The 222,944-nt window shown below is 41.9% G+C and overlaps 3 protein-coding genes across 5 annotated transcripts in view; 1 reads left to right on the plus strand and 2 right to left on the minus strand.

Annotated features, from left to right (window-relative positions):
- Positions 1-30, minus strand: part of slx4ip (SLX4 interacting protein) — a 93,462-nt gene extending 93,432 nt beyond the window's left edge. For both annotated transcript variants that reach the window (XM_048535856.2, XM_048535858.2), the window contains exon 1: positions 1-30. This exon is cut by the window's left edge. The gene's annotated coding sequence lies outside the window, so the exon portion shown is untranslated.
- Positions 31-5,431: 5,401 nt separating this feature from the next.
- mkks (MKKS centrosomal shuttling protein) lies at positions 5,432-24,231 on the plus strand. The gene is made up of 4 exons (XM_048535855.2): positions 5,432-6,420; positions 15,030-15,211; positions 19,804-19,914; positions 23,125-24,231. The coding sequence occupies exons 1-4, from the start codon at positions 5,433-5,435 to the stop codon at positions 23,563-23,565; spliced, it is 1,722 nt and encodes a 573-aa protein (XP_048391812.1). The 5' UTR covers position 5,432; the 3' UTR covers positions 23,566-24,231.
- A 45,018-nt stretch (positions 24,232-69,249) lies between these two features.
- On the minus strand, positions 69,250-200,724 carry LOC125455066 (synaptosomal-associated protein 25). 2 transcript variants are annotated; one of them, XM_048536591.2, is made up of 8 exons: positions 200,350-200,724; positions 128,933-129,062; positions 122,387-122,428; positions 96,877-96,925; positions 86,015-86,132; positions 78,468-78,593; positions 74,396-74,540; positions 69,250-70,478 (listed from the first exon to the last, which is right to left on the minus strand). In XM_048536591.2, exons 2-8 carry the CDS (start codon positions 129,002-129,004, stop codon positions 70,410-70,412), a joined length of 621 nt encoding a protein of 206 aa, XP_048392548.1. In that variant the 5' UTR covers positions 129,005-129,062; positions 200,350-200,724; the 3' UTR covers positions 69,250-70,409. The 2 variants fall into 2 exon arrangements, with proteins under 2 accessions (XP_048392548.1, XP_048392547.1); XM_048536590.1 differs by lacking the exon at positions 86,015-86,132 and adding an exon at positions 85,734-85,851 and having other exon boundaries at positions 200,350-200,719.
- Between the last annotated feature and the right edge of the window lie 22,220 nt (positions 200,725-222,944).

Raw genomic sequence — 222,944 nt, forward strand, 5'->3', positions numbered from 1 at the left:
TAAAAAACCGTCGTTAAAAAATATAGCTGGTTACACTAGTGCCTGATTTTCGATTTTTTTTAAAAAAAATAAGTCTGCTGGTCAGTCCCGCCAGTGTGTGTTATTTTGATTTTTTTTAAAAAAATTCCCTAACAGTTCATTTGATTTGATAGTCCCGCTTCATTTTATTGGCTTTTTTTTTCTAAACTCGGTGGAGCAGAAGTAACGTGATGGACACGGGAAGGCCCTGTGGGTCCTGTGAGCTATGGCGGTGTGGCTGAAGGTGAGTGAGAGGCTGAGGGCAGGGAGGTGGCGTCTTTATGGCTCCCTCAAACCGCCCCCTCCCAAACAAACACGAACCCGACACCCCTGAGTACAGAGATAACGGGAACTGCCGATGCTGGAGAATCTGAGATGACAAGGTGTGGAGCTGGATGAACACAGCAGGCCAAGCAGCATCGGAGGAGCAGGGAGGCTGACATTTCGGGGGCTAGACCCTCCATCCACACAGAAGCTGACGTTTCGGGCCCAGACCCTTGCCCGAAATGTCAGCTTTTGTGCTCCTAAGATGCTGCTTGGCCTGCTGTGTTCATCCAGCCCCGCACTTTGTTACCCCTGAGTACAGGCCGGGCAGTCCCTCAACTCAGCTGGAGGGAGTGTTGCTCCCGAACCGTGAGGAGGGCAGTTACTTCCTCGTTTGTCTCTCTCATAAAATTTAGGCTTCTCCTTTCCTTTGTATTTGCATCTTTCACTCTCTCAAGCCGTTCCCGTTCCTATAGATATACAGACTCCACGAAAAATTGCTGGGATCAAAAACTCCAAGCTACGCAAGATCCCACAGGATGTATTTTTCTTCACCCCCACCCCCACATGCTGCTTGAGAGACGGGACATTGCTATCTGAGCGTCCAGGTTAAGTTATTTCTGAGCTCCCTTTCTCCACCCCAGCCTCCCCCAGTAAATTTTCTGAAGAAAGGTCCCGACCCGCAATGTCAGCTTTCCTGCTCCTCTGATGCTGCCCGGCCTGCTGTGTTCATCCAGCTTCACACTGTGTGTTATCTCGGAATCCAGCATCTGCAGTTCCTGCTATCTCCGGCTGTAGGTTAATGTGGAATGTATTTATGTTTAACAGCTTGAGCACAGTTAAAGCCATTCTGTGCGTTTTTGTTTTGCCAAGGTATTTACCAGACTGAGATTGTTGAAGTAACAACGGAAGTTCCCAGTTCTGACGAAGGGTCACTCGACCTGAAATGTTATTTCTGACTTCTGTCAACAGATGCCGTTAGACCTGTTGAGCTTACCCAGCAATTTCTAATTTTTGGTTTACAGAATCCACAGTTCTTTAAGTTTTTACTGAAGTTGCTGAAGACTCACTAGACCTGGAACGTTGGCCCGAGTTTCTCTCCACAGATGCTGCCAGACCTGCTGAGTTTCTCAGATGCCATTTCTGCCACACCAGCAAGATGCCGCCACCAGACACACATGCCCTTCCCCTCTCCTCCTCTCTCTTGTCCGCATTCCGCAGGAACTGTTCCCTCCAGGACACCTGCACTCCCAAGAATCTAGTCTACTGCATTTGCTGCTCACAATGTGGTCTCCTCTATATTGGGGAAACGAAGCATAGACTTGGCGACCGCTTTGCAGAGGATCTATGTTCTGCTCACAAAAAAGACCATGAACTACCTGTTGTCTGCCACTTCAATGCACCACCTTGCTCCTTGGCCAACATCTCTGTCTCCAGCTTGCTACAGCGTTCCACTGAAGCCCAGAACATGCTGGAGGAAGAACACCTCATTTCTGCTTGGGGACCCTACAGCCCTCCGGATTCAATATTGAGTTCGATAATTTTAGGGCCTAAATTCTTCCGTTCCCAGTCCCCACCCCACACACCAGGTCTTGTTATCACATAGCCTGCCACTACACATCCCCTGTTGTTCATCACTAACAGTCCCTATTAATAATTATTCACCCTCCCAGCCTGATTGTTCGCAACTCCTTTGTCTGTCCAACTGTGTCTCTCTCTCTCTCTCTCTCTCTTTGGGCTCTATCCTGTCGTTTACTCCCTACCCCACCCACCTCCATTATTTTCTGCATATAAACTGATGTTTTCCAGCTACCATCAGTTCTGAGGAAGGGTCATCGGACCAGAAGTGTAAACTCTGTTTTCTCCTCCATAGCTGCTGCCAGACCTGCTGAGCTTTTCCAGCAACTTTGTTTTTGTTGCTGCTGAGTTTCTCTAACATTTTTCATTTTTGTTTGAGGTTGCTAAGCCTTTCCTTACCTAGCTTTTACAAGCCCTTATTCAACCTTAGTATTTTGTTCATCTCTGAAATGAGTCACAAACCCATTGACTCAAGATTGGGTTTATTATTTGATCTCTCTAATTCCTGACTTGTCCTAAGGTCTAACTTTGTTTTAGTCTGATAGCTCTATCCTAACACCCATTCTTTGCAGCAATCGACTCCAATCTCTGACTTCATTAATTTTGAAATCTTAATTTTCAGTTGTCCAAATGGCTTTGCTTCACCCTATGTCTAATCTCCAACATTGTTGTCCTGACTCTTCAGTCCTTTTGACCTTATTTAAATGGTATGACATTCATATCTCACTGACTAAATGTTATTGTATTTGCAGGTGACTGTTTAAATCAGACATGGGTCTCAAAACTGTCTGGAAAAACTACAGAGTTTTAATTGTTATGGGAACAAGTCTTACACTGATTCACTGGGGATGGTACAATATGAAGTCTAGTGAAACCTTCAAGAACAGAAACCAAGACTATATTCCACAGCCAGAAGTTTTGACAAGTATCATCCAAAAGGAAAGCCGACCAAAGGGAAATTAGTAATTCGATTTGCTGGGTAAGCCATACCCCCTTCATAAATTATGTCAAGAGTAGGTAAATCACCTCAAATTATGATGTTTGAAAAGTGTGCAAAAATACACAAAACTAGGTTACGGCTTGTTTGCAGGAGCTTATCTATTCTGTAGCAATACAAGAAAACAACTGTGTGTTCTTGAGGTTCAAATATCCCTTTTAGTTTTAATTATGGATTTGGGAGAGTATGTGGATGGTTCCAGGTCTTTCCTGCTTTCCTTGATCAGAGGACACGGTGACTATCTTTTGGGTGGGTGCCTCAACAGAAAGGCAAAGGGGTTTAAACAGAAAGAGTACATATTTGACACTTTTTTAATCAAACTCTGTTAACACAACAAGCTGCATTTATAAAACAAAAGTAGGATTTGTTGTCATTTCTAGGATATTTAAACAAAGGTATGTCATTGATGGTAATCCAATAGGTACATGTGTGAACTTAGTACGATGTTCTGAAGTCCAGCAAAACCATTACTGTTATCATTGAAATGACCTAGATTTGAATACATTTCCAAAATTGGCAACCAGTTCATGTCTTGGTAATACAATAATTATGTATAATAGTGGTACGTGTCAGGAGTACAAGGAGACAGAAGTGAGAAAATAAACTGAAAAATGGATGGTGCAATTTAATTGTGTTTGGATTTGAAGTGCTTAAACTTTGGGAGCACTAACATGGAAAGACATTATCGTATGCTTGGTGCTATTTTGAGGAGGATGTATAAACTTGAGAGTCTGCAGCACAGGTTCTTAAATGTTTGAAGTGCCAGGGCAAATGTAGAAGGTGGTTAAGAAATTAATTGGAATGCTGGGTTTAAAACTGTACAAACCAAGATGTCAACCATTTAGACCTTCGACCCTGCCCCACCTTGCAATAAAATCATGACTGATCGGATTTTAACCTCAAATCTGCATTCCCATCTAACCCTGAAAACATATCGCCCCAACGCTTAACAAGAATCAGTACATCTCTGCCTTAAATGAACAGAAACCTAGGGATGCAGGTACATAGCTCATTAAGAGCGGTGTCACAGGTAAATGGTGGTGAAGAAGGCATTTGGCACACTTGCTTTCGTTAATCCAAGTGTTGAGTACAGGAGTTGGGACGTCATGTTACAGCTGTACAAGACATCGATAAGGTCACATTTGAAGCACTGCATATAGCAGCTAGAAATGATGCAGAAGAATTTACAAGTATATTACCAAGCTTGGAAGTTTTGAGATATAAGGAGACGCTGGAAATTTTTTCTCTCGAGTGGGACTGAGGGGATGACCTGAAACAGTTTTATAAAATCACAAGAGTCGTAGATAAGATGAATAGCTGAGGTCTTTTCTCCAGAGGAGGAGAGGGGAGTCCAAAACTAGAGGGCATAAATTTAAGGTAGGAGGGGAAGATTTAAAACGGATCTGAGGGACAACTTGTTCACACAGAGGTTGGTGGATATGGAATGAGCTGCCAGAGATAGTGCTGGAGGTGGATACAGTTACAACACTTAAAAGACATTTAGACAGGGTACTTGGATCCAAAAAGTTTAGAGGGAAATGGGCCAAATGCGAGCAAATGGAACTCGCGCAGTGTAGGAAACCTGGTCACCTTGAATGAGTTGTGCCGAAGTCCTTGCCGTACGACTCTGTAAATAATGCGTAAAGGACAGCTTCTACTACCACCTTCTTTTCAGGAATAGAGTTGCAAAATCTCGCAACTCTGAAAGAAAATATTTCGCCTCAGTTCCATTTTAAATGGATGACCCCTGATTTTTAAACAGTGACCTCAAGTTCTTGATTCTTCTATAATTCATCCTGTCCAGACTCCTCAGGGTCTTTAAAAATTGGGAAAATAAAGACTAAGAAACTCTTAAAAAAAGCTTTACCGCTTTCTGGATAGGCTTCAGTTGAAAGAGCTGTGGAATCAGATTTCATAATTTTTTTTAAAGTCAATTGGGCATGTAGTTGAAAAGTTCAAATTTACAGGTATATGGGGGAGTCCAGGCTGAAGTTTAGGACTAAACTGTTTCAGAACCAGCGGCATGATAGACTACGTTGTCTTCTCAATGATGTAGATTCTATGATTGGAAAACTTAATTTTTTTAAGCACAATTTAACTGTCTGTATTTTCTATTTACAGATAATAAATTGGAATGCAAATATTTCATTGTCGCATCCTTACAGAAGAATGAGAAATAAAAGATGGCTACGCAAAAATTGGCTTCTGGTGGCAGGACTGTCCTTACTTGGCATCCATAGTGTAACCTACTTGATGCAGAAATTTGTAAAAAAATCAACAAGTTTAGAATTGAAGCAGAAAAATGTAGATAAATAATAATGAAATGCCAAGCAAGATGAATCTTCTACAATGCATCCAAATTTTGCTCTTCTGGTTGGTTTAACGTTGAAATATATTTCAATGGGAATTTCAAATTATTTTCATCTTCTATAATATGACTGGCACGTTTGGAATGTACAACCTTTTAAATGAGCAGAGGTGAAGTGCTGCATGTTAAATTTCAGTTTCCTTTTGCAAATAATAAACCAACTAATCCTTGCAAGTTTGCTGTTTTCAAACCTTCCACTCTACCTGAATGATGGCCTCAATTGTGCGTAAAATAGCATCTTCGTGCAGCTCCGGACCGTTAAATAGTGATGTTCTTTGTCAGGCTCTTTCCACTCTCAGAGGAATTGTGGAGTCCTGTTATGGCCCATTTGGTAGACTTAAACTAATTCACAATGCTGTAGGAGGCTACGTTTTAACCACATCACAGTCTTCAGCCCTTTTGCGTAGCCTTTCTGTGTCCCATCCTGTGATCAAGTTACTAATAGCTTCCGTGCTGAATCATGTTTCTCGATTTAGCGATTCTGGACTATTTACAGCAATTCTCTGCTGTAATTTGGCTGAAAGTGCAAAACAACTTAACATATTAACCAGTCACATTGTCAAAATCCATAAACACCTTCTGAATATTTGCCTTGACTATCTAACTTCAGAAGAATGTAGCTGCAAAATACAAATAGATTTTAGTAACAGCAAGACTTTGCTTTCGCTTGTTCGTACGATGATAAATAAGCCTACTTGTATGCTGACCACAAAAGAAGCTGACTACATCAGTTCATTAGTGTTAAAGGCATTCTTTTATTCAATACCATCTGTGATCGGAGATAATATATCTTTGGGAAAGATGCAGATTGTTCCCATTGAGGGACAACGTGTTACTGACTCTTGTGTGCTTTCTGGGATCCTTATAGAGATATTTTCATCTCCTTCAACAACAGTTGATATTACAAAATTGACAATTGGTTACATTAAGGTTGCTGTATTCAATGTCTCCATGTCAGGAGATGTTGTTGACAGTGGAAATGGAACCTGGGAGGTGACACCAGGTTTCAGGCCAGAAGATGAATCACTTGCACAGCTGCTGAAAGTGGGAAAACAGCTAGTTTGTGACCAAGTTCACCTTGTGGTATGCCAAAAAGTAATCCATCCTGTTCTAAAACAATATCTTCAGGAGCAACAAGTGATGGTAGGAGATAGACTTGGAGTTGCTCTCATGGACCCTCTGATTCAAATAACAGGTCGGTATGTTAATCACTAACAATACTTCACCGAGTGCCTTTGATGTTTGTGCTTAGGTTCAAACTTTGAAGATGAAAGTGTTCATATGTTCTTCATTTTAGTATTGGTTGTTTAGTGTTTTCTTTTTGTTTTAACTCCCTAAGACTTATTGCTAGGTTGCAAGAAATATAAACATATATTTTATAGTTCCAAAATAATAACTTGTGCTTTACATCAGTTATCTGTGGTAAGATTTTCTTAAAATCATGAGAATGGTGTCATTAACCTAGTTGTGTAACTTATTTAATTATGTGATTCAAAACCAGTTTCCTTTCGTAAATGTAACTGAATGTCCTTTTAGCCATAGATTAATTGCCTGCCATTTAGATTCCCATTCTACTTAACACCAATTAATATCTGCACCTAGTTGGCAAAAAAGACCTCAGAAGGCTGTTTTGAAAGATATAAGTACATTAGCAACATGACCTAAGAATTCATCATTCCTTTCAACATTTGGTGCTATCTTTAACACTTTTTTAAAAAACAAATTCTTGGTGGTCTGCTACATAATATTAGTCATCAAGTTTTCCCTTGCGGTTTTCTACATGATAAGTTCTGTGTCATCCATACTGGCTGTAAGAGGTGGCAAAATAACACAAGAGAAAATGTGCGCTCATCACACATTGCTCTTGCATGATTGCCCATACATAAGTGACCAGCAGAGAGACTTGGGAGCACACTAACCAACCTGCCTACTTTGAATCATAGAATCCCTACAGGGCCTTCAGCCCAACAAGTCTATACTGACCCTCTGAAAATCCCATCCAGACTCATCCCTCATAACCCACCTAATCTACACATCACTGAACACTATGGGCAATTTAGCACAGCCAATTCACCTAGCCTGCATAACTTTGGACTGCGAGAGGAAACCCCAGCACCCAGGGGAAACCCATGCAGACACAGGGAGAATGTGCAAAGGCTGAGGAATTGTGCAGAATAGAGGATCTAAACTGGAAAAATATGAAATTATAGTGATCAATATATGAGAAAAATTAGTTTTCAATCAAGAAACGTCATTTTTTAAAATTACATTGTTATGAGATATGGGCTTCATTGGTAAGGCAAGAGTTTGGTGCCTATCCCTAAAAGACCTTAAAACTGAGTGACTTGGACCATTTAAGAGGGCATTTGAAAGTCAACCACCTTGCTTTGCATCTGGAGTCACACAAAGGTCAGACTGGCAGATTTTCTTTCCTGAAGAATAGTAGTAAATCTAATGTATTTTTAAGACAACCAGTGATAGTTGTCATGGTCACCAGTACTGAGGCCAGCTTTCAATCTCAGATTTTATTGACGGCATTTAAATTCTACCGGTTGCCACAATGGGATTTGAACCCATATTTCCAGAGCATTGGTCTGAGTGTCTGGATTATTATTACCTATTAGAGTGAATGTTACAGCTTTCAGTGTAGATGGCTGATTTGAACAGGTTTCAAAAAATGGGTCAATTAAGGTTGAGTACCTACACATTAAAATTCCTGATATCTGCCACCGAATTCTCTATTAACCAGAATTCTGTGAGTGGGTCTGTTTCTTGACTGGAGGTGTTTCTTATCCATCAGAAATCAGTATTAATCTACATTCCCCATCAATTCCAACTGTCTCGCTATTGCTCATAATTGCCACACTCATTGGTAGTCATGATGAGCAGCCTGCCTTCACTCTGGTCCTTCCAAGTCCACAATGTCATATTCCTTTGGTGCAGCTCACTAGATTTGCATGCTCCATCTGTTGTGGAATCTCAACACCTGCATTACTGTGTGATCATTCAGGAGCTTTCTGATTTGATGAAAATGTGGATCTTAACTTGCATCTTTGTTTATCGATATGCTTGATTAACCAGCACCCTCCATTCCTGGAACCTGTTGGATAACAGTAACCTTCTTATAGCTAAGGTAGCTTAAAATATCATTTGGGTAGTTTTGTGCAGTGACTACAGAATAGATATGGGAATAATGGTTGGCAATAAAATTTACGCTGAGAGCTTGACATTGATGAAATGCTGAACCCTATAAGGATTTGTTCTTAGCCACAAACTTTTCTTTGCACACCTTTCATCTGAAGACCAAATCAGATTTGGACAAGTAGGAGCAGTTTAGTTCAAATGTCAGTCATTGACCTTACATATCAGATGGAGAAATATTGTGTTTCACAAGTCTAGCAAAGCAAAACCTATTTCTGTAACAAAGTGAGTGGAAAATAATTTTTGCATACTGTCATTCAGTGCTACATTCTGTTCTGTCAATTGCAATGATTATTTAAATGTAGGCTTCACAATGCCTTATGCAGAAAACTCATTAAGTGAAAGAACAAATTGCAAATTTAATCACGTGTAATGAAGTCCAATGTTTTTAAACATTGTTTAAAATGCATTAGTTGTATAGTGCATGCGATGAAGGTGTTCCTGAAATAAGATATAAATAAATTGTAGCACTGGAGCATGAAATTGAAAATATAGTTGGATTTAAAGAGCATTAGTGACAGTCTAGAAATACTGGCCTTTCCTACACCTGAGGAGGAGATGACAATGGATGCAGGAAATGTGAGATTTTCAATTCCATGTAATAAAAAATGAAATAGGCTAGTGAAAATGATAGCATTCCATTAGCTCAACAAATGTATGCTGTGCGTAGCTGACCTGGACTGCCTTAAGAAGTCTCCCATTCAATACTGTGTATTAAATATATTTTTCTAATCTCTCCTTTAACACTTTTTGTGCTTCTAAAGACAGATTCTACAAAAATACCCCTTTCAGATTCTTCATCACAGAGCACTTTACCACCAATAAATTAGAAACACATTCTGATGAAGGGTCTAGGCCCGAAACGTCAGCTTTTATGCTCCTGAGATGCTGCTGGGCCTGCTGTGCTCATCTATTATCTTGGATTCTCCAGCATCTGCAGTTCCCATTATCACAGAAACACAGTCAGCTGCTTTTTTCAGGCAGTCAAGCTGCCATTTTGCACATGTACAATAGAGAGTGAAAGAGAGATAATTAGTTATTCTAAAAATGAATTTTGGTTTGGATACTGGGAGCAGTCCCTTTTGTTCTTTGCAGTATTGGGGGATTTTTTTTTCTCTTCCTGAACAGTAGACGGGACTTCAGTTTAATATGTGATCTAAAAGACTCTAGTGCTCCCTCAGTACTGCCTTTAAATTTTGGTCTATGACAGCCCATAGAAACAACATTTTTAAGTCATTCCTTAAATTTCTGAAGCATTGTTACTAATGTTATTTATGCTCTTTACAAAGGACTGCCCAGAACTGCCCAACATATACCATCTAGCGAAGGTTTTGGACATTTTCTTCTTTTTTAATTCATATTTTTACAAAAATCAGGCATCTGTTTGACATCTTATGGCTTTTCCTATTTCTGTTGTCATCTTAAGTAACTTGTGTATTTACATGCCAGTGGGCTCTGCCCTCTACTCAATTTAAATTCTTGCCGTTTTGAATGCAATTCTTTATTTCCTGTTCCAGTCAAAACATTTTTTTCCATGGTTCATTTGCTACCCATAGCTCATTCAGTCTCTCCTGCAGTCCCTCACAATGCAGTCATCAGCAAGTGTCTCTGAATTCGTAAGTAAAGAGAATTTCGGATGTAGTGCCAAGATAGATTCTTACAGAACACCTCAGTATATGTTTGTGATCTCAGAAAACTTTGTTTTTCTCCATACCCTCTTATTTTCTAGCTCCTCTCACATGTTTCTATTGAGGCAACAAATATGATGGGATCATCTGGATCTGAAGATATGCTAGTTTCTCTGTCAATCAATACTGAACACCAAATTGTCTTGCCAATCCTATTTTTATACGCCAAAGCAATGAAATTAGTGTAAGCAACCAGAAGTCTCTGTAAAACATGCAAACAGATGCTACATTCCTCCGTTAAGTACTTCTTCATTCAAATTTATGTTTGAAACCCATCAAACTTGTCTATGTGTGTTGGGAAGTTATTTCAATCTTTAATTAGCTCTTTGATTCCATAAGTTATTTACACTCTAATATGCAAATAATAGTGTAAATCTCATTAAAGAGAAAATAAATGAGCACAGTACAACTGCACAATTAATCGTCTTGGTCCCTGCCATCCTACAATGTTTGTAATTGGATGTTTGAATATCTATACCTCAAATTTAGCTTTGAAATAAAGTATTCCAACAACCTTCCCTCCTTGACATGCTGCTTGAGAAATTTGCAAATCAGTGTTCTATCACTGTCTTCAGCAAGCCTATGTTTACTGTTTAAGCACTTGTTCGAATTCCTATAGTTATAATGTGCTATAGATAACCCAGTCAACCTAGTCAGAGATGTTATTGCACACCTCTGGAGCAGATGTGATGTGAACCTGGGCCTCCTATCTCAGATATGCTCTTGCCACTACTGCACCACAGAAGCTCTATTATAATACACTATAATGCCTAATTGGCAACCTTGTAATTGGGCCCAAGCCATTTGCTAACTCAGCAAATTTGATTCCGAAATAGGGTACATTCATACTAGCCTGCATATGATGGCTACCTGAATCAGATCATTGCTCACTGTATATCTCACAAACTCAGAAATACCATCTTTTGGACCAGAAAAGTGTATGGTTAACCTCAAATTGGTGTATTCTTCATGGTAATGCCTCAAGCAATTAGCATCCGTTTTTCCTCATTCTGTACAGGCTGTTGTTCCATTTGAAGTTTATTTCTCTTGTTGGTGAAAGACAAAAAGCTTCAATAACATGACTGTTCATTCATCAACACTTAACCTTTTACTCAAATCTGTACCTGTGGAAAGCTTGTGTAAATGTAGGATACTTGTTTGAGTTGTTCTAGTATTTGGGGACAGCTAATGAACAGTAGACAAATTTGTCAGAAGTTAACATTGAGGAAGTTGGCCAGCAAAAACAGACAGTACCAATGCAGTGAATTTGTTTAGTCTTTTGGATTACAGTCTGCGCAATGTATTACAGCATTCTTTTCGATCAAGTTTCCAAAAATTCTGTGCAATATGTCCAAAAATAAATTTCTCAAACCCTAATTAAAATAATAACAAGCGAGTTTTGAGAAGATTTGTAGCTCAGGTTGAGTTTCTGGATGTGAGTTTGCTTGCTGAGCTGGAAGGTTAGTTTTCAGACGTTTCGTCACCATTCTAGGTAACGTCATCAGTGAGCCTCCGATGAAGCACTGGTGTTATGTCCCGCTTTCTATTTATCTGTTTAGGTTTCCTTGGGTTGGTGATGTCATTTCCTAATCTTTTTCTCAGGGGATGGTAGATTGGATCCAAATCAATGTGTTTGTTGATGGAGTTCCGGTTGGAATGCCATGCCTCTCGGAATTCTCGTGCGTGTCTCTGTTTGTCCTAGGATGGATGTGTTGTCCCACTCAAAGTGGTGTCCTTCCTCGTCTGTATGTAAGGATACTAGTGATACTGGGTCATGTCGTTTTGTGGTTAGTTGATGTTCATGTATCCTGGTGTCTAGCTTTATGCCTGTTGTCCATTGAAGTGTTTGACTGGATGAGTATTGACTGGATTTATTCCAAAGTCCTACGTATGAAAAAGCAATGTGCTAATCCACTACCTCATAAAAATCACCAGATGTAAATAATTTAGTCCACTAATTCAGAGAGAACTCAAAGACTAAGGTTGCACTTGCAATTATCAAAATCCAAAAAAATTTGTAACATTGAACTCCATTTTGCATATAGATCTTAGACATTTATAATGTCTTGCACTAAGTTATCTTACAACTTAAATTTTAAATAGAGTGTTTCTATTTAAGGTTGAAGGAGCACCGCTGCCAGATTAGGAATTACTGATCAGCACTGATGAAACCACAGCATTTCGTGATAATTAAGAGGAATGTTTGAAAGTTGTATTTTTCAGTAACTTAAGTTATTCACACCATAGTAACACTGTAAAATTTTACTGGGTTAGTCCATGAAACAGACTTCTGTTACTGAATAATTATTTGGAGACTAATAGAGGGTTGACAGTTTACTGTACCTTTTTATTTTGAGCCTGTAATTAGCTGAGTACGGTAATTTACAGATGTTGCATGTGTGAGTGTGTTCCTCAAGTTTTTCTCAGGAGCATATGCAAATTAAGTGGTACGTGTACTGCTTATTATATTTGCAATATTTGTATAAATTCAATTTCTGTGGTTTTGTAATTAGCATATGAAATGACAATTGGTATAAATCTATGGGTATTTTATAAGGCTTATTAACCATATTTAATATTTCCACAATTCAAAACTCACCCACCATTTTTACATTGCCTTCCTAAGTCACTAACATAGCAGGTAAAGGCTATTTGTATTGAAAAGCCATAAAATTAAAAGATTTATAAACGTTCCGAGTACCACTCAGTGACAGCGAAATATGTTGGTATCTTTACTATAAAGTCAAGCGTAGATTGCCGATTTCAAGTAATTAAATATTTTGCAAATCATCTTCTTAAGTTATTGTGCCATAGGTATATTTTTGCAGCCTTTTACAATTAACTCCAACTTTAACTTGCTTTGTGAATTATTGCCGAAAAAAAGGACTTTCAGATACGATGTATTGCAAAAGTGTATGAACCCTAGTTACACATTTAAATGAATCTACTTGGGATCAAGTTTGAAAATAGCCTTCTTACATTAAAAAAAAGTATCTTGGAAAAACAGTTTTTATTTCAGTTTTGCTGTAACATTTTGAACAATTGGATAAATAATACATTGTCAAATTACAGAGTGCAGCAAAAATAAACAAATGGAGTGTGTAAGATTAAAGTGATAACAATAACAAATTACATTTGTTGAGGCCCTCCAAAGTTGTAGAAGGTACCAAATTGTTTCTCAAAAAATGGGCATTAAGCCAATGAAGGAATCATTAGCATTGATGACAAAAATTATCTCCATTGTTCATCTTTGAGGCCTTCATGACAGTGCCAAATCATTTAGCAAACAAATAGAAATTGTGCCCCACATCACTGAATCTTGCTAAACGATCTAGTGGCCTGTGCGCTTTGTATGCTTGTAATTGTGGTGGTCGAAGAAGATGGGAATTATCTGTCATGTCTGCAAATGTTAAATAATAGGAAGCTTCCTAGATGTAAAAGCTAAAATTATCACTGCAGATGGAGGAACCTGAGATGCCATAAGTATATAAGTCCTGAGACATAAACTCAGTAGACTAGATTCTCTAATGGCATGGTTTTTAGTCATGAAGCCCATTTGTCTGAATACCAATTCATGGGGAAACCAACATTTATGCTGTATTAGAGAACAGCATTGGTCTCACCAACGCCCTAATTGCAGCAGGACACCTTTACTTCTGTCCTCAAATTTCCTTGCAATAAAGACTAACATACTATTTGCCTTTCTTAGTGTATATAATACCTACGTGCTAGCTTTTATTGACCCATAACAAGTACACCCAGGTTCCTATGGACTCTTAACACTTCCCAAACACTCACAATTTAAGAAATACTCAGTCTTTGTGTTTTTTTCTGCCAAAGTGGATAATTAATACTTATTCACCTGAAATTCCATTAGCCAAGTTCTTTTCCATTCACTTAACTTCACCAAACCTGCTTGAAGCCTACTTGCATCTTCCTCAGACACACATTTCAACCTGGTTCTGTGTCAGCAGCAAATTTGGAAATATTACGCTTCGTCCCTATACGCAAATTATTTATATCGACTGTGCACAGCTGTGCCCCTGGCACTAATCCTTGAGGCAGCCCAGTAGTAAGACCTTATTGTCCTAAGAATGGCCTGTTTATTCCTACTTCGTGTTCTGTCTATCAACCAATTCTCAATCTATTCTAGTTAACAACCTTTGTGTGATGTGAAATTTGGTTTCCAGCAATTTTTACATCTGATTCCTAAAGAGAACAAGCATGTGTGTATTTTGCCTCTATGAAATCAAAGTCAAGCTAGAGTAAATGAGCTGAAGGTAGGTTAGGTGATTCCCATACCTGAGTAAAATGATTTTCCTGGTGGAAGCTCCATCCTCTTAGTACAATGCAGAAAATTTTTATACCTGTCGAACAGCACCAGGAGAATCTATTGTGAAATTTATAAATGGCAGGTACATCAGAATCACAAATAGTTGATCAATTGCCAACATTTCAAAAGGTTGTTATACAACAAGCATAACAAATACATTTTATTTTTCATTCTTATCTGCTGAATAAACACTGCTAAAAAGAGAGAATCTAATTTTAAAGAGATAGCACAGGCATGATGGGATGAATGGCTTCCAATTGTTGCATAGTAATATTATTAATAAGAGTTTTTTTTCTGAAGGTTTAATTCAATAGGACACTTGCTCTGTTAAATTGTTTATTCATTCTTCAGTTTTTTGATCATCAAACTTTCGCACTTGAGTATGTGTAATAGCTTAACATGTTCCATTAGTTTATGTTTGACTTAGCGATTTTTATTGATGTACTGCAGTATCTGAAATGTTAATTTGTAATGGAATGTTGTTAAATTTTTCCAAATTTTAAGTGCATTTGGGTCATAGATTATTCTGCTCCTTCATAATGCCTACAATTTTGTAACTTTTGGCCATTTTTAATTTACTAGGTGCACAATCCATTAGTTCATATTATCATCCTATTCCCCCTGACTGCTATGGCATTATTAAGAACCTGTGCGTAGTGAAGTTTGGTTTCAAGCAATTCCTACACCTGATTCCAAATGAGAATAAGCCTGTGTGTAGTTTGTTACTATGCAATCGAAGTGAAGCTGGAGTGAATGAGCTGAAGGTAGGTTAAATTATCTGCATGTTGTATTTTTGTATTGAGTGTGCCACCCCCTCAGTCTAAAACAGTGATTTTTCATTATCTTTCAAAGTAACAGCTTTCACAAAACCTGTAAATGGCAACTGCATCAGAATCACAATTCATTTGAACCAGAAAAATCAGCTTTATTGATATGGTTCTATTTTCTTGATTATATAAGAAAACAAACTGTTGAGGCTGTGTCCACAATTTGGATGAAAACAGCAGTGGCAGCTGAGGCAGGATAATAGACAAAAAAGGCAAAATTGGCATTTTCAACATCAAAATCCTGCAAGCAGACAAACTTCAAGACCATTTGTATGTCACCACTGTAACGCAGTTTGAGATGTTCAGGGATCAAGAAAGGTGATCAATGGAAGTATTTTTATTGATTCCCAATAGGTCACCTAGGCAAAGGTTGCATCCTTCTAATAATGGTTACTTTAAACAATATAAGATATTGCCATTGAAAATAGTATATTTCAACATATATGTAGCGCTACTGTGTAATCCTGTGTTTCATCATTTGGTGCTCTTACCATTGTAAAATAAAATTCAGTGTGGCAATGTATCTGTTTCAACTTTTATATCACTGTAAAGTTTGCTGACCAAGCTCATTGGTTAACAATTTTAAATTTAAAAATAATTTCTGACAAAATTTTTTGTAATATGCTCGAAGATACCTTCTCCTTATTAAACTAATGGTTGATGTGTCAAACTGTTCTAATTCACATCTGAATGATATGGTTTGAGGCAAAAATGTCACCAAGGTTCATAAAACCATTAATGGGAAGAATTCCAGGACATTGTTTAAGCAATGAGTTCAAGCAAGACTGCTAGGCCTACAGTTGTTCCAGTCATTTGTTTTCTTGTCCTATTAAAAACCATCCACGCACCAAAGAATGGAACTGCATAAAATTATTATATTGATTACTAACTGCTTCAAGTTTTTTTCAGAACTTGACATTTGTAGCTGAACAGAGTAAAGCATGCTCAACAAGACAGATCACACTTTGCCACAAAGGAATTATACTAAAGGAGCAAGATTACAGAATTAAATTAGTTAATGACAGATTCCTCGACTCTTCGAAAGAGTACCCACCAATTTACAATTGGCAGAAATAATTCTTGTGGTTTGCCCATTGGTAAATGAAAATGATCAAAATCTCATTTGCAATTCATTATTCTGGCAATTTAACTTGGAGATTGTGTTTTTCCAGTTAACAATCTTCCTGTGCATATTAAGAAGTGTTTGAACTCTAAACTGGACATTTTAGTAGATGTGATTTTTTTTAACCTGATGTTAGCCCTTCAAGAAGGGCTTTTTGAGCCTGTGATTCTAAAATATCTGGATGATGACAAAAATCGATAGATTTTGATTGTATAGAATTCCTCTCAGGGTAGAAATTATAAATATAACTTTTAATTCCACAATTGGATGTTACTCAATAGGGTTTAAAACTCACAATAAGGGTTCTGGAAAACAAGGTAATCTCTCAGGGGTATAGTTCCCTCCAAACCTTTATGTTAAATCTCTCACAAACCTATGTGGCCCCTTTGGAGTCTGTGGCATCCTGTGAAAATAAGCTTCTTGGTTTTCAAAAGCTGTTCGATAAAGGGTCCTAAGGACTGGTGGAATTAGTGAATGAAAAACTGGTTAGACAACAGGAAACTCAGAGTAATTATAAATGTGTGTTATTTGAACTGGGAGATGTCTAGTGGACAATGCCGCAGACCCAGTCACCAGGTCTCTACTTTTCACAGACTACAAATGAGCTAGATTAGAGGATTAGAAGTAGAATTTCTAAATTTGCTGATGACACAGAAAAGTATACAACAGCAGAATGTTAGTAGAGTCAGATAGTCAAAGGGACCCAGAGGCACTCATTACATGGGCTAATAATCAGCAAATGGTGTTTAGCATTCATTGTTGCAAAGAACTGGTTTTAGTCAGAAAGAAAATTCAGTAGCAATTTTAGGCAGTAATAAGTTTCATGATATTTGAAGCATAAAATAAGTTGACATTCTTTATAACCTATTAACTTTGAAAACATCTAAAGTGTGAATATTCAACTATATTGATAAAATCGTAAAATTCTAAGGAAATTTATTAAGTACTGCACAGCACGGTGCTTACACTATTGTTTGCAGTATTGGCCACCAGATCTAAGAGGCATTGATGCATTAGAAAGGACTGGGGTGGGGGGGGGGGGGGGCAGGCACAATGACATTTTGAATCATTGAACTATGAAGACAAGATAAGAGGACAAAGGTTGTTCTCTTCTCAAGGTTAGGACCTAGGAATTCTTTGTTTTAAAGAAGAGCAAGTTAAGTGAAACTAATAGTTTTAATTTAACCAGGATAAGAAAATTGCTTTTACATTACACATGGAACTTTTACAAAACTGGAATTCATTCTTAAAGGAAGCTTGAAGTTCTATCTTAGAAGGCTGTGAAAAAATTTAATATTAATACTTTTTTCAACAATGCAACTTCTTTCCACTCGCAAGCAAATTCTTATCACAGGTCTGCAAGCTCATATGTACTGTAGGGACATAAAATAATGTATTATTTCACTATAAAGAAAGGTTGTATTTGCTAACACCAGCGCAAACACCCTATGTATCACTTAATTTCATGCAGAAAACTTGTTCTTTTGCTCCTTTTATGAAGTAAGTTCTGGGAAGGACAGGCTATTGTTGCTGGTTACCCTCTGAAGTTACATTGTGAAAAGTTGGGGAGATTTTTGATTTTTAAGGTATCTAATTTATTGTGTTCATATGTGAAATTAATTGATTTACAGAACTTTCTAAAACAAACTTGAATGCGATAGTAATGTAATATTACCAAAAAGCAATGCACAAAAGGATTAGTTGCTCCTCCCAATGAAAATGGCTAAAGATACTAAAACAAATAGTTAGAAACATTTGGGAAATAAAATCCGATTCATCAGTTTCTCAAGTTCAGTTTTGTTTTTGTTATCTCTACATCTGACGTTTGCACATCATGAAGTCTAATTCACTGGATCCTAAAGAATGAAGATGGGATCTTATAACTTGCACAATTCCAAAGAAGGGTCATTATTGGACTTAAAACATTAACTCTCCTTCTGTCCATAAGTACTGCCAGATCTGCTGAGTTTCTGCAGTGAATTTTTTTGTTTTCAGATTTCCAGCATCCACAGTATTTTAAGACCATAAGACATAGGAGTGGAAGTAAGGCCATTCGGCCCATCAAGTCCACTCCACCATTTAAATCATGGCTGATGGGCATTTCAACACCACTTCCCTGCACTCTCCCCGTAGCTCTTGATTCCTTTTAAGATCAAGAATTTGTCGATCTCTGCCTTGAAGGCATCCAACGTCCCGGCCTCCATTGCACTCTGCGGCAATGAATTCCACAAGCCCACCACTCTCTGGCTGAAGAAATGTCGTCTCATTTCAGTTTTAAATTTACCCCCTCTAATTTTAAGGCTGTGCCCACGGGTCCTAGTCTCGCCTAACGGAAACAACTTCCTTGCATCCACCCCTTCTAAACCATATATTATCTTGTAAGTTTCTATTAGATCTCCCCTCAACCTTCTAAACTCTAATGAGTACAATTCCAGGAGCCTTAGCCATTCATCATACATTAAACCTACCATTCCAGGGATCATCCGTGTGAATCTCCGCTGGACATGCTTCAGGGCTAGTATGTCCTTCCTGAGGTGTGGGGCCCAAAATTGCACACAGTATTCTAAATGGGGCCTAACTAGAGCCTTATAAAGCCTCAGAAGCACATCGCTGCTTTAATATTCCAACCCTCTTGAGATAAATGACAACATTACATTCGCTTTCTTAATTACGGACTCTACCTGGAAGTTAACCTTTAGAGAATCCTGGGCCCATATGCACTTCTGATTTGTGAATTTTCTCACCGTTTAGAAAATAGTCCATGCCTGTATTCTTTTTTTCCAGAGTGCGAAACCTCACATTTACTCACATTGAATTTCATCAGCCATTTCCTGGACCTCTCTCCTAAACTGTCTAAATCTTTCTGCAGCTTCCCCACCTCCTCAGTACTACCTGCCTGTCCACCTATCTTCGTACAATCGGCAAACTTAGCCAGAATGCCCCCAGTCCCTTCATCCAGATGCTTTTTGATAATTTTGCTTTTTAATAATTTGTTCAGTGTTTCTCTACAATGCAACAGCAAGGAATTTAAAGAAGAATTAGCCCAGTCATTGATCCTTTTAAACCTTACTGGTGTTCGAGTAATGATTTTGTAACAGTAAAATCAGAGAGAAGTAACAGATAAAGTGGCATGCAGGACTCAATTCAAAATGACCATGTCTCATTCCATTAGAAATATTTCTATTTACAGTATCTTTCAAGGGTTTTTGTTTCACGCATCTGTAGTCTTTTTATTTAGAAAATGTATACTTGTAAATAATGTTTGAATTGTTATCTCTAATGGTAACATTATCTGTTCCTACAAACATATGCAACTGGATACATTGGCAATGAAAATGCTAGTTGTGTCAGAATTTTCCACTTCAACTTACATTCTTTGTTAATTTTATCTATCTGTATGTTCTAGCTTGTCTGTCAATCTGCAGAACATGTGTTGCGACTTACACTCAAAGAGCCTTTAGCTGTACTAGGAGGAGGTTGTACTGAATTCCATCTGGCTACTTATGTTGGACATAAGGTGTGTTCTTTATTGGTCACATCTAAAAACGTTATATTTTTTCAGTTAAGGTTGATCTATAGAAATTTTCTTCTATATATAAGAACTTGTAATGAATGCAATAAAGAATTTTTGTCTCTTCTCATGAGACAAATGACAAACTGGAGAAAAAAAAAGAATAAATGCATCTACAATGTCCATTTTCCTTGATTATAAATTCGACCAACCTCAGTAAGAATGGAATCTGCCTATATAAATTTGTCATTTTGTAATTATACTTTCCCATCAATGGTGGCACAGCAGCACCTTGATGTTCTAGCTCCCAGTTCTTTGATTAGTGTTGCAGAAGAGCCCTGTGTTGCATACAGTGTAATTGCTTAGTTGCCAAAATTATTGCAAATGTTGTTTAGGTAAAATTAATAACATGACTCAACAAACAATTTAAAATTGTGGAACACAATGTGTATTGCCTCAAAATTTGTGAATTGTGCTTACTTGCCTTGCCCTTCGCTTCATCCTATTTGCTACAAAATGAGTAATTTGTCAATATATCAACAATGCATGAAAATAATAAAATAGGCCATGATCCAAAGATACTGTACCTGTAGAAAATAATAAAAGTGCAACATTATGGAATGGTCAAGCACCAACTGATGCTACCTGATGATTACATGATTGCAAGACCATCACTGAGTCATAGTATTTGGCACTTCACCCAGTCCTCATGAACAGCAGCTCCTCCTCTGCCCTTTTGCTCTATTCCCTTTCACCCTCTCCTTCCTTCCTATTTTATCTTCTTCCATTCCTGTTCTATCCTGTCCAATTCTTTCTTCCCTTTTCCCTTTCCACAATGTCTCCACCCAACTTTTTCTACTCTGTTCTTTTCTCCTGCAGCCTTTTTTTTTTATCCTTTCTTGGTATGTAGTCATCACTGGCAAGACCAGCATTTGTTGCCCAACCCTAATTGATCTTGAACTGAGGGCTTGTTAGGCCATTTCAGAGGGAATTTAAGAGTCAACTATATTATGTGAATATGAAATCACTCGAAGGACAAGATCAGAAAAGGGTGGTAGGTATTTTTTTCCTAAAGGACGTTAGTGAACCGGATAGGTTTTTACACCAATTGATGATAGTTTAATGGTCCTCATTGTTATTACAGCTTCATATTTAGTATTTTTTGTGAATTTGATTTTAAAGGATTGTGGAGTTTTCTAGGCTTTTTATTTGAAGAGGACATTGAAAGGATAGTTTTGTTTTTCAGCAAAATATTTCTTAGAAACCACATCATTCCAGATTATGTTGATCTTTGTTGTTTGAGCTCACATCATTAAGGACACCTCACCATTTTTACCACTAGGTTTTCTGGTTGTTCTGTTGAAGCAATGTTTTGCAGGCTTGAAGGTGGTTTTGGTTTTCAGCTGGAGAAGCCAGCAAGTGAACAAGTTGGTCAGCGCACATTGTTTTTGAAGCATCTTTGTGATGAATCCAATGTGAATTCTGTTTACGCCTTCCGGTACTGTGTTTCCTTGCAAAATTCCAGGGCCAACTGCTTACATTTGGTGACACCCATCTACACATGCCAGAAAATCAGTCTGACCGCCATCTGAATATCTTAAGTCTTGTCCTATTTTTGCCTTCCAGAACTATGACTTATTGGCCAGAAATGTTTTCCGCCTAAAGTGAATCCCTGCAGAGAAAATATGATTTCTCCCCTCAACCTCTCCCCTTACTCCCTCCCCTTCACCCAGTGTACATTTGTAAGTGTGTTTTGAGTTATTCAGAAGGGTAAACGTCTATATTGTGACATCACGAACCAATTTTGCACCTACATTTAATAAGTTCTATTACTGAAAAAAACTGCATTTATTTAAAATAAAGCTGTTGAATCTTGTTGTTCTAAGTCTAATATAGAAAAGTGTACAATTGGCCCTATCAGGAACGAGGTGAACCAGTTAAATTTATATAGCAGGCCCAAGGAGTAGCGCTACTAAAGGAAGACATTATACTTCTCCCATCTCGATCATAACACCTTCAATGAGACTAGCTTTCAATTCTAAATTTGCTTAACTGACTTTGAATTTCACCAGCTGTTGTGGTGTGATTTGTATTTGTCTACTCAAAACATTAGCGTAGGCCTCTGTATTCCTAGTATATTGCCAATATTCCACTATCTCCTCGCATAAAGCACACTGCCATTCTTCCTGTCTGCTGCAACTCATCTTCCATTCCCCTCTTCCTCCTTCACTTACCCTCTCCAACACGCATCTCTTCCCCACCCTGTTTCTCTTCCCTCACATCTCCATCTATTACTGTCACCTCTCTCTGTCCACCTCACGCATTTTTCCTTTTCTTCTGTCTTCATTTCATTCCCAGCATTGTACTAGTCACTCTAATCTTGATCTAAAAACATAAAATTGGCCTTGATTCCTGATGTGTGCAGACTTAATATATACATGAAGTAATGGAAAATTGCTTGTCTTACAACTTGAATGCTTTAGTGTGGCTATCATTGCACATTAACTGCATAGGTCACTTTGGTTGTCAGTATGTTCCATGATACCTGCTACCAAGGGAAAAATAAATGCAAACATGAACAAAAGAAACATGAACTCAATTCAAAAATAACAAAGGGGGCTCAAAGAAAATAATTTGATCTCATGATTCAGATGACAAAATATTCAAACTTACCTCATAGGGTTGGCTATCTTTTGAACCCTTTATTAGGTTTCTTTGCATTTTTTTAATCCAATTCATTATTATTTTGAGCAGTTATGGATAATAAGTATAAGCTAGAATTGCTGAAAGCCATTTTTACAGATTTGCAACTGGATTCTTTTTACTTGATTTGTTGGTAACATGTATGTTTTCTGTATGTTTACGTTCATTTCAATCAAAAATGGTCTAAATTGTCTGTTGAACATTGCCTTGTTTTATAATTACAGAAATGCAGAGTATAATATGATGTAATAGAAGTAGGGCAAAATGTTCAAACAGATTGTTATAATCTGAAAATTTAGAAGTTTTGCTCACTAGTGTGGTAAATTTGCTGCCATCAAAGTTGCAAACATCTGTGAAAACAAGTGATACATTTACTTTAATTTGGTATATATATATTACTAAATGATAAAATCAAGTTAATTTTCACTAATTAAGAAATTGCATGTTTAAATATGCTGGTGATGAATTTCTAGAGGATTGTGGAGCATTTTCTAAACGTAACTGTTTTCATAGCGTCAAAGTGTGACTGATGAAGCATTAGCAGAGTTGGGCTGCTCTCGATCTGAATATGGAATTGTTGCTGACAGTTTCTGCCGCTCATTGCAGCGTACTGCCTCATCACTGGAACATGATGGCGGTGAGAACTTCATTGATACTAAGTATTCCCATCGTTGGTCAGTTCTGCCCAAGATCCCTCTGCACACAGACTGGTCAGAAGTATTTTCTAGATGTGCTTGCCGTTTATACACAGCGGAACCAAATCTAAACTGGATTGTTCCAGGTAATGGGGTGGCAATAACAAGCCTAGAATTGCCCCTTGAGAGACCTACTGAGTATCTCCCAGATCAATTAGTATTGGACTCTTATTCTGTGAAACTTAATGCATTGCAAGTAGCTGTAGAAACAGCAAATTTAATTGTTGATTTACAGTACGTTATTCAGGACCAGAATTAAACTTCTGAGGCACTGAAATTCCATCCAATCCCAAAACAAGACTTATAAATATAACTTACAACTTAAGGTCACAGGTTAGTATTATTTGCCATGATGCCTGGAAAGATTTTCTGATAAAATCTCAGGTGTGCATTATTTTGAACTAAAATCAAATGTTTTACAACATTATCTTATGTAATAAATTTTCTCAGACAGTTCTGATTACAGAAATCAAGACTTGCGTAGCATGTGATGCTGTGTGTTAATGTATTAATTCTGTATGTTGAAGTACTGACTCACAGCACTATATTATGGGAGGATACTAGTCTGATTCCTTTTCCAGTGAACCATACAAGGCATAGTGTTTTAATGCAGGGAGAAGAAGATGGAATGCTTGGCGTATGTAACAGGTCTCTGCCCGCTTTTACATTTCATGGATGTTGCGGTCAAGAATTTTCAGAGACAAAGAAATAATAATTTCCCATTTATTTGATGCAAACCTGACTTCATCCCTAAAAAATTGTAGGTGAGCTCAAATGCGACATTGTCTGCTGATGTATGAGATACTTTGCTATTTAAATGCTGTCCATTGGCCCCCTATGTATATTAAAAACAAACATCCACTGTACACAAGAGATAACACAGTGTGAAGCTGGATGAACACTGCGGGCCAAGCAGCATCAGAGGAGCAGGAAAGCTTGACGTTTCGGGTCGGGATTTCTGACGAAGGATCCCGACCCAAAACGTCAAGCTTTCCTGCTCCTCTGATGCTGCTTGGGCCACTGTGTTTATCCAGCTTCACACTGTGTTATCTCGGATTCTCCAGCATCGGCAGTTCATACTATCTCTGTGACAATCCACTGTATACATGTTTGCTTCATTAGGAAATATATGTAGCTTTCAGCGTATGGTTATTCTTGTTGAATTTTTCATGTTGTTGGTTTACTAATGTTAACATTCCACTGAAGAGTTGACTTAGATTTACATAGATTTTAGTTTAAAGTACTTAGCAGTTTTTTTTATTTAAGACCCTCTATAGCTGACAGTTGAAAATAAAATCCTTGTTCATGAATGAGTTTAATCTGTCAAGAAGATGTAAAAGAGGTCAAAGATTTTGAATTTGATGTCTGACAAATGGATCATTGTAGTTAGTGGAGTGGGATTCAATGCACAAGAAGACGTGGGTGCAGACCTTTGGATAAGTTCTAGTTCATGTAAGGTGGGAATTTGGAAGTTTGGTGAGGAGAATATTAAATAGAAAAGACTGGAGGCAGCACGGGATGAATTGGAATTTTCAGCAGAAGTCAGAGTGAGACAGGGTCAGAGGTGGAAATATGCGGTTTGGTATTAACTTGAATATGGGATTCAAGAATAAGCAGAAAACTGAGATTGAACCATCAGGATTTGCATAAGTGAGAAGCTGCAGAAAAAAAGAGGTGAGATTGGAGATGCTGATACAGAATGTTTGCAAGAACTAATCAGATTGACTTCAATTCTGGAAATGTTAAATTGTTACCTTGCCCATTTTATTCATCTGTCACTTATGTTTGATAGGCTTATGGATCTATTTTATAGATTTAAGAATAATACATCGTGATCATTGACTCAAATTCAATTATTTGGTTAAAATATAGTCCACTAATCTTGTGAGCAAGGATAGGAACAGTGTATTCTAAAATCTGACTCATCTACTAATCGGTAATCAGCATGAATTTTATTTATATTAAGTTTACAAAATTAACTATGTGGTGGACTATCACATTCTAATGTTTCATGAATGCAAAATGACTTCGCTGAAACATGATAATTGAGACCTGATTATAAGCAGAACTATCTGCCAATGAGTTAATTGTATTGGAATAAAATTTTGATAATGTTGAAACAATTAGTAGTCATAGTCTTTTGTGCCTTTGACAAAAAAAGTTCAAAGCTTCATATCTCCAGAGCTAATTTCTGTAAAAGTAACAGACAGCCATCAAACAGAGAATGTTTTCTGAGAACCCCTGTCATCATAAGATGATGCAGCCATTTACTTGACTGGGATGATGCTCGTGAGTGTGTGTACAAACTTCAAACCAAGAAGAGAACAGTATATTCCTTTAATCTATTGTTGACCACTGTTATTTAAAATTGGATAGTATTTTGTCCTTAAAACATATCCATTTCTGAGAAGATTACTGTGGGAGGAAAACTACATGGGTAAACAAGTAGTTTGTAATTATGAACAAAGGACTAAACATCTCGGTATGCGCAAATGGAAGAAAATGTTAAGACTTGTTCTGCTGTTGGAACATTTAAAATGTGGTGTTTTTTGTTCTGAAAGTCCAGCAATGCTAAAAGAAACAGCACATGCATTTAAATAGTGCCTTTCACTCACCTCATTTCAGGAAATTTCCAAATGCCTCACAGCCAAAGAAGTACCTTAGAAATGTAATCACTGTTGTAAGCGAAATACAGGAGCTAACAGCAAGGATCCACAAGTGGCAGTGAGATGCAGGATCAGATAATCTGTTGTTACTGATCAGTATTCTATTAGAATCCATATTGATCCTATAAAACATTTGAAATTGTTTCCTGTATTGCTCGGCAAAAGCTGTGATCAGAGTTGACTGAATTGATTAAAGCACGATTATAGCTTTGCACATGGGATGGATTGTTCCAATCAAGACAGTATTTGGTGAAAACGAATCTGGTGAAATTGTAAATGGGCTGAGGAAAGGTTCTGTCCTAGCACTATTGCTTTTTGATATCTTTACAGAATCCATGATTAAGAAAGCATACTAGATGGAGTGCAGGAAGGTGTCAATGTAGGTCAATTGGTAAAGATAATGAGATCTGCAGATGCCTAGACTCTGGTAGCTAGGGCAGCAGAAGATCAGCAGATTCCTAATAGATCAGATTACAGAAGTGGTAAAAGCTTACAAAATGAAAACTATGTTGAAATACAGAAGTTATGAAGACTGGAGCAAGTGGTGGTGGGGAAATAGAGTTCATGATAAATGGTCAACTTCTTTACCCCACCCATTGCAATTTAAACACTCGGGAAACATCTTTTAAGAAGGTGATCACAGCCATTAAGAAATGCACTAAAAAACAATGCCAAACAATGCATCCACTAATTATAACAAATTGCTCAACCATGGGACGAGTAAAGAAGAATGATCAAGTCTGTGATTTGGCATGTCTTATACAAAGCTGAAACGTGGACATTGAAAAAAAGCAGACATTCAGAGACTAGAAAATTGTGACATGGCTCTGGAGAAGGGTGAAGCATGTCAGTCGGAAAGAACACGCGAGCAATGAAGAAGTTGTCAGAATGGCTGAATGGACGCAAGCTATTTCGTGAATATCATCACAAGAATACAGCACGGTCAGAATGACCATATCATAAGGCATGAGAAATTGTTGAAAAAGGTGTTTGCAAGCACAAAGACCCAGGAGGCAGAAAATGAATGAAGATGTTAAAGAAATGAAAATCAAAAATGTGAGGTCCAAGTGAGCAACTGAAGACACCGTGAGATGTGGAGAAATAGGCAGAGAATCTGTTGTTGGCTAAATCATTACTACACATCTTTTGACAACTTTTCTCTCTTCTGGAATATATCATAGTGGATACTAAGCCATGAAGAAAATGGCTAAGGTGAGATTCCTCACTGGCTGGTGGAGAAATATATTGAGCTAGAATCAACATTTTTACCCAGAGTTTGAACCAAAACAATAATGAACTTTCTTAAAAAGTATTTTTAAAAAAACATAGTTTCTGTACTTTTTTGACAATGCGACCAATTGATGTGCCAAACTATGAACTAATCAATCTGCATTTATAATAATGAGCTACTTGTCATGTTGTTATGGAGGCACTTTAATGAGCTAAGATCTACAAGAAGTCACTGATCTATAAACATCTGACTTACTAACATGTTTTCAAGGAGTGATTGTCATTTTAAAGAGCCAACATATGAACATTTCCTGTACGTATGAGCAACTGCTTTACATCATCCTGCACTGTGTTCCGACTTGCATACGAATCAACTTGCAACTGGCCTCCAAAAGGGGAACGTTCACAACTCAGCGACTGCCCATGCAAAGTATTATCTGTTGCAGATGTCTCTGTTGATTGAATTGGCTGCACATTGTTGTCCCGGAATCTATTCAGCCCTGAATTAGCAACCTTTGTGATTTTTGCTATTACAATATTGCAGTCTGACTTAGAATTATTGTCTGTGAGAATGCTACATGCTTTGCATTTGGCACTGTTGATTAGCAGCTTCAGGGTTAACATCCACTGAATCTTTGGTCAGGGCTTGTGACTGAGCAGATGTTGTATATGAACAGCATTTTGTGTTGTCTTATAAAATTAAATGAAGTCCATGGAATTGGGGCATTTGCAAACCTCAGATGCATTTTCACAGTAGTTGTAAATATATTATTTTGTCCTGTAAGAGCAAAATTGAAGAAAAAAGTCCTATAGTACTACACTTGAATGCATGCATCATCCTCCTGATATTGTATCTTGTTACCCATGCAATATGATGGCATGGTAGCTTAGTGATTAGCACTGTTGCCTCACAGCACCAGAGACCCAGGTGGAAATCCACCCTTAGGTGACTGTCTGTGTGGAGTTTGCACATTCTCCCCCTGTCTGCTCCAGATTCCTCCCACAAAAATGTGCAGGCTAGGTGGATTGGCCATGGGAAATTGCCTGAACTGTTCAGGGATGTGTAGATTAAGTGGGTTATAGAGGGATGGGTCTATGTGAGATGCTCTGAGGGTTGGTGTGGACTTGTTGGGCCGAAAGGCCTGTTTCCATGCTGTAAGGATTCTGTGATTTGATATTTTTAAGTTGCAGCCTGAAACTGAGGAGCACATACCAATCAGCAAAGTTTTCCAAACAGTTAATAATTAAATTCTTAATTTATTTGGGCCTGCGTTTACTTAAAACTTCAAATTATTACCCTTGAACTGTCGATCATTGCTGCACTTTAGCAATGCACATTCACAGCATTACACTCCTCAACAAGCAACATATTATATAGATTCCATTGATCAGTGCGAGAAAGATATTTGTGTGTATGTCGTATGAATCATCAGCATTCTACCCACTAGAAACAGTTTGGAATAAATTGCCACTACCTGGACCACATGGCAATCTCATCGATTGCAATAATAGGCCAGAAACATGCTGCAGCAAAGTAGACCAAGAAAGACACGGCACTGATATTTCGATAAGCAATAATGGGAACTGCAGATGCTGGAGAATCCAAGATAACTAAGTGTGAAGCTGGATGAACACAGCAGGCCAAGCAGCATCTTGGCCTGCTGTGTTCATCCAGCTTCACACTTTGTTATCTAGCACTGATATTTCAATATGTGTTGCTAATTGAAATGATATAGTTTGGCTGATAGCTTACTGTGGTTCTCCAGTGTTCTTTATAAGGGAAATAGATTTGTTGAAATACATTTTTTGAGACGTGATATCACTGGCTAAGCCCACCTTTGTTGCCCATTCCTAATTACCCTCGAAGATGGATAGACAAATATCATTTTTCTTAATTTCGTGGCCTCTTGGTTTCATGCACTGGCCACTGCCAAAGATGGGGGCCTGTCCAACTGCTGATGACCAAGAGCCTCTCAAAACTGCCAAGAACCGGCAGCCTGTCAAAACTGTTGAGGACAGGGACCATTGAAGCTGGCAAGGACTGGGGCCTGTCAAACTGCTGAGAACTGGCACCTAGATGGTGGTGTTGAGTTGCCTTGTTGAACAGCTGCTGTCAATCTGGTGTAGAGACACCCACATTGCTGCTGGGAAGGGAGTTCCAGAATTTTGACCCGGCAACATTGAAGGAACGGTAATATAATTCCAAGGCACGGTACTACATAAATCAAAGGGCAACTAGAAGGAGAACAAAAATGTAGGAACTAGAATGTCCTCATGTCTGACCCTATGATGGAGAGATGGTAATTGCTGAAACATCTAAAGATAGTTTAGCCTGGGACTCTACCCTTACAAACTCCACATGTCCTAGGGATGAGTTATTTTTCTCCAACAATCACAATCATCTTCTTTTGTGATTGGAATAATAGTAACAAGCACTTCAATTAGTGGCACATTGCACAGAAGGAAACCATTTGCTCCATTGTTTCTCTGCTGACCCTTTTAAAAAGGCTATTCAATTAGTCCCTCTACTACACTGATTCACCATAGGCTTGCAAATATTTTCTTCTAATCCTATTTGTTTCGTTGGTATTTGAAAGTTACTCATGAATCTGCTTGTGCCACCATTTCAAGTGGTGCCTTCTTGGCCGTAACTCATAGTGTAAAAATAATTCTCTTCATCTCCTGAAGAGAAATCAGAGGTAGTGTTTCAGGTCTGGTGACCCTTCCTTAGAACAGCTTGAAGAAGTTATGCTCCTCTCTCTGACGGGATTTCTGTTCCAATCTTTCTTGCCCACCGACATTAATTTCACTGTCACTCCTGCTGTTTGAACAGCAATGTGCTAAAACATGATTCCACAGCCGCATCAAATTCCGAGGATTTGAAGCAAGAATTTAAATTCTTGGAACACTGGGGTATGCTTTGGGGTGAGGATAAATTGTACAAGAGGGACAGGTGGCACCTTAATAGGTGGGGGACCAGCATGCTGGCAGGCAGGTTTGCCACTGCAACACAGGTGTGTTTAAACTAAGTAGTGGGGGGGGAGGGGACAAACTGGAAATTTAAGAATGAAGTTATAGGGAAAGTGAGAATAAGAGAAGTTAAGAAAGACAACAGAATCAACGGAGCAGAAAACTCAAGAAGGGATCATACAGCATGGCCGAGTGAAATAGGGATTGATAGGAAGTGTGAGGGGAGTAATAAATTTAAAATATTGTATATGAATGCATGAAGCATAAGAAATAAGGTGGATGAGCTTGAAGCTCAGTTGGAAATTGGCAAGTACGATGTTGTGGGGATAACTGAGATGTGGCTTCAAGTGGACAGGGCCTGGGAAATGAATATTCAAGGCTATACGTGCTATCAAAAGGACAGACTGATGGGCAGAGGTGGTGGGGTGGCCCTGTTGGTGAGGAGTGATGTTCAGTCCCTTGCAAGGGGGGACGTAGAATCAGGAGATGTACAGTCAGTATGGATAGAGCTGAGAAATTCTAAGGGTAGAAAGACCCTAATGGGAGTTACCTACAAGCCCCCAAACAGTAGTCAGGATGTAGGGTGTAAGTTGAATCAGGAGATGAAATTGGCCTGTCGCAAGGTATTACTACAGTTGTTATGGGAGATTTCAACATGCGGGTAGACTGGCAGAATCAGGATGGTACTAGACCCCAAGAAAGGACGTTTGTGGAGTGCCTCCGAGATGGATTCTTAGATCAGCTTGTACTGGAGCCTACCAGGGAGGAGGCAATTCTGGATCCAGTGTTGTGCAACGAACCAGATTTGATCAGGGACCTCAAAGTAAAGGAGCCGTTAGGAGGTAGTGACCATAATATGATAATTTTTAATCTGCAATTTGAGAGGGAGAAGGGAGAATCGGATGTGTCAGTATTGCAGTTGATTAAAGGGAACTATGGAGCTATGAGGGAGGAGCTGGCCAAAGTTCAGTGGTACAATACCCTCGCAGGGATGGCAGTGGAACAATGGCAGGTATTTCTGGATATAATGCAGAAGGTGCAGGATCAGTTCATTCCAAAGAGGAAGAAAGATCCTAAGGGGAGGCAGGGGCAGCCGTGGCTGACGAGGGAAGTTAAGGACTGTGTAAAGATAAAAGAGAAATATAACATCACAAAGATGAGCGGGAAGCCGGAGGAGTGGGAAGCTTTTAAAGAGCAACAGTGGATAACTAAAAAGGCAATATGTGGAGAAAAAAAATGAGGTACAAAGGCAAACTGTCCAAAAATATAAAGGAGGATAGTAAAAGCTTTTTCAGGTATGTGAAAAGAAAAAAAATGGTTAAGACTAAAATTGGGCCGTTGAAGACAGAAACGGGTGAATTTATTTTGGGGAACAAGGAAATGGCAGAAGAGTTGAATCGGTACTTTGGATCTGTCTTCACTAGGGAAGATACAAGTAATCTCCCAGATGCAATAGTGGCTAAAGAACTGAGGGTAATGGATGAACTGAAGGGGAATTTATATTAGGCAGGAAATGGTATTGCAGACTGTTAGGTCTGAAGGCTGATAAGTCCCCGGGACCTGATGGTCTGCATTCCAGGGTACTTAAGAAGGTGGCTCTAGAAATCGTGGATGCATTGGTAATCATTTTCCAATGTTCAATAGATTCAGGATCGGTTCCAGCGGATTACAGGGAGGCTAATGTTGTCCCACTTTTCAAGAAAGGAGGGAGAGAGAAAACAGGGAATTATAGACCGGTTAGCCTGACGTCAGTGGTGGGAAAGATGCTGGAGTCAATTATAAAAGATGAAATTATGACTCATTTGGATAATAGTAACAGGATAGGTCAGAGTCAGCATGGATCTACGAAGGGGAAATGGTGCTTGACTAATATTGTGGAATTTTTTGAATATGTATCTATGAAGATGGACAAGGGAGAACCAGTGGATATAGTGTACCTGGACTTTCAGAAAGCCTTAGAAAAAGTCCCACATAGGGATCGGTGAGCACAATTAGGGCACATGGTATTGGGGGCAAAATACTGACTTGGATTGAAAATTGGCTGGCTGAGAGGAAGCAAAGAGTAGTAATAAATGGGCCCCTTTTGGAATGGCAGGCGGCGACCAGTGGGGTACCACAAGGTTCAGTGCTGGGATGGCAGCTGTTTACAACATACATTAATGATATAGATGAAGGCATTAAAAGTAATATTAGCAAATTTGCTGATGACACAAAGCTGGGTGGCAGTGTGAAATGTGAGGAGGATGTTATGAGAATACAGGGTGACTTGGATAGGCTAGGTGAGTGGACAGATGCATGGCAGATGCAGTTTAATGTGGATAAATGTGTGGTTATCCACTTTGGTGGCAAGAACAGGAAGGCAGATTACTATCTAACTGGAGTCAAAGGGGAAGCGCAACGAGATCTAGGTGTTCTTGTACATCAGTCAATGAAAGCAAGCATGCAGGTACAGCAGGCAGTGAAGAAAGCTAATGGCATGCGGGCCTTCATAACAAGAGGAATTGAGTATAGAAGCAAAGAGGTCCTTCTGCAGCTGTGCAGGGCCCTGGTGAGACCGCACCTGGAGTATTGTGTGCAGTTTGGTCTCTAAATTTGAGAAAGGACATTCTTGCTATTGAGGGAATGCAGCGTAGGTTCATGAGGTTAATTCCCGGAATGGCGGGACTATCATTTGTTGAAAGATTGGAGCGATTGGGCTTGTATACACATGAGTTTAGAAGGATGAGAAGGGATCTGATTGAGATGTATAAGATTATTAAGGGATTGCACACTGTGGAGGCAGGAAGCATATTTCCGCTGATGGGTGAGTCCAGAACCAGAGGACACAGTTTAAAAATAAGGGGTAGGCCATTTAGAACAGATTGAGGAAAAACGTTAACACCCAGAGAGTGGTGGATATATGGAATGCTCTGCCCCAGAAGGCAGTGGAGGCCAAGTCTCTGGATACTTTCAAGACAGAGATGGATAGAGCTCTTAAAGATAGTGGAATCAAGGGTTATGGGGATAAGGCAGGAACAGGATACTGATTGTGGATGATCAGCCATGATCATAATGAATGGTGGTGCTGGCTCAAAGGGCCGAATGGCCTACTCCTGCACCTATTGTCTATTGTCTATTCCTCAGTGACCACCTCAATTCTAAGAAAAAGCCACCAGACCTGAAACATTAACTCTGGTTTCTCTTCACAGATGCTGCTTGACCTGCTGAGTTTTCCAGCAACCTCTGTTTTTGATTTTGATTTACAGCATCCACAGTTCTCTTCGTCTCCTATCTGGTTCCTTTATCTGATATCTCTATCCTCTGATTAGGAATTCATCTGCTGTAGAAATGTTTTGTCCCTATTTACTCAATAAAAATGCTGTATAATTTTAAACAGCTCCATTAAATCAGCTTCTCTAATTGTTCCATGTAAATAATGTCCCTCATCTCTGGTTGTATCAGCTTTATTTTAATATCCTCATATAATATGCAAGTTTTATTTCATCTGCTGTTCCAGGACACCAGTTCTGAATGTTCTTGTCCTTTCTATGACAAGTCTAAAATAGCAGGATATACACAAACATGAACAAGTTAAATGTGATTTATGCTGAGATCCTGCGAGTGACAGTCAGAATGCAAGAGATCAATTTCATTAAACTTGGAACAACATGGCATGATCGTTCTATTTGTTGAATGACAATAACACTGAGAGTAATTTGTTCCCCGAATCTACCACCTGTTTGAAAGCTTGATCGTTGTTTCCATTGATATTTCCCATGTGTTTAAACTTCTTGCATTTTGTGTAAATCACATCATATCTGAAAGCCTTGCTCTGACAGTTTTGGGTGATTCTCACAAATTGATTGTGTGCGAAGTTCACACTGTCCTGCTTGTGAGAAACTGTTTTACAATGGAAAATATATTGCTGTGGAGAAGTGTGGGAACATTTAAAAAGAAATCATCTCCAATTCAGAAGATTTTGAGCCAGATTTTCTTTAACCCTCTTAGTAACTATAAACACAGCATTAAAATTGCTTGAAAATAGCAGAGTGTGTGTGACCCTTGTTTCTGAATGTGTCCGTGCAGAGACGGTACATTCTTTCAACACCAACAATACGCAGAATGACACCATGCTGAATTTTGGATTTTACCAGATTTTGGGTCAGCGGATTCAGACAAACCTGGTGAGGTGGAATCAGGGGCCACTGGAAGCAATAGGCATATACCAGTGCACAAATGATGAAACAGAAAACACATCTGGAGCCACGCAGTCCCTTATCGAATTATCCAGATAAATAAATTTTAGTTGAGTAAATTCTGAAAAAAGATGTATGGCACATTCAGAAACATCCAGTTTTTGGACACCTTCAGGTCTTAGACATCCAGGTCTTAGATCTGTATAGGGAATAAAACCATTTTTTCCAGTGGATTTATTTTTCTGCAATAAACTTTTGCATCAAAAAGTTTGAATCAGAAAATCAAAGAGTCTGTATTTAAGATGCTCACTATTTTACTGTTTACAAATTTTCCAGAAATGCTGGAGAAACGGCTCATCTGCGCAGAAACAAAACCTTTTGTACTGTATCACCTCTTATGTCTCTTCAAATGTGTTCTGACATGCTGTATGTTTCACAAGTGACTGCTGCTGTTAAAAATGCCTAATCCTATTGGGTTTGTTTCTGTCTGCTACATAACAACCACATCTTGTTAAGTTTTGTTTTCTATAACACAGGAGGGCTGCAGTCCAAAAAAAAGTTAAAATGATTTATGTCGTACAAGCTTTAATGGACTTTAGACAAAGTGTGGGAACAGGGTTGAGTGTGAGTAATCAATGGCTGAAGTACAAAAATTGTTCCATGCTAATCCAGAAGGTTTCCTGTTTGACAGAACATAAGAATAAGATTTGTAGCGAACAGTTATCTTGTAATTTGTGTTCAATATATGAGAGAAAATACACTAACAAATCTCAAAGAGCATAATTCTTGTCCAAATAATACGTTCATGTGTGTATTAGCCATCCCTTTAGGGCAAATAGGCTGCGGTACTTTCATGCTAACTGGTCATAGCAATCAGCCAAAATGCTTCATCAGACTTTTAACCAGACTTCATAAGTGATTAACCAGTCAGGCGGCAAGTTACTTTTGCAAATAGGCATGCTGGGGCCTGTATGTATCTACAAACACTGACTTAACAGCCCATTAACTTCGAAACACTTCATCGTGTTTTAAGCAAGCTTTGTAAATGACTTCCTGTCATCAGACACTGTTTGTTTAGAAAATGAGCATGTTCGGAACTCTTTGTGCACCCGTTTGAACATCCATAAACATTTGACCAACTGCCTCAGTGACTTATGAGTTTTATGAGATTTTAACTAACGTCAGAAGTGACTTTCTGCCATCAGATGTGGAGTTGTTTTCTTTAAACGTGAATGCTGTGAATTGTCAAAATTATTTTCAAACTCCTGTTGAAATGCTTGAGAGCATATAGCACCCAAGTGGCTCAGTGAGTTTATGCAATGGAAAGCTGAGCCATATAGTTCAGAAAGATCCCAGTTTTGACCTTCTGTCAGCACTGGATTAGCTTTACAGCTAGTTGACATCAGCACTTTCAGGGGAAACTCAACCCCCAGTCATGCTCCTTAATGCTATTCTATAACCGAAAATTTAGGTCCTCCTACACAAACCTTAGAGAGTGACAGGATTGAACATAACAGTGATAGGCTGTGCAAAAAGTTGGCCCATTCCAACATTCATCAATCAGCCTTCTGCTTGGGTAAGCTGGGAGTGACAATGGTGAGTGGTTAATATGCAATTCCTAGTTCAGGATATATGCATTCCTGAGTTTTCGTTTTGGTTGTTTAGAATGTTAGGAAACAATTTCATTAATATAAGAAAAGCAAAAGGTAAGTTTTGCACTTCAGTACTGATCCTGCAGAATGGGAAAGCTACAAGGGCTACAAAGCAACTTAGAGTAGTTACTAAAAGGGATTATAAAAGGAAATTTGCCAGAGACATCAATATTAAAAAGAAGAAATTTTATTGTTCCATGAAGGGGAAGCAGGTGGTCAGGAGCAATGCTGGCCCACTGAAAACTGAATGTGGTGATATTGCCAATGAATAAAGAAATGGCAGACCTGTTGAATAATTACTTTGCCTCAGAACTTGCAGTAGAAAAAGAGGATAGTTTGCCAGAAGTCCTGAGGAAATTAATAGTGGAACAAGAACATGGAACTGGATGGAGTTAACGCAAGTAAAACATCAGTAATCAAGAAATTAATGCAATTAAAAAATCACAAATCACCAGAACCTGAAGGTTTCCATCCGAGCGTGTTAAAGGAAGCAGGGGAATACATTATAGATGCCGCAACTGTAACCTTTCAGAAACAAAAACAGAAATTGCTGGAAAAGCTCAGCAAATCTGCAAGCATCTGTGGAGATAAATCAGAATTAACATTTCAAGTCGAGTGAGTTCTAAGGAAGGGTCACTCAACCAGAAAACATGACTCTATTGCCGATTGTCGGAAAAACCCATCAGGTTCACGCATGTCCTTCGGGGAAGGAAATTGCCAGACTTACGTAGTCTGGCCGACCAGTGACTCCAGACCGACAGCAATGTGGTTCACTCATAACTGCTCTCTGGGCAATTAGGGATGGGCAATAAATGCTGGTTTAGCCAGTGACGCCCTCATCCCATGAATGAATAAAAAGTAGGATATCTAGAGGGCATTTGATAAAGTCCCAAATAAAAGATTGTTAACTAAGGTATAAGCCCATAGAATTGAGGGCAGGTTACTGACATGACTGAGAAATTGGTTGAGTGGCAAGCGACAAAAGATAGGGATAATAGATAGGTACTCAGATTGGCAGGGTGTGACCTGTGGTGTCCCACAAGGATCTGTGTTAGGGCCTCACACACAAATTTTGATAATGGCATAGAAAGTTATATATCCAAATTTGCTGATGACAGAAAGTTAGGCGGCAAGTCAGACAGTATAGTTGATAACCATAAAATTGTAAGGGGATATTGATAGACGTACTGGTAGGCAAAACTGTAACAGATGGAAGTCAACATAAGCAAGTGTGAGGTTATCAATTTTGGACCAGCAAAGGATATTTCAGGATACTTTCTAGATGGTGTTAAAGTTAAATACAACACATGTCCAAACAGACTTGGGTATTCAGATGCATAGATCTTTAAAATATCATGAAAAGGTGCAGAAAATAATCAAGAAAGTTAGTGGAATGCTGGCCTTTATATCTAGAGGGATAAAGTATAAGAATGCAGAGGCTATGCTGCAGTTATACAAAATCCTGGTTGACTCCACTCTGAGGTAGGTAAAAGGAGTTAGGCCGCAGCTCATCCATGAGGTCATTGAATGATGGAACAAGCTGGAGGGTCTGAATGGTCTGCTGCTGTTCCTAACTTTTTTTGTTTCTTGCACATTCATAGGATGCTTCAAATCTCTAGACAGCCATCAAAGTACTTTTTGAAGTGTAATCACTGCTACAGTGCAGGAAGTACAGCACCCAATATGTACAAAGTAATTCCCATAAACAGCAGTGACATAACCAGATAATTTGTTTCGGTGGCATCGGTTGAGGGTGTGATTTTGGTCAGCATCATCAGGAAAACGACGCCACTCATTGTTGAATAAAACTATGGGATCTTTGAGTCTCACCTGGAAACTGCACCAATGACAGTGCAGCACTTTCTAAGTTTCCATTCTTTTTCAGGTCCTAGTAGCATTACATCACAGTCACGCCCGGCTCACAGCTCCTTGCCCCAGGAGTTCTACTGTAAGAAATATGCTAGAGAAATACATAAAAGAAATATATGATTCCGAGAGGCATGTGTTATAAGATAAGCAGAATTAGGTGATTCAGCCCGTCAGATCTGCTGCTCCATTCAATCATGGCTGATATGCTTCTTAACCCCATTCTCCTGTTTTCTCCCCACAACACTTGGTTCCCTTACTAATCAAGAACGTATCTATCTCTGTCATAAATACATACAATGACTTGGACTACACTCAATCAGCTGGCAGAAATAGGGTGGTAGCTCAGTAAAAGCACGGTGGCACGGTGGCTCAGTGGTTAGCACTGCTGCCTCACAGCACTCGGGGTCTGGGCTCAATTCCATCCTTGGGTTACTGTCTGTGTAGAGTTTGCACATTCTCCCTGTGTCTGCGTGGATTTCCACTGGCTTCCTCTCACAGTCCAAAAAGTTGTGCAGGCTAGGTGGATTGACCCTGTGGTATCCAGGAATGTGCAGATTAGGTGGATTATGAGGGCTGGGTCTGGGCGGGATGCTCTGAGGGACAGTGTGGACTTGTTGGGCCAAAGGCCCTGTTTCCACACTGTAGGGATTCAATGATTCTTTCTAAAAGGCACTTAGAGACCCATTCTTAATGCCTGTCTTGTGACTGCAATTTCGGTGGAGTTCTTCAAAATAACTGACCAAGCATCTTCTGACCCAACAAACATCTACACTTTCCTCACCTTCCTTTCTCCTCCTCTAGGATCACATTGTTGACTTTTTAAATTATCTCCACCAACCTGTCTCCATGAAGGACCAAGTTTAGGTTTCTTCCACTCTTTCGGATGATGAGTTGCCATTCAAAATTTGTTTAATGCTGGCAGCTTGCTGACTCTATTTAAATGCAAATCAACAGTGTAGGGCCCTGAATACTTCCATCAGGTTCATTTCCTGTGTTTACAATTCACTGGAAGTAGCCACGTAAAAGTCACCTTCAGCAAGTCTATTGCCATAATAAAAGGAGGTCTTAAACAACAACATTTAGCATTTGCAAAATGAACAAATATCCTTAAATGTCAGCTCATAATTGCATCATTTTGGCAGCTGTAATAAATGAAGCATTGAATCACTGTGAGAAAATTTGAGAGCAGAAAGAAATGGCAAATGAGTCTGGGATTGTTAATAAGAAGCCTTGGGATAAGATAAACCTGAGAAATCTCATGGGTTACAGAACATATGGGTTAGAAAACAATTCTTCAATTCTAGCATTTTAAAAATAATGGTACATTTACTATTAACACGGAGAGGTTCAGTGCAAAAACTGAAATGTAATATGATAGATCTCCGAGGAATTTAGACAACTGAGGAAAACAGGCTGTTTCAGATAAATTTTTGAACTACTTACAATTAGGAGAATATTAACACAAAGTAATTTTCCAACTTCCTTCTTCTAACAATAGCCTTGCCCGCAAACAATGGCTATTGAAAATTTATGCCTTAATGTCTGATACACGCTTGAAATAAGATGGAAAGTCTGAAACTCATGCCTTTACATCAAAGTATTACCTTCATCAATCTTTGAAGCAAGAAAGAGATGACAACTTTACTTACTCCAATCTTTAATCATATATGAATCAAGGCAAGTAAAGCCATGGGCCAAGTGCTAGAAAATGGGATTAGAATGATTAGGTGGTTGTTTTTCACTAGCGTGAGTCCAATTGGCCAAAGGGCCTTCCTCTGTGCTGTAGGTCTCTAGGGCTATATATTTACTGCCGGTTGTGGCTTGGTTTGTAGCACTCTTATCTCTGAGTAAGAAGATTGTAAATTCAGTCCTAATCCAGAATTTGAGCTGATAAGGCTGACATTCCAGTGCCCCACTGTTTTGCAAAAGCTGAAGTAATGTTAGCACCGTATGCAGATAGTTTTATTTGAAACATTCCTTAAATTTAAACAAATGGTAACTCATGTCTCTGGTGACATGCTGTGAATCTCCCTGGTGAATTCACATGGGCCAGTTTAGGCCACTGACAGTACATTGTGCTGATCTCTTCCTAATTGTTTTGTTGACAATACAATTAATGATAGAGCCTTGAGTAGCGTTATAGAAAAGAGGGACGTCGGAGCTCAGGCACATAATTCTTCGAAGTTTGTGTCAGACATTGACAGAATGGTTAAAAGGGCATTGAGCACTCTTCCCTTCATTGTTCAGTCCTTTGAGTATAGGAGTTAGGAAGTCATGTTAAGTTTGTACAAGACATTGGTGAGACCCTTTCTGCAATACTGTGTCCAATTCTGGTCACCTTCTTGTAGGAAGGATATTATTAAGCTAAAGAGGGACAGAGACTTAAAAAAAGACACGAAGGAGAAATGTTTTACACAGATGGTGGTTTGCATGTGGAATGACTTCTTGAAGAAGTGATGGATGTGGGCTCAGTTATAAGTTACAATGTTCAAAGACACTTAGACAAGTCCATGGATTCGAAAGGTTTGGAGGAATATGGGCCAGCAGCAGGCAGGTGGGACTAAATTAGTTTGGGATTATGGTCAGCATGGACTGATTGGACCGAATGGTCTGTTTCCAGGCTGTATGACTCTGTGACTGACTTGAGTAATCAATAATGTCTAAAAGCAGCTGTAACCTCCCACTGTCAGATTACCCAAACAGAGAACTTTTTAAAATTCATTGGTCATTGTTGGCTTGGTCAGCATTTACTGCCCATCCCTAATTGCCCTAGATTCGCCACTTCAGAGGGCAGTTAAGTGTCAATCAAATTGCTGCAGGCGCTGTAGGCCAAGATACATGTGTCAGCCACGCCACGCAAGGATGGCAGATTTCCTTCAATAAAGGATGCTGCTGAAACAGATTTTTGCAAAACTAGTTGCCATTGGGTCAGATACATTACTACATGTTTACTAAATTCAAATTCCGCCATCTGCCACGGCAAGATTCAAACCCCATGTCCTCAGAGAATTAGCCTGGGATTCTGGATTACTTCCACATGCAAAGCTTGCCTCTTTTTCAAATTTATGCAATGTTTTCAAATAAAAGTGTCTGCACATGCTGCAAATATCGCTTCAGCTTTCGCAGAACTTCCAGAATTCACCTTCAATATTGTTAAAGATAAGGGTGCAATAGAAGGTATGCAAGGTAAATATTAATGAGTCAGTGGACAAGTAAAAGGAAATGTAGCATCTTGCTATTGGCTGCCAAAGTGAGGACGTAATGCCGTTTTAGGGAGTAGATGTGTCGTTGGATTAATGTCTGAGCCAGAAACTGGCACCTCCTACAATGCAGCACACCCCTCAGTACTGCACAAGAATGGTTGGAATTGATTTTGTATTCAAGTCACAGAATCAGACTGAAACCTTGTGACTTGAATGCAAGATTATTGCCCAACTATAACATGCCCGACAACAGAGGCGAGAAAAGGTGTTTGAAATGTGTGGCAGTTCCAATTGCAAAGAAGTTAAATAGTTTAATAAAGACATTGCAATGACGTTGAGAAAGACAAAGGGAGAGATGGGAATCAGACAGTGTTAGTGAATAGGAAAGAAATATTACCTTAAATAGTCACTTTAATCAAGCGTAATGCTGCAGGAAGTGATATTTTCAAGGGCTTTTTAAGTGCTTGAGGATATCTGAATCATGGCTTAGGCCATGATTTTACTACAAAAAATTTTGAGGAGGTAAGCCCAGAGCCTAAAACAAAAACTGAAAGAACTGTGGATGCTGTAAGCCAGGTACAAAAAACGGAAGTTGCCAGAAAAGCTCAGCAGGTCTGGCAACATCACGATGTTTTTCTTCACAGAAGCTGCCACACCTGCTGAACTTCTCTTACTGTAAGCCCAAAGCCTGTTTCAACCAGGACAGGAATAAAATCCTTACACAGTTAATGTTATTTTGAGCTGTATACAGGCAGTCCCCTGATTTCAAACCGGTTCCATCCTGAAATTTGTTTGCAAATCAGAATATAATGCAGGACAGTATAAAGCAGTTCTTCATAAGTACAGGAAATGTTTATATGTCAGAGATTCAAAATTATACCCCTATATGAGATTGTGTTCATAACTACAAGCTTCTGCAAGTCGGACTTTTGTAAATCGGGAACAGCCTATAGTAGCAGTCCAGTCAACCAACCAGGTTCCTAACAGCAGTCTTCTGGATTATAATGCATTGTATTGCATTGTGTATCACTTGTTAAAAATTTTATTCTTTGACTCAGTATGAGCACACTGTGGGCCACTGATTTTAATAGAAATATTAACTTCCAGCTCTGAAGCTTTTAGAAAAGATGCATTTCATCTGCATCTTAACAAGTAAAATAAGATTAAATCCTCCGTAAAATGTGGGACAGTAGGGAGTGGTTTGTAATGACTGTTTATGGTTAATTTTGCATGGCCTGGTTACGAATGAATGATTTCCACATCTGTCTCCACCTCTGAAGGAAAAACGGATTTTTGTATGTATTTTTCATTCTCTACAGCCCCATTACCATTGCAGACACTTTTTTGAGCTGGAGGAGGAAGACTGCTGAAACATTTTTTACAATATGTAACATGACTAGATCCCACCACTTTGAAAGTCACAGACTGAGTGATATGAAATCTTGCAAAGTAATGGGCAAGATCTACGGCAGGTAGAGGTCACATGATTTATGGAGAGGTCTTGGATCAATTTGAACTCTGTTGCTATCTGCCAACACACAACACAGTGCAACTAAAATAATTAGCAGTCTGATATTGTCCACTGCTTTCCATCTTTCTGAAATCAGTCAAACCTAAACTGTGGTGCAACCACACGCAAAAGTGGGTGGAGGCCCATTCAAAGCGTTGCTGCCAGTGTAGACTTATTGGGCTGAATGGCATCCTTTGTCATAAATCCTATTTACACACATAGTTTGAGAAAGAAGCAATTTGACAATTTGCACTGAAAACAAAAAAAAATGCTGAAATCACAGCAGGCCAGGTAGCATCCATGGAGAGGGAGTTACCTAATGTTTTGAGTGTAGAAGACTCTTCAGAGCTGACGTGGAGCGTGGACGGGTTAGTAAGAGTGAGAGTGATGCATTGAATATATTGATTTGACAGCAAGGAAAGTGCTGTGAAGGAAATAAGGAGTTCTACCCACTCTCAATAGTTCCGGGTTTTGTGTAATGTGGCACTAAGTTGACACACTCACTCAGACTGATTGGACAATTATGGGCATTCATACTGGCAATAGAGATAGAGATTGAGGAGAAAAGGCCCATATATCTGTATATTGTACTCTTGGTTATTGGGTTGTAGGCCAGCATTTATTCCCCGTGCCTTGTTGAACTTAAAAGTGGGGTTCACCTGACAAAGGAGCAATGCTCTGAAAGCTTGGGATTGCAAATAAACCTGTTGGACTATAACCCAGTGTCATGCAACTTCTGATTTTGTCAACCTCAGTCTGACAACAGCACCTCCACATCACATATGTTCTGTGCTTGTGTGCTTCCCTAAACTTCATCTGATGAAGGATTAGTGGTCTGAACGTTTGTGATTTCAAATAAACCTGTTGGACTATAATCTGGAGTCATGTAACTGCTGACTTTATCAAAAGGGGGTTGTAAAAGTTCTGCTTGAAGTCCTGCAGATTGTGTGGTAAAGGTGCTCCCACATTTCTATTGGTTTGGGGTTATAACCTTAGCTTGGTTGATTACCATGTTTGCCTCAGAACTATAAGGTTCTAAGTTCAATTTCTAAACTTGGACATAAGCTCAAAAGTCAAAGATGACACTTCAGTGCTCCCTGTGTACCTGCAGTGTTGGAGGTGCCCTCTTTGTGATGAGATATTAAACCGAGGTCCAGTCTTCCTGCTCAGCTGGGGGGTAATATCACTGTCTCTAAGAACAAAGGAGTTATCCCTGATATCCTACCCAATATTTATCTTTCAATCAACGTTGTACAAAAAAACCTGATCCTTATTGTTCCTTGTGGGAGCTAGCAGTGTGCATGTTGACTGCTGCATTTCAGATACTATAATACTGTGTATGTTATAAAGATTACTTTTTTTAGCTATAGAGCACTTCAAGATATCTGCAAAGTGCTATGTAGATGCAAGTCTCTTCTAATAAGGAAGACAAGATGGTATGTGACTTTGTATGTGAACTCACATTTGGATGTGATGATGGGGGTATTGTAGAGAGGGCCATAAGAGCATGGAAACAGGCCCTTCAGTGCAACAAGTCCATGCCGACCATGTTCCCAAACTAAAGTAGCCCCACTTGCCTGCATTTGGCCCCGTTTCCCTCTACACTTTTCCTGTCCATGTACCTCTTGAAATGCTTTCTAAATGTTGTAACTGTACCTGCATCTACCACTTGCTCTGGCAGTTCAGTCCACGTGCACACCACGACCTTGATGCATTTGGTATATGTTGTTTTAAATGAAAAATCAACTTCATGTTTCTATATGTGGGGAAGGTGTGGGAATTGCTGTCAAAAGAGCCACAGAGCTATACAGCCCTTCGGTCCAACAGTCCATGCCGACCATGTTCCCAAACTAAACTAGTCCCACTTGCCTGCGTTTGGCCCACATACCTCCAAACATTTCCTATTCATATACTTACCCAAATGTCTTTTAAATGTAACTGTACCTGCATCCAACTTTTCCTCTGGCAGTTCATTCCACACATGAATCACTCCCTGTGTAAGAAAGTTGTCCCTCATCTCCTTCTTAAATGTTTCTCTTCTCACCTTAAAAATATGCCCACTTGTTTTGAACTCCCCCACCCTAGGTAAAATACCCTTGCTATTCATCTTATCTAAGGGCCCTCATGCTGTCATAAGGTCACCCCCCTCAATCTCCTATCGTCCAGTGAAAAGAGTCTCAGCTTATCCAGAGTGTGGAGCTGGAGGAACACAGCAGGCTGGGCAGCATCAAAGGAGCAGGAAAGCTGACCCGACTGTAGAAGGGTCCTGACCCGAAACGTCAGCTTTCCTGCTCCTCTGATGCTGCCTGGCCTGCTGTGTTCCTCCAGCGCCACGCTGTGTTATCTCTGACTCCAGCATCAGCAGTTCTTACTACCTCCCAGCTTATCCAGCCTATTTTTATACTCAAACCCTCCATTCCTGGCAACATTCTGGGAAATCTTTTCTGCACGTCTCCAATTTACTAACTACCTTCCTGTGGCAGGGCGACCAGAACTGAACACAGTACTCCAGAAGCACACCCCATGGACTGCAGCCACAGTATGTTCATGGTGAAGGGGCTGAACATTTGGAACAAGTATGTTACATGTCAACCAAATGGACTGCCTTGTACCATGCATCCTGAATGTTGTTACATCTGCACCATTCCAAATTACATTCCATTGTGCCTTACAATGTGACCTGCAGATCTTGGTGAGGCACTGAGGAGGCTGGAGCTGTGCCATTTGCTGCAGAATACTTAGCCTTTGACCTGCCATGACATTTATATGGATGGTCCAGCTGAGATTCTGGTCAGTGGTGAACCACACCCACAGATCAAGATACTGATATCAACAGTTGGAAGTTGACTAAGTTTTCATTTGTTGGCCATATTTGTGACCTGGTGCTGGTATGGGCAAATTCTAGTCACTAATCATGCAAGATTTTCAGTATGTCTTGTTGCATACAGGTTAGGGCCGCTTCATTATCTGAGGATCTGTGAAGGAAGCTGAACTGTGCATGACCATGTACAAGTGACCCCCTTTCTGATGGAAGGAAGGTCATTTGATAAAGCAGCTGAAGATCATTGGACTTAGGGAGCTGCCCTGAGGAACTCCTGCAGACCAAAAGACCACAGGAAAATAGGAACAGAATTAGGCCATGAGGCCTGTTGAGCCTGCTCCACCATTCAAAAGGATCATAGCTGACTCAACATTTCTCACGTCCATTTTCTTCACCTTCCCCAATGACCCTTGATTCATCAACTGATCAAGAGCCTATCTGTTCTCAGCCTTAAGTATGCACAAAGATTCTGCCCCAACAGCTCTCTGTGGCAAGAAGTTCCAAAGACTCACAGCCCTCTGAGAGAAGAAATTCCTTCTCATCACAGTCTTAAATTGACACCACTTTATTCTAATACTATGTCCTGGTCTCTCCCATGAGGAGAAACATCCTCTCAGCATTTACTCTGTCAAGCCCCTTAAGCATCCCATATGTTTCAATGAGATCACTTCTCCTGCTTCTAAACACCAGTGAGTAGAGTCCCAACCTGTTTAACCTTTGCTCATTAGACAATCCTTCCATACCAGGAGCATTCTAGTGACCCTTCTCTGGACTTCTTCCATTAATTAAGGGGACCAAAACTGCTCACAATATTCCAGATGTGGTCTCAGCATATTGTACAGTTGCAGTAAGAATACACTACTCTTATACTCTGAACCCTTCTAAATAACGGCCAACATCCCATTAGCCTTCCTGATTGCCAGCTGTACCTATGTCAATCTAAGTGATCTTCTTGGCGGTCCTCCATGTGGTAGCTTTCTGTGTTACTGTGCAGACATATCCTGAGATCCCAATTTAATACAGCCATCTTCTGTTGCCACATTAGGTGCCAAATGAAAGAATTTGCTTTTTCAGATAAAGGATTCTCAGGAAGGCCTTGTTTAGAATGAAAGGCAGCAGGATAGTGCGAAGGATAAATAAACTGATGAACCTGTATGGCATGGTGAACTGTGACAATATTCGTCAACCAAGACTTTGAGCGATTGACAAATGCTGTTCACCCATTAAAAATTAGCAGAATAGAGCCTGTTGTAAATCTGTTCACCGTTGTGGATTGTCCATCTCAGAGCATGGGCTCCCTTACGCTGACAATTGTAAAAATGCCTGCCTACAAATTGAAATTCTAAAATTTCCTCTTGCACTGATTTTAATTTCGATATTTCAGATGACCCCATGCTAATACAGACATCACGTTATTTTCAGCTTGGCTATGGTGCTTTTGCTCATATAGATGCTGTTAATTACAAGATAACTGTTTATTCCCAATGAAAAACATACTCTCATCCCCCAGTCCTGAATCAACTCTTGAGAGATTCCTATCATGTTTCCACACTTCAGTCGTCATGTAGGATAATACACAGCAGAGGGCATCACTAACATTCAAATGCTTGTAATTCTACCACATGCCTTAATTTTGTTGCATTGTGATATTCAGATCCTTAACTAACGTAATGGAAGGGTAACCAGAAATGCCATTCCATTGTTGTTGAGAAACATCCTAAATTTTCCATTTTTAAATATCCTATCCCTCAGAAGCCAAGAGTGTTTGATAAAAATCCCAAGGAATAATGCATAAAATTAATTGTGAATTTTTAACTCAACAACGTTTGCATAAAGAGAGGGCATTCAAAAAATCGTTGCATGTTATAGTCTGCAATGTGAGATCCTACTTATGGGAGGGCAGTTGGGAATACTATATTACTGTTCAATATCTACCTTGATTTAATGTTTTATACTTCTGACAGTGCAGCACTCCTGCAGCGTGTCATGCTGATGTATGTGTACATCTGTAACTACCATCTCCCAAAGATTGGATTCAGTTGAAATTTAAAGACTGAGTTTGATAGATATTTGATTAGTGAAAATAAGTGTGACTAATGGTCAGCAGATGCTGTTGAGATGCAGAGGAAGTGGAAGATAATGTAGTGGTACAAGGTGCTCAGGAAGCTGAATAGCTTATTGTGTGTTCCTACGACACATCAGCCTAGATTGGGTATACAAGTTCCAGAAATGGGCTTTTAACTAGTGGGGACAGGATAACATCTAACTGCAGTAGATAAAAGGCTTCTCCAGCTAGAGGAGACAGCAAGAGGAAAGACATATAGAGAGAGAATTAAACCTAGCAACATAACTGTGGTGACAGAACCAGGAGTATCACGCAGAGAGTTTGTAATGAAAAAGGTTACAGGTTTTTCAGAAGCTGTATAAGGAGGTTGTATAAGGCAAGGAAATGAAGGGTCTCATCTAGGACCCCGGGAATGACGACCCCATAAAGTGGTTTTGCATATAATCTATTATGAGGGTAGCCAGTGGTGGTCAGTGTCAAATCTACCACCTCAGGCTTTCTGTGCTAGACACATTTTATTGACCTCACCAGGTGAGTAAGATGGTTAAAGACATGAGTATCCCTATAAATGCTGAAAAAAATGCTAGAAGTATCTCTCATCTTCATACCATCCAGGGATCACAAAGGGTCAAAGAGCAAGCCAGGGACACCATGAGTAATAAAATAAGCTCTCATCTTGTTCTGATAAAGTATGCCTACACTCCAATCATTACACTCTCCAGTATGCTACCACAGGCCTGCACGGACAGCCTGAATTCTGTACTTACTGACGTTATTGTACATTACAAAGATGTAACCAATAGACCACACTGACTCCATTACAGAGAGAGAGAGTGACTAAAGTGGTTTTAAACTACAATAACACATGCTATGCTGTCATATTACTGTCTTAAAGGTCTGGTCAGGAACCTATGCCGTAATTCAGTGTTGCTGATGGATAACTCAGTGGAGGTAACCACTGACAATGTAATCGAACCGTGAAGGCAGGTCAGTGAGAATGGACCCAAGGGAACAAGAGGTTGGTGTCTTAGAACATAGAGCGGTACAGCACAGGTACAAGCCCTTCAGCCCACGATGTACTGACCATGATGCCATTCTAAACTAATACCATCTCTCTGCATGTGGTTCACATGCCTCTATTCCATGTCCGTTCATATGTCTGTCTAAATGTCTCTTACATGTTGCTATGGTTTCTGTTCCTACCACCTCCTCTGACAGCATGTCCCAGGCACCCTACAATCCTCTGTGGAAAAAAAAATCCTCGCACACCTCCTTTAAAAAATTCCCCTGCCACCTTAAACCTGAGCCCCTAGTATTTCACATTTTCAAGCTGGGAGAAATTCTCCAACAATACACACTATCACTGCCTCTTATAATTTCGAGATACTTCCTTCAGATTGGCCCTTCACCAGAATTTGAAGGCAGGCAGTGCCTGGAGCGCAGCTATCCCAGCAGTGTAAAGGTACATCTCATTCAGATGTACATTACATAGCAACAGTGGAGCAGGGGTAAGCCATTTGGCCCTTTGATCTTGTTCCTCCATTCAAGGGGATCATGGCTGATCTGGAGCCTAGTACCTGCCTTTGGCTCATACCCCTTAATTTCTAAAGAATTAATAATACCCCATAAGAAGCAGAATGCTGCTTCCTCATATGGTGGATGTTTGTGTGCTAAATTCCTTCCGAGAGCCCGATTTAAAAGGAGTTATTTCCAGAAACTCAAGCTTATTCTTTGATGGGATGTCAAGGAATGCCAGCATTTATTGCTCATCCCTAATTGCCCTTGATCTGAATAGGTCGATATTCCATTTCAGAGGGTAATTAAGAACAAATCACAGTAGCCTTGCATTGCGAGTAGTGACAGCAAGTAGGAACAGCAGATTTCCTTCCCCGATGGATTTTTTTGCAATAATCAACAATTGTTCACATTCGCAAAGATTAGCTCTCAATTCCAGATTTGTCAATTTCACTCAATTTAAACTCCACCCAGCACGCAAAATACATGGGGGCAATTGATAAATTTGCCGCAAAATCACCTGAAAATTGAACCACGGGGCCAACCAACCAGAGAAGAATTGCCACAGTTTCTGGGACAGATGAGATCTCTGAGGAGACGCTCCTCCCAACTGGAGATCCTTTCTCTCCCATCCAAGTTGCTCCAGGACACCCAATCACAGTTTTGCTTCTCTCTACCGTACTCTCTGCTCAAGGGATAGAATCTGTCATTAGAGGAGCTGCGAGGGTGGGTGGGTGGCTGCAAGGGAGGGAGGGACAAAGCCTGAGATTAGGTGAACTGGCATGGCATGATGGTCAATCTTAGGCCCACAATGCAGCAGAGATTGACAGAGTTCAGCACTGAGGACCCATCAAGGCCAGGCCCAAGATACAGGCAGGTGTGGCACAGGAGCAGGACATCAGTTTGATGGGAAACAGTGCCCAATGGGGTAAGAGGATTGATTACAAATGGAAAGTTTTCAACAAATAGGAAAATACTTGGGCGTGCTTTTAATATCCATATGTAGAGAACCAATCTTCCTGTACCTCTTGTGTTTGGAAGAATGCTGAACTCAAATTTGGTGAAGAAGCATTCAAATTCACGCCAAAAGATGGCTTTGCAGAACTAAACAGGCTATTGAAGGTCACATTGTAATGTCACAAGCTGCTGGAACTGCACATACTGAAAATTAGCCAAAAGCTTCAAAAGCATTGCTTATTGAGCTGTCAAGGGATCTGTCTGAGCAAACCCTTCAAAGCATCAAGCTGTTCAAGGAAAATAACGATAGAAAACTCACCAAAACATCAATATTAAGTTCAAAAATTTTAGAACCTGTAACCTTTTTACTCAACCCATCTCCTGCACTCCTGGCTCTGTATTGATATGGGCAGCTTTCAGCACAGCTAATCTATTTTCACCCTCTCATGGCCCCCGTTATCAGCTTTTCTTTCTCCCTGGCATACTATCGTTCATCCATTGACCTACTTTCTCTATCTCGGTCTCCATCTACCCATTCACTTGGTCCAGCCCTGCCCACTCTCTGTCTTCAGCATATATACCACCTCTTCCTAGCTACTATCAGTTCTGAAGAGGAGAGGCTAGATAAGGTGAATGGTAGGTGTCTTTTCCCTAGAGTGGGGGATTTCAAGACTGGGGTTTTTTTTTTAAGTGAGGGGAGAAAGATTTAAAAAGACATGAGGGGCATTTTTTTTTTATACAGAGAGTGGTTCGAGCATGGGATGAACTTCCAGAGGAGGTGATGGATACGGGTACAGTTACAATGTTTAGAAGACATTTAGATAAGTCCATGAATAAGAAATGTTTGGAAGGACATGGACAAAGCACAGGCAGGTGGGACTGGTTTGGTTTGGGATTATGTTCTGCATGGACTGGTTGGACCAAAGGGTCTGCTTCTATGCTGTATGACTCTATGACTCTATAAAAGGGGCTACTACCTTCAAAACATTAACTCTGTTTCTCTCTCCACAGATGCTGCCAGAACTGATAAGTGTCTCCAGCAATTTCTGTTTGGTTTCAGGAAAAGTATTGCTCATCCTAAAACAAGGCAGTTTTTAATGTTTGGTAGCATTCCTGCAAATGATTAACTGGCTGTCCTGTATCAAGGAATAGACACGGTAAAAGTGGGGAAGGGCCGACAACAGCATGTGCATGAGCGCAATTTGCAAACAGAATATGGGAGAATACATATTGTAAGTTAACTAAAACATCTTATTGATAGATTCCCATTTAAAAGATTTAGTAATGTGTGCGTACAGCCTTTGTATTTGCACTTCTTATCTTTCTAAGGAGCAAAGCTGCAAAAAAAACTCAGCATAAATACAGAATAAAAAACCCCATGTGACTGCATTATCCAGTATGGAGGTTAGTGAGAATGAAAAGGAGCCTGTAAAAATCTTCCCAAAAATCAAAATGAAGTCCATTGGAATCTCTAACTAAGAACCATCGGGGAAATAGAAAATTTGACCCCAGATGCTAGCAGTTGACTTTGATAGGATTTATGTTGAAGAAGGGTCACCAGACCTGAAACGCAAATTTTGACTTGTCTTCACAGACGCTGCCAGGCCTGCTGAGCTTTTCCAACAACTTCTGTTTTTGTGACTTATGGGATTTGGACTCATGTTTCCAGGAAAATAAACTTGGCATTCAGAATATTGTTGAACGTCAGCACTCTGCCACCATAACCATCCAAATCTCTTCGATGAGTTTCAGTTGCCGAGATGGGTCAGAAAATAATTTTCCACATTTAATTTCCCTAAACCCCTGCTTTTTAATCTGCTTTTCTTGCCTCTTCCAAAAGATCGCATGGGTTTTGGTGAGATGGAGAATGTGTATAATGGGATACACAGGTATTGAAACTGTGTGCAACAAGCTAAATAAACTAGACACTCTTTCCCCATATGACAAAATTTTATTCTACTTTGATTCATTATTGAGATGTCCCAATTGGAGCAAAATGTTCCTGACACATGAATTCTCAGCAAAATTCTATTTATTTAGCTTTTAAACTGTAGCAATTCACAATTAGTCAATTCATTTTGAAAACAAAAGCTTGCAAATTATATTTAGGAAAAGATATTGGAGAGAAGTTCATCTGCATTTCAATTTGTTTCATCAACACATTTGTTGTAGACAGGTTCTTCACTGTAGTTGTACGTGAAGTGAAAGATGCTATGAAAAGGGTGTAGAATCAAAAAATCTTTGAATCATAGAATCATACAGTACAGAAGAGGCCAATGAATCCATTGAGTCTATACTATTAAAAATATGCTACCACCTACACCAGCCCCACTTTTCTGCACTAGGCTCATAGCTTTGAATTTTATGAAATTTCAAGAGCTCATTAATGTATATTTGAAAGATTATGAGGTTTCCTGCCTCAACTACCCTCCCAGGCAGTGCATTCGGGACCGTACCATCCTCTGGGTGAAAACATTTTCATCAAATCCCCTCTAAACCTCTTGCCTTCCACTTTAAAATTATGTGCCTTCTTATTGACCCTTCAACTGAGAGGAACGGCTGCTTTCAGCTCCCCATAATCTTGTACACCTTAATCAGGTGGTAGTGAAGAAGCCAGGATCAAGGAATCCATTTGTGAAAGAATGCCACTGCCTTGAACAACCTCATGGAGGTTGCTGATACACAAGAAGAAACATATTTATTGTTCAGTCCTTGTAAAAGAACCTCAGACCTCAGATGTCCTGCACCGACGCAAAGAAGGTACATTGTGGTATGGTGTCTACTGACTTGAACAATATGGGCCTGATTTTAAACTCATTTGAGACACATCCACCCACTCACACAGTTTAATATGGACTCCATATAGACTGTATAGGGAAGGCAATGAGATGAGAGAGGAGTAAAGCCAAAAATAGAATAGATTTTATTTGATAGATTATCTAAAGCACAGCTAGAGACACAAAGATGAATGAAATTATTTCTTATTGCTTGCATTTTGCTTTATTTCCTCCCACTTACTATGTACAAGCAGATAACAAGGTAAATTTAAAGAGAGATTGCCAGGTCTGATTGAGAAATGTACAATTTTTAACAGTTGTAATAGTTACCATAGATCAAATGCCATGCTTGCCTGATTTCCATATTTTTAATTTAAACTCCATTTTGCTCTATGCAAAATAGAATCCAACTGATCTTTTTTGTGCTTTTTTGTTTGCTAATTCAATGAATAGAATTTTACTGGCATTCTCCATCGAGGCCACAGCCGGTAGGATGGGAATCAATCAGACTGAATCCTGACCCAAGAGTATTTTTCAGCCTCACTTTCTCCAGATGCTAGGAAGACCCATGAATATTTAAATGAGGCAGCAAACATGCTGGGTTTGTCCTCGAAAAGGACACTGCATGCACATTGATTGGTCCTGGGGCAATCCATTCGCATTCCACTCTCCCAGTCTCATTACAGATTCCTCAAGAGAAAGTGTGACCCAGTGACAATGTGAGTTCATACATGAAGATAAGAAATATGAATAAGAGTTGAACATTATACAACTGTGAATATGTTCCACCATTCAATAAGATCGTGTCCAATTTGTATCTTAATTCCATCTGCATACCTTGGCTCTTCTTCCCTCTATTCTCTGACCTTGCAAATAAATCTCTTGACAATAGATTTAAAATGATTAATCACGCTAAGCCAAGGAGCATCTCAGGAGCACAAAAGCTGACGTTTCGGGCCTAGACCCTTCATCAGAGAGGGGGATGGGGAGAAGGAACTGGAATAAATAGGGAGAGAGGGGGAGGCGGACCGAAGATGGAGAGAAAAGAAGATAGGTAGAGAGGAGAGTATAGGTGAGGAGGTAGGGAGGGGATAGGTCAGTCCAGGGAAGACGGACAGGTCAAGGAGGCGGGATGAGGTGGTAGGTAGGAAATGGAGATGGGGCTTGAGGTGGGAGGAAGGGATGGGTGAGAGGAAGAACAGGTTAGGGAAGCAGAGACAGGCTGGGCTTGTTTTTGGGAAGCAGTGGGGGGAGGGGACAAGCTGGGCTGGTTGTGTGGTGCAGTGGGGGGAGGGGACGAACTGGGCTGGTTTTGTGATGCAGTGGGGGAAGGGGAGATTTTGAAGCTGGTGAAGTCCACATTGATACCATTGGGCTGCAGGGTTCCCAAGTGGAATATGAGTTGCTGTTCTTGCAACCTTCGGGTGGCATCATTGTGGCACTGCAGGAGGCCCATGATGGACATGTCGTCTAAGGAATGGGAGGGGGAGTTAAAATGGTTCGCGACTGGGAGGTGCAGTTGTTTATTGCGAACCAAGCGGAGGTGTTCTGCAAAGCGGTCCCCAAGCCTCCGCTTGGTTTCCCCAATGTAGAGGAGCCACACCGGGTGCAATGGATACAATATACCACATTGGGAGATGTGCAGGTGAACATCCGCTTGATTTGGAAGGTCATCTTGGGGCCTGGGATAGGGGTGAGGGAGGAGTTGTGGGGGCAAGTGTAGCACTTCCTGCGGTTGCAGGGGAAGGTGCCAGGTGTGGTGGGGTTGGAGGGGAGTGTGGAGCCGACAAGTGAGTCGCGGAGAGAGTGGTCTCTCTGGAAGGCAGACAAGGGTGGGGATGGAAAAATACCTTGGGTGGTGGGGTCGGATTGTAGATGGCGGAAGTGTCGGAGGATGATGCATTGTATCCGGAGGTTGGTGGGGTGGTATGTGAGAACGAGGGGGATCCTCTGGGAGCGGTTGTGGCGGGGGTGGGGTGTGAGGGATGTGTTGCGGGAAATGTGGGAGACATGGTCAAGGGCGTTCTTGACCACTGCGGGGGGAAAGTTGCGGTCCTTGAAGAACGTGGACATCTGGGATGTGCGGGAGTGGAATGCCTCATTGTGGGAGCAGATGCGGCTCCGCCCACAGCCGACGCCGACAGAACCCTGCCCACAGCCGTCACCGACGGAACCCTGCCCACAACCTCCACAGCCAGCAACCCCAGAGAAGACAACCACAATGAGCCCTGCCGTATCTTCACCATCCCCCCAGACCTCCCACTGACTGAGGACGAACGGTCAGTCCTAAGCAAGGGGCTCACCATGTTCCCCCTCCACCCACACATCAACGAATACCAGTTACATTTAGACATTGAGCAGTTTTGCCGCCACCTTTGCCTCCACGCTTACTTCTTTAACCCGGAGCCTAACCCTCCCTCCACTGACCCCTTCACCCTCCTCCAACACAAGTCCTCTTCCTGGATACCACCACCAGGCCTCCTACCCTCCCTTGACCTCTTCACCTCCAACTGCCGTCGAGACATTAACCGCCTCAACCTCTCCACCCCTCTCACCCACTCCAGCCTCTCCCCCGCACAATGGGCAGCCCTCCGCTTCCTCTGCTCCAACACCAACCTCACCATCAAACCCGCAGACAGGGGTGGCGCAGTGGTAGTATGGCGCACTGACCTCTACATCACCGAGGCCAAACGCCAACTCTCCGACACCTCCTCCTACCGCCCCCTTGATCATGACCCCACCCCCGAGCACTAAACCATCATCTCCAACACCATTCATGACCTCATCACCTCAGGGGAACTCCCACCCACAGCCTCCAACCTCATTGTTCCCCAACCCCGCACGGCCCATTTCTATCTCCTTCCCAAAATCCGCAAACCTGCCTGCCCTGGTCAACCCATTGTCTCAGCCTGTTCCTGCCCCACCGAACTCATCTCCACCTATCTGGACTCCATTTTCTTCTCCCCTTTGGTCCAGGAACACCCCACCTACGTCCGTGACAACACACAAACCCTCCACCTCCTCCAGGACTTCCAATTCCCTGGCCCCCAACACCTCATTTTCACCATGGACGTCCAGTCCCTATACACCTGTATTCCTCATGCAGATGGCCTCAAGGCCCTCCGCTTCTTCCTGTCCCGCAGGCCCGACCAATCCCCCTCCACTGACACCCTCATCCGCCTAGCCGAACTCATCCTCACCCTCAACAACTTCTCTTTCGATTCCTCCCACTTCCTACAGACAAAGCGGGTGGCCATGGGTACCCGCATGGGCCCAAGCTATGCCTGCCTCTTTGTAGGTTACATGGAACAGTCCCTCTTCCGCACCTACACAGGCCCCAAACCCCACCTCTTCCTCCGTTACTTTGATGCCTGTATCGGCGCCGCCTCTTGCTCCCCAGAAGAGCTCGAACAGTTCATCCACTTCACCACCACCTTCTACCCCAACCTCAAGTTCACCTGGGCCATCCCCAGCACATCCCTCACCTTCCTGGACCTCTCAGTCTCCATCTCAGGCAACCAGCTTGTAACTGATGTCCATTTCAAGCCCACTGACTCCCATAGCTACCTAGAATACACCTCCTCCCACCCACCCTCCTGCAAAAATTCCATCCCCTATTCCCAATTCCTCCGCCTCCGTCGCATCTGCTCCCACAATGAGGCATTCCACTCCCGTACATCCCAGATGTCCACGTTCTTCAAGGACCGCAACTTTCCCCCCGCAGTGGTCGAGAACGCCCTTGACCGCGTCTCCCGCATTTTCCGCAACACATCCCTCACACCCCGCCCCCGCCACAACCGCCCAAAGAGGATCCCCCTCGTTCTCACATACCACCCCACCAACCTCCGGATACAATGCATCATCCTCCGACACTTCCGCCATCTACAATCCAACCCCACCACCCAAGGTATTTTTCCATCCCCACCCTTGTCTGCCTTCCAGAGAGACCACTCTCTCAGTGACTCCCTTGTCGGCTCCACACTCCCCTCCAACCCCACCTCACCTGGCACCTTCCCCTGCAACCGCAGGAAGTGCTACACTTGCCCCCACACCTCCTCCCTCACCCCTATCCCAGGTCTCAAGATGACTTTCCATATTAAGCAGAGGTTCACCTGCACATCTGCCAATGTGGTATATTGTATTCATTGCACCCGGTGTGGCTTCCTTTACATTGGGGAAACCAAGCGGAGGCTTGGGGACCGCTTTACAGAACACCTCTGCTCGGTTCACAACAAATAACTGCACCTCCCAGTCGCGAACCATTTCAACTCCCCCTCCCATTCCTCAGACGACATGTCCATCATGGGCCTCCTGCAGTGCCACAATGATGCCACCCGAAGGTTGCAGGAACAGCAACTCATATTCCACTTGGGAACCCTGCAGCCCAATGGTGTCAATGTGAACTTCACAAGCTTCAAAATCTCCCCTTCCCCCACTGCATCCCAAAACCAGCCCAGCCTGTCTCTGCTTCCCTAGCCTGTTCTTTCTCTCACCCATCCCTTCCTGCCACATTAAGCCGCACCTCCATTTCCTACCTACCACCTCATCCTGTCTCCGTGACTTGTCCGTCTTCCCTGGACTGGCCTATCCCCTCCCTACCTCCTCACCTATACTCTCCTCTCTACCTATCTTCTTTTCTCTCCATCTTCGGTCCACCTCCCCCTCTCTCCCTATTTATTCCAGTTCCCTCTCCCCATCCCCCTCTCTGATGAAGGGTCTAGGCCCGAAACATCTGCTTTTGTGCTCCTGAGATGCTGCTTGGCCTGCTGTGTTCATGCAGCTCCACACTTTTTTATCTTGGATTCTCCAGCATCTGCAGTTCCCATTATCACTAATCACACTAGGACCTGCTTTTTTTTAACGAGGGCCTTCTCCACACTTCCTGTCTTTATGAAGAAGTATTTTCCTAAGTTTTGTACTAAATGGTCTGATTTCAGTCCTTGCCCCAGTCCTAGGCTTCTTCCATCTATGGTAAATATCTCACTCCTTGCCCTTATAAAATGGCAGAAGTAGATGCTCATTATTATTTTTTATATTTTTAATTTATATTCCTGGGATGTCCCTCTAAGTAAGTAGTAGGCTTTCATTTGCTCTCGTGTAATTATTAGCCTCTCCTTTGTCTGATTATCTCTCCTCTTTTCCTGGTTCATGCCTTAATCTTGACCATGTTCCCTCTTTTCTTCATCACTGTTGATGTGAGAGGTTGTTGGGTGATAAGTTGGAGAAAGTAGCACTTTGTGTGACTGGGGGCAGGGAGTCTGGATTATGGAGGTGTTACTAGATGTCCAGGCTGGAGACCCAATCCACACTGGCCTTTCCAGTGGCAATGATGGAGGTAAAATGGGCGTCTTGGATGAAATGGAAAGAAGTAGGAATTTCGGAGAGAGGTTAAGAGGAGGAGAGGGAAAAGCCCTGGAGGAGAGGTGGTGCTGGGGTGGGGAAGGATGGTGTTCTGGGACTGTGCATGACATTTAAGCCACAGGATGCAATACACTGTAGTAATAGACTTGTAGGAAGTAGGTAATGAGTGCAGGATGTCAATTGAAGAGGATATACAGTCAAGTGAGGGATATGATCAGAGAAAGAAAGAATTAAGGACTAAGTTCAGGGATTTAAGAAAACTCCAGATGCCATTGGAAAGAGGACAGGGAAAAGTTGAAAATTGAGGAGAAAAAGCAAGTTTGTGGGGAGATGTGGTGCATGGGAGAGGAGCAGGAAAAGTCACTGGTGTTTGGTTGGAAATTAACGTTATCATACAGATGTAGATTTCAGGAAGTCTAATATGTATCTTTCTATAGTTTGGATGGAAAAAAAACTCTGGAAACTTCTATTAGTCATTCAAGAACCATTCCTTGCCTATGTTGTGCAATGTGTTTTGCAGTAGGATGTCTGGAATTTTCAGAAGGCCCACTTCATCAAGCATAACATGAAAAATATTGTGATGGAATATTTCAGGGGAATCTTTAAAGTACTAGTTCAGGATTGACATCGAGACACCAGTCAAAATGATGGGTTGAACTGCAGACTAGGGAGATTGAGGGGCAGAATTGATTTTTGATTCATTCATGGGATGTAGGAACATAGGAACGTGAGAAACAGGAGCAGGAGTAGGCCATCTGGCCCATTGAGCCTGCTGGGCCATTCAATAAGATCATGGCTGATCTTTCCATGGACTCAGCTCCACTTACCCACCCGCACACCGTAACCTTTAATTTCTTTCTATTGTTGCATTAAAAACACTCAACTGCTACACTGGGCAGTGAACTCCACAGATTCACAACCATTTAGGTGAAAACATTCCTCCTCAACTCAGTCCTATATCTGCTCCCCTTTGTTTTGAGGCTATGCCCCCTAGTTCTAATTTCACTCACCAGTGGAAACAACCTTCCTGCTTCTATCTTATCAATTTCCTTCATAATTTTATATGTTTCTATCAGATCTGCCCCATTATTCTTCTAAATTTAAATGTTTATAATACCAGTTTACTCAAACCCTCCTCATAAGACAACCCTGTCAATTCCGGAATCAACCTAGTGAACCTCCTCAGCACCCTCTCCTGTGCCAGTATATCCTTTCTCAAGTAAGGAGACCAAAATTGTATGCAGTACTTGGCCATCACTAGGGCCAGCATTTATTGCCTATCACTAATGGTCATTGAAAAGATGGCATTGAGCTGCCTTCTTGAATTACTACAGTCTGTGTGCTGTGGGTAGACCAGCTCTGCCTTTAAGGAGGGAATTCCAGGATTTTGACCCAGCAACACTGAAGGATCAGTGATATGTTTCCAAATCAGGATGGTGAATGGCTTAAAGGCGATCTTGCAGGTGGTGGTGTTGTCATATGTCTGCTGCCCTTGTCCTTCTAGATGAAGCTGCTCATGGATTTAGAATGTGCTGTGTAAGGATCATTGGCAAATTTCTGCAGTGTGTCTTGCAGATAGTGTTGATATTGTTGTGGAGCTGGAAGAACACAGCAGGCCAGGCAGCATCAGAGGAGCAGGAAAGTTGATGTTTCGGGTCAGGACCCTTCTTCAGAAATGGGGAGGCGGAAGGGAGCTCAGGCATAAATACAGAGAGGAGGGGTGGGGCTATCTCTGACTCTGCAGTTCTTACTATCTCTGAGTGAGTTATAACCCCACTGCAAAGCCTCTCCCACAAATGCCCATCTTGAACAAATTGTCCTTCTCCCTCTGGAAGGACCTCAGTGGATCTGCCTCCCACTGCAACCTTCTGGTAATCTCCCCTGCCCTGAAACTCTTCGCCCACCTACCTTCCCCAGCCCCACCCCTCCTCTCTATTTATTTCTGAGATCCCTTCCCCCTTCCCCATTTCTGCAGAAGGGTCCTGCCCCGAAACATCAACTTTCCTGCTCCTCTGATGCTGCCTGCCTGGCCTGCTGTGCTCCTCCTGCTCCACACTGTGTTATCTCTGACTCCAGCGCCTGTGGCCCTTGCTTATCTCCTAGTGTAGATATTATGTTGGGGCAGGACCTAGGGGCAATTGGATGTCTGAAGGGGTTGTCAGAGGTAGCAAAGGTTCAGGAAAGCAGGAAATCAGACTAGGAAGAAGTGAGAGGGGTATGGAGAAAGAAAGAGAGAGTGAGGGTAGGGATCTGGGACTGCAGAGGAAGATGCAGGATGCTGCAATGGATTGGCAACAGGGAAAAGGCAAGCATGGATTGCCAAGTGCTGAAAATGTAAAGCAGAAGAGTGGAATTATTTCTTAGAAATGTTAATAAGGTGAAAAAAATTTGTCAAGGTGTACAAACATACCTGAAAAGGAAAATGAGCGGAAGAGATTTTAGTAACTGTTCCACAGAACCACCAATTGCCTACACTTGGAATTATGGCATGACGTGTTGAGAAAATACTTAAATCTTTAACTAGGCATTTCCCATCTCAAATTCTTATACTGGGATTTTCAATATTACATTTGCCATCCAGTATCCATCTGTAAGAAAAATGAACTCTGTTTCTTTCTCGACAGATGCTGTCAGACCTGATAGGTTCTTTCCAACATTTTCTGTTTTTATTTCAGTTCTCTGGCATCTGCAGTAGTTTGCTTTCATCTGGATCAAATGTATCTTTTTTGTTTACATGTGTGCAGTGCAATTTTTGTTGAATACACCAACATAGTCACAGAGTCATACAGTCAGGAAACTGACCCTTTGCTTCAACTTGCCCATGCCAACCAAATATCCTAATGTAACCATTTGCCAGCATTTGGCCCATATCCTTCTAAACCTTTCCTATTCATTTACACATCCAGATGCCTTTTAAATATTTTAATTGTACCAGCCTCCAACACCTTCTCTGGCAGCACATTCTATACATGCACCACCCTCTGCATGAAAATGTTGTCCCTCAAGTCCCTTTTAAATCTTTCCCCTCTCACATTAAATCTCTAGTTTTGGATTCCCCTACCCTGGGAAAAAGAACTTGGCTATTCACCCTTTCCATGCTAGTCATGACTTTATAAACTTCCATAAGGTCATACACCGAAATTTGGAAGGTTAAGATGTTGAAAACAGATTAGTTGGGACATAGATCCGAAATATAAGTTTTAGGCCTGGACAGCAAGTTAAAAATTATTAGCGCACATGCACGCACACACACACACACACACACACACACACACACACACACACACACACACACACACACACACAGAAAAGAAGAATAAATGAAGGAGTAAAGTAAGGTATATGTTGAAGAATCCTCCAAACTATGGCTTTGCAAATCAGTATGAAGGAAATGAAAATTATCCACACATACAGATGACTCTCAAAACAGAAAAAAGGCTCCAAAATTATTATAACACATCGTTCTTAAAATGAGATAAGAAACAAGCCACATAATGCCTAAATCCGTCATGGAGTACCTTCCATCCTTTAGAAAGGATAAAGGCATCAGGCACAAGGGATCCCCATTATTTGAAAGGTCTCCCTAAATTAAACACCGTGCTGACTTGCAAAAACATTGTCATTTCTTCATCGTTTCTGGGTCAAAATCCAGGAATGCGCCACCCAACAACACTCTGGATGTCTGCTCACCTTGTGGATATGCAGCAGTTCAATAAAGTGGCTCAACACCAGCTTCCCAAGTGGACTTGGGAGTGGGCGAGAACTGCTGGTGGCTACATCCCATGAATAACAAAGTACACAACGAACCATGGAGCAGATAAGACAGCACAAGAGAAGAAACCCAGGCAGAAAATCATTACGAATTAGAACAGAACTGTATATTTTCACAAAATAAAAGCCATAAATTCTGTATTCATATAATAACAAGGTGTAGAACTGGATGAACACAGCAGGCGTTAATCCAGCTCTACACCTTTTTATCGTAGATTCTCCAGTATCTGCAGTTCCTGCTATCTCTGAAACATTTCTGCATTCATGTCTGGGTGTCTTTAGAGAGGGAGTTCTGGGGTTTCCACCTTGAGGCATTTAGAGATAGGTGGGCACCTTGGGGGTTGACATTTTGTTCCTCTCTGAATCCATTTTAATTTAGTTCCCTCCCTTACATCTTACCTGTACTTTTTGCTGTTGCACTGTCCCAAAGGACAGTGTTTTTTTAGTTGTTCCTTTGATAAGAGAAATGGCTGGAGTTTGATGGTGGATTCTTAAAAGGAGAGAGCTGGTTTCTTTCTCCCCATACTTCCTTCCGTTATTGTTTATTGTCGTAAATGTGTGGGCAGCTCTTGTAAATTGTTTGCAAGATGATAGTGAATTTGACAGCGGGTTTCTATATTTATATATACAAAGAAAGAATTGGGCTGCTTTCGGAAGACTCCTCCCTTGTGGGTCTGCTCCTGGGCCTATCTAAAGTGCCCATCCAATAGGCCCAGGCAGCAGGTCACAGAGGGGCATTTTGATTGATTCCCTCCCCAGTCTCCTCCCCTTTTTGTTTTTCTCTCTTGTTACACTGCCCTTGGTGGGCAGTGTATGTTCATTCCTGATTGGATAGGTTGATTATTCAGTGTTGAGTTTTCAAAGAAAATGTGATTTAGTAGGTCTGGCATGGTGCAGTGGTATGTCCCTACCTCACAGCCAGGTGTAGATCTCATTTGTGCCAAATGTGTGTCATAGCAGGTTTTTTAAACATGGGAGCTGGGTTCCATCTCCCTTTGTTTCCTTCCATTTTCAAATTTTGAATATGTTACTTCGTAGATGGTCCTTATAATTTTGTTCGCTGGATGATGGGTGTTGGGTTTCTTTAAATATAACAAAATATGCTTGAAGTGCATTGGTAATGTCCATACCTCTGGACCAGGAGGCCTAGCAGGTTCACCTGCTCCAGAGAGGGAAATTATATCTCCAAACAGGTTGAAAGGAAAATGTTCTTTCTTCCAAAAGAAAATGAGCAGGGCTGTTTTCGAGGACCCTGTCATTGGCCTACCACTGGCCCTGTCCTAAGTAGACAGCAACAGACCTTAGCAGCATCTGTTTCCCTTTCACAGTTACATCCTCTTTCAGGTGTCTTTGGAGAGGAAGCACACAGTGCCCACTGGTACCCTTGCAGTAATTCAGATAGGTGGGCACTGCAGGGGCTAGGTGGGCGTTATTCCCCCTCCCATGAGATTTTGATATAGCACTCCCTGTCCGACCTTCTTTCTTAGTTTCACTGGTGGGACTTGGGACTTAATGTTCTAGTGCCACTGGTGGACAAGTTTAATCACTCGTAAATTAGTCTAATTTATAAAAAAGAGCTGAATTCTTCCCAAGGGAAGTTGCTTTTTGGGCAGGGAAAAGTTCCAGAGCAAAAAGTGGAAGCTGGTATTTGTATTAAATGATAAATTTACAATAAGCCCCTCGTAAATCCTTTCAAAATCCTAATTCAGCAAATTCTGTTAAACATGTGGCAATGTAACACATGCACAGGAGCTTGTAGTCCAGGATCTAATTCAACTATTGAGGTTTGTTTTTGAATAATTAAAACACTGGGGAGTTGAAACGATGCTTAGGCCACTTAAGTCAAAAATCTGTACGTTGATCAGGCCATTTTAGGAGGGAAAAAAAATCCCTGGTGATATAGTTCCTGCTGGCATGTTTTCTTCAACCCAGGTTCAAACAGAGGATGAAGCTGTCACTAGAGGATTAACATGCCCAATTATTTCATCAGTTTCTTGGAAGGAAGGTTCACACAACATTTTTAAAATTGCCCTTCAAAGCCCTTAAAGGATATTTTACTAAAGGATCACACTGGTCTATGTGATTGAATAATTCTTGGAAATAAGGTTGAAGAAGCGAACTGTTATGAAATCTCAAGAACTAAGTGACCCCGCATTCTTGGTCGGTTCATTGAGTATTGGAGTTGGAATGTCATTTTGCAGTTGTATGGGACATTGGTTAGGCCACTTTTGGAGTACTACATCTCCCTGCTTTGGGAAAGGTGTTAACCTGGGAAAGATGCAGAAAAGCCTTACAAAGATGTTGCCAAGGTTGGGAGCTTTAAGCTACAGGGAGAGGCTGAGTAGGCCAGGGCTATTTCCCCTGCAGTGTGAAGGCTGAGGGGTGATCTCATAGAGGTTTATAAAATCTTGAGGGGCATGGTTAGGGTGAATAGCTAAAATCATTTTCCCAGGTCAAGGGAGTTCAAAACTAGAGGGCTAAGTTTGAGGTGAGAAGGGAAAGAATTAAAAGGGACCCTAGGGGCAATTTTTTCACACAGAGGGTGATGTGTACATAGAACAAACTGCTAGACGAAGTGGTTGGCCTTGGTACAATTACAACAATTAAGAGGTATCTGGATTGGTCATGAATAGAAAGCGTTTAGAGGAATATTGGCCAATGCTGGCAAATGAGACTAGATTAATTTAGGGTATCTAGTCAGCGTGGATGAGTTAGACTGACGGAATTTTTTCCTGTGCTGTACAACTTTGTGACTCAATGACATAAGATTTAACGATGCAGATTTTCACACGCACAATTAGTTAGCTGATTTCTTACCTGTGGGTGTCTAAACAAAAAGCACAGCTTGGCTTTCCATAGCAGTGTGACAAGCTGCTGGTGGTCATTGGTGACAACGATGTAATAGCATTCTGGATAACCTCTAACTACTGCGCCACCAGAAAGAATTCTTAATGTAACAGTCAGTATTGCCTTATTTATAACAATCTAAATCAGGCTCAGTGTGCGAGTTGAAGCTTGCTTAGCATACAGTCAACTGAACATGCTTGGTCATCTCATCTCATTGAAATTAACATGCTCATTTGGGATTTCTAGCTGGCAGAGTGTTGGAACTTGCCCAGTCTGCAGACAGCTCGTTCACGCTCTGCTGCATCCATATCATTCGCTTGGTCCCACTAGGGGCCTGGGCTGGTGAATTGTTTCTTGACCACAGCCGCAGTTCATCAAATGCCAGCAGTGCTGTTGAGCTTCCCTTCAGATGGTAAGCACATGGTAGCTTGATGCACACGGCGATCGCTTGACCCCAACATACCCCTTGCCTCCTTGATTTTTCTTTTGTTATTGTTCTTTCAACTTCTGTACATTCCTAAGAGCCTACATAGATTCAATTGTTTGAAGCTGAGCTTAAACGCATGTTAATGGAGGCGTATGTGAGGATATATGCTTGCAAGAAACAACTCACACAGGTCCAGGACAAACTGGAGAGCTCTTTCAGCACAGACACTAATGCCTCAGGGGATCTCTCTCCCACTGCAACTCTCTTGTATCCACCTTCAATCCGCCTCCCTCTCTCTCCTTATTTATTTCAGAACCCTCTCCCCATCCCCCTTTTCTGATGAAGGGTCTAGGCCTGAAACATCAGCTTTTGCGCTCCTAAAATGCTGCTTGGCCTGTTGTGTTCATCCAGCTCCACACTTTGTTATCACAAATGCCCAATTGTTTTTTTTCCCATGAGGAATTATCCTCTGATGCTTGATGTCACCTCTCAGCCTCTGATACTTCCAGAGTAAATGGCCCCAGCCTATTCAGCCCCTCCCTATAGTTCAAACCTAACATATTTTGAAAGTAATTGTTTTGCATGCAACTGTTTAGGGATTTTAGTTTTGTAATAAGTAACACTTAAAGAATGCTTCCCTTCTTGTTCTGCTTGACTGATTCTTGAACAAATAACAAAGGAACCGATATAAGATTTAATGAGCACATTATTAATTCTCACTGTAATATTTCACTAATGTATTACCTTTGCAATATTTTATGTTTATTAGTTTAGGCTTATTGTGTCACCTGTACAACTTGTATTTCCCTCAAGAGCAATTTATTTCTACAATGTAGGCAATAGATGGATCATCAACCAGCCCCTGATGTTAAGAGACTTCATAAAATCTTATTTATAAACACTTTGAACATTCCTAATTTAATTTTATATTATTTATTGAAAGGCTTAACTGCATTTGCAGTACAGAATTTGGTTGATTTTCAAACATTCAATGATTAGTTTTCTTAGCTTGGATGTTTCCATTGATCGCACAGGTAGACTATGCGTAGGCCTCAGCAGTATATCAACTGTCATGTTTGGACAGACTGCCTTGGTTACTATATACCCCTCCTCCTATATTGCACCCAGATAATAACCCTTAATCTAACATTGAAAACATGCGTAAATGATCAGATCTCCCTGAACTGAAGTAGACAGCATACATTGCATAAGGGGCTTTTGTGACAGTGTCCCTACCACCGAGCCAGGAGGCCCAGGATCATATCCCACCTGCTCTACAGGTATGTAATAACATCTCTTAAACAGGTCGCTTTGAAAATGTCTACATTGTTTTTTCATTCACTCGAGCAAACAGAATGTGCCGATTGAGGCTCTTGTGATGTAGGGGTAGTGTCCGAAACTCTGAGCAATACCCAGGTTCAATTCCCACCTTCTCTAGAGATGTATCATTAAATGCCTCAAGGGATTGATTAAAAATACAGTGTGAGGATTTTCTTCTGCTGTTGACTTGATTGTTTAATCTCTCACTTTTAACTTTCATTTCTTGCTTTGTGCTCTTTACCCTTCACACCAAATTCTTGTCAACTAAAAAGGGGTTCTTTTTCAAAGGGTTCTAGAAAATTTTTAAAAAGCTCTTTTTTTCCAAGCAGTATCAGTTCTTCATCATTTTCAGTGCACCAACCATTTCTTCACTTCCTGTCATCTAACCTGCAAGCTTCATTGATTCCACCATTCTATAGGTCATCCTTCATGTTTTCTGCACCAGCGTTGCCCTTTACTATCCATGATTTCTTGTCTTAGGTGTTTAATCTGATTTGGGTACACATTTGTAATGGCTGAATAGCTTCAGACGTCAGACTAATGCAAGCGCATGTACAAACTCGAGATTTCTTCCAGTCTAAGGCACAAATTGTGACATTTTTGTTTTGCTGGAGGCTTCTCTCACTGACAATACAAATATACCCTCTGCTTCAAGATACAATAGTGGACAAGGTCACAACTTTATAAAAACCATGACTTTCTGAACAATTCTGGAGGAATAGGCAAGTTTGTTTCATAGATGACAAAGTGTGAAGCTGGATGAACACAGCAGGCCAAGCAGCATCTTAGGAGCACAAAAGCTGACATTTCGGGCCTAGACCCTTCATCAGAGCTGGGGATGGTGGGGGATGCGGGGCGCAATGGCCTAGTGGTATTATGGCTGGACAATTAATCCAGAAACCTAGATAGTGTCCTGGGGACCCCGGTTCTAATACCACTGAGGCAGGCGGTGAAATTTGAATTTATTAAATATCTGGAATTCAGAATCTAATGAGGACCATGAACCCATTGTGATTGTCAGGTAAAGCCCATCTGGTTTACCACAGTGAAGTAAGTTGCCACCTTTACCTGGTCTGGCCTACATGTGACTCAAGGCCCACAGCAATGTGGTTGACTCTCAGCTGCTCTGTGGCAATTAGGGTCGGACAATAAATGCTGCTTTGCCAGTGTCATCCCTCATCCTGTGTAATAATAGGAAAAACAAATTAACAGTGCCTGACTTTCTGAATATGTGAGTTGGCATGGAAGAGATATTCTGTGACTTGTCAATTGTTGCTGGACAACTTATGTCAACATGTCACAAAGTATGCCAAAATGGCAACTCAATCCATGCCCTGCCATGAGTACTAATGAATTATTGGTATTGCACATTAATTTCCAACTAAAAATAAATCAGAAGGCTAGGGCTGGTACTTAATAGAGTAAGTACCTTTATAAAGTTGAGATTTATCTTCCTGCAATGCTATACAACCTCTCTGACCCAGAAAAAGATCAATTGAAACTCTGGAGGCTCATTCCTACAGGAGGCAAATTTTCTTTTCAGAGTTTTAACTTTCTTTTAGCTTCTTTGTTTGCCTCTTAATCAATTCTGTTTTTCTCTTTCTCTTTATTTCTCTTTTCTCCAAGTCTAATTCATGCTGGATTTCATTTCCATTCTTTCTTTGTTTCTTTTCTTGATCCTTAAATACCACAGGGAAGGAGTTGGACCATTGGCCCTCTAATTCATGAACATTCCAGAAGTCTTGTTAAACAGCTTGCATCTCTAACAACCTGTGGGGCACAAAGTTTTGAGCTGAAGGATGAAACAGTCCCACGAGATGCCCAACGTAAGCAAGTTTGGAGTGATGTTTCCAGCAAAAGCCTACTACACATTCTAATGGATGATTGTGCGTGGCATCTCTTCTGTTCTCCTGGCTTTCTTATTTTGAAATCAGTGTTTTGTCTTCTACCTCTTCATCTCCATAACATATACAAGCATATGGGTTCCACCAGCTACGACGATATGTAATTTCCACTCCCAAATGTGGCTTCAGCTTTGGATAACTACAGGGTCAGATAATGTGTTGCATCTGCTTGTACTTCTGTTACTTCTTTCAACAAATATGTATAATTTTTCTCACCGTTAGCAATCTTTTATTTTCATTCCACTTTCCATGTCTTTCAGAAGGTAAGCAATCAAAATCATGCTTAATGATATGGACCAGGCTGGTAATATAATAATCTCCAAAAAGGAGCTTATTATATTAGTGTTATTATTAACAATGAATGTTAACCAATAACTTCAAAGCAGTGATTTAGAATTGCTCTTATTTGCATATTCATCAGCAAGCCATTGATATGAAATGAGATTTTAAGTGGTAACTATCAGCATGTGGAATATAAAGAAAATTGATATTCCCACTGCCAGCTGTCAACACGGTTACATGAGCATTAACAAGACTAGCATATCATGACATAAATCGGTGTTTCTAAAACAAAAGTCGATGTTTCAGAAATAAACATTTGTTCTTTGACAAGCCGATCAAACAATCTCAAGCAACACATCAGGTAACTCAGGTAACCTTTAAAAGAATTAGAAAATGCTCCAATCATTGGATTTAGTAACCAGGTTAGATCACATGGGATTTCCTTTATGTGCTAAGTGTAGCAAAATAGTATGTACACCTTGATAAAGAGATTTCAGGTGTTGCTATAAATGATGTACAATGGAACACTTCTCCTGTTTGGATCAAAGACATTAAACTGCCTCAATGTGTGTCACATGTTTTCCAGAAAGGTTTGTAGGCACAGATCAAACTGCACATTGCTTAAGGTTTGTAATATTTAATCATTTTAACGAGCTACAAAACATTAACCACTTCACAGACCGATGGGAGGCAGAAGGAATTTCACATTACATGCTATAACATTTATCTTAACAAAGTTTGTTACTTTTGTTTAGTCATTTCTTTAACTACACAGTCCAGGCATTTGCTGTGCATAGCTGTAAATACATAAAGCGACAAGAAACCTTACAAAACACAGGGTAATAACAAACAAAATACAATTTCTTTATAAAATCTACATATCTTTCATAAATATTCAGGCCTATGTATACAGCTTTTCTCCCCCTGTTAGTGCAATCTTTCCATCAGATATCATCACCACTAGCAGCATCTAACCCTTGAGGATAAAATGTCTAACCACTACTAATATGTTTTGGTCCTGCATTAAGTTTTCTCATTTGAGAATACTCAATGCAGAAATTGTTCATTTGTTAAATGCTTTATCCTTATTTTACACCAAGTTCACAGTTTTGTTTCTCGAACATAAAATGTGGCACTACTGTAGACTTGCAGACATAACCTATTATCAACTGTGTCTCAATACTGAGCATGCTTTGCCAAGGCGCTACTGCCATGTGAAGATTGTTTTAGCAGAAGGTCTTACAATTAATATCATGCATAATTGTATGAGTATATCACCTCAGTGCAAGGACAGTTACATTTACACACACTACACTTCCTTGACATTAAGTTAGAAAAGTTCTGTGAAATGAACATAAGACAACAGTTTTTGTTTGAACTATGCATTTGTACCATCACAATACCCTTAGGAACATGGCAGTAGCTTTGTGTAATGACACAGTTCACGAGGACAATACTGTATACCCTGCATTTCAATAAAAAGCTTTTATCAAGCTCCTATTTTGCCGAGAAAACTTTGTAAAGGGAAAACAAAATGAAAACATCACGAGTGAGCTAAAGCCATCAATCAGCCCTATTTACATCCTTTGGAAAGAGATTTATCTAGAAATAAATAATTACAAGTACTCTGGTTAAAAATATGACAAAGCTACACAGGGCAGGTTTTACACTGGGTCTATCGTGTGCATGTGTGCAAACCTAGTCAGTAAATACCACAATAAAATCAATGTATACGCTGCTTTCTGAAGAGTGCCAGGGAGTAATGCACTTTCCTGCAGGGCTTAGCCACTTCCCAGCATCTTTGTTGCACGTTGGTTAGCTTCATCAATCCTGGTTTTATTGTATTCAGCCTAAAATTTCAAAACAAAATTGCACATGCATGATTTTGTGTTGGAAGAAAAGCAAATTAACTGTATATTCCCCAAGGAAATTCTGTAATGTAGAGTAATTAAACAATAAGCACCACAAACACCTGGATCAGCAATAGGACTTGGAGGAGGCTGTTAGAACCTTTGGATCTAATTCAAGAAAATCATGGCTGACCACTATCTACCTCAACTCTACATTCTCATCTGTCTTCCTTCCTATAGCTAAGTTGGCTGGATGGCTGGTTTACAGTACAGAGTGACACCAACAGCATGGTTCATACTGACTGAGGTTAGCATGAATGACTCTCCTTCTCAACACTCCCCTTGCCCCATACATGGTGACTCTCAGATTAAGACACCCCAGTCATCTCTCGCCAATGACAGAGCAGTCCTCTAAGACTGCGGTGGCCTTACTTACTTAATTCCTCGAGTGAAAGAAAATTGTCAACCTCTGTATTGAAAGTACCCAACGACTAAACATCCACAGCTCTCCAGAGGAAAGAATTCCAAAGATTCACAATCCTCTTAAAGTGAAGAAATTTATCCCAATTTGCATCCTAAATGGCTGATACCTTCTTCTGCGACTATGACTACTTCTAGCTTCTCCAGTCAGGGAAAACAAGGTCTCAGTGGGTACTCTACACTCACTGTTAAAAGAAAATTCAGTTCTTATGGGACATATACTCCCATACAAGAAAATGTGTTAAAAGAAGAGAGGTTTTTCACTTGTAGAACTCTTCAATTTTCCATTGACCAACACTGCAGAGTATACGTAGGTAATGTATGTGTCCAAATAAATGCTTTATGCATGTATTTGATTCCCAAGTAAGCTGAAAAGAGAGGTACATTGTCTAAGCTTTTCTTTTTGCACTCATCAGGATATGTGCAAGAATGCCAAATTTCAACTGTCACAACAATTTAAGGTACAGGTATAAAGGATGGTCGATTGGCTGAGGCATTAGCATGGAGGAAGGAATGGGGAGCTATAGGTACCCCAAAACTTCTGGGTGACCATAATCCTTCTGTTTGCCAATAACAGGTTCTTGCGTCTAAATGTATGTCACTTTTTGCAGTGTAAATAGATTTTGAACTTGATTGATTATATTAAACTAGTTGCTGGTTCTTGCCAATTACCCTAAAGCTTGTGGAGCCTATCGTCGCTGGCTGGTTTCTTGACAGTAATGCCTCAATCAGTCACAGCAGTGTTGCCTATCAGTGAGTGCTCTTTCTTGCTTGTCATTTCAATCATTGTGTTTGTTTAAAATGTGTTATGCTTGTGCTTGTCCTGATGAATGAAAGATGAAAAGCAGGAATAATGAAGCTAGTGGAGGAGAGATTTGAGGCAATTTGACTCAGTAGGGCAGCTTGTTTATACGATGAAATCCTCCAGGCACACATCCAACATATTATCTCCTCCAAGGTAGTCTGGAACTTAGCAACAGCAAAAATGATGACAAGATTGTTCTAATTACTTATTCGGTTTTGTTACTGATTATTATTCCCTGTGTGATAATTGAAACACACTGATATTCCATAGATAGCTGTCCATTCTTTTAACCAGAGAGCTTTCAGTTCCCTTTCAATTCAGAAATCAGCCTATGTTGCTTGTTCACTGGGTCTGAAGAAATGAGCAACAAGAACAAGGGAAGTTGAATTTAGTTGAACTGACAATGTGGAGGTGCCAGTATTGGACTGGAGTGGACAACATCAGAAGTCACATGACACCAGATTATAGCCCAATAGCTTTATGTAAAATCGCAAGCTTTCCGAGCACTGCCCCTTCGTCAAGTGGAGTGGCGTCAACTGATGAAGGAGCAGCGCTGTGAAAGCTTGTGATTTTAAATAAACTGTTGGATTATAACCTGGTGTCATGTGACTTCTGACTTAAGTGAGGTGGAAGGAGGAATTAACCATAGGATGATTTCTGAACATGACAATGATCAAACATTGCTTGAAGAACATATTAACAAAAATTAAGAGTATTATTCACCCTGTGATTATGTCAATGAGATGCTCATGGAATCACAGAACTGTAAAAGCACAGTAGAAAGTTGTTCAGCCCATCAGCGGCACTGACTGTGCCAATGAGTAGGTCAGCTTGTGCCGCTTTGTCTCCTTCTCCCCTTAACTCTGCATATTCACTCCTTTTCAAATAATGGGTCGGTGTGAAGTTACAATCCTGTGCTAGTGCAAAGCTTTCATGAAAGCCATCAATAGGGAAGATTTCACTTCTCTGTTACTCATCATACTGAAGCATCCAGAGAAGTCAAATCTAGTCATGTGATTGTGCCAGTACAGCTACTTATGGAATGTAAATGATGAAAATAGTGTGTTTATCCCAACATTCATCTCATGGGTTATGATCTTCCTATTTTTGATGGAATTGGATTATTGTAAATTCTGCATTTCAGCTGGCAATATATGCAGCAACATTCAGATTATAAGTACAATTTAGAATAGCCATTGAGTACATCCAAGACAGAAGTTGTTTTTTTTTCATTTAAGGAATTTAGGTACATTATCCCAGTTGAAAAATCATACAAGACACATATTACTACAAGTTGCAACTGAAAACAAGTTCAAAACACTTTCGTCTGTTTTCAACACATTTTCTTGCCAAAACGACATGTCACCACACAGCCGTTCCTTTTGGACTTTGTGGAAGTGTTGATAATCAAGATGCCATTGTTCACAGTTTTTTTAAAAATTCATTCATAGGATGTTGGTGTCACTGGCTGGCCCAGTATTTATTGCCCATCTCTAGTTGCCCTTGAGAAGGTGGTAGTGAGCTTTCTTCTTGAACCACTCCAGTCCACGTACTGCAGGTTGAGGAGGGAATTTCAGGATTTGGAAACAGTGACACTGAAGGAATGGGGATACATTTCCAAGTCAGGATAATCAGTGGCTTAGAGGGGAACTTGCAGGTAGTGATGTTTCCACGTATCTGCAGCATCTATTGTAGATGGAAGTGATTGTGGGTTTGGAAGGTGCAGTCTAACAATCTTTGGTAAATTTCTGCAGTGCATTTTGTAGATAGTACACACTGCTGCTACTGAGTGTTGGTGGTGGAGGGAGTGGATGCCTGTGGATGTGATGCCAATCAGGGGGGCTGCTTCGTCCTGGATGGCGTCAAGCTTCTTGAGTGTTATTGGAATCGCATTGATCCAGGCAAATGGGGAGAATTCCATCACACTCTGAATTGTACCTTGTAGATGATGGATAGGCTTTGGGGAGTCAGGAGGTGAGTTACCTGCCACAGTGAACCTAGCCTCCGATCTGCTCTTGTAGCTCTAATATTTATATGGTGAGTTCAGGTGAGTTTCTGATGAATAATAACCCCCAAGGCATTAACAGAGGGGGAATTCACTGATGGAAATGCCATTGAATATCAAGGGTTGCTGGTTAGTTTGCCTCTTACTGGGATGCCATTGCCTGGCATTTGTGTGGTGTGAATGTTACTGTAAAACGCGGTGTGTGGAATTTAAATAATAAATGTATAAAATTAGCCAATGTCCTTGTTTTTGGCCTTTTGTCAACATATTAATCCCTCCCTCCAATCTTTGTAATTGTCACAGAATGGAGCGCCATTTACTACCTTTGCTTTTGGTGACCAGCAACATGACCCCAACATGCGACAATTAAGAACGAGGTTCTCTCTTGGAGTGAACATTTCTTGCTGCATTTACAGATTTAATACCTATACACTGAACAATAACGGTACAGTACTTGCTTGCAAATTTTAAATCTCAGGCATAACCATATTTATCAGTAAACGAATGAGCCAAAGTGCATTTTAAACACACAAGTGCCAATTGTTCAGAATTAGTTCAAGGACTAGATGCAAAGTGAATTCATATATACCCCAAGAATCTTTAAAATTCGTCAGCTAATAATTTTACCTTCTCCATAATCCTGTCAATCTGGCGATTCTGTGTATCAATCTCATTGCCCATGTCAAGAGCCATGTGGCGAAGATTACCAATGATACCACCAACTTGCTCTAAGTTGTCATCCATCTCATTTTCCCGGGCATCATTGGTTACCCTGCATCAGAAGGAAGTTTCTTTAAAATACATTATTTGAATCATTCGCTTTAGTCTAACTATACAGCACAGCAATTTTATCTCTTAAATTTGGTTATAGGAACGAAATTGGCAAGTTTTCAATTTAACAACAATTGTAGTTTCTTTTTCGTTATGATCACAATTCATGATATGACTGGACAAGTCAGAGGACAGAATGAAATATGGTTTGATAGATCATGTATTTCTTTTTTGTAATTTAACAGGTTGGTCATTGACTGTAGGATAGGTACACATGTTGCAAATTTTCTTTAACGACAAAGCAAGAATTTATTGCACAAGGAAATGAAATATAGAGCACAATTGGAAGGATCTTAAACACAGTCTCATCTGTTTGACAACATTATTACTTTACAGCAAGTCAAATCCAAAGAAATTACTCTTTTTTATCAAACCTTCGACTTAATTGGTTCTTCTTAGTTCTGTCTTGTAAACTGTGAAAGCTTTATGTATGAATAATCACAAAACTGTCAGTCTTATCAGTGTTACCAAAATCTGCAACTTTCTAACCAAACACTCCTGGTCTGGAAATTTCACAAGTTAAATCTTTCCCCCAAAGTAAATGTATTTTCCCTAAATTGTCCTACCCTCTTTTTAGGAGGGAAAGAATATTTGCTTCAGATCCCTACCACAACTACTCTGCCCAGGACAGTAGGAAACTACAGAAGATGGTGTGCACAGCCCAGACCGTCACAGAAGCCAACCTCCCACCCATGGATTCTATTTACACTCCTCATCGCTGCAGAAAGGCTGCCAACATCAAAGACCCCTCCCACCCTGGTAACATTCTCTTCTAAGCTCTTCCATCAGGCAGAAGGTACAGAAGCTTGAACACATGCACCAAAAGGTTCAAGAACTGCTTCTTTGCTGCTGTTATTAAACAGCTGAATGGACGACTCTAATTTCAAATCTCATGTTGACCTTGCTTTGTGTACCTCCTGTACAAGGTAACCTTACATGCCTCACTCTGTCCAAGCCCCTATGATCTGTATGTCATAGTTTGCTATGATCTGCCTGTACAGCTTGCAAAACAAAAACTTTTCACTTTACTTCGGTACATGGGACAACAATAGATCAAATCAAAATCAACCAGTTCTCCTCCAAAATCTTCCCTAAAAGCTTTCAATCTCTTGGTTTACTAAACTAAAACTATTCCTTGATTATTCTAAACCAAAGCAAGTTAATAAAGATTTCTGAAGAAGGCTCCCGAACTGAAACATCAACTTTCCTGGTCCTCTGATGCTGCCTGGCCTGCTGTGTTCCTCCAGCTCCACACTGTTATCTCTGACTCCAGCATCCACAGTTCATACTATCTCCAAGTTAATGCCATTCAGTGTTTACTTCACCCGTCATAAACCCTATATATGAATAAACAATTTTCCATTAACACTTCAGAGGGCTTGCAGCTCTCTGACACATCTGAATTAGGTTGGGTCTAATTCCTCCATGATATGTGCTTCCTGTTATCCCTGTCCTCAACAACTTTACTGCATCTTATTGTCAAAGCACTGAATGCAATAATCCTACATTTTGCTGCAAATCCCTATCACTGACTGGTCCCTCCTTGCTTCTGCCATCTCCTCCAGCATGGAATATTAACATTTCCTTGAGCTCCAGCTTTAGGGGAGGATTCTGTTCTGCAATGTTCAGTTACCCTTCAGTTTTTCACGCCAGACAATGGAGAAGCTACCACAGTTTAATGAACTATACTCTATGAGTTACTGTGTCGAAGATGAAGAACAAAATATTCACACTTGAAAGAACAAAAACATCTAAAGTTTACTGCTAGACTGACATGACTTCTCCTTTTCATCTTCCAAAGTAATCAGTCTATATGTTAAGTTATAGCTACAAAACAGTTCACCTTAATCAGTTATAACAAGGTGTAGAGTTGGATGGACGCAGCAGGCTAAGCAGCATCCTAGGAGCAGGATCCACATGGCCTGCTGTGTTCATCCAGCTCTACACCTTGTTATCTCGGATTGTCCAGCTTCTGCAGTTCCTATTATCTCTGCTACCACCTTAATCTGTTGGTGTGAACCAGATATTTTCTCCCTGCCAATCTTAAACCATTATAAATGTTTCGTTTTTCGTGATAGAGATTTGTATACTTTATATGCAAAACAATTCCGCTTTGGTACTTATGACATCCCATTTCCTTACACTCTTTGCTGTTCTTGTGAGTATTCCAGGTATTATTTTACAGGGCACATAACAATTAGTAAAAACATATGACACTGAAAATGCTATAAGAAGGCAACTGGATATGCAACAATGGGCTGGATTTGCTCTTGCCCCTGCCCTTGCTGATAATATATGACTGAATTAAACCTAGGAGAAGAGGTCACAGTTTCAAGATGTTCAGGTGATACAAAACAGGTAATCTGGCTCATTAATGAGCTAATTGACATTAATTATCTTAAAAAGGTCAGTAGAAATGAGGGGTGGCTCAAGAATTAGATGGGAGCTTCACAATTTCCAAAAAGCCAAGCAGAATGCTGTGACATTTGCCTATGGTCTATAAGGCAAAGTACATTTTTCAAAGGCACTTAGTGTTGATCAAGGGGCCTGGTGTTGGGAAGGAAGGGGTCGTGTTCCTGAGGCATTACCAGCAGCATTGGTCCCTCACACTTTTTCCGTCATTCGTGAGATGTATGCATCACTGCCTAGTCCACCATATATTGTCCATCCCTAAATGCAACTGAAACTGACCAACTTGCTCAGGCCATTTTAGAGGGCAGTTAACAATCAGCCACATTGTCATGGATTGGGAGTCACATGTAAGCCAGACCAGGTAAGACAGATCAGACCAGACAGATTTCCCTCCCACAGGACCTGAGTAAATGTCATTTGCTTAGCAGGTCTGGGTGAGCAGGATTTCATTCTCTGGGGTCTGCATTCTAGGAAAGACCCATAACAGAGTCATGGAGGTAAACAGCACAAAAGACCCCGCGGACCAACTCATCTGCACCAATCAGATAGTCTTAATTTAATCTAATTGTCTTTGCCAGCATTTGGCCCATATCCCTCTAAACCCTTCCAATTCATGTACCCATCCAGATGCCTTTTAAATGTTGTTATTGTACCAGCCTCCACCACTTCCTCTGGCAGCTCATTCCATACACGCGCCACCCTCTGTGTGAAAATGCTACCCTACTGGTCACTTTTACATCTTTCCCCTCTCACCTTAAACCTATGCCGCTCTAGTTTTGTACTTCCCTCTCCTGGAGAAAAAAAAATAAACACAAAACCCTTGTTATTCACCCTATCCATGCCCCTCATGATTTTATAAACCTCTATAAGGCCACTTCCTGAGTACCTGTCAGACAATTAAATAGGCCAGGCCTCCTGTTGAGAGTAAGTTTCCTTTCAGCAATGAGCTGGACCTGGCTCAGTAATATTAAATTCCACCCAAAATGATTTCTGAACCATCTCATCCACTTGTGGAGAGCTGGTGGGTCTTCCACATTGGCCTCCTTTCACTCACAAGCTTGGCCCTTGAGTCGATAATTGAAATTTTTGGAAGGTAAATAGAAGTTGTTGGAAAAGCTCAGCAGGTCTGCAAGTACCATTTCGTGCCCAGTGACCCTTCCTCAGAATATTTCTGTCAGACCTGCTGAGCATTTCCAGCAACTTTCTGCTTTTGTTCCCGATTTACAACATCTCTTCCAGTTTTCACTGAAATTTTTGGATCGTTCGATTTAGGCCCAGATTACAGCATGTCTTGTAGTCTAAGTACACAGCAGGCCAGGCAGCTTTCCTGCTCCTCTGATGCTGCCCGGCCTGCTGTGTTCCTCCAGCTCCACACTGTGTTATGTCTGACGCCAGCATCGGCAGTTCTTGCTATCTCCATGTCTCGTAGTCTGACACATTCTGAGCCTGATCTCACCTGCGAATAAATCCTCCGCTGATCGCCATCTGCTCACGTTCGTCCATTACCCGGGCAGGTTGGCTGGCAACAACGCCATCCTGGTTATTTCCCCAGGCCTTCTTATAAGCATCACTTGACTTGAGTCTGCGCAAGTACAACAGGACACCATAACGTAGATACCAAAACCAGGACTCAAGGCCGAACACTTTATAACTCCGCAATTTCTAACTGCGCCAGGCAGGTGGAAATTTTAGGAAGTAATGGCATACCGATATATCATATGGTTGAGGAAAAAAATTGTAGCCATGATTGCACCAAACACATATTACATTTTTCAGTGCTCAACCATCTACATAATTGTTTCTGATATTATTCACATGGAAATTTTGGGTCATTACACAGAACAAGACATACAACACTAACATTAGCAGACAGAAATAAACGACTGTCAAGTTCAGCATGGACAACACATGACAGAAATCAGGCTGTCGTGTTGGAGTGTAGTTTAGGATGAGCTTGAAGCTTTCTTTTTAAGTATCTCCTTCCCCTTTGATAGTAACACAGGTATTTAATACCATGAAGCAAGAGACCAATAAGGCATCCTTGTAGCTTGCACAAGCTGCTCAGAAGCACCTTTTTCCTTGTACTTTTTCCAAACCCAATCTACCAATGTTATGTTGAAAGTATTGTATTGTTGTTAGAAATGTGGCTGCATTTCAGAATAATATATCGGTACTTGTAATCTGTTAACCATTAGTCATTGTCTGATGCCCCTTTTGCCAATGAACACACGCAAACTGAAGAAGCACATACGGTGGAACAAAATGCAAGAGCGAAAGGCAACGCTATCAGTGAACTATCAGGATGAGAAAGGAAAGCATTGAACACATCCTTGCGAGTTGTTAGTATCTGGACCCTAGGCACAAAAAGGAAAACACAAAAACACATTCAGGCAGGACCACCACCCGAATGGTCACTTGCAGGAAAAAAGCACCATCAATGAAAGGGTACTAATGACTTGCTAAGCGCGCAATTAGAATGGATCTTTGATCATCAAATAATAGGGCGATGGAGGTGGGGAGGTGCTTTGCAAAAGCAAAACCAAAGAAATTTGTCAATAGCAAATTGAAAAAGAAAATCGCGATTTGCAAAGCTTGTGTGCGTTTTCTGTATACATAAACAGACCCATTCTCATTCGTGCAGCTACAACAACTGCTGCTGTGAGGTTTCTGGGATGTGCAGTATGTACTGTGTTAATTGCATAGCAAATCTTTCTATCTACTTACTTGTTACGTCAACCTGTTCAGGGAAGGAGCAGGTGGGACTGGAACCCAGGCCTCCTGCCCCAGAGGCTGGGAAACTATGACTGTACCATAACCGCTCTGGTCATTCCATTATTGAAGCCATTTCTGATTCTTTCCAGCCACCCAGTCCTGTAGAATCTAACAGCAAAGTGAATATTTGCTCTTGATCACTGGTGGACTTGAGAGGGCTTGCTGTCTATATATATGCTCCAATGCTCAGTTCTGATAATGTCAGTCTGGCACATAATATATATGCCATGTTAATAAATAGATCAAATTAAATATGTGAGCTGACTCAGGACTGATGGACACTCTTTACACAAAACCCTGGCGACACTCAGCAAGCCAGGCCGCATCTGTGGAGAGAGGAACACAGTTAATGCTTTCAGGCTGTTCATCTTTCCTCAGAACAGGAAATATTAGCGACTTGATTGGTGTTTTAGTCTGGGCGTTTCTACTCTTCAGACAAGGTCAGGCCAGAACCTTGAGGTTTTCTTTAAACTGTAAGCATGCACCTATGCGGCAGGCAGTAAAAATGGTAAACTTCTTGTTGGCCCTTCTTAGCAAAAGGTTTCGAGTGCAGGAACAAGGGTGTCTTGCTGCAATTATACAAGGCATTGGTGAGACCACACCTGGAATATTGTGTGCAGTTTTGGTCTCCTTCATTTGAAGAAGGATGTTCTGTCTATAGAGGGCGGGCAGCGATGGTTTACTGAATTGATTCCTCAAATGGCAGGTCTGCTGTCTGAGGAGAGATTGACTCAGTTAGGATTATATTCCACGGAGTTTAGAAAAATGAGGGGAATATCTCATAGAAACCTATAACATTCTAACAGGACATCAGTGGTTAGAAGTGGGAAGGAAGGCCCTGATAGTGGGGGAGTCCAGAATCAGAGGAAATTGTATAAGGATAAGGGTTAAACCTTTTCAAGATGAGGAGAAATTTTTCACCCAGTGGTGAACCTGTGGAATTTACTACCATAGAAAGCGATTGAGACCAAACCGTAATGTGTTTTCCGGAAGGAAGTACAGCTTTTGTGGCAGAAGGGATCAAAGGATTTAGGGAGAGGCCAGGATTGGGGAATTGAACTCAGTGATCAGCCATGATCATAATGAATGGTGCAGCAGGCTTGAGGGGCTGAATGGCCTTCTCCTGCTCCTATCCACTTAGTTTCTATGTCTCTCTGATCTCACAATCTGTAAACTGTGTGCCATGACAACTTCCACTTCTATTTGAACATACGGCATGTAATATTCCAGAACACAGTACTCCACAGGCTCAAGTTCTAAACTGGGGCAAGGTGAATTTCGATGGAATTATATAGGAGCTTGCAGGGGTTCATTGAAGTAGTCTGTTTGCAGGCAAGGGGACTTCTGGCAAGCCGAGGCAGGGGGCAGGGCGTCCTTTAAAAGTGGGATAGATAGAGCTCAAAGTCTATATGTTTTTGTGAGAATGAAGGGAAAGGTTGGCAGGGACCCCTGGACGACAAGAAATATTGAAGCATTGACCAGAAAAAGGAAGTCGGCATGGTTCAGCTACAGGCAGCTGGGATCAAAGGAATCCCTCAAGGTAAATAGGGGACACAGGAGTTTACTGAAGAAGGAAATCAGGAGGGCAAGATGGGGGCACAGGATAGCTTTGGCTGAGATTAGGGTAAATCTGAAAAGATTCTAAGTATATTAAACAAAACAAAATAACTACAAAGAGAATAGGGCCTCTCAAGGGCCAAAGCGTTATATGTATGTGTGGAACTGCAGGTGACGGGTAAGGTCCTCAATGACAATTTCTCCTCTGTGTTACCATGGTGAAAGCCATGAAGACTTAGGAACTTGGAGTAGTTAATGGTAATATCTTGGGGACAGTCCATACCACAGTAGCAGAGGTATTGGAAGTATTAGAATGTATGAAGCTGGATAAATCTCCTGGTCCTGACCAGATATATCCAAGAACCCTGCAAGAGGCTAGGGAAGAAATTGTAGGTCCCTGGCTGATATATTTGCATCATCGTTAGCCACAAGTGAAGTCCCAGAAGAATGGAAGGTAGCAAACATTGTGCCCATGTTCAAGAAGGGCTCCAGAGAAAAACCTGGGAACTATAGGCCAGTAGGGCGAACGTCTGTGGTAGATAAGTTACTTGAGAAGATCCTGAGGGATAGGATATACATGCTTTTGGAAAGACAGGGTTTGATTAGGAACAGTCAGTATGGTTTTGTGCATAGGAGATCATGCCTCACAAATTTGTTAGAGTCCTTAGATGAAGTGACCAGGAAGGTTGATGAGGGCAGGGTGGTAGACAATTGTCTGTGTGGATTTCATTAAGGCCTTTGATAAGGTTCCACATGGTAGGCTGCTCTGAAATGTTAGATTGCATGGAATCCAGTGAGAATTGGCAAACTGGATACACAAATGGCCTGATGTTAGGAAGCAGAGTAATAGTGGAAGGATGCTTGTCGCACTGGAGGCCTGTGACTCGAGATGTGCCTCAGGGGTCAGTGCTGGGCCCATTGCTCTTTGTTAAATGTATCAATGAATTGGATGAGTAAGCTCAAGGCATGGTTAGTACGTCTGTGGATGGCACTAAAAAAGGCAGTATCATGGAAGGGGAAGAACGTTATCAGAAATTGCAGCAGGATCTTGATCAGCTGGGGAAGTGAGAAATTGCAAGTGGAGTTTAATAAAGGTGTGAAGTTTTGCATTTTGGAAAGTCAAATCAAGGCAGGAGTTTCAGGGGGAATGGTGGATCCTTAAGGAGTGTGGTGGAACCGAGGAACCTTGGAGTTCAGGTGCACGGTTCTCTGAAAGTGGAGCCCCAGGTAGACAGGGCAGTGAAGCTTTGACACACTGACCTTCATCAGCCAGGGCATTAAGTATAGAAGTTGGGAAGTTATGTTGCAGGTTTACGGATGTTGGTGAACCACACTTAGAGTATTGTGTTCGGTTTTGGTCACCTTGCTTTGGGAATTATTAAACTGGAAAGATTGCAGAAGAAATTTTCAAGGATGTTGCCAGGATTCAAGGGACTGAGTTGTAAAGAGATGTTGGATAAGCTAGGACATTTTTCTTTAGAGTTTAGGAGACTGAGGGGGCGCTGTTATAGAAGTGTATAAGATCATGAGAGACATGGATAGGGTGAATGCACTAAGTCTTTTTCCTAGGGTTGGGGAATTGAGGACCTGAGGGCTTCAGTTTAAGGTCAGAGGGGAAAGAATACATGGGAACCTGAGGCACAACTTTTTTTTAAACACAGCGGGTGGTACACAAATGGAATGAGCTGCCAACAGAAGTGGTTGAGGCAGCTACAATAACAACATTTACAAGGCATTTGGACGAATACATGGATAGGAAGGGTTTAGAAGGATATGGACCAAGTGCAGTGAAATGGAGTTAGCATGGATGGACATTTTGGTCAGCATGGACCAGTTTGGGCCAAAGCCACGCTGTGGGACTCTATAACTCTACTCGTAAGTCTAAGCAGGAAGGAAGGAAAATGCAGGGAACATTGCTTACAATAGTGTCCTAAACTGCTGTAATTCCACATTCTACAAGAGTCTCCATCATGCAACTGCTGAGGTCGCAGCTACATCACAACATGCTTCCGAGGTGTATCTACATCTCCATTGAACCTGATGTCTGCAACAAGTTTAAAACTAGTACAGAGGCTGACACACCATTGAAAAGCACACTCCATGGATACTGATAGACTTGCTGTGCATTTCTCAAACTTCTTTTCTGTATTTTCATAGCCAGCCTTTGTAGTTCACTGCTGTTCTCTTTCAGAAGTGTCTACCTCAAAGAGTGTCTACTCTACCATCCTACAGGGTTTTCATTTGTCTCTATCATTTTTCACCTTTTGTTTCCCTTTTCATGTTTTTGTTTAATCTCCCCCTCTTTTCCATCTAATCAGACATTCCAACCGCTGCGATCTATCCCCCCACCCTGTTCCCAATTCTCCCTTCATCTGGAAACCCATCACATTTGAAACCGCTACCATTTCGGGTTTGAAGTGCTAACCCTGTTTCTCCGCCGCACATAGAGCCTGGCCTGCTGAGTGTTTGCCGCCTCATTTGTTTTTATTCAACAATGGAAAGGTTTTGTTCAAATATAAACTACCAGCAATAACCTGGTTCATTAAGTATAGCATCTTGCAAATGGTTTACTTCCTTCACCGGCCAGGGCTAGTGCTCCTGTGATACAGTCATCTGCATCAACGAGAACTGAAATGGTGCTCTTGAACCATCTGGGACCATTAATTTCTCACACTTCTAGGAAGGGACTGCAATGACTACAAACAAAGCCAGTAGCCAACATGCCTGAACACTTCTACTGTATCACTGAACACCTCCAGGATATACCTGTGAATACTTCCATAAGCCCTGGAAGGCAATGGAGCAGAGATTTTTCTTCCCCCAGATCAAGAGAATTGAATAAAACCCAAAACTTAAAGAACTGCAGATGTTGGAAATCAGAATCAGAAACAGAGACTGCTGGAAAAGCTCAGCAGGCCTGGCAGAATCTGTGGAGGGAAATCAGAGCTCATGTTTTGGGCACACTGAAGGCTCACTCAACCCAAAATATTAACTTTGATTTCTCCCCACAGATGCTGCCAGACCTGCTGAGCTTTTCCAGAAACTTCTATTTTTGTTCAGGAGTGTTGAAGTCAGGGCTTCTCAAAAGTGAGGATCATGCCCACAAAGCGAGGTTGAGAGCTGAAATTTTGGGGTTATGGTGTCCAAGGTTAGAATGGTTGCCACAGAGTTGAGTCCCTCTTCCCCAACTACAATCTCATGGCTCTTGCCTCTCTCATGGTCTGCCCACTCTCAGCTCTCACTGACTGGGCTATGAAGATTTTTAATTCTCAAACTGGGGGAAGCACAGTCTAAGCACAGAAGGGACCTGGCACCATTGCCAGCTTGATTAGACTGTGCTGACTTCTTGACACTAGGCTTCCATCTGTGCCAGCATCTCATTGGGAGCCTAATGCTCTGAAGGGAGGGTGGATGGGCACATAAAACACCAACAAAAAAACAAAATTTCAAATGACTCTGATTAAACTTTGAAAATAAAAATGAGAAAGTCTGACTTATTTCTGTAGCCATTCCATATGTATGACAGGGATTCACGTTTAGAACTTACAAACCGTCCTGATTTAACCACAGCATACTGCACATGCTCAGCTCCTGCATCATTACCTGTTGTTAAATTTGCATGCTGAAATAATAGACTATTACATTACACTCTAGAACACACTCAGGCATGAAACAAATCTTTCTTATCAAATATGCTCAAGAAACAAGGTTATCGTTTTGCAAAATGATGCAGAATAGAGACCCCCCAAAAAAAGCATATGTTGACTGATTTGTGGCAAAACTAGTTGAGCTGTAAACATGTTCAGGTCGTGCCATGTCACACTTTGCTCTCGGGGAGGTTGAATTAACAAAATACTTCTCATTTTTGTTTGTTTTCCCCTGAAGCAACAAATGGCATTGCATAGCAATAATGAACCCAGTTGCGTTAAGCATCGAAATGGACCACAACATGCTGAAAATCCATAACACAATTCATTCATTGCTGCTCAACTGAACATGTAGATGTCACACACTATTACCCGCAATGCATGGTACTCAGAATAAGTCATTCTTGAATAGGTAACATGCCGAGTGTGTTCTGGTAATATTCTATTATTTACATTTTAGCATCTCCAAGCTAATAGCTCAATATCTGTACAATGAGCATGCGAGGGCATCGCTTTGATAGTTGACATCAAGAGTGGAGAGTTTCTGTTGCAGCATGCCTGATTTCTCTATGCATTATGCCGATCGGATAGTCTACACTATGAAATGGATGCCTTTAAACTATATCATTTCTCTGCATGCCAATTGCTCATCCTGCCACTAATGCCAAGCGTGGATGAGCTGTGCAAGGCTTGGTTTTGAGCCTTGGATGCCCAGATGCTTAGGCAGGCAGACCAATACCACCTACTTGTTACATGGACAGGCACAAAGACCACAGAATTTTCCTAGATCTGTCAAATTCTTTTCTGCTTCTTTCATGTCCTTATTGATTTGGTCCATTCCTTCCTCGATGCGTTCCAGTTGTTCTGATTAAACACAAGATTTTTTTTTGTTTTTAAATCCCCACACAATGAAGCAGATGAGAAAGAAAGGACAAAAAGAAAAGAAAGACAATTCAAAAAGGAAACACTTCAGACATTCACTTTGACAGCTGGACACCACACATGAGAGCCAGCGCCCAGTACCTACTTGTTACAAGGACATATGAAAAGGCCACAGCATTTCCCTAAATCTTTTAAAGTTTTCTCAGCTTCCTTCATGTCTTGGTTGATATGGTTCATGCCATCCTCCACACGATCAAGTTGTTCTGGTCAGGATAAAGGGATTATAGCAGTGGAATGAATTTTGGTTTGCATTGACTATGAATAATGACCATGTTGACTAAATTATGAAGCCAGAGAAAAGTTCATGAGCTTGATGCATTTTTACTGCATATTGAATGCTGGACCAAATTATTTCTTGTTGATAGACCTAGAGAGGAAAATAATTATCTCATTGTTTCAAGTCACAGTGGTATTGGCCCATTTGACCATCGTATTCTGCAACCTAAACAAAATGCAGAAGAAAAATAGAAACCAGACCTTCAAAGAGAAACTCATTACTCTTTGATTATGAATTAATAGTTTCCATCCACATAGACCCCCCCTCCTGTCAAGCTAAGCTCTTGCCTCCGAGTCAGGTGTTTCTTGGGTATAATTATCAGTCCAGAGACGAGGGCTGACGGAGCACTGAGGGAGCGCTGTGCTCTCAGAAATGTCATGTTGTGGTTGGGATGTTAACCTGATGCCGTGTTTAGTCTTTTGGGCAGATGTAAAAGACGATGTTTGTTTGAAGAAGGGAACAGGGAGGAGTTTATGAGAGATAATGGGAACTGCAGATGCTGGAGATTCCAAGATAATAAAATTTGAGGCTGGATGAACACAGCAGGCCAAGCAGCATCTCAGGAGCACAAAAACTGACGTTTCGGGTCTAGACCCTTCATCAGAGAGGGGGATGGGGGGAGGGAACTGGAATAAATAGGGAGAGAGGGGGAGGCGGACCGAAGATGGAGAGTAAAGAAGATAGGTGGAGAGAGAGTGTAGGTGGGGAGGTAGGGAGGGGGTAGGTCAGTCCAGGGAAGACGGACAGGTCAAGGAGGTGGGATGAGGTTAGTAGGTAGCTGGGGGTGCGGCTTGGGGTGGGAGGAAGGGATGGGTGAGAGGAAGAACCGGTTAGGGAGGCAGAGACAGGTTGGACTGGTTTTGGGATGCAGTGGGTGGGGGGAAAGAGCTGGGCTGGTATTGTGGTGCAGTGGGGGGAGGGGATGAACTGGGCTGGTTTAGGGATGCAGTAGGGGAAGGGGAGATTTTGAAACTGGTGAAGTCCACATTGATACCATATGGCTGCAGGGTTCCCAGGCGGAATATGAGTTGCTGTTCCTGCAACCTTCGGGTGGCATCATTGTGGCACTGCAGGAGGCCCATGATGGACATGTCATCAAGAGAATGGGAGGGGGAGTGGAAATGGTTTGCGACTGGGAGGTGCAGTTATTTGTTGCGAACTGAGCGGAGGTGTTCTGCAAAGCGGTCCCCAAGCCTCCGCTTGGTTTCCCCAATGTAGAGAAAGCCGCACCGGGTACAGTGGATGCAGTATACCACATTGGCAGATGTGCAGGTGAACCTCTGCTTAATGTGGAATGTCATCTTGGGGCCTGGGATGGGAGTGAGGGAGGAGGTGTGGGGACAAGTGTAGCATTTCCTGTGGTTGCAGGGGAAGGTGCCGGGTGTGGTGGGGTTGGAGGGCAGTGTGGAGCGAACAAGGGAGTCACGGAGAGAGTGGTCTCTCCGGAAAGCAGACCTCCTCCCACCCACCCTCCTGCAAAAATTCCATCCCCTATTCCCAATTCCTCCGCTGCATCTGCTCCCACGATAAGACATTCCACTCCCTCACATCCCAGATGTCCAAGTTCTTTAAGGACCGCAACTTTCCCCCCACGGTGATCAAGAACGCCCTGGACCGCGTCTCCCGCATTTCCCGCGACACATCCCTCACACCCCGCCCCCGCCACAACCGCCCCAAGAGGATCCCCCTCGTTCTCACACACCACCCTACCAACCTCCGGATACAACGCATTATCCTCCGACACTTCCGCCATTTACAATCCGACCCCACCACCCAAGACATTTTTCCATCCCCTCCCCTGTCTGCTTTCCGGAGAGACCACTCTCTCCGTGACTCCCTTGTTCGCTCCACACTGCCCTCCAACCCCACCACACCCGGCACCTTCCCCTGCAACCGCAGGAAATGCTACACCTGTCCCCACACCTCCTCCCTCACCCCCATCCCAGGCCCCAAGATGACATTCCACATTAAGCAGAGGTTCACCTTCACATCTGCCAATGTGGTATACTGCATCCACTGTACCCGGTGCGGCTTCCTCTACATTGGGGAAACCAAGCGGAGGCTTGGGGACCGCTTTGCAGAACACCTCCGCTCAGTTCGCAACAAACAACTGCACCTCCCAGTCGCAAACCATTTCCACTCCCCCTCCCATTCTCTTGATGACATGTCCATCATGGGCCTCCTGCAGTGCCACAATGATGCCACCCGAAGGTTGCAGGAACAGCAACTCATATTCCGCCTGGGAACCCTGCAGCCATATGGTATCAATATGGACTTCACCAGTTTCAAAATCTACCCTTCCCCTACTGCATCCCTAAACCAGCCCAGTTCATCCCCTCCCCCCACTGCACCACACAACCAGCCCAGCTCTTCCCCCCCACCCACTGCATCCCAAAACCAGTCCAACCTGTCTCTGCCTCCCTAACTGGTTCTTCCTCTCACCCATCCCTTCCTCCCACCCCAAGCCGCACCCCCAGCTACCTACTAACCTCATCCCACCTCCTTGACCTGTCCGTCTTCCCTGGACTGACCTATCCCCTCCCTACCTCCCCACCTACACTCTCTCCACCTATCTTCTTTACTCTCCATCTTCGGTCCGCCTCCCCCTCTCTCCCTATTTATTCCAGTTCCCTCCCCCCATCCCCCTCTCTGATGAAGGGTCTAGGCCCGAAACGTCAGCTTTTGTGCTCCTGAGATGCTGCTTGGCCTGCTGTGTTCATCCAGCCTCACATTTTATTATCTAGGGAGGAGTTTGTCCCTAGTTTCTGGGCCAATATTTCTCTTGAAAACCAACACAATCTGATTATCAGATTACTCACAGGACCATACAGTGTGCAAATTAATTGCGGTGATCTCTACATTATAACAGTGCTCATAGTTTAAACGTTTGGATAAACTAATGAGGAAAAGTTGAGTAGACGAGATCAATACTTAGTATAGAATAATGTTAGGTGATATATGAAACATACCAGGTCCTGAAAGGGCTTGACAGGGTAGATGCTGAATATTTTACCTTGTGAGGAAATCTAGAACATGGGGATATAGTTTATGCATCCGATGTCTTCCATCTAAAATGGAGATGAGGAGGAATTACTTCTCTCAAAGGGTTGATAATGTTTGGCCTTCTCTTGCACAGAGATTAATGGAGGAAAGTCATTCATGGCTGAGGTAGGCAGATTTTGGATTGACAATGGAATCAAGTAGTATGGAGGTAAGCAAGAAAGCGGAAATATGTTCACAATCAGATTAGCCAATCAATTAGATTAGTGAACGATGAGACGGGCTTAACAGATCCAATGCCCCCTCCTGCTCCTAATTAGTGTAATCATGCAAGCTTATTGGGTATAAAGCACTGAGGAACACATCCTGAGATTACATATACAAATCTAAGTTTTCTCTCAAAAATAAATGCTAAGAAATTAAGTTTAATTGTGTAGCAGACACTCTGCTAATACCCACCAGGAAACATTCTCTGTTAGCACCTAAAACGCAGAATCAGTTACATAAAGGAAAACCGCGCTGTAATGACAAAGAATTCTTTTTAACTTTACAGTAACAAAACCACATTCTACAAAGTTACCTAGTTCGGGGAAATACGCTGGACTCCACAGGATCTCTCATAGGTGTCTTGCAGTTGAAGCTAATGATAGCAGGTGATAGAAACATCACACAAATTCCAAGACAAGATCAACCGTCTCAATGATTCAAAGGAAAGATGTACTCTTTCACTGATATTTTTCATAAAAGCTGCCTAAAAGGTGTTTCACATTAGTGCTAATGTGAAAAGTGAACCAAAAACAGAAAAGCAAATAGGCAAACTGCAGTCACCTGCAATCTTAGACCATTCTAACTGAGGAACCAAAGCCCAAACCCACCCACTGCATGTAGAGTTGAGAAGGATTTTCAAAAGTGCCTCTTTCTGACAGCATTAAGCATTAGCAGTTCATTGAAGCACAAGGAAGTACAGTTAAAGTAACCATTGTCCTAATTAGGGAGAGATGTTTGTTGATAGTTTACATGAGGGGCATTATACTTGGGGCAAGAACAGAGGTTGAGTAGGAAAGTCCTTCGTGGTAACCTCAGCCAGTGTAGGAATTGAACACATGCTTTGGTATCACTCTGTGTGGCAAACTATCCATCCAGCCCACTGAGCTAACCAACCCTCCGCAAGAATGCTTGATAGCCCATTGACTATGATGATTGAGTTTGTCTTCGGTCAGCTCAAAGAATTGCAACTGCCGAGGCAATCATTTATTTAATTTAATGTATTTAAAAGTCATAACAGCCTGTGCAAGTAATGTGTAGAATAAGAAGATTAAATCCACTAATCCTGAGTACTTTAAATCCAGCAGCGTCTCTTGCATTCAAATGAGACAGGGTAGGATCATGGCTGAATGGGAACAGGATTAAATCTTCCAGCAGAAGCTCTCCTCAAAATCTATTATTCTTGTAGAATTCACCTAAAGAGCACCGTACTACGTCCAGTATCCAAACAGAATTCAATCTGAATGAATACTTAGCTCATTTCATTAGATTATTATCCAAGAACTGTATATTGAGTTTTCAGTAAATACATATGTGTACTACCTCTACCAGAATCAAAAGTCCATTAAAAGGTTTTTGACAAGTTCCATTTTTATCACGCAATGCACAATAGTGCCAGCTACACCCGAACATGTGGAGTCAATTATTTTTATCCCTCGCTTGGGGAGTCGTGCCTCTCGAGCTATATATAATGAACTGTCTCTCTGTGATGGAGAGAGATGCCTATGAGCCAAGTGAGCTGTGGTGAATTTTGTTGCTTAATAATTTTTTGCAGTCATTACAAAACAAAATTGCAGGATTTCACTGCACAAATATTACTTATTTATCTCAACAAAAGTTAAGTCTGTTTTTGTGACTAAGACATGGAATTTTATGTAATCAGGGTTTAAGGTCCCTTAATTGAGTTCCCGTTACTTGGGGGGCAATTAATTTTGCAGATAATATTATTCCACTGAAAGCACCAAACTTTTAAATCACAATGCTTTAAGTGTACTCACAACATCATCATGAACAGAAACTGAGGTTTTTCTTTGTTTATGACCCATCCCAACACCATCCACTTTTTTATTGTTTAATCCCTCTGGTCTACGACATTACCACGTTTGTCCTCTTTTGCCCTTTCTTCCTTCCCCTTTATTTCCCTGCCTCTTCAATCCCCTAAATGAGTATCCAATGACCACACAGATTTTTGCTCCTCAAAGGTTATATATTTAGGAGGGTGAAGCAATTGGATTAGATGAGAAGGAATTTCTTCTCTCAGGAGGTTGAGAGTCATCGGCACTCTTTGCCACAGAGAGCTGTGAGGGGAGAGTCTTGTGCGTATTTAAAGCTGAGGTAGATAGATTCCTGATCAGTCGGGGAATCAATGGTTATAGGGAAAGGGCAGGAAAGTGGATGTGAGGAATGTCAGATCAGTCACAATCCTATTGAATGATGCAGCAGGCTTAAGGGGCTGAATGGCCTACTCCTGGTCGCATTTTTTATAGGTTAAAGGTTGTTGAATGGCAAAGCTGGCTAAGGGTTCAAATAGCCTAATCCTGCTCCTATGTTTTACATTTCAATCAATAACCGTATTTTTTCCCCTTCTGTTTCTACCTGATCTGCTGAGGGTTCCAAAAATCCCTGATTCTATTTTGCTATTGATTTTGTTAAAAATGAACCCTTTAGGCATGTTATGACACATCTCTACAGCAGATGGCAGTTGAGCCCAAGCCTCCTAGTTCAGAGGTAGGGACACTACCAATATGCCTCTGGTGCTCTTTTTTCTTCTATACATAGTATTCCCAGGCAGTTTGCCAATCAAGTGACAAACAGAACAAAATCTGCTTTGCTTCTGAAATCAGATGAGATGTGTTTTCAGACTAGTACAGCCACTGGCAGTAGTATGTTTGTACCCTTGCTACACTTCACCATTAATTTTATTGGCTGTGAATCACTGTGTGATGTCTTGAAGACTAGAAAAATGATCGATAAATACACAATTCCTTTCTTTCCTGCTCTCACTTGTCTGTCTCTCTGTCAATTGGATTTTTTCCTACTAAAATTCAACTTGGAAAATGGGAAATAAGTATTCAACCAGTTTTGAAAGCTGGGTAAAGTGTAACTCAAATGTAATGTCCAATTAATTTGTTGAAAAAAAAGTAACTCTACATATAGCATTGTAAAGAACACAATGTACGTTTTGAGATTTTTGCGTCTCCTTGGATTTAGGTTCATGTCAAGTACAGTGTCATGAAAATGGCCAACAGCTGTAGATCAGTTACTGCCTTAAATTATTCCTAGCTTGCACTCAGCATGACAACTGAGATGGTACATATTGCCCTACTGCAACATGGCTTGCTCATTGGGTGCTCAATGACACCACTTGGCTTATTTGCATTGCTGATTGATGAGGTGTTATAGCTTCATAGGCGCACTTGACATTTGGTGTCATTGTTGTAGGCGCCAGGCTAGATTTTTGCTTTTATAATTGGAACTCTTTCCACTTGAATTTTGGTGGAGGCCCACTCCCTCACCCTCAGCAACCACACAACACCCACTGTGAGACCACATGTCATGGCAGTCACTTATCGGTTTGCTTATACCCCAGCCCCATGGAGGGAGAAGAAGGCATAAGACGTGAAGGGGAGCAAAAAAAAAAGGGAGAGAGAGAGACAGATAGAGAGAGAGAGTGAGAGAGAGACAGAGAGAGAGAGAGAGAGAGTGGGTCTTCCATGATTTCCCAGCAAACAAATTCAAAAGAGGAAGTGCTGGAGATCAGTGGCATTTTGTATTCCCTGGTCACTGAGATGGGAGGCCTATCACCTACCACTGAAATATCAGCAATCCATTTGTCATGCCCCTTTCAGCCAGAATTATTTGATTTTGACATTATTTGATTTTGAAAATATGTTTATCCTCAAGGTAATAATTTGCTACATGTTTTGCATTTTGTTCCCTTTATTCATCGATGGGGTAAGGACATCGCCGGCCAGGCAGCATTTATTGCCCATTCTTAATTTCCCAGAGGGCAGTTAAGAGTCAACCACATTTCTGTGGGTCTGGAGTCACATGTAGGCCACACCAGGTAAGGATGGCAGTTTCCTTCCGTAAAGGACATTAATGAACCAGATGGGTTTTTCCTGACAATTGACAATGAATTCCTATTCATCATTAGATTCTTTATTCCAGATATTTTATTGAATTCATACTCCACCATCTGCCATGGTGGGATTTGAATCCAGGCCCCCAGAACATTATGTGGGTCTCTGGATTAACAGGGTCCAGCAATAATACCATTAGGCCATTGCCTCCCCTTTACCTTTAAGAGGCTTTATCTTCAAGGACTTCAGCTGCTGAGGGTGCAGGTAGTACACACTGAAGCCAGTTGCTCGACTATAATGTTTATTTTATAACTTTTAAAGGGCCCAGAGTTTGCATTGGACAGACAGCATGGACAGAAGTAATACATGGGGGCCCTGCTCAATCCCCATTGTAGCATACACTAAAGAAGTTGCCAAGGAAATTTCTGCTGGAAATTTCTGCTATGCCTGGAACCCTCTGAAAGCCTCCATTTAAATTGGAGACTTTGAATAGTTCAAACTAAAGTAAGTAAAATAGTTACTGAGGAAAAGTTAGACTATTAAATACATAGCTTACCCCCGAATAACTAATGAACTCATCCCAAGATAACTCAAACTTGCTCAATCTACACCACTCTCAGACTATTTACAGACCCCAGACCACTGACACACAACCCCACATGAGAAGAGGCACCACAGGTTTCGTGGTGGGAAAGCACCATTTTGAAAAAGGCTATGAAACTCCAGAAATGACGATTAAAGCCTGAAAGTTTGGATGTAAGTTTGGATCTTTCTTGTGCCAATTTTGTCAGTCAGGGACAATGTGTAATCATGAAAGTCATGGGTTTTCAATTCTGAGCTCAGGGAGGAATTCAGAAGGAAGTTTTGCTGAAAGAGGGTAGGCTGTGTGTGTTGTGGAAGCTGCAAGCAAGTGATTGCAGACGGCATCATCCATGATCATTAGATGAAGAGTAATGAGAAGTTGAGCTGGTGACAATGAACATGGGGAAGGATTTTCTTTATCATATATTTTCATGGTATGTGTCATTTTTGTGCATCCTTAACTACTCTTGAGAGGGTGGTATTGAGCTGGCTTCCTGAGCTGCTGTAACCCATGGGGCTTCAGGTATATCCCCCAATACCATTTGGGAGGGAATTTGATTGAGAGAAGCTTTGTAGTCAGAATGGAGCACGGTTGAGGGGAATTTGTGGGGATTTTGGTGTCGTGAATCTGCTGCCTTTGCCCTTCTAGACAGTCAATGTCCTGACCTTGAAAAATACTGCAGAAGAAGCCTTGGTAATGTGCTGCATTGCATCTTGCATAATGCACACACCTCAGTCATCTGTGGATCGAAGGAAGGGGGAGTAAATTCTCAAAGTGGTGGATGGGATGCAGATGAAATAAACTGCCTTGTCCTGGATTGAGTTGAACCTGTTGAGCGCTGTTGCAGATGCATGCTCAGGAGCAAGTTTATATGAAGTGAACAATGCAGTCAAGGGAGAAGAAATTAACTTTGTAGAGAGACCAGGTATGTTTGAGATGGACATCATGGCCCCTAGCTAGAAGGAGCAAAGACAATTTGATTTCCAAATTGAAAATGCAATCAGGATCTCATGGATAGTTTAAATTTATGATTTTTTTATTTGACCACCTTTCATTTTTTCGCTACGTCTGCCAATAATGCCCCCACACCTCCCACACCAATGTGGAAAGATGCAAGTTAAAGTCCAAAGTGGCAAAAGTGGGTTAAGGTCTGAGCAGGTAATTGTTTTTATAGATCCCCAGATTTTCGCCAAAGTTGACATGAGCCTTTTATTCTCAGGTTGATGACCCTTCCTTCTACACCCCTCTGCTGCTGAAAGTGTCCTGCTTCTATCTACAAAAGAAAAGTACTGTGAAGTCAGGAAATCTCAAATAATTCAGAAAATACCGGAAGTGGTCAGCAGATCAGTTGGGATTTATTCTGATGAAACCTCACAGACCTGAAATATTAGCCCTGTTTCACATTTGCCACAAATACTGCCTTATCTACTGACTGTTTCCAGCATTGCCTCCTTCTGTTTCTGCTTCTCTCTCTCCTCTCCTACCTTTACATGATTTTGAACACTCCTGTGCTGCCTGCTTCTTGATCCGCACTGTGTTAATCATAACCCAATTCGAGTATTTTTCTGATATATTTGTAGTTCCTCATGTTTTGAACCTGAAGGATTACTCTCTCAAATCTCAATAGCTTTCATATAGTCTGGATTTCAATAGTTTGTGGCATTTCTGAAGAATGGGCTGTCTGATCAAAAGTGTTGGCTTCTACTTCTTCTGTCATTTTGGCAGTGGATTCTTAAGGTTTCTTTTGAAATATCCTGAAAAATCTGACACTCTTCCCTTATCCTACGTTTTCTGAGAGTTAGGAGTCGAAGATCTGCCAGTGTTAAAATCACATATTTTGCAGGTTGTCTGTCAAAGTTATTTCAGAACTCTCTTGGCGTCAATAAAGTTGGTGATATAGCCTAATAATTGTGTTGCACAGAACACTTGGTTGCATTATCCATAGACAGCACCTGATTTTAGCTCAAATGAAATATAGAGTTAAAATCCGGCCCTCTTTTGTGCAAGTTAGAATTGAAAGGAGTATATTTTCTGGTATACTTCTTTTCCTGATAGAACCATTTGGGATGTCTTGGGTAGATTCACTGTCACCTATCATTCTGGAAAACTGGGGAAGGATGCCCACTTGAAATCTTGAGCAAAAGCAGGATCAGTCTTAGTCTGTTTATTACATATTATTTAAAACCTAGTTACTTTATTTCTAAGATACATCATGGTCTCTTCTATGACATCAAACTCAACTTAAGTTCACATTACAACTTCAGCTACATGCTATTAACACTAAGAACAACCATTTGAGCAGATTCTGGTGAATACATTGAGATCTGCTTAGCTCCTCCCAGGAACACTCATTAATATTCTGATGAAGGGAAATTATTGCATAAAAGCCCTATGGTGTGGAAGCAGGCCATTTGGCTCAACAAGGCCACACCAATTCTCCAAAGAGCATCCCATCCAGACTCATTCCCCACCCCCATCCCTGCATTTCCTATAGCTAATCTACACATCCCTGGATACTGCAGGCAATTTAGCAAGGCCAATCCACCTAACCTGCATGTCTTCGGACTGTGGAAGGAAACCCACACGTACACAGGGAGAACATGCAAACACACAAGCAGTTGCCCGAGGCTAGATTTGAACCAGGGTCCTTGGTGCTGCGTAGCTGCAGTGCTAGACACCGAGCCACCATACCACCCCTAAAATCATTTTGTTATGTCAATTAATCCTTTCAGGCACTAACTCAGTGATCATGCAAAACGGACAATTATATTTACACCATTTTACGCCCTTACGTTTTTCTTCAACTGCTATATCTCACAAACATCTGTAGCACTCTTTCAAGCAGTTTGACACAAAGACAAAATAAATGCTTTGCAGATTTCAAAAGAGTTTAAAACATAACATTTCAAAACACCCACATCAGGATTTAACAATATAGATTGAAATGGTTAAAAACATACCTCCTTGTTCATCCAACATGACCAAAGTTCTGATACCAGCATCCTTGCTCTGTTTTTAATTTAAATAATTGGAAGAAGGTGGAGGGAGAGGGTAGAAAGAGAAAAATCAGCAAGTTAACAAAAAGGTTTCAGAATGCTGAAGGTTCAGGAAAAATAAAGGTTAAAACCAGAGTCTGATGCAAGCATTGAAATTAATGATGTCATTTGGCTTTTAATCTCACTGCTTTGTTATTTAACGACAGGAAATTGTCTTGTTGAGGCTGAAAGAGATTTGCAGAGAAGTCGCTCTGGTTATGACTTTATAACTGTTTTATCAAACTTACATAGTATGAAGAAATGACGAAGCAACAATTTCTGATCGTATCTATTATAAATACTTGAGAATCCATCTGATGGATAATAAGATGGCTTTGATATTGAAAGATAAGCCAAAGAAAAGCTGAGCAATTGATGCTTGTGGAGTGCAGCACTGATGCACATTTATAATATTACATTGGTTATGTTCCAGGGTTATAAAACTGCAACCTTGTCCACTTCGTTTAACAGAGATATCTTGTACACCAAATATTTCATTCTGCAAATATAGCCATAAGTCTCCCATTAAAAGACAACCGTTTGCAAAAATCAAAGCAACCAAATAATTAAATCGTTGATTTTACACAACAGTGCTTTATACTGATGTTTTGGAGCCTAAGAACCATACAAACATGCACATAGCATTGGCCCTAGCTCTGGTGGGATGAAATCTGTGTTCTAGGTACCAGCTACAATCATCTGGTCATATTAAATAGATACAGGAGTAGGCCATTGGAAAGAGTCTCATGATCTCCATCTCAAATAAGAGATACTTTTACATTCCATCCCCACAAAAAGAAACATCCTCTCAGCATCCACCCTGTCAAGCACCCCCACCCGCACTCCCCAGTGTTTAGTAACTAGTCAGAGGTTTACAGCATGGAAACAGGCCCTTCAGCAAAACTTGTCCATGCTGCCCAGTTTTCGCAATCAAACTAGTCTCATTTGCCTGCAATCAGTCCATATTCATCCAGATCTATCCCGTCCATGTACCTGCCCAAATGTTTCTGAAATGCAATATATGTTTCAATAAGATCATATCTCAACCTTCTAAACCTGCTTAATATTTCTTCATGAGGCATTCCCTTCATCTAGAGTATAAGCCTAGTGAAATTGCATTGAACTGCTTCTAAAGTACGTATATACCCTTTTAAGTAAGGAGGCTAAACCTGTACACTGCGCGAAGGCTGCCTCTCATTAATTTCTTGCACAGTTGCAGCAAGACTTCCCAAATTTTAAACGTCATACACCTTGCATTCAAGGCTGATGTTCTATGTTGTGTACTAATTACTTGCTGGAACTGCATGCTGACACTCAGATCTCTCTCTACTGCAGCATTCTATAGCTTTCTTTCATTTAAACAATATTCTGCTTCTCTATTCTTCTGGCCAAGCTGTTTTCACCCGTTATACTCCATCTACTCCTTTTGCCTGCTCACTTAAACTATCCATACCCCTTGAGAGAATCTTTGTATCCTCCAGAAAACTTGCTTTCCTACTTATTTCTGCATCATGTGCAAATTTGGCTATAACATTGTTTGTCTCTTCGTCCAAATCGTTAATGAAACATGTAAACAGTTGGTTCCCCAGCACTGACCTTGGCAGCTCTCCACTAGTTAGTTTGCAACATAAGAACAACCCATTTATCCTGGCTCTATTTTTCCTGTTTGCTAGCCGGTCCTCTGGCCTTGTTACAATAACATCCCCAAAGTCATGAGCTCCTGCTCAGTATCATTTTATATGGCACTGTATGAAATGTCTTTTGAAAATATATCTGCTGCTTTCCCTCTATTCACTCTGTTTGTCACATCTCAAGAAATGCTAATAAGCATGGTTTCCCTTTCAAAAAGCCATGTTGTCACTGACTGATATAACAAAGTATGATGCTGGATGAACACAGCAGGCTGAGCAGCATCTTAGGAGCAAAAAACTATTGTTTCGGGCCTAGACCCTTCATCAGAGTCTGATGAAGGCATCTGATGAAGGGTCTAGGCCCGAAACGTCAGCCTTTTTGCTCCTAAGATGCTGCTTGGCCTGCTGTGTTCATCCAGCTCCACACTTTGTTATCTTGGATTCTCCAGCATCTGCAATTCCCACTATCTCTTGTCACCGACTGATTATGTTATGATTTTCTAATTGTCCTGCAACTTCATCCTAAATTGTGAGTTACAGCATCTTCCCAACAACTATGTTAGACCAACAGGCCTATAATTTCCTGCACTGTCTCCTTCTGTTCTTGAACATTGTTGTTATATTTATAGCTTTCAAATCCACGAGGACCATTTGAAAATATGGGGAGTTTTGGAAGATTCCAATTAATGCTTACACTCTCTGCAATCGTTTTCTTTAAAATCTTAGGAGGAAGGCCACCAGGTTCAGGGGCTCTGCCAGTCTTAGTTTCATTAATGCTGTTTCTCTAGTTATCCAGATTGTTTCACATTCTTCCTTCCCATTTGTGTCTTGTGTTCAATTATTCTTGGAATGTTTTGGTGTAATCAGTTGTGACGACAGAAGCAAAAGAGATAGCAAGAACTGCAGATGCTGAAGTCCGAGTCACAATCTTGATGAAAGGTGTAAACCTTAAACATTGACTTTCCTGTTCCTCTGATGCTGCATGACCTGCTGTGTTTCTCCAGCTTCATATGGCATTCAGACACAAAGTACTTGTTCATAGTCTCTGCCATTTCCTTGTTTCTCACAATTAATTCCAGGGTTTCACCCTCTGATTTGAAGTCAAATTGTTGTCATTTATATAAGTGATTTGGATGTGGACATGGTAGGTATGGTTAGTAAGTTTGCAGATGATACTAACATTGGAGATGCAGCAGACAGCAAGGAAGGTCACCTCAGATTACAATGGATCTTGATCGGATGGCCAATGGGCTGGGGAGTGTCAGGTGGAATTTAATTTAGATAAATGTGAGGTGCTGTATTTTGGAAAGGCAAATCAAGGCAGGACTTATACACTTAATGCTAAGATCCTGGGGAGTGGCGCTCAACAAAGAGACCCTGGAGTGCAGATTCACAGTTCCTTGAAAGCGGAGTCACAGGTAGATAGGATAGTGAAGCAGGCATTTGGTATGCTTGCCTTTATTGGCCAGTGCATTAAGTATAGGAGTTGGGAGGTCATGTTGGGGCTGTACAGGACAGTGGTTTGGCCACTTTTGGAGCACTGTATGCAGCTCTGGTCTCCCTGCGAAAGAAAGGATGTTGTGAAACTAAAAAGAGTTCAGAAAGATTTATGAGGGTTTGAGCTATAGGGAGAGGCTGAACAGGCTGGGGCTATTTTCCCTGGAGCGTCGGAGGCTGAAAGGTGACCTTACAGAGGCTAATAAAATTACGAAGGGCATTGATAGGGTAAATAGGTAAGGTCTTTTCCTTGGACTGGGGGAGTCCAAAACTAGAGGGCATAGGTTTAAAGTGAGAGGGGAAAGATTTAAAAGGTACCTAAGTGGCAACTTTTTCAAACAGAGGGTAGTGTGTGTCCAGAATGAGCTGCCAGAGGAAGTGTGGAGGCTGGGATGCTTACAACATTTAAAAGGCATCTGGATGGGTGAATGAGTAGGAAGGGTTTCAGGGAATATGGACCAAATGCTGGCAATGGGACTAGATTAATATAGGATATCTGGTTGGCTTGGACTAGCTGGGCCAGAGGGTCTGTTTCCAAGCTATACATCACTATGGCTCTATTTCTGAGGAATCAACATTTACTTTAGTTACTCTTTACATTTTTATTTATTTAAGAAGATTTTACTATCTGATTTTATATTTCTTGCTCTCACGCATTGCTGGTTTTTAATATTTTCACAATCTCCTGGGCTGGCATTTATTTTTTGTAACAATGTATGTCTTTTCTATCCATTTCCTTACCTTCCTTCATTATCCGTAGGTCTTTCTCCCACCACTGCATCCCCAAACCAGCCTAGCTTGGCCCCGCCTCCGTAACCTGTTCTTTCTCTCACCTATCCCTTCCTCCCACCTCAAGCCGCACCTCCATTTCCAACCTACTAACCTCATCCCGCCTCATTGACCTGTCCGTCTTCCCTGGACTGACCTATCCCCTCCCTACCTCCCCACCCATACTCTCCTCTCCACCTATCTTCTTTTCTCTCCATCTTCAGTCCGCCTCCCCCACTCTCCCTATTTATCCCAGAACCCTCTCCCCGTCCCCCTCTCTGATGAAGGGTCTAGGCCCGAAATGTCAGCTTTTGTGCTCCTGAGATGCTGCTTGGCCTGCTGTGTTCATCCAGCCTCACACTTTGTTATCTTGGATTCTCCAGCATCAGCAGTTCCCATTATCTCTCTACAATAGCCTGTGCCTGGTTGGTTTTAGAATGTGTTGCTCTCAGAAACTATCGCAAATATAGTCTACAAACTCATCCTCCAGACTAATTTTGCCAATTTGCATAATCAAACCTACACAAAGATTAAATTCTCCCATTAGTACCATGGTATGTTTCTGTAAAATTCCCATGGTTCCTTAATTTATACCCAGGGGGCCTATAAACCACTCCCAGCAGTGATTATTTTGTTTATTGTTTCTTAGCAGTATCCAAACTGGTCCTATGCTGGTTCCTCCAATCCTTTGCCATTTCTTATGACTGAACTAATGTGATCCTTTATTAACAGCATTACCCAACCTCCTTTTTACATCTTTGCGTCCTTCCAAAGAGTAAAATGCCTTTGTATATTTAGCTCCCGGCTGCTGTCACTTTGCAAGCATGTCTCCTTCATGGTTATCTTAATCTATTGACACTGTCAAGTCATTTCCCTTATTATAAGTACATTCAGGTATGAAAAAAGCCTTTAATTTTGTCTTCTTCCTATTGCTCACTGCTCTAACCTTGTTTGATGCACTCATGTTTCCACACTCTTGTGTGCACTGTTACAGATATTTTCTAATTAGCCTGCTCAGAGATGTCACTGTACACCTCTGGTGCAGGTGGGACTTGAACATATGGCTCAAAGGTAGGGACATTACCACTGGGCCACATGTGGCTCCTTACTGTTGTACTCTGGTTATCATTATCTGCATCACTGCCATGCACTAGTGCCTTTCTCCTAAACTTAACAAGTCATCCCTCACTTGAACCTTTCACCCTACTCTCACCAAACATTTTGCTTAAAGTCCCTTCTCTCACTCTAGTCACACAGTTTTCACATACACCAATCCAGTGCAATTCAGATGGTACAGTTCCGTATTTCCTCATGACAGGTTCTAGTATTCCATGAATCAAAATCCTCTTCTCCCATGCCAATCTTTGAGCCACACATTCAACTTTCTGATACTACTTTCCCTACACCAATTTCCTTGTGGATCAGTAGTCACATGCAGATTGTTGTCTATGAAATAACATAATCTCACCTCTGAGGAATGTCATAATATAAACTCCAAGGACTGCATTATTATGAGATTTGAGCGTGCATTTGAGTGAACAATTAAAAGGCTAAATTACAGACAGATTTCCAACAATAAAGTTTAAATCCCAGCAACAGCTTTGCCCGTTTGAAGTATCGTTGGTATATTTCTGATTACTAGTTGGTGAAGGGTGAAACTAGTGCCAATCATTACTCAATTTAGATTTATTCACAGAGAAAAACATTACATTCTCCATATCAACTACCATCACCATATGTCACTAAATGTCTCTTCATGTGTGTTCAAATCACAACCAAACCAATACCTTCTAGATATTTTCCTAATCAAGGCACTCACAGATGTAATTACACACCCCAAGAACTGGTAGGGCTTTGACCCATGCCTCGTGCTCAGAGGTAGGGGCACTACCACTGCTCCACAAGCAGCCTCACCACCTTCTTGCTCTCTATTTTTTAAGTAATCTGTTCAGAGATGTATTACATGTTTTTGGAGCAGGAAGGACTTGAGGCTGGGCCTCCTGATTCAGGGGTGGGGACGCTACTACTGTGTCTCACAAGTCTCCGAACCAATGCTATCCATCATACTACAACATAAATGTAAAATTAACCACAAACGATGTACAACTAACAATACTGCACTCAGGGGACAGATACAAGTCAAACTCCTGTGCAAATGATTCTGTATTTCACCTCATGATCTGGTGCACCCAAATGCAGGACACTGTGCTATATAATGTGTGCAACTCTGGTCTCCCTTCCGTAGGAAGGTTGTTGTGAAACTTGAAAGGGCTCAGAAAGGATTTACAAGGACATTGCCAGAGTTGGCGAATTTGCGCTATAGGGAGAGGCTGAATAGGCTGGGGCTATTTTCCCTGGGGTGTCGGATGCTGAGAGGTTGCCTTATAGAGGTTTATAAAATCATGAGGGGCATGGGTAAGGTGAATAGACAAGGTCTTTGCCCCAGGTGGGGCAGTCCAAAGCTAGAGGGTGTAGGTTTAAGGCGAGAGGGGAACGATTTAAAGGAGACCTAAGGGGTAACTGTTTCATGCAGGGGGTGGTGCGTGTTTGGAATGAGCTTTCAGGAGTAGTGGTGGAGGCTGGTATGATTACAACATGTAAAAGGCATCTGGATGGGTTTGTGAACAGGGAGGGCTTAGAGGGAATGGACCAAATGCCGGCAAATTGGACTAGATCAGTTTAGGATATTTGGTTGGCATGGTCAAGTTGGACAGAAGGGTCGGTCTCCATGCTGTACTTCTCTATGACTATCTCAAGCAATTTATGACTGACAGTGGTGCCCATTTGTAATCAGTATTTGGCTCTTTAAATGCAGAATTGTGGGAGAGGGCAGACTGGATCTTGAATGTGAAATTCAGATATCCACAGGTAGAGTCTGACCCATGCACACTTTAAAATGACCACCGACTTAAATAATCATAAGGAAGGCCCAGGAAAATTTCAGTTTTTACTTAAATTGGCACCAAGTAGTTCCATGAGGAAAATTCTGGCCCAATGCAGTAAAGTTAGAAAGTACCCTGCCCACACTACATCCAAGGATCATACTACTATCAAGTCCTCACCTGCCCCAACACCCTGCTCAATGCAGACCTCAGATAATCTTCCATCCGTCCTGGTGGATGAGCTGCAGTGGGGCACTTGACTAGAAGCAGATTGCTGCAGTGTTTAAAAGTCTAATTTATATGGCAGAACGTTAAGGCACAGAATTGACCAGTTCATTTCACTAAGTCTACACCAGAGGTCTCCTCCAATGTCTATTCAGCTCCCATCACTACATCTTGCAATGTTTTGAGCAATTATTTACTTCACTTCAAAACTGATCAAATTTACTTCAACGGTAGTAGGAACTGCAGATGCTGGAGAATCTGAGATAACAAGGTGTAGAGCTGGATGAACCCAGCAGGCCATGCAGCATCAAAGGAGCAGGAAAGCTGACATTTTTCTGAAGAAGGGTCTAGGCCCGAAACGTCAGCTCTCCTGCTCCTATGATGCTGCTTGGCCTGCTGTGTTCATCCAGCTCCACACTTTGTTATCTCTTACTTCAGCGGTAGTTTGCATTGATGACTCCCTGACTCTAATATTCTCTTACATGCTTTTTGCAAATACACTAAATTTCTGCACTCCCATGAAAATATTATTTTATCTTCACTTCCACATCAGATGACTCAAAGTGCCAACTATTCCCTTGTGAATGTCTCTAGAGGCATTGATACCTCTCCCTTGGGATTGCTCAAGGGAATAAACAAGCAAGCCTTTGCAAATATTAACAAAATCAGACCTGCACGCACATTTATAAAATTTAGTTTCTGTTGAAGTGTTAAAAGTATGCCGGGAATGAAAAGGAATGCTATCGTTTACTGGCCTTTCTTATGCCACTTGCTCTTGTGTATTTAATCCACAGGAATCCTGCAAGCTTCAGAACAGTGCTTTTTCTTAATGGCAATTTACTATTAAAGACCTAAATGTTATTAATACATCTCATCCTTTTGGCACAGATGACAAACTTGATGGAGCAGTGAGCAATATTTTCCATCACTTAATATGTTTCATCGAAATGCAATTTGGGACCATTGACGTTTACTGCTAGAAAACATCATAATAAAATACAGCAAAACAGGTTGATAGCATACAATCACAGATTCCCTACAGTGTGGAAGCAGGCCACTCGGCCCATCGAATCCACACAGACCCTCCAATTCCCCATGGCTAATCCACATGGCCTTCATATCCCTGGACACTGCAGTCAATTTAGTGCAGTCAATCAACCTAATCTGCACATCTTTGGACAGCACAAAATCAAATGGCACATTTTAAGATGATAATTTAAAAACTTAGCGGGCAATTTTGCTCAGATGTTTCAGTCATTAAAACGGCATCCAAGATAGCCAAGGTGGGTCTTACACTGAAAAGGCAATTTAGCTTGTGGTTTGTGAAAACTGGCATCATAATAAAAGAGTTGAAGACTGCATCTGGAATGGTCGCCTGGAGAATCATTGAGGCCTTTTTACCCGCTCCCTCATATGCAAGAAATAGGCTGCATCTTACTTTTCATGGATAACTCTAAAGTAAGGGGATTGGACTTAAATGCTGCAGTAGGTCATTTGGCCCTTCAAGCCTGCTCCACCATTTGACAAGATCATCTCTGATTGCATTGTGATATCAACTCTACCTCCCTACCTCTGAGTCAGTAGGTCCTGGGTTAAAGTCCCATCTGCTCCATAGATGTGCCATAAGATTGCTAGACGGGTGAATATGAATGTATCTTAAAATCTGCAAGTGTCTATATTGGTATCTCCTGCTGAGTTCAACTTTTGTAATCAGCAATTAACATAAAAATTGCATGCTAAAATCAGAATTTCAAGCAGCTATGTCGGATTAGCACCTTTTTTTGTCTGTTCACACTGTTTCACCAAAATAACCCTCCTAAATTAGAAAGTCCCAAAGACCTTTCTCAAAATGATTTTCTGCTTTGAAAACAGGTTTGATTCTCTATTTTCATTATTAGGACTTAAAGCCCTGAGTGCTGGAATAGTTCTAGTGTCCTCTGAACTCTCATGAATGCGTGATTACCACTTACTGAATGCCAATATTGTAAAAAAGGCGAAAAGTGTACTGTCACAGATGAGGTGAACACTGGTATGTGCTTAGTTTCATGCGTAAAAGCAACCCCATTCACTTCTTCAACAATTCAACGTTAAATTTCACCCAACTCTTTTCCCTTTATTCCCTTTGTCAATTTAATGCTACATAAGTCACACCATTTTAATGCACGTGCTGTTGTGGACTAGACCAAAACCCCTTAAAATATATTAAAAAGACAGTCTGGACCCTAACTTTTTCTTCTTTTAAAAGTATATGGCATTGTGTCCTGGATGCAATTCAATTGGTCGAACTACCAGGCTTGAAACAAAACATACTTCATTTGTAATAACAAGGTGTAGAGCTGGATGAACGTAGCAGGCCAAGCAGCATCAGAGGGGCAGGAAGGCTGATGTTTTGGGCCTAGAACCTTCTTCAGATTTTCTGAAGAAGGGTCTAGACCTGAAACATCAGCCTTCCTGCTCCTCTGATGCTGCTTGGCCTGCTGTGTTCATTCATCTCTACACCTTGTTTGGTCAGATTCTCCAGCATCTGCAGTTCCTACTGTCTTTGAAATACTTAATCTGTAGTACAGTTAAAATATAGACAAAATATTTTTTTTTAAAATGACTTAACTGTAACTCTAATGAAATCTTAAGAAAATACCATATATATATTAACTACTACTAATTATCAGTTCCAATACAGTAACATCCCGTAAACACATCCTTGACAAAAGCACATTCACCAAAACAAATTGCCTCACATACAATCCTAGTAGCAAAAAGAGAATCCCAGCTTTTAGCTATAACAGAGAAAGACATAAAAGTTTCACATTCAGCTTCAAGGCCCCAGCACCTACTACTAAAGGCTAAAACTTAAAAAAAATTCTGATTTTGTGGGAACTTGACCCCACCCATTCAGGCTGCTCCTATTGTTCCAACTTTTTAAAAAATTCAAGGCTTTACACGCTATTTATTGACTTTGGCATCTCTGTCTCCATCATTCTTCATAAAGAAAAGAAAAAAATCTACCTCTTAAAGCCACAGTATTATCACAATACTTTTACATTCATTTGCATACCAAGATCCATCAGCCACAACATATCACATTTTCTTAATTGCTCAAAATTCTTTTCAATACAGTTGATTTAGCTCAACCCCATCTTCAGATCACTTAGCTCAACGTCACAACTAATCTTATGTTATTGCAAAGCAAGCACCTCCTACGTAATTTTCATGAACAGCAAAATAAAGTCTGGAACAGCTCTGACGAATCCACCTGGAGGGTTCCCATTGATTGCCATCTTTTGTACTTGCTAATTATTTTCTGCCTTTTCAATCTCTTTCCTCTTGGCCTCTGCTGAAGGCATAGCCTCCTTCTGTGGTAACACTTTGAACTTGTGCCAACATCTTGCCCAAGGGTGTTGTTGTTCATGCGAAAGCCTAGTGAATGTTGGCAGTCTATTGAACCATGAAGGATATCACAGCCTGATAATCTCTTTGCAATCACACAACACACCCACCTCTTGCTAGGTTCACCGAATGGTGGTAAATAACCTAGGCCGTATCTGATTTGCCTATTGCTAACCCAGGGATCTGTCATAACAAAATAAAGAGCTGCGGATGTTGGAGATCTGAAACAAAAGCAGAACTTGCTGGAGAAGCTCAGCAGGTCTGACAGCATCTGTAGAGAGAGAGAAACAGAGTTAACATTTTAAGTCTAGCATGAAACTTCTTCAGAACTGAAGAAGAGAAGAATAGGTTCAAAATTTAACTTCATTTTCTCTCCACAGGCCTGCTGAGTTTCTCCAGTTTTCATTCATGTTTGCTTCAGAGGCCTGCCAGTCATGAAATCCCTATCACTCAGAAGGCTTATTTAGATAAATTATATAGACCAGGCCCTATATAAAGACTCAAATAAAAGCAAAAGACTGTGGATGGTGAACATCTGAAATTAAACTGAAAGTGCTGGAGAAACACAGCAAGTCTGACAGCATCTGTGAGAGAGAAACAGAGCTAATGTTTTGAGTCTAGTATGACATTTGTTCACACTGAAAGGAGATAGACATCGGAAGTTTTTACACTGCTGACAGAGGGGTGGTGGAGCAAGTGGAAGAGGCCATGAGGGTGCCCAGAGCTAAAGACAGTGGAACTGATAATGGTTTCCCAAATATTTTCTGTATTGATGGTAATGAGGTCAGCCAGGTAGACCTCATAGAATCTGAGTCCCCTGATTGGGGCTGTTAACCTGGTCCAATCAGGGAGCCCTGGCTGACAGATATGAACAGGAATGTCAGGGTTTTTGCTCAATCTGAAAGCTAGCTCTGAGGGGAAGCAGAATCAATGTCAAGGGCTTTCTACATGTAAATAGAGGTGACTCGGTGACAGTATACCAGCCTCTGTGGAATTATTTCACTTCCTGCTTTTTTTAGGCCTTCCATGGGGGTGCCATGACAGCACAATGGTTAGCCCTGCTGCCTCTCAGCACCAGGGATCTGAGTTCAATTCCACCCTCGGGTGACTGTCTCTGTGTGGAGTTTGCACCTTCTCCCCGTGTCTGCGTGGATTTCCTCCGGGTGCTCCGGTTTCCTCCCACAGTCCAAAGACATGCAGGTTAGGTGGATTGGCCATGCTAAATTCCCTGTAGTGTTCAGGGATGTGCAGATTCAGTTGGTTATAGGGGGATGAGTTTGGGTGGGATGCTCTGAGGGTCAGTGCAGACTTGTTGGGCCAAAGAGTCTGTTTCCACACTGTAGGGATTCTATAAGGCCTGACATGGCTCAGTTACTCATTCCAGAGGATTTCTGAGTCTATGGTAAGTCCAGCTTCTATTACTGGTGAAGTGTTCAATGGCAATTAAGTAAAATGCATTTTTACCTTTGTCAGCAACTCCTGAACTTGAGGCCCCACCAGCAAGAATGACAATAGTGGAAGGTTTGTGGCAAAGTTATCACTTCCATAATCCCCTCCCAGTTACACATTAGCCTGACTTGGTCTTCATCTTGCTGGATTAACCTCTTAGAAAACCCTACCTAACAGCACTGTTGGAGCACATTGACCACATGGCTTCTAGAAGAAAGTCTAGAATGAGAGGTGACCTTATTGAACCACACAAGATTCTCAGAGGTGGATGTGGAAATGTTGTTTCTCCTTATGGGAGAACCTAGAACCTGTTGGCTGTAATCTCAGAATAAAAGGTTGCAAGTTTAAGACAGATAGGAGGAGGAATTTCTTCTCTCAAAGGGTAGTGAAACTATCGAATTCTTTACCTCAGAGGTCTGCTGAAGCTGAATCATTAAGATCATTCAAATCTGATATGGACAGATTTGTAATCAGCAAGGGAATCAAGGGCTAGAGGGAAAAGGCAGAAAAGTGGAGTTGAGGATTATCAGATCAGCCACAATCTCATTGAATGATGGAACAAACTTGATAGGTTGAATGGCTTACTTCTGCCTCTGTGTCTTTAAATCTTCTGAAATTTCCAGAGTGGTAAGGAATAAGCTTCAATCTAGCCAGCATCACCCACATCCTGAGAATGATTTTTAAAAAAGTCTCACTTCATCTCAGAATATTTTAGGTAACTTGGTAACCTGCAGTATTTAGTATTCCTCTAACAGAAAATAGGAACAGGAGCAGGCCACTCGACCCTTCAAGCCTGCTCTGCCATTCAATGTGATCATGACTGCTAACCCTATGCAATACCCTTTTCCTGCTTTCTCCCCACGTCCTTTGATCCCTTTAGGCCCAAGAACTATATTAAATTCCTCCTGAAAAGCATTCAATGTTTTGGCCCCAACTGCTTTCTGTGACAAATTTATTTTGTTCATTTTTTAAAATTTGTTTATTTAGGGCATCTAAAAACATTACATGGTACCTTTCAAAGATCACTCCTCATTTTATTAAGGATTCACAGGTGTAAACTATTCAATTCATGTGCCGCGTAGACATTTAAGAACACATTTTCCAGCCTCGGGAATAAGGCAAAGGCCACATCATTAACTCATTTTGGAGAAATATATTTATCCCATTTTGTAAAGACAAAAAATATCACACACACAGCTGCCTCAAAATATTTGACACATTCTTGCTGAAACCATTCACAGCCTTTAAAAGATCACAAGGCATACATAAGATGAAGACAGCTCAAAGAGCTAGCACCTCTCATGGTGGCTACTTGCACCCATGTCTCCCTCCAGCTGCTTTCTGCAAATGAACTCACCACCCTAGAGTCATCCTTTCTCCCTATGGAAACCTATTGTAGCTATTCAACATTTTCACTCTCTGTACCACATGATATCTGTCCTAAATGATACCTTCAGATCTCTGAACCCATAACCTCTTGTCAAACAGCCTGGTCCAGCTCCAATTATCGGTTCAGATTTCCTTCCTACTTCCTATTCAGGCTTTTGTCTAATAAGGTGCCCTCTCTGACATGTCTTCTAAAGGGAACAAAGCAAAGTGCGCCCTTTACAAGGTATATAAAACATTTAATAGGATACAGAAAGCAAACCTGAAACAATAGCTTAACAATTCACTCTTTCATTTGAATCCAGCTGGCTTACAAATATAACCCTGTATTTAATTGGCTATCTTTATTATCACCACAAGCTGATTAAACATGATGAGCTAGGAGCCAATTTACATGACCAGGTCCCTTTCAACAGCTGCCTTGACAGGTTCTAGCCCATGTGGAGTGTACAGGTGCTTCCTGTATTTAGCCTTGCAATTGCCCATAGCAATTTTAAATGGGGCCCAGGAAGCAAGGCCTGTCAAGATCACTTTCAGTGATGGAAACAACAAATGTTAGAGATCAGCAGGTAAGGCAGCATCCACGGAGATAGAGCAAGCTTACATTTTGAGTCTAGATGACTCTTCTTCCCCACAGACAAATCCATTCACCTCACCATCCCTCAATCCGGCCCACCTTGTGACTTTGAGCGCCTTACACAGAGATGGTGATATTGGTCCCTTTCGTAGCATTACTGTAACCAACTGAAACGCTGGTTTGATGTAAAATCATCAATAAGTGACAGGAATGTTGATTTTCCAAAGTGACAGCTGGCCTGTTAGCACACAAACAGATGAGGCTCCTGAGAATCTGTGGAGGCGGTTCTCACCCTCCAAGTAACTGTATGGCTCTTTATCAATTTCTTTAAAGGAACATGCCAGTGAACAAATAGTCACTGCCTATCCCTCAACTTTGAAAAAGATACTGAATCAACTATCAAGACTATTTAAATTGTATTGAGATACCGAAGAGTGGAACATGACGTGCGGAGAAATGTTTATTTTATGTTGCTCTTTCTGTCATAATCTTTTTGCTCTCAGGCTGCATGCTTAAGAAATAGCTCTCTTAGACTTGAAATTCATGCATCCTCCAGCTTAGAAGGTCCCATATTTTCAATGCATATTCATGATCTTCAATAAGGGAAGTAAATGTAAAATTTACAGATGACACAGAGCTGGGTGGGAGGATGAACTACGAGGAGGATGCAGAGATGCTTCAGTGTGATTTGGCTAAGTTGACCGAGTGGGCAAATACATGGCAGATGAAGCATAATGTAGATAAATGAGAGGCTATCCACTTTGGGTGGCAAAAGTAGGAAGGCAAATTATCATCTGAATGGTGATAGATTGGGAAAGTGAGAGGTGCAATGAGAGCTGAATGTATCAGAGCTGAAAGTACACATGCAGTTGCAGCAAATGACGAAGAAAGCAAATGGTATATTGGCCTTCATAGCGAGAGGATTCAAGTACAGGAGCAGAGATGTCTAGTTGCAATTGTACAGGGCCTAGGTGAGACCACACCCAGAGTACTGCATGCAGTTTTGGTCTCCTTGTCTGAAGAGGGATGTTCTGGCTATTGACGGAGTGCAACAAACTTTTACAAGATTAATTCTTGGCAGGGCTGATGTGTGAAGAGAGATTAGATCCAGTTAAGACTATATTCATTGTATTTCTCATAGAAACCTGTAACATTCTAAGAAGATTAGACAGGATAAATGCAGGAAAGATGTTCACTGACTGGGGTGTCCAGGACTATTTAGGATTAAGATGAGAAGAAATTTCTTTGCCTAGAGAATGGTGAGCCTGCAGAATTCTCTGGCTCAGAAAGTGGTGAGGCTAAAACATTGAATGTTTTCAAGAATGCATTTGATATAGGTCCTAAGGATCAAAGGTTACAGGGAAGAAAGCAGGAACAGGATATTGATTTGGACTGGCTATGGTGGAGTAGGCTTGAATGGTCGACTCCGGCTTCTATTTTAACCTTGTGGGTTGTGACACCAAGCGAGAAGAAGCTCACAGTCTCATAAATGGAGATGTTGGACCAAAGAGAACTGTTCAACATACAATCACAAATTGCAGGAGGATTGAGACTGCTCTCAGCCTGAGTTCTTCCCCCTTTGCTTTCTAAATCCTCCACTGCCTCAGCTCTCCTTTTCTCCTTGTAGTGTCCAGGAACCTTCATGATCTTTGCACTGATTAACTCTGCCCTATTGCGCATTCCAAATCAGAAAAAAAACTCAGCCATCGGCCCTTGTGCCTTCCGTGCCTGTCACCAAATTCTAGGATTCTGTCTCTATCATTCTACTTCTCAACCCCTCTTTCCTCCTTTAAAGCACTTCTTAAAACCCTCCCCTTTCATTCAGCTCACGGTCATCCGACCTAATATCACCCCCCACATGGCTCAGTGTCATGATTTGCTTCACAATATACCTGTGAAACGCCTGGGGACGAGTCATGAACTTAAAAGTGTTAAATCTAACTTGTTGTCGAAAGTGCTGGAGTTACACTTTCTGAAATTTTTGAGCTTTGGGGGCTGCCAGATATGGAACACAGGCATGTAGCTACTGTCATTAACTATGCAAATGAGTAACCGATGATTGTGACTTAAATCATGGTAAAACAGCCCTAAAAAAAGATAATTTTCCATTGTTTTCCCCCTAGTTAAATTGCTTGAAGGAATATCAGGCTGGTTTCTTTGCAAGCATGTACTTAGAGTGAGCTGATATTCTGTCACTTGCCACACCCAGACAATCTGTTCAGGAAACTTTTCTCAGTACATGAGGTTTTTAATTTTAGCTACAAAATATTTGACAGCGCTAACAAATAGCCTATTTGCTATCTTGAACATAATAGGAAAATAGGCATTGGTTTCTTTACTAACGTCAGATTGAGGGAACAGCTCTATTTCAACAACTGATTACCCTTTGACAATGGTAAATTAAACCAGAGACAGAGAGATGTCAGAGAGGGCAGGATGTATCTAAAAAGGATGGCTCCAAATCAATGAGGGCTGTTGCTCGTCTGGCTGACAGTCACTCACAGTGTCAACGTCTGATGAGTTTGGAGTCACAGAATTGAACACCCGACTTTCTAAATAAGACATTTTAATGTCAGGGTGTGATCACATTAATAACATGCCACCTCTTCCTCATGCACACTATCATTTTTATATCAACTTGCAGTTCAAAGGAAATCAAGGGTGGCAATCTGAAGCCATTGGTGGCAATTAAGCTTCACCCAAGCGTAAGTCAGCTTCCATTGCTTGGCTGAAACCTAATTTCCTAGCAAAGATACAGATACTATCGTTATTCTGGATCTCAGGGCTGCTGTTACATGACACAGAGAATGGGGGTGCACCGGCAGTGGTTTAACCTGAGGGTCACTGCACTTCAAGCAAGGGGAGAGGATGAGAAGGAAGAGTCCGTCATGTGAATCTTAGATGGTGCAGGAATTAAACCGATACTCCTGGCATCGAATTGCCATACGAACCAGCCATGCAGCCAACTGAACTAACTGACGCCTTCCCCCCCAATACCCCACCACAAGGTAGAGCACTGCACAGATCTGTACTTTGGTTGTCAACCCTTTAGCATTGTCTTGGAGTCTCCAGAAATTAAGGGCTGATTACCAGGATATTGCCCAGAGCAATCCCAGGAAAAATCAGTAGAAGTCAAAGCTCATTGAGTTTTTATAATGTCTTTGAGCCTCTGGCCTGCTGTACATTAAAAAAAAACAGCAGAGAAGGTGATACGGTGGTAACATCACGAGTAGTCAAGAGACCCAGACTAATGCCCTGGGGGCATGGGTTCAGTATGTTTGCTGGATAACAAGATGAGGAGCTGGACGAACACAGCAAGCCAAGCAGCATCAGAGCAGTAGGAAAGCTGATGTTTTGGGCCTAGACCCTTCTTCAGAAATTCAATATGTTTGCTGGTGTATTTTGTAATCAATTTGCATATCTGAAGTGCAAGCCAGTTTCAGTAATGGGGACTGTGACAAACTGTTATTGACTGTTATTTAAAAATACCTTCTTATTCACTAATGTCCTTCAGGAAAAGAAATCTGCTAGTCTTAATCTGTCTGGACGGACGTGACTCCAGACCAACAGTGATGTGGTTAAATTGCCCTCTGAAATAGCCCTGAATAAAATTGCTAAGGAGGCCAGATAACATAATACATGGGATGAGCAGGCAAATTTGTCTCTGAAATTCCCTCTTCATTCAGAAAACTTCACCTACAAGGCTAAGTACTCGTGGAACAGTCATGCCAAGAAGAGAATGGAAGGAAAGGGTGAGAAGTTGTTTCTTCAATGACTGACAGATGTCTCAATGCTGATAGTGAACCAATATGCAATGGAAGTGCGTCAGTGATGACCACACCAGGCTGTGGAAGGCAGGAGATGGCTTTTTATGTGTAGAAATGTCAGTTATTTTCTAAAAGAAATTGTTTACTTCAACATGGCATCTTGTGCCAATTTAGTTACTGTGTCATCCAGAAAATTAATGCTTTCTTTGTACGTTCTGGCTTTAAGTTTAATGAAGTTGATAATTATGGAAGATATTCATGAACTATTCTAACTCTGCTTCCGTGTGAATCCAATACAAACATAGAACATAATTTTATACGCGACTGTATTAACTAATAAAGGGGCCAGTAAGCATTAGGGTTCTGGAAGACCCAAAAAAGGCTCTAAAAATCAAAAAGTATCTCTTAAAAGATCCTAAAACATACACACTATGCTGGAACCTGCCACATAAGCCAAGGCGATGTAAGTAGACAGCACATCACCATCTTCTAAAGGGCAATTAGGGATTGGCACTAAATGCTGACCTTGCCAATGACACTTAAATCCCATTGAAAAAAACTAGAATCACAGAATCCGTACAGTGTGGAAGCAGGCCATTCAACCAACTGAGTCCACATCAACCATCCAAAGAGCATCCCACCCAGGCTCACTCTCCTACCTTACCCTGTAACCAAATATTTCCCATGGCTAATTCACTTATCCTGCTCATCCCTGGATATTGTTGGAAGTTTAGCATGGCCAATCTACACTAACCTGCACATCTTTGGACTATAGGAGGAAACCAGAGCACCCGGAGGAAACCCATGCAGACATGGGGAGAATGTGCAAATTCCACACAGACAGCCACCTGAGGCTGGAATTGAACCCAGGCCCCTTGTGTTGTGAGGCAGCAGTGCTAGCCACTGAGACACCATGCCACCCCTAGAGATGGGACAAACATTCAGAAGCAGTGAGGAGTTAATTAATTCCGGTAGATTCTCAATTTTCTGGGAATCCCAAGGCATTGTTCATTCAAGCTCCAGTTGTGTTTGCCTAGGCAGAATTTTACCACCAGTTTGAACAGAGCAGAATGGGATGCACTTGTTAATGGAGGCTTCAACCCCTCAAGAGGGTGCAGGAAATACAATACCTACCCTACAGTGTCAACATATCCTCTGCCCCTCCCTAACCCCCAGAAGGATTCCTTTTCCCACCCGTGGCTCCTTGACTCTGGCTAGTAACTCACCTTCTGACTCCCCAAAGCCTGTCCACCATCTCCAAGGCACAAGTCAGGGGTGTGATAGAATTCTCTCCACTTGCCTGGATGGGGGCAGCTCCAGCAACACTCAAGAAGCCTGACATCATCCAGAAACAAAGCAGCCCACTTGATTAGCACCACAATCACAAGCATCCTCTCCCTCCTCCGCTGATCCCCTGTAGCGGCAGTGCGCACTATCTACAAGATACAGTGCCGAAATTCACCATAGATCCTTAGACACCTTTTAAGCCCACGACCGGTTCCATCCAGGAGGACAAGGGCAACAGATATATGGGAACACCAGCCCCTGCAAATTCTCCTCCAAGCCACTCTCCATCCTGGCTTGGAAATATTTCACCGTTCCTTCAGTGTCACTGGATCAAAATCCTGAAACTGCCTCCCTGAGGGCATTGTTGGTCAACCTACTGCACATGGGTTTAAGAAGGCAGCTACCACAACTTGTCAAGGGTAACTAGGGACAGGCAATAAATGCTGGTCCTCGCCAGCAACACCCACATACCACAACTGAATAAAAAAAATTACTTTCTCCAAATCACCTCCTCAGCAGCATCTACTTTTCACTGGGGCAGTTGCTGAGGCTACAGACCAATACAAGAGGCCTGCAGTCCTCATTAATTGGATAATTAATTGTCCTCCTATCCAAGTAATTGGACTGTTAAGTAACCACTTTTCACCTCAATGTCCGGGTCATGAAGTCTGTAATGAAGTAAAGGTCTTTGCGCAGATGGCAAATTGCAAGCTTCACTCCTCCTTACCCCAGTTGCATCTGTAGTATTAGGACAGCAGGAAGAATTTGATTTGAAACAAAGCCTGCATTATCCCAGACAGAATTTTGCCTTCACTGCCAGTACATTTTCTTTTTATTGAGTCCTTGCAGAATTTAATCTGGCTGCTCAATTCCCTCACAGGGATTTTTAATGTTATTCCTGTGGTTACATCTAATCAAGAGGTAGGTGGTTCGATCAGTTTGGAAAGGATTTGCCTCCATTTTTGTTAATGTCTCTTTGTATATCAAGCTGCAGGGACATAAAAATCTGCATGTTTTCCACATTAAACACAGGGGGATTTTACAGTAACATTGAATGTAATAGCTGCTATTTTCAGAAACTGGAGAAAGGACCTTCTCTTGGGGAGAGCAAGCTTGTTCCATTATCTGGGTATTGAGGTAAGGACAGTGAATTCTAACATAATAACAAAACAAAACAAAAATAACAAAGTGTGAATAAGAGCAAAATACTTCATCACTTCACAAACTCAGCAGTCAGATCATTTATTACTTCTTTTGGAATAAATAGAACTTTCTGTAAGTAGTTTACAGAAAGCAGAAAATGATGGAAACACTTAGCAAGTCATATTACATTTTCAGATAGGAAAATGTAGAAATGTAGAAAATAAACAAAAAAAAAACAGAAGTTAGCCATTCGGCCCTTTCAGCAGTTCTGACTTTCATCATGATCATGACTGATCATCCAACTCAATAGACTGTTCCTGCCTTTCCCTCCATCCTTTAATCCCTTTAGCCCCAAATGCTATATCCAATACTTTCTTGAAACCATACAATGTTTTAACCTCAGTCATCCCAAGCGATGGCAAATTCCATAGGGTTACCACTCTCTGAGTGAATAAATTTCTCCTCAACTCAGTCCCAAATGGTTTATCCCCTATCTTTAGATGGTGACACATAGTCTTGACTCCCTTAGTCATTGAGAACACCCTTCAGAGTTAAAATTTCAAGTCAATGATGAGTCATCAAAATTTCCTTTCACTGACCTGGATGATGAGACAAGATGCCCCTCTATGGGCTACTGAACTCAAGCCTCCAGCTCAAGTGGGCAATCAGAAGTGCAGGGTAGACAAAAATTATACCCTGATGGTGGGTGCTCCACAACCCAATGTGAAGAAATTCAAGGGGACACGATTGGCTCTGAATGACAGCATTCCTCAGGGTAAAACCTTTCTTGTTGTCCTGTTAGAGATAACAGGAACTGCAGATGCTGGAGAATCCAAGACAACAAAATGTGAGGCTGGATGAACACAGCAGGCCAAGCAGCATCTCAGGAGCACAAAAGCTGACGTTTCGGGCCTGGACCCTTCATCAGAGAGGGGGATGGGGTAAGGGTCTGGAATAAATAGGGAGAGAGGGGGAGGCAGACCAAAGATGGAGAGTAAAGAAGATAGGTGGAGAGAGTATAGGTGGGGAGGTAGGGAGGGGATAGGTCAGTCCAGGGAAGACGGACAGGTCAAGGAGGTGGGATGTTGTCCTGTTATACATGTTTTATAATCAGCTGGTTCAGAGATGGTGCACCTTTTGCAGCAGGTGGGATGTGAACCTGGGCTGGCCTGGCTCAGGAATAGGCACACTACCACCGTGCCACAAGAATCCCTTCACTGCCCCTTGCAGATATTTTCTGATGACCCTGTTCAGACGTGTAACAGCACACTTCTGTAGCTGGTAGGACTTGAGTTTGACCTCCTGGCTCAGGGGCAGGGATCCTACAAATGCTACTTGTTATATTGGAGAGACATGGGTGAGGCCTCTAGCTGAGTATTAATTGCCCACTCAAAGACCTCCACCAGGCTGTAGGCAACTTTCCCCATCACCTGTAAATTGTAGAAGGTGGGTTGGAGATAGGTGTTCCACTGGCATAATCTATTAATTACTGGTATACCTTCTTGTGTTCCCCACGTGGAGAATGGGAACTTTTCTGCCACTTTCTCCCGCAAACTTGTCAATTAGGAGTCCCTCCAGCTTGAAATAGTTTGATAATTAATACAGTAAAACTCCCCAAAATTGCTACAGTTGTACCTGCAGGATGTGGACTGCAGCAGTTCAAGAAGACAGCTCACCACCACCTTCTGAAGTTCGATAACAAATGGGCAACAAATATTGGCCCTGCCGGCAATGCCTTTGTCCCATTATAAAAAAATGTTCTGGTGCATTTTATAAGGAGAGCACACTGCTGAATCTTTGGAAAGATAGGTTTTGAAAGCTGGGAGAAATGAACATAAAAGAACATTAAAAATATGAGCTGGAGTAGGCCATTCAGCCTCTCAAGCCTGCCCTGCCATTCAATATATTCATGGTCACCTATCCCAGTAACCCTGATAGGTCTTAGCAATCAAAAATTGGTCTAACTCAGCCTTGAAAATAATCAACAACCTAATCTTCATTCTCTGAGGTAGAGACTAACAGTCCTGGGGAAGAAGAAATTCCTCCTAATCTCCATCTTAAATGAGAGGCCCCTATTCTGAAACCCCTAGCTCCCCCAGCTCTAGATTTGAGCACTGACCTGTTGAGTACTTTCGGGATCTTCTACATTCAATGAGATCATCTCCCATTCTAAACCCCAAACAGTAAAGACACAAGCTACTCAACTTCTATACATCAAGCAATCCTTTCATTCAGGAACCAGTCAGGAATAAACTGAGTTGGCCGCCAGCACCTACATGCAGTGCCATGCCTGTGGTGATTGTAACAAGGTCAACCAAATGGACCTCATAGAATAGGAGTTCCCTGACTGTGTCTGTTAACTTGGTCCAATCAGGGAGCCCTGGCTGGGCAGATACAAACATGAGTGTCTGAGGTTCTGTTCACTCAGAGAGCTGGGTCAGTGTCAAGGACACTCCATGTGCATATAAAGGGTGACTTAGGTGATGGGATACCAGCCTCAATGGAGTTATGGATCTCTGGGGGGCATGGTGGCTCACTGCTGCGTCACAGGGCCTGGGACCTGGGTTGAATTCCACCCTCGGGTGACAGTGGGGAGTTTGCACATTCTCCCCATGTCTGCGTAGGTACCCTCTGGGTGCTCCGGTTTCTTCCAACAGTTCTGGGATATGCAGTTGAGGGTGGATTGGCTATGCTGAATAGAACATAGTGTTCAGAGTTGTGCAAGTGAGGTGTATTAACCGTTGGAAACGCAGGATTACAGGGATGAGGTGGGTCTGAGTAGAATGGCCTTCAGAGGGTTGGTGTAGACTTGATGGGCTGAATGGCCTGCTTCCACACGGTAGGGATTCTATGAACTGCAGGAAGCTCTGCTCCACCCATGTTAGTGAAACATGGTTATGGGGAAAGCACAAGAAAGCAGATATGAAGAGTGTCGAATCAGCCACGACCCCATTGAATGGTGCAGCAGTTTTGATGGTCAAACAGCCTACTCCTCTCCCTATTTCTTAAGGTCTTACATGGCCGCGCAGGTGAACATATGCAATTTGGGCAGGCTTTCACATTTACAATAGTTTTGTGAAGATGTAGTGATCTTCATTCGCAGTACTTTTCCGATCCTTTAGCTGTAAAGAGGCTGTCCCGTGCTATTAATAGTTGATTATCTGACCATGGAGCTGGCTCATATCTTATGTAATGCATGGCAGATATACTTGCACTGTCCTTTAAGAATTTTAACATTATATCAGAGCGCAGTTGGCAGATCTATTTTCAGAGTTTCCTCAGAGCTAGTGATGAACTTAACTGAAATGTTTCTGTATTATTGCTGACTTGCGCCTGCTGGCCTTCCTTTAGAGGAACATTTGCAGACAGCAGTGATCATTATTTCCTGTAAGGTCATTTTACATCACTGCTAATGATAGGCATGTAAGGCTCTTCCCTAACAACTAGTTAGCTCCATTCTAAGGATATGTACACTTTGCCTAAATCAAAAGAATTAGTTGTCTGATACTATATATACTCTGTGATTATTCAGATAGACACATCTAGCTTACTATTAGACTGATTAATTAAATAATTTGAGAGTGCCTCCAACTTTAAAACCATCTTAAATAAAGTGTGCAAGATTCAAGATTTGGCAACATCTTCAGACAGAGAAACAAAATTAACTGTTCAAATGATTTGTGCTCTAAAGAATAGTCATAACAGGCTCAAAATGTTAAATCTGTTCCTCTCTCCATAGATGCTGCCAGACCTGCAGCATTTCTTTTGTTCCTTTCAGATCTTCAGCATTTTGTTTTTATTCGAAGATACAAAATTTGTATTTTATTAAGATAAATATGAACAACTCTCTCCTTTAAAGATTGACACAAAATATACTTGTGCATCACTGTAGGCAGACTATAGCTACTCAGGTGGCTGAGCCTATTTTTATTCATCAATTCATTTTCATACTCACATCATCATAAGTGATTTGAACAAGCTCATTTGAATGAATGTTCTGACATTATGTGTCCCCCCATTTTGGAGTTTGCCTGATTTCAGTGTCAATTTGACTGGGAAATCTCCCTCAAAGGGGAGATTCAGCAGCTCCCCAGCAAAACCTCCGTACCTGCTCTTTGATAGAAGCCAATCATTTACCTTGTGATGTGCAGGAATTCTTTCTGCAGGACCTTATGCAAGACCTCAGTGATGTCAGGATCAAGGGATATGGGGATATGAAATGAAACAGTGTACTGAGTTGGGCGGTGATCACCCATGATCATATTGAAGGGCACAGCTTCCTCATAGAACCAAATGGCCTACTTGCTCTCCTATTCTTTCATGTTTCTATGATTTTATTGTGATAAATTGTTAGATGGTCTGCCCATTGTAGGTAGCTGCCTGCCTCCTCGAGCTGCTCGCTCCAATCGGTTCTCAGCTGCGGAGCCTACAAGTGGGAATAGAAGGTGTCTCCGTAATGAGCCACCGGCACAAAGAAATTCTGGGTGAGGAAGGGTCAGCCCGCCCTGGCAATGTAAGAGATTAATCCTCCGCTGATTACATCGAGACAATAGGGCAACTATGACCCAGTGGAAGTAGTAGATTCGGTTACAGTTATAACATTTAAAAGACATTTAGTAAGTACATGAATAGGAAATGTTTGGAGTGATATGGGCCAGGCACCAGGCAGCTGGAATTAGTTTAGTTTGGGATTATGGTTGGCATGGTCATGCTGGACCGAAGGGTCTATTTTCATGCTGTCTGACTTCATGTCACTAATAGATTTACCAGAATACTGTAATAAGAGTGTTCCATTGGTGCAGTAATAGTGTTCCCACCCCTGAGCCCAGAGGCCCAGTTACAAGTCCTGCCTGCTCCAGTGGTGTGTAATAGTATCTCTGAAGAGACTGATTAAAAAATATCTACAATAAAGTGGGACAGCATGTGTGTTGAGAGGAAGTAATGGTATGTAACATTGCATTCTATAAATAAACAAGCTATCAAGAAAGGATTTGTGACTAGTTTCATACTTTAACCATCTGGCCTGGGATCCATTTATCATCACTGAGTGACAGAACATACTCATGGGGCTGAACCTTCTCCTTCTAAGTCCCTAAGGATTGCTGTAAATAGTGGTGTTACTGAAAGTGGGATGAAAAAAGAATAGAATTTACAGGGTCAATTTTGTTCCTTCAGGATTGAGTATAGTTAGAGCCTTACAAGAAACATCTGCATTCCAGATTCCTCGACGAGAACATAAACCACAGCAAATAAGAGCAAGAGTAGACCATTCAGTCCTCTGAGTCCACTCCATTAGGAAAATGATGTGTGAAATGGGAAGTTGAAAAGAAGGAGTATTCTTTCAAAACTAATGCTTGCAACAACGAAAATTTACAACTGAAACACTTAGCATAAAATAACAGATCATAGTCCACATCTAAACGTCTAAGTCCTTACCTCTTCAACCAGTTGAAGCATGCGACGAGTGCTTTCCAATGACTGTAAATAGGAAGAAAGACAGAAAATAAATTAAACAAAATCAGAAATTAAACAGCTTAACCAATTTTCAAGAATCATTGAACCAAATGGCAATTGAACAGAATAGGAGGGCTCTTGTAGCACAGTGGTAGTGCCGTAGCTCTGGGGGTTGGTTAATGCAGTTGGCCAAGTGACAGGTTTGTGACATTGAGTGATGCCAATAGTACGGATCCAATTCCTGTGCCAGCTTAGATTACTGTGAAAGTTCTTCTCAATCTTGTCCCTTGCCTGGGTTTTGGCAACTCTCAAGTTAAACTCCCCACCAATTGTCTCTCTCTTATGAGAGAGAGAGACTATAGCAACTTCACCTACACCTCTGAGCCAGGAGGCCTGGGGTTCAAGCCTCACCAGCTCTAGAGGTGTGTAATAACATCACTCAACAGGGTGATTAAAAGTGCCTAGAAGTGGCTTACAATTACCTGTCAATTCTCTTTTCCACAGCCTTGCAAATTGCCCCCTTCAAGTATTTATTCTGGTGCCAAGTGAAAGTTTTTATTGAATTCGGTTAAATTTCCTTTGCGTAAACAGTAGCACTATATCTAGTAATCTGGAGTCAGGAGTTCAAATCCTACCGTGGTAACTGGGGAAATTTAAATTCACCTAATGTGCAAATCTGAATTTAAAAGAAAACAATGCTGTTGGCCATGGTTACCAAAAACTATTAGATTGTTGTAAAAATTGTCCTTCTGATTCACTGAGGTTCTTTACAGAAGAAAATCTGTCATTGCTACTAGTCAGGTCCTTACTTTATTCCAGATCCTCAACAATGTAGCTAAATATTTGGCACTAGAGGCATTTCATTCCAAGATGAACATAGAACATAGAACAGTACAGCACAGAACAGGCCCTTCAGCCCACGATGTTGTGCCGACCATTGATCCTCATGTATGCACCCTCAAATTTCTGTGACCATATGCATGTCCAGCAGTCTCTTAAATGTCCCCAATGGCCTTGCTTCCACAACTGCTGCTGGCAACGCATTCCATGCTCTCACAACTCTCTGTGTAAAGAACCCGCCTCTGATATCCCCTCTATACTTTCCTCCAACCAGCTTAAAACTATGACCCCTCGTGTTAGCCATTTCTGCCCTGGGAAATAGTCTCTGGCTATCAACTCTATCTATGCCTCTCATTATCTTGTATGAAAGCTCACCACAAGTTGTCGAGGGCAACGAATGAAGAAGCTGCCCTCTCAAACAGCTTTGTTAGCCTTTCATTTCTATCAAAATTGTCATGAAACAGCTTGACAGGAAGTATTATGAAGCCAAGCAGCATCTTAGGAGCAGAAAAGCTGACGTTTCGGAACTAGAACCTTCAACAGAAAAAGGGTCTAGGCCGGAAACATCAACTTTTGTGCTCCTGAGATGCTGCTTGCCCTGCTGTGTTCATCCAGCCCCACAATTTGTTATCTCGGATCCTCCAGCATCTGCAATTCCCATTATCTCTGGCTTTCTAACCAGCCTGCTTCTGCACTCTCATACCACCAGACCTGGGCCTCCACACACTACCTCAGACATAACTCCATCCTGTTACCACCTCCTAAAATGAAAATAAGGAGACAGTGGCTTTTTAAAAGGGAGAATGGTCTGTTGGAAGCTTCCCAACTCAACATACCTGCATTATTGATGTGAATTCATCTCTGAATTGATGTAATTTTATGATCAACTAGACCAGAGACAAAGCTCAAATAGATCTTTAGTTAAGAGGGATATGGGCAGGAAGTAAATTGTAATGCTTTAGCAGACTAAAAGTATGAACAGTACTCTGTGCTTTAGCTTTTTATCTTTAGAACAATTTAGCTTCCAGCATTCAGTGCAGATTCTGAACACTCGTTATCAGCATATAAACTACCGAACTTGAATAAGTCATATTAATACAGTGCAACCATTGCACTGAATAAAAATATACTTGTCCTTTTTACAGGTTACACATAGTTGAAATGCATTGTATAATCTTGAAAATGAGTGTACAAAACCTCAAACAATGGCATTAATTATACATGAGAGTGACTAGTAATGAAACAAAGCAAGGAAGCTTGTATTTATATAGCATTTCTCACAACCACTTGACATTTCAGAGCACTTTGAAGCCTATTCATTGTTGAAATGTAGGAGCTGCAGCTGCTGATTTGTGCACAACAAGCTTCCACAAGTAGCAATGAGCTAACATCCAGCTAATCTGTTTTAGTCGTGGTGATTGCTGAATATATATTGGCCAGGACACTGAGGATAATGCTCATGAAATCATTCCACGGGATCTTCTACACCAAGGGAAGATTGCAGTTGGAGCCTTAGTTTAATGCTTCATGCCAAAGACAGGCCATCCAACAGTGCAGTTCTCACTCAGTAATTCCGGTCTGGGATGGAACTTGTAACTCAGAGGCAAGAATGGTAGCTTACATAAAGTGGAGGAAGCTAGTGTCAAGTTCAGCTAGAGAGGATTACACGCAGGCAAGGAAGGAGCTGAAAAATGATCTGAGGAGAGCCAGGAGGGGGCACGAGAAAGGCTTGGCTGAACGGATTAGGGAGAACACAAAGGCATTTTACACTTATGTGAGGAATAAGAGAATGGTCAAAGAAAGAGTAGGGCCGATCAGGGATAGCATAGGGAACTTGTGTGTGGAGTCTGAGGAGGTAGGGGAAGCCCTTAATGAATTTTTTGCTTCTGTCTTTACGAAAGAAACGAACTTTGTAGTGAATGAAACCTTTGAAGAGCAGGTGTGTATGCTGGAATGGATAGAGATAGAGGAAGCTGATGTGCTGAAAATTTTGTCAAACATTAAGATTGACAAGTCGCCAGGCCCGGACCAGATTTGTCCTCAGCTGCTTTGGGAAGCGAGAAATGAAATTGCTTCACCACTTGCGAAGATCTTTGCATCCTCGCTCTCCACTGGAGTCGTACCTGAGGACTGGAGAGAGGCAAATGTAATTCCTCTCTTCAAGAAAGGAAATAGGGAAATCCCCGGCAATTACAGACCAGTAAGTCTCACGTCTGTCGTCTGCAAGGTGTTAGAAAGGATTCTGAGGGATAGGATTTATGGCCATATGGAAGAGCATGGCTTGATCGAATACAGTCAACACGGCTTTGTGAGGGGTAGGTCATGCCTCACAAACCTTATCGAGTTTTTTGAGGATGTGACTAGAAAAGTTGATGAGGGTCGAGCTGTGGATGTGGTGTATATGGACTTTAGTAAGGCATTTGATAAGGTTCCCCATGGTAGGCTCATTCAGAAGGTCAGGAGGAATGGGATACAGGGGAACTTAGCTACTTGGATACAGAATTGGCTGGCCAACAGAAGACAGTGAGTGGTAGTGGAAGGAAAATATTCTGCCTGGAAGTCAGTGGTGAGTGGGGTTCCACAGGGCTCTGTCCTTGGGCCTCTACTGTTTGTAATTTTTATTAATGACTTGGATGAGGGGATTGAAGGATGGGTCAGCAAGTTTGCAGACGACACAAAGGTCGGAGGTGTCGTTGACAGTATAGAGGGCTGTTGGAGGCTGCAGCGGGACATTGACAGGATGCAGAGATGGGCTGAGAGGTGGCAGATGGAGTTCAACCTGGATAAATGCGAGGTGATGCATTTTGGAAAGTCGAATTTGAAAGCTGAGTACAGGATTAAGGATAGGATTCTTGGCAGTGTGGAGGAACAGAGGGATCTTGGTGTGCAGATACATAGATCCCTTAAAATGGCCACCCAAGTGGACAGGGTTGTTAAGAAAGCATATGGTGTTTTGGCTTTCATTAACAGGGGGATTGAGTTTAAGAGTCGTGAGATCTTGTTGCAGCTCTATAAAACTTTGGTTAGACCGCACTTGGAATACTGCGTCCAGCTCTGGTCGCCATATTATAGGAAAGATGTGGATGCTTTGGAGAGGGTTCAGAGGAGGTTTACCAGGATGCTGCCTGGACTGGAGGGCTTATCTTATGAAGAGAGGTTGACTGAGCTCGGTCTCTTTTCATTGGAGAAAAGGAGGAGGAGAGGGGACCTCATTGAGGGATACAAGATAATGAGAGGCATAGATAGAGTTGATAGCCAGAGACTATTTCCCAGGGCAGAAATGGCTAGCACGAGGGGTCATAGTTTTAAGCTGGTTGGTGGAAAGTATAGAGGGGATGTCAGAGGCAGGTTCTTTACACAGAGAGTTGTGAGAGCATGGAATGCGTTGACAGCAGCAGTTGTGGATGCAAGGTCATTGGGGTCATTTAAGAGACTGCTGGACATGCATATGGTCACAGAAATTTGAGGGTGCATACATGAGGATCAATGGTCGGCACAACATTGTGGGCTGAAGGGCCTGTTCTGTGCTGTACTGTTCTATGTTCTATGTTCTAATGCTAATAACCAGCTGAAATAATCTGAAAGTGGAATCCCTACAGTGTAGAAACAGGCCATTCGTCCCATCAGGTCTAGATCAACCCTCTGAAGGACATCCCCCTCACCCAACCCATGTAACCATACATTTCCCATGGCCAATCCACCTAACCTGCGCATTTTTGGACTGTGGGAGGAAATCAGAAGACCCGGACAAAACCTGTGCACATGCGAGGAGAATATGCAAACTCCGCACAGTTAGTCACCCAAGGGTGGTATTGAACCCAGGTCCCTGGTGCTGTGAATCAGCAGTGCTAGCCATTGAGTCACTGTACTGCCCCACTGTATATCATGCATGAAATTTCACTTCTTGAAAAAGTCCTGAGCTGTACAATATTCACAAAGTTAAGAATTTAGATTGTAAACAGCTCTTGTTAAAATGTTCAATGTGGGGGTTTCTTGGACATTAATGGTGAGGCTGCACAATTTTGTAACCCAATGATTAAAATACATGCGGAAAATGGAAGGAACAAATTTGAAAGACAAAAAGATAAAGCTACAGATGTTATAAAGCAGGGGTTGATCCACCTCTGAGAAGTAAAACTGAAACACACAAAGACGAGCACCTTGCCCTATAATCTATTAAAAAGGAGTATGAAAAATGGTGTAAACTGCCTTTCAACAACCTCTAGTGTTAAACAAAATAAACCCCTGACACTCACTTTTACAACCAAAAAGTAACAATTTATTTATCTAACTCTAACAGTGAGGAAATTCTCTAAATTATTAACAAACTGAATAAACTCCTTCTAATTCCTAACTATTGCTGAATAAAACAAGATTCTAATGGTATGCTGTTCCATTAAATACAAGTCCCACTTACATAAAATAAAATTTTAAAAATAGAATTTAGACTCTTGAAATCACAACCAGGGTACGTGTTTTCCGAAATGTTCTGTGCTTTCTCAGTCAAATGTTCTATTGGGAATATCTTCTCCGTCTATTCTTCTGTCAGGAAATTAACTTGTTGTGCCATTGGTACAATTGATTTAGATGGTGCTTTCTCTAAAACTTAGAGAAGACTGTGAGAGCTGAGGGCTGAGAGCTGTTAACTCTGGTGGATGGCAGTTCATTCTCCTGCCTTTGTCCAACTGCCTTCTACTTCTATATTCTTGATGACATATCAATTGGTCCTATGTTGTCAAAACCATCATATCTAAATTTTTTAGTATCTAAAGTGTCTGGTTCAAATCAGCTAAATTCAAAACTTATTGTCTTGATGCCAAAAAAACTTGCCACTTGGTCAGCTAACTGTATGGCCTTTTTATACATCTGTTTCAATTCGAGTGCTGCCTGTGCTCTTGCGAACTTTCAAGCTGCTCACAGACATCCTTTTTAAATCTCTAAACATGGAAAAAGCACATAGTCTTTTAAAGAAACTACACACATTGATTTTCCCCCCAGCATTTTACAAACACCAAATTCTAACTTCCTGCCTTCCAATCCACAAGTACTCCATTCAACTTCACAACACACAGAGAGGCGACATGGAAACTGACACAGTGCAAAACTAAATCCAGCTAGATCCAGAAAGAAATGTTTTTTATTTGTAGAGTAATGCACTTCAAAAGGTGCTGTGCACCGACAGACAGTTAAATGATGGCAACTGAAGGTATGATGAAAGATTTCAGCTTTGAAGATGTGAATAAATATTGCAGGAGAAGTAGCAAAGCAAAGAAATTTAAGATGAGTGTTGAGAGAAGCTTTTGTTCCTGAAGTTGAAGCAGGAAAAGGGGGAATGCAAAGGACATATGATTTGACATGAATAGCACAGACATCAGTCACTGAGAATGAAACAGACTAAAGAGATAGGGTGGGCTGAAACTGTGTAAACATTTATTGTATTCTTGGCCGATCCCCTTCCTCATCTGAGTACCGCTCTTGAAATTGACATCCACAGACAAGGAGTTAACTTTTGTATGTTCACGGATCATATCAGGCTCTACCTCTCCAATGCCTTGTACTACCACTTGTGTCTGGCAGAATGGTATTGCTGAATTAGCTAAGTGCACCAACACAGCGACATGAATTCTGAAATCAGTGGGAATCAAAAGGCGATATAGAATTCGGTGCTTTTTGCACAGTATGACTCACCTCATCAGCCACCTGGTCAGCTCGCTGTTGCATATTTTCCAACTCATTGCGCATATCTGCATCATCTGCCATGCTGAATTTGTGCTGTCACTGGAGACTTCAATCCAGAAAATAACAGTACCAGTTAGGTCTGTAGTAAAAGGAAAGATGGATAAATCAAAAATCATTAACACAAACTTAAACATTAAACCCACCTGTAGTTTACATTGGAGAGAAGACTGAATTTGATAACCTTGAAATGTGATTATTTATTACTGAAATTAACAAAAGTGCAACATCCAGTATGTATGCTGCCACAGTGAGAGCAGTTTGATTAACAACCACCCTGATGAAAGGCTATTGATTCCGTTTCTCTCTCCACAGGAGCTGGCAGACCTGCTGAGCACTTTCTGTTTTGAATTTAGATTTTCAACATCTGCAGCATTTTGCTTTTGATGAACAATCTGCCACACATTTTGAAACTTTCTTGTTTTGACCAGCTGATGACAGTCTTGTCTCATGAATATCTGGTCTGTTAAGATGAGGCATAACTTTAAAGGAGAAAATATTAATCTGTGGGTGTACAGTGTCATAGAGGTGTACCACACAGGGCCAAGAGTCTAACTCATACATGCAGAGCAGATATCTTTAATTAATCTAATCCCACTTGCCAGCATTTGGCCCATATCAATTTAAATCCTTCCTATTCATATACCCACCAAGATGCCTTTTAAGTGTTGTAATTGTATCAGCCTCCACCACTTCATCTAGCACGATCTGACTGATACCAAAATTCAAAGAGACCATACTCAATGATAGTTCAACACAGAGCGGATCAACCATGATTTCATTGAATGGTGGAACAGGCTCAAGGGGCTGAATGGCCTACTCCAGTTAATGTTTTAAATTGAATGATACTCAGCTGAGTGTCATTCGAGGGTTAGGCTTCAAATAAAGCCGTGTGCCGAGAAAGTGGCTCAAACAAAGCACTGTAACGTATCCCTGAAGTAATTGATTCATATCACAATAAGCAAAAGTGGGATGAATGTAAATATTGGAAATACCAGTGTCGACTATTAGTTTTGAAAGCACTTTAATTTTCGACCTTTCACAATATTACAACTCATCAGTCATGCCACACAGGTAATGACCAACTCCATTTCCATTTTCCGATTCTCTGCTTAGAAAGGATACTCAGTATCTGTGGCTATATGATCCAAAGATTAATACAATCTATGTGGACAAATCAAACAATATCAGGTAGGCAGCAGTGAATCTAAAACTTTAAGTCAAATGACTGATATTCATAAACCATGAGTCTTCAATCTCAGAGACCAAATGATATTAATTTTAATAAATAGACTCAGTTCTAACAAGGTCGAACAGGAAATGAATGTGGTGGAGTGTTTCAGTGATCTGTTATCAATTTGAACTCTGCCAGCTTGTTTCAAGACTATTGAGGTTTGTTTCAATACCATCCTCCTCTGCTGTTACATCACATTAGTTCGAGAATCATGGAATAGCACAGAACTGAAAAAGGCCATTTGGCCTGGCTTGTCCATGCTAGCAGGGTAATCCAATTAGTTCCACACTCCTTCCTCTGTTACACATAAAAGTAAGCATACGGTGCACCCCACATCTCAAATACTGTGCATAGTTTCGACTTCCTGATTAATGGAAGGATGTAAATGCATTGGATGCAGATCAGAGGAGATTTACTAGATTGCTACCTGGAATGAATGGGTATTCTTATGAGGAAAGATCAGAGAGACCGGGGCTGTTTCGAGTTTTGAAGAGTGAGGGGATAATTGATTGAAGTGTGAAGGTTCTGTATGGTGACATAAGCTGGATGTGGAAATGGTTTTCTCTTGTGGTTCAGTCTCAAACTGCAAGGCACTACTTTAAAATTTGGAGTTACTCTTTTAGGGTAGCGATGAGGAGACTTCTGTTTCTCTCAAAGGGTTGTGCAACTTTAGAACTGTCTACCTCAGAAGACATTGAATATTTTTAATGCAGAGTGAGTTAGATTCTTGTTTAACAGTAAAATAAAAGGCTCTCAAGATGTAGCATTCAAAACACAAACAACCGCAATCTTATTTCATAGCACTGCAGGTTTGATGGGCCAAATGTCCTAATTCTGCTCCAATTTCAGATGTCCCACACACAATTTCACTCCTTCTCTCCTTCAGAAAATGTCCTTTTGTCTAGCTTCATTTAAATTGAATTGGAATCCATCATAATGAGAAACAGTGCACACCAATTCACAAAATCCCTACAGTGCACATACAAGCTATTTGGACCATTGAGACGGCACCGGCACTCTGAAGCATAGCCCGCCCAGCCCCAATGCACCCCCCCAACCCACATCTCCCATGGCTAATCCAGCTAGCCTACACATCCCTAGACACAATGGGACAAATTAGCACGACCAACCAGCTGAACCTGCACATCATTGGACCATGGGAAGGACCAGAGAACCCAACGAAAGCTCACACAGACACAGGGATAATGTGGAAACTCCACACAGACAGTTACCCAAGGGTGGAACAGAACTTGGGTCCCTGGCGCTGTGAGGCAGCAGCACTAACCACAGTACAAAGTACTACAGTTTGGAATAATTGTCAAATTCAAACCCTGATCAGAGAACTTTGGAATGATTACAATACAGAAAGAAGCCAGTTGCTTGTCGTTCTCTGCAAGAGCAGCTCAGCTGGTCCCTCTTCTTTTTTTGAACTACCATGCAATGATTTTCTTTTCTTTTTGAGTGCTTTTTGAAAGCCGCACTCGAAGCTGCCTCTAGGGAGTGAATTCCAGATCCTAACCACTTACAAAATGAAAAGAACTGTATTCATGTTGCTGTTGGTCCTTTTGCCAATCATCTTTAATCAATGTCCTCTGCTTCTCGAGCAATTGTTGACGTGCAGAAACAGACAACAGAAATAAATGGGTAATTTTCAGGTTGACAGGTTGTGACTAACACTCACTCCTCATTACTCATTGATTCACAACCCACAGAGCTGTGTACTCAGGAGATTGGCCTCAGACCCAATTTTTCTTTACCCAATTGTCTGCCTCGCTAAACAACATACAACATTTCACACAGCATGGGCCAAGTATATAGAGGAGATATCCACTTTTCTCATCTGCAGAAAGTCCATTCCCCTATGCCTTGTGGATAACAGAGATTGAGCATGATTGAGTTACTTGGGCTTTTTCCAACCCATGCCCATAATGATGGCACTAAGCGTAACATGTATTGATGATACGAAACTAAGTGGGACAATAAGCTGAGAGGAGGATGCGTAGAGGCTACAAATGAATGTAGACCAATTAGAGTGAGTAATCAAGAACATGACTCGTGAAAATAGTGTGAGGGAGGGTGAAGTGAAGGGAAATTGGAAAAGCAGAATTTTGTTTTAAATGGCGAGAGACAAGGAAATGTTGACATACAGTGGAACCTGAATTCTTGAGTACAAAAATCACCAAAAGTTGGCATATAATTAGAGAGAAATTAGGAAAGTACATGGATGTGTCAACCTATATCAACAGGGTCTGGAATGTAAGACTGAAGAAGTTTTATTGCAATATTATAGGGCCTTGGGGAGAACACAGCTGTAGTACCATGTACAATTTTGCAATCCATTTCTGAAGAAAAACATACTTTCCTCATGAGTGCAACAAAAGTTTGCTGGACTGATCTCTGGGATGAAGAGATTGTAATAATGAGGAAAGATTGAGCATTCTGGACCTTCTCTAAGTGATCTTACTGAAGCATATATAATTCTGAAGGGGCTTATCAGGGCAGATGTTCAGAGAATGACTTTTTTTTTGGGCTGGAAATAGAGAATATACAGTCATGGTCTTCAAATGAGGGATTGCCCAATTTGCACTGTGCATAGGGGAGGTGATGTCCAACTGGTATTATTGTTAGACTAATAATTAGGTAATGTTGTAAGGATCCAAATTTGAATCTCGTCTTGCAGATGGCAATTGAATAAATACCTGGAATTAGGAGTCTAATGATGACTGTGAGACCATTATCAATTGTCAAGAAAAACCAAAAGTTGCTGGAAGAGCTCAGCAGGTCCAGTAGCATCTGTGAAGAGTAATCAGAGTTAACGGTTTGGGTCTGGCGGCCCTTCCTCAGAACTGTTCTGAGGGAGGGTCACAAGACCCAAAATGTTAACTCTGATTTCTCTTCACAGAAACTGCCAGGCTTGCTGAGCTTTTCCAGCAACTTAGGATTTTGTTCCTGATTTACAGCATCCACATTTCTTTTGGTTTTTGTCAGTTTTACTACTGCCCTTTGTCCTTACTTGGTCTGACCTCCACATCATTCCGGACCAGCTGTAAAGTGAGTGACATTTAACTACCCACTGGGAAATTAGGATTGGGTAATAAATGTTGGCTTAGCCAATGATGTACACATCCTGTGAAATGAAAAAAATAAAAGAAAGGTCAGATGTTTTAAAGTTATGCTCTTGTCCATAATAGGACTGATCATGCCTATACTCGTGAAGACATTGGATTACCTAGATATGATGGAATTAGAATAAATATCGCGGCAACTGAATTTGATTTTTATTCTTGCCCAATTCCTAGCTGCCACTGAGCCTAGTGACTTGCTAGTCCATTGCAGTTTAGAGTAAAGCATACTGCTATGAACCATGCATGAACTATGCCATGCATAGACAAGCCTAGGGTAAGAAAGGCTAATCTAATGAGTAATTATAATAATCAAAGCTTTGTTGATTGAATTCAGATTCCACCATTTGCCCACTTGGTGAGATTTGCCTTCAGCACTACCCACAATGATGATGACATACAGACAAGGGGGGAGGGATGCAGTGGGGCAGGGCCACAGCTGATTGTGAACACGTAAGTCCAAGTTTCCAAAAGCGCAGTGTCAGGAGACCACTCCTCATCAGGGAGATGTCTCCTTTAAATGAAAAATGGACCAGAAGAAATTAAAGGAAGACCCAGAGAAGAATTCCATAGCAATTCAGCTAGAAAGTAGGATGCTGTCTTCACGACTTTAATGAGATCAACAGACTCTGTGCCTCTGCCCCAGACTGACTCCTGGAATGGCTGGAATATCTCCAAATTTGGAACTGACGCAAAGCCAGGAGAGAGGGTAAACTGTGAGGAGGATGCAGAAATGCTTCAGTGTGATTTGAACATGTTGAGTGACTCAGCAAATGCAGATGAAGTATAATGTGGATAAATGTGAAGTTGTCCATTTTGTTTGTAAAAGCAAGAAGGCAGGTCATTATCTGAATGGTGGTAGATTGGGAAAGGGGGAGGTGCAACAAAACCTGGGTTCCTTGTGCATCAGTCACTAAAAGTAAGCCTGCAGATGCAGCAGGCAGTGAAGAAAGCAAATGGTATGCAGGCTTCATAGCAAGGGGGTTCAGGTGGAAGAGCAGGATATCTTGTTGCAACTGCACAGGACCTTGGAGAACACACCTGTAGTATTGCAGATAACAAGGCATAGAGCTGGATGAACACAGCAGGCCAAGCAGCATCAGAGGAGCAAGAAGGCTGACGTTTCAGGCCTAGATCCTTCTTCAGAATAGGGTTTCAGAAATGGAGTATTGCATGCAGTTTTGGACTTGTTATTTTAGGGAGGATGTTCTGGCTTTTGAGGGAGCACAACAAAGATTTATAAGACTGATTCATGGGGTGGCACGACCGACAGATGAAGAGAAACTAGATTGGTAAGGATTATATTCTCTGGAGCTCAGAAGATTGAAGGGGAATCTCATAGAAACGAGACAATTCTAACTGGGCTTGACTGGGTAAATGCAGGAAGAATGTCACCAATGACCAGGGAGTTCAGAACCAGAGATCAAAATTTAAGGGTACACGGTAGACCACATAGGATTGAGATGAGGAGGAATATCTTCACCCAGAGAGTGGTGAGCCTGTGGAACTCTGCAACAGAAAGCCGTTGAGGCCAAAACATCAAATATTTTCACGAAGGATTTAGATATAGTTAGGTCTGAAGGGGTCATAAGGTATGGGAGAAAGCAGGAACAGGGGGCTGAGTTAGATGATCAGCCAGGATCATATTGAATGGTGGAGCAGGCTTGAAGGGCTGAATGGCCTATTCTTGCTCCCATTCTCTATGTTTCAAGCTGCCTGTTCACTCTCAAATATCAGCAGATCATTCCCAATTGTCACAGATGCATACTTTTTTTTGTCTAATTAGCTATGTTTCATATCTCAACTGCTACCTCTTAGCAATCTTAATAAACTATCTGAAAATCCCTTGCATTTGGCCAACTGTCTACATTAGGTAACCTCAAAAATCTAACGTTTGGAATCTCTCCGTCCAACAACAAAGGCTCCCCACTGAAGGTGGGAAGCAAGAACATGATCCCTAGTGCTTCTATATATAACAGTAAAACACTGTTTTACTTTTATAAACAGTAACAAAATTCACTCCAGCTGCATTCATCACATACAGTTGTTACTTGTAGATTAGCTTAATGTTTTAATTCATTGGCGTAATACTATAATTTTGTAACCTAGCAATTATTTAATACTGAGCAGAACTGCAGGGATGGCAATGAAATTTGTAACATTTCCAACAACATTGACATATCACTGGATGTTAAACTAGACTTCGCTCCCAGTTCACAGCCACGATGCATGGCATAATTTGTACAGGAAAACTATTTCCTACACTTTTCTCCACTTGTTCACATTTGTAAAAGAAGGCCATAAACTTCCACCACCTGATCAATCCTGTGAGTTTGTAAACATACTTTGCTGCACACCCTCCCACCTGTTCTCATGATGTGGGCATCGCTGGGAATAATTAGAGTCATAGAGGTTTACAGCATGGAAACATGCCCTTCGGACCATCTTGTCCCTGCTGCCCAGTTTTCACAATTAAATTAGTTCCAATTGCTTGTGTTTGGTCCATATCCCTCCCTACCTAGCCCATCCGTGTATCTGAGCAAATGCTTCTTAAATGGGGATAATGTATTCATTTCCACCACTACCTTTAGCAGGCCATTCAGTCACTCGCCGCTTTGTGTGCGAGAAAATTGCTCCTCTGGGACCTTTTGTATCTCTTTCCTCTCAGCTTAAACTTATGGCCTCTAGTTTTAAATTCCCCATCCCTGGGGAAAAGCTGTTGGTTCTGTACCTTATCTAAGCCTCTCAGGATTTTATCTCTCAGTCTCCTACACTCCAGGCAAAAAACATCACAGCATATCCAGCTTCTCTTTCTTAAATCAAACCTCCCAGTCAAGGCAGCATTCTAGCATCCTTCCGCGCTCTATCTAGTTTAATAATATGCTAATGTTGATCTTGTCCAGCACTCGCCCTGTTCGACGTAACCTGTCTGCCTCTAAGTTGTTTTTCACCCAATGATCTGTATGTCTTTGCTTACTATGATCTGCCTCGATGGCTCGTAAACTAAACTTTTCACTGTAATTAGGTACATATGTCAATAAATCAATGAATAAACTCAATGGTAATGCAAGAGAATGGGGAAGTGATGGCTTTGTGGTATTCTTGCTAGACTACTAATCCAGAGACCCAAGTAATGTTCTGGGCACCTGTCTTTGAATCCTGCCATGGCAGGTGGTGGAATTTGAATTCAGTTAAAAACCTGGAATTATGAATATAACAATTATCAATTTTGAATGTAGTAAACTGGACCCTCCTAGCTCACTAGAGTCATGGAGGTGTAAAGCACAAAAACAATCCCTTTGGTCCACGTCAACCAGATATCCTCAATTAATTTAGTCCCATTTGCCAGCATTTGGCCTATATCCCTCTAAACCCTTCCTATTCACATACCCATCCAGATGCTACTTAAACGTTGTCATTGTACTAGCCTCCACCACTTCCTCTGGCAGCTCATTCCATACACTCACCACCCTCTGCATGAAAAAGTTCACTCCTTAGGTCCCTTTTATATCTTTCCCCACACACCTCAAACCTATCCCCTCTAGTTTTGGGACAAATAGTCTTTGGCTATTCACCTATCCATGCCCCTCATAATTTTATAAACCTCTATAAAGGTCCCTTTAAGGAAATGCCCTATAAGGAAGGAAACTGCTATCCTTATCTTGTCTGCCCTATAATGTGACTCCAGGTTGGCTCCTAACTACCCTCTTGGCAATGAGAGATGGACAATAGATGCTGGCCTAGTCAGTGACACCCACATTCTGGAAATGGATGAAGAAAGGTCAAAGGGATGGGAGAGAAGTGTATATCAAAGAGACAGGATCCATCAATAAGGGGATGCAAGAATGAAAACAGAATGAAAATAAAAAATCATCCTTTATGGAAATTTCAATATCCAAAGTGTATGTTAATATCAGCAGGTTGAAAAGAGTGGAATCAAGGCAGAGAGTCAAACAGAATCAAGGGATTATGTATCAGAGTTTAAAGAAATGAAATTTGTGAAACATGAAACAACAGTTGTGACAAAAGGTGTAGTTCACCATGGAGACAGCAAACCTCAAAAGGCTGCAGAAGAAATAAGGTAGCATTAATACAGCTTCAATAGAAAATACAGAATCGTTCTTTTAAAAAAACTACCAGTCCAATTTCGTTCTTTAATCTTCTTATGCGAAAATAAATCTCTAATGGTAGAGGGGGATACAGAATGATTCTTTAGTCGTTTATGTTACTTGCCCTGAGGCTATTCCTTCGAAAGAAAATAAATTAATTGAAATTGTCTTTCTCTCACAATGGTTTAGTTGCTGTTATTGGGTGAAAGTTTCACAAGGTAAGGATGATAAATATCCATTGATGAGCTGTCACTGAAAACGGAACACTCAATCATTTTAACAAAAGCCCAATGTCTATGCTCCTCGTAGATCGAGCTTGTTGAACATACAGGAGATAAAATATCCTAGCATCAAGGCTTCCTTGGGGAGATATTCCTTAAATCCTACTTTGAAATTTGATCTTGTTCTACCAGCAGTTGTAATCCCTCTGTCCTATATTTATTTCTGACAAGATAAATGAGAGAATGAGGTGGATTTTGCTGCAAATATCACTGTGTTTTTAAGTAATGTATGCCACTCTTAATGCGCAAACCGGCCAGAAATTCAAGGTGTTTAAAGGTCATGCCCTAAATTGTAAATCTGGTTGATTTACCCAACTCCCCTTCACAAATGTCATCTCATTCTTAGCCTCCATATTAATCTTAAGAGCCTGCTACAAAATGTCAGATTTCATAATTATCAGCATACATACCATTTAACAACCTGAAAATGAATGTCGATTATGCTCACTGGCCATGAAAGGGAACCATTTATATCGATGTCTTCCAAGGAGTAATCAATTGTTGTTAGAGATTTTGAAAGTGCCAAAATGTTTCTGTTACATTTCAGTCTCTCTTTTTCTCACCCTCAATTCAGCCTTTCTTTCCCTCTTTAATTCTCTTCTGTATCTTATTTGAATCTAATTTCACACTCCTGTCCCCCAAATTTCTCAATTTTTCTTAAGTTTCTTTTTGAATGAATAGGTTCCATTTGTTAAGGAGATACACCGATGGTCTCAACTCTCACAGGAGTCTCAGATATCTCCAATCCCTTCACATTCCAGTCAATAAGGGCAAAACATATACTCACGCTGAAGGCTGTAGGAAACAGAATAATAAACAGGATACTCTGCATGATGCCACATTTCAATCTAAAGCGCTGTATACCAATTATTTACTAAAAGGCTTATGGTCCACTGCACATTCAGTGCTCAATTTTTTTTATTCGTTCATCAAATTAAAGGCACTTGTTAAATGGAAGTTGTTGCTGCATACCCCTATAATAATGCAAGAGAAGAAGGGAGGGTTGGTATGAGATGTGAGCATCACTGGCCAGGCCAGCAGATATTTATTTGTTTTGACATTGGCTTTATTGGAATTAATTCAAATTCATTCAGAATTGTGTGACCTGCATTCTGGAATGTACCAAGACACAAGGCTGAAACAATGAGGTAGAAATTGAAATTTGTTGTAGCATTCTAATATAATATGCCTGTTAAGAAGGGAGGGAGGCAGAAGATAGGAAACTATAGGCCAATAAGCCTGCCTTGGATCATCGGTAAAATTTTAGAGTCAATTATTAAGGATGAGATTGCGGAGTACTTGGAAGTGCACGGTAAATTAGGGCTGATTCGGCTTAGCGTTGTCAAGAGGAGGTCATGCCTGACAAATCTGTTAGAATTCTTTGCGGAGGTAACAAGTAAGTTAGACAAAGGAGAGCCAGTGGGTGAGATCTGTTTGGATTTCCAGAAGGCCTTTGACAAGGGGCTGTGTCGGAGGCTTCTAAACCGGATCAGAGCCCATGGTCTTAGGTGCAAGGTAGTGGCATAGATAGAGGATTGGCTGACTGGCAGAAGGCAGACAATATTTTTCACAATAGCATCAGTTGACTAGTGGAGTTCTGCATGGGTCAGTGTTGGGACCATTATTCATGATGTAAATTAACAAACTGAATGAGGAAATGACGACATTGTCGCTAAGTTTGCAGATGACACAAAGATAAGTGGAGGGACAGGTAGTGTTGAAGTAAGGGGGGAACGCTGCAGAAGGACTTAGACAGGCTGGGAGAATGGGCAAAAATGTGATAGATAGAATACAATATGGGCAAGTGTGAAGTTATGCACTTTGGTAGGCAGAAGAGGTACAGACTATTTTTTAAATGGAGAAAGGCTTTGGAAATTTAAAGCGCAAAAGTACTTGGGATTCCTAGTTCAGGATTCTCTTAAGGTTAACATGCAGAGTCGGTTGGGAGATAGGAAAGCAAATGCAATGTTAGCATTCATTTCAAGAGGCCTAGAATACAACAGCAGATGTGTACTGCTAAGGCTGTATAAGGCTCTAGTCAGACAGTGTTTGGAATATTGTGAGCAGTTTTGGACCCCCTATCTAAGGGAGGGTGTGCTGGCATTGGAGGGAGTCCAAAAGGAGGTTTATAAGAAAGATCTCAGCAACAGAGGGCGCATCATGTGAAAAGCAGTAGAGGACTATGGGTTGGTTTACAATGAAGGTTACAGGATCAGGGGTATGATTGAAACCTACAGATTACTGAGGGGCCCCTGAAGAGACAGGACATAGAGAAGATTTTGCCACGAGTAGGAGAGGTTACAACCTGACAACACAGCCTCAGGGTGAAGGGATGACACTTCAGAACTGAGATGCAGGGAAATTTCTTCAGCTAGAGGGGCGGTGTGAATGTGTAACTGATTGTTGCTGTAGGCTCTGGGGGCCAAGTTATTGAGTATCTTTAGGTCAGTGAAAGACGGGTTGTTGATTAATAATGGGAACAAGAGTTACAAGGAAAAGGTAAGAGAATTGAGTTGAGGAACACATCTGCCATGATCGAATGGTGGAGGAGGCATGATCGGCTGATTGGCCTAATTCTGCTCCTATATCTATTGATGTTTTGGAAGCTCAAGTACAATGGGCACAAGGAGAGCCAGATTTAAAACTGGGGCCCCGAGACCTTACAAAAACCAAGAAGGCTCTCAAAGTGGCATGTGTTGGACAATTTTTCCAGTATCGCTGGCAACTGTGTAAAACAGACATGAGGTTCCTAAAATATGGAGGTGAATGATTCCTGCTTCAGGGTTCCCTTGCTAACGTTCCCAGTTGCACAGAAGCCAAGCTAGTTCCAACCAGGCACAAGCACACACAAAAAGCGCTTGGAATACTTATTTATGGGTGAAACAAGGAAGACTAGGAGTGCCTCACCAACTGGAATGAAATTTTGATCGCTCCCCAGTTGCTGGTCCTCGTACCTGTTGCCCCAACAACATGCTATTAACACCACTCCTGTCCCACCAGCCCACTTCACCTCTCAGGCTCTCCCTGCAAGATGTTGATGGAGAAGAGGCTATGAAGTCATTCTAGACTACAACGTTAATGGAGGCTCTGTACCGTTAACAAATATTTCAATTCTCTCTTGGCAATTTCATTAAAGTACAAGGTGTGCCACATTACAGTTTTGTAGTTAAACAACCCTAGAAACACTGAAAATAGGAGCAGAAATAGACCATTTGGCTCTCCAAGCCTACTCTATCATTTGATAGGATCATGGCTGATCATCTAACTCAGTGCCCTGTTCTAGTTTTCTCCCCATACCCTTTGATCCCTTTAACTCCCTAAGAACTATATCTAACTCCATCTTGAAAACATTCAATGTTTTGGCCTAGATCACCGTCTGTGCCATTGAATTCCACAGTCTCATCGTTCTCTGTGTGAAAATAAGCCGCAACATTTTCCATGAGATGACAAGATCGGATATATGTACACAGCTGTTGAGAGAAGTAGAGCATCCCACTTCTGTTTTACACAGCCAATTAGCAAATGAAACCTTATTCATGGCTGCAGTTTCTTCCATATGGTCTGTGGGTTGTCCTGTTACCTGTTCACGTAACCGTAATCTGTGATCTTCTACACACAACACTTTCCAGTTTTCTGAAATGCACCAGCATTAACACTGTAGTAGCAAAACTACCTTCCAATTTTAATTCTTTACTTTCACTCTGAAATTAGAATCTATGATTTGGCTATTGACAGTTCTACCTTTTCATCTTCTGTGCACAGGCCAAAGAATCACAATGGCAGCTCAAACTGGATCTCAAATATGGGAACATAAGGAGCTGAGGAATAGAAGCATGTGTAGGCTATTTGGGCCCGCCAACTTGTTCTGCTATTCAATAGGATCTTAAATTATTTTCCATTGAACTCTACTTTACTCATTGAAATATAGGAACAGGAGCAGGCCATTCTTCCCCTTGAACCTGTTATGCCATTCAATGAGATTGTGGCTGATTTGAAGCCGAACTTCCATGTGCCTATCTTTGGCCCACATCCCTTAATACTTTTACTCACCTAACACTTGCTGATTCCAATACCCCCAATTCCTGTAGCGTCATGGACAGTCATACAGCATGGAAACAGATCCTTTGATCCAACCAGTCCATTCCAACTAATCCCACCTACCTGTGCTTGGCCCAAATCCCTCCAAGCCATTCTTATTCACGTACTTATCCAAATATCTTTTAAACATTGTAACCGTGCCTGCACCCACGACTTATTCTGGAAGGTCATTCCACAGATGAACTAATTTCTGTGTAAAACAAGTTGCTCCTCGTGTCCTTTTTAAATCACTCTCCTCTCACCTTAAAAATATGCCCCTAGTCTTGAAATCTCAAGAAACTTAATAATCTCAGTTTTGGAAATGTTCAACGACTAAGCATCCACAGCCTTCTGAGAAAGAGAATTACCAAGTTTGATAGACCTTGGAGTGTTTTTCCTCATCCCAGTCTCAAATGTTCAATCCTTTATCCTGAGATGGTGGCCCCATGTTTTAGAGTCTCCATCCAGCATTCACCCTTTCAAGCCCTCTGATAATTTAACTGTTTCAGTGAGATTGCATCGCGTTCTTCTAAACTCCAGGGAATGCATTAATGACTAAATTATTAAAGATAGCAGAAATAAAGTCATGACAATTTATAGGGAAATAATAGAAAGCAAAGTTAAAACCATGTTTTCTTAAGAGACATTCAATGAAAAATATCACTGCTAGTAAGGGTCCAGACCCAAAATGTCAATTTTCCTGCTCGTCTGATGCTGCCCGGCCTGCTGTATTCCTCCAGCTCCACACTGTATTGTCATTGACTCCAGCATCTACAGTTCTTGCTAACTGCCAGTAAGCAAGTGGTTTGATCTAATTAACTGCCTCACAACATTGTAATAGAACTCAATCTTTGTCTGTTTCTGAAAAATATAATCATGTACGGAACTTGCCATGTTGTTACATGAATATAATATCCAATTGTTTGAGTTAAGTTGTCGATGTTATGCCAACATAAACGGCCAAGCCACTATCCTTGTGATCCCCACCAAATCCAAGAAGTGTGAGACAAAAACAAAGCTGCTGGAAAAGCTCAACAGGTCTGGCAAGTGTGAGACAACTCCAGCAGAGCCCTCCCACTGATTATCCTTCATACCAGTTGCATTATAATTCTAATCTGGTATATAGCAAATAAAAACTGAAAGAACTACGGATGCAGTAATAATGGGAACTGCAGATGCTGGAGAATCCCAAGATAATAAAATGTGAGGCTGGATGAACACAGCTGGCCAAGCAGCATCTCAGGAGCACAAAAGCTGACATTTCGGGCCTAGACGCTTCATCAGAGAGGGGGATGGGGAGAGGGAACTGGAATAAATAGGGAGAGAGGGGGAAGCGGACTGAAGATGGAGAGGAAAGAAGATAGGTGGAGAGGAGAGTATAGGTGGGGAGGTAGGGAGGGGATAGGTCAGTCCAGGGAAGACGGACAGGTCAAGGAGGTGGGATGAGGTTAGTAGGTAGATGGGGGTGCGGCTTGGGGTGGGAGGAAGGGATGGGTGAGAGGAAGAACCGGTTAGGGAGGCAGAGACAGGTTGGACTGGTTTTGGGATGCAGTGGGTGGGGGGGAAGAGCTGGGCTGGTTGTGTGGTGCAGTGGGGGGAGGGGACGAACTGGGCTGGTTGAGGGATGCAGTAGGGGAAAGGGAGATTTTGAAACTGGTGAAGTCCACATTGATACCATTAGGCTGCAGGGTTCCCATGAATGCAGGTGTATAGGGACCGGACGTCCATGGTGAATATGAGGAGTTGGGGGCCAGGGAATTGGAAGTCCTGGAGGAGGTGGAGGGCGTGGGTGGTGTCACGGACGTAGGTGGGGAGTTCCTGGACTAAAGGGGAGAAAATGGAGTCCAGATAGGTGGAGATGAGTTCAGTGGGGCAGGAGCAGGATGAGACGATAGGTCGACCAGGGCAGGCAGGTTTAGAACATAGAACATAGAACATTACAGCACAATACAGGCCCTACGGCCCTCGATGTTGTGCCGACCTGCCATACCAATCTGAAGCCCATCTAACCTACACTATTCCATGTACGTCCATATGCTTGTCCAATTATGACTTAAATGTACTTAAAGTTGGCGAATCTACTACCGTTGCAGGCAAAGCGTTCCATTCCCTTACTACTCTCTGAGTAAAGAAACTATCTCTGACATCTGCCCTATATCTTTCACCCCTCAATTTAAAGCTATGCCCCCTCGTGCTCGCTGTTATCATCCTAGGAAAAAGGCTCTCCCTATCCACACTATCTAGCTCTCTGATTATCTTATATGTCTCAATTAAGTCACCTCTCAGCCTTCTTCTCTCTAACGAAACAGCCTCAAGTAGTTTGTGGTAATGGTATCATGTACTTATCCCAATGCAGCCTAATGGTATCAATGTGGACTTCACCAGTTTCAAAATCTCCCCTTCCCCTACTGCATCCCTAAACCAGCCCAGTTCGTCCCCTCCCCCCACTGCACCACACAACCAGCCCAGCTCTTCCCCCCCACCCACTGCATCCCAAAACCAGTCCAACCTGTCTCTGCCTCCCTAACCGGTTCTTCCTCTCACCCATCCCTTCCTCCCACCCCAAGCCGCACCCCCAGCTACCTACTAACCTCATCCCACCTCCTTGACCTGTCCGTCTTCCCTGGACTGACCTATCCCCTCCCTACCTCCCCACCTATACTCTCTCCACCTATCTTCTTTACTCTCCATCTTCGGTCCGCCTCCCCCTCTCTCCCTATTTATTCCAGTTCCCTCTCCCCATCCCCCTCTCTGATGAAGGGTCTAGGCCCGAAATGTCAGCTTTTGTGCTCCTGAGATGCTGCTTGGCCTGCTGTGTTCATCCAGCCTCACATTTTATTATTACGGATGCAGTAAGTCAGGAACAAAAATAAAGTTGCTGGAAAAACTCAACTTTATGTCCCAGCCCCCTACCCCACACACTAGGCCTTGTTACCACGTAGCCAGCCATTACACACCACCTGTTATTAGTCACTAATAGTCCCCATTAACAACTTTTCACCCTCCCAGCCTGATTGTTATCAACTCTTTGTCCAACTGCTCTTCTCTCTCTTTTGGCTCTATCCTATTGTTTACTTCCTACCCAAACCCTTTCCCTTTTTTTCTGCATATAAACTGACGTTTTCCCAGCCACCATCAGTTCTGAGGAAGGTCAGAAAAGTTAACTCTGTTTTTCTCCTTCACAGATGCTGCCAGACCTGCTGAGCTTTTCCAGCAACTTTGTTTTTGTTTTTGTTCTTCATACATTAGCAAGTTAAGACAATCTGCAATGTTCCCCCATTGGACATGAAGAGACACATGAATAGGCAAGGAATTGAGGGATAGGGACCCATGTGCAGGCAATCCTCTAGATGGAACTGAACCTATATACCTTCCAATTCAGAGATGAGTGTGGTGTCATCACTGATAGGAGGGCAGATGGGATTAGTTTAGAATTGGAATAGGATTTAGTTTCTTTGGGGCAGCGTAGTGGCTCAATGTTAGTACGCTGCCTCATAGCATCAGGGACCTGGGTTCAATTTCAGCCTCAGACAACTGTTTGTGTGGAGTTTTCACATTCACCCTGTGTCTTCTTTGGCTTCCTCCCACAGTCTAAAGATGTGGAGGTTATCTAGATTGGCTGGGCTAAATTGCCCATCGTATCTAGGGGGTGTGCAGGCTTAGCCATGAGAAATGTGGGATTACACAGATAGGATAAGGGAGTGAGTCTGGGTGGGATACTCTTTGGAGGGGTGGCGCGGACTCTAGGGATTCTAGAATGGTATCATGGTTGGAACAGACATCGTGGGCTGAAGGGCCGATTTCTGTGCCATACTGTGCTATGTTCCATGAATGTTACTCCTTTTTCCTCAAAGTGGGAGATGCCCAAGCTCTTTAAATGTTTAACAAGTTGAACACACAGTCTGAATGTTTCAGACCTGCCTTGTTGCTGGGCAGAAAGCGAAGCAATAATGGGCAGCATAAGATGTTTTGGTTGGTTCATCATCATCTGAGGTTTCAGATGCAAGTATGAGACTGGTGCTTCCAGTGAAATAGTGCTGTCAGTTTGATAGATTGCTTTGAGTTTGTTACTGATTCTTGATTTCGCAAATGACCTGAAAATGAACGTGGATTGAAATTACAGGGGATTACAATGCATGCAACAGATTTAGGACAGACTGCGAATAAAGTAAGAAAGATGATGAGACAGTAACATTTAGCTTTTTCTGTAAGTTGTGGTACTTCCCAACGACTAATAAAAGCTGAAGGTGAATATTTGGCAAGCACACCCACCATGCCATTTTGACCGCCAATTCACATGGCCATAGCTCTCTTTTTTTTTAACTGATTTGTGGTATATTGGCATTGATGGGTGAGGCAGCATTTATTTCCCCTCTCTAGCTGCCTTTGTAAAGTTCTTAAGACATGAAATCTTGCCATGTCATCCTTTCAGCTATCAAATAGAATTTGAGTTTTTAAAAAAATTATCAGTCTCCACCGTGTTTTTAACACACATTTGATGTGTGTAAATTGTACAGACAGAGCTGAGCTTGGCCTTCGGTGCCATGCGTTTGAGAGAGCCCCATCTGCTTTCAGCAAAAGAAGCACTTGCCAGCTGGCCTACTGGCAGCCAAGGGAATCAGGGGATACAGTTGAGAAGAAGAGTCAAGGGATGAGTTTAGATATGATTTCATTGAATGGCAGAAGACATTTGAGGGGCTGAACGGTCCATTCCTGTTTTTGATACTTTTACAAAGATTTGCTATAGAAGCTAAAGGATTAGTATTGGTGCCCTTCATTTCAACCTTGAACAATATCTAAAACAAGAATGCAACTATAAGAACGGGAAAATCTCCCCAGATTTCAATCGGAAACACATTCCCAGAGTCAATGCTCCGTAGGCTAAAGATGAACTATGACAAAGGTCAAAGAGAGTATAATATGGAGGTTTCCAAAAGGGTATAATCTACTACCCATCACTCAAGGAACCAAAACAAAAAAATGCTGGAAAAGCTCAGGTCTGGCACCATCTGTGGAGAGAAATCAGAGTTAATATTTTGTGACATAGTGACCCTACTTCACAGCTCATCGCCGTACCTGAAACATTAACTCTGATTTTTATGGAGAGCATCTGTGGAGAGAAATCAAAGTTAATGTTTCAAGTACGGTGATGAACTATGAGGTAGGGTCACTATATCACAAAATATTACTTCTGATTTCTCTCCATAGATGCTGCCAGACCTGCTGAGCTTTTCCAGCAATTTCCATTTTTGTTTCTGATTTACAGCATCTGCAGTTCTTTCAGTTTTTACCCAAAATGAACCTATGGCAAATTAGGCAGATATCGCAGTATGCTTGGGTTGGCTTATATTTGGCTTTGATTGATGTGTTATTTCCATCGAGTTGCTAAAACGAAGTTGCTGCCGCTGTTATCTGGAAATTACCTAGGTGTTGTCATTTCCAAGCAACACTTCATTCGCTCCCATTTATTTTTGTGCGTTATGGCACATTTTGATTTCAATGAACAAGTTTTAATTGAGAGCTCAAAGTGGATCACTGTGTCCCTATTCACATCATTCTGCTGATCTGTTTAGAAACCTGATCAACCATTTTGTCAGAAAACGCTTCATTAAAAAAACCACCGGGCAGTGGAAAGTGTGGAATTTTTGACAGTTAAATAAACGTAGCTGCGCAAGCCCACAGAAGTCATGAATAAGAGACTGAATAAACCTATTTTTTGACAACTACTGTTAAATAGCATCCAATGTTTTTTTCACAACTCAATTTAATGATTTTAATGGTCTCTTAAAAGAATTGCTACACTTTGAAAGTACAACAGCTTTGGCTATAGAAAACAGGTCTCAGTGCATGTAAAACATGCACTTCAGAAACTGCTCTGTTGTCACTGAACAAGTCAAATGTTGGAACTTGTGCATTCAGCTCCACTTGCAGTAGCTATTAGGCTCTACTGTTAACAGTACAATTCTTTAATATCAGTTATTGTGAAAGCAAAACAAGCAAAGTTCAGCTACACAAACTCCCAGCCTATTGAGCAAAAAGTGCTAAAATAAGGGTGATTAACAAGTGCTGCTGAATGTATTATTCATATTTCTGCCTCATTCTATAATCAACTCATGATGCCTACTCATGTCTGCCTGTGAAATTAAATGCAACCATTACTCTGTTAAGAATGTAAGCAAATTAATGGGAACACTCCGGTTTATGGGTCTAAATTAATGTGGGATTAGGAGCCATCCTCTCCAGGCCATCTCTTTCCCCAACCCTGCAAATTCAGCCAAAGAATGACTGAAAGCCTGGTATGGAAAAGAAATTCCAAACATTAAAAAACAAAGAAAGGCTTGTATTTATTTCAAGGCACCCCTAAACATTCTACTGCTAATGAATTACATGCAGCCATTAATGCATTGAAGATATTAAAGAAGCCAATTTGTACACAGCAAGGTCCCACAAACCGCAATGTGATAATACTCAGAGGGAAAAATCAATAGCTGGCAGATGAGTCATACTGATCTGATTCATCTTACATACTTCAAAACAGAAGGCCTGAACATTCATTTCCCAGTGTTAATGTTTTGTTTTGTCCCCATGTGGGGTGCAGACAGACAGGATCATCTACATGATATTGATTGAGAAACAAATGTTGTTCAGGATATTAAGGTAACCCACTGGTTCTTCTTCAATACAGTGCTATGGAATTATTCCAGATCTGCTTTAAAAGAAAGGCAGGACCTAGATTCGGCATGTCATCACACACAATTAGGCTCACTCATTAATATACTGTTGCACTGAAGTCCTGGAATTGAACCGATATCACTTCTGACTCAAAGATCAGTGTCCTGTCATCAATGACATACAAGTGGCCCACCAAGGCAAAAGGCTTGGCACAAAAGGTATATTTGCCAAGGTCCTTCTTCTTTGGCCGTGATAATGTACAGCTGGCCTTGTATGTTCCTGCTATGACACTGGCAGGTGTCCATTGATATAAATGGAAACTAGGCTGGGTATGTACCTATTCTGTTTGTATGTGTCCTCATAGTTAAGGAGTACTGAATGATACAAGGAGAACGTTGCAGATTCTGGAAATCTAAAATAAAAATAACAGAAAATGTTGTAGAAATGAAACATGTCTGGCACCGTCTTTGGAGAGAGAAACCAAGTTAGCGTCCAATATGAAAATTCCGTTTTTCTCACCACATATGTTGCCAGACCTGCTGAGTATCTTCAACATTTTCTGATTTTATTGCACTGAATAAGGTGCCAACCAGTTACACTTTAACTGTGTGGTTAACTCTTTACAGCCTCCTTTATATTGGTTTCTCCATTCAGCAGAATTATTACATTCCAATAAAGCCACCACAATGAAGTGATAAGATAATAAAATGTGAGGCTGGATGAACACAGCAGGCCAAGCAGCATCTCAGGAGCACAAAAGCTGACGTTTCGGGCCTAGACCCTTCATCAGAGAGGGGGATGGGGGGAGGGAACTGGAATAAATAGGGAGAGAGGGGGAGGCGGACCGAAGATGGAGAGTAAAGAAGATAGGTGGAGAGGGTGTAGGTGGGGAGGTAGGGAGGGGATAGGTCAGTCCGGGGAAGACGGACAGGTCAAGGAGGTGGGATGAGGTTAGTAGGTAGCTGGGGGTGCGGCTTGGGGTGGGAGGAAGGGATGGGTGAGAGGAAGAACCGGTTAGGGAGGCAGAGACAGGTTGGACTGGTTTTGGGATGCAGTGGGTGGGGGGGAAGAGCTGGGCTGGTTGTGTGGTGCAGTGGGGGGAGGGGATGAACTGGGCTGGTTTAGGGATGCAGTGGGGGAAGGGGAGATTTTGAAACTGGTGAAGTCCACATTGATACCATATGGCTGCAGGGTTCCCAGGCGGAATATGAGTTGCTGTTCCTGCAACCTTCGGGTGGCATCATTGTGGCAGTGCAGGAGGCCCATGATGGACATGTCATCAAGAGAATGGGAGGGGGAGTGGAAATGGTTTGCGACTGGGAGGTGCAGTTGTTTGTTGCGAACTGAGCGGAGGTGTTCTGCAAAGCGGTCCCCAAGCCTCCGCTTGGTTTCCCCAATGTAGAGAAAGCCGCACCGGGTACAGTGGATGCAGTATACCACATTGGCAGATGTGCAGGTGAACCTCTGCTTAATGTGGAATGTCATCTTGGGGCCTGGGATGGGGGTGAGGGAGGAGGTGTGGGGACAAGTGTAGCATTTCCTGCGGTTGCAGGGGAAGGTGCCGGGTGTGGTGGGGTTGGAGGGCAGTGTGGAACGAACAAGGGAGTCACGGAGAGAGTGGTCTCTCCGGAAAGCAGACAGGGGTGGGGATGGAAAAATGTCTTGGGTGGTGGGGTCGGATTGTAAATGGCGGAAGTGTCGGAGGATAATGCGTTGTATCCGGAGGTTGGTAGGGTGGTGTGTGAGAACGAGGGGGATCCTCTTGGGGCGGTTGTGGCGGGGGCGGGGTGTGAGGGATGTGTCGCGGGAAATGCGGGAGACGCGGTCAAGGGCGTTCTCAATCACCGTGGGGGGGAAGTTGCGGTCCTTAAAGAACTTGGACATCTGGGATGTGCAGGAGTGGAATGTCTTATCGTGGGAGCAGATGCGGCGGAGGCGGAGGAATTGGGAATAGGGGATGGAATTTTTGCAGGAGGGTGGGTGGGAGGAGGTGTATTCTAGGTAGCTGTGGGAGTCGGTGGGCTTGAAATGGACATCAGTTACAAGCTGGTTGCCTGAGATGGAGACTGAGAGGTCCAGGAAGGTGAGGGATGTGCTGGAGATGGCCCAGGTGAACTGAAGGTTGGGGTGGAAGGTGTGGGTGAAGTGGATGAACTGTTCGAGCTCCTCTGGGGAGCAAGAGGCGGCGCCGATACAGTCATCAATGTACCGGAGGAAGAGGTGGGGTTTGGGGCCTGTGTAGGTGCGGAAGATGGACTGTTCCACGTAACCTACAAAGAGGCAGGCATAGCTGGGGCTATGAAGTGATAACTTGCATTTATGTCGCCCCATCCCAAGAAATAATTTCCAAAGTCTTTCACAGAAGCATTAGCAGAAAAACAAACAGATACTAATACGAAGAAGAATAGCTGTCACCAAAAGACTAGTCATAAACATAAATGTTAAATAGGGACAGAAAGGAAGAGAAATGGAGAGAAGGATGGCTCTAGTGAGTGAGGGTTCTACTTACCTGAAGGCTGACCTGACACCAATGGCACAAAAGCCGTTGGGGGGTGGGATAGTGTAAACGCTGGAGGCCATCTGTCGAGTTGAATGATGCAAAAGCATCATATTCTTTATCACCCATGCAGTAAATCAGCATGTTCACTGTTCTAACTTACAATCTGCCTGCCAACACTGATGCAATGTGACATTCTTTCCAATGCTTTGAATTGGAAAATTGGAAGACCTGTAGCAGTATCGGCATCTGTCACGCTTATTTTTGCTTGACACTTAACTTACATTTAGGGAGCTCCAAACAGTGACTGCCCCACAGACGTTGGTATTATCTCCCTGTTTTTTTTTCAGCTTGCTTCCTGAGAACAGTTCGGTGGCTTCAATGAACTGCTTCCTTTTACCTTGCATGGGTTTCTGATATCAGGTAATGTATTGAGATTTGCACAACACACTTCAGCCTAAAGTCATTAGTAACTATATTACAAATGCAGTCAATCGATCATTCAGACAAGTGGGAAGTAGTGAATTAAAATCAAATCACTCCAGAGAGATAAATGAAGTTAGGAAAATGAAAAATAGATTAAGAAAGAAATAATAAAGAAGCAGAAAGGAAAAGCAGAATAAATTGTAAACACATTCAAACGTTTACTCCGAAAAATATCTCTATGAACAATTTGGTAGCTGTTGGAATGCAACTCCATCGTTTAATGGCATTCTCTTCTGGGTCAGAGAAGTTGAGTGAGATTACATGAAAATTAACCTTGTTCTTAAATGGATCCTTACATTGTTAAATCCTGGGCTTGTCTTTCATTGGAAAATTTGATTTGTTTTAACAGTATAAATGCAGAAATGATTTGACCTTCGCCGGAAGGTTGAGCATAAAATTGTGTTTTCGCACGGCTAAAGGTGGAGCGATGCAAAATGTCCAGTAGTTTATGCAAATTCACAATTCATGGGATATATCACACATCCTCTCCCAGAGCTTTCTGGATGATTTAGTCACGATTAATGGCAAAATGAATTGTCTGCTGTCATTTTACCAACAAGTTCTGAGCCAATATATTTTGAGACACTCAAACGAGACAATTCGTCTTCTGGTTTCTATAATTTGAAGGTTAAAGTCTCATATTTGACAGCTTGTGAAATGTAGTTTTAACTTGCATTTCTCTCTGAAATATATCTTTTAATTGTAAAATATAGAAGTGGCATTGCCCATTGCAAATAATGAATAGCCCTTAGCATACTTCCAGTTTCTGCTCTCAGTTTCTAGCAAAATTCAGAGATGCGAGTTCTATCTTAAAGGACATGGCAGTGCAACAGAGCTAAATTAATATCAACATTCAAAGTGACAGGGTCACTGAAGCATCTGAGTTAATGATTTCTACCCTTTGGACGTTGATTTACCATTCCTGTGCTATTTAGACTCAGTAACACTTCAAACTCAGAAGTATAAATCAGGACAGGCCATTCGGTGTAAGAAAACCTTCAAAGTCTTGACTTGCCTTATGAAAAGGGCCCTACTGATGATGACACATGTTGTGAAATACAGAATCCAAAGACAAAATAACAGTGGATATTCCAAAAGGATATGAGGCAAGTGCTGGCCTGACCATTTTTTTTTGCTTGGGAAGTGCCTATCACAGGCAAGACCAATGTTTATTAACCATCCCTAATTACCACTGAGCTGAGTACCCTGCTCAGTTTCTCAGGATTTATGTTTAAAAATTGCACGCTGCCTCGGCAAGTCAGATGCCTTGCAAGGTCCCTTCGTTGGAGTGGCTGATCGCGTAGAACAATGTAAGGGTCTGATGCCTTTTCTGGCTGATGTGGTTCCTTATACTACATATGATCGCAATTGTTCTCTGTGGTCAGGTCTATCTTCAGGCATAGAGCTGACACAGGTGACTCCATGGGAATCTGCCCTCCTTGTAACAATGGGAAGATATTGGTTATTTGCTGCAGTGTATCCTATAGGAGGCACATGGTGCAGCCTCAGAGATGCTGGATGAGGGATTTGCCTTGGATGGTATTGATCTCCTGGAGTGATGATGTCAATATCCTGCACACTAACCTCTGGTATTATCAACTGCGGATCCCAGGAACAAGCAAGTAGTGGAGGGACTTTGTGGAATGGGAAGATAATCTACTTGCCTTTGGCTTGCTTTACAGCCAGAAAAAGGCTCTTCAGCCAATCAAATTTTCTCTGGTCACCTAATTATTCTTATCCCATTTTCCAGTGCTTGGCCCATAGCCTTTTCATCACAAGTGCACATCTAAATACTTTTTAAAAAGATATGAGTGTTTCTGCATCAGCCACCCTTAAAGGCAGTGAGTTCCAGGTTCCCACCACCTTACGGGTGAAAAGATTTTTCCTGACATCTCCTTCTGCCCCCTTACCTTAAATCAATGCCCATGGTCTTTGATCCCTCCACCAAGGGGAAAGGTTTCTTCTAGGGTACCCAGACTATGCCTTTCAGTGTTTTATATATCTGAACTCTGCTCCAAGAAGAGCAATCCCAGTCTATCCAATCTCTCTTCAAAACTAAAACTCTCCAACTAGGCAACATCCTGGAAAACACAATGTAGGAGCAAATTACTGCAGATGCTGGTTGGCTCTGATGAACACTCATCTAGACTTGAAACGTCAGCTTGCTCTCTCTCCATGGATGCCACCTGACCTGTTGCGATCTCCAGCATTTTTTCTTTCCAGTAACATCCTGGTAAGTCTCCTCTGCACTGTCTCCAGTGCTATCACATGAATAATTAACACGTTCATCTGGAATTTTTCTCTTCACTGTGCTACCTGGATTAAATAGGTCAACATCAACACTAAAATAGTGGAGAGTGGAATTTCAGATGAATATGTTCAGCATTCATATGCTATAGATCCATTTGGCAATTTCAGCACTACTATGTTGAATCATATGTTATGTGTTACTGGAAAATATATGTTACTTGTTTGTTATAGCATAAACTGAGCATCTTTTTTTAAATCAGGTATCCCAGTAGCTTGGCTGTGTTGCCATTGGCAACAACATCTTTGCAGTATTAACCACACAACATAAATAGTGTCAGGATTCCTGACTGACTGAAATCATGCTATTTCTCAATAAATAGCCGTCTCCCATTGCAGAAATAACCTCTTTGATACATTCACTCACGTGTGGCAATTTCACCAAGTCACTTCTGTTCTGTAATGGCTCAGGGTGCTGGATGAATGTTCAATTTAAAATCGCTACTAAGATGCATCAATTTAAACCTGTTCTGAGAGTGAGGAAAGCAGTTTGAAGGATTTTCTTTGTTTAACAAGTTGCTGAAGTATGAAAGGGAAGATTTGCAGCAGGTAATTGTTAAGAAACTATGTAGTATCCTTTAAGGTAATGCAGAATAAATACTTGTAGCAGAGTACCACACAGAACCAAAGTAGGTCAGCAGAGAGATTGAATTCAATTTAAATTGAAACACAGGAAAGTGGAGGTGAGCGTTACCAGATCAGCCGTGATTTTGTTGAACGGTGCAGCAGATTCAATGGACCATATTCCCTAATTCTAGTCCTAAGTCTTAAGGCATTGAATCCACTGACAAAGAGCCAGTATAGACTCAATGGGCTTCCTCTCTATCTTAACATGGAGGCATAGAATCCTCGAGCTGTACAGCATGGAAACTGACTCTTCGGTCCAACTCGTCCATGCCAACCAGATATCCTCAATTAATCTTGTCATTTTTGCTAGCTTTTGGCCCAAATCCCTCTTAAACCCTTCGTATTCTTATACCAATCTAGATGCCTATTAAATGCTGTAATTGTACCAGCCTCCACCACTTCCTCTGACATCTTATTCCATACACGCACCACCCTCTGTGTGAAAACATTGCCCCTTAGGTCCCTTTTAAATCTTTCCCCTGTCATCTTAAAACTGAGCCCTCTAGTTTTGGACTCGCCTGTCCCAGGAAAAGGATTTTGGCTATTCACCTTATCCATACCTCTCATGATTTTATAAACCTCTATTAAATCACCCCTCAGCCTCTGACATTCCAGGGAAAGTGACCCCAACCTTTTCAGCCCTTCCCTTTAGCTCCTACCCTCTAACCCTTGTAAATCTTTTCTGAACCCTTTCAAGTTTCATAACATTCTTCCACTAGCAGGGAGACTAGAATTGAACGCAGTATTCCAAGCGTGGCTTTTATAATGTCATGTACAGCTGCAACATGACATCCCAACTCCTATACTCAACGCACTGACCAGTAAAAGCAAGCATATCGAATGCCTTTTTCACTATCCTGTCTACCTCACACTCCACTTTCAAGGAACTGTGAACCTGCACCCCAAGATCTCTTTGTTCGGCAAAACTCTCCAGGACCTCACCATTAAGTGTATAGGTCCTGCCCTGATTTGCCATTCCAAAATGCAGTACCTCACATCTATCTAAATTAAACTCCATCTGTCACTCCTCAGCCCATTGGCCCATCTGATCAAGTTCCCATTGTATTCTGAGGTAACTTTTTTCATTGTCCACTACACCTCCAATGTTGATGTCACCTGTACATTTACTAACCATACCTCCTATATTCACACACAAATCATTCATATAAATAACAAAAAGCAGTGGACCCACCATTTGTCTAACTTACTTATGGATCTAACTTACGATGGCACTGTGCTAGAATTCAAACAGCCACCGACACAGCATGGCTAATTAAGGTGTAAATCTCATGTTAATAAAGTAGGAATTGCTATCCTGGCTGCTAGCTAAAGTGTTAATAAAACTATGACCAAAAAACTAGGTGACATTTTTTAGTCAAAAATATTGCACCTGGAAAAGAAGCTAAAATATTTCTTGAAAAATATTGGCTATGAAATTGTCAGAAAACATAATTCATATTCAGACTCCTGGTAAACATAAATACCATGGTGTGAAATTACAGTTTTAAAGAAATATTTTTGGTAGAGTGTATTTAATACATTAATAAACCACTCACGCACAAGGCACAACATCCAAATTCTGACCTTAAAATCTCTACCACAAACGTCAAGAAAGAATCCGGACTAATGAGTAGGGCTTGTCACTCAGAAATAATATCAAAGGAATTGTAGGACGCTGGGGGTGGAGAAACTAAAGTACTTTCTCACTGACAAAATGAAGAGTTGAACAAGCTTATTGCCTTGCTGTGCTCAGTCATCCTGACTCATTATAATTAGTTTCTGCTGTAGATGAGAGTTCTCTCAGGGAATCCTTGCCTCTCAGCAAATCACACTGTAGTCATCAGATTTAATTTAAATCTTTACAGTTTTACTTTGTTGGCCCACTCAGGCTGTACTATGCAAAAGATTAAAGAGATCCACAAAAGAGGATTTATTTTTCATGCAAATATAGAAAGCCAAACCCCATTCTATTTAGTCACAGCCAATCAACTAATCCCAATCTATTGTGCTCTTCAGGGGATTTCATGCCTATGAACAATACCAAAAATGCCGTCATCTGCAAAAAAAAGCTCTCAACACAGTTAATCATTCATGGGTATATTCACATCTTATATCTATTTAAAAAGTCTTTTTTTTCACAAGTCGATGCATTCTGCAAAGTAATTACTGGAATTATTAACCCAGCATTTCTGAAAAAAAGATTAGTGTGCTGAGTCTACGTGACATATGGACAGAATTTTAAGAAGAATTTCACCCAAATTTGTCCCACACCTAAGAATTGTGCGATCTTTTAGACAAAATGTGAAGATGTTTTGCCCTTCTCTTCACTAGCGAGTGAACCAGAATTTCAAATTCTTGTCAGCGATCATGTTCACAATTTACATGCAACTACTTGAGGCAGCAAAATGTATGTAGGAAATTATACGAGCTCTTTCAGTCAAGGTAATCTGTACAATATTGTAGAGGTGAAAGCAGCAGCAAACCGTCAAAAATATCACTCGCGCTGCCAAATCCTTTGGGGCTTCTTTTAACGCATTCATTTGGACAGGTAGCTTTGTTGTAAAATCTAACATTCATTCCTTAGATTAGATTAGATTCCCTACAGTGTGGAAACAGGCCCTTCGGCCCAGTAAGTCCACACCGCCCCTTGAAGCATCCCACCCAGACCCATCCCCCTATAAGCCAAGCACCCCTGAACACTATGAGCACTTTAGCATGGCCGATCCACCTAGCCTGCACATCTTTGGAGTGTGGGAGGAAACCTGAGCACGCGGAGGAAACCTGCACAGACACGGGGAGAATGTGCAAACTCCCCACAGACAGTCGCCCGAGGCTGGAATTGAACCTGGGTCCCTGGTGCTGTGAGGCTGCAGTGCTAACCACTGAGCCAATAGCAGAGAAAGAAAGGAGGAAGGTGAGAAATCGAGTGACAAAGTGTGTGTTTGTGTGTGTGTGTGTGTGTGTGTGTGTGTGTGTGTGTGTGTGTGTGTGTGTGTGTGTAAGCGGACATTGGGGTGGTGTGAGGTGAGGGAACATGGTGGGAAAGGCGAGGACTAGAAGGGCTGGAGGAAAGGGGAGTAGAGAAGTTGGAAGAGGGGAATGGGCAAAAGGAGAGGAGGGGGGACAGGAGGGAAATGCGAGAAAAAATGAAAGGCCGGAGAAGGCGGATGTTGGAGGAGAAAGGGATTGGAGGGGGGAAAGGAAGGAAATGGAGGATGGGGGCGAAGGAGCAGAGAGAAAGGCTGAGGCGAGGGAAAAGGGGAGAGCAGCAGAGGATAATTGAAGAACAGAAGATCTGAGAGGTTGGGCATGGGAGTGCAGAGCAAAGGGAATAAAGAGGAAAGGCTTAATTGAGTAATTGGGGGATTCAGACCTTCTAACATTTTAACTTCCCTCCCAACCCAGAGCCATTTGTTTTTGGTTGTCAATATACCAGACAAATCCTGTTTTAAAAATCTGTAGGAAAAACTCACTGGGACCAATTGCAGGGGTGACAAATTTCAACATCCGCTTCTGTAACACCCATGGGTACTGAAGGAATAGATTCTTTACTTTGGTGCCAGTGAGTATCCTACACAAAATTAATCCTTGCCTGTTCAGGCCTTTATGTGTGTCTATTGGCCACACAAACCACATGCTATCAAGCATAAAATGACTGTAAGCATCAATTCAGAAATGTAGATGATCACCTGGAGATCTTTCTGTAGCATAGTACTGATGGTTTCAACAGGGGAAGGTAAAAGCACGTTACTATTATGAACAAGATACTCAAGGGGCATTTTCAGTTATGAAAAAGAGGAACAAGTCTCCATTATGGGGACAGCTCATTGGTCTAGGGGTATGGTTCTCACTTAGGGTACCGTGCAGTGTTGACACGCGAGACATTCCGGGTTCAACTCCCAGACGAGCTCAGGTTTCTTATCGCGATTCTATGACATCAGGGGCTCGGAATTCTGCAGTGAGTAACACCTCCTCAAAGCCTCTCCATCATTGACAAAATACAAGCGTGTAATGGAATGCCTGGTTGAGTACAGCTCCAACAACACTCAAGAAGCTTGACAATATGCAGAGCAAAGCAACCAGTCTGACTGGCATCCATCCACATCCTTAAATATCCCGACTGACCATCGCTGACCCACAGTGGCAGCAGTGCCCACCACCTACAAGATGCAACACCGTAACTCTTCAAGATTGCCTTGACCGTACTATCAAAACCATTACCTCTACCATCTTGAAGGACAAGAACAGTAGATGTATGGGAGCACCACCTGCAAGTAACAGCCCAAAACACATGACATCCTGTCATGTCAGTCCTTTGACAGTGCTGGATCAGAATTCTGGACCTCTGCCCCCATCAGTGCTGTTGAACTACCTGCCCAAAGTGTACTGCAGCTATTCACAAAAAAATGAGTTTCACTCAGTATTTGCAGGGCCATTAGAGATGACTAACAAATGCTGGCCTGGACAGTGACTGCTATGTCTCAGGAATGTTTAAAAAATGCCTGTTACAGTAATATCTGAAAATGTGAAATCTGTGGTTCAAAACTACACAAAATTAAGAAGTTTCAAGCGCTTGCAGCTTATTCTATTGGTATTTTAAATGATCTGGATGATAGACACTTTCATTGATGTTGAGTAAAATGTCTTTTTTTTAAACATAGTGGAACATGATGAATTATTGTTGAAAGCATGTTTTTTAAAAACACATCCTAATGTCACTGTGGGCGTCAATCGTTCTTAACAGTTTATAAAGGACCAATGAATATGGGAGTGCCATAGCTTGGCATGGGGGTTGGATTGAGGTTCACAGTCTGACATATGGTGCAGGAGGTTGCATAGATGGGACATGGAATTTGTATGGAGGTTAAGTGAGGTGTGTAGTGGGTGTGAGGGCTAGACGCCCATTATTTACTCATTATAACTGGGATGCAGTACCAAAGCAATGAAGCGGGTCTTTTAAGCATCCTGCCTGTGGACCATCTAACCCCTCTCCTGAGTCAGTTGGTCCAATTGTTGCCTGTACCACACTCCCCTCACAATGGAGTCTCCAGCTTTGTGAGTAGTTTCTCTTGAGGCAGGTACAAGAAGCTAGGAATTTTCCTAACTCCCACTACCTGCTTTGAAGATTAAAAAAGCTATGCTCTCATAGCAAAGACAATACTAGAGTTATCTACCTCACCATTGAATGTAATAAGTGGCTGCTCAGAACTGCATCACTGTAGACCCACCTACAACAAGGGTCTTGGCCCGAAATGTCAGCTTTCCTGCTCTTCTGATGTTGCTTGGCCTGCTGTGTTCATCCAGCTCTACACCTTGTTATCTCGACAACTCCTGGCAACTTTAAATCACACCAGGAGTTCTGGTACATCCCCCTCATGCCTCACTCCTACCCCTTGCAAGCACCAGCTGAGAAATATCACCTAAAAAGGACTGAGAGCTTAATTTGGACTGGACAGTATACACACAGCGCATGTGTGCATTGTCTGCACAGGAGCAACCTGTAAACTGCAGGACATTCGGGAGAACTTGCCTCTACAGTGCAGTCACTTGCCAAAAGGGAATGTGGTGGAATTGCTTGCTGAGGCACACACACAGCTGTGTGTGTGTGTGTGTGTGTGTGTGTGTGTGTGTGTGTGTGTGTGTGTGTGTGTGTGTGTGTGTGTGATACATCAATGCACAGCTAATTAACTTAACGTTGTTGATGCCTCCTGTGTCATACTGAAATGACCCAGAAGCATACGTTACAGAAATGATTGAAAGCGTAATGCTGGTGAAGTATTCAACTCCTGAATGGTGGCATTCTCTCCAACTGATGAGCAAAAAAATGCAAAGGAAATTAAATTTTAATGATTAGCAAACACAAGTGAAAAGGCTGAACACAACATTTGAAATAAACTTTTAAAATTACACTCAAACTTGACTTGCTTGCATTAAACAATTTTTAATAGGCTTTGTTTAACCGTATTAACCAAGTTAACTGCCAGTGGTTAAATACCTTATTTAATTGGGGTACTTTGCACTGAAATGTTGGCAATACATTACCATATCAAGCCCAAGTAATCAGTCTCCATTAATACTAAGGCTGTACTAAGTGCTAGCTTTGCTCATAATAAGCTGGCTTATTAACGGCAGTTTGTGGGTTATTGGGTATACACATTTTATGCAGCTTTATTGCAGAAAATATTGTTATGCTTCAGAATTAGAGGGGCAGGTTGATACATTCTATGTTGTAACTGATGTCAATCATGAACTGTTCATCAGCGACCCCTCACATATAGGTTGCAGTGCAGAAATGCACAGACAGATCCATTGTTGCTTTCCTTAAACTTGCAGATAGTGAATGTGATAACATGTTCAAATTTCTTGCATTTTAATGTTGTATTCACGGAACTAACAATTAATATAGGTTCCAAGACTGTCCTGTTAAGAATCCTTACAACTAAGGAACTCATCCTCTTTTCCAATAGTGGTTGAGTCAGTGACGGTGATAGGATTGAATGTCAAGAGGCAATGGTTAGATTCTCTCTCTTTTGGAAATATTCAATGTCTATCAGTTGTCACATGTCAGTCAATTCTGGCTATTGTCCAGGTCTTGCTGCATTTGGACAACTTCCATCTCTGTTTAACCTTTGTCCAACACACAGCATTTGCAGTGGGTCTTTCACACTGGCACACGGACTTCTGCACACTCAGACTCCCTGACAAATTTAATTAATCGGCGTTCTCAGTGTTGGCTTATTTATTCACCCTCTCCGAAAATATCCCGTTGGATATCCTGTAATACGGCTAAGTCCATGACCTCGAAATCAGCTCAGATTCCAATTCATGACATGCAAGGAAAATTCAGCCCTTACTAAACAAAACTGTGAGATTGAACAGCTCTGAAACAGACCTTCATTCATGAATAGTTAATCAGAGACGGATGTAGACATTTTCCTGTCCCTTTGTTGGAAGAGGAACAAGCGACACTGTACGAAGATTATTTAAGAATAATTCAACAAAACATTTCTGACTTAAATCATACCAGGAGTTACATAACAGATTAAAAATATCCAAAGTCATAGGCCGCACTACAAGTTGACCCCACCTTAAATTAATGAGTGATCACCAAGCAGGACAGTGTAAATTGATTTGTTTTGCCATCTCCCAAAAATGATGTTAGGTTTCATCAAAGTATTGCTATTAACTGAGTTAAGAATAGCATAGCCCATAATGCAATACTGTAACATTCATTTCAATAAATAATGTCGAGTGCATAATTATATACAATATCATTAACTAAATGAGTAATATCAGAGAGCATAATGCTATACCGTACCATTAATTTATGAGTAACATCACAGAAACAGAAGAGGTTATTTAGCCTCTCAAACATGTTTCTACATTACATGGGATTGTGGCTTATATATAACAGATTTACCTTTGCCCCATCATCCTTCATACCTTTGGTTAACAAAAGTTCAACAATGTCAGATTTCAAATTAACAACTGACGTAGAATCAATTGACAATTGTAGAAATGAGTTCCACTGAGGAGTGTTTGTATACTTGTTTCCAAATTTCACTCCTAAAGGATTTGACTTGAATCTTTAAGCTTATCTCCTTTGTCCTACATGTCTATCAGCAGAAATAATTTGTTGTATCACTCCTATGTGTTTCCCTTACTCAGAAATTAAAACCATTAATGCCTCCCTGGAAAGTTAAGTAAATCAAATCATCACTTAACTTTGCAAATTCCAGGGAATGCAATGTTAGGTTAACTTATCTATTTCAACAAGTTAACCCTTGTGTACTAGATATCATTCTAGAAATACACACTGCACTTTCTGCCTTCTCAACTTTTGGGGCCCTGAATTGCTCACAGTATAACCACAGTACAGAATCTACAGTACTGTTCACTCAGTGAATAAATCCACGGTACATAATATCACACATACCAATAATGAGCAATGATACACATTACAAACCACAAACCTACCGTGTTTCAAGAGATCTTACTTGAAATATAAAAATATTTTCATTTTGCACAATTCATAACTAAGTTAATTTGCAGTAATTGTTCTTGATCAAGCCATCATCTGTGTGTCTTCCCACAGTTATAGACTTTTATTAATATTTTGTCCCATTCCTAATAATGAATCACATTAGGTACTAAAAGTTAGATGTGCAGTCTTCTAGCTTACAAATTTGTTACATTAATCCTGGACTTCAGAGAAGTGACAGTACTATGAATTCCAGTGTCACCATCAAAGCTAAAGCTACAGTTGGCAGATTTTCAGGAGATAGTAATCACAAATGATGCCAAATTGCATTATATATCCTTTTCACAATAGAATCAAACATACATCCATTTGAAAGCAGGTCACCACGGTTCAGCTCTGGAGAGTCAATATTGCTTTAGTTATTGGCCACATTGTCTGCCTTCCCAACTAACTCCCAAGCTTAATCATAGCAAGTGGTTATCAAGAGGACAGAGGAAATGCTTTGAATACATCATTAAAGTCTACCTGAAAAAAAATGCAACACCTCCATCGCCCCATGAGCATCTTATGTCCAAGACCACTCAAATTGGAGAGTGGTCTACAAAGCCTGAGCATCCCATCCACCTGCTTCTTCAGCACTTATGGTAGGGTGTTTGAATCTAGCATTACTCTATTTAATTACCTTTGGATCCACACCTCTGGAGTGGAAGAAATTCAACTGTAATCATGCAGGGCTGTTTTGGAGAATGACAGAAATATTGGTCACTCTACATTGTTCAATAAAACTTCAGAACTAGTTTAATATCTGCATGAGAAGGTTGGAAATAGGCTCAAACTTTTCTTTTGAGTCTAAGAAAATTAAACTTCAGTTAAAAGCAAATTGTCTATGATATGGATTTATGACCAAATCATTAATGTTACCTTCAAAGATTTAAATACGTAACAGTTGTGTTATAGTATAAATGTGGCAAATCATTTTAACTGTTATGGAAATGCTTTATGTTGCAGTTCTTTTGCGTGTTAACTGTAGGCTTGCCATGGTCCTAGGAATCAGAATCAGGTGAAAATACAAATTTAGAATTTACTACCTTAACGTTAATACTATCTCCTTGAAGACTGAACAACCGTGCTGCCCAGTCTAGTTGTAGTTATTGCCTATCCCATTTATTGCTCCAAGAGTATATCACGTAACAGAGACAGGTTTAGGTTTTCATTTGGTTTACGAAATCTGGAAACAATTAAAGTTCTGCAATAAGTACATCACTAGCCAGTTGCTATCAGACACTGAGTATCCAAGATGGTGGTGAAGTAGGACTCCTTAACTGAAGCTTGTCCGCTCTGTCCATTTGTTTTGTATTTTTTTCTTTTTTTTTTATAACCTCCTTTCTTCTTGGCAATCCCCTGAGCTTCCCATCTCAGTGCAGCCTCAGATTCCCAGCCTCAGCATGGATCTCTTGGTTCTGCCTCTCAATCCGTAGCAGCGACCTTTCGGCCTGGCACAGTGGTCTCTCGGTGACCCAGCATAGCCTGAGTACGGATGTCTCACCTGGAGATGATTCCAGAGCAGTCTCTTGGCCTTGAGGTGAAGCCCCATACAGCCTAGAGAAGTCAAGGCCCAATGCAGACTAGAAGCTAGGTGCTGGAGTGGACTGGATTGGAAGGACTGTTATTCCAAACATTTTAAAAATTTATTTTTCTAATTTATTCCTTGATCAATAATGCTGGACTATTTTATCTTCCTAAATAAAACTTTTCCTGAAGAATTTGTACTTAAGAATCTGTACCTTGGTAAATTTTCACTGTCCACATTTGAGCACGTGTGACAGAAAAGCTGGTTCTAATTCTAATTCTAGTTGGGAGTAGACAGACCCAGATGCAAATAGTTGCATATAGTGAGGACCATTGCCAGAGGATACAGCAGGATACAGATAGGCTGGACACGTGAGCAGAGAAATGGCAGATGGAGTTTAATCTGGACAAATGCGAGCTGATGTATTTTGGAAAATCTGATACAGGAGGGAGGGAGTAAATGATAGAAACTTTAGTTGCATCAACATCCAGAGGGATCTTGCTGCACAAGCACACAGTTCCCCGAAAGTGGTAACACAAGTGGACAAGGTTGACAAGAGGGCATGTTGCATGTTTGCCTTCATCAGTCGAGGCATAGAGTATAAAAACTGGCAAGTCATGTTGCAACTGTATAGAACTTTAGTTAGGCCACATTTAGAATAATGTGCACAGTTCTGGTCATCGCAATACTTGCACGATATAGAAACTTTGGAAGGGATACAGAAATGGTTTACCAGGATGTTGCCTGGTTTGGAGGGTGTTAGCCCTGAGAGGAGATTGATGTTTTCACTTGAAAGTCAAAGGATGAGGGGGTGACCCGATAGCAGTTTACAAAACTATGATAGACCTGGATGGAATGGGTAGTCGGAGTCTTTACCCCAGGGTAGGAATTTCAGTGATGAGGGAATTTGGTTGAAGGTAAAATGGGGTAAGTTTAAAGGAGATGTGTTTTTAAAAGTTTTTTACACAGATAGTATTAAGTGCCCAGAAGGCTCAGCCAGAGGAGGTGCTGAAGGTAGATACAGGAGCATCATTTAAGAAGCCTCTTGACGGATAAATAATTAAGCAAGGATTAGAGGGATACGGACCGTGTACAGACAAGACAATTTTTGTTTCAAAAGGCATTATGTGTTGGCAGTTTTGGTGGGGTGATGGGCATATTCTTATGGGCCTAGGCCCAAAACGTCAGCTTTCTTGCTCCTAAGATACTGCTTGGCCTGCTGTGTTCATCCAGATTCACACCTTGTTATCTCTTATGCTGCGTTGTTTGTTCTTTGTTGCTCTTTGTTTTTTGGTTTTCTGGCTGCAAGACTACATCATGAAACCAGGTAGGAAGTGTATAAGTGATAATGGGAACTGCAGACGCTGGAGAATCCAAGATAATAAAATGTGAGGCTGGATGAACACAGCACGCCCAGCAGCATCTCAGGAGCACAAAAGCTGACGTTTCGGGCCTAGACCCTTCATCAGAGAGGGGGATGGGGAGAGGGTTCTGGAATAAATAGGGAGAGAGGGGGAGGCGGACCAAAGATGGAGAGAAAAGAAGATAGGTGGAGAGGAGAGTATAGGTGGGGAGGTAGGGCGGGGACAGGTCAGTCTAGGGAAGACGGACAGGTCAAGGAGGTGGGATGGGGTTAGTAGGTAGGAGATGGAGGTGCGGCTTGGGGTGGGAGGAAGGGATGGGTGAGAGGAAGAACAGGTTAGGGAGGCAGAGACAGGCTGGACTGGTTTTGGGATGCAGTGGGTGGAGGGGAAGAGCTGGGCTGGTTGTGTGGTGCAGTGGGGGGAGGGGACGAACTGGGCTGGTTTTGGGATGTGGTGGGGGAAGGGGAGATTTTGAAGCTGGTGAAGTCCACATTGATACCATTGGGCTGCAGGGTTCCCAAGCGGAATATGAGTTGCTGTTCCTGCAACCTTCAGGTGGCATCATTGTGGCACTGCAGGATGGAATTTTTGCAGGAGGGTGGGTGGGAGGAGGTGTATTCTAGGTAGCTGTGGGAGTCGGTGGGCTTGAAATGGACATGATGGATATGTCATCTAAAGAATGGGAGGGGGAGTGGAAATGGTTTGCGAATGGGAGGTGCAGTTGTTTATTGCGAACCGAGCGGAGGTGTTCTGCAAAGCGGTCCCCAAGCATCCGCTTGGTTTCCCCAATGTAGAGGAAGCCACACTGGGAACAGTGGATACAGTATACCACATTGGCAGATGTGCAGGTGAGCCTCTGCTTAATATGGAAGGTCATCTTGGGCCCTGGGATAGGGGTGAGGGAGGAGGTGTGGGGGCAAGTGTAGCATTTCCTGCGGTTGCAGGGGAAGGTGCCAGGTGTGGTGGGGTTGGAGGTCAGTGTGGAGCAAACAAGGGAGTCACGGAGGGAGTGGTCTCTCCGGAAAGCAGACAAGGGTGGGGATGGAAAAATGTCTAGGGTGGTGGGGTCGGATTGTAGATGGCAGAAGTGTCGGGGGATGATGCGTTGTATCCGGAGGTTGGTGGGGTGGTATGTGAGAACGAGGGGGATCCTCTTTGGGCGGTTGTGGCGGGGGCAGGGTATGAGGGATGTGTTGCGGGAAATGCGGGAGACGCCGTCAGGGGCGTTCCTGACCACTGTGGGGGGAAAGTTGCGGTCCTTGAAGAACTTGGACATCTGGGATGTGCGGGAGTGGAACGCCTCATCGTGGGAGCAGATGCGGCGGAGGCGGAGGAATTGGGAATAGGGGATGGAATTTTTGCAGGAGGGTGGGTGGGAGGAGGTGTATTCTAGGTAACTGTGGGAGTCGGTGGGCTTGAAATGGACATCAGTTACAAGCTGGTTGCCTGAGATGGAGACTGAGAGGTCCAGGAAGGTGAGGGATATGCTGGAGATGGCCCAGGTGAACTGAAGGTTGGGGTGGAAGGTGTTGGTGAAGTGGATGAACTATTCAAGCTCCTCTGGGGAGCAAGAGGCGGCGCCGATACAGTCATCAATGTAACGGAGGAAGAGGTGGGGTTTGGGGCCTGTATAAGAGTAGGCGCTTCTAACAATGGGAGTTTAACAAGAACATAGACAAGTTGCAGAGGCTGATCATGGTGCTAAGTAGATTTGCTGATACTGAACTCAATGCTTAGAAGAAGACGAAACTAAATAAGCCATGATATAGCCACACAGTAACTGCTGCATCAACCTGACAAAAATGTGCAACTTCCAACTACCAGGTATTTAGAGAAGGTAAAACCTCCCAACAATGGTTTCTGCTTCTGTGATTTAAGAAAAATAGGAAGGAAATGATAAGTTGGGGCAGTTATAGCTCGCAGACTGTGATACAATGCCAATTAGACGGACAGAGATTCATTCTCAGCTAATATAACAGAAAAGAAACTTGTATCCTCTACACGCTACAGCATGTAGGTATGATTGCACCCAACATCTTAGACTCTCTCAGTAATCTGTAGCATACCACCACCCCACAGATGTACGATACTGCAGAATTCAGCTCAAGCTTAGTTTTTGAGGAGGGAGTGTTCAAGGCTAAATTGGACAGATGGATGAAGGAATCTCAGAAATAAAAACAAAATGTAATTTTAGCAAAAAATAATGGCAAAACAATTGCAAATAAGGAACGACAAAATAAACAATGGAGAGAAGAGTATGTCAGACTTTGATCTTATCCTGCTGTCAATAGGATCACATCTGTTCTGAAACTTAATTTCATTTATCTGCCCTCATACCTGCAACCAACTGTTAATTTCACTCAAAAATTTCAATTGATCCAGCCTTTTAGAGAAGAGAAAGTTTCAAATTTCCATGTACATAATGTAAAAATACTTGCTGAAATCACTTTCATATGTCCTAGGTCTAATTTTGAGACAATGCCCCTGGGTTCTGGCAGTTTCTCTGATTCCACTAAATCAAAGCATTTTACTATTGTAACCTCATTGATCTTATCACCTTCAAGGGAATACAAAACCACATTTATGCAACATGTGTTCATAAATTAATCCTTGGACTACTCTGGTGAATCTGTGCTGCGTTATGTCAAAGAAATTTTGACGTTTTGAGACAGGAACTTTCAAAAGTTGATTGAAGTAGACTGTTTGCAGGTAAAGGGACATTTGGCAAGTGGAAGGCTTTTAAAAGTCAGAAACTGAGAGTTCAGAGACATTATAAAAAGCTGAAAGAACTGCGGAGGTGCTGAGGAAGTGTCACGGGAACTGAAACATTAACTCTGATTTATTTTCACAGATGCTGCCAGACCTGCTGAGTTTTTCCAGCAATCTCTGTATTAGAGGCATTATGTTCCTGTTAGAGTGAGGGATAAGTCTGCCAAGAGTAGGCAACATTGGATGAATAAAGATATCGTGGCTATGGTCAAGAATGAGAAGCAGTCGTATATTAGGTATAAACAACTGAGATTAAATAAATCACTTGAACAATGTAAGGGGGTGTAAGGGCATCTTAGGAGGGAAATCAGGAGGACAAGAAAGGGAATATGAGATAGACTTGGCAGATTAGGTGAAAGATAAACCAAAGAGATTCTACAAATACATTAAGACTAAGACAGCAACTAGGCAGAAAACAGGCTCCGTTAAAGATCAATGAGGTGTTTACATGTTGGAACCATACAAGATGGGAGCGTAATTAAGCAAATTTTATTGTGGAGAAATGGAGGCTAGGGAACTTGGGGAAATAAATATTCATACCTTGAAAATAGCCCACAATACAAAAGTGGGAGTGTTGAAGGAGTTTAAAAACATAAAGGTGAATAAATCTCTGGGACATGATTAAGTGTATCCCAGGACTTTGTTGGAATTAGGGAAGAAATTCCTTGGGGCCTCCAGAGATATATTTGTGTCATCAATAGTCATGGCTGTGGTGCCAGAGGACGGGAGGGTCACTAATATTCTGTCTTTATTTAAGAAATGTTGTAAGGAGAAGCTTGGGAACTGTAGACCTGTGAGCCTGACATGGGTGGTGGATAAGTTGTTGGAGGGGATTCTGAGAGATAGGGTTTAGTTGCATTTGGAGAGGGAAGGACAGATTAAGGATCGTTTGTAGGACTATGTGTGTGGGAAATGGTGTCTCACAAACTTGATTGAATTTTTTCGAGGATATAACCAAAAAGATTGATGAGGGCAGAGTGGTCTACATGGACTTCAATAAAACCTTTGGCAAGGTTTTGCATTGTAGACTGATTAGTAAAGTTGGATCACATGGAATCCAGGGAGAGCCTGCCAGATGGATGCCAAATTAGCTTGACGATAAAAGACACAGGCTGATAGTGGAGGGTTGGTTTTTGGACTGGAGGCTTGTGGCTAGTAGTGTTGCGCAGGGATCAGTGCTCGGTCCACTGTTGTTTGTCAATCGTAAAAACAATTTGAATGGGTACTCAGGAGATATCATTAGTATGTTTGCAGATGACACCAAATTTGATGTTGTAGAAGATCGTGAAGAAGATTATCTAAGATTACAAAGGGATCTTGATCAATTGGGCCAATGGGTTGAGGAGTGGCAGATGGAGTTTAATTTGGGTAAATGGGAGGTATTGTATTTTGGTAAAATGAACAAGGGCAGGGCTTATGTATTTAATGGTGGGGCCCTGGGAAGTGCTGCCGAACTGAGAGGTCTAGGGCTTCAAGTATATAATTCATTGAAATTGCTTCACAGGTAGACAGGACAGTTAAGAAGACATTTAGCACACTTGCCTTCATTGCTTTGGCCATGTGTTGCCCTAGTTCTGCAGGTCCTGGCAAATGGAAAGCTGTTTCTGAACTGAACTGAAAAAAGCCACTAGATATTTCCAGGTCGTGGAATGGTCATTTGTGGGTTCCAATGGTCTTTTTGACAAGGGCTATGGTTAACTGGGATCCTAAGAGGGACTATGACTTAGGAGACCATGAATCCAAGCAGGAAACCTTCAGCTTGCTCTGCAGAGGCATGGTGTCTCAGATGGATGATTGATCCAATACGGAAGAAATGTGACAGCTGCCTGGAAAGTGGGCACAGACCTTTGCTGTACGCTACTAGTCATCATGCTAGCTGGATATTAATAGAATGGAATACTTTGGCACCATGAAGCCCGGCACAACATGTGCAAGAGTGAACAATATAACATCACTCGGAGACTGTGCCCTGGGCAGTGGACACCAGACTTTCATTTTCAACTTGCTGTCAATTTCTTAGGCTATGTTTTCTAGTCTTTGACCAGATCCTCTTGGCTTGGTATTAAAAACAGAGATTTTAGCAAGGAACCTTTATAAATAGACTTTAACAAACTCACTGCAAAAACTTCAATTGTAACTGTTTTACTACTTAGTATTATTGATAACTTGTTTTCTATAGATACTTATGGAATACTTTTGATGAATAAATATCAATTAATGGTGTATTTCCTATCACCTTTAAGGTTATCTCTTAGAAAGACAAATGGGACATTGACAATCATCTTTTGGGCACAAGTCAAGAATGTGACGGAACACTCCCGACTTGCCTGTATGAGTGCAGCTCCAAAAACACACAAGAAGCTCAACAGCATCCTGGGCATAACAGTTTGTCTGGGGCACCATCTAACATCTTTTGCTTTCATTCTCTCAAACACCAACGAACAGAGGCACAGTCTGTACCTTCTCCAAGATGCACTTCAATAACTCACCAAGGCTTCTTTGACAGCACCTTCTAAACCTGCAACTGCTACCCTCCAGAACAAGGGCAGCAGAGACATGGGGACACCACCAGCTGAAAGATTCCACCTAAGGCCCCCACCATCCTGCTTTGGAAATAAATCACCATTTCTTCACTGTCATTGGATCAAAACCCTGGAATTCCCTCCCTAATGGCATTGTGGTCTACCTATAATACATAAACTGCAGTGAATCATGAAGGCAGCTCACCACCACCTTTTCAAGGGCAACTAGGGATGGACACTAATTGCTGGCCCAGACAGCAATGCCCACATCCCATGTACAAAAAAAAATCCTTGGTTCCTGTTCTTTTAACTTCTATTTGTGTGCTTTCAATCTGTGGGTCTGTTAGTCCAGTCGATTCCTTTCATCCCAGTAACGAGGTCCACTTGTTTTTTATTGGTCCGTTTATAGCAATGCTATAGAAAGTCACCTCTTCAAGTCAGTGACTCAACTTTCCTATTTGAATGCAAGGACAGTGAACCTATGGAGAACATTACTAACGCTGCTGGTGACAACCACAGAGTTATTTGTAGCACCGATTAAGAATTAAATCTTTTGTTCCAAGTAAAGTGATGAAAATACAAAGAAAAATGATCACTGCTTAAGTATCATTCTAGCTTTTGCCTTCGGCTAATTTAAGCATTGGTTTTATAGCTAGCGCAAGAAGGGACAGTAGCGAAGTTGTAATTTTAGTGAATTAGTTCTAAAGAGGCAAGATCAATGCTGTGACAACAAGGGTTCAATTCCCATCATGCATGATTGCACTTAACTTCAAATAATAAATTTGGCATAAGACACTAGTCTCATTGATAATTGCAATAAAATTAGTGGATAGTTTTGGTAAATAAAGCAATCTGGTTCATTAATGCCTAGTGGGGGAGGAAAACCACTGTCTTTACCCAGTCTGACCAAACATAACACAAGATTCATGGAAATGTAGTTGACTGCTCACAGCCCTCTGAGATGGGCTAATTCTAGACAAATTAGGGGTAGACAGTAAATGTGGCTTTGCCATCAATGTTCTTATCTCTGAAGTGAATTTGAGAAATCAGTATGGCAAAATTTGAGGCAAAACGGGAGAAATAATAAATATGTCTCTGATCAAAATTGTATACGCTGTGAAATTATTGTGTATTACTGCGTAGACAAAATAGCAAAATTAATTAATTCACAAATAACTATTGATTGATCTGTTTTGTTCATTATTTTAGCACATAATTAAAACCATGCAAATGAAACAATCTCAATAAACACTCCCAGTTTGTCTTCAAAATGAACAAAAATGGCTTTCTACAGATTTGCCAAAATCCAGTCAGATCATCCATTCACTTCAAAAGAAAGGCTTTAGATAAATATAGAAAAGCCGCAGACATATATTTAATCACTTTCCAAACAAAGTAGGCAAAAGCTAGGCCTCTGTCTTGCCTCAGGAAAATAGAGGACATAATTATGAAGCTCATGCCAGTTCTCAGGACAGAGCATCATAGATGCCCCAAGTTCAAAGACACTTGAAGGAACCAAATGTATGGTTACTAAATTTGATAAAGGCCTGAAGATATGAAGGAGGCTAAAATGTTGACATGAGGAATCTACAAACAGATATAGAATGATTAAATCAGTCAGCAAAAATTTGGCAGCGGTGTCATAATGCGGGAAAATGTGAACTTATCAACCTTTGCAGGAGATCTAAACGGACAGAGATTGCAGAACACTGAGGTACAACAGGATCTGGGCGTCCTAGAAAATGAATCAAAATTAGCTCGTATACAAGTGCAGCAAGTGGATAGGCAAGCAAATGAAATGTTGTTTAATGCAAGAAGAGTGGAATGTAAAAGTAAAGAAGTTTTGCAACACTTGTGCATGATGCTGGTGAGGCCAATCTAGAGTACTGGGTACAGATTTGGTCTCCCTATTTAACAAAGGGTGTGGCTGCATTGGAAGCAGTTCAGAGGAGGTTCAGTCAACTGCTCTTGGGATGTAGGAGTTATCTTAGGAGGAAAGGTCAGACAGATTGTATCTATATCCATTGAAGTTTAAAAGAATAAGAGACAATCGTTCTGATTCGTATAAGATCCTGAGAGGTCTCAATAATACAGATACTGAAAGGACGTTTCCCCGTGTGAGGAAAACAGAACTGGATTATACTGTTTAAAAAACAAGGGGTCTCCTGCTTAAGAGTAGAAATGTTTTGCCTCGGGGGTAATGAGTGTGAAATTTTCTGCCCCATGGAGCAGCAGAGATAGAGCAGTTGAATATTCTAAAGATAGATGTCAACAGATTCTTGACTAACAAGGGAATGAAGTGGTATTGGTTGTAGGCAAGAAAGTGAAGTTGAAGCCACAAGCAGATCAGTCATGATCTTAACAAATGGAAGAGCAGCCTCAAGGGTCAGAATGGCCTGCTCTCGATTCTCATTCATACGCTCATACACATGTTCCATATCAGCAGATTCACTGGCAAACAGAGTGGGTGCCTGTCTGAAAGCTAAAAATCTGTTTAAATGTCTTTCTATAACTACCATGACAAAATTCTAACTTCAGCAGTTTCTAATGAAATCAAAACCCAGTGGCAGAAAGTGCTATTTGTACAAATATCACCCCGGTGAGAAGATCATGCTGTGGTAACTGTTATATTTCATTAGAGCCACAGCCTTGAATTGACTAATGTAAAAAGTGCCCTGAAGGAATAACTTAAACAATACAGCCAACTTTCAATTCGCAGCCATTCCATTGTTCGGCATTATTGAGGCATTAAGCCAAAAGTTCTTGTAATAAATCCAGCTGATCACTCAAGTTTTTATCTATTCTGATTTTGGGGTGGGGGGGAGCGAGGGTTTGTTTGGAATAATTTAGTCATCACTGTTAATTGTGTGCCAAAGTTTTGAAGGAAACTAATTTATAGTTTAATTATGAATGAATTACTTACGCTTAAAGATGTACAGTTGGTTCTGATAAAACACGTGTTTCTTCAATGCAAGATAACATGGTGTGAAGCTGGATGAACACAGCAGGCCAAGCAGCCTCAGAGGAGAAGGAAGGCTGACATTTCAGGTCGGGGCCCTTCTTCAGAAATGGAGGAGGGGAAGGGGATTCTGAAACAAATAGGGAGACTGGGGGAGGTGGATAGAAGATGGATGAAGGAGAAGATAGCGTGAGAGGAGACAGACAGGACAAAGAGGTGGGTTTAGAGCCAGTGAAGGTGAATGTAGGTAGGGAGTTATGGGGGGATAGGTCAGCCCAGGGAGGATGGACACGTCGTGGGGGGTGGGTCTGGAAGAAGTTAGTGGGTAGGGGTTGGGGGTGGGGGTGTGGCTTGAAGTGGGAGGAATGATTCAGGAGGTGGTGACTAGCTGGGCTGGTTTTGGCGTGTGGTCGGGGAAGGGGAGATTTTGAAGCTTGTGAGGCCCACATTGATATCCTTGGGCTGCAGGGTTCCCAAGCGAAATATGAGATGCTGTTCCAGCATTTTTTGATTGGCATCATTGTAACAATGCAGGAGGCCCAGGATGGACATGTCGTCTGAGGAGTGGGAGTGGGGAATTGAAATGGTTCGCGACTGGGAGGTGTAGTTATTTGTTGCGAACAGAGCGCAGATGTTTCGCAAAGCGGTTCCCAAGCCTCCATTTGGTTTCCCCAATGTAGAGGAGGCCACAACGGAACAGTAGATATAGTATATCTCATTGACAGATGTGCAGGTGAACATCTGTTTAATGTGAAAAGTTTTCCTCGGACCTGGCATGGGGGTGAAGGGTGGAGGTTATAGGGGCAGGTGTAGCACTTGCTTCGGTTGCAGGGAAAAGTGCCGGGGGTGGTGGGGCTGGAGAGGAGTGTGGAGCGGACAAGGGAGTCACGGAGAGAGTAGTCCCTCTCTGTGGAATGCCTCATCTTGGGAGCAGGTGCAGCGAAGGCCAATTCCTTTGCTTCTGCCGCATCTGCTTCTGAGATGAGGCATTCCACTCCCGAACATCCCAGATGCAAAAACCGCAACTTCCCCTCCACAGTGATCAAAAATGCCCTCGACCGTGTCTCCTGCATTTCCCGCAACATATCCCTCACACCCCCATCCACAATAATAACCAAAACAGAATCCCCCGTGTCCTCACATACCACCCCACCAACCTCCAAATACAACGCATCATCCTCTGACATTTCCGCCATCTGCAATCTGATCCCACTACCAAAGACATTTCTCCCTCCCTACTGTTATGTGCTTTCCGGAGGGACCACTCTCTCCGTGACTCCCTTGTCCGCTCCACACTCCCCTCCAGCCCCACCATCCCCCGGCACTTTTCCCGAAGCAAGTGCTACACCTGCCCCTATACCTCAGCCCTAACCCCGATCCCAGGCCCTAGGAAGACTTTTCATATTAAACAGATGTTCACCTGCACATCTGTCAATGCTATATGCTGTATCCACTGTTCCTGTTGTTCTCCTCGACATCGGGGAAACCAAACGGAGGCTTGGGGACCGCTTTGTGGAACACCTACACTCTGTGCGCAACAAACAACTGCACCTCCCAGTCACGAACCATTTCAAATCTGCTCCCCCACCCCACTCCTCAGACGACATGTCCATCCTGGGCCTCCTGCATTGTTACAATGACACCACTCGAAAGATGCAGGAACGGAATCTCATGTTTTGCTTGGGAACCCTGCAGCCCACAGGTTCCAATGTGGACTTCACAAGCTTCAAAATCTCCCCTTCCCCAACCACATGCCAAAACCAGCCCAGCTAGTCCCCGCCTCCCTAACCATTCCTCCCACCTCAAGCCCCGCCTCCACCCCCACCCCCAACCCCTACCCACAAACCTCATCCTTCCCCCCCCCCCCCCGACCTGTCTGTCCTCCCAGGACTGACCTATCCACCCATAACTCCCCACCTACATTCACGTTCACTGGCTCTAACCCCGCCTCTTTGTCCTGTCTGTCTACCCTCCACCTATCTTCTCCGTCATTCATCTTCTATCCGCTTCCCCCATTCTCCCTATTTATTTCAGAATCCCCTTCCGCCCTCCATTTCTGAAGAAGGGTTCTGACCCGAAACATCAGCCTTCCTGCTCCTCTGGTGCTGCTTGGCCTGCTGTGTTCATTCAGCTCCACACCATGTCATCTCAGATTCTCTAGCATCTGCAGTTCCTAGAATCTTTCTTTAATGCAAATTGATTTTAGCATGATTGAAGAATTTTAGAACACAATTTGTAGAACACTAAACTTTCCCAACCTGTACTAGCCATAACATGATTCTGCCCCCATCACTTTAAATGTTGCAGTTATTGTGCGATTCTCTTACAACACGAGATCACAAGGGAACGGAACTATCTTATTTTATCAGAACCGACTGTGCTAACGTTGAACGCAGTCTAGAGAAGTTTTATTAGGCTGATTGGAATGGGGGTTTTCAAGACTAGGGGACACATTTTTAAGCAGGGGGACAAATTTTTACAGAGAAGTGGTTTGTCTGTGGAATGAACTTCCTGAGAAGCTGTAGATGAGGGTAGAATGATAACGTTTAAAGGACATTTAGATAAATACCTGAATTAGGAAAGATTTGGAGGGATATAGGCCAGGAGTAGGCAGGTGGGACCAGTTTAGTTTGTGATTGTGTTCAACATGGACTTGTTGAGCCAAATGGTCTGTTTCAGTGCTGTGTGATCAAGTGAATCTATAACTCTATGACAGATATTGAGTAGGTTGGGTTCATACTTACTGGAGTTTAGGAGTCTGAAACATATAACATTCTTTGGAGAAGTGACAAGGTAGATGCAAAGAGTATTGTTCCCCTTTTGGTAGAGTTTAGACCAGAAAGTACAGTCTCAGTCAAATAGATCACTCAGTTAAGACAGAGATGAGGAGACATTTCTATTCCCAGAAGATAGTTAAATTGTGGAATTCTTTACCACAGAGGGCTGTCAAGCTGAGTCATTAAACATATTCAAGGCTGAGATAGACAGACTTTTAATCAATGAGGGAATCACGGATTATGGGGAATAGGCAGGAAAATGGAGTTCAAGATCAGCCATGATCTCATTGAATAATACAGCTGACTTGATAGGATGTACGGCCTACTTCTGTACTGAGGTCATTTGGTTTTATTTTCTCAATGAGTTATAGTTAGTTATGAATTGTAACCAGCCAGCATATGCAGTGTTCTCACTTTTGTGAGTTTCTTTCATTTTTGTACCAAGCATTAATTTTGCTACGCTTAATTTTAAATTCATTCATAACTGTGAGCATCCCAAATGATAGGCTGGTCATAAGCAGCATCTATGTTGGCAGTATATATCTATTTTATTTGGTTGAGACCACTGTAGAAAATAGCAAATTTATAAGACAGTTATGTTTTGGAACTGCCTCTTTGATATATGTAAATTAGAAGAATGAACAGGTCATGTGATCTGTTTTGACATATACCCACCTCCAAGCTTGCACGATCTTAGTTGTTAAAGATTAAAGGAGGCTTGAGTTGTCTTGCTGGGAATATTGTTCATGTTAAAACAATGCTGTGTTGACAGCGTATAGACTATTAGTCCCCATGTCACAAGATGATGATAGTAACATCAGGTTTTGTAACTGTTTGTGTGTACTTTAAATTGTCTGTTCAAAAAAGAATGCAGTAGAGAGTCCAATGGTGAGCAGTTTAGCGTATCTACCTAGATATAAGACCCGTGTAATTCACATTGCCATGAAATGGGGTTTTAAAAACAAAAGAATCCAAAGCAAGCAACTGTCGTATTGGTTTATTAGATTTTTCCTAATGCATCCCTGATCTTCACAGAAAAGCCAGCCTGCAAGGATCAAAGAGACAGCATAAAAATAGAGGCAATAAGCATCTATTGTTCATCATTTAAGATGTAGATGGGAATTCACACTCAGATTGAAGTGACCCATGTTTTGAGGGTTTAAACAAAACTGAGAGATATCCCTAGCTTTGTCTAGAGGGATAGCTGTCTAATTCAACCCTCACCATGAAAGTGAATTCATGGCATAGAGGATATGCTGCCAGAAAAGAAAACAGAAAGGAAGTGAAAATATCTTTGGATTGGTGAATGAAGTGAACATATGGTGAACATAAGATATAGAATTAAGCGTATAATGGCAGGGACAGTTTTAGCATTGTAACTATAGAATTAAGGATTTTTATGGAGATCGGGCTAAAAGTTCTGTATTGAAATCATGTATAGTTTTTGTTGCTTTTAGTTTGATTATTGTAATGAAAGTCTTGTAACCTGAAACCTTATTTATCAACATTTTAGCCATTCACTGGATTCTCGAGCTTCTTTTTTAAAAATTTGTCAGTCTCTATAGGTATCGTAACATAGCATTGTTACGAGGTCTTCTGCTGGCATCAAAGAGACAGTATGTAAATCCAGGTACAAAATTTGACTACCTATTTTAAAAGTAATTAAAGCACGAATAGATATTTCAAACTAAAGCCTCTATCAATGTCATTGTCATCCTACTCCTTTAATTTGATACTTGTTAGTTAATTTAATCAAATTGAATAGAAGTTCCTGCAGAGGAAATGCTTTGGATATCAAATTCTGATCGAAAAATAATTACAAGGCAAGAATTCTTCTTTCTTAAGAAAGCAAAAGCTACATTTATATAATACCTTTCATGCCCTGCAGCTGATGCAAAGCACTTTAAGCCTTTGGAAATACTTTAGAAGTATCCTCACCATTATAATATAGGAAATGCAGCAGCCAGTTTATGTGCAGAAAGCTCACATAAACATTGACTTATTGCACAAATAATTTGTTTTTTTCGTCATCCTGATTAAGCAATTAATATTGGCTCAGACATTAAGTTGACCTCCCATGGTCTTTAAATACTGACAAGGAATATTCTATCACAAGTCTGGAAGGCAGATAGTGTTTCCATTTAATGATGACATAACCTTACAAAGCTGAGATTTCATCTTGAAATTTCTGGAGAGGGTACTTCAACTCATGGCCTTCTGACTCAGATGTAAGAGTGTTACCAAGGTTTCGGAGCTCCCTTTCCCCTCCCCCATTTCTGAAGATGGCTCCTGCCCTGAAACGTCAACTTTCCTGCTCCTCTGATGCTGCCTGGCCTGCTGTGCTCCTCCAGCTCCACACTGTATGTTACCTCTGACTCTAGCTTCAACAGTTCTTACGGTCTCTCTTGGCTGGCACAATGCGCCCCACTGAACCAGCCTGGAGTTCAAGTTCAGGATCTCCTTCCTTAAAGCTCAAACTTGAACATCAAAGTAATTTTACAAGCATGTGGCGAGAATCAGAGATGAACTGATTTGCTTGACCCTGAACTGATAATAGCCACTCCAGACCCTAGCCTGACCCTGTCTTGTTTTAAATGCAATTATGCTTTTCCAACACTGTCTGCTTTCAGCATGCCCTGGAATGATTTACGTGAATATGAACATTCACTAGTGCTTATAATTCTCTCAGTCTTCACTGCTCTAACATTGACCTCGTTTCTAGCTTTAGAATAATTCAGCCACAGGAGATTCCTGAGGATTAAGCACAGCAAAGGTACTCTGTAACGCAGAGACTGTGTGTAGGTGGGTAGCTACTGCGAGTTGCTAAGAATCCTATGCTCTAACATGCTATGAAATCAGAATTGTACAAAGAGATGAAGGCTTGCTTTTTATCTGCCACGTACTCATGGCAATTACATGAAAATAAAACTTGGCTTCTCTTTAATCTACCATTGCTTTCAAAGCCAGTTGCAACAGCCTCTGCAGTTGCCAAGGCTAAGGTCAGTGATTTATGCAGGAGAATATCTACTCTTGACATTGTATGTTATCTGGAAAAAACAGAATCATGTGAAAATTCTGAAATAGATGCAGTCCAAAACGCATTGGACATCAAATGTTCCTTTGTTTCTTTTAAATGTATTTCACATGAGCTGTTTGATTTCCTTTTGCTTTGTTTAAATTCTTTTTAAGTTAGATTTATGTCACTCTTAACAACACTTTTGTTTGTTTGACTCCTGAATACTTTCATGTTAGTTCAACATGAGAAAATAACTTGCCTTTAGTTTTGAGGAATGGTAGAAAAGTAAATGAAAGTTAACATATTAATATCACAGACCAAATTAATAGCAATTATGAATCATCATCTTATACCTGAGAAGGAATTTCTTTATTCTCTGAAGTTTCCAATTAGAATGGTCAGCCAAAATTCCTGCGTTGTGCTAGAACTTCATGTTGTTTCATGTGTTTTGAAGGCTCATATTTCAACTGCTTGAACTCAAGCCAAGGTTTTGAGTTTGAGGGCTGGTTGGACTCTCTATTGTGTAAATGGGTGGTTGAATGCTTCTTGAATCACTCTATTCAGGAGAATGTTACCCCCTGGCCAGACTGAGTTATATAAGTGTGTGGCAGTCAGAAAGGGTAGGAAGAGACAGAAAGCACAGGAATCCATTTCGGGAGTTGTAGGACCCTCATACCAACATTCAACCGTATGTACCAGTGGGGGTTACAACATGCCCAGCCCCAAGCCTAGCACTATGAGTCAAAGGAACACATGGAGTGGGAGGTGAAATACAGGAACACAGTAATAGTTGTGGGTTCAAAAGTCAATGGAACAGACAAGCAGCTCTTCTGCATTTGATTTGAGACCCGGGTTCTATGTTTTCTCTCAAGTCACCGAGAAAGGACTGTCAGGGAAAGGTGAAGTACATTCTACCAGGGGACAAGGAGGAGCAGAAGTCGTGATCGAGGTCAGAACCAACAAAATAGGGTGGACAATGACGGGGATTGTGCCACCCAAGTGTGCAGAGTAAATATAGAAAACAGGATCTCATTGATAGTAGCCTCTGAATTCTTCCCAATACCGTGCTCTAATGAGAATAGAAATAAGAGGCTCTGCCAAGTCAATGCAGAACGAAAAATATAGCATAGGAGCAAGGTCCTCCCATTCCTGGGCACTGGAACTAGATTTGTGGAGCGTTGTTATCTGTTCAAGCTTGGCTGTAGCACTTGAACGTGAACAGGAAGGTGCAAGAACAATGGCGTACTGAGAATGGGAGACTTGAAGTTCCCAATATTGAATGGATTCTTTATCATCTCAAAGGAAGAGAAGGAGGGAAATATCTGAGCTGTGTTTAGGTGATTTTTCGTGACCAAGTTCCCTGCCCAATGAAGAAGAAGATATTGAGGCTTTGAAGTGGGTCAAGTGGGAAATGGCACACTGGGGGAACATCTCAAGAAGGTTAATCATAATATCGAGTAGAGAAGGACAGGAGCTGTCTTGAATAAAAATACTTAACTGCAAGACAACCAACATCAGTGTACTGAAGAGCAATCTGAGCGAGATAAAACAAAGCCAAAGCACAAATATGATGGAGCAATCAGGAGACTTAAAGAGAAGATGGTTCAGGAATCATCTGGGAACATTGTTATGAGGGAGCTATTGAGGACAACCAGAGTGCACAAGAGGATGAAAGCGTTAGAGAGCAAGGTGAAATGGCAGCATATGACAGAGGTCAGCTTGATGGGGAGACCAGGCTGAACTGAAGTGTCTGAATCCACTTTAATAAGGACATGATGATTTCAGAGATGAGACTTACTGGAATGGCTCCAAAGATGAGGGATTGCAGTTCCCCAGATAGATTGGAATAGGTGTAATGTTCTTAGAGCAGAGAAGGTGGAGGGGAGATTTGATAGAGGTGTTTAAAACCATGAAAGCTTTCAAGAGAATCATTAAAGAGAAATTCTGTCCAATGGCTGAATGGTAGCACATTTAAGGTGACTAACAAATAAGACATGAGGAAAGAGGTTTACTGATAATAATTTTATATGATTTGATTGCACTGCTTGATTTGGATGATTAGTATCAGTTAAACAATAATCTTTAAAGTGGAATGAATAAGTACTTGATTTTTAAACATATTTAGGATATGAAGAAAGGGCATAGAAAGGAAACCAACTGGATGGATCTTCAAGAGACTCAATGTAGGCTTGATGGGTGAAATAACCTATTTCTGAAGCATACAATCCCTACAGTGTGGAAACTGGCCATTTGGCCCTACAGATCCACACTACCCCTCCAAAGAGTATTCCACCTTGATTCATTTCCCCTATCCGTGCATTTCCTCAAATTTAGCCCACCTAACCTAAACAGTCCTGGGCACTACGGGCAATTTTGCATGGCCAATCCACCTACCTTGCACATATTTGGACTGCGGGAGGAAACAGGAGCACCTGGAGGAAACCCACACAGACACAGGGAGAATGTGCTGACTCCATGCAGACAGGCAGTCGCCCAAGGGTGGAATTGAACGTGGGTCCCTGGCGCTGAGGCAGCAGTGCTAACCACTGAGCAACTGTCCTGCTGTAGAACTGTTCTTTATTTGACAAAAGCTTTTGGTCATCTAATAATATTTTTTGAGGCTTATTATCAAATATTCTTTGATTAAACTGCCTTGAGATTTTTTAAGACGCTTTATAAATACAGCTTGTCGCTGTAGCTATGCAGGTTATCAATCATCGGTTCATGATACAGTCACGAATGCATGAGTGTGAGTAGATAGCGCATTTCCTCAGCTTAATCTATTAAATGAACATTTCTGATTTTAAAGGTTAAATTAAGGCAGGCGTATAGTACGTGTAATTACTTTTCAGAGCTTTGGGACTAACATGGCACAGCTGTGCTTTTATCAGATTCAAAGTCCCACTTATATCTACAATAAGAAACATTTATCACTTTTACAAACGAGAAATCTCTGTTCCAACGAAATGGCAATGAATGAAACAAAGATTTCAAATGAGTCTCTTCATCTCTTCACCATATCCCTGTTCAGGAATACAACTAATTACAGAGTGCATCGGAAAGTGAAGAAAATTCACAACTTTTGATGCTTTTGAGAATGGAGTTGTCTAAATCACAATAAGTGACTTCTGTAACAAATGTACTTGTAAGCCCATTGGTACTATCCCACACCATGATATATAGCGTCATTTAGCATTACTGAAGCCCTGAAGGAACAGTGCTAAAACACCTTAAGACACTTCACAGCAGTGCTTATTGAAGCAATATTGGCTCTGAGCCTTATCAGGGAACATTAGGGCAGGCGACCAAATCTGTAATCAAGGAGAGAAAGTTTGAAATATGTTGGGAGGAAACTCCATTGTTTGGAGCCCAGACAGCTGTAGACACAGGCATCAATACTGGAGCAATGAGAAAAAGGATACTCGAGGGATTAGATTTGGATGATTATTATCCTTTTAGAATTTATCCTCTGCAGCTCAGAGCGATGAATGTTTCAGAATATTTTAATAAGGTCCACAAAGCCTTCCCTGGAGCTCTGAGCAATTCCCTATTTTCTGTTACACACAGAATTCACATTCAGTTGAGTTTATTTGTAGCTTTTTGAAAGTTTGAGGATTTTTATTAATGAGAGAAGTTGTCATTCCTACTACAGGTCCAACAGTCATTCTTCCTGTCATTCCAGTTCCAAATTGTCCTTTTACTCATTTGGTTACTCATTTGCTTTTACTTATTTGAATATTGCCAAAACATTTCAGCTTGCAGTCTTCAAGATAAGCACACACACACACGCACAATGCCAAATTATAAATGATCATGAGAGTTTATACTACAGAAGAGGAGGATGCTGATTGGTTAACAAAAAGACTCTGATTGGCCCATGTTGGCTGTTGTAGTCATTGTATTACACAGCATAGAAACAGAACCTTTGATCTAACCAGCCCACAGCGAACATAATCTTAAATTAAACTAGTCCCAACTTCCTTCTCCAGACCTGTATCCCTCCAAACCTTTCTTATTCATGTACTTATCCAAATGTCTTTTAAACACTGTAAGTGTACCCACATTGACTACTTCCTCGGGAATTTCATTCCACACACGGATCACCCTCTGTGTAAAACGTTTTCCCCTCATAATTTTGTTAGATATGATTCAATGATGTGATAATACTTGCTGAACAATTCTGTGTGTTAATTGCTCCACTGAAAATTTAAGATAAAAAGTCATTCTTGTGACATGACTCATTTATCCCTACTAAAAGTGATTTAATTTCACACACAAGGACCTATTCTCAGCAAACAAATAGAATACGTCCTGTGTCTTTTTTAAATTGAAATAATTGGGCAATAGGGGGCCTATATTTTCTTATTTCATCCCCCAAGGTAATGTTTTGTCTGTGTCTCTACTGTGATATTGAACCGAGATGAAGAATGTACATGCCTTTGCAGAGTTGGAGGCGGGATTAGAGATGATATCTCTTTCTAAATCAACACAAACACAAAAGCCCAAATGGCCTTCTTTTGTGTTGCAAATCTTTTTTGTACTTTTATAAAAGGAACATCATCTTCCTCTCTAACTAAAGTACTGTTGCAGCCGTATTTGGGAGGTGTGGGCAAATATAACAGATTATAAATAGCCACAGAGTGATTAATGCAGAACTCTGCACCAAGTCTCTTCTACATTAACAGATCTAAACTGGGTGTTGTTGGCTATGTCTGCAGCAATTAGTTATTTAAAATGAAAATGTTTTCACACTTTCAATGCTATCCGCCTTTTAAAAGGTTGTGACATTGGGCACAATGTTACTAGTTCATGGATGACAGATGTGGTAAAAATAGCAACAATCACACTTGGGGCTGTCCCACTACTAGGGGGCTCCTATCCAGCAGTGAGATTCCTGTTTTGAGGAAGTAGGAAGCCAATTAGCATAATTACAGATCCAATTAAGGGCTATTTGATGAGTCTGCTGGCATTTTGCTAACGGCAGGGTGTCATCTAAATGACGGTGACCTAAATGCACCATAGAGATGGACAGAGATGTGAGCAAAAATGAAAGACCCAGTGAGAGCTCAGTGGGGTCTCTCCTTGCTCCAAGCCTTGAATTCCTGAACTTTTGAATGAATTTACCTGGCACACCTGCAAGTTCTCCTTCATATCTCACAATCAACCGCCTCTCTGACTACTGGCCCTCTGGAATCAGCCAAATTCTGAGGCAGACTTCATTCTGATACAAGCCTCTGAATCACAACAGCAACACAGAAAGCAATTGATGTGCACAGAGCAACTCAGTCATAAAAAATAAATGGAGCTCATGCATTCAAAAGGTTATTACAGACATCAATCTTTATGAAAAACTCTGATGGTATTAAAGTCAAAACTGCCTGAACCTCAGAGCTAGCACGGACTAAATGAGTTTTCAGTAGACTTTTGGACACAGTGGATTAAAAAGAGAGCCCAAATTTCAGTTTGAAAGTTCTCCTGAGAAGACTCAAGGGATGTTCTACCATATAAAATTTGTTATATAAATGTAGGTTGTTGTACAGCCTATTTTTAATGTCAGCAGTTGATATGTTATGGTGTTGCTCACAGAAGAAATCACTTTCACTACTTATTTTCCAGTCTTTCGCTATTTTATTATAGTAACATTTTGCTTATTTATCTCTCCATCTCTGTCTTCTGTGCAGTCATTTCTGTTGCCTCTTTCAAGTTCTTTCTTTTCCCATCTCACTTTTTCCTCTGCTTTCTTTGACTGAGGTGATCAGAGTCAAAGCGTTGGCCACTTCAGACAGAGGTTTGGGGGCAATATCTTTACTCGTAGGCAAGTGAATCTTGGGACAGATGGTTGCAGATGCTCAATCAGTGAGTAATCTGAAGGCTGGGATCAAATGGATTTTCAATACTAAGGAAATCAAAGGATATGGACAAATAAATGGAATTGAGGTTAAAGGTCAGGAACAATGGAACATGTTTGAGAGGCCATGTGGCATATTCCTTCAATTTCTGACATCCTAAGGCTCTTGATGTTCATGTGTTCTTTATTTTACACCTTTCTGTCCATGTATCTTTTTTTCTCTCTCTCCTTTTCTGTCTTTGGCTTGAACACCATAGCCTTAAGCACATACACATGGGACAACCAAAGATATTGTGTTTGGGAATACTGAGATCTCAGTACTTTCTAGAGTGGATCACTAGGTGGACAGAATGAACCATGGACAATTGCAATGGTCTCAAAGTTGGGCCACTCAAGAGGTCTCTCACTCAAACTATGGGAAAAGGATAACTTCATTATTCAGAATGTTCAATGGAAGGTTCAAGAGCTTTATAACAATTTTATTTTTTGAAAAAAATGTGTTCATTGTATAAAATATACTAAATGTGGAAATACAGACTCTGACTTTCCAGTAGTTTGGGGTTTCTCACGTGCTATTATAAATAGCAATACCGCTCTCCTGCCCAATAGTAATTCAAAAATTTGGTGTCAGGGCCGATAGCTTCTGGCATTGACATCTGGTCACATTTGTACAAACCAATGGGCAATCTGTTGCTGGACGTATTGCACTTTGCACACACACCCTGCTACCATGCCATCTTATCTCTCTTCCTTACTGCTTGAGCAATGCAACAGTGTGAACACAATTTACTAATGAGTTTCACCATTTTTTCTTTGTCTTAAAACCAAAAACAGTCTTTTTTTTCCATTTCAGACCACAATTGAAATTTAACATATTAAAGTGCATCTTTCAAGATACTGTATAGCAGTCATCATCTAATGGGTGTACTCTCCATGGCAACACCTCTACCAATCTGTCTACACTTGCCAACCAATTAGCAGTCTCTTCTCGCACAGTACAAAATCTTGTTCCGTCTTTACACTGGTATTCCTGCAAATAGTCCTGATGAATGCATAACAAAAGTTCATAAAAGATAGCCTTTTTCAGCCATTTGTAATTTTTCCGCCTCTATTCTGCAGTTTTGTCTTCTTTTGACTTTCTGAAAGCATTGACCCGATGCCGGGATACAGCTCCTTGGGTGGGCATTGGGCGCCGTCAGGAAATTTACTTAGGTTACCATTGATTACCAGGATAGCAGGGTGTGTGCGCAGAGTGCAATTCATCCAGGAACAGATTGCCAATTGGTTTGTGAAAATGTGACTAGACGTTGATGCCAGAGGTCATCAAGCCAATACTAATTTATTGATTCACTCTTGCGCATGAGAACGGTATTGCTATTTTTAATAGAAGGTGAGAAACCTCCAAACTACTGATTAGATGTGTGCCAAAACAAAGAAATTTGGAAGGCCATTTGACTGTATGGGTTTCATATTAAAGATTAATCTTCTTCTTTATCCATGCACAACACCAATTTGATGAATTATCAATACATATTTCAAAATAAATGTCTAAAAGATCTCCAATTCACCTCTGGTTGGAAGTTTGGTGAAGCCTGAAAAGGAATGGTATAACACCTAAGCATTGGCATTTTTGGAAGGGTTTTGCCAGTCTTTCAGCAAATTTATGGCAGCTATATTGGGACTGAATCCTGAAATCCTCTAGCTTTTTGCCTGTCTATTGCAGAAAATGTAACAAAAACAGGAGCTGCTGGAAAAGCTCAGCAGGTCTGGCAGCATCTGTGAAGAAAAATCAGAGTTAACATTTCAGGTCCAGTGACCTTTCCTCAGAACAGAAAGTGTAATACCTGCAAAGAGAATTAGTTGTAATATGCTAATGGATAAAACAGTTGAATCAATACATTATATTCATCAAGCCTTCCTAAGGTAAAGCCAACTATACAAATAGTTTATCAGACGAACATTACTAGATGTGGCTAACAAGTCAAAAGTCATGCCTTCGCATATTTAATATGCAAGAATTTAATACGCCAATCATCACAGCACAACCCAGTTATAGATAAGGTGCAGAGATTTTTTTTTACCAACTATAAAATAACACTGCATAAAGAAAGACAAGGTGCAAAGCTTTCTCAAAAATTCTACAGCATTTCTTCAGTAATTCTTCAGACAGTACAACCTGGAAAGTCAGCTATATTGAGGACACTTTTGTGCTGAAATCTGCCGGTTGTTATGGCTGAAAGGATATAACTGACAGTAAAGAAAAGTTGAAAGATGTTAATCAGGATCAAAAATAAAACCACGTGTAAGTCAACATTCCTGGCTTATGTCCACCAAGTCTAAAATTTTCCGACACCTTTGCAGTGTCATTTTTTCCATCACAAAAGAACTTGGGAAAAATAAAATAAAGGGGCAGACAGCTTTAACCTTGTACACTCCCATTGTTTTCCCAGTCAATGTGTTCTTCCCATTGGGATGTTGTATATTAAAGGACCTTTCATATGTCCCACATTGAAAATTAGTTGAACTTACTCAATGTCAAGGGATGAAAATGGAAGACAGATGAAATGTTGGCTTTGTTTCAAAGGCAATGGAGTGTAAAAATGGGGAGGTCTTGCTAAAATTATACAGGGCTCTAGTCTGATACAAGCTGGCATACTGTGAGCAATTTTGGTCTCCTTTACAAAGAAAGATATCCCAGAATTGGTTGCAGTCCGCAGAAGTTTGAATAGATTGATTACAAGTTTGGAGGGATTATTTTATGAGTAGAATTTGAGCACTCATTGGAGTTTGAAAGAATTAAAGGTGAACTTATTGAAACATCTAAGATTCTCAGGCAGCCTAATAGGGATAGATGTAGAAAGGTTCTTTCCTCTTTTGGAAGACTCTAGGGCAGGGGGAAAATCCCAAATTAAGGGGCCACCCATTTAAGATAAAGATGAGGAAGAATTTATTTTCTCAGAAGGCTGTGAATCTATGGAACTCCAAAGGCAGGGGGCTGTCAAGGCTAGACCATTAAGTATATTAAAGACTGATTCATATAGATTTTTAACCAATAAGAGAATCAAGGGTTTGGGGAAAAAGTAGGAAAGTAGAGTCAAGGATTACCAGATCAGCCAGGATCTCATTTGAATGGTGGAGTAGACTTGATGGGCTGACTGGTCCACTTTTGCTGGTCTTATGCATCACAGTACACAAAATACCATACACATATAGACGTAAGGGTATAGTTAGCCGCACTGCCTGGTTAAAACTCCATGAAATTTGTGGTGAGGCTCAAACTATGCACCAATAGAGCAATATTATTTAGCTCTGCTATCTACGCTATTTATGTTTTGTGTAGGAAATGCATTAGGTTAATCTTGTAGAGTGCAGGTAGTAAAGTATTCAACAAAGTTCACCCTCAAAAGAATTATTGTTTGTGACCACTCAAAGGCTTTGCCTGGTCACATCAAAGGGTGGAACATTTCGATAGGTTGAAAAAGAATTCAGAAAATCATTTATCTGATTTTATAGATAATGTAAAACAGCAGAAGTGCAGAAAACCTAATGCGGAAGCAAAAACAGGAGTCACTGGGCAAGGTGGGGAACTGACCCTGCTGCCAACCCTTGTTTGACAGCCAGGGAAGTGAATGTAAGGAGAGTTACTCTGTTTGAAAATTCAGTGTATTCTCCATAATGGATTCCAGACATTACCATCGGCAGAATGCGGAAGGCAGGCTCCAAGATAACTGCTAGGCATAAGAGCAGATGTGGAAAAAGACAGTTCATTTTAAGGTAAGACTCACCAATAATACCATATTCCAAGTAGGCAATCCAAGAGCCAATGCCAAAAAACACTGCTTGTTAACTGGCCGCTTGTTTACTGACCCTGCCTGTCATCCCAGCTGTGCTGTATGCCTAAACAAGCTTGAAGATCTGGCGTTCTATTCCAAAACATGCTCACACTTCAGTAAGGCACACAATCAAAATGCAATGTGCAACTGAAAGCCTCATTACATTTGCATTCCTCTGTACTGCATGTGAACTGCAACCATCCTTGTTGCAAATGGTAAAACTCCATCCTGCTGATCCTCAGTAACAGAGCCAGTTGTACTCAGTTCCTTGCAGACAAATAGGTGAGATCCCTGCAGATATGTTCTCCAGCTCGCTGGTCTTTTCAGCAGACCTTCTTTCATCTGTCACCTTAATCAGACACAATTTGTGGGGTCCAGTTATATATATGCATCCATGCAATGAAGCTTTACAACAGGACTTACAGCTTGCTTTAGGATGGGCAGAAGGGAGCCTGACAATAATTTAGCCCAGTCTGAAACATTCTGGTTTAGCTCCAGAAACTGGCTAGAATGTTGTATGGTCCCCACAAGAAAACTTGCAGTCTGCTCTAACCTGGACTGAACTTCACTCCAACATGATCTTATTTAAGCCTCATCCCCCAAAACCTGCATGGGAATGAAACGTTACCCAATGCTTTCCTGCTGTTAACAACTCTGCATCTTTTTCATACCTGTTCCAGGTGACAAGTGGATTGGCAGCACTTACACAAGATATTAAAATGTTCCAAGCCTGGAAGTTAAACCAGACACTGCATTTGGCATTCTTCTTGATGTGACCACATCACATTTCTTTTATTCCTACAAATCAGTGAAACCCAGAACCTAGGACTAACTTATCCAATAAACAGTTCGGCAGCAAGAATATGAGCATGTTCTGTGGTTTTACCTCAGTATTTCCAAAATCAGTATTTTTCAAATTGTAAAGAGAAGCCTTAATAATTCAATGTATTTTCTGCTTATTTAATTAATTGTCGGATTTTCCAAATGCTTACACTGCCATTTTCACATAAAGGATTCAGTTTGATTCTTATTAAGTAGAAGACTGCTGAGGGCAGCTGTCATCTAAACTTGAGGGCAGCTTTTAGAGATAACTCATCAAGCTGGATAAAATATATTGTCAAAAGATTTCCCTTGTCTTACCCATAAGAGACACATGATATTCCAACAGTCTTTGTTTCATGGTAAAGTCTCCCAGCCAGTCTTGATTCACTGCGATGCTTATAAAGAGAGCAGTGACAAAGATTGTAATAAACTGACGATCGTCAGATTCATTCTCCAAACATCCACCAGCATCAAAGAAGTCAGGAGATAAACAGAGATGAGCAGACATGGTCAATGCAGGAAGGATGTTCCTGATGGTGGAGGGAGTCAGAAGTCTGGATGGTAGGGTCAAAGTATAAGCATAGGGGCTAAACCATTTATGACTGAAATGAGGAGACGTGGTGGGTCAGTGGAATTTTCCGCCACAGAAAATAATCAAACCCAAACAATGCATGATTTCAAAAAGGAGTTGGATATAGCACTCAGGCCTAAAGGGATCAAAATATACAGGACAAAGCAAGGAGCAGGCTATTGAGTGGGACGATCAGCCAGGATCATATAGAATGGCAGAGCAGGCTCAAAGGGCCAAATGGCCTATTCTGGTCCTATTTTTCAATGCTTCTATGTTTCAAATCGTAACATTGCTAAATCTTAAAAATACATTGAGGAATTTGAAAATATGATATGCCCAAAAAAACTGCTCAATATCTGGAAGACGGTCGGAAAATCGTGTGGATAACAGCAAAGCAGCAGAACACACAACAAAATGCACCTGAGCTTAAAACAAACAAGTCTTTTACTGTTCAACTAACGTATGGCAAAGCATGGGGAGGGGCGCACGGGGGATTGATTTCCATCATTGTCTGTCATGGACTTTGCTGGAGTACAGATGGATGAAGCAAATAAGACAAAACTTGGTAAAAATTAGAGGTCAGGATAACAACTGAGGCTCATTTAGAACTCCAACATTGAGACTCAGCACCACCCCTGGGGCAGCACACTTTCAACCATTTTTCCAATCAATGCAATTTACCCCAATCCATTTTCTTCCTAACTGTGATGTTACTATGGCTTTAAGAGGTGTATTTTCTCATCTTTTTTTTTCAAGAAGAGAAGTTGAGACAAAGGCAATGAGTAGTTTGTTCCAAACCAACAAAAATCACAGTTTGTGAGGCCTTTTTTTTTAAACGTCAGAACAATAGAAGCAGCATGAATGGGTAAAGTCAGGCTCCCACAGAAACAGGGTTTTCGTTTTGTTTTTAGTAGTACTTGGGGTTTGAAGCTGCCATGCACCTCTCTCTTCTACAGCAAAACACTTGAGATTTCTTGCTCTGCTAGAATTTTCTCTTGATATTTTTCCCCTCTTGACTGGATAAACATTGCGAGATAATATATTTCACTGAATTTGCTTTTGCCAAATGTGTGTTTATAGGGTGTTACTATATTGGAACTGTTGCTGTTTAGTAGTTAAATAATCTATTATTCCATTAAGTTTTCCAATCAAATTAAAGTTATCTCAATTTTTATTTCATTTGTATGGATTTTGACTTTGGAATAAGAATGAAGTGTGTTTTGCTTAAAGCCAAATAACATGACCAATTGAATTACATCTGGAACACACTGCCTTACCCTTGCCTTTAAATAAGGAAACATTAGGGTCTGGGCTATCTCCTTCATATATTTGAAGGGAGTTTTTCAGGTCCATAACAGAACTTAAATGGAGTTTAAACAAATTCTCTGCTGGCTGTTAAATATTATATTTTGAAGTTGCCAACTCCATTTTGAGTGGAACATGGGCTAATCCCCAAAAGAAACTGCTGGATTTGGGATAAAAATGCAAGAGCTACAAGTTTAATTTAACTAGCCTTAAGGATATCTGAAAGCATCCATCTCAATATAACTGTTACTTGATAGACATATAGATAGCCATGAGCTCATTGAATATCAGTGCAGACTAAAAGGGGTGAATGGATAACTTCTGCTCCTATAATCTATGGTCTTATAAAGTTGCTCCTTCAAGAACTCTGCACCAATCAGTAATATTGACAGCAAGCATTCAAAGTAGGAAATTGTTCATCCCCTCATCACTGACATGCCTCACATTGAAAAAAGAACATACTGGCTATATCTACTATTTGCCCAAGAGTAAACCAGTCAACCACCAAAGCACAGTGTCTCCAGAAAAGATATTTCAAAACATGGCAGTCTGTGACCGTGAAACGCGCAAGTCAAATAAGATTTCTCCAGTCACACTAACAAAAATAACCAAATCGAAAGTGAGTTGAGTATGTAGCAATTATGCACTGAGACAAACATTTGTTACAGCACCTTCGAAAGAACGTGTTTCTCAATAGCAAAGCTAATTTCTGTTATGTCGGAAATGCAATTAGTGTGAAATCAGTAACTACATTCAGACAAACCATAAGGAAAGCTGTCATGAATTGGAAAGTTCACAATGTTGGCTGAGAGATTGTCTGAGGTTGAACTTCACACACCTGTGACAGAGTGGAGAAAGCTTATGTCTGTGACTTCCAGTGTTCGATACTAAGCAAATAAAAAGAGAGAGTTTCATATTTTCCAAGACTAACTTCTTGGATGAGCTTGAAAAATGTGTAGGAGAAAAACAAAAGAGTTGACACTGTTGACTTTACACATTTTGGAGGGCTCACCTACACTTTAGAGGATTTTGTGTTTGATCTGCTCTCTGAAGCTGTCAGCTATCAGATCAACAAAGGAACAATTTTGGATGTTTTACTTTCATGTAAAAACCAAGGTGATCTGTAGCAACAGAAGAACAGCAGCAGAAGCAGCGACAGTTCGTTGGTTCACTGACCTGCAGCACCACAGGACAAAGTGAATCAGCAGACAGGCGCAGTTCACAGAAGGCAGAACCTGTCACAAAGAGTATACAGGTAGATGATAAATTTCCTCAATGCATCAGAACACTAGCATCTCAAGGAGGATCAGGGTCTTGAGTCACATTTGTTAGGTTGGCATCTACATCCAAGTTGGTCTGGTGGCCATGCTTTACTTGTCTATAAGACTCCCGCCTCAATGTTTTTGCTTCTGGATCTTCCCAGGACTCCGTCAGAAACATTTGGAGGATCTTGTGGTTGCTGGCGTATAAATGAGGCTTATAAATAAAGAGGCAACTGATGACTTGTCTTCCAGACCAGAAATTAAGTATACTTTGCCTATGATGGTGCCAATCAGAATGACTGAGCACTCAGGGCAGAAGTTCTGGCTGGCTTGGCATAAATATAGGGTATCATTGAATGTATGCAACCTCTGATCTCCCAGGAGTGCTCATCAACCACGGGAACTGCTTCTCCATCAATGTACAATGTCAAAGGGAGCTTTGAAAGGAAGCGAGTGCAAAATTCATGGCCCACAGTACTATTGTCCTGAAGAACTCACTCTCCCTTCACAACTTACAGCACACTTACAAAGCATTTGCTCAAGGCCAAGGGGCGCCTATTGAAAAAGCTGATGACACCCATGAAAAAGCCAATCAAAGAGACCCAGCAGAGAAAAAGTGAAAGCAATTCAAAAACCAGATGTGCCAGATCTCAGGGATACATCTTGAGGTGCCCCTCAGTAGGAACCAGTCAGGATCTCCACAGTGGCCATGGGACATTGCCCACTGCACAATATTGCAATGAAACATGGTTAGGCCCAAAGAGGAAGAAGGTCCAGAGCATAGTGCCTCTTCAAACAATTGTGAGGAGGAGTTGGAACATGATGCACCAACACCATAAGCACCAAAGATCATTGCCGCACAGGATTCTTCAAATACCTTCACTAATGCAAGATGCATTTTGTCTCCCCAATCCACCCATCTGGCAACCTGTGCAAAGATAACTTTTGCCGTCCGTCACTCATGCATTGACATTAAGACAAAGCAGTCTAAGAAACAACCAGTACATTTTTCACAGTCACTGATGCTCAGCGTTTTTAATTTATTAACTATAAATTAAGAGTAAAGTCCCCATTTGCCAGGCTGTAAACAGAAGTGGGGAAGACAGTGTAAGTGAGAAGAAATAATATTTCTATGGTTGCTAGATCAAAAAGCAACTTACCAATCATTGTGTAACATAGCAATGTGATATTCTTGTGCATCCACAGACCTTATTGCTTCTTCCCAACACTTTGGCACAATGCAACTCCTGAATCTTGAGCAGAGGTTGAGGTAGAATAGTCTGACTGCTGAAATGCTCTTGGCTGACTTCCTTGGGGGCTTGATGGAGCCAATGGCTACTCTGCCTGCACACGTGCAGACCCAACCCCATGAACACAAGGCAGCAGCTGAGGCACTGACAGGCAAAAAAATTGGGTGTGAAATGGAAGTGCTTTGCGTGCAGCTTGTATTTCCCTGTCATATTTCACCATCATCACTCTGATGGCCCAGATGCCCTTGCCTGCTAACAATGAGAGTAGGGACATTTTGTTGCTGTGGGACAATGAAAGGCCAAGGCGAGGAGGTTAGCCAGTTTGTTTAAGACGATTGTGCAATCATCGTGTCAAGGTCAGTGTGAACTTATCTATCACATTTCATGAATGTGAAGGTGACTCATTCTCTGTAGAAGATAAAGGACTGCAACCTTGTGCCACTCATATGGAATATGGACTCTTCCAATCTTTACACATATTGTGAAAAAACAAGTCACCAGTTACCAAACCTTTGTTGCTGTTACTTTAGGTCGACCCTGTTCATTGAGGTTAGCAGAGCTTAAGGCATCCTGCATCCTTCAACCTGAACTCTCCCTGTCTGTAACCATTGCTTTGCTCATGTGTGATGTGTGAGTCATCAGATGAAACCCAACAATCCGTCTAATGAGTCTCAGAGAAGTGCAAGTATCTGAGCTGGTGCAGGCCTGTTTAATGGCGCACCATCACAGGAAAATGATCTCTTCAGGCGCCATCTCATTTTCCTGGGCCATCCCCTCAGCGGCACTAAAAGGCCCTTTTAAGTGATTGAAAACATGAGTTTGAGCTGTCAACCTAGTGATGTTTTAAGTGATCATTACACACATGACCATATTTTGCTGGCTGCTGGTTCCAAATTAACATCAGTGAGTATTGTACGCCATGAGGCTGTCAGATATTTAGTTCTGTGTTCACAGCTAAGCCAGCTGAGATTTCACTGATGTCTGGCACCTTCCCTTCAGCAGTCATCAACTGCAAGATGATTAAGAAGACTACCTTCATTTCCCTGTCCCATCCCTCATTTTCTTTGCTCTCATCTCCAAGGAGTTAAAAAAGAGACCTATGAGTGAGAATAATATGAATGCAGTGAAAAAATGAAGAGGATATTTGTTGATAGTGATGAGAGGTATGCCATTGCATAAGGAGTGTTAGTGGCGAATGTATTGATGTGCCTATGAGAAAGCACCTAGACTGGAGTGGGATAGATATACCTGCAATGTAAGAGTGGGATGAAATGGTGGAGTAGGTTTGAGAAGGCAGAATGAGAGGGTTGAAATGGTACCCACCAGAGGATGTAGTTAAATATGCTATTGCCCTCATCATTGCCAACCTGCTTAGATCATTGAATCACTTTCATCCTTGAATTCACTAGCCTGGCACCATACTCTCTCTGCTGGCCTCATGGACAACCTGTAGCTCGCCTTCTTGATCTCACTTGCAGGCTTCTTCCTCCCATCAAGGGGGAAGAGTTTTTCCCAGTAAGTCATTACAGTCGCACATCCAGAAAAGCATCATCAAAGTGAAATGTAGTCTTTGAATGATTGTGGACTCTATTCTACCAATTCAGTGTTTTACGTACCCAACTCCAGGCCTATAAGATTACATGATTGAAGTCACCTTTCAAATACTAGCATTGATGACAGTGATCATCATATCCCTCTCACTAATTTGCCAGGAAACCTGAAAATGATGTAGCAATGCAGCAGTAAGGCTATGATGCCACTCTGTGCAGAAACAGTACACTGATAGTGTGTTGGAGGCAGAATACAGAAAAGGTGTTCGGCTGTTATTTGAAATGGAAAAATGTTCAGGAATATAGGGAGAAGGCATTAAATAGGAAGTAGCATTAAGTGAAATGATTATTCAAAGAGCAGATAGGCTGTATGACCTCTTTCGGCACTGCAATAATGTTCTAAACCTATGAATACTTCTGTGTTTCCTGCAATTTATGGATGACCCCACAATGTCCACCCATCCTCCCTGAGTGTATTAAAAAGTTAATACTCATCCAATTATACATTCACGACTTTGTTTCTATGTCATAAAATCATTAGTCAGACAAACAAGAATAATGTCCAATCACATTATGAAGGTGTATATATTTTCTAATTTATTTTTCTGGCAATTTCCCATCAGTAATGCTGAAACAAAAGTTTACTTTTCATCTATAAGTTAACCAATTGAAGCTCCTAGGTTAAATCAAGAAACCCAAATTTATAATCCATCATCTTTAAACAGCATGTTTTGAAATATTTAAATCAAATATTTTATCTCTCAATGTTATATTTTCTGTCATACATTCTAACTTCTATTCTCGCATAACCTATCACTTGTTTTTCAGAGACAAGTTGTCAGTATAATTTCATTTCACAGGTGACCTTTCAAACGGAGTCTTCGCTGAGGTGCATTAACTCCGTCAAACCTCAGCAACGGTAGGAAATTTGAGTGTAAAAGAAATGTCAGGACAATACAAACGACAGCATATTAGACTGCATTCACAAAGCAGTCTCTTCATTATCAACCCACCAATATCAAGCAATCGATTTGGATCGTGAAACGCAACTCACAAATGTTAACCCCCATAAAGGAGCAAGTTTGTGTCCAACAGAGTGTTAAAATATTAAAAACCTCAATTCAATGAGGTAGGTGTGGGGTGTCGGGGGTGGGGTGTGGGAGGGAGAGGGTAAGGAGAGTGGTGGGAAAGACAAGAAACCAAATTATTCCTAAGGGGCTCTCTGGCAATTTAAATTTCATCAGGCTACTAATCATGTATTTAATATCATTTTAAACTTAATCCAGGCCAGAAAGCCCTCCTACGTCTCTGAAAACTAAAAGATTAAACAGAGTCAAATCTTGTTGTATCCTGTCCACTTGATTGACTCACCCCATAATCAGACATTACTAAACCACCAGCCAACCCAACCCTCCACTGTTGTAATGTTTGGTTAATTACATTGTTAAGTTAATGTTTTTATTTAAGGTTTAGAATAAACAGATGGTGGTTATTAATTATCTGCGCACGTATGCAGGGAGCACTCACAACACTGGAAGGTAGAAGCTGCTGTGAGACTGAGTCCTCAATAAACTATACCCTGACTAGCTTGATAACTCACACCACCAACATTTTAGCTCCTCCTTTCCCCACAATTCTTCTAATCTTCTCCTTGAGCCTCCAATCTTCCACAATACTGACCTCTGATCTTATCACTTAATTAGCATCCAATCTTCTAATATTTAACGCTAATAGTTCCTCTAAATTTTACTTCTGGCCTCTGACCTCCCCTAAACCTCGCTGCAGAACTATAACTTTGTCTCTTCTGACTCAAATCATCCCTCCACCCCCACCCATCATCATCCAACCCTCATTCCCACCTTCAGCATCATCCAACTGCCCTCATTCCTACCTTCATTATCATCATCATCCCCACCCCCATTCTACCTCCATCATCGTCATTCCCAACCCCATTCCCATCCCCCTTCCCACCTTCGTCATCATCATCCCCAACCCTATTCCCACCTTCATCATCATCATCCCCACCCCATTCTACCTCCAGCATCATCATTCCCAACCCCATTCCCATCCCCAGTCCTAACTTCATCATCATCATCCCCAATCCCATTCCCACCTTCATCATCATCATCCCCAACCCCATTCCTACCTTCATCAACATCATCAGAACCCCCATTCCCACCTTCATCATCATCCCTACCCCCATTCCCACCTTCATCATCGTCATCCTCTCCATCCCCACCTTCATCATCGTCATTCCCCCATTCCCACCTTCATCATCACTATCCTCATTCCTACCTTCATCATCATGCTCAACCCCATTCCCACTTTCATCATCATCATGCCACCCATTCCCACCTTCATCATCATCATCTTCATTCCCATTCCCACCTTCATCATCGTCATTCCCCCCCATTCCCACCTTCTTCATCATCATCCCCCCATTCCCACCTTCATTGACATCCCCCCATTCCCACCTTCATCGTCATTCCCACCCCCATTCCCACCTTCATCATCATACCCTCATTCCCAACTTCATTATCATCAACACCCCATTCCCACCTTCATCGTCATCTTCCTCCGCACCCTATTCCCACCTTCTTCATCCACCCACTTTCATTATCTACCCACCCAAACAATTTCTTACTCCCTTCTGCCCTTCCCTAACTGTGATTTTATGTTGAAGGCTTGGTCTCCTGTCAATCATCAACCTTGTAATCTGGCCGGCTGTACTTTAGAAATAGAAGCAGAAATAATAATTGGCAGCAAGGCCTATAGGAAACCTGGGCCACTGAGCTTCCTCTCCACCTCCAAGTTCAGCCTGCAGATATCCAAACTCACCCCACAGAGCCACCTGGCAGTGAGTCTGCAAATGTAGTGTGACAGTTGACATATAAAATTAAATTGGAAATGTTGACACAGTCAATTAAAATTGCAATGTTGTCAACAGGTGTCAGCAAACGTTGCAATAGCAGGTAGCATTGGCTCACGGCAGAAAGTTTCTGCACTATGCAATGTTTCTTTTCAACACAGGCATTCTTTGAAAATTAAACAGGAATTCAGAAATTCATCAAATTCGATTATTTAAACGTTATGAAAGCTTTTATCAATGCTTGTTCCCTGGAACTTTTATAGTTGCCTGCAAACCTATAAAATCTTAAGCATTGCTTCTTCTATCGGTCAGTCTTTGATTGCAAAATACATTATTTCTCGCCTGCCGTTCACAGCACCACGATTCAATCACATTCTCACGCCTGACCCTCGGATCAGATACACCGGGGCTTTAGAATACCTGGGCAAACCGCTTAAGGAGCTAAGTTTGCTGAATCTATTTTTTTTTGCAACTGAATCTTTCTCAGACATTTCTGAAGGATAACAATTCCACATGACCCTAGAGATAACATTGCATGAAATAAAAGTAAAGCTTCCATGCACTAATGCATATAAAAAATCCTCAGGAGAACACCTAACAAGTAAATAGCCTCCTCCCTTCCACTTACACCAAGCCACGTAGATATTCCCATCCGAGTCACATGGAAGGATTTCATTTGACGTAACTCCATGAAAGATCAGTACGTGAACCAGAAGCGCGTGTTCATGGAAGTTTTACAATCATTTTTTTTAAAATGCAAAATAGCCCAGCATAACGCACTGGGTTGCTCACAGAGAACAGATTGGCAAATGGAAATATCTTTAAATAATTGACTTGTATAGAACATAGAGACACACTGTCAATGCAACTGAACATGTTAAGCAATTGGGTCATTAATAAATCACGGTCGTGAAAATTATCAGTTCATTTCCAGATGTTTGAAGGAACAATTAGCAGGTAATGTATTGTCTGTCTCCCTTATTAGAATATCTCGTTGCTCATTCCCTTGCAAGATAGCTCTTGGGCGTGTCCTTAGCAAATTAGTGAGCTGTGACAGCGGGTTCACTTAGAAATATATAGACACATGGTGGTTACTGTTGGAAAGCCTCCAGGAGCACCCGCCCTAGTTCAGGCGACAAACTAGCGCTGTCCAGGGTCCTGAAACCACCCGCCAACCGTTTCTACCCTCGCCCCAGACGGCGTTGGTGCGCTGTCCAGGGTCCTGAAACAAACGCCGGGACCGCCCCTTCCCAAGGTCAGGGCGTTACGCGAATGCTGTCCAGGGTTCTGAAGCCGATCTCATTCCAGCCGATGTTCGGGCACCAGACTAGCGCTGTTCATGGTTCTGAAATTGCCGAACGTCAGTCCAGCCCGAGGACTATTCAAACGTTGTCCGGGGTGTGAGGCCACCCAGAATCAGCAGCTGCCCTCGGTGGAGATTCAATCCAATATAATTAACACAAGCAAGAGGAGGGCTGGCTGACCCGCCCAAAGTCCCCTTGAACACCAAACAGGCAACTTAACAGAATTCCCCACCCGACCAAAAAAAAATCAGAACGTATATAGCCGGTAATTTAACAATCATAACACAAGCCGCACGCACATCTGTCGGGAGCTTGGTCGCCAGGGACCTGCTGCTGTAAAGAGTGGAGAGGTGGAACTACTGCATAGTTTTAACGGATTTCTCACCTGGTCCGGAAAAAAGGAAGATGCGGGTGGCAGATTCCAACTTCTGCTTGCTTCACCGGTTGTGAAGAGAGAGGGAGTGTGAGGATGTATTTGCGGTGGGGTAGCACACTGTTGCTGCCTTGCTGGCGTCGCCGCTCTGTATATGTGTATGTGTGAATGTAGCAAGTGTTAGTCTCCTCCTCCTCCTCCCTCCCCGTCCTCTCTCTCTCTCTCTCTCTCTCTCTCTCTGTCTCCGTCTCTCTTTCTTCAATGGCAACAGCTCCAGTCCCCATCGAGCATGTCCGCCTTTGACGTCAGCGCTTTATATAGACCCTGGCTGAGGGACAAACATCAGACATTGGCTTTGAGTCATCAACAGCTGCTCTCAGGATTTCTGCCTTCCCCTCGGCATCATTATTCCAGAGTGTCTGTGTTGCCACGACTGTGTCAGCCCCATCGCCCCGAGGAACACCTTCTCTGGAGAAATCGCAGCGGCTCGACAGAGGACGTTCGCCAACTTCCCCAGCTTGATCAAGGACTGTCAGTGAAAGAATTAAAAATAATAATTAAAGATATCCTAGCCTTTTAATATTCACAGTAGACCCTGCTTTCTCTTCTCTCCCCGTATGTGGCGATTTAAATACAGTTCCTCTGATAAACTGATGACTTTTTAACACATTGAAGTTCTTAACAACTAAGTTCATAGGAATGTGCTACAGAATTTCGCAGTTGGAAAGGGCTGAGTGGAAATATTGTACCCCGAACGCCACTTACCTTAAAAGAAACACTTGGACCTTATACATCAATTATATTGATACAGCTAATGTGTCCAGAATTTGCGGGAAATTGCTGTATGCGTTGATTGTTCTCTACACAATGAAACCTTGCCTTAATTCTTTGTCGAACAAAAAAATCGTTCATTTTGCTCCGGCGTAGTTTCTAGCCTACAAAGATGATTTTAAAAATATAACTGTTGTGAGATGCGACCTGCAAATTCGAACTGAAAACTGGGGGCTCGATGTGTGGGCGCTGGGCAACGTTCCAAGTACAAACACAAAATTAATGATAGAAACAGATAACGTTAGAAACTCTCGGCAGGCCAGGCGGCCGGAAAAAGCGAATTAATCTTTCAAGACCGTGACTCTTTAATGGGGATGAAACGTTGCCACTGTTCCTGCTTTTTACAGACACTGCCTGCCCTGCTGTACATTTACAGCTTTTTGTGAATGTCAGATTTCCAGCATCCGCGGGTATTTCCACTCCGTGAGCCGCCAGAAAGCCACTTGTTCTGAAATGAACCAAACTTGCCGAATTGTGTCAGTGATCTGTTCTGCTGAGCTGCAAAAACTGTTAAATACAACACTTCTACTTTGAAGCCAGGGTTGGCAAATTTTAGAGATATTTGCCCCGCTCAATTGTAAATGTTCAGTCACCGGGAGGCACGGTGGCACAGCGGTTAGCCCTGCTACCTCACAGCACTAGGGACCCGGGTTTGATTCCAGCCTCGGGTGACTATCTGTGTGGAGTTTGCACGTTCTCCCCGTGTCTGCGTGGGTTTCCTCCGGGTGCTCCAGTTTCCTCCCACAGTCCAAAAATGCGCCGGTTCAGTGGATTGGCCATGCTAAATTGCGCATAGCGTTCAGGGAGGTGTAGATTAGGTGGGTCACAGGGGAATGAGTCTAGGTGGGATGCTCTGAGGTTCAGTGCGGATTTGTTGGGCCGAAGGGCCTGTTTCCACACCGTAGAGATTCTATGATCTTTTCAGATTTGAGGGGACTGAGAAGTAATCCAAATTCTAGACTAAGATAGGCGGTCACGATTGGCAGTCCTGTTACCTTGAACATCTATTTTTCAATAACAAACCCCACTTTTTGAGGAATCGACCTCCTCCGGGAAGTTAACTCGAACCTCATGCAAAGTTGCGGATTTGCTAACAATTCACCAATTAAAAGATTCCTTGGTCTACAGGGAGTTCTGTCTGAGGCAGCTGAATGCAAACAGCCTCAGGAAATGACGCAGCTGTTCCATTTTTGGGAGTGCTTGAAACGGACCTGTAGTTTTCCCATGAGTGTTGTCAATTTTTGTTTGAAAACTGCAGCTAGGGACCGTGCCTTTCGCTCTTGTAGAGGGCAGCATGGCTCTGGCAATTCTCCCCGAAACCTTGAAGCTGCTAATCCCAGTGGAGTCAAGCTTCTTTGGAAAATCCCATATCTCAACAGCAGCTGTGTGTTTATCCATTCATTGGCGTTAAACAGTGCCAAGTACATTGTTTCATTAGACAGCATCAGAATAAACAATTTGGCAATGATCGTTTATGACAGTGTCAGACCGATGGTGCCGAGGCAAACAGGGACTACACGTACTGGGCAGATTGATGCGCTTAATCCAAACCATGAAGTCCACCTTTTCTACCTACCTCTAGTCCTGATGAAACATCATCGGCCTGATATTAAGTCAGCTTCTTTCTTCCATGGATTGAGTCCATCTCGCACAACCTGTATTTATTTCAGATTTCCAGCAACTGCATTATTTTACTTTTATTCTATTGAATGAATTGAATACTTGACTGAAGCACCATCAAGTGGCCAGAGCCTGAAACTGCATGCAGGCTGACATACTTGTGACGCACAGTACAAGGCAAGATTTTGAGTTCCTACCCAAGGCCAGGAATGAAGTGAGACAGAGGCAGATAATTTCAGCACAATTCCCAGCACTAACCATTTTAGGAGTGAAAAGTTCAGCCATCCCACTAAGAGATGACTGGGATTTTCCAATCTGCCTCCAGCATGCCAACACAACAGGAGGTAGATGAAGTGTCTGGAGCTCCAAAACCAGAAGCAGAAACAAAAATAGTAATTGTTGGAATTGCTCAGCAGGTCTGGCATCATCTGTAGAAAGAAACCGGAGTAAACATGTTGGGTCCAGTGACCCTCAGAATTCAGTTTTAGGCAGCTATTGTTCTAAAAATAGAATCCTTACAGCGCAGAAGCAGGCCATTTGGTCCATTGAGCCCACACTGACTGCCAAAAGCATCCCACCCAAATCCACCCCACCACACATCTAAGCCTGCATTTCCCATGGCTAACCCACCTAGCCTGCACTTCCCTGGACGCTGTGGACAATTTAGCATGGTCATTCCACTTTAACCTACATATCTTTGGACTGTGGGAGGAAGCTGGAACACCCACAGGAAACACACACAGACACAAAGAGAATGTGCAAACTCCACATGGACAGTTGCCCCCAAGGCTGGAATCAAACCCTGGCACTGGCAGGCAGCAGTGCTCGCCACCGTGCCACGGTGCCACAGTTCCACAGGCAATCCCTCGCTGACTTGGTGTAGGAGTAATCACAGGTTATTCCCACAGCCTACCCTTCATAACCCTGGCATTCGTCCATCTGTCACACTCAAGGACAGCTTCCTCTATTTTTTTTATTCAAATCTTTTCAGAGTTGCTGGAAGAGTACTTCCATGCTGGAGTATCCTCTCAGTAATTTATCCTTTAATGCAAACTGCTGTTCCTGGGAACCTCGGTCTCAACATCATTTAAGGGGTCACCCCTATCAAAATTCTAATGAGTCACTGTTGTAACTTGGGGACAGATTCAGGACTCAGAAATAGTCCTGATTCCAGTTTCTCATTCCTAGTACAAACGTTCAGCCCTGAGGGTCCCATTAACACTGGAAAATCCTATCAAAACATTGCAGGGCTCAGAGGAAGAAGATAGCATTCAAGGATATGGGACAAGTGCCGGAAATTGAGATTAGCGTGCCTTTTGTGGTAATTATATCTGTGCAGACTCAGTGAGCCAAAGAGCCTTTTCTGCGCTGTGTGATTCTATGACCAACCTGATATGGTGGTGTTAACAAATTGTTTGTTTAAAATGTTTCTTGCCTTAGGTGGACATTGCTGGCGAGGCCAATATTTAATTGCTTTTACATAATTGCTCCTTGAGAAGATGGTAGTGGTAAGCTGTCTTATTGAACCATTGTAGTCCACATGTGGAATGCACACCCGCAGTGCTGCAAGGGAGGGGGGTACAGGATTTTGGCTCAATGATAATGAAGGAATGATGGTATAGTTCCAAGTCAGGATGGGGCTTGATTTGGAGGGTAAATTGCATGTGGTGATGGAGTTTGCTGCCTGATATCTGTCTAGGTGGTTGAGGCTACAGGTTTGGAAGGTGCTTTTGAAGGAGGCTTGATGAGTGGCTCCATTTTGTAAATGGTTCATATTGTAGACACTGTGCACCACTGTTGGTTGAGGAAGCAATGGTGGAGGATGAGGTATTGTTAAAGTCGGCAACATTGTCCTGGTTGTTGTCAGTTTCTTGAGAGTTTTTAGAGTTGCACTCATCTAGACAATGAGGCATGTTCTGGCACACTCCTGATTTGTTCCTTGTAGATGATGGATAGGCTTTGGGCAGGACTCTGAATCCATAGCCTCTGGCCTGCTCTTTTAGTCACAGTATTTATTTTTTGCTTTTCTAATCAGCCTGTTCGGAGATGTTATCGCATACCTCTGGAGCAGGTGGAACTTGAAACTGGGACTCCTGGTTCAGACGAAGGGGCACTACCACTGTGCTGCAAGAGCTCCCACAATATTTAAATGACTGGTTTAATTAAGTTTCTGGTCAACAATAATTCCCAAGAGGTCAATACTTGGTGATTCAGTCATGGTAGTTAGGTAATTAAAAACATTTTCTTCTCATAGATCGTGATTGCCTGGAAGTTTTTTTTTAATATTCACTCATGGGTTGTGAGTATCGATGGCTTGGCCAGCGTTTTTTGCCAGTGCTTAGTTCATCTTCAGAAAGTGGTGATGAGCTGCCTTCTTAAATTGCTGCAGATCTTGTGCAAATGCTACTTGCCACTCATCAGCACTTTACCTGAATGTTATCCAGGTCCTGCTGCATACTGAGTCAGACTACTTGAATATCTGAGGAACCGTAAACACTATTGAATATTGTACAATTACCAGCAAACATCCTTATTTCTGAACTCATGATGGAGGGAAGGCCATTGATGAAGCAACTGAAGATAGAATTTGGGCACAATCCCTGAGGAATTCTTGTGGTAGCGGCCTAAGATAATTCACCACCACTAACTTATTAATAAACATCTTTGTTTGTGCTAGGAACGACTCCAGCCAGAGAAATGTATTCATCAAATTCATATTAACTTCAGTTTTAGTTTTGCACTCAGTTAAGTGTTGCCTTGATGTTGAGATCAGTCACTCTCTTCATCTCTTCAGTTCAGCTTTCAGTTTGTGATTAGAATAAGGCCAGAGTGAGAAAAAAAAGTTGGGCAGACAAAGGAATGGGTGAATGTCAGCTTGGGAGAATGATTGGCTGCTAATGGGGGCCATCAGTGATTAACAATGGGATGCTTGTGGTGGCAGCCCATTAAATAACAAGGTTTGTTGTGTGGGGTTTTGAGTAAGGACATGGGAGAAGGTCTGAAGCCCTAAAATTTTTGAACCAGAAGTGCTGTAACTATATTTGAGATACTTAGCCAAACCCAAATTAGAGAATTCAAGCCTTTAGCTAATATCCTTTGCTTTATTCAGTGTACTCAGTTATTTCTTGATATCATGCAGACTAACTCAAATTGACCAAGCACCAGCAAATATGATATTAAGAACGCCAGGAAAAGGCTGTGATAGATTATCTTCTTGATACTTCTAGCTGTAGATGTTTACAAAAACTTCGGGTTTGTCTTTTTCAATGATATGCTGATCTGCCCCAACACTGGATATGGAGAATATCCTGGAGTGTCATCCTCGTTTGTTGATTAATTGTTCACCACCTTTCATACCTGGACATAGCAGGGCTGCAGAGCGTTGATGCTATATGTTGGTTATTGGCTTGCTGATCTTTGCCTTTAGCATGCTGCTTCGCCTGTCTAGCATACATATACTTTCGCCAGATTTGCACATCATTTGTAGGTGCTGCTCCTGGCGTGCTCCTTTACACTGCTCTTAATCTGATGTTGTGACCATAAGTTGATTGCAGTTGTAGAGTGAGGAAAATACTGAACTAAGAAGTTATAGATTGTCGCTGAATTTAATTCTGTTGCTGCTCATGATGCACATCATCTCATAAATGTGTCACTTTGAGCTTGTAGACCTGCTCTGAATCTATCCTATTTAGTATGGTAGTGGTACTACACAACACTATGCAGGAAAGGTAGGAACTCATCTCAAGGGCATTAAAGTTGTTGCTCCTAGCAATACTATTGTAGACTCATGCATCTGTGGTAAGTAAATTCATGGTGCTTGAGGTCAAGCAAGCTTTTCCCTCATGATGGTTTTCTAACCTTTTGCTGACGGCTAGTCTGGAAGATATCCTTCAGAAGCCAACCAGTGTGGTCAGTTGTAGTGCCAATTTTAATGATGAACATTGAAGCGCCCTATTCAGAGCACGTTCAGTGTTCCTACCATGCTCAGCATTTCTTCCAAATGATCTTCAACAGGCAGGGTCACTGATTCATTAGCTGAAGGAGGGTAGTTTTTTGCACATATTTACTGTCATGCCATGAAATTTTGAGGGTTCCAGAGACAATGTTGAGAGCTCCCAGGGCTGGTGGTAACCATTTACCTCTGATAAACTACTTCTGGTGAGTCAGTCCTGCGAATGGAAGAGAACACACTTAATGATGACGATGGAGAAAATTATGATATTGTTTGCAAAGTACAGTATTGTAAATATGATTATGCCCAGCTGCTGTTAAAGGGACAGACTAATTAATGTGAAACAATCCATAGGCAACGAGTATAGGGGAGTTTTCAAAGTAAACATGCAACAGACATGCCAATATTTGCAATACATAGGCAAAAAGTGACAGTTAAATGAAATAACTTCTCAGCTGAGAAATTGTTTCTATAATGATGGTAATAACAAAAAGTCCTCAGAGGGTATTTTCAAGATTTCTTTACTTTGTCAAATATAGCTGAATTTTTTTTTCATTAAGATTACCTGACAGAAATATACATACAATTTCTATAAAGTGAATATCAACTTCTGACCATTAAATTTTAGATTAAATTAGATTCCCTACAGTGTGGAAACAGGCCCATTGGCCCAACACGTCCACACTGCCCCTTACAGCATCCCACACAGACCCATCCATCTATAACCCATGCATCTCTGAACATTACGGGCAATTTAGCATGGCCGATCCACCTAGCCTTCACATCTTTGGACTGTGGGAGGAAACCGGAGCACCTGGAAGAAACCCACACAGACACGGGGAGAATGTGCAAACTCCACACAGATAGTCACCCGAGGCTGGAATCAAACCCAGGTCCCTGGCGCTGTGAGGCTGCAGTGCTAACCGCTGAGCCACCGTGCCGCACCCAATTTTAATTTGGTGATTTTATTTAATCTATAGCTGATGCACTCAAAAAGCTAAAATATTTTTGAGGAAACTCATATTGGTCTCAAAACATTGATACCAATGTTTCTCTCTACATTTATGCAGAGCTTCTCCAGGTTTCTCTGCTTTTACTTCAGATCCCCAGCATCTGTGGTACTTTAATTAATGTGTTTCTGTTGTGTTTGCTTTGATATGCTGGAATAGTTTGAGAGATGAGGGAATACGGCTATGCGGATGACTGGAGAAGTTAGGATTGTTCTCCCTAGAACAGGCAAGATGAGGAGGACATGTAATGGAGGTTTTTAAACTTCCTAAGCAATTAAGATAGAGAAACTGTTTCCAATGAATGATGGCACAATAACCGGAGAGCACACCAGATTTAGGGTGTTTGGGAACAGGACTGGAGGCAACATGGACAATTTTTATTCAACAGGTGGTAATGATTTGGAATGAGCTGCCTGATAAGGAATTGGGTGGTAGATACAGCTCCAGTAGGAGTCTTCAAATGGGAATTGGATAAATACTTAAAGCAGAAAATAGTTTAAGGACAGGGAAATAGCAATAACAGGATTGATCTTCGAGACTAATAGCACAGACCTGATGGGTTAAGTGCCTTCCTTCCGTGCTGTAGTGTTCCAAAAATTAGAATAGAAAGAAAAGACTCTTGGAAGACACGCTTAGGATGTACGGTGTTCCAGCAAGGAATTAAATTCTTCAAAGCCACTTCCTTATGGCTCTATAATCCTGACATTATCCCTTTCAAAAATAATTTGCTCACGGGCGTTACTTCTGGTGAGCAAAGAAATAATTCTGTCAATCACGGGTCATGTATAACACACATCGGTTCCAACTATGTTCACCAATAGTACCAGACACAGAAAGCAAACTCTTCCATCAGTGGGACATCTTTCATTTTCAGTACAGCTTTTCTTATGGCCTTTCTGAATGAAACTGCCAACCAGGTGCTGAATTATAGGAAGATATGCACTGTGTTCATGAACAACAGTGCAAATGCCTTTCACTTGTGAAGATTTACAGCTGGTCGGTGGAGCATTTCCTCCTTTCAATTTGACCGACACTGAAAAGCAGATTGCAGAGGTGAAAGGAAGTGTTCCGACACATTGTGACATCTATACATGACTAATTACAGCTGCTTTCCTATACTCCTGACTGCCGAGGAACATAAATAAATTGCCTGATAAAGAATTTTCTTGCGGGTGATTTAGTGCAGATTACAGCTTGTTAATTTGTTGTTGACACCGGAGCATAATTGTATCAGACACAACAATAACTGACATACTGAAAGATTTGGGGAATGTTGATGGGTGGGTGTCAAAACAGTCATGGCATACATGGCAAAGTAAAAATCTCAAAAAACTCCGTTTTTGGAATATTGTAAGCAGTTAGGGCCCCATGTCTAAGGTGGACATGCTGGCACTGGAGGGGGTCCAGGGGAAATTTGCAAGAACGATTTTGAAGATTAAGGTCCTATGAGACGCAATTGAAGACGAGCCCTGTGTCTGTATTCAATGGAGTTTAGAAGGATAAAATGTGTCTCGTTGGAATTTAGAGAGCACTGAGAGGCCTGAACAGACCTGACATGGAAAAGATACTTCCACGAGTAGGAAAGACTAGGACCCAAGGGCACAGCTTCAGAATGAAGGAACTAAGATACAGAGGAATTTCTTCAGCCAGATCATAGTAAATCTGTGGAACTATTGCTGAAGAAGGCTTTGAAGGCCCAGTTATTGAGTGCAATGAGGACAGAAATAGATAGGTTCTCAATTGGTAAGAGCATAGAAGGTTATGGGAAGAAGTTAGATAAATGGGGTTGGGAACATATCAGCCATGATGGAATGGCAGAGCAGACTTGATGGAATGAATGACCTAATTCTATAGGTGATTAGATAATAAAATGTGAGGCTGGATGAACACAGCAGGCCAAGCAGCATCTCAGGAGCACAAAAGCTGACGTTTCGGGCCTAGACCCTTCATCAGAGAGGGGGATGGGGAGAGGGAACTGGAATAAATAGGGAGAGAGGGGGAGGCGGACCGAAGATGGAGAGTAAAGAAGATGGGTGGAGAGAGTGTAGGTGGGGAGGTAGGGAGGGGATAGGTCAGTCCAGGGAAGACGGACAGGTCAAGGAGGTGGGATGAGGTTAGTAGGTAGCTGGGGGTGCGGCTTGGGGTGGGAGGAAGGGATGGGTGAGAGGAAGAACTGGTTAGGGAGGCAGAGACAGATTGGACTGGTTTTGGGATGCAGTGGGTGGGGGGGAAGAGCTGGGCTGGTTGTGTGGTGCAGTGGGGGCAGGGGACGAACTGGGCTGGTTTAGGGATGCAGTAGGGGAAGGGGAGATTTTGAAACTGGTGAAGTCCACATTGATACCATATGGCTGCAGGGTTCCCAGGCGGAATATGAGTTGCTGTTCCTGCAACCTTCGGGTGGCATCAGTGTGGCACTGCAGGAGGCCCATGATGGACATGTCATCTAGAGAATGGGAGGGGGAGTGGAAATGGTTTGCGACTGGGAGGTGCAGTTGTTTGTTGCGAACTGAGCGGAGGTGTTCTGCAAAGCGGTCCCCAAGCCTCCGCTTGGTTTCCGCAATGTAGAAGAAGCCGCACTGGGTACAGTGGATGCAGTATACCACATTGGCAGATGTGCAGGTGAACCTCTGCTTAATGTGGAATGTCATCTTGGGGCCTGGGATAGGGGTAAGGGAGGAGGTGTGGGGACAAGTGTAGCATTTCCTGCGGTTGCAGGGGAAGGTGCCGGGTGTGGTGGGGTTGGAGGGCAGTGTGGAGCGAACAAGGGAGTCACGGAGAGAGTGGTCTCTCCGGAAAGCTGACAGGGGAGGGGATGGAAAAATGTCTTGGGTGGTGGGGTCGGATTGTAAATGGCGGAAGTGTTGGAAGATGATGCGTTGTATCCGGAGGTTGGTAGGGTGGTGTGTGAGAACGAGGGGGATCCTCTTGGGGCGGTTGTGGCGGGGGCGGGGTGTGAGGGATGTGTTGCGGGAAATACGGGAGACGCGGTCAAGGGCGTTCTCGATCACTGTGGGGGGAAAGTTGCGGTCCTTAAAGAACTTGGACATCTGGGATGTGCGGGAGTGGAATGTCTTATCGTGGGAGCAGATGCGGCGGAGGCGGAGGAATTGGGAATAGGGGATGGAATTTTTGCAGGAGGGTGGGTGGGAGGAGGTGTATTCTAGGTAGCTGTGGGAGTCGGTGGGCTTGAACTGGACATAGGTGATTCATAAGTTATGGTCTTATATTCTTATGGCACTATAATAATTAGTGTTTGTCAAATCACCCTAACTTAACAACGTATGACTTTCATCATTCAGCTCCAGTGCCAGAAGTTTGAAGTTGAGTTTTGAGTGAAGCTAGCAGAGTAGATATCATGAAGTAGTAGGTGTTGGAGTGAAGTAGTCATTGTGTGCCCACACTAATACCTCTCCAGATCACCAGCCTTCAATTCAGGTACATTTCACAGTCTTGTTAGAATGCTGGGGTGCCACAGAAACACCCCTCATGGTGTAGGCACCCCTGCCATTAAGTGGTGAGTGGTTTCGCCCTCCCCCATCCTCAACCCTGTAAGATCCGTTGGGATTAGCAGCAGATGATCTCAGCGGATTTGTGTTGAGAAACCTGCCAGTCTCATTTGTAAAGCAGGTCACTATCCTTCGCCAACTCTGGATCACTAGCTGATTTCTCATCAGTTATGGCTAGTGCAACCTCTTCGTCACGAGGTCTCAGTGTCTTGCCCTCCTGTGCTTCGTGCACTACGTCACTATCTAATTCTTGTACAGTGTCAGTAACTGCACATGTCAATAACAGCTTAGATGTATGCAGTATCAATTGGTGCTGTGGTGAGCATTGCTTTTCAGTTTCTGGTGGAGTGTGACTTTGTTAATTTTACTCTGACAAGACAGCAGATGGTGTGTTCTGAGTAAATAAGGCTCTTATCCATATGGGGACTGCACTGCTTGCTTATATGTGTCTGTGCTCAAACTCTGTGGGTGGAATACATAACATAACAAGAAACGGAAATCGGAAAGCTCCACTCACGTTGTACAACTGGCTACAGATGAACATGGATGCACAATCAAGGAAAAAATATTATCAAAGACCTAACAGCGGCAGAGCCTTGCAATTTCTTTTCCAACTTTTTAAGTCAAAAAACTATTGAAAGACAACAGCTATTCTCCTATTCTATATCAGTTTTACATTTAAAAGTAAAAACAGTACATTGTGAGACAGAGAGCTGGCCTTCAAAATTGCATTTTCTTTCCTTTACATGGCATTTTTATTTCTTAGTGTCTTTTATGTCGATATTTTTATTACTAATCCAGTTTTTGATCTTATCTCACGCATTTATAGGGCAAATTCCACAATGACGCCAATACAATATAAAAAAAGGCCTTTGTTTAGCAAACACAGTGCACCCATGATGTTTTCATGCAGTTTGCAAACAGAGAAAGTTAAATGGTGGCCACAGCCTAGAGTATTCAGTTTGGTAACTTGTCAGAAGCTAGAGCAGTCATTAATCCTGATACTGCCTTCCCTCCCACAAAGAAATGATGCAGCGGAGAACAACATTCAAGAGAGGAATGTCCAATGCTGAATCAAGACAAATAGAGATTTCTGAAAATAATAAGTGAGGGACGTGGCACAAGATGGCAAGATTGGAGGCGCAGTGGCAAAATGAGACTGGCAAAGGCGCAGCAATTTATAGAACATAGAACATTACAGCACAGTACAGGCCCTTCGGCCCTCGATGTTGTGCCGACCTGTCATACCAATCTGAAGCCCATCTAACCTACACTATTCCATGTACGTCCATATGCTTGTCCAATGACAACTTAAATGTACCTAAAGTTGGCGAATCTGCTACCGTTGCAGGCAAAGCGTTCCATTCCCTTACTACTCTCTGAGTAAAAAAGCTACCTCTGACGTCTGTCCTATATCTTTCACCCCTCAATTTAAAGCTATGCCCCCTCGTGCTCCCCGTCACCATCCTATCCACCCTATCTAACCCTCTGATTATTTTATATGTTTCAATTAAGTCACCTCTCAACCTTCTTCTCTCTAACGAAAACAGCCTCAAGTCCCTCAGCCTTTCCTCATAAGACCTCCCCTCCATACCAGGCAACATCCTAGTAAATCTCCTCTGCACCCTTTCCAAAGCTTCCACATCCTTCTTATTATGCGGTGACCAGAACTGTACACCATTCTCCAAGTGCGGCCATACCAGGGTTTTGTACAGCTGCAGCATAACCTCTTGGTTCTGGAACTCGATCCCTCTATTAATAAAAGCTAAAACACTGAATGCCTTCTTAACAGCCCTGTCAACCAGGGTAGCAACTTTCAAGGATCTGTGTACATGGATACTGAGATCTCTCTGCTCATCTACACTACTAAGAATCTTACCATTAGCCCAGTACTTTGCAGTCCAGTTACTCCTACCAAAGTGTCAACCCAATATCTATCGTAAAGCATGGATACTATTCCTTCAAGGCTGAATTCATTGTGTGCACAAGTTGCCTTGTGTCTCACATTATAGGCATCACCCCTTGGGTAAAGAAGCTATGAACATGATGATCTCCTTGGCACTTTCAGAACATTGTCCTTGCCATTTACATCTAGGATTCCTTGCTTGGGACCAAGCAGAGGTTCTGAACTGACCCTCGTCACCAGCAAAGCAGAGCAACCATCTTCCAGGAGATGGTCTCCTAACTATCAACCTCTGAGCTTTTGTCCTACTGCTGTTCAGTCATAGAGATACTAACACTAGAGCCTCAGCAAATCCACTGGAGAGGAAGGTCCTGCTGATGCAGGTGGGCAAAAGCAAGAGCACCTTGATAAGCTGAGTTTCAGAAGTAAATCAAAGCACAGCCTTTCGGGTGTGCAGCCCTCTCTTCGAGAGATGTAGCCCTGGTATATGATGATTGCATCCCTACACTGAGCCGGTGTTAGGGACACATCACAACTAAACTGGCAAATCTGTACAAGGCAGGGGACCTCTGCACAACCATAAAAAATCCAGAGACACCATCAAATCATCACAAAAGACACCTTACCAATGCAATGTCTCTGACTTTGTGGAGGTATTAGCAGACAGCTTCCAGCTCTTCCTGGGCCGCTATTACCTTGGGACCCTGGTAATAGGAATGCATCAGAATGCCACCCTGCCATGCCAACCACATACCCTATCTTCAAATCTGCAACAACACGGACTAAGAACTTTCAGCCCCTCGTCTCTGCATTTGCAGTTAGTTCAATTTGTTCAATCATAGGAGCACTAAGTTGGAAGAAGTGGAGAGTAAAACAGAAGAGTTATGGCAAGGTGAAATATGAAGATCTAGTAGGAGATTCCTGGATCCCAGAAGATGTTGCAACTGCCATTTCCCCATGGAGGCTGGAGAAGTGTTCACATGCCTATGAGGAGTGTATAGGCTCAGATCTCAAGGTCTATGCAAAGGGAGCACCTCTCTCACATGCACTTCATCGGGATGGTTTACATGTAATTGGTTGAGATGATGGAGAAACAGATTGCCTGCAGCACAGTGCTGAAAATCTCTGCAGAACATCCTGCAAAGCTAGTCAAAACACCAGAGAGGTCTGCTCATTGAAGGTAACTGGAGTGGTAGCAACCATTGTTTGAATTGATATCTTTGAGGACCAGCCTGAAAGACATACTTGGACAGAGTATCCATGACTACAACCTGGCAGTGACTATTTGATCTGTATTGATACAAATCAATGGAAGCTGTGATCCATGGCTGGCACCAAGGGGTCCAAGGTGTGGTCCCAGATGTTTCTGTCTATTCAGAGGGTGGCATTAGGTGACTGACACCTTTTGTATTCTTGAACTCCAGCAGTTGGCTAGTACTATTTTATAATGACAAGGGATTTTAAGTATTACACATGTGACATAGCCTGCATTATAAATATAGCTAATTTGCGGTGACCTTGCTCTTAGATTTTAGGAAAGATCTGAAAGAGTGTAGTCTTTTGGATGAGATTTTGAGTGAAGGCCATATTTGCTCTCTGAGGTGAACACAAAAGATCCTCTGCTGACATGTCAAGGAAAAGTTAGTTTTTGTGACTTGTATTTGTTTTATGAAGATGATATTTTGGCCACATACAAGTGTCAGGAAGTTTACATGTTCCATACAGCAGGTTCACAACGTGTGAGCAGAAGCGGGATGCTGTAAAATAAGAGGTTAATGTTGAATACACATGAATCACTGCTGGATCTTGCACAGAAGCTTCATGTGCTTATCTACAGACAGGTCTCTCCAGATCACAGAAGCTCAGAAATTCCCAAATGTCTGCTTCTGTGAGTTAAAAGAAAAATCAGATAGCCTCTCAATTGTTTATGAAGAATGGATAGTTGGAATTACGGTCAATGCATTGAAAGTTACCAAGTTACCAATCAATTTCACAACCCTTAATTTTGCAGATTGGTTAAGACTCTGAAGTCTCAATTCCTTTTGATCATGTTTGAATCTTAGTATTTGGTACGACAGAGTGCCCATTTGTTGCCCTATTTCCCATTTGTCTGGCTGCTAACTATTTGACATCTAGCAATCAGAGTGAGAGATCCTTTCACCTGCAACACAGTGGCGATGGTGATGACAGATTAGTTTTTTTGACTGTGATCTTCACAGCACACTAATGCTCAAACCCAAGCTGGTACATGCAAGAACAGACACACAAACCACTCTCTATGTGAAAAAGTTACTCTTAGGTGCTTTTTAAACCTTTCTCCTCTCATCTTAAACCTATGTCCTCTGGTTTGGACTCCACTAACCTGGGAAAAAGACCTTGGCTATTCATTCTATCCATGCTCCTCATGATTTTATAAACCTCTGTAAGGTCACCGTGCAGCCTCCAGTCCTCCAGGGAAAAAAGCCTCAGTCTATCCCGGCCTTTCCCGATAGCTCAAACCCTCTGCTCCCGGCAACATCCTTGTAAATCTTTTCGGCACCTTCTCAAGTGTAACACCACCTTTCTTACAGAAGAGTGATCAGAATTGTATGCAGTTTTCCAAATGTGGCCTCACCAATATCCTGTACAGACTCATCATGGCATCCCTACATCCTACACTCAATGTTCTGAAGAATGAAAGCATGTGTGCCAAACGTCTTCTTCACCATGCTGTCAACCTGCAACTCCACTTTCAAACAACTATGTTTTGTCTTTCCAAAATGCAACACCTCACGGTTATCCAAACTAAACTCCATCTGCCAAACCTGATCTGATCTGAACTCTGAGGAACTCATCTTCACTGCCCACTACTCCACCTATTTTTGAAGCTGATGTTTTTCCAAACCCTGCCCATGCATACTCTTCAAAGGGTAAATAGCAAAATACGTCTGCAGTTTGGGACAGAATCAGCAGTAAATGGCTTGCTGTTGAGCTTGAGTCTGTCAACGTCTTGTTATTTTTATCGTCATAAGAGATCAAAGTCAATCTGCTTTGATTTGCCTCTCCACAATCCCCTCGTCTTCTGGAAGGGTAGTTGTCTGAAGTCTCCATCTCACAACAGTTAGGTGTGGCATTCTGTGGGCCTCTCTCTCTCTCTCTCTCTATCTCTATCTCTCTCTCTCTCTCCAGATAGCCATTTAGTTTACCCACACCCATTGTGGCTTGTATCAGCCCTCTGTAAAAAGAACTCATTTGGTATTACAAGCTCAAAATGTCCATAGTACTTCACGATTCTGACCCGTGATCATGACCATATGCATTTCTCAAAATGTACCACGCAGGCACAAAAGCTGTAATATAGTGCAACAGGGAAATTCTCTCATTTAACTGTAGTGCTGTGCATGCCTAAAGCCAGTTTTTGAATTGGTGTCCCTGCACAACTTTCATTATCTGATCTGTCGTAGGAGAATTAATGGCAAAACATCTGCTTGGCGCAACGCTGTTTGCTTAATAAGCTTAATGGGGATTTTCAAAACAGTGGGAGGTTTTGAGAAAATCGATTCCCTCAGACCAATGGGCCAAAGTAGGAGAAGTAGAGCAGTGACAAATGAGGTTGTTGACATACTCGCCGAGCTGGCTTGTTTTTGTTCCGACGTTTCATCAAAATGCTACTTAACATTGTCAGTGAGGCCCCTGATGAAGCAATGTTGTTCTACTCCACTTGGAATTTATACTGTCCAGTTCATTATGGTAAGTAGAGTCTCATTTTGATAGCTGTTTTTGATCTGTATAGGTTTGTAGATGGGGTCCAATTCTATATGTTTGTTGATTGCACTATGGGTGGAGAACCAGGCCTCAAGGAATTCCCATGTGTGTCTGTGTTTGGCTTGGGCTATTACAGTTACTTCGTCCCAGTTAAACTGATGGCTTTCATTGTCCAAGTGTACTGATATTAGGGAAAGTTTGTTGTGTCATTTTGCTGCTAGCTGATGTTCATGTATTTTGATGGTCTTTCTGGTCAGTCCAATATAATGCTTGCAGTAGTCCTTGTGTGATATTTTATAAACTACGTTGGTTCTGCATGTTGTGGGAATGGGGAATTTAATCATTGTGGATTGTTTGTCATAGAGTGGCTGTGCATGTCTTTAGTTGCTGAGGCCTCAAGCTCTTAAATTTATGCTCTTCACTTCTCCAACCCTCTCTCCTCCTTTAAAGTGCTCCTACAAATCTACCTCTTTCACCAAACATTTGGTCATCTGTTCTAATATCTCCCCATGTGGCTTGACATCAAACCTTGGCAACACTCTGTGAATCACCCTTGGATAACATACTCTACTAAGGGAACTATGCAAATACAGTTTATTGTAGCAGACAGAAGAGTGGGTGTGGGCTTAATAGTGGCTGCTCTCTCTAAGTGTTAACACAAGCAAGATAGGCTAAATAGCATTTTTCTGTGCTGTACGTCTACGTGGATTTTTAAAGGGTATTTTCATGAACTATTGGACACCAAGAATACATTTTCTTCTCACTGACAATCATCTTAATTCAATATCATTTTCAAAATTCCTTTCTCTGGTCGCCACAATCCATCCTTTCATCAGTTTAAGACCTTGGGCATTTTTCCAAATGAAAACCTAGCGGATCTATTTTCATTAAACTCATTATGTTTTTTTTAAATCTTTTGTTACACTGCATCTTTTAACAAATTGATACACAAAAGTCACAGACTGTTCCATAACTTACTGCAAACCACCCTTTCCAAGTACATTAATAGTATTGGTGTGCAACTTGTACTTTGCAGTGCAAAGTTTCGGTGTTTTGTTCAGTTAATTAATCACCGTTCTTCCCATTAATGTAGAAAACATGTTCACAAACATTTCACAGAGGCCTAATTGAAAAAAAAGACATAATTAAAGGAAAAGGTATCTGGAGAGCTTGGCAGTGAATTATTGGCCTTGGAATACCAGTCCAGTTTCTCAGCCTTGTTCTCAATGCCACTCATTTTGCCCAAAGCAGTTCACTACTTGTTGTGTGCAGGGCCCCCATCGGGTGCAGGGCCAATAAGGCATGTCGACGACCGTATAGACAGGACCTAAAGGAGGTCTGGTGGAAATTTCCACTCTCTGTTCAGTTTACCAAACTGATGGAGGCAGTTTAAGAGCTCAGAGGCAGTAATGTCCTTGGATTAATAATCCTGAAATCCAAAATAATATTCTGGAGAGAGAGGAGAGATAATGTGAGCTGCAGATGCTGGAGAATCCAAGATAACAAAGTGTGAAGCAGGATGAACACAGCAGGCCAAGCAGCATCTCAGGAGCACAAAAGCTGACGTTTCGGGCCTAGATCCTTCATGAGAGAGCTCCTGAGATGCTGCTTGGCCTGCTGTGTTCATCCAGCTTCACACTTTGTTATCTAATATTCTGGAGACTTTGGTTTGAATCCCATTAAGATGGATAGTGAAATTTCAATGCAATGAGAACCTGGAATTAAAAGTTAAAATTTAGCCCAACGACAACCATGGAATTATTGTCGACTGTTATTAAAAAAAAATTTAGTTCACTAACACCCCTTTAGGGAAGGAAATCTGACGTGGTCTGGCTTACATGTGGCTCCAGACTCACAGATGTTGTTGACTCTGAACCACCCTATGGGCAATTAGGGATAGAAATTAAATGCTGGCTCAGCCAGTGATGCCTGCATCGCCCACATCCCTCAGATGATTTTCCTTTTAAAAAAACAGGCACCCAGATGTGGGTGCTGCAGTATTTACTGTTTTTTTGTAAAGAAAGTAGGTGAGAGATCTGCATCACATGGAATCCTCATCTCAGTTACTTACCCTCAGATCCAGGTTCAAGGGCCCAGAACTGAACAGGGAACTTGACTCCAAGTCAATGAAGTGGGGCACTCAATGAAAATCCTACAGGGTGACCATTTCCTTTCCATTTGTGCACCCAGAAAAAGTCCCAACTCCCAGCCGAGGTGAGTGTGAAAAGAGATGAAGGAAGCAAAGAAGCTTCAGATGTCATGGAGTGAGAGAAGGAACTGTAGGAATCAGAGAAGTGAGGATTATTGGAGTCTTTGTAGAATGAGAGGAGGTTAAGTACCAGGTAAGAGAAGATACTGTAACATAAGGATGAGAATTTTAAAGTGTTTTTTCAGGAAATTGGGAATTAAAATGAGTAGCAAGGGAAATGGTAATGAGACAGTTGGTGCAGGTATGAAGATGGATTGTGAAAATTTGGGTGAGTTGAAGGAGGGTGATGAAGATAAGCAATTTAGCGAGCATTGAAAGCTGAGGCTGGAAGTGACAACAGCACAGCTGTGAGTTTTAGCAGAGGATGGGCTGAGCTAAGGATAGAGATGGTCAATATTAATGAGAAGGGAGTGATTGTCATTGTCACAGAGAAGATATTGGATTGATTCAGATAGTAAGATTTTGGGTAGCGAGCCTCATTGTTAGACAATTGCTTCAGTCGTTTCAGCACTTTAGCTGACGCACACGAAATCTCAAGTTGGCAAACTGGTTACAATTATTATCTGGGGATATTTATTTTCAAAACATCAATACATCATTTGATAAAAGACCATCCAATTTAGTTTGAGATTACTATTTTTTTCCTTGATGGTTGAGGACTCTGTTTTCACAATAACATGGGGAGCTATGACGGTCTCCCTTAAAACCGGAATCAAAGGCTTTTTGATTCTATAACGGGGAGTTACGTGGCAATGAATCAAGATTTCAGTTTTGTGTCAATCATCTGACCACCATTTTACAAACACAAGTCAGGAGGGTGATGGGAGATAATGGGAACTGCAGATGCTGGAGAATCCAAGACAATAAAATGTGAGGCTGGATGAACACAGCAGGCCAAGCAGCATCTCAGGAGCACAAAAGCTGACGTTTTGGGCCTAGACCCTTCATCAGAGAGGGGGATGGGGTGAGGGTTCTGGAATAAATAGGGAGAGAGGGGGAGGCGGACCAAAGATGGAGAGAAAAGAAGATAGGTGGAGAGGAGAGTATAGGTGGGGAGGTAGGGAGGGGATAGGTCAGTCCAGGGAAGATGGACAGGTCAAGGAGGCGGGATGAGGTTAGTAGGTAGGAGATGGAGGTGCGGCTTGAGGTGGGAGGAAGGGATGGGTGAGAGGAAGAACAGGTTAGGGAAGCGGACACAGGCTGGGCTGGTTTTGGGAAGCAGTGGGAGGCAGGAACGAGCTGAGCTGGTTTTGGGATGCAGTGGGGGAAGGGGAAATTTTGAAGCTTGTGAAGTCCACATTGATACCATTGGGCTGCAGGGTTCCCAAGCAGAATGAGTTGCTGTTCCTGCAACCTTCGGGTGGCATCATTGTGGCACTGCAGGAGGCCCAGGGTGGACATGTCGTCTAAGGAATGGGAGGGGGAGTGGAAATGGTGGGAGTGGGAGGTGCAGTTGTTTATTGTGAACTGAGCGGAGGTGTTCTGCGAAGCGGTCCCCAAGCCTCCGCTTGGTTTCCCCAATGTAGAGGAAGCCACACTGGGTACAGTGGATACAGTATACCACATTGGCAGATGTGCAGGTGAACATCTGCTTAATATGGGAAGTCATCTTGGGGCCTGGGATAGGGGTGAGGGAGGAGGCGTGGGGCAAGTGTAGCATTTCCTGCGGTTGTAGGGGAAGGTGTCGGGTGTGGTGGGTTTGGAGGGGAGTGTGGAGCGCACAAGGGAGTCACGGAGAGACTGGTCTCTCTGGAAGGCAGACAAGGGTGGGGATGGAAAAATAGCTTGGGTGGTGGGGTCGGATTGTAGTTGGCAGAAGTGTCGGACGATGATGCGTTGTATCCGGAGGTTGGTGGGGTGGTATGTGAGGACGAGGGGAATCCTCTGGGGGCGGTTGTTGCGGGGGCAGGGTGTGAGGCATGTGTTGCGGGAAATGCGGGAGACGCGGTCAAGGGCGTTCTCGACCACTATGGGGGGAAAGTTGCGGTCCTTGAAGAACGTGGACAGCTGGGATGTGCGGGAGTGGAATGCCTCATCCTGGGAGCAGATGCCGTGGAGGCGAAGGAATTAGGAATAGCAGATGGAATTTTTGCAGGAGGGTGGGTGGGAGGAGGTGTATTCTAGGTAGCTGTGGGAGTCGGTGGGCTTGAAATGGACATCAGTTACAAGCTGGTTCCCTGAGATGGAGACAGAGGGGTCCAGGAAGGTGAGGGATGCGTTGCAGATGGTTCAGGTGAACTTGAGGTTGGAGTGGAAGGTGTTGGTGAAGTTGATGAACTGTTCGAGCTCCTTTGGGGAGCAAGAGGCGGCGCCGATAGTCATCAATGTAACGGAGGAAGAGGTGGGGTTTGGGGCCTGTGTAGGTGCGGAAGAGGGACTGTTCCACGTAACCTACAAAGAGACACGCATAGCTGGGGCCCATGCGGGTGCCCGTGGCCACCCCCTTAGTCTGTAGGAAGTGGGAGGAGTCGAAAGAGAAGTTGTTGAGGGTGAGGACGAGTTGGGCTCGGTGGATGAGGGAGTCGGTGGAGGGGGACTGGTCGGGCCTGCGGGACAGGAAGAAGTGGAGGGCCTTGAGGCCATCTGCATGAGGAATACAGGTATATAGGGACTGGACGTCCATGGTAAAAATGAAGTGTTGGGGGCCCGGGAATTGGAAGTTCTGGAGGAGGTGGAGGGCGTGGGTGGTGTCACTGACGTAGGTGGGGAGTTGCTGAACCAAGGAGAAGAAAATGGAGTCCAGATAGGTGGAGATGAGTTCTATGGGGCAGGAGCAGGCTGAGACAATAGGTCAACCAGAGCAGGCAGGTTTGTGGATTTTGGGAAGGAGATAGAAGTGGGTGGTGCGGGGTTGGGGAACAATGACGTTGGAGGCTGTTGGTGGGAGGTCCGCTGAGGTGATGAGGTCATGGATGGTATTGGAGATGATGGTTTGATGCTCGGTGGGTGGGTTGGGGGGGGCGGTCATGATCAAGGGGACGGTAGGAGGAGGTGTCGGAGAGTTGGCGTTTGGCCTCGGCGATGTAGAGGTCAGTGCGCCATACTGTCACTGTGCCTCCCTTGTCTGCAGGTTTCATGGTGAGGTTGGGGTTGGAGCGGAGGGCTGCCCATTCTGCGGGGGAGAGGTTGGAGTGGGTGAGAGGGGTGGAGAGGTTGAGGCGGTTAATGTCTCGACGATAGTTAGAGATGAAGAAGTCGAGGAAGGGTAGGAGCACTGGGGGTGGTGTCCAGGAGGAGGACTCGTGTTGGAGGCAGGTGATGGGGTCAGTGGAGGGAGCGTTGGGCTCCCAGTTAAAGAAGTAACCGTGGAGGCGAAGGCGACGGAAAAACTGCTCGATGTCCCTGCAGCCTTTGTGGACTTTACAAGCTTCAAAATCTCCCCTTCCCCCACTGCATCCCAAAACCAGCCCAGCTTGTCCCCGCCTCCCTAACCTGTTCTTCCTCTCACCTATCCCTTCCTCCCACCTCAAGCTGCACCTCCATTTCCTACCTACTAACCTCATCCCACCTCCTTGACCTGTCCGTCTTCCCTGGACTGACCTGTCCCCTCCCTACCTCCCCACCTATACTCTCCTCTCCACCTGTCTTCTTTTCTCTCTATCTTCGGTCCGCCTCCCCCTCTCTCCCTATTTATTTCAGAACCCTCTCCCCATCCCCCTCTCTGATGAAGAGTCTAGGCCCGAAACGTCAGCTTTTGTGCTCCTGAGATGCTGCTTGGCCTGCTGTGTTCATCCAGCTCCACACTTTGTTATCTCAGGAGTGTGATGGAATACTCTTCATTTACCTGGATGAGTGAAGCTCCAACAACACTCGAGAACCTAAACATCACCCA

This window comes from Stegostoma tigrinum, chromosome 9 (assembly GCF_030684315.1).
Source record: "Stegostoma tigrinum isolate sSteTig4 chromosome 9, sSteTig4.hap1, whole genome shotgun sequence".
Lineage (NCBI taxonomy): Eukaryota > Metazoa > Chordata > Chondrichthyes > Orectolobiformes > Stegostomatidae > Stegostoma > Stegostoma tigrinum.

What these genes read in the sequence shown, in the direction of transcription:
- LOC125455066 (XM_048536591.2), bottom strand. Translation starts at nt 129,004, where the DNA reads ATGGCAGATGATGCAGATATGCGCAATGAGTTGGAAAATATGCAACAG. An exon ending in TGCTTCAACTGGTTGAAGAG is followed by an intron (nt 96,926 to 122,386) that starts GTAAGGACTTAG and finishes AATTAAAAACAG; the next exon opens with AGCAAGGATGCTGGTATCAG. An exon ending in CATGTTGGATGAACAAGGAG is followed by an intron (nt 86,133 to 96,876) that starts GTATGTTTTTAA and finishes TATCCTGACCAG; the next exon opens with AACAACTTGATCGTGTGGAG.
- mkks (XM_048535855.2), top strand. Translation starts at nt 5,433, where the DNA reads ATGATGGCCTCAATTGTGCGTAAAATAGCATCTTCGTGCAGCTCCGGA. An exon ending in CCCTCTGATTCAAATAACAG is followed by an intron (nt 6,421 to 15,029) that starts GTCGGTATGTTA and finishes TTAATTTACTAG; the next exon opens with GTGCACAATCCATTAGTTCA. An exon ending in CTACTTATGTTGGACATAAG is followed by an intron (nt 19,915 to 23,124) that starts GTGTGTTCTTTA and finishes CTGTTTTCATAG; the next exon opens with CGTCAAAGTGTGACTGATGA.